The sequence below is a fragment of the Cetorhinus maximus genome, chromosome 26, assembly GCF_964194155.1.
Source record: "Cetorhinus maximus chromosome 26, sCetMax3.hap1.1, whole genome shotgun sequence".
In the NCBI taxonomy this organism is placed as follows: domain Eukaryota; kingdom Metazoa; phylum Chordata; class Chondrichthyes; order Lamniformes; family Cetorhinidae; genus Cetorhinus; species Cetorhinus maximus.
In genome coordinates, this window is record NC_135904.1 from 21,368,433 (window position 1) to 21,631,403 (window position 262,971).

Below are 262,971 nucleotides of genomic sequence, written 5' to 3' on the forward strand. Positions count from 1 at the left end.
ACAGGAAGAACATAATTATTTGGAGAGAGTGCAGAGGAGATTTACAAGCATGTTGCCAGGGCTTGAAATTTGCAGCTATGAGGAGAGATTGGGTCAGCTAGAGTTGTTTTCCTTAGAACAGAGGAAGCTAAGGGGTGACCTAATTGAGGTGTACAAAATTATGAGGGTCCTAGATAGGGTAGACAGGAATTACTTGTTTCCCCTAGCTGGGAGGTCATTTGCTGGTGGCAAAGATTTAAGGTGGTTGGTAGAAGGCTTAGAAGGGACATGAGGAAAAGCTTTTTCGCCCAGAGGATGGTGGGTGTCTGAAATTCGCTGCCGAAGTTGGTGGTTGAGGCTGAAACACACAACTCATTTAAAAAGTACCTTGATCTGCATCTGAAGTGTTGTAACCTGCAAGGCTGTGGACCAAGTGCTGGAAAGTGGGATTAAAATGAGTGGCTAGTTTCTTTTTTCTCTTTTTGGCTGGCGCAGACATGATGGGCTGAATGGCCTCTTTCTGCACCGTAACTTTTCTATAGTTCTAGGGTTCTATCAGGTTCTGAAAAGGTTTAATAATTATCTGACTTCTCCAGTGCTTTATTTATGCTGCGTTGTCCCCCACAAAGCCTCACAACATCTTACATCCTTTGGTATCTTGGGATGTAAATCCATGAAGGCCACAAGCTTTTCCGTAGTTGTTCCTAATGATGCATGAAGTCAGCAGCTTCAGTTTTCCACAATTATTTTGAAGTGGAATATATTACTTGTCCAAGGCTGTAAACCTACAGACAAATTAAAACTGTTGAGTCACATTGGTACGATGGCTAGTGGATTGAGATATCAGAAATCCTGGAACTCAATCATCTGGCTGTGAAGGGAATGTTGACACTGTTGTGCTGCCACCTGCACAACCATACATGTTTAGTAAAATAACTCCAGACAGTCCAAATATTAACTAGATTCAGTGGAATGCAAACCTTCCTACCTCTGTGCAGATTTAAACAGTTTGTTTAATTAGTTTCTGTATGAGCTTATTGAAACCATGAAATGATGGCAATAGAAAAGAAAGATTTGCATTTACATTGCATCTTATCACATCTTTCAGAAAAATCTCAAAGTTTAGCGCTTAGCATACGTTGAATTAATTTGAAGTACAGTGACTTTTGTTATATAGGTGAATACCACAGTTACTTTTGCACACTGCATGTTCCCAGAAACAGCAAAAGAATGAATATTTAATCTACTTTTGTTAGTGTTGGATGAGAGAAGAATGTTGGCCAGGACACCAAAAGAACGTCCTGCTCTTTTTCAAATCGTGCTTTTCACATCCTCTCAAAATAACAAAAGAGTAAGGCTTAGCACTGCATCTAAACGATGGTGCCTTGAACAATTCCCTTTGCTTTATTGGACTGTCAGCTTAATTTAGGTGTTCTGGTGTTGGGGTGGAATTAATCCTACAATCACCAACTCAGGGGTAAGCATACCACCAAATGTCAGATGACACCTTCAAAAAATTGTGCAAATTGTCCTGCAGCCTTGGATGCCCTTGAACTGTGCTGGCATCCTTGCTATCTAGGCCTCAAAGCCATCTGTGGGAAACATGACTTTGAAAGGCCTAAGAGCCACACAGACATATTACAGCCAGAAAGTGTGGTATTTTCAGTCTGGAAAGTATTTTCCTTGAGGTGGGGAACTTGCAGGCTGACTCAAAGTTGTTCCCTGTGGTGTTCCCATGGATACGCTCACCATAATATGAAAGCAAAATACTGTGGATGCTGGAAATCTGAAACAAAAACAGAAAATGCTGGAAAAACTCAGCAGGCTTAACAGCATCTGTGGAGAGAAAAAAAAGAGTTAACGTTATAAGCCCTTTTAACTCTTCCTCAGAGCTCACCATAATTGATGTTACTGGAGGAGTATAACAGGGAGATAGAGTCAGCTTGTGGATCTCCTTGCTTGCAGGAAAATTGATGAGTCAGGCAGCATCTTTGGAGAGAGCAGACCGATTTGCGGCCTGTCCTCTGCACAGGTGCTGTCGAATCTGCTCATTGTTTTCCATCTGAGTTACAAACATGATTGGTTTATGACCCTCTCAATGATTCAATAAGTTTACCCAATGAGCAGCAGAACCTTATAAACCAGGAAAGTCCCAATTTTGAACCCCAGGCCATCTTGGGTCAGCTGATTCCAGAATGGTGATAAAGATGCTGGAATTGGTGTCCTTGGCCCTGGGCTAGGGAAAGGAAATTGGCCAAATATCTCTTATGACCCTGCTTAGAAGACTCTGCTAGAAGTATTCATTGTCAAGAACAGGACACAGTGATGCCTCTGTGGCTGAGTAGCTCACTTACATTCATTTTTTAAAAATTCTTTTAAGGGATGTGGGCATCGCTGGCTAGGCCAGCACTTATTGCCCATCCCTAATTGTCCTTGAGAAGGTGGTGGTGAGCTGGCTTCTTGAACCACTGCATCCCTGTGGTGTAGGTACACCCACAGTGCTGTTAGGGAGGGATTTCCAGGATTTTGACCCAGCGACAGTGAAGGAACGGTGATATATTTCCAAGTCAGGATGGTGAGTGGCTTGGAGGGGAACTTCCAGGTGGTGATGTTCCTATGTATCTGCTGCCCTTGTCCTTCTAGATGGTAGCAGTCATGGGTTTGAAAGTTACTGCCTAAGGAGCCTTGGTGAGTTTCTGCAGTGCATCTTGTAGATGGTGCACACTGCTGCCACTGTTTGTCGGTGGTGGAGGAGGATGAAAGTTTGTGGAAGGGGTGCTAACCAAGTGGGCTGCTTTGTCCTGGATGGTATCAATCTTCTTGAGTGTTGTTGGAGCTGCACTCATCCAGGCAAGCGGAAAGTATTCCATCACACTCCTGACTTGTGCCTTGTAGATGCTAGACAGGCTTCGGGGAGTCAGGAGGCGAGTTACTCACCTTAGGGTTCCTAGCCTCTGACCTGCTCTTGTAGCCACAGTATTTATATGGCTAGTGCATATGAATAATGTCCTCAATTTTATCTGTGAAACTATACCTCAGCAAAGAGGAGAGGAGAATATTGAGTGAAAAAAATGCTTTACTGAAATCATAGATTTGCACAGATCTGTCACATCCACGCCTTCAAACTTGACCTAAAGTAATATGAAAATATTTACTGCATGTCACAGAATCAACATCATGCTTTACATAAAAGATGTAAAGCAACCAGCAACCAAGATCCAACTTCAATGCTCAAAGGACAAAAGAATTACAGGTATGGGGAAAGAGCATGATGGAGTGGGACACATTGGACTGCTACTTCAAAGAGCTGGGATCGACATGAATGGCTCCTTCTGTGATGTATGATTTTGTAACTTGAACTTATGAATCCAGTGGAACACTGGCAACATCAAACATGTGCAATCATCATATCTTTAATAATTAAAAATCTATACATATATATAAAAGCGCATGCTTTTGTGCAACAATTCATACATCTCCTACTTTGCAATCTGGCTCTGCTGCATTCACCAAATCCCTGGGGTTAGGTAAAGTTTGGGGGAGGTGCAACATTAGGACCTGGGGAGGAGAACACGGTGGGGGGTGTGGGAACGTTGGGATCTGGGGTGACATTGGGATCCGGGGAGTGGGCAGATTGGGACCTGCGAGGATAAGGGCCATTAGGAACAGGGAGAGGAGGGATATTACGATCCTGGGGAAGGTTAGCATGAGGACCTGTTTGGAGTGAGTGGGTATTAGGATCCCAGGGGAGGGGGGCATAGGACCATGAGGGGGGAGGGCATTGGGCCCTGGAGGAGGGGGTCGTTAGGACCAGGTGGGAAAGGTGGCATTCGGACCTGGTGGAAGAGGCATAAGGACTTGATGGAGGGGGGCATTAAGACCTGGTGGGGGGCATAGGACCACGGGGGAGGGGTGGTGCAGGGGTTATAGGACCAAAGGGGGGAGGGGGCATAGGACCAAGAGGGCATGGGGCACATAGGATCACCGGGGGGGGGGGGGGGGGGGGAGGTGCAGGTGGCATAGGAACACAGGGGGGGGGTGGCAGGGGACAATAGGATACGGGGGGGGGGAGCAGGGGGCATAATACCATGGGGGGGGGGGAAGGGGGTATTGGACCACGGGAAGGAGGCATAAGGCCACGAGGGGGAGGGGGCACTAGGTCCCAGTGGGACAGAAGGATTATGGCCAGCTTGGAGAGGGGTCATAGGGAGCAGGGCGAAGTGGCCAGTAGGACATCGGGGAGTGGGGGCATCGGAGCCCAAGGGGAGGGGAGGGGACATTAGGACCCTGGTTTCCCTCCTCCCCCTCCCCACCCCCGGACCGTGTACGGGGTGCGCCTGCGCAGTGCAGCCTGCGCTCGGGTTGATTTCGGCTCCGAGCGAAGAGCCCGTGGAATCGGCAGCGCGTCCGGAATTTAACACCTTCGCCAACCGCCGGCCCCCAATCCCGCCCCCCTCTCCCCCCCCCGCCTTCCACCCCTTTCCCTCACACACACAGACACGCAAAAAAAATCACCAAGGGAATTTTAGTTATTTTCTTCAGCCAAAATCCCCCAAATGATCGGATTATTTTAATTTTATATAGATTTCACTGACAGAAGAACGGGAGCGCTTTCCGACACGGAGCGGGATAACGATGCGCCAGAGCCGGGGAGAGCGCGCTGCTGGGCTCGGGGCCGCGTCGCTCTGCTGAACAATCCCCGGCGAGGGGCGCCTGGCAGCGGCCTGTGAAAGCGGGAGGGTGGCGGTGGCGGCGTCGGTGGCGGGTGGGGGGAGAGGAGGGTGGGGGAGGCGCTGCTCACTCCTGCGGGGCCGATAAGAGCTTGCGGCCTAGTCGCTGTGCGTGTCCCCCGGCCCCCCCCACCGGTCTCCTCTCCGCCCGCCCCATCCCTTCCAACCCCTCGCTCGCCCTCCCACGCTTAACTTGCTGAGACCTTCCCTTTCCTTTCCTTCCCCTCCTCTTCCCACACCACCACCAGCCCCCCCCCTTCTCTCTCTCTCTCTCTCTCTCTCTCCTCCACCTCCTCCACACCACCATCACCATGGCAGAGGAGCAGCCGGAGCCCGAGCAACAACTTCACAAACAAGAGGGCACGGGGGCTTTGCCGTCCCTGGTGCCCGGCATGGCAGAGTCGGAGGCCAGTGCACTGCAGCAGAAACTGAAAAACTCGATCTGGTAAGCGAGCAAAATTGGGGCCTGCTTCATAAACAAGTCTGTGCCTGTCCTGAGCCGGATATTTTATTTATATATATATATTTATATATATCTATATAGACATATATATATATAATATGTATGTGCTGGTATTGAATATTTCATGGGCAGGTTATATTTTATGCCTACTGGGCTATGGCTTTTTCTTTGGGGAAAATACCTGTAAAATACATTTTTTTTTTGCTTTATGTTTTCATCTGCACGTTTTGAATAGATTTAAGGGTTTTGTTGTCCATTGCGTTGGAAGAAGGTGGGGGGGATGGGATTTTTGTGTCTTTTTTTTTTAAAGACGTGCCATCCAGGAATTGAAATATGACACAATGGAGATCACTGACATTTTATTTTGTTGCATTTTTGTGTGTTAAAATGTCAAGACGTTACCGTCACGGTGCTTCCCCCTCACCACCCCCCCCCCCCCCCCCCAAAACCTTCGATTAGGAGTTAAGGAGCGTGTGAACGAAAATATTGTTAATGAATGCGCCCGCGAACATTTATTTTGAGTAGAATTTAGTAAGCTCCAACTTGTTAACTTTTGATTTATATAGATGTTCCAACATAGAAAAAACAGGATTAAGCTGGAACTACTGCCAGATGTCTGCATTTCAAATCATAACAGATTGGTTATGTACTGACAAACTATGTTCATAGGTTTTGTTCTTCATATGTTTGACATTCATAAGTGTTAAAAATTCAAAAATATTTAAATGTAAAATATATGTTTCATATTTGTTGCACAAATAGTTGAAAGTATGTAGATCAATTAGTATAATACATTTTTTCATCCAACAATTATTGTTTTAATTGCACTAAGTTTCTTGACCCTCTGCTCACCCACTGGCCAACATTGGCTCACAGTTCAATAACGCATTGACTTAAAAATTCTCAACCTTGTGCTCAAATCCCGTCACTGCCATGTCCCTCCCAATCTTTGTAACCCCCAGTCCTACAACCCTGTGAAGACTCTGCGTGATTCCAATTCTGGCCTCTTGAGTCCTTTCCTTTGCCCCTCCTTTGTTGACTGTGCCGCAAGATGTCCAGCTCTTAAACTCTGGAATCCCATCCCTCAACCCCTCTCTCCTCTTTGACCATGGCTTTGGTCACCTGCCCTCATACCTCCTTATGAGACCCGCTCTTCAAATTTTGTCTGAATCCTCCAGTGCCTTGGGGCACTGCAGTATGTTAAAGGTGCAATATAAATGTAAGTTGCAGTGAGATTTATCAGTGTGCAACCCCTGCAGCATTTGCTTTTACCATATCTGAGTCAGTGATCTAACAATTTCAAATGATGCAAGTAATTTTACAACTTTTAAAATGTCATGTTATTTAGTGCAGTATAGTGTTTGTTGTGAGAACCTTTGTTGATCTTGCAAATTTTGTCATATGTAAATTCCATTTAATCTTCTGAAGCAAAAAAACCTGCTGTACATTGACATCAGCCTTTGGGCTTGATCCCAAATTCCATGTAATTGTCTCAACCAAAGCATGCTTTATAATGTACTAGAATTCCCCACTCTTCGAGAAAAGAAGAATATTTTTTTCCATTCAGGGTGTGTTGCAATTTGTTTGTAAAGGTGGCCTGTAATCAGACAGTTAACTAGTTTCTCACGGGTCAATGTCTTACAGCTGTCACATTTGAACTTGAACGTAAGTTTAGGCCAGCTCTTGGTTGGGCTGCCAGATGGAGCAGCTTGCAGAAGTGAAATGGATGGTTCTTGGCCTAATCGGCTCATCTTGCTTTGCTGAAAATACACCTAGTGGCTGATAACAGTAGAGCATTGATAACAGTTTTGAAGTAGTTCCTTGCTGACAGTAACGTGTGCTTCTGAAGTGGACTGTTTTAGGAGAAATAGTTTCAAAACAAATGTTGCCTGTAATTTTGTACCTCTGCTGCAATATTTCTACTTTACGCAGATTACTTTAACTCTGGAGCACTTCTCTTTAATATTAAGCCACGCATTTGAAGCAAAATAAAAACAGTACTGGATCTGTTTAAATCTGTTGGCTGAATTAACTGATATGTTGTTTCTGTTGAGGTATCTACTTGGCATATTATAGACTGAAATTCAGATTGTACTTTTCATAGAGGCTTCAGATTAAAATGCTTTGGTGTTACAAAAATTATACATTTTCCCGTTGTCATATTTTGGAGCTCTATTTTCTCAATGAATGAAAAGAATAATTTTCATAATATTCGGATGCAGAGGATAACTGACGATGTATAATCTTGATTAGCAATTGGCTGCTTGGTAGACCACAGCATGCAGTGGTGCACGAGGAATTTGGGTGGCAGCTGTTTTAATGGCACAGGGATTGGCATTGGAGCAGCTATGGTTTACCTTTTCAGATGATATGGAGGATAGGATTATGTAGTGTCTGAATTTTAAGGCAACAGTGTGTGTAAATCCAAAAAGCTCAAAAAAAACTAGGGCTGTTGGTAGAAAAGTGGTAGATGCAATTTGATATGTTTAACCACTGAGTAGACAGGTCATTAAAAAATTTTATTTTGACCTTGATTAAACTAAATCGGGAGTACTGTACGGATTTAGGTCTCACTCTGGTGCTGGAAGGAATGCAATGGAAGGCTGTTCACGATTCCAGAATTAAGGCTTTAGAGCTATGAGGAAAGATTAGCAGCCCTGGGACTTCTCTGTATTGTGCGAAGACAAGGGTGATTTAACAGATGTATTTAGGAGAGACAGTGGTGTACTGGTAATCAAGAGGCCCAGGCTAATGCCCTGTGGCCAAGTCAGCTGGTGGAATTTAACAGCAATTAATTAATAAATCTGGAATTGAAAGCTAGTCTCAGTAATGGTGACTATGAAACCATCATTGATTGTTGTAAAAACCCTGGTTCACTGATGCAAAATCCCCAAGCTTACCTGGTCTGGCCTACATGTGGCTTCAGACCCATAGTAGTGTGGTTGACTCTTAATTGCCCTCTGAAATGGCCTAGCAAGCCATTCAATTTGGTAATCAAGGATGGGCAACAAGTCCTGGCCTTGCCCACACAAGTTTTGTGGAATTTAGATCCAGACAGCTCTTTTGTAGCATAGCAACTTCAAGCATAAAGGGGTTGTCGTTTCAAAGTAAGGGATATTTTTAAAAATTGGGCAGTTCAAGCAAAACTTCAGTAAAAGAGCAGTGACATATGAAATGGATACTGGTAAAGGGAGTGAAACAAAATGATAATGTTTTAAGGATTAAAATGGGAACTAGATAAGTTCATGTCGGCTAATATGACCCAAGGTTATTAAACATGAAAATGCAGCAAGGAAGTCTTATGGGCAGAGTAGATAGAACATCAGTAGACTCTTAGCAGAAGTTCATGATACTAGTGGCTCCGTTATGACATTGTCCATGGAAAATTAGAAAAAGGAAATATCTTTGTGATGCCATAGGAATGGGATCAGCAAATTTTGGAGCTTAAAAGCAAATTATGGATTGTCAGCTGATCTGTCATGTTGCACGTAGGAAGTCAGGACTAAGTGTAGTCTTGTTGGGGAGTTAAAGGTGGGGGCGTAATTGGAACAGGGCATGGAGATGTAACTGATCTCTGTTTTAAAGTTATATGTCATGTCCTTATCTTATTTCAATTCTAAGTCCCTGTATTCATACTTACGATGGCAACTGTTTTTGTAAACTTGTCATACTGTAATTGTGTAATAGATACTGCAACTCCTCGACTCGTGGGAAGGTATAATAATGTGACAAGTTTACGTAGGCAGTTCCATTAACAATGTTGACATATGAATTTGCAATGTAAAAAGCTGACAAGTGTGGCAATGTAAAACTTTTAATATATATAGTTTACTGAAGTCCTTGGAAAATTAGTTTATGATTGTGTTTTCCCTGCAATAATATTTCCTGACCATTTGGATTGACAGCATCTGGGAAAAATGCTGGGTGCAAGCATTTGTTATGCTTTCATAATTCCCTATTCACATATGTTTGCATAGTCATATTTCACCTACAAGGGCATTCCGACTTCTGTGTCGTGGAGCTTCAATAGATTAATACCTTGCGCATAAGACACTGGAATAGATGGGAGAAGCTTAACGTAGAATAATTAGAATAACACTCTCCATATTTATAATTTACATGGTGAAAATTTACATTAGAAAAGATGGAGGAAAGTCTAGAAGGGAGGATTGAATGAGAGACCAAGGAAGTGGTAGGACAGAATAGTCATTGACTGATAATAAAGTAGATGAAGAGTTATCACCTGACTCTGCACCTTAAGCTGGTGTTACATCTGTTGGGATATTTGCACTTTCCCTGTATGAACCATGGCAGCAGTTATACCCAACAACACCTTTTGGTTACAATCAGCATCCTTACTCTACCTATGCAGCCAGCTGCTTTTTTAAAATGCAAAGCAAATAATCGTTACGCCTTGCTATATAAACATTTTAGATGTAGGCACTCAAATTAAAAGTACTAGGTTTCCTATTGCATGTATTGCATTTGTGATGAGTGATAAAAATTTCCCCTTTGCCCAAGACATCTGCCCTTGTCTCAGGTGCAAATGTTGAGTTAGCTGTTTTATTGGTAGTGTAGTTGTGATAATCTTTATGTTGGTTATTGTAGCTGCCATGTGGATGCATGATTATTCAACTATATCTGTTCAACCCATGCCTGTCCTGTTTTCCCCCAGCAGTTTCCATTTTATTGTACACCTCAAACCTCTCCTGACAGTGGTATTCCCAAAACGTTGTTACTGTATTAGCACATGACGCAAGTTCTATTCTTTGTCACATGCAATCTCTGCAGCATAACATATCTCTGTTTAAAGAGAAAAACTGAACCAGTTTGCAAACAGAATGCACGGTTGGGTCTAATACAGAAGTAAAATGCTATGGATGCTCAATCTGAAATAACAGCAAAAAATGCTGGAAGTACTCAGGTCTGGCCGCATCCGTGGAAGGAGAAATAGCGTTAATGTTTCAGTTTGGTGATCTTTGATCAGAACTCCAATTTAAAACCTAGTTCTGATTTAAAAAGTCATCTACCTGAAATGTTAACTCCCTGTTTCTCTCTGCACAGATGCTGCCAGACGTATCGAGTATTTCTAGCATTTCCAGCATTTTGTGTTTTGATTACATGTTTGGGTCTGGTAAGATAGACTTTATCTACCAAGTTTGTCTAAAATTGTATTCTTGAGACCCCGACCTGTATCTTTTTAATGACCACCATCAATCCAAAAAAGAGATTGCCTTGAAATGCATCCAGTGAAATATTTTTTCTTTCTTTCTTAATCTTCATAAAAAGTTTGAAAAACTTTTCATGAAAGCTAGGCAGTTCTTAACATATCTTGAAGAAAAAAATGGTAAGTGGGTGATCTTGATCTGTTTTCCCCAGTTTAAGAGGATAGAGTTGAAAGTGCAAGAGGAGAACGTGGGGTACACATTAAATTTCTTGTTTGCAGGAATTAATATTGACCTGTAACCCTCAGGAAAGGAATTAAGTGTGTAGAATTATTTTATAGTGTAGCAGTCATCAAATGTGGTGCTGCATTCAACTTAAGTGAGTGTTTTTTAATTTTGCTGGTGTTTTACAAATTGTGACAAGCAAACTCTACACACTGTTATTTTGATTTTAGTAGAGATGGTGTGTAAAATTTTCATGTTCACTTGAACTGTGTAGATGACTTTCTAAATGTGGTCCAGAGAAAACATGTGAACCGTGACAGTTGTTTGATGTGTTGGTGGTTTTAGACCTGGTACTGGTGGGAGTAATTTTCACATAAGCATCACACATTAGAACAATGTGAAACCATAATGGCTGAGCTACGATAAATTGCTACACTTGAGCCTGTTTTTGGAGTATTTATGCAGAGACCTGGTGCTCTTTTCTGGGCTCAATCTGGATCTGCTTGTGTTGGAGGTGGGAAGCTCCACTTGTTCACATTCTCATATTTCAAAGAACAATACTTTCATACTCAGGTTTAAGACAAAGCATAAGGTAATATAAGTTACAGCTTGGAGGAGGATTTTTGGCCTATCGCCTATATGTTAGCTTTTCAATTGGAGCTTTCTACCTTAATCCAATTTTCACGTAACCTCTCCAGAGCCTTTCATATTCCTTCTTTTCAAATATTACGATTTCTTTTTTAGATATAGTTTCTACCTCAATAACCACTTGTGTATAGCATTCCACGTAAGAGCCCTTTGTGTGAAAGCATTTCTTCGAAATTCCTCCTTCCGTTTTTCTACTGATAATTCTGAGTCCATTGCACTGATCACAAATTTGCCAACAGGCAGAAACAATCTCCACCTGTTTTCACGCTCAAAACCTTGAGTAATTTTGAAAACCTGTCACATCCTTCTTAACCTTCTTGGGCCTGATGAAATGATTCTAAATTTTTCAAACCTTTATAGCCAGAATTTGGCATGTCTAGTATGTGAAGTGTTTCATACCCTTTCCAGCACTTCAATATCCTTTCTGTAATTGAGCTGTTAAACTATTGTAGACATTCAATAGCACCTCTCTGTTTTTGCTTTAAGTCTCCATATGTTAAACCCAGAATCCCATTTACTTTTTTTTTCAATCTGCACTTTAAAGGTCATGTGTGTAAACCCTTAAATTTCTCTTGTCCTCTATTTTGTGACAAAATCTTACTTACTTGATTTCACTGCTCATTTTTCCAAAATGCCATTCACATTTTTCTGTGTTGAACTGCATTTGCCAATTCTTCTAACATGCCTTGTAACTCCTATAGGCTGTTTGTAGTTTGCCATGTCCTGTGAATCAATATCAACAGCAAACTTTGGTATATTTCCTCATGTCTTTAAGAGACCCAAGGATAGATCCTTAGGGAACACTATCATCACATTCCACAAAGCTGAAATACATCCGTTTGGTCCTATGCTTGCATTAGTTCCAACTTTCACTAGGTTTTCTAAGGTTGGTTACTTGTTGCTGGTTGGAACTATGTAGTTTGGGTATTTTGATGCTGGCATAACAAATTTGTAGTTTATAAAGGATGTAACTTCCTTCAGAACCTAAATGGCAATTTTTTTTAACCTCTATTGAATCTTTTAACAAAACCCAATTCTCGGTTTCTCCACACAAATTTGGCTGGTAAGATCATTTCCCTTTACAACACACAGATTCTGTACATGATGGGTTAAAACAAGATTTGTGCCCTATGTTTGTCGTGAAAACCTTCACATTAGGCTTCACTTGTTCACAGGAAATAGATGATGCTTTCAAGGTCACATTTATTGCCCATCCCTTGCTGCTTTGAGGTGGGCCACCTTGAACTGTTGCAGTCCTTGTGGTGAAGATTCCTCAATGATGGTGTTAGAATAGGAATTCCAGGATTTTGACCCAGTAGTAGTGAATGATACATGCCCAAGTAAGCAGGATGGCTTCTATTATTGAGAAAGTTAATTTATTTAATGCTTGATAATTGCTGGACATGCCTGTGATTACAAAGCTAAGCACAGATTCGGGAGGTCATTTGACCCATTCAGCTCAGACTTTCATAGAAACCTATATAGTCCCATCTGTATAATCACATTGTGTTATTGGACTTTTGCCCCTTGCTTTTGTTTCTGTGGGGAAGATGAAAATTTACCAGCGATGACCAGCAACATAAAGGTAAATCTTCTAAATTCCTGGCTTCTAGTGTTGGGTTGTTTAAATTGTGCGAGTGGTTCAGTGCCGTAGGTCATTGCGATTGTGCAATTGTGCAAACCTTAAGATACCTGGTTTGGTATAATAGTGTCCTGTGAGGTAGTAAATTTTTCTAAATAGATTTGCTCTACAGTTTTTAAATAAAAGTAAAACTTTATGCCTTATTCTTTAAAAGATAAAAGACAGAGGAGTTGATTGGTTCTTTGGATTTAACATTTTTCCTGTGCACCATAGTAAATTTTTAACCAATTAAAACATGCTGTGATACATTTCACATGGAAAAGGGAGGAGAGAGAAACTAGAAACAAAATGAAAGTTTACATCACACACCTAACATAAATTAAATCCAAATGAATGATAGCATATGTAATTGTCCCTTATAAACATTACATCCTTGCACTAACTATCCATCTTGAAGAACGTGCACTGCATAAAGGGCTTTATGCTGAAATTTCATCTAAGGTGACTTATGTTGTCACTTCTGGCATTGAAACTTCAGAGTTGAGCCAGAGCTTAACTCTGGAGGAGAGTGGTGAGAGACTCCCCAGGAGCAGTATTATACTGCTTTAATTTATTGATGTATAATTTTGGTTTATAAATGCTCAGTGACTCACCTGGACCTCCTGGATGTTTTGTAATGCTGAAACAAATATCTAAAAAAAAGGGCAGCCCTGCAGCAGTCTTAATGCTTGTAAAATTTACCGGCCAAGAACGGAGCTCTATGTGTGTAAGCATGCATCTGCAAAACTGTTTCCTGGACCCAAGAGTCTGATTTGCAGCCTGGTGGCATAAACAAGTTGCTGCTGGCTGCAAGTCAATACTGTAGTTAGCATCATCATCTCCTATCAGCTGTCGTTCTGTTGTTTCACACGAGGAAACAAAGATTTAAAATGTTTACTCATTTGCTGCTAATTGTTAATCTTGTCATATTTGTGGGGTTTTTTTTTGCAGTTTCTTCATTTCTATGTTGCTATTTCTTAGTGTTGATGCTCAATTTTTTTAGATCAAATTGCTTATTAAGATGTGAGTCAATTTAGTATCACTGCTTTGACTAAAGCCTGGTTCTGTTCTTCAAATTTGTTTCAGTTGCTTAATATGTGCTTTCTGGGTTTAAGTATTGTATATCCTCTTTTTGGCATCACATATGTACATGCCCTGTTTCAGAATTTGAGCCTGCAAGAGGGCTTGTTGTGAAAGTTACAAATTAATCATGAGGTGTTGGAGGAGTGGGCAGTGGGGATAGCAAAATGATGCGATCAGTCAAACATTCAAGTATTTCACTGAACTCTTGGAGTCCAGCTTGGATCTGAACCACAGTCGTTCCAGTCAGGTTTTAAAAAAATTCAAATTGAGGAAATAGTTGCCAGTCTGAGGGCTGTATTTAACTTTTTTAAAAAAAGTACAGCTCTCGGGTAATATTTTTCACAGCATTAATAGCCGCCTGTTGAGTCAAGATCTCATTGTTCTGGACATCCGTGTACATTGCTGTCCTTTAGTAAGGAGGTTTTGTCTTTTCCTTGAGCCAGAGGAGTGCTAGTCAGCACACTTTGCAATACTGTGCACTGACTGGCTCTTTGGCAGACTACTTCCACTGATTCAGACCTGTGATGAAGGCTAGCAGTCTTAGGATGTGTTCGCAAAGAATTTGAGGTTGCATGTCTTGTGGTGAATGTGTATACGCACAAAACATTCTACAGTTGAAGAATGCTGTTTATGAAGCTCATTGAAAGAAAATCTTTCAGTAGTAAATAGTGTCGCCTGATGCTGTGGTCATATACGTGTGTTTCCGTCAGGATAACCTGGCTGCCATACTGTTGCAGCAGTCTACAGTTCATTGTGACAAGATGGGTGCCTTCAATCCAGGTCATACTGCTTTTAACAGACTTAGTTAAGAATTATAGAAAAATTCACGTTTTCCCACAGAACTTAAGGTCGAGGCTTTGCATGGATGAGCAAATAAAGATGATGCTGGGAGAAAGATTGCAGTTGGCCTTACTCTTATTTATATAGAATTATTCTGTGAGCAATGTTTCACTGATCTGAAATTTAAAAAGCCACTCTTGTTGAGGTGAAAATTAATTGGATGCTAAATTGATTACTGCTACCCAAACAGGAGGGAGGACAGAGCCTCCAAAATCTATTATAAAAAATTTTTCATTCGTAAGATGTGGCAAGGTCATCCTTTGAGAAGGTGGGCAGTGAGCAGCTTTCTTGAACCACAGCTGTCTAAGTGATGAAGGTATTTCCACAGTGGAGTTTGGTTGGAAGTTCCAGGCTTTTGACCCGTGACGATGAAGGAATGGCGATGTATTTCCAGGTCAGGATATCGTGCTACTTTGAGGGGAGCTTGCAGGTGATGGTATTCCCATTCACCTGCTGCCCTTGTCCTTCAAGGTGATAGAGGTCATAGGTTTGGGAGATGTTGTCAGAGAAGTCCTGGCTAGTTGTTGGAGTGCATCCTGTAAATGGTACACACTGCTGCTACGGTGTACTTTTGGTGGAGGGAGTGAGAGTTGAAAGGTGGTGAATAAGGTGGCAAACAAAGTGGCTGCTTTGTCCTGGATGGTGTTGAGCTTCTTATGTGTTGGTAGAACTACACTCATTCAGGCAAATGGAGAATATTCCATTACACTGGACTTATTACTTGTAGATGGTGGGAAGGTTTGGGGGAACCAGGAGGTGAGTTACTCATTGCAAACTATCCAATCTCTGACCTGTTCTTGTGGGCCACAGTATTTATGTGGCTGGCCCAGTTAAATTTCTGGTTGTTTGTGATCCCCAGCATACCGATGGTGGGGGATTCAGTGATAGTATTGGTGTTGAACATCAAGCAGAAGTGGTTTTAAAAACTCTCTTGTTGGAGGTAGTCATTGCTTGGCACTTGTGTGACACAATTGTTATCAGCCCAAGCCTGAATGGTCTTTCATGCAGACACAGACTACTTCATTATCTGAGGAGTCACGAATGGTACTGAACACTGTGCAATCAGCAGCGAACATCCCCACTCCTGACCTTATGGTAGAGGGATGGTCATTGATAAGCAACTGAATGCGATGGGCCCCCAACTATCACAACCATTTTCCTTTCTGGTGTGACTACAGCCATTAGAGAGCTTCCCTCCTAGTTCCCGTTGACTTTAATTTTACTCGGGCTCCTTGATAGCATGGTTAAATGCTACCCTGATGTCGAGGGTAATCGCTCTCATCTCTCCTCTGGCATTCAGCCCCTTTATCTATTTTTGGACCAATTTATGAGCTGTTATGAGGTCAGGCATTGCATGAGCATGGCAAAACCCAAACTGAGCATTGTTGAGCGGGTTAATGGCAAGTGTTATTAAAAAGCACTCTTGGCGATGCCTTGCTTTACTGATTGAGGGGAAATTGATGGGATGGTAATTGGCCAGATTGGACTTTTTGTGAACAGGACAAATCACAGAATAGTTACAGCACAGAAGGAGGCCATTCAGCCCACTGTGTCTGTGCCGGCTTTCCAAATGAGCAATTCACCTTGTGCCTTGCCAGTGTTGTACCTGTACTGGAACAGCTTGACTAGAGACATGGCTAGTTATGCAGCAGAAGTCTTCAGTACTACAGCTGGGATGTTTCAGCTGTTGCTCTATCCATTGTGTTCAGGCCTTTCTTGTCACCACGTGGAGTGAATTGAATTGGCTGAAGACTGGCTTCTCAGATGGTAGATCAACAAATTAGCAGTTTTGGCAGAAGATGGCTGCAACTACTTCAGCCTTGCCTTTTGTACTCGCATGCTGGGCTCCACCATCATTAAGGGTGTGGATGTTCATGGAGCCTACTCCGTTTGTTGTTTAATTGTCTACCACCATTCACGAATGGATGTGACAGGACTACAGAGCTTTGATCTGTTGGTTGAGGAATCACTTAGTTCTATCTATTGTATACTGCTTCTGCTGTTTAGCATGTATACAACCTTGTGTTATAGCTGCACCAGGCTGGTGCTTCATTTTTACATGAGCCTGATGCTGCTCATGGCATGCTCTTTTAGATGCCTCATTGAATCAGGTTTATCCGCTGGTTTGTTGATGCTGGAATGAGAGATATGCTGTTTACTGATTGTGGTGGAATATGATCTTGCTGATGACTTGCAATGCTCTATGGATGCCCAGCTTTGAACTATATGATCTATACTTCATCTATCCCATTTTGCATGATCAAGTACCCTTGTCCAAGGCTTGGTTTTTGCTTGTAATTTTATTTTATATTGCAGTTAACTTCATTTTCAATTAGCTTATCATTCTCTGCACCTAAAAGAATGTTTCTCGAGTTGGGACTAAAAGGAAGCAGAGCTGTGGTTTTGGTCTTTGTAGTTTGCAAATTATATGAAAAAAGGGAAAGACTTGAAGTTATGCAGTGCCTTTCATGACCTCAGGATGTCTCAGATGTTATGCAGCCAATTGCACACCACAAGTTCCCACAAAGACTGATGAAATAAATATTGGATCTTCTGGTTTAGGTATTGGTTGAGGGCTAAATGTTAGCCAGGATACTGGAAGAACTTCCCTGCTGTTTGAATAATGCCATGGGCCCTTAATGTCCACCTAGAGAATAGTAAGTGAATAGGTGAAGTTGGGATGAGGGAGAAAGTAACAAAATCTAAATCAGGGTTATTGTGCATGTATGTGAACGTATGCAGTATAGTCAATAAGGTTGGGGACAGGCGCAGATTGCCATTTGGAAATTTGATGTGGCGATAACAGAGACCTGGCTCAAGAAAGGGCAGAACTGGTTAGGTATTCAGTTAGATATTCCTGGGTACAATGTGTTCAGAAAAGATAGGAAAGGAAGGAAAGGAGGTGGGGTGGCAGTATTGGTTAAGGACAGCATTGCAGTGCTGGAGAAAGAGGACGTCCCAGAGGGTTCAAGGACAGAATCAATTGGGTTAGAGCCAGGGAACAAAAAGGGTGCAACTGCATTGCTCGGTGTAGTCTATAGACTGCCAACTAGTGAGAAGGACGTAGAAGAACAATTCTGCAGGGAATTTATACAGAGGTGCAAACATTATAGAGTAGTTTTCATGGGTGACTATAATTACCTGAAAATAAACTGGGACAGTGGTCGTGTAAAGGGTGGAGAGGGGCAAAAGCTCCTAGATTGTGTTCAGGAAAATTTTCTACTGCAGTATGTGCCCAATCCACCGAGAGAAGACACACTGTTGGACCTGGTTCTTGGAAATGAGGTGGGCCAAGTAGATAATGTGTCAGTCGGGGAGCATTTAGGAGACAATGATCATTGTATTGTATGTTTTAGGATGGTGTTAGAAAAGGACGATAGGCAATCCAGGTTAAGAATAATTAACTGGACGAAAGCCTACTTCGATGGGGCAAGAACGGAGCTGGGCCAGATAGACTGGAACAAAAGATTGGCAGGAAAACTGTAGCTGAACAATGGGCTACCTTCAAAAAAGAATTGATTCCAGTACAGTCAAGATATATTCCATTGAAAGGGAAAGGTAGGGCAAACAAATCCAGAGCTTCCTGGATGAAAAAGGAGATGGAAATTAAGATTAAAAAAGAAAAAAATGCACTTATGACAGGTGTTAGGTAGAAAATACAATTGAGAACCAAGAGGAATACAGAAGGTTCAGAGGGGAGGTGAAAAAGATTATTAGAGAAGCGAAAAGGGATTATGAGAAAAGACTGGCAGCCAGCATAAAGGGTAATCCCAAAGTCTTCTATAGGCATATAAATAGTAAAAGGGTGGTAAAAGGAGGAGTAAGGCAGATTAGGGACCTAAAAGGGAATTTACACATGGACAAAGCAGGCTGTGGATGAGGTATTAAATGAATACTTTGCATCCATCTTTACCAAGGAGGTAGATGCTACCCAGGCCATGGTGACAGATGAGAATACTCAGTCACTGGAAGGGTTCAGAGTTGATAAGGAGGAAGTGTTGAATAGACTGTTGGTGCTTAAAGCTGACAAAGCACCGGGACCGGGTGAGATGCATCCAAGGATTCAACATGTGAATAGAAGTGAGTAGAAATTGCAGGGGCACTGGCCATAACTTTTTGGGGAAGGTGCTAGAGGACTGGAGAATTGCAAACATTATGCCCTTGTTCAAAAAAAGGTTGTAAGGATAAGCCCAGCAATTACAGACCAGTTGGTTTAACTTCAGAGATGGGCAGGATTCTAGAAACAGTTATTCAGGATAGAATTGTAGTCACATGGAAAATATGGGTTAATAAGGAAGAGTCAGCATGGATTTCTAAAGGGGAAATCGTGTTTAACTTGCTAGAGTTTTTTGAAGAGGCTACAGAAAGGGTCGATGAGGGTAATGCTGTTGATGTGGTGTACATGGACTTTCAAAAGGCATTTGATACAGTGCCACACAACAGACTTGTGCGAAAAGTTATTGCTCATGGAATAAAATGGACAGTAGCAATGTGGATACAAAATTGGCTGAAAAATAGGAAGCATAGTGTAATTGTCAATGGATATTTTTCAGGCTGGAGGAAGGTTTGTAGTGAGTCCCCAGGGGTCAGCATTGGGACCCTTGCTTTTCCTGATATATATTAATGATCTAGATCTTGGTGTGCAGGGGACAATTTCAAAGTTTGCAGATGATACGAAGCTTGGGAGCGTGTAAACTGCGAGGAGGGCAGTGTAGAACTTCAAAAGACATAGACAAGTTGGTGGAGTGGGAAGATAGGTGGCAGATGAAGTTCAATGTGGAGAAGTGTGAGGTGGTGCATTTTGGTAGGAAGAACATGGGTAGACAATATAAAATCAGGGGTGAAATTTTTAAGTGGCTGTAGGAGCAGAAAGACCTGGGTCTGTTTGTGCATAGGTCATTGAAGGTGGCAGGACAGGTGGAGAGAGCAGTTAATAAAGCATATAGTATCCTGATTGTTTCTATTCAAATAATGTGCAGGAGTATGGGGAAAAGGCAGGGCAATGGCACTAGGTCATAATGCTCATTTTGAGAGCCGGTGGAGACATGATGGGCTGAATGGCCTCCTTCTGTGCCGTTAAAATTCTGTGATAGAGCACCTTGCTTTAATATCTTGCCCAAAAATATCACTTCTGACATACCACATAATGTATCAGCCTATATAATGGATTCAGGTGTCTGGAATGGGCCTTGAACCCAGGCCTTCTGATTCAGAGATGAGTGTTGCCACTGAGCCAAGGCTGATTTTTTTTTTGGCAGTGAGTTTGACTCGGTGGCAGCACTGTCACGTCTGTGTTCAGTGGCTAGAGGTTCAAACCTCATTACAGACTGGAACATGATGCTGTATTGCTGGTGTGCTGCATTATTGGAAGCATCATTACAAGCAAGGCACTGTCCTTGGCTAGATGTAGAAGACCCTACGATACTATTCAAAGAGGAGCAGCTAATTCTCATAGCTTTCTGGGTAACATACCAACATTGCCAGAACAGGTTATTTGATCATTACCTCTGCAGAGGTAGTGCTTTCGCCCCGCTAGCCTGTTTGTCTGTAAACAATGTATCTCAAAAACGAATGGATGGATTTCAACAAAACTTGGTCTAAGGAAAAACTGGTTAGTTTATGGTGAAAATGCAGATCCAGATACTAGAATTTTTTAAAGGACCCATTAACATTGGGTGATAAGGCAAATTGACTTTTAAAAAAAATTTAGATTGTTTTAAAATGTTGTGGGTTTTCTCAGCTGTGGTGGTGGAATTAGTCTTAGCTGTCAAAATGTGAGCAGAGTTTTCAGAACAGGTAATTGGATGTGGATTGCCCTGAAACCTTTTCAGAGAGATGGAAGCTAGAAATAAAAAGGTTTCTTTTTTCAGCGTTGTAATTATAGAACATCAGTGAAGCAGAGAAAAGCCTTGAGTCAGGGCTGTGTAATTGTAACAATGCTGAGTTAAGACAGCGTGGCGGAGGTATGCACTCTACTGAGTGCTCTCTTCTTGCCCTCTTCAATAGTCAATTCATTTACAGGTATTGTTTGTGGAACCTTCTTATGGATGAGTGAAATGCCATGTTTGCCTACATAGCAATACTTTCTGCATTGCAGAAGCATTCCATTAGTTGTAATGTACTGTTGGATATCCTGAGGATATCAAAGGCACCATATAAATTAAGGCTGGTTTGTTCTTTGGAGGCCTTTATCCCTTAATGAAAATTGTGCAATTCTCATTTGTGGAGGTGTTTAGCATCTTGCAGAATGAAGTGTTAACATCCTGCAGAATAGACATTTACATAGTCAGGCTACATTTTTCATTTAGTGCATGAATTAGTTGGAATATTAAGCGTGACTGGAGTTGGTTCAAATCCGTACTGATTCATGTGATGTGGAAGTGAAGGATTTAAGTTCTCAGTAAACCATCTTAATTATCAGCCAAAACCCTATCTCTTTTGTCCTATTTTCCATTAAAGCCATCTCACACTCTCACCTTGGTCCTTTCCCTGGAATGGCCCTCATTTCCACTCCCTTAAGTCCATGAGACACAGACTTGAAAGAGTATGGTGGACAACTGGTGGGGCCATTTACTGCCAGATCTGGCTGTTTCACATAAAGCGCTTGTCTATTCTTTCATGGCATGTGAGCATCGATGGCAAGGCCAGGATTTGTTGCTGATTCCCTAATTGCTCTTGAGAAGGGAGTGGTGAATTGACTTCATGAAATGTGGCAGTCCATATGGTGTCAGTATATCTACGGTGCTGTTAGGAAGGGAGTTCCGCGATTTTGACTTGCCAACAGTGAAGAAACAGTGATACGGTTCCAAGGCCATGTGGTTTGTGTCTTGGAGGGGAACTTTCAGGTGGTGGTGTTCCATGCGTCTGCTACCTTGCCCTTTTAGGTGATAGAGATTTCAGGTTTGAAAGGTGCTACAAAAGGAGCCTTGATGCGTTGCTGCAGTGCATCTTGTATATGAGGGAAAGGACCAAGCGACGTCCACATCCCGTAAATGAATTTAAAAAAAACTCTCCTCAAAAAGCCAACCCTTGGCCTGCCCTTCCTTGCAAACTGTTGTCCAATCTCCAGCCTGCCTTTCCTCCTCAAAATCCTTGAACCTGAAGTCATCTCCCAAATCTGTGTCTATCTTGCCCGGAGCTCCATGGTTGAATCCCTCCAGTCAGTTTTCTGCCCCAGCCACAGTACCAAAATGACTCATCAAAGTCATAAATGGCATCCTATGTGACTGGATGAGCAGAAATTTTCTCCAATTAAATATTGAGAAGACTGAAACTGTTGTTTTCAGTCCCTGGTCCAAGCTCTGTTACCTAGCTGCCGACTCCATCCTCTCCCTGGCAAATGTTTGTGACTAAACCAATCTGTTCATGATCTTGGGGTCATATTTGACCCCAAGGTGAGCATCCATCCCCATATTCTTGCTATTCGCGATGACTGCTTATTTTCACCTCTTTACCATTGCCAAACTTCGCTCCATATCTGTTCATCTGCTAAAACTCTCATTCATATCTTCATTACCTCTAAACTTGACTATTCCAATGCAACCCTGGCTGGCCTTCCGCATTTGACCAAAACCCTGTCTTACCTCACCCCTTTTAAAAATTCATTTACGGGTGTGGGCATCGCACAGTACTGTTAGGGAGGGAGCTCCAGGATTTTGACCCAGCGACAGTGAAGGAATGTCCTGTTCACCTAATGTCCCTGTGCTCGCTGACCTACATTGCCTCTTGATCAAGCAATGTCTTGATTTTCAAATTGTTCGTGTTGCAAAAGTGAACTGTCCTTCCTGCCCTTTCTGTAGCTTTTGACACAGTGCCCCTCCCAACACCTCTCCAAGATTTTCCAGCTGAGTGGACTGCACTCCCTGGTTCCATTCTTACCTGTCCATTCATAACTGGAGAATCACCTGAAAAGGCTTCTTTCCCAGTCCCACACCTTTGACCTGTGGTGTCTCCCAATGATCTATCCTTAGTCCTCTCCTATTTCTCATCTACATGCTGCCTCTTAGCAGCAACATCCGAAAACGCAGGGTTAGTTTCCACAAGCACACTGATGACACATACCTTGACCGTTCAACTTTCTTTAAATTGCTGTTGCTTGTCGGACATCCAATATTGGATGACAGCAGTTTTTTCCAACTAAATATTGGAAAGACCAAAACCAATGTCTTCAGTCCTCACTCGAAATCCTATTTCCTAGTCACCAATACCATCCCTCACCCGGGCAACTGTCTGCGGCTGAACCAGATTGTTCGTAATCTTGGTGTCGTATTTGATCCTGAGCTGAGCTTTAACCACAGCTGTGGCATTACCAAGACTGCCTAATTCCACCTCTCCTATAATGCCCCACTCTGCCCTGCTTTGACTCATTTATGTCTTTGTTACCTGTAGGCTTTACTATTCTAATGGACTCCTGATCAGCTTCCCACTTTCTACCTTGTAGGAAATTGACATTGTCCTAAACTCTGCTACTCAATGTATCCTAACTCTCAGTCCTGTTCATCCACCACCTCAATGTGTGCTGACCTATGTTGGCTCAAAGTTAAACAACGCAATGGTTTACAGTTCTCATTGTTGTTTTCAAATCCAGCCATGGCCTTGCCCTTCCCGCTCGCTAATCTCTCCCAGCCTGAAACCCTCAAATATTTGTGCTCCTCCAATTCTAGTCTTGTGAGCATGCCTGATTTTAATTGTTTCATCATTGATGGCTATGCCTTCAACTGTCAAAGAACTAAGTTTTGGGCTTCCCTCCCTAAACCTCTGCTTCCCTCTACCCTCCTTTTCTCCTTTAAGTCACTCCTTCCTCAGACAGAACTTTTGGTTTTCTGATATCTCATGTTGCTCAATGTCAGTTTTTATTTGAAAATGCTACAGTGAAGCACCTTAGCATGTTTTGCCAAGTTAAAGGTGATAAGTAAATACAAGTTGCCATCTGTACCACTTCTCAGAATGACAATATGTGTCAGTCCGTGGGGCACCCTCTAAATTTATGAACTTACCTGTACAATTATTGCTTTGTGGTATTTTTATTTGCAGCTATTGTGTTTTCTTATGCATCTTGGAGCCAACAACATAGGTCTGCAATTAACGTTAGACTAAAGAGTTTTTGCTAGAAAGTGTTGCATTACAATATGACAGTAAAGATTGTACTGAATCAGCTGATTACCAGTATGGTAGTTGCCATATGACCCTTGGAGTTCAGGGGAGGGGCAGATGCCGCAGGCTGGGGGAGGGGTGAACTTAATGTACCCCATGAAGGTTAGTGGATACCAAAACTATAATTTTATTGAGCTATTCAGATAAGTTGTTGAAGCTTTTAGCACAGTAGGCCATTGAGCCCTTTGTGCCTGTGCTGATTCTTTGCTAACTTCATAATGAATCACACTGCCTTTCTATTTCCACATTGTAATGTGTCTTCCTTGGTTTTAAGTGTTTATCTGGCTTCCCTCGAGATGTAATAGTTTTCACCTCAGTCACTTCCAGTGGCAAACCATTTCATGTTGCAACATGGAGTGCTGCTTTGGGCTGCACTAGAGTGCTTCGATTGGAGTTTGGTAAAGAGGGAAGGGGGTGATCCTTTCATTTTCTACCTTTTCTCAGTGAGAAGAGCTGTGGCCTTGTAAGTAGGAGCTGATAAGTATTTCTTCTGTCCTTAATATTCTCTGAACTAGAGGAAGTAAAAGTAAAGGGAGTAATTTAAGGGTAAGTCATGACAGGGCAGCGTAGCCAAATGGAATGCTCCTCCTGTGCAATGTGGGAAATCAGGGACACCTCCAATGTCCAGGGTGACCATTGACGCAGGAAGTATCTCCAGCTGCAGCTACTCAATTCATGTTTCAGAGCTGGAGCTGCGCTTGGAGTCACTGTGGCGCATCTGCAAGATGTGATCTTCATGACTAGCACATACAGTGAGGTGGTCACATTACAGGTAAAGAATGTACAGGCAGAAAGGGAATTGGTGACCGCCAGACAGAGTAAAAGCACTAGGCAGGTAGTGCAGGAGGCCACTGGGCCCATCTTTCTCTCCAGCGGATTTTCCGTTTTGGATGCAGCTGTGGGAGATGATTTCTCAGGGGAATGCAGCAAGAGTTAAGTTCGTGGCACCATGAGTGGCTCAGCTGCACCGAGGGCGGTGGGGGGGGAGAAAAATGTTGAAGAGCAATAGTGATAGGGGATTCTATCATAAGGGGTACAGATAGACATTTCTGCGGTCACAGGCGTGACACCAGGATAGTATGTTGCTTCCCTGGTGCCAGGGTTAAGGATGTCACTCAGCGGCTGCAGGACATGCTGAAGGGGGAGGGTGAACAGCCAGAGGTTGTGGTCCATATCAGTACCAACAAAGGTAAAAAGAGGGATGGAGCCCTGAAAGCAGAATGCAGGGAACTAAGAAATAAATTAAAAAGCAGAACCTCAAGAGTAGTAATCTCAGGATTACTCCCAGTGCCACGAGCTAGCGAGATCAGGAATAGGAGAATAGATTAGATGAATGCGTGGCTGGAGAGGTGGTGGAGGAGGGGGCGATTTAGATTCCTGAGGCATTGGGATGGATTCTGGGGGAAGATGAGACCTGTACAAGCTGGACAGGTTGCACAGGAAGGGCCAATATCCTCGCAGAGGTATTCGCTAGTTCTGTGGGGAAGGGTTTAAACTAGATTGGCAGGGGATGGGAACCTGAGTGGGGAGACATGAGAGGGAAACAAAGATAGGAATGAAAGACAGAAAAGTAGAAAGCAGAAGTGGAAGACAGAGGAAACAAATTTGCTAGCAGCAAATAGGGCCATAGTACAAAAATAGGGTAAAAATGTCAAAAAAGTAGCCCAAAGGCACTGTATCTGAATGTCTGGAGCATTAGCAATAAGGTAGACAAATTAGCAGTGCAAATAGATGTAAATAAGTACGACATGATTGCAACATGGCTGCAGGGTGACCAAGGCTGGGAACTGAGTATCCAAGGGCACTCGAAATTTAAGATGGACAGGCAAAAAGGAAAAGGAGGTGGTGTGGCGTTGTTAGTTAAGGACGAAATCAGTGTGATAGTGAGAGAGGATATTGGCTCAGAAAACCTAGATGTAGAGTCAGTCTGGGTGGAGCTAAGAAGCAACAAGGGGTGGAAAATATTAGTGGGAGTTGTCCATAGGCCTCCAAACAGTAGTGTTGAGGTTGCAGATGGCATTAAACAGGGAATTGGAGATGCATGTAACAAGGGTGCTACAGTGATCATGGGTGACTTTAGTTTACATATAGACCAGGCAAACCAAATTTAGCAATAATACTGTTGCGGTTAAATTCCTGGAGTGTGTACGGGATGGTTTTTTTAGACCAGTATGTTGAGAACAGGCTATCCTGGGTTTGGTATTGTACAAATGAGAAGGGGTTAATTAATAATCTTGTTGTGCGGGGTCCTTCGGGAAACAGTGACCATAACATGATAGAATTCTCCATTAGGATGAAAAGTGAAATAGTCCAATCTGAAACTAAGGTCCTAAATCTTAAAGGAAACTATGAAGGTATGAGGCATGAGTTTTCTAAGATGGTTTAGGGAATTTAATTAAAAGGCATGATGGTGGATAGACAATGGCTAATATTTGACGAACAAATGTATACATTGCAACAGTTATACATTCCTTTTTGGCGCAAAAACGCATGAAGAAAAGCAGCCCAACCATGGCTAACAAAAGAAATGAAGGATGGTATTATATCCAAAGAGGAGCCATAATAAAGTTGCTAGAAAAAGTAGCAAGCCTGAGGATTGGGAGCAGTTTAGAATTCAGCAAAGGAGGACCAAGAGACTGATTAAGTGGGGAAAAATAGAGTATGAGAGTAAACTTGCAAGGAACATAAAAGTGGACTATAAAAGCTTCCATAAGTATGTAAAAAGAAAAAGATTAGTGAAGACAAATGTAGGTCCCTTACAGTCTGAAACAAGGGACTTTACAATGGAGAACAGGGAAATGGCAGAGCAATTAAACAACTACTTAGTTCTTCATGGAGGAAGACACATGTAACTTCCCAGAAATATTAGGGAACCAAGAGTCCAGTGAGAAGGAGGAATTGAAAGAAATTAGTATTACTAAAAGCACAATAGTGCTGGAGAAACTAATGGGACTGAAAGCTGATAAACCCCCAGGGCCCGATAATCTACATCCAGGACACTGAAGGAGGTGGCCGTGGAAATAGTGGATGCATTGGTTGTCATCTTCCAAAATTCTGTAGATTCTGGAACAGTCCAGGCAGATTGAAGGGTGGCAAATGTAACCCCACTATTTAAAAAGGGAGGGATGTAGAAAACAGCAAATTACAGACCAGTTAGCTGAGCATCAGTAGTAGGGAAAATGCTAGAGTCTGTTATAAAGGATGTGATAACAGGACACTTAGAAAATATCAACGTGATTAAACAAAGTCAGCATAGATTTATGAAAGGGAAATCATGTTTGGCAAACCTACTGGAGTTTTTTGAGGACATAGCTAGCAGAATAGATAAGAGAGAACCAGTGAATGTGGTGTATTTGGATTTTCAGAAAGGTTTTGATAAAATCCCACATAAGAGATTAGTGTGTAAAACTTAAGCACATGGGATTGGGGTAATATATTGGCATGGATTGTGAATTGGTTAGCAGATAGGCAACAGAGAGTAGAAGTAAATGGATCTCTTTTGGAGTGGCAGGCTGTGACTAGTGAGTTACAGCAGGGATCAGTGCTTGGGCCCCAGTTGTTCACAATATTTATCAATGATTTGGTTGAGGGAACCAAATGTAATATTTCCAAGTTTGCTGACGACATGAAACTTAGTGGGAATGTGAGCGATGAGGGTGTTAAGAGGCTTCAAGGTGATTTTAGACAGGCTGAGTGAGTGGGCAAATACATGGCAAATGCAGGATAAAGTGAGAGGACTTGAGTACAGAAGCAAGGATATCTTAATACAGCTTTACAGGGCCTTGGTGAGACCACATCTGGAGTATTGTGTGCAGTTTTGGTCTCTTTTCCCAAGAAAGGATATACTTGCCATAGAGGGAGTGTAGTGAAGGTTCATTGGACTGATTCCTGGGATAGCAGGATTGTCTTGAGGAGAGATTGGGCTGACTAGACCTGTATTCACTGGAGTTTAGAAGAATGAGAGGGGATCTCATTGAAACATATAAAATCCTGACAGGGATGAGCTGGCTGGGTGCAGGGATGATATTTCCTCAGGCCGGGGATGGGTGGGGGTGCGTGGGGGGTGGGTGGGGGTGTCTAGAACAAGGGGCCACAGTCTCAGGATACAGGTTAGACCGTTTAGGACTGAGATGAGGAGAAACGTCTTCACTCAGAGGGTGGTGAACCTATGGAATTCTCTGCCACACGAGGCTGTGGAGGCCAAGTCACTGAATATATTGAAGAAAGAAATAGATTTCTGGACTCTAAATGCATCAGGGGATATGGAGGGAGTGCACGAGTACGGCATTGAGATAGAGGATCAGCCATGATCATGTTGAATGGCGGAGCGAAGGGCCGAATTACCAATGCCTCCTATTTTTTCTCTCTCTCTCTCAGCTTTAAATGCACAGGCCTCGTTACTGACTCTGTTTCTGTTTGTTTTGTTCTTGGAGTGTGAGTGACTGTAGTGAGACTATATTTATTGTCCATCCCTGGTTGTCCTGAGAAGGTGACGTTGTCTGCAAGTGAGCTTGAACCTGTGAAGTCCTTGCATGAAAGTGCAGTTGTGTTGGGAGTTCCATGATATTGGAACCTGATAAGTGGCCCCATTTAGGTCAAGTAGTTTGTATGGATTTGTAAACTGGTGTAGCAAAAAATGCTTATATTGTGATGCACAGAACAAATCACACTTGAGTTAACAGTCAGGGCTAAACGTTGACAGCTGTTTATAGCCAAGAAGCTATGCATATGATTTCTGAATGTAATTGCAAAAGATATTTTTGTAAGTTAGAAAAGTCCATTTGAATTGGAGATTTTTTTCAAAAAACTTTGAACATTGTCTGATGATACAGACTGTTAATCTGCTGATCAGTTAGCTGCTTCATCATGGTAAGGAGAAAAGCAAGTTGTGGGGATGGGGGCAGGGGATAAGGGAGTCAACCGGAAACGCTATCACCCACAGCCTGCTGGCCTGTCAGTGCACCAGTGAAGCAGCTGAGGACTAAGTCTCATAAATACATGAAATATTGAGTTTTTAAAAAATATTTACTCATGAGATGGGGATTTCACTACCAATGCCAGCATTTATTGACTATCCCTTATTGCCCTTGATATTTTGTCACTTCATTTATCTTGAAATTGTGATTATTCCCACATTGTCAGACTGTTTTGTGCATCTTTTTATAAATACCTGCTTACATTATAAACATCAACATTATAAACATTAGCTAGCAATGAAAACCAGAAAATTTGTTGTCGTCTTCTGGAACAAGTTTTATTTAAGTTTCACTCTGATTCCTTTATCTTAAAACCGTTATGATAGCCCTCTTTAATTGTAACATTACCACTGTTAATAAATTTAGGCCTTGACTTTCAACTTTTTCATATGTCATGGGATATTTACAAGAACACGCCTCCTGTTCCAATACATAAAAATACTTGGTACCTAGGCACTAGGCTGTAATGGTAAAATGTACTGTGCAAGCTATAGCAGCTGTTCTAGGAAACAGAATCTCCCTAGTCCATTTTCTTTCCTTATCCCTTCTTTCTGAGGCACCGATTTCTACAGGGACATAGTCCCACTAAAAATGATAAGCCCTCTCCCAAATGGTCATTCTTCATTTGTGAATTCTGCTATTGAGTGTCAGCAGACACTCACTTTGGTCAGTTATGGGTTGGGGGGGTAGTGCATAGAGTAGGAATAAAGGGAACACTTGTTGATTGTCAGGATGTGGCAAGTGGTGTTTCTTGGTTGTACTGGGATATCAGATTTACATCATATAAATGATTTGGATGAAGGAATAGGCAGTTGTACATTCAAATTTGCAGATGGAACTAATTAGGTCATATAATATGTTGTCTACTTGGGAGCAGGAAATCACAAACTGACATAGATGAAGTGGGCCAAACTATGGCAGATGGGATTCAATATGGGGAGTGTGAGGTTATCCATTTGGATACGAGAAAGACAAATATTAATGGTGAGAGGTAAGAATACACAAATCACTAAAAGCTAGTGCACAGGTACAAAAAGTAATATTTGATGGAATGTTAGTCTTTATCTCAAGGGGGTCGGAATACAAAAGTGAGGAAATGATGTTTCAGTTGCATGGAACCCTTGCAGACCCCATCTGTTGTGCAGCATTCAGTTTTGTATACAAATGTCAGTAATGATATGTTGGCCCCGGAGATACAGTACAGATTTCAGAATTGCTACTGAGACTTAAAGGGTTAAATTATGAGGCCAGTTATATATGCTTAATTTGTAATCTCTCGAGTTTAGAAAGTTGAATGGCAATCTCATTGAGGTCTTAAAAATGACAAAGGAATTCAATTGGTTATGAACACAGATTTCCTCAGATTTTCTTCTTAATTCAGAACAAGGGGCACACTCTTAATATTAGAGCTAGGCCACTTAGATTGCACTTTTCCCCGCACAATGAAGCATAAGCCTAGAACTCGCTTCTTCTTAAACAAAAACTGTGAATGTTGGGTTGAAATGTTCAAGATTGAGATTGCTAGGTTTTTGATAGACATGGGTATCAGGGGATATGAAACAAAGTTGAGTAAATGGAGCTGAGGTACAGATCAGTCATGATACAATTGAATGGCATGACAGGCTCAAGTGCTGAATAGCTGCTTTCTGTTCCTATATTTATCACACTCAAATCCAATCCTATCTTCAAATATTACCAATTTACCCTTGCATGTTTTCCTCATGCGAGTTACTGGATAACAATTAAGTGGATTTTTTGCCCCATCTTGATCGATGCATCCATTGCTTCCCAACTAAAATAAGCTAATTCGAAAATTGAGCCTGGAACATTCTGTCCCATGGATTGGTAGTGTTTAACTACTGATCTACTGAGGTAGTTCCATTAGGAAGTATTGTTGTGTTAGTATCTATTACTAGATCAGGTGAATGCACAATGGAGATACAGCTGTAGGTCACTTTTATAAACTATATTGAAGATAGTTTAGATTCTGAATGACTTTGAAGGCCTGTGAACCTTTCCCTGTGCTTAGTTTTCGTATGGGCTGAATTGATGGCAGTCAGGAACGTTGATGAACTCATGGAGGGGGTTGGGTTAGAGGTGTTTCAGAGGATGCTCTAAGTTTTGCCAGGATTCAGTTAGAGGGACTTTTGGCTCATCCGGATCTCAGATTGGAGAGCAAGCCATACTGTAGTCCAAAGTACCCAGCCAGTGCTGAGAAATGTTCCCTTGCAGTATAAGCTAGTTGCATGTCCAAAAACAACTTGTGGGGGCTCAGAATAGTGCATAACTGCCTGTAACCCAAGTTTCTTATTGTGTCAAATAGGCACAGCACAGAAGGGGAATGGTCAGATGTATTGTGACCTTGTGGTGTGCTTTTGTAGGGGAAGAGGGGAGATGTTAAGGAGAGATTTAAGAGAAAGACTTTCGGCCCTGAGAACAAAACCCTTTACTTTTTCATTTATGAGAAATGCCACAGAGCATAGAATATATAATAAAGTACTTTCTATGATTCACAGTGTTCTGCTACTTTGACTTTCCGTGAGCACCTGCCAGCTGTTTATAAGAAAACAATTAATATGACTTTGACCAATGTAATCTTGGTACTTCAGGTAAATTGAATGTGAGTTGAAAGGACTCAAAAAGAGAGTTGGAAGCGTATTTGCAAAGCTATAACTCATTCCAGAACTTCTGAGAGGAAAGTAAGATTTGAGATATAATTGCATTGGCTGTAGGCTGAATAACTTGCCGCCTGTGGTATTTGCCTTAGTGAGCAACATTTGATCTTTGTCTTTCTGTAATGTTGATGTAACGTTGACTGCTATGCTCGTTTTAATAATATTGCACGATTGCACATCACTGAGTACAGAAGTTATTCTGGGAAAGCAGCTCAAATTATTAGGCATGACCACGAGAATAAGTATATTTTCCACCTTTAATTTCTGCTAATTTGCATTAAAAAATTTAGTATTAATTCAATTATAAAAATGCGAGTGACTTCTTTCTAATGCAGTGTTTCAATAAGATGTATTTGGATATCAGGCTAGAATTTTACATATACTTTTTGTAGCAGTCAAGCTGCTTAAAACTTCAGCACAATTGTACATTGTATTTAAAAATTAAACAAAAAAAAACTGATAAAACCTCGGGATCTCCAAGGCATTATCTTCAAATGTGCACTCATCATAAAACCATTCTGGTAACATTCCCCCTGAGAGCTGTATCGTGAACTGATACTACAAAACTGGCACCACATTAGTCAAAATGCTTCAGCTCTTCAGAGGAGCAAGGATGAATGCACCACTGTAAATTTATATTTTTCTGTAAAGGTCACTAATTCAACATTGCAGCTTATTTTGATCATTTGCCAAGGTTAGCTGTAATTGCAGTATTTGTTACTAATGAATTTTCTTTCTCTCCACAGCAAAACTGTACAATCAAAAGTGGACTGCATTTTGGTGAGTTCATTATATGTGAATGAAGCCTTTTTTTCAATTTTTATTATGTTCTTTTGAACTGATATTTTACTGTAATTGTAAATACTGACCTTTTAAACACAACACTCTTAGGTTATAAATGTGCAGCTATAATAACCTGCGAGAAGGAATTTTGCATGGTGTTGATGCAAGCTATTACTTTGATGAAAAAGTGAGTGAAAATATATACATATAGTACATTTTTGCATCTCTCAATCAATTCAAAGTGCTTCAAACACATTAAATTATTTTGTAGTGCATTGACTCATTTGATGGCAACCACAATATTACTTTTGCAAACAAGGTCCCATAAGCAGCATTGAGATAATTGATCAGTTAATTGTGGTGATTCAGGGAGGATTACTAATCAGGACATCAGGAAGTCGTCTTACTCTTTCAGTAATGTGCTTGGACCTTTTAACAGTATAAACCCTTGGAACAGATAGGTAGGACTTCAATTTATTATCTCCAACCATGTAGACACTGTCTGAGTGCTGCACTGGATTATCTGCCTAGATTAAGGTCTGTCTTGAGTAAGATATAGTATTGCATGCACCTGATGCGAAAAAATGCAATGTTGAGTGCCAGTTAAATTCAAACACCTTTACTTTTTTATTATTCATTCATGGGATGTGAGCTTCGCTGGCTGGGCCAGCATTTATTGCCCATCCCGAGTTGCACCTGAGAAGGTGGTGGTGAGCTGCCTTCTTGAACCGCTGCAGTCCATGTGGTGTTGGTACACCCACAGTGCTGTTAGGAAGGGGGTTCCAGGATTTTGACCCAGCAACAGTGAAGGAACGGCGATATATTTCCAAGTCAGGATAGTGAGTGGCTTGGAGGGGAACTTCCAGGTGGTATTGTTCGCATCTGTCTGCTGCCCTTGCCCTTCTAGATGGTAGTGGTCGTGGGTTCGGAAGGTGCTGTCGAAGAAGCCATGGTGAATTCCTGCAGTGCATCTTGTAGATGGTATACACTGCAGCTACTGTGTGTCGTTGGTGGAGGGAGTGAATGTTTGCGAATGTGGTGCCAGTTAAGCGGGCTGCTTTGTCCTGGACGGTGTCAAGTTTCTTGAGTGTTGTGGGAGCTTCACTCATCTAGGCAAGTGGGGAGTATTCCATCACACTCCTGACTTGTGCCTTGTAGATGGTGTACAGGATACAGTCAGGAGGTGAGTTATTCGTTGCACGATTCCTAGCCTCTGACCTGCTCTTGTAGCCACAGTACTTATATGGCTAGTCCAGTTCAGTTTCTGGTCAATGGTAACCCCCAAGATGTTGATAGTGGGGGATTCAGTGATGGTAATGCCATTGAACATCAAGGGGCGATGGTTGATTTCTTTCTTGTTGGACATGGTTATTGCCTGACACTTGTGTGCACGAATGTTACTTGCCACTTTCAGCCCATGCCTAGATATTGCCCAGGTCTTGCTGAATTTGGACATGGCCTGCTTCTGTATCTGAGAAGCCACGAATGGTGCTGAACATTGTGCAATCATCAGTAAACATCTCCACTTCTGACCTTGTGATGCAAGGAAGGTCATTGATGAAGCAGCTGAAGATGGTTGGGCTGAGGGCACTTCCCTGGGGAACTCCTGCAGTGATGCCCTGGAGCTGGGATGACCGACTTCAAACAACTGCAATCATCTTCCTTTGTGCTAGGTATGACTCCAACCAGTGGAGAGTTTTCCCACTGATTCCCATTGACTCCAGTTTTGCCAGGGCTGTTTGATGCCACATTCGGTCAAACGATGTCAAGGGCAGTCACTGTCACTCACCTTGTGTCTTTTGTCCATGTTTGAACCAAGGCTGTAATGAGGTCAGGAGCTGAGTGGCCCTGGTGGTACCCAAACTGGGCGTCAGTGAGCAGGTTACTGCTAAGCAAGTGCCACTTGGTAGCACTGTTGATCCCCCTTCCATCACTTTACTGATGATCGAGAACAGACTGATGGGATGGTCATTGGCCGTGGTGGATTTGTCCTGCCATTTGTGTACAGGACATACTTAGGTAGATACCAGTGTTGTACTGGAACAGCTAGGCTAGGGGTGCAGCAAGTTCTGGAGCACAAGTCTTCAGTACTATTGCCGGAATATTGTTAGCGTCCATTGCCTTTGCACTACCCAGTGTCTTCAGCCGTTTCTTGATATCATGTGGAGTGAATCAAGTTGGCTGAAGACTGGCATCTGTGATACCGGGGTCCTCCGGAGGAGACCGAGTTGGATCCACTCGGCATTTCTGGCTGAAGATTGTAGCAAATGCTTCAGCCTTACCTTTTGCACTGACATGCTGGGCTCCTCCATCATTGAGAATGGGGATATTTGTGGAGCTGACTCCTCCAGTGAGTTGTTTAATTTTCCATTGCCATTCATGACTGGATGTGGCAGGACTGCAGAGCTTAGATCTGGCCCATTGGTTGTGGGATCGCTTAGCCCTGTCTATCACTTGCTGCTTATGTTGTTTGGCACGCATGTAGTCCTGTGTTATGGCTTCACCAGGCTGACATCCCATTTTTAGGTATGCCTGATGCTGCTCCTGGCATGCCCTCCTGCACTGTTCATTGAATCAGGGTTGATCCCCTGGCTTGATGGTAATGGTAGAATGGAGGATATGCCAGGCCATGAGGTTACTGATTGTGTTCGAGAACAATTCTGCTACTGCCGTGCCTCATGGATGCCCAGCCCTGAGTTGCTAGATCTGTTTGAAATCTATCCCATTTCGCATGGTGGTAGTGTTATACAACACAGTGGAGGGTATCCTCAATGTGAAGATAGGTCTTTGTCTCCATAAGGATTGTGTGGTTGTCACTCCTACCAATACTCTTATGGACAGATGCATCTGCAACAGGTAGCTTGGTGAGGATGAGGTCAAGTATGTTTTCCCTCTTGTTTGTTCCCTCACCACCTACCACAGACCCAGTCCAGCAGCAAATGTCCTTCAGGACTCCGCCAGCTTGGTCAGTGGTGGTGCTACTGAGCCACTCTTGGTGACAGACGTTGAAGTCCCCCACCCAGAGTACATTCTGTGCCCAAACCTTTTTCCAAGTGGTGTTCAACATGGAGGAGGACCGATTCATCAGCTGAGGGGGCGTGCGGCAGGTGGTAATCAGCAAGAGGTTTCCTTGCCTACGTTTGACCTGATGCCATGAGACTTTGTGGGGTCCACAGTCGATGTTGAGAACTCCCAGGACAACTCCCTCCCAACTGTATACCACGGTGCTGCCACCTCTTGTGTTATATGTCCTGTCCTACTGATAGGATGGTGATGGTGTTTGGGACATAGTCATACTCACGGAATCATACCTTAGAGATAATGTCAGGCTGTTGTTTGACTAGTCTATGGGACAGATCTTCCAAATTTGGCACAAGCCCCAAGGTGTTTGAAAGGAGGACCTTACAGGGTCAACAAGGCTGGGTTTGCCATTGTCATTTCTGGCCCCTAAGTCGATGTCAGGTGATCCATCCAGTTTCATTCCTTTTTTTGGTACACTTTGTAATGGTTTGATGCAAGTGAATTCCTTGCTAGGCCATTTCAGAGAGCAGTTAGAAGTCAACCACATTGCTGTGGGCCTGGAGTCACATGTAGGCCAGACCAGGTAAGGATGGCCGGTTTCCTTCCTGAAAGGGCATTGGTGAACCAGATGGGTTTTTATGGCGATCAACAATGTTTTTATGGTCACTATTACCAAGATTAGCTTTTTAAATTCCAGATGTATTAACTAAATTCAAATTCTACCAGCTGCTGTGGTGAGATTCAAACCCACGTGCCTAGAACATTTGCAGGGCCTCTGGATTACTAGTCCAGTGACGTTACAAAGGGTGTGGGCAATATGTGCAGAGAACCCGAACCAGACATTAAGTACACCATAAAAAAAGCAAGAATTTATAAAGGTTATCCCTCCATATGAGTGCTGGAAAGTATCAGCAATGAAGGTAGAGGAGAACACTAATTCTGAGAATGAAAGAGAACTTTGTCCTAGGCTCCAGAATGGAGGATTTATCTGTGCGGCAGCAACTGGTACACTGAGTTGCAAAATGCAGTGGGTAAGTTTGTCAGTTTTGATGAAAGAAGGTCATCAACTTGAAATTCTAACACCTCTTTCCATAGATGCCGCAGGACCAGCTGAGCATTTCCAGTATTTTCTGATTGTATTTGGCACAGTTTATTCATTGTTTTGAGCCTTTCCTTGATTTGTCCAAAAGTTAATTGTTGTAGCTTATGGTGTTGTGAGGTGGAAAGCAACATGACCACCAAAATAACTTTGAAAAATATCATTTTGATTATTTGCTTCGCTTTTGCGTAGTTGCTAGTTTCACATTATATTTTTAGCCTTCCATATCCTGTTTCATCTTCCAAAAGCATCAAAAACAATTTCATCCTTGTTTTGATGTCTTCCTTACAATCTCATTCTTTGACATGAACCCATTAAAACATACACACATTTTCACCTCAACTCCATCCTCTCCAGTGGAATATGTGCATCTTCTGATGCTTTTCAAATGATGCGACTGTTATATTTATTTTTTACCAAAAAGAATACATGAATTTATTGAGTTTATCCCTCCACATGCGTGCTGGAACATGTGAAAAGTAGATGAGAAAAAGCTACTAACAGCAGTGATGCATTGATTAAGGAATACTAGGAGTGTCCAGGATACAGATATTGGATGATGGAATATAAAGTGTGCAAAGTCCTTTGCTTTATAAATAGAGGTACTGTGTGCCAAAGCAAGGAAGTTGTACTAAACTTATATCACTGGTTAGGCCTCAACTGACATATTAAGCCCAGTTCTGGCCATCATACTTTGGGAAGGACGTCAAAGCCTTCCAGAGGTTTCTTCTAAGTTGGTTGTTCTCAGCTTCATTGACAAAGTTTGTGGGTGAGGTTGTATAGCTTTGTCTAAGTATTTGTTTGGTATATTGCAACATAGTTGAGTGAGAGTTTAAGCAGCATTGCTAATTCATATTGAAATCTTGTTGTGTCAATAATGAAACTTCGGGAGTGTTGAATGTGTTCAATGCATTTTCTGTTGAGTGCATTTTTGTCTTTTTAAATTGTCTGACCCATATTTTGAATTTTTCCCCACTCCTTGAATAATTTCCTTATTCTGTTAATATACTGATTACATGTTATTGGGGAAAATAATTGCTCTTTCTGTGTGTACAGCTGAATGAAGTCCCAAGTTGGAAATTCTTGAGTAATGTGATGGAGGTTTTTAAACTTGGGCAGATTTTGAATGTACCTTTACTCGATTGTGATGTAAGCAACATTTATGTACCCTACAGAAAACGATGAATAAGGCTTGTATTTCTTCCAACAATTTTAATTTGTGCTCATGGTAGAAAGGTAGTTTTCATAACAAACAGCTTATCCTATGAACCGAACCTGTACCCCTATGTATGCCTTGAGTAAGAATGTGTATAGTGGGACTAAGAATGACTCCTTAACTAATATACCTTGCACCAGAGGTCTTTACAAATGCCAACCATGTTTTATTTACTTGAAATGGGGGCAAAAACCACTGTGTTCAGACTTTGCTGGATGCTTTCTGGGGATGTAGCTGATGAGATCTGTTTCTCCAATTTGGTATCACATTTGGATTGGAAGTATCATTTTAACAGTGGAAATTGCTCTATTTTTATTTTGGCTCTCTTTTCTAATGTGCTTTTAATTTTCTTCCCGAAAATGTTTGTACTTTTAATTTTTATTTCTTTTTGCTTTCAGCAAGAAGTGATGAAGTTTACAGATCTAGAAAAACTCTACCTCTACCTTCAGTTGCCTTCTGGTCCTAGCAATGGAATCAAAAGGTAAAGCTAACATTTATATTCTATTGCTCTTTATTTAGCTTTTCAAGGAACTCTCTGTTTATAAATAGCAACTAGTTGTAGAAATGTCCAGCAACAAATGCTCTGACACTTGCACTGTGAAATAAATTAAACTTATTATGGAGGTGAAATCCATTATTTTAAATGTCATAAAATGGTGCCTTTCTGAATTGTAGAAACCATAACCTAACCAAAAAATTAGTATAATGTTTTACTAATTTATTTTGACAAGAGAAAGTTTTAAGGGTTCCAACCATGTTAGCTAAAATTAACAGTCTGTGGTATTTTTCCATCTATATTTATCATGTTATCATACATCCTTAGGATCCATAAGTAAATATATTTAACTTTTGAGGGTTGTAGTAATTCTTCATTACAGGAGAAATTAAGTTTTAAAAAAAAATTTCATGTTAATTCTGATAAAGCTAGATTATGAAAATATTTAACATCGTGTTGAATGGCCAACTTTCAGGACAGAAGAAGGGTTACTGAACAGTGTCACAGTTTGAAGGACCGTTGGTGTCATTGAGCACTGAGACAGGGGATTTATTCCACAATGTTTCCGATCTCAACCTTGCTGCTGTAGAAAAGGGAGGGAAATTAAATCACATGAGAAGCCTTTATGGTGATTTGAAGCTGAAACAGCCACTTAAGAGTGATATTGGTAAACTGGGAACTACCCACTTGCCATAACTTCCTCTTTAAAGCAGCACACGGCTCCAGGGACACTAATAAGATGCTTGCTTTTTTTCACTTGTTCAACCTCCAGTAATAGATGAATGTGGTTTGTTAACTGACCGGCTCAAAGTTATGAATTTCCATTGTAAACCCTAAAGCAATACTGAATTCACATAATATCGGCTGCGTTTTGCAGCCAGTTTGCTTATTTAGGGCTCTGTTCTTGTTTTGTACTTAAAGTTGTGTTCCTTCAGGTATATATATTGGATCACAGTATCAATATTTTCAACAGCTGTTAAACAATACAGAGGTTTAAAGCCACCTTTAAAAGAAGTTGCTATTGTAGGAATGGCATTGTAATAGATTTGGAGGGAAACTTGCAGGCAGTGGCATTCCTATGCGTCATTGCCCTTGTCATGTTTGGTGGTAGAGGCTGGGGATTTGGAAAGTAGTGTCGAAGGAGTGTTGGCGAATTGCTGCAGTGCATTTTGTATGTGGTACACACTGCTGCCACTGTGTGTCAGTGGTGGATGGAGTGTTGATTAAGTGGACTACTTTGTTCTGGATGGTATTGAACTTCTTGAGTGTTGATGCTGCCGCACTCATCCAGGCAATTGGAGAGTATTCCATCACGCTTCTGACTTTTGCCTTTTCGAAGGTGGACAGACTTCAGGGAGTCAGGAGGTGAATGTCCAGCCTCTGACTTGCCTTATAGCCAGAGTATTTATATGGCTAAATTCCTGATTTATTAACAACTCAAGTGAGGGAACCAAAGTGGAATTTTATAAGGAGAATTAACAATTTTCAGAAACTTTTCAAAGTAAGTGATTGCAATTATATGATGGAAATGGCCAATTCAATTCACTAGTAATTCCCATTAATTTGTCATGGGAAGCAAAGTAGGATGCACTTAATATTAACAGGATTTATACCTTCTTAGTAAATATCTGTTTAAATTCGAGGAACAACTGCAGCACAGTTTGCATGACTTTTTTACCGATCAAATATTTCTTCATTTTTTTTCACAGTAATCCAAGTTCTTTGTCATCCAGTCGTACCCAGCAAATGCATGCTTTTAACTGGATCCGAAATCATTTGGAGGACCACCCAGATACTTCACTGCCCAAACAAGAAGTCTACGATGAATACAAGTAAGCCATTCAATAGGAAATCTGAATAACCACACATTATGTTGATTTACATCTAAAATATATGTTCACAAGTACATTTTAATCAGGGTTTCTTATTATAATGCATTGGTGAACAGTTTTTCTATAATAGTGTAAATTGTTTTCTATCTGTAAATGTTTCACGGTTTTATTAGCTTTCATTTCCATTAGACTTCTGATTTAAATATAATTTCAAATTAATTTGGAGGTTTACAGGCTGACTTTGTTACCCTTGAGGTAGTTTTTCTCTCTTTGACTGTTTTTATAATACTTAGGGGAAGGTAGAGGTGCAGTGTATTGTTACTGGACTGGTAAGTTGGAGACCCAGAGCAATGCTCTGGGTTCGAATCTCTCCATGGCAGATAGTAGAATTTGAATTCAATAAAAATCTGGAATTAAAAATCTAATGATGACATGAAACCATTGTCGACAGGACAGACCCAGCAGAAATGGTGGCACAGTGTGGTATACAGTTGGGATGGAGGAGTCCTTAACATCAACTCCAGACCCTGAGAAGTCTCATGACATCAGGTCAACCCCCCTCTTCAGCCATTTTGAACACCACTTGGGTGGCAAGGGCGCAGAATGTACTCTGGGTTAGCGTTATGACTGAGCATTTGGTAAAACTGAGTTTTTTTTTAAATCCCAGAGGGAAACTTTAAACAGCTGTCATAATCTATCATTTTAAGTTAAAAGCAAAATACTGCGGATGCTGGAAATCTGAAACAAAAACAAAAATAGCTGGAAAAACTCAGCAGGTCTGACAGCATCTGCGGAGAGGAATACAGTTAACGTTTCGAGTCCGTATGACTCTTCATCAGAACTAAGAAATATAGAAATAAGGTGAAATATAAGCTGGTTGAGGGGGGTGGGACAGGTAGAGCTGGATAGAGGGCCAGTGATAGGTGGAGGCAAAGAAGAGATTGCCAAAGATGTCATAGACAAAAGGACAAAGGGGTGTTGACAGTGGTGATATTAGCTAAGGAATGTGCTCATGATGACTTTAAAGGTGGAAAGTAGGACAAGCAAGTGACAGAGAGCCCTAGTGGAGGTGAGGTGGGGGGGAAGGGATCGAAATAGGCTAAAAGTTAGAGATAAAACAATGGATGGGAATACATTTAAAAATAATGAAAATAGGTGGGAAAAGAAAAATATATATATTTAAAAAAATTATAAATTATTGGAAAAGGGGGGATCGGAAAGCGGGTGGGGATGGAGGAGAGAGTTCATGATCTGAAGTTGTTGAACTCAATGTTAGGTCCGGAATGCTGTTAAGTGCCTAGTCGGAAGATGAGATGCTGTTCCTCCAGTTTGCGTTGAGCTTCACTGGAACATTGCAGCAGGCCAAGGACGGACATGTGGGCATGAGAGCAGGGTGGTGTGTTGAAATGGCAAGCGACAGGGAGGTCTGGGTCATGCTTGTGGACAGACCGAAGGTGTTCAGCAAAGCGGTCACCCAGTCTGCATTTGGTGTCTCCAATATAGAGGAGACCGCATTGGGAGCAGCGAATGCAGTAGGCTAAATTGAGGAAAGTGAAAGTGAAATGCTGCTTCACTTGAAAGGAGTGTTTGGGCCCTTGGAAGATGAGGAGGGGGGAAGTAAAGGGGCAGGTGTTGCACCTTCTGCGATTGAATGGGAAGGTGCCGCGGGAGGGGGTTGAGGTAGGGGGTGATAGTGGAGTGGACCAGGGTGTCCTGGAGGGAACAGTCCCTGTGGAATGCCGCTGGGTGGGGTGAAGGGAAGATGTGTCTGATGGTGGCATCGTGCAGGAGTTGGCGGAAATGACAGAGGATGATCCTTTGAATGCGGAAGCTGGTGGGCGATAAGTGAGGACAAGGGGGACCCTATCATGGTTCTGGGAGGGAGAGGAAGGTGTGAGGGTGGATGCGCGGGAGATGGGCTGGACACGGTTGAGGGCCCTCTCAACCACCGTGGGTGGAAAGCCTCGGTTAAGGAAGAAGGAAGACATGTCAGAGGAACTGTTTTTGAAAGTGGCATCATCAGAACAGATGCGACGGAGGCGAAGGAACTGAGAGAATGGGATGGAGTCCTTACAGGAAGCAGGGTGTGAGGAGCTGTAGTCGAGGTAGCTATGGGAGTCGGTAGGCTTGTAATGAATATTGGTGGACAGTCTATCACCAGAAATTGAGACAGAGAGATCAAGGAAGGGAAAGGAAGTGTCAGTGATGGACCAGGTGAAAATGATGGAGGGGTGGAAAGTGGAAGCAAAATTAATAAATTTTTCCAGGTCCAGATGAGAGCTTGAAGCGGCACCGAAACAGTCATTGATGTACCGGAGAAAGAGTTGTGGGAGGTTGCCAGAGTAGGACTGGAACAAGGAATGTTCCACATACCCCGTAAAGAGACAGGCATAACTGGGGCCCATGCGGGTACCCATAGCCTTTTATTTGGAGGAAGTGAGATGAGTTTAAGGAGAAATTGTTCCGTGAGAGAACTAGTTCAGCTAGACGGAGGAGCGTAGTGGTGGATGGTGATTGTTTGGGCCTCTGTTCAAGGAAGAAGCAGAGAGCCCTCAGACCATCCCAGTGGGGGATGGAGGTGTAGAGGGATTGGACGCCCATGGTGAAGAGGAGGCAGTTGGGGCCAGGGAACTGGAAATTGTTGATATGATGTAGGGCGTCAGAGGAATCGCGGATGTAGGTGGGAAGAGACGAGACAAGGGGAGAGAGAATGGAGTCAAGATAGCAAGAAATGAGTTCCGTGGGGCAGGAACCGACTGACACGATCGGTCTGTGATGGTGTAAGAATTCACAATGGTGAATCTATGGAATTCATTGTCACAGAAGGCTGTGGAGGCCAGGTCATTGAGTGTATTTAAGGCCGAGATAGATAGGTTCTTGACTGGTCAGGGGTTCAAAGGTTACGGGGAGAAGGCGGGAGAATGTGGTTGAGAAACTTATCAGCCATGATTGAATGGTGGAGCAGACTCGATGGGACGAATGGCCTAATTTCTGCTCCTATGTCTTATGATTTATGGTCTTATGGTCTGCCGGCACAGTCCTGTTTGTGGATTTTGGGTAGGAGGTAGAAGCGGGCTGTTCGAGGTTAGGAGACTGAGGTTGGAAGCTGTGGAGGGAAGATCTCCAGAGGAGATGAGGTCAGTGACAGTCCTGGAAACAATGGCTTGATGTTCAGTGGTGGGATCATGGTCCAGGGGGAGGTAGGAGGAAGTGTCTGCGAGTTGACGCTCAGCCTCTACGAGGTAGAGGTCAGTGCGCCAGACAACAACAGCACCACCCTTGTCAGCAGGTTTGATGACAAAGTCAGGGTTGGACCTGAGAGAACGGAGTGCGGTAAGTTCAGAAAGAGACAGGTTAGAGTGGGTGAGAGGAGCAGAGAAATTGAGGCAACTGATGTCACGCTGACAGTTCTCAATGAAAAGATCAAGAGCAGGTAAGAATCCAGAGGTAGGGGTCTAGGTGGAGGGAGACTATTGAAGGTGGGTAAAAGGATCCTTTGAACGGGGAGAGACTCCTGGCCAAAGAAGTGAGCACAGAGACGAAGGTGGCGGAAGAAGAGTTCAGCATCATGCCGAGCCCAAAATTCATTGAGATGAGGCCGTAAGGGTATGAAACTGAGTCCTTTGCTGAGCACTGAATCAGCATCAGAGAGGGGAAGGTCAGGGGGTATGGTGAATACATGGCCGGGGCTGGGATTGGAAGACGGGATGAGGTCAGAGGGATGGGCAGGGGTGGAGGGTCCTGGCTGGGCGTTGGTGTCGATGAGTTGTTGGAGCTTGCGTTCCTTTGCACCTGAAAGAAAGAGACAAAGTTTCTTGTTGAGGCGTCGGATGAGACGAAGAATAAAATGAAACTGGGGGCAAGGACAGCTTAGAGATCGGGTGAGTCGGTGTTGCTGGAGGGAGAGGTCGAGAGTGTTCATATGGCAGCGCATGGCACTGAGTGTGGATCTCAGGATGCGACGAGAACAGCAGCCCGAGGAGCGTTGTATGTCCCAGAGATACCTGTAATCCTGGCTGGGTTCGAAACATGAGGGGTGGAACTTCAGTTGGAATCCACGTGGGGTAAGACGGAGACAGTCACTGAGGAAGGAAATATGGCTGTGAAAGTGAGTTTTAGTTAACACCTAAGTGTTATGTTCGAGGTACAACTCTAAATCCAGGAATCATACCACCAGTTCTCGAGAGGTTTTATGTTAAGCTAAACGAAACATTTTATTAATTTACACAAGTATATACACATGGCTATAAATTACTACGAGCATAACTTTTAACAAATTCCCAGACTAATTTCCATTAAGGCAAGAGCAACCCATAGTCTTAATCAGACAGCAGGCAAAGCATTTTCATCTTACAAATTCAAAATGAGGTCCTTTTCACTTTGGTCCCTGTAGAGACAGTTGGGGGCTTAGAGCTGCTTTTGATCTCACATTGCCTCTGCTCTACACACACAAAACTGCTGAAGTTATACCTAGCACAGTCCATTGAATGTAAATTCTCATTGTATCACCTGCCTCTTTGAATTCCATCTTTTAACAATAAAACCCCTTTCATAGTACCAATTTTATTAGTAATATAAACATATTGCTTGGTATCTGCTAGCTAGGTGGAAGTTTTCACCCCACTTCTTGAATGCTCTATTCAAAAAATGCAAATACGCTCTACCTCTGTTTACATCTCAAAACTAATTCACACCAAAGCACCCAGACTAGCTGGCTTTAATCCAATTAAGACACACCCACAGACTAAACCTCTATTTTAAAAGAAAAATATTTTCCAATAATATATACATGAATAGCTTCATGACAGTGGGGGTCTTCAATGTCCATTACCAAGAGTAGCTCAGTAGCATCACTACTGATTGAGCTGGCCATGTCCTAAAGGACATAGCTGCTAGACTGGGAGACTGGGTCTATGGCAGGAAGTGAGGGAACCAACAAGAGGGGAAAACATACTTGACCTTGTCCTCACCAATCTATCCATGAGATTATTGGGTAGGAGTAACCACTGCACAGTCCTTGTGGAGACAAGGTGCCTTCTTCACATTGAGGATACCCTCCCATCGTGTTGTGAGGCACTACCACCGTGCTAAGTGGGGTAGATTTAAAACAGGTCGAGCAACTAAAGACTGGGCATGCATGAGATGCTGTGGGGCATCAGCAGCAGCAGAATTGTACTCAACCACAATCTGTAACCTCATGGCCTGGCATATCCCCCACTCTACCTTTACCACCAAGCCAGGGGATCAACCCTGGTTTAATGAAGAGTGTAGGAGGGCATGCCAGGAGCAGCGCCAGGCATACCTAAAAGTGAGATGTCAATCTGGTGAAGCAACAACTCAGGACTACTTCCATGCCAAACAGAATAAGCAGTATGTGATAGACAGAGCTAAGCGATCCCACAACCAATGGATCAGACCTAAACTCTGCAACCCTGTCATATCCAGTCGTGAATGGCGGTGGACAGTTAAGCAACTTGCTGGAAGAGGAGGCTCCACAAATGTTCTCATCCTCAATGATGGGGGAGCCTAGCACATAAGTGCAAAAGCTAAGGCTGAAGCATTCGTAACAATCTTCAACCTCTGCCTTCTCCGGCACTGAAGGCACTGGATACTGCAAAGGCTATGGACCCTGACAATATTCCGGCAGTAGCACTAAAGACTTGTGCTCCAGAACTTGCCATGTCCCTAACCAAGCTGTTCCAGTACAGCTACAACACTGGCATCTCCCCGGCAATGTGGAAAATTGCCTAGGTATGTCCTGTCCACAAAAAGCTGGACAAATCCAACATGACCAATTAGCGCTCCATCAGTCTGCCATCGATCATCAATAAAGTGGTGGAAGGGGTCATCAACAGCGTGATCAAGCTGCACTTGCTTAGAAATAGCCTGCTTACTGATGCTCAGTTTGGGTTCTGCCAGATTTACTCAGCTCCTGACCTCGTTACAGCCTTGGTTCAAACATGGACAAAAGAGCTGAACTCCAGAGGTGAGGTGAGAGTGACTGCCCTGACATCAAGGCCGCATGTGGCCTCAAGGAACCCTAGCAAAACTGGAGTCAATGGGAATCGGGGAAAACTCTCTGCTGGTTGGAGTCATACCTATCCCAAAGGAAGATGAGAGCAAAATACTGCAGATGCTGGAAATCTAAAACAAAAACACCTGGAAAAACTCAGCGGTCTGACAACATCTGCGGAGAGGGATACAGTTAATGTTTCGAGTCCGAATGACTCTTCATCAGAACTAAGGAAAAATAGAAAAGAGGTGAAATATAAGCTGGTTTAAGGGGGAGGTGGGACAGGTAGAGCTGAATAGAGGGCCAGTGATAGGTGGAAATTGCCAACAGATGTCATAGACAAAAGGACAAACAGGTGTTGACGGTGGTGATATTAGCTAAGAAATGTGCTAATGGGGACGTTAAGGGTAGAAAGCAGGACGAGTAAGGGACAGATAGCCCTAGTGGGGGTGGAGTGGGGGGGGTGGGGTGGGTGCGGATCGAAATAGGCTAAAAGGTAGAGATAAAACAATGGATGGAAATACATTTAAAAATAATGGAAATAGGTGGGAAAAGAAAAATATATATAAATTATTGGAAAAAGGGGGATCGGAAAGGGGGTGGGTATAGAGGAGAGAGTTCATGATCTAAAGTTGTTGAACTCAATATTCAGTCCGGAAGGCTGTAAAGTGCCTAGTCGGAAGCTGAGGTGCTGTTCCTCCAAGATGGTTGTGGTTGTTGGAGGTAAGTAACCTCAGTTCCCGTGCATCACTGCAAGAGTTCCTCAGGGTAGTGTCCTAGGTCCAACCATCTTCACCTTCTTCATCAGTGACCCTCCTTCTATCATAAGTTCATAAGAAGTGGGGATGTTCACTGATGATTGCACAATGTTCAGCATTATTCGTGACTCCTCATATACTGAAGCAGTCCATGTCCAAATGCAGCAAGACCTGGACAACATCTAGGCTTGGGCTGATAAGTGGCAAGTAACATTGTGCCACACAAGTGCCAGGCAATGATCATCTCCAACAAGAGAGAATCTAACCATCACCCCATGACATTCAATGGCATTACCACCACTGAATCCCCCACTATCAACATTCTGCAGGGTTACCATTGAACTGGACTAGCCATATAAATTCTGTTGGTACAAGAGTAGGACAGAGACGAGGAACACTGCAACGATTAACTCATCTCCTGACTCCCCAAAGCAAATCCGCAATCTACAAGGCACAAGTCAAGAGCGTGATAGAATACTCTCCACTTGTCTGGATGAGTGCAGCTCCAACAACACAAGAAACTTGACACCATGCAGGGCAAAGCAACCAGTTTGATTGGCACTCCCGCCACCACTGACGCACAGGGGCAGCAGTGTGTACCATCTATAAGGTGCACTGCAGGATCTCACCAAGCCTTCCAAACCCACGACTGCTACCATCTAGAAGGATAAGGGCAACTCATGCATGGAACATCTGGAAATTCCTCTCCAAGCCACTCACCACCCTGACTTGGAAATATATCACCTTTCCTTTACTGTTGCCAGGTCAAAATCCTGGAACTGCCTTCCTAACAGCACTGTGGGTGTACCTACATCACATGGACTGCAACGGTTCAGGAAGGCAGTTCACCACCTTCTTGATTGGGTATGGGCCATAATTGCTTTCCTAGCCAATGACGCCCACAACCCATGAATGAATAAAAAGACCTTCAAGAAACGATATCACTGCCGAACCGTAACAGCAGTTATCTTTAATTTCCTCTTCTGCAGTCCTTTGACAAATGGTGTCTATCAGTTTATCTAACCATTGTAATTTAAACAAAAATGGACATAGTAATATCAAGAAACAGTCATCTAACATCATAAATGCAATATCTTCAAATTCTCAAAATAGTGCACTTAGCTTGATGTGTATCAATATTTGTACATTTTTAAAAAAACACCATCATATTTCAGGATTTCAAGTCTTCTGATGAAGCATTTAGGTAAAGATGTAAGGAGTTTGGAAAACATGCAGAATGAACGAAACAAATGCACAAAGGAAAAAGAGAAAAAACAATTTTGTAAATTGAACTTTGTTTCTATTAGGAAGATGATAATGCCAGTGCATAGGAACACATTGATTTTCATCATCTGGTATCTTTGTTAAATCAATAAGGTAATTCTAAAGCCAAGTTGGATATTAGAATGTTTAGTACATTTATATTTCTTAGTAGATGACAGTAGTCGAAAGATTGCTATCTGTCCACCCAATTTGCTGATAGTTTTCAGGTTTATTCTTGTGGAAAGATTGATGGTCTGTTGCGTCCTTTGGGAAAATTGAACAAGTAGCATCAGCAATATGAGAATTTGATGTTGGAGCATTGAAAATTTCATGAGGTAATATACTCAGCACTTTTGCTGGGGCAAAGAACATCACATTGTACACTTTCAGTAAGGACGTTGCCTACTCTCTCAAGTAGTGATGTCCTAACATCCTTTTTATAGGGCAACTTTTAAGATGGAAACATTTTTGTCTAATAAATTGACAGTTCTAAAGCCAAGTGGGAAAGGTTTTCTCTAGTGATGACTGAAGGAAACAATAATCCACTGGAAAGAAACATTTCCAATTCTATATTGTCTGCAATTCACATCATGGTTGATTCTTTAGAAATTTTCACTGAGTTTATTGTGTGTGGTAAATACTAACATGTTTTCCTCGTCAGTGTTACAAAATTTAGTTCTAGATCAGCCATAGCTGTCCAGATTTATGAAAGGAAACTGAGATGATGCCAAGCTATTTATTTGTTTAGTTAACTCCTATTTTGGATTGTAATTTAGTTTTGAGAAAAATGTCAGAATCATGAACCCGTGGCCCCCAGATTGTACTTAAAGCTCTTAGTCTTGTTGCTCCTGATTTCAGTATGAAGGATTAATGATGTGCACTTTCAAATACCTGCTAGACCTTATTTGGCACACAGTAGAATTGTAAGAACATATCTTCAACTTTGCTGAAAATTTCATTGAGTTCACTTTTATCAGAGAACTGTAGAACTGAAATTTTATTTGTGATGTCACATTTCTTGCCATGAAAGGAAGTGACATCTAGTACATAACATTTTCCTGGAGTTGTTTTTAATGGAGAAAAGGCTCAGATAAATTCATCAGGATATTAAAATAAGAGAATAGGATTGTATTATTCCCTGGCAAATCAGGAATCAACGGAGAACATTGAGATGTTCTACTAGTGTCACTTTGAAAATTGTGATAATTGTGCTCCACAGATTCCTCCGTTGTCTGGCACAGCTAGTTTGAATTTGTGTTGCATTGTTTGAATTGCTTCTAATGATATTTTGCCACTTTAGTCATTCTGGTTGGGGGAATAAAGGTTCTGTCAAATATTCATTCATCATCTTAACATCACCACAAGCAGATTAATTGGTTATTCATCTACTGGTATTGGTGGGCTCTTGTGTGCAAATTGGCTGCTGCATTTAGCATACATTACAGCAATGAAAACATTTGGAAGGACTTCATTGGCTGTTAAGTGCTTAAGAACATCCTGAGAACATGAGAAGTGCTATTCCAATGCAAGTTTGTTCTTTCCAGTCCAAGAACTAAGGATGCATTCAGAATAGGGTCCTTACTTGATTGATGAAAGATCACCTGACAAATATGGCTGCCCAAGGACAAAAGTGCAATTTTCTCCTTTGGTTATTGGCAAAACGTCATTGCATGTGGAGGCTGAGCACTAAAGAATGAGGAAAACAATACTTACACTTAGTAATCGAATGTGCATATTCTACATTGTTTAAAAATTGCTTCAGCATCACATTGCTCTAAAATAAAATAAGAAACAAAGTCAGATCACGTCACATTTTCATCTGAATCACATTGATTTAGACATGGCGAAATCAGGTTCACTATTGTTTCCAGCATTCCTTTTCATTTACACTACTGAATAAGTAGAATACAAAAATACAGTACTGTATAATTATGTTTATCCTCCCAACATCCCCGCTGTGTTCTTTGGGCTAATCTGATAGTTTAGCCTAAAGACGTCTTTAATCCTGCAGTTTCATTAACCTGCCAGGATGTTCACTTCAGTAGCACTAAAAATGTTTGACTACTACAGTTCCCAATTTACTGAAGGATGCAAAGTGAATTGAAGAGCTTGACCTCCAGTTTTTATTTTCCACAGAAACATATAATGTGTTTTTGTAGGTCTGTACAGATAAGATCAGGAGATTACTATACAGGGGATTGTGGGTGTGAACCGTTTGTTCATTTATCCCAATTCCAGTTGTTTTTTAACTTAACATTTTAATATCTGGAGTAGAAAATTGTTTTTGTCTTACTTCAGAGATTTCTACCTCCCAAATCTATTGTTTTTGCAACAGGTTTTTTTTTAAGCACTGCTATACATAGATATTTTTGAGGCATATTTACATCAAAAGATATTTTGGTGAAAGGCAACTCAAAAGTCCTACATTTTGTACCAATATGAACAGACAGAAAGATAATTGAGGGTTTTAAATTTCGGCACATTGATCTGGATACACTCGAAGGATATTGGTATGATAATTCAGCAAACTGCCGTTTAAGACCTCTGTTGTTGCCTGTGTTCACTGGTCAAAGTTTGGTGCATTTGAGTTGTTTTTGGCAAGTAAATGCATTCCTGTTATGCACTGGCACAGAAAGCTGCTAGCCTTTTTAGCCTAGTTTAAAAAAAACTTTGGAAGAAACTTAGTTGGTAAGAATTGTGCACTGTTGCTGTTTCAGGAAAGTCAATACATGGTGAAGAAGATTCTTTCTTGGAGTATTGTTAGACTTGGATGCTGGCCTCATATCCATATATAAACACTGTTCAATTATCCATTATGCTTTGCCTGAGAATCATAAGTTCATGTTGTAGAATCTCCAGTTGTAGCTAATTTGATGGAATGATCCAGTCCATTTTGACGGTGGCAAATGGGAACCAATTAAAATTGCATTTCCTTGTATTTTGGTCCCCTCTGTTATCAGCTAAATATAGGATAATTAAGTCCATGAGCTTTGTTTATGTCTGACTGGACACATTTTGTGTACATTGAGCGAAATACAGTATATACCTGTGTAAAAGTCGATCTCATATAAAAGTGGACCCATGATTTTTGGATTAAAGCAATTACAATTTTTCATATGCCTCATATAAAAGTTGACTTTAGTTTTTCAGAGATCAAGTCCCATTGGCTGCTCCACTCCACTTCCTGGAGGTCCTCGCACACTCACATAAATTGTGGCAGGTAGGAGATGCGTCTGGGAAAAACCAGTGCCAAACTGCTTGTCCACTGGGAGCAGCTTGAACTGATGCTGCATTTAAATTATAATCGTGGGCAGCTCAAATCACAGCCCTCCCCAAGGAGGCACAACCATGACCAAACAATCTGCCAATCATGCCCTGCTGCATTGGGATTTGGAACTAAACAGCGCAACCTTACTGACTTACCCAGACCGGACATCACTTGGGTGCGCCCATCTGTATCATAGCAACAGGCCAGGGACAGCTGAACAATCAATGGACATCCAGATAGACCATGCACAGGATGTTGCGTGGGCCCAAATTAAGCAAGCACATCAACCCCCCAAATTGAAAATTGGTCTCAAAATTCGACTTTTACACCGGTATATATAGTATTTGTTCCTCCATTTTATTAGTTTTTCTGTAAATTGGAGTATTAAAAGCTATGAAAACTATTTGTAAGTATATGTTACATTTCCCTGAATTAGTACTTTAAGTTTAAGTCAGCATATGTTTACATTGTTCCATTTAGGAAAGGAAAATTGGCTGGCAAGTCACTCGCTGTTATCATGGGGTGGGAATTAGGCATTTTGGCTTGCCAATGTGAATCTGGCTAGACTTAATGAATATTTTGCATGGTATTTTCAGCATTCATTAGTTTTTCTCTCTCACCCCTGTGTGAACAGGAATCAGCCAAGTGTAAATTAAGAACAATTATTTACTGCTGAACAAAAACAGAATTACCTGGAAAAACTCAGCAGGTCTGGCAGCATCGGCGGAGAAGAAAAGAGTTGACGTTTCGAGTCCTCATGACCCTTCAACAGAACTGAGTAATATTACTCAGTTCTGTTGAAGGGCCATGAGGACTCGAAACGTCAACTCTTTTCTTCTCCGCCAATGCTGCCAGACCTGCTGAGTTTTTTCAGGTAATTCTGTTTTTGTTTTGGATTTCCAGCATCCGCAGTAGTTTTTTGTATTTATTGCTAAAGTCATTTCAATCAAAATTCATAGTATTCACAGCAAGCTAAAAGCCACAGGCATTACTGTATTTTAACATTATTTCCATGTTTAGAAGTACAATATATAATCTAAAAAAACTACAGATAATACATTTCAGAAACAGAATGATGAATCTTAAACTTACAATAATTATCTGCAATAATCTAAAGAGAGATTGATTTAGCGGACCAAGTGGGTGGGTGTTAAAACTAAAATCCAATGGGCCAAAAATTAAGAAAACGTGAAATCAATGGACACATAATTTAACATTTTTGCACCTGCCTTATTCTTATTAAAGTGCTTCCAATATCTAAATGCAAGATTTTTCTTTACATTGAATGAGGGTGTGGTTCTGAGTTTGCTTTTTAAGCGAATGCTGTCTACTGCTCTTTTTTTTTTCTGTCTGATACATTTCAATATAAGTGAACGAAAAAGAGTCAAATGTCCTGACTGTGATATGCTAGTAAATGAAAATAACAAAGCAAAATTTCACTCATCAGATTTATCTTATCACAATTAGTGCTGAAGTCAGTCATTGAGCTCTGGAAGCCAGTTCAGTGCACACTACTTTTTTGCATTACCAACATTGAACTGTGTCCAAAATTACTTAATATACCATAGGACCTATAAAAGCAATCGCTTGGTCCTTCAATGCAGGAAGACCATTTTTATTTTGAAGTTAGCCTGTCAGACTGTGGGTTAATAGACAGACTGGCAGTGTTTCAGTGTGCTAAGCTTTTAGATTGATGGATGTGAATTTCTGTGCATAGTTTATCACATGGTGAGTTGTCATTTTGTCTGCACTATCAAGAAAGGTAAAGAGCTTCACGATAGGGAAAAAAGACACCATGACACTGTGAATCATTTCCTGATGGCTAATAACTAAGGGGCATTGGCAGAATGGCCAGGTGGGGGTTATTCTTTTTAATGCAAGAGGATGTAGATCTCTGCTCTAAAGTTGTGGTGTGACCTAATAGAATTTCACGTTTTGTTTTCCAGGGACTATTGTGACAATCTTGGTTATAATTCTTTAAGTGCAGCTGACTTTGGGAAGATTATGAAGAATGTCTTCCCAAACATGAAAGCTCGACGCCTAGGCACAAGAGGCAAATCAAAATATCCTTTCGAGTGGCTTTGAAATTATTGGGCTGATATCTTGTTCATTTTAACTTGAGGGAGAGCATTCTCCCCAAGGCCTGTCATATACTGTTACGATCCTGTTAAGGGATTGTTAGAGCTTCTAAAGACTTATGCTATGAATGCAGTTCTATTTCCATTTTCCCCATGCAACCCCCCCACCACACCAAGAGTTTCCTTATGTTACAAAGTCTTTAAGGGTCATTGACTTTTCCTTGGACCAACTCAAAAGTATATCGCCTCTCTCTGGAATCCACTCTGATTTCTCTTCAGTGTTCTAGCTATTCTCCAAGGTACATCACTTGGTGGGGGTCCTTCCATTAGCTTTTGGCTAAGCAGCCCTCCAATTTCTTTATTGTCCTCATGCCTCTGGATTCTACAGTTCCAGCAGAGGTCTCCATGTGACTCCTGGACAGTGGCTTAAAACATCAGAAAACACCCTTGGCTTCCAATTGCCTGCTGCGATTGTTCTAGTTGCAACCAAGCTGATTGCTTCCAGAACTCCAACTGCAGCAAGGTTAACTGCCTTTTGTTATGAATTATTGTAGATTTTTCCTTGTAGCTTCCAGCTAAACAAATCTTCCAGTTATTTTTCCTCTTTCCAGCTTATATTGAATACTGGCTACCATTTAGAGGCTGCATCATGGAGGAGCATTTACTCTACTTCAGGTGTAAGTCTGGCTTTATCTCAACTTCCAAAGAGCTGCAAGCTATGTAAGATCCAAAGGTGACCGTCTTTTAGCTGCTTTTCCAAACGTTAACTGCTGCTGGCTGTGCCCCAACTGAATTCACAAAGATAAACTCAAAAACAAAGATCTCACTAAGCTCCACCTATCTCCATGGCTGTTTGACACACATGGCTTGCTCCCAGGTAGAAATGCAAATTAACAACCTTTTTAATTCCAAAGCTTTCATTAATTCTGGGAAACCATCTTTTACTGGAATAACTGCAGACGTCGTGTCTCCGGTTCTTTTAGCTAAGTAAGACTACCTGCCATTTTATCATCCTCACCCTTTTTAACTCTGAGTTTATCCGGTAAATAGAAGTTACCTCTTGAGTTGTAATTACTTAAGTCTGTGTGATTTGCCAGCCTCTAGATGTTCACCAGTTTTTTTTCCCCACTGAACTTACATTTAAAATTCAGTTTCTAAAACTAAGAAGCTATACGTCTAAAACATATGAGCTGTGACATTAGGCATGTGCAACAATACGCCAACATTTTTACAAAAAAGCCTTCTTGAATAGATCATCACAGTATCATATTTAGCTACACAACTCCTGTAAGACCATCTTCTGTGGTTAATTTGTTTGGTCTTGGTAAAAATGACAACAATTCCCCTTTCTGATTTTTCCGTTTTTTTAAAGACGCTCTTAAATTGCGTTATCTGTGTGGGCCAGTGGCAAGTTCTGTGGATTAAAATGTTGTTTTCTGTTTTGTATTTGTTCTATTGTACTAATTATCTATCAAATGTAAACTATTTTGCTTCTTGACACTGTTTCTGCTCCTGCCCACCGTAATGATCTAAAATCTTATCTGTGCTAAATTTTTAATTGAAGGGTGACTCCTACCTTGGACTTTGGAATTGACCTGGGCTGTTCACTGCAGGGAAAAAAGAATTCGCTCATAAATTTGAGCAGCGATTTGCAACCCTGTAACAGTGAAGCAATGCATATTATTGCTCAAATTTTGTTGTCAGTTCTCACAGGATGTGGAAAAATTTGATGATGCATTATCATTTAGGTTTTGGTACGCACCATAGTGTGAGATAGACTTGAGATCTTGTAACAGGCCCTTGGACCTTGGAACATAACAAAAGGCCTGTTGTGACCTGCACCTGAGGAGATGGGTGAGAGGAGAAAAGAAGTAACTAAATGTTCCCAAAATAAAATGCACATTGTAGGTTAAGGGATAGATTTCAGTTTCATTATACCACTGTGCTCTTGGAATTCCACCCTGTGCAATTATCAAGCTTCTGCCACTGGATGAATGAGGTCTAACCACTGACTGCATGCATGTGTTGCCATGTAAATGAGTTTATATAGTGACCACAGCATTTCTGAGCTCCTGAAACTGGTTCACATCTAGCCCAAACTGACGTGTGATAAGTCTCCTGTCACGTTCAATGTGAAATTAATTTGAGAAGTATCAGTTCTATGGGTTATCAGCCCATAGCACAAAGAGCACATGAGTTTGTAGTCTCATGCAAAAACTAGGGAGGAAATTAATGGAAAGTTAGTGAAATGCAGCTTTTCTGATATCCAGGTTGGGCATCGGTTAAGTTCCAATCTACGTCAGACTTTTGTGCCTGACCATGGGCATGCTTGATGCTGACACTATCTACCCAGAGTAGAATCTGAATTTAAAGTATAAAAGCGAAAAACTGTGGATGCTGGAAATCCAAAACAAAAATAAAAATAGCTGGAAAAACTCAGCAGGTCTGACAGCATCTGCGGAGAAGAATACAGTTAACGTTTCGAGTCCGTATGACTCTTCAACAGAACAGAATTTATGTATTTATAGTAGGCTAGAAGAAGGTCACTGATTTACCTTCAAGTGCAGCCTAGAGCCGCTGAGAAGAAAATGGGATTAAAGACACATTTAAGTGTTGTGATTCTGACAGCTTTGATATGCAGTAAAATGTTTTTCTTTTCTCTTGGTTTACAAAATTGGAAAACCTTGATTTACAGTGTAGCCTTGCAATGCAATCGCAGCTACTTCTCTATTAATGCTGTGAAAAGAATTTGTACATTTTAAAAGGTTACAATTTGTATATTTTCATTCTTTTAATGATCAACATTTGTCTCATTTTGCATTTAATGTTTTTTTTCTCACATATGATGCACTTGAAAAGTTTTACTGATTTAAGTTCATAGGTTTTTGGTGATCCTGTGTTTTTGAGTCTGCATTCTCCTGTCGTCATACTTTTATTTAAAATAAGGCTCAATACATTCTTTGACCTTAACTCTTTGAAACATATTGCTATAGTGGTCTGAGGAAAAAAGCTTTTGTTCACATGCCATCGCTACCAAGCCTGGATTTTCACAAAACTGGAGAAGGGGTAATAATTTTCTGTGATCATGACCATTAAAATGTGAAGATAAACTATACTGCATGATATCGATAAGCGTAATGGGAAAGAATGGTGGAATTTGCACAAGGGACTGAAGCTTCTCCAATACTGAATGAAAGTTAAAATAAATCTTCTCCATTTGTTCTGCCTCCAATTTGTAAATAGGATTTCCTCATCCAACAAGGGACTCATTTGGATAACACATGATTATCTTGGTTGCCCCCCCCGCCCCATAACTTGCATTATTGACAATAGCCATGACAACCGCCAACTTCCACTTTTCCAACATAGCCTATCTACACCCCTATTTTCATCCACACCACTAACAAAATCTTCATCCATACCACTAACAAAATCTTCATCCATACCTGCATTTCTTCAGATTTGTTCCTACCAACCTCTTCAGTTCTATCTTGGTAAACTCCATCTCATGCAGCATTCTGCCAAGGCCCAGACAAATTTTCTAACCAGCCTTCAAAAATGCTGTGGAAATGCATGTTCTCAAATATTGGAACAGCCCATGCTTATTTGTATATAAAGTCTATACAAGTTTTCCAGTAAATTTTATTTTTCAACAAAATGCCACCTCTAATATAATCGATACTTCAATTTTAACTGAGTTACAGTTATCTTGCATTCAATTCAATTCACATCTTTGGTCACATGTCTTTTTCTGATGAAGTACTCTTTTTCAGTCAGCCTTGCCCAGGTTTCAAGATCTGCATTAAACTTGCAGGTCCTTCCAACATGTTTATAATTTTATTGCCTACTGAGGTGACTCATTTTCTAGAAGTATGTAATTTAAACATGTTCCCCATTTAGAAAAGAGAATGCATCTATTTGGGGGTTTCTTGCAGTAGCGCACAAAAGTAGTAGTGGTTTGATTTGGCTGGGTATGAATGAGAGAGCAGCAAGGATGAGTGGACAAATCAAGCTCTAGTTGATTTGAGGATCTTGAATGTCTTCATTTTGAAGGAAAGGTTCAAATTACTATTACCACAGTTAGCTCAGTGGGACAGCAATGCATTCAGGACAAAGCTGCTCACCATAAATTGTAAGGACAAGCAATTGCACATTGGGATTCAGGACTCTACAGAAAGTGTATATATAGCTCAACCCAGAAAAGTCCATTGTTTAATTTCTTGTGCTTCCAGTTTAGAAAATGTGTATTGGCCTTCTCAAAACTACATTAACCTTCACAAAATTATAGAATAATACAACATAGGAGGCCTTTTGACCCATCACACAGGTTAGTATGTTTTGGAATTGGGCTTCCATTATGAATTTAAAAATCCCAGCCACTGCTCACACAGGTACTATCTTTCAGTGAAACCAGTTTGAATATAGTTGCAATACCACCAGAACTGTTTCAGTACTGTGAAGTTCAGGTATTCAAGGACTGGAATTAAGGCCATTTCATTAAATAACTGCCATAGTCTGGGCTGGTAATTTACCTTCAAAGCAGCTGGAATTGTGGTATGACTGTCCCATGATCAAGTACAAGGTGTGTTGTATTGAAGGGAATATTGTTATTTTTGCAGAAATGGACGTTTGACTTGTTTCATTACAGTCAATTATGATGTTGCTCCAATCAATGCATTTTATGTTACCAATGTGAAAAATGCCCTTAATTTTACTTTTACTTAATTTTAAAATTGTTTATTCAAATTCAATTGCTGTCACTGAATTGGACCAATTTCATGTGATTTTGTGGTAGAAAGTTACAAACTGTTGTCTGTTGAATTACTAATTTTGCCCAATTAAGCATTTAGCCACTATTTGTCTTTAAAAGCATTTTTACTACAGCAACATTTATAACCTAATGTTTGGTTATATTGCATTCTAGTCTGAAGGATCACACTCTGCAGGCCACCTGCAGAGTATTGATGAAGAGGTCAGATCTGCAGCTTGCAGTCTGGTATGTGAGTGGGCCCAGAAAGTATTAATCCGAAAATTTGATTCAGTGGTCGATCTAGCTCGCTTCCTCGTTACCAGTCACTATATTGGCACAAAGTCTGTTGCTGCATTGTCGGTAATGGCAGGTGCGCCTACAGGTGAGTAACTGTATTCATTAGAATGTTCCCCAGCCTGATTCCATTTAACTGCCGTAAAGACTATGCTTCTGCTTTTTATCAGTGAACTAGGTAAGGTGAGTAAAGTATGTGGTTAAACTATGTGCTTTGCCACTAGTTTGTCAAGTAGATAAGCACTAAATCTTAAAAAGAAATATTGTCCATAAAATGCAACTCTGTAATCTCTCACTTTGAGACAAATCTCATTCCGCCTCCTCCCCTTCCTGACGTGTTCTCATTGTAAAATTGGATTGGTATCTACCATTCATGTCTAGGATTTTAAGTACAATGCCTAATTAGTTCCCTTATCCTGCGCTCCTCCCCACCCCCAACCCAATAAGTCCCAAGTTTCTATTTCCTACATTACAACAGTGACTGTACTTCAAAAGTTCTGCATTGGCTATAAAGCACTTTGAGACATCTGGTGGTCATTAATGTGTTATGAGGTGGCAGATGATGTCTGTCAGGCAGATCAAATCCACGAGGGAAACTTGATAATGTTTTGCAATTTGTATTTTATTTTGTGATGTGTGCCCTAAATCCAGAAGTAATAAGACTACCATGACTTCAGAGGTTTTTAGAAAACTAAATTAAACATTTATTAACAAAAGAAAAGATTTCAAGCACATCCATCGGTCTACAAATTACTACTTTAATAACTCCTAAAACCCTTAATTAATCTGGCTCCCAGTTAAACCTCCGTTAAGGCAATAGTAAAAAAACAAAAAGATGTAAACAGGCCCAGGCAAAGTTACACGATACCCTGGACAGTAGAATTCAAAGTGAGTTTTCTCAGCTTCGATTCCTGTAGACAGCAGCTTGATGCCCAGATGTTGGAGGCTTTTCACACTTGTGTTAGGTCTTAGAATGCCTTCCCCTCTTACACATAGCCATCTCTCTTTTATACATGGTTTTCAATTTTAGTGCAAATTCCATTGTTCCGATAGGTCTTTGGAACTTTACCCCTCTCATAATACAAATCTTTTCATAGTACTAATTTTATCAGTAACTTTTGGGGAAAAAACAAGTATACTGTTTGGCTTAGCTTCTTCTAACTAGTTATAACATCCTACAATCTCTTTGAAATTTAAACTAACCTAATTTATCTTAAAATGCAAATTTTCCTCACCCCTCATTCACATTCTAAAACTTCAGCCATGTTTACATATTTAACAGTTGAAACTTAGCTTCTTTTTGATGACTCAAAGCCTCCAGACCAGCTGTATCCAATTCAATTAAATCCCACACACGCACATAACACAGAGAAACTATCCAAACCCCACTATTATCCCATTTTTGCAATAAATCGCAATAATAGTATTAAAATTATTATATTTTCATGACAAATGGCACTATATAACTGCACACGTTTTCTTTATTAATTGAACCTCAAGCCCCATTGTTGGGAAAATGTTTAGGAAATTCCTTCCCTTCCGCGGCATCCAATCATGAGTTTATCTTGATTGGAGTGAAGGTGGATTGGCCAGTTGCAGCTGCAGGAAGAGGATTTGTGGAACAGATTCCTAACAGTGATGAAATATATTAATATGTAAAAATTTAAATATTATAGGTTCCTTGTGTTCAATGCTCAAGAATCTCTTGGCAAAGCACATCTAGTCAGGTACCAGTTGCCCCTCTCCTCCAGGGCACAACTGCTATCTCCTTATCACCCTGTAAGATGAAACCCTGAGCACCCATACTTTCACTCCTCTACTTCGTACTGTAATCTTTTGCATCCTGCTGCTGAATGCCTAACTTTGTCGCACATTGACCACCCACCCTGAGAAAGCTACTTTGGTCATTGGTTCACAGCTGCACCACATTTCATATCTCTCCCTTGTGTTGACGTATCTGAACCACTCCCAGCAGGCCTTTGAACACCTGTGTGAATGCACCAAAAAAAGCACACTGCTTCTCCCAGTGCTTCAATAGTTTGCAACCCCAATCCCTTCCTTGTACTTCCTGCTGGTTACTTTGAAGATTGGACATCCTCCAAACCATCGGCCCATCAGGCTGCATGCCTTAAATATTGATCTTTCATCTCCAAACTGCATGTCATCTGATTTTCCAAGAGTGACTCCACAGGAAGCACACAGCTATATACACACCTACAATAACATTCATGCACCTTGAATTGTCATGCAGTCACAACTGAATAATCTCAACAAGTTCTCTATAAAGAAAAGAGAAAAAGCCCAGTCATGTCTGCTTGTTTCTTTTGACCTTGATAGTGTAACCTCTCTCGGTTATGGATTTACAAGCTGGCGTCAAACTACAAACAAATTTCTCTCAGCAACAGCAATTATCCTTTTGCCTATTTATAAAGCACTTCCAACAGGGAGAACTGAGCAGGTAGAACTGGTTTTTGCTCCAGTTACTGCTTGGAATCTTAAAGAGACATTTCGGGTATACAGATTTTGATCTTGGTAGCCAAAAAATTTGCTCAGGACAATCCTTTCACATCTATTAGGAAATGGCTATGAAGACACAAACTTTCCACTCATTATATAATAAATTGTGTATCACATGGTGCAACATATATCCCATTATAAAATTGTGCTGTGATTTATTGTGAATGATGCCATGAGAAATCCACTGTAGTAAGATTATCAATATGCCTGCCAATTTTCTAACCTGCAGAAAAATAAATTTGTTAAGTATTCCTAGGCTGTTTTCTGTTATCATCAGTGAGTTTATGTTTTAAGAAGTTTAAATAAGGGAGTACTAAAAGTATCACTCCTGCACTTTGTCACTTTATTTTTTGTCAAAATTATTAGTTCGTTATCAACTGCTTTAGTTTACTGAATATAAGTTCTTGTCCATTTATAGTTTGATTTGCTGTATATATTCCATATTGCCAACATTCTATTTCTGGAAAAAATTGAGGTATCCTGCTGCGTTAATGGGGTATTGAGATCTCATTGCTTACCTGCTGTTTAGCCTCATTTAAGCAAGAGCTCGACACCTGGTTTGTATTACACCTGGATGTAATTGATGCTGGATGCAAAAAGTGGAAATGCTCCATTCCTGGCATTACCATCCTTTTTAAGCAATAAAAAGTGCAAGAGAATAGGCTTTAGGGTGGATAAAAATAATTTTAAAAAATGCAACCTAACGCTTTGTCACTGAAACTTGCACCACACAAGTATAGTTGAACATACTGAGTAAAGGATAAATGTTAATTATGAAAATGAATATGCAGAAAGCAGTGCTGCTCTTCTATATTCCCTGACTAATGGCTTCAAAAAATAGTTAAGTAGAATTCCTTCTGGTTCTGTAGGGCTCCATGGAGCAGCTGTTTCTACAATGAGTTGCAAAAAAAGATGGAGATGTATATGACCCTTTTATGCTGAAAGGAATATAAGGACTGGTAGAAGCAGGATCATTGCTTTCCATGATCATTACGTTTCCGCTAGTGTTAGAGGTCAAACAAAAAGAGCAAAAGGTATGAAGTGAGTGAAGTTGCTCTTTAAGAAAGGCATCGCTAACAACCTGTGAACAAAATCAGAAATCACACATTTTAAAGCTGCAAGTTTAGTGGTGCTGATGTTTAAATGACCTACGAAGCATCTGTTATCTGAGCATTTTTTTACAGAAGTTGCTATAATTTTCTTGCAGGAGCAAAACAGCCATCTGCTTTTATGCCCATGACTGAAAGCAATTCCTTTCAGCCGCAAGTGAAGACTTTGCTTTCCCCATCAGTAGATGCCAAGCAACAGTTGCAACGTAAAATTCAACAGAATACGCTGAAGAAACAACAAGAGCAGAAACTCCAATCTCCACTACCAGGGGAACAACAAGTAAAGAAAGTAGAAGGTGCCACAGTTGGGGGAGTGGCCAACATCCCTAATGGAAGCCCTGCTCTGCTTTCTCCTCAACCTACTATTGGCATTGTGGTGGCAACTGTTCCCAGCCCTATCCAAGTAAGTTATTCATGGTTCAATATTAAGAGTGAATTGCCAACGAATAGCAAAGTGAGGGCTGTGAATAAGGTTAAAAATCTGGAATAAAAATGCATCATCTGGACCGTGAATTACTTGTTAGTTTTCATTAGTAAAGTTACATAGTTTAGATATATATTACTAACTGATAGTAATTGATTGTTTAGTTGTAAGCCCTAAATTGCTTTCAAACTACCTTGATTTATATAGTTTCCCTGCTTAACTGGCTGGTCCACATGATGAATAATGAAAAACAACAAAGCCTTTCACTTCAGAGAAAGGGAGTAGTGTCAGCCAAATTTTGGCCTACCCCATGAAATTATACCTTGTGGTGCTTTCCTAATGGAATAGTGTTGATGATGATGATGCTTCTTGTTCCCCCTCTTCTTTCTTTCCCCAGAAGATAGTTAGTATGGTGATTTGTTAAACCACTGGTGAACCAAAAAAATAATGGACAAATAGTGATTACTCCTCCCTGCTTTTTTCTCTTGTACATGTGATTATAAGGTCACTCAAAAACTCGAGTCAACCTCACATGTTAATTAAGCCTGGTATTTCTTTGTGTTTATGTGTTGTTTATGCCTGTAAGGATATTTTGTCTCTAACAACAACTTGCATTTATATTGCTCCTTTAAAATAGTAAAATGTCTCAAGGCAGGAGTGTTATCAAACAAAATTTGACTCCAAACTTAACACCATAAATCTGCTATTTATAAAGCCACAGAAAATATACATTAAAATAAGTTATTTTAGAATGCCTTTAAACATATAAAATGTGTAAATGTATAAAAATACACATCGAATGCCTGATGCCTTTTGGGGGTAAATAACCTTCTCTGAATTGCACAGATCATACTTGGTCCCCAGCTTGTGATGAGTTAGCTGACAGCAACACAGGTGACGATGCTGTGCTAAAATTATTTTAACTTCTTCAGATTTCAAAGAAGATGATTCTGTTAGGGTTTCCATTTCTGACTGTAGTCCAGCCAGAAAGTACATGTCTGAAAGCTGGATGGAGGCAGCATTGGGCTCAGCTGTGATGCCTTTTGTGGTCATGTCAACACTTGCATACTGTATCTGGTCATGGTACCATAGGCCTGCTGATATGCATGAACCATAATCACAGCAGAAGTCATCAGTTTCTGGGAGAAGAGTAGCAAATTGATAAGTTTATCATTTGGGAAATGGTGATATATCAAAAAAGGAAAAATAAATGTTGATTTTTGTAGAAGCTTTTCGCCTCACTTGCATCAGGGCAATTGCAAGAATACCAATGTCAGGGGAAGCAACAACTTTATATTGCATGAGAAGAGTGCGCTGATTGGTTGCCAAGTGAACTCTGTTCGAGGTATTGCCATGGAGAATGCACCAGTTAATGGTGACTGACAGTTAACTGCCAAGCATTATTTGAAATTTAAACCAGGCAGCTTAACTCTGGTCAAGGCATTGCCCTGAGGAATGAACCAACAAATGCCTATCACTTATTTTGTTTAGTTGAAACAGGCACAACGTGTGTACATGTTCATTCTGTCTGCAAAAAACAGGGCCCTGTAAATTAATATATGTAGCTTCCAATACACACATGTGCCACACCGTAAGCCCAATTGATAATCTTAAATTGGTTGTCAGTGTAATTTTTTTAGCACAGCTGAGGATTATTTAGTAAATGTTGTCCAATCACAGAATAGCATCTAACGCTGGACACTGTTTTGAGTTTTGCTCCAGCTCTACCTGTCCCACCCCCCTCAACCAGCTTATATTTCACCTCATTTCTATTTTTTCTCAGTTCTGATGAAGAGTCATACGGACTTGAAACGTTAACTGTATTCATCTCCGCAGATGCTGTCAGACGTGCTGAGTTTTTCCAGCTATTTTTATTTTTATTTTTGTTGTGGTCAATACACATGTTGGGATTCTTACAGTTTCTTAACTGCAATCTCAAATAAGGCCCAAGCCATTTGTTCACCGTGCAAGCTTGATGCTGTAATAGGGCTCATCAAAGACACCTTGTGGGATAATGGCTACCCTGATCAGATCATTTCACGCTGTATATTGCGAAAACTAATGAACGGGGCTACGGCCATCACTTTCGGTCCTGAAAAGTGCCCCGTCTACCTCAGATTACCCTCGAAAGGCAAGGTATCTCAAAAATCTGAGCAACAGGTGAAGCTAACTGTGTTGCTGTGCAGTATCAACATGCGTGGTATTCGCACTAACAGGATGTCGCCGTCAAGCCAAAAAGTCGTATTGCTAAATAACCCTCAGTGTGCTAAGGATTACGCTGACAACCAGTTTAAGATTGTCAGTCGGGCTCTCAGTGTGGCACATTTGTATGTACTGAAAGTTGCATATATTAATACACAGGGTCCTTTTTTTTTGCAGACAGAATGAACATGTACATACATTGCGCCTGTTTCAGTTAAACAAAATAAGTGATAGCCATATGCTGGTTCATTCCTCGGCAATGCCTTGACCAATCAGAGTCAAGCTGCCTGGTTTAAATTTCAAACAATGCTTGGCAGTTAACTGTCAGTCACCATTAACTGGTGCATTCTCCATGATAACGCCTCTACCAGTCAGAGTACATTTGCCAACCAATCAGCACTTTCTTCTCATACAGCATAAAGTTGTTGCTTCTTCTGACATTGTCCTGATGAGTGCCAGATGAAAAGCTATGATAAAATGTCTTTTATCAGCAATACTCAAATGCTTATTTACTTCAGAATTTTACAAATGAAGAAGGGTGCTTTAATGTTCATTTGAGTTGCCTCCATTTTCTCTGGCTCCCGTTTAAAACTTAACAAGGCCATTAAGTGTTGGGCTTGGTTTAATGAGTTAGAAGGTTGTGGGTTCAAGTCCCACTCTGTGAACTAGCACATAATCTAGGCTGACATTTCGGTCTGAAGTGCTGTCTTTTGGATGAGACATTAAACCAATGGCCCAGCTGCCCTTCGGGAGGGCATTAAAGATTCCATGGCACTATTCGAAGACGAGCTGGGAATTTCTTTCCAGTGTGCTGGCCAATAGCTCTCCCCTCAATTAACATCACGAAAATAGATAATCTGGTCATTATCTCGTCGTTGTTTGTGAGACATTGCTGTGCATAAGCATTTCCAAAATACTTCATGGCTGAAAAATGCTTTAGGAAAGTCTTGAAAGGTGTTATATAAATGCAAGGACTACCTTTTATTTTGGTAAGAAATACTGCTAGTGTCACCAGAAAATATGAATATTTCATATTGGATTTTTTCCCTAATTCAAGATGCAATGTATTTTATTCACCATTTTAAAAAATTTCCTGTAAAATTCTGTAGCTTGTTCCTGGCCCTCTTCTGATCCCAATATAGCTGACAGGAAGAAGAGAGGGAAGGTGGTGGCTGCTGTTAATAATGCCTTTGTTGCGTACACTTCCTGTTGCCCCAATATTATTACAAATTTTGCAGGAAATTCATGACTAACAGAATCACATTTGTGTCATCCTATGCTACAGGGCATTGCACTTTGGCTCCCCAAATTCTCCATTGCACAAGATCTATATCAACATTCTCTGATTCATACGTTATCCTGACCTGGGAATAAATCATTGTCCCTTCATTGTTACAAGATCAAAATTCTGGAACTCCCTATCTAAAAGCACTGTGGACGTACCTTCACCATGCAGACTGCAGTGATTCAAGGCAGCTCACCACCACCACCATTCAAGGGCAGTTAGGGATGGGCAATAACGCTGGACTTGCCAATGATGCCCACATCCTGTGAATGATATTTTAAAATTCAATTAAACAAAAAGTAGTTGAGTATTAATACACAGAAACTTGTGTGTGAATTACGAAGAAAATTAAAATGGGAGAATAGATTGCTAGTGACGCAAGAATTTAGTTCATGTAATTAACTTGGAGATATTTTCAATAACTGGGGATACGATGATTTTAATTTTGAAATTAGGTCTGGAAATAAAAGTAAAGATTTTTACCTTAGTTCACTTGGATATGTTTACCCTATTCGCTGTAATATAGTATCTTACTTTGTACATTACAGGAAAGTAAGATGTGGCAAAACTGTTGGTAGTTCAAGCTAAAGAAAAATCACTTGCTTTGCGCTGAGGAGTTTGTATATTTGTATATAATTTTTATATGCCTATTACGTTCAATTTTTCAGATGCAAAGAAGCAGACAGATGATGACATCACCGAGTCCATTAGGATCATCAGATAACAAGGTCCTTCCTTTGAATGTTCAGGTTGTTGCGCAACATATGCAGTCAGTCAAACAGCAACAGAAGACTGTCCAGAATGTCCCTGCTAGTCCACACAATGATCGCTCAAGACCTCGCTATCATCAAATCTTGCCTAAACCAGCCTCAACCAGCACACTTACCCTTAGTTCCCCAACTACAGTACTTTTGGCCAGTAGTCCAATTAAAACTGTTGTTTCTGGCCCATCACATGCAAGCCCCCTGAATATGGTGAAGATGACAACAATATCTCTCCCTCCTAACACTGGTGCATCTCCCAAACCTACATCAGCAAATAACAATACTGGAATAGGAGACAAATTGAAAACTGGTCCAACATTGAGAGTTGGCTCAACTTCTTGCCTTCCTGCTGTAGGATCCAAAACAAGTAGTGCCACAACTACACCTACTGCTGAGGTCATTAAATCTGAACATGAGGCAATATCAGGTGATGAAAAGCAGATTCAGTGCCAAGAGAATTCAAGTCATTTGAAGGATCCAAAGAGAACAGTTGGTTCCTCTCTATGTGGACAAAAAAGTAATAGTGATGGTGGCATGAAAGTGAAGACATCAAATGGGAAAGCAGCTAATGAGAAGACAGCAAAAGTCTGTAATGGTCAGAAAACCGAAGGAAAAAAGACCAAAAACGAAGGCAAGTTTGTACATAATGAAAATCTGGCCATTTCAATAGTGGGAAATAATCAAAGTGTCTTTTCTGTTTCCTCCACTTCAAATTTCACGAGCACCAGCATTAATTCAAAATCCATTACTGAAGCTGTCAGGTCTCATAAAGACAATGGGATGTGCCCAAAAAGTCCAAGAAAACGCTCGCCCTCTAATTCTGCATTTGAAGCACAGTTGCCTCCTGTGAAGAAGGCTATGCTTTTAGAACATACTGTAGGTAGTGCAGAACATCAGAAGGCTTGCCATGGCATTGCAGTAATGACATCTCCAAAACTATCTGCAGCTTTACCAGTAAAAAACGAAAATGCACCAGCAGTGACTCAGGCACCCGGTAAAGTTACTGTTAAACTGAATACAACAGGAATAACCCGCATATTAGCAAACCCTTCATCCGATATTCAAGTAGTAACCTTGGATTACCCTCAGACTACTGCAGAACAAACCTTTCAGGAAAACAAAACTGCAGATTTGGAAATGAGTTCATTCAGTTTGCAAAGAAATACAAGTACAAAGCTGACTGCCAATCATACTGACATGCAGCATATCAATAAGAGTCACCAGTGTTTTGTGCCTACAGAAAGACAGCAAGTACTAAATGCTAATGTGATTGGGAATTCGGGGACCATTGATTTTCAAGTGTCTGATTGGGAACCAGTACAATGTAATGGGTTGGATCAGCAGTCTTATGATCAGCAAATGGAAGCACAGAACCAGCTACAAAGTTCTACTTCAGTTCAGCTGCAAGGCCTAAATCAAGCACAGTCATCAAACCAATTACCTCTGCAGGATAGTTTGATGGAGCTCGCACCTTCAGGTTCACAAAGCAATGAAAGCTACTTTCAGTTTGATGAAGATCTCACACAGGACAGTATTGTTGAAGAATTAGTATTATTTGAAGAGCAAATGTCTATGAATGCTAATTTTGGAACTGGTTTGGGAATACCTGCTCATAGTCATTCCACAATAGGTCAAGGTACAGTGCTGTCATCTCATCAAGCTGGACAATTCTACCATCCAATCCATAGCAGTGGTACTCCAACTCCAACTCCTACACCAACACCAACTCCTACACCCAATCCAACGCCTACATCAGAGATGATTGGCTCTCAAACCTGTTCAAGTCCAAGTTCCAGAATGGCTCAGACAACGCCTGTAGATAGCGCGCTTGGCAGCAGCAGACATACACCAGTCGGCACTCCTCATTCAAACTGTAGTAGTAGTGTGCCTCCGAGCCCTGTTGAATGCAGGAACCCTTTTGCTTTTACTCCGATAAGCTCCAGCATGGCATACCAAGATGCTAGTGTCATTTCTAGCAGCCCTGTTAAACCAATGCAAAGGCCTATGGCCACTCACCCAGACAAAACAAAAATTGAATGGATGAATAATGGATACAACACTGGAGTAGGCAATTCTGCAGTTTCTAGCAGTGGTATTCTTCCCAGTTATCAGGAACTGGCTGAGGACCACTTTAGAAAACCGCATGCCTTTGCTGTTCCTGGACAAACGATGCAGTCATATCACCATAGTACCATGCAGTTACAGTCAAGACATCATGATGCTCAGTTGGGTCGTTTGACTCCAGTTTCACCTGTACCACACCAGATAGCTTCTATGGCTAATGGCAATAAGCAGGAGGGCTTCGCAGTTCCAGCACCTCTTGATAACAAAGGAATACATTCACTAATCAATAATTTTAGGTGTCGCAGCGTCAGTCCTGCTGTTCATCGTCAACGTAATCTTAGTGGAAGTACTCTAACTCCTGTGATTAACCTGCCAAGAACAAGTTTGGCATCTTTTGGAAGCCTAGTAACACCTGAAGTTCACAACAACACCTTTGCTAACAATATTTCAAATAACAGTGCCAACAGTATGGCTCAGCGAAGCCAATCTGTCCCTTTGTCTGTTATGATGCAGAGTCCTTTACCATCTTACCAGAAGCAAACCAACACTAAGAAAATTACAAATGTGTTGTTAAGTAAACTTGATTCAGACAGTGATGATGCAGTCAGAGGTCTAGGAATAAACAATTTGCCCTCCAATTATACAGCAAGGATGAATCTTACTCAGATATTGGAGACAACATCTAGTTGTGCTAGTGCCAACCAGCAACCAATGATTAATTCAAGCTCTTCTGTCTTTGAATTCCAGAAGCCTAGTTACCTCATAAAACACACCAACAACGATCAGTTGGGTTATATTTCTGAGGATAATCAAGCACAAACTGAAGCCAGAGAGCAGTCATTGGATTTCAACAACACAGTCAAAGACTTTCTGGTTGAAGACAGCCTACAACCAAGCCAGCAAATGGTTGGTCAAGTGTCATCAGATCTAAATGTTGCCTCTGATTTCTCCAGTGATCTCAGGTTGTCTGCTGAACTTTCAGGCAGTATAAATGATTTGAGCACTTTAGACACAAATCTGCTGTTTGACCCAAGTAAACAACAGGGACAAGATGTTGATACTACACTGGAGGAATTGAATGATGATGCAGTATTCCAGCAAATCTGTAATGAGTCCATGAACTCCATGCAGTCTTCAGGTTTTGACTGGATGGAAAGTAAAGATCATCCTGCAGTTGAAATGTTAGGTTAAATCAAAGAGTACTGTTAACTATATAGCACACATTTAATTTTTTGACACATCACATTTGGCCTAACAGATGTGCCTGCCTTAAGAGAAACATTTCTTCCTAAAAGAGGTGATACAGGAGAAAACTAACTACTGTGCATTCATGGGTTTCAATAATGTGTCCATAATTCTTTAATTTTAGGTGCCAGTATTTGACATCTTCCTGTTTGGTTTACTGCAGACATGTGCATATGCTATCAATTTATGGAATTGGATTAATTTATAAGCTAGGCTGTCTTGGGTAGGTTGCTGTAGTGAAATGTAAATGCAGTTAGAGCCTTTTTAAGATCATCAGTGGTGAAATGAAATACTGCTTAACTTAGGTCAATTTATCTTGTATAGAATCACTTTCATTCATTGCCCTTCCAACTTTAATATCCAGTATATGATTTAGCTGACTGAATCTTCAGCCCAGAGTCTCAAGATAAAATCCAGGCCACTATCCTGTATCGCACTGCCTTTTTTTTTTAAAAAAAAGCTAGTCATAGTGTGAATGTAGGTCTTGTTGGCTGCACATTAAGTTAATGCATCAGTTTACTGTGTGCTTTCTGCTGAATTTTCCATAACTCTGTTGTAAGAGACAATATTTATATACTGGTATTATAGTCACCCTTTGTTATTTTGTTCTCTGCATAATAATACTCATTGGTGCATTTGGAAGTCAGCATTATGGACAAAAGGAAAGCAATTTTCCAGCGATAGGAATGGAAACCATGAGGTGCATTCCTCATTTATGATATCACTCAAACACCTGGTATGGATCACAAAATTCCAGGGTGACTGTCACTGGTTTTAATGGATAAAATAGTGAGAAGTCATTTGAGAAACTGCAGTAAGAGTTCATTTATCTGTCTGCCTTTTGACATTTAGAGTTATGTGATGGTTAAGTGACTTAAGTTGTCAGCAATGTAATGTTCATCTTTTAACATGGAACATTCATTAATTTGGTAATTTATGCAAGGTAGTAGATTCATTAGGTGTTTCATCCCTTGTGCGCTATTTTTATTGCACTGGTTAACTTGTTCTTGCTAAATTCCTCTGCGATATTTTAACGGGAGTGTTAACCCATTTATTTTAAGCAAGTAAGCAACTGTTCAGAAGTGCAGACAGAAATTGAACATGAACCCATTAACAAGTACATGGATCCATTAACAAATAATGGATTAAGCTCCTTGTATCCTTACTGAAAGAGTGTATATTATATAGGAAAATCAATGGGTACCTCCTAATTGCAAAAAAACCCCGGTATTTCTTGTATAAAAATTCGCTGTAATATATATTTCAAATGGAAATTCTTACACTTGAAGTTGATTTGAATACATTTTCCTTTCCTTTAGGAAAAGTTGTCAAAATGCCTGGCAAGGTATTTCTTGGTAAAGGTTTGGATTTTTTTGTTATACCATTCAAAGGAGAAGAAATCTTGAAAAAAATATGCATTTTTTAAAATCCCTGAATAAACCACTAAAAGGACAGAATGGTACTTGCCTGGGCAGTATCATGTAGCACTCCTCCAACCAGGCAGTGGGTTAAAAGATATGACGGAGGAATGTTGGTGATTAAGCTCAAAGGAACTTCCTAAAATGAATTTATTTTAATTAGGCCCTGGTATAATCTACATACCTTTTCCCCCCTTGGGCATATATCTTTATTGAAATCTATAACAGCTTTCCCGATTGTTCAGTGAGTAAATACAACATATGGTTTGATCCTGAAGCATACATTTTAAGGAGCTCCTAAGTTAGATCCTCCTTTAACTGCTGCCCTGGCCATGCTCAACAAAGGTAGGGTTGATAAGTCTATAACTATAAAGGCTATAAATATAAGATTATCATCAAAAGAATGTAGGTAGAGTTTTTAGAAGCATTTTGATTTGAGCAAAAGCTGCTCATGTTGAGGATAAATATCAATACAGACCTGTTGGGATGGAGTGGCCTATTTCTGTATTGTAATTTCTGTCTAATTCTATGTTGTGTTTGGAGTGCTCCATCAGAAACAGTGTTGCAAAGAGAATCTATAATGCCTTTTAAAAGGGAAGTGGATACATATTTGAACAAGAAGTAATTACTAAGAATTGGAGAAAGGTCGGGAAATGGTGCTCTGTGGATAACTCTTTCAGAGAGCTGATACATGCATGAGGGGCCCTCCACTGATATATGCTTTTATGGGGTAGGTATTGAAGTTTGCTGTATCTCTGAACCAGGTAGTGGAAAGTCGACCAGGGTTCTGATGGTCGATTGCCTTCTACTGAAAGTACATATGTATATTTAAACATTTTCCCAACTTCTGATCTTAGAATGGCTGATTCAGCACAAACAATTAATTTGAAACAAATTTTGATTTGTGAAGTTCCATACCACATCTCATAGTGCATTAATCCACTGAGCAGTCACTGGAACTTGTAAATTTAAAAGAGAGGATTGAGGTTGACTGATGTGCCCCACAGTTGAACAGCCCACTTGACTTCAAGGTCATACCTGAAGGATGTTAATTTGCTTTCGATAACCTGAGAGCTTCAGCGTATCATGGAATTGCAACCAAGTACAAGTCACCTTAAAAGGAAGTAGATAAAGGGGGGAAATTGGAATGATAAAGAAAAAAACAAAATGCTATAACTATGTTAAATTATCTAATTATTGCGAGCAATTTGTTTCATGATGTATACCCCCCTAATATATAGGTGTATTGGTCATCTGAATCAATTGTTAAGCAATTTTAATCAATGTCCAACACACTGTAAGGTAAATTTAAAAAATACTGAAAAAATAGTTTTATTTCCAAGTATTTAATCTAGAAATATTCCAAGAAAAGGTGTGGACTTTGACAAAGAACTTGTAAAAATATCATTTTGTCAGAACTCCAGCTTTACTGAAATCAAATATTTAAGGAGTGTAAATGCTAAAGGGGGAACACCTTGAGTGATTTATAACCAATACTTGTACAAATTTTAATGATTTACAGGTATTATCATTTTCACAATGTTACCAAATTTTGGTGTTACGCTAAGACTTCATGAACCACTTGAAGTTGTATTGTCTCCCATACCTTTCTGTAGCAATTTGGGGAAAAAAACGCTTTGAATTTTATTGATTCTACCTAGCTTGTTTGTATTGTGATGAGGTGCTTTCTCTGTACCCCTGTGATGTAGTAGGTTATAGCAAACCCTCTGACTGCCTAATGTGTATAACTAAAGTTATGAAGAAATCTGTTTTCCATGTTAACTGTTCTGACTAAATGTATGCATAATGATGAAAATAAGAATTGGGAAACAAATTGGGTGTAAGCTGAATCCTAGTCACAATTGAACCATACACATAAAATGCCTTTTAATTTGACAGTTATACACAAGCAAAAATTTTGATTACAGAATGACACCAAATTTTTTCTAACATTTACTTAAATAACATTTTAATTCCAATTTTTAACTTTTAATCACCTCTTCATTTTGGGGCACATGGAATTCAAATCATCTCTACAATAAGAAATGAGCAGTAAAACTAATGTCTATAAACATATATCCTTTTGACAGAAAATTTTAGCCATCCAAAATTTATAAAGAGCACCAATATTAAAATCAACTTCAAAACAAGGGCTTGTGCTGAGTTATCTCTATTTGAACTGTATTACATTGGATTGATGCACGTGTTGCCACAAGATGGTGCTCTACTTTAACCTTGCCTTTTAATTTTTTAATCCATTGTTAATTCAGTGTTTCTGTTCGCAGTGAAGCCACCCTGAGCAGTTGTTCTCCCCTTCAGATTTATAGCAAATCTTCAAAATGCAGTCAGTAATTTCAAAACTCTTGGGTCAGAGCTTAAACTGAATTTTGTCTGCTTACATAATGACAGGGAAATAATAAATACTTCATGAAAATGACAATCTGTGACACTAGATGATATCTAGGCTTGCAGTGAAATTTATCTGCTTACCTTAAAGTCCGATTGCAGTTATAGTTGATATTATCATGAAATTAGATTTCTTTCGGCCATTGATTTTCTTGCCCCCAATCTCGCTTGAAACAACTGCGTTGTGTTTGATGATGAAATAAAAGGTGTGTTCCTCTTTTTAAAATTAATACTTTTCAAATAGTAATTTAAAAATGATTTATTCCTGTTCTAATTCAATTATTATGATTATGCTGTGTTCAGTTGTCAATCATGAAAATTGTGACCACAGATATCAGAAATAATGACAGTGGAGAAATGTGTCAACATTATGGTGCATTTCAAAATTAAATTGTTGGAACCTGGAGACAAGTTTGCAGGAATAGATGTACAGTGCAGGAGTCTTAACCCCTTCTATTTTTCATAGTCTTTCGCGCGACTTAATAAATTGAATTTCTAGTACTTGAACAAATATTTCCGTGCACAAGACTTGTTCATTTCTATAGCTCTAACTTCAACTCTGTACTTTGGAATCATGATTCAACAAAATATATATTTAAATAATTAAAGTTAAAACTTTAAGTGATTGAATTTTATAAATGACTTTAACCTTTTTTCTCTTTCCTACCATTGTCTACATCTTTGCCTCCTCTCTTCCCAGACGTCCTTCCATAACCAAAGAAGAAAGCAGTAAAGATTACATATTTTTATTTTCTTTGCTGTCAACCTTGTTGTTGGATAAAGAACTTTAGAATTTGAGTACAAATTTACAGTCTATTGCTCAAGAGTACAAATGCAGAATTTAAAATGTTTTTACATTTTAATCAGATTATTCTTCACTGTATTTCTGAAAGGAAAAGGCCTTGTCGATGTTATTTAATCTTTGCAATGATGGATTTGAACAAAAAAGAGCAAAACATAAACATTTGACTTATCTTGCTTTCACTCGAGCAGCATATTTTCCTTATTTTCTGTATCCTCTTTGTGAATTCTGTCCTGTCTGCACTAGGCTATTAGCTTTTCTGCATTTTTAAAAATATTTTTTTTAGCCTCTTGGTTATACTAGTAACTTATTTCTGCAGCGTTTTGTTGCTTTTGTCAGCCTCCATATTGCTCATCTTTCAGCTAGGTGTTCTAGGCTGTGGACTTCATAATTATTATTCATTACATTGCATGTGTCAACAAGAGCAGTTTTAACTCTGCTATTTCTTTCATCGTAAAGAGTTGAAAGATTGATAGAGAAATATCCTATGAATGCATTCAACATTTGCACGATAATCATAATTTCAAGGTTTAAATTTCACTGTACACAAAAGCTAAACCTATAATTTGCTATTGATACATATGACACTTGAATATTTTAACAGAATTGTCGACTTGTTTATTTTAAGCAAGTTAATGCTTTGAGGAAACAGTTAACTGGAATGGCATGCAAATATGTTCATATATTTGTATGCTAGCACCATGCACGGCCATTTCTCAGCTCTAATTTCACTGATGTGTACTATATTGATAAATATAGTTCCAATGTCAAAGAATATGATAAACAGTTAACAAGTTAAAGCGAGAGAAATTCAATAGAAGGTGGTTTAGGTAATTGTTCACACCTGAAGATAAGAATATTTTCTCCATATATTGTTGTATAAAGTGAAATTCAGGGATCTCATGAATTTAAACATAACCAAAAAATCTTTTCTTGGCTAAGGGACCGAAGACTTACTAATAGAATAGTGGAAATCTTGCTCGTTGCTCTGTCAATTTTCTTTTCTACATAGTTGATGCATCAATCATTTCCATCCCATCGTAGGAAACAGCCTTCCATATGTCTTTTGACATTATCACAGGCAAATTGGAAGAGAGGTGCCACCCCAGTGCAGCTTATGTCTTTGGTCAAGACCTCATGATTGACAGCTCAGCATAGCTGATCAAATTTGCTAAAATTAAGTTTGTTTTAATCTTGGAGTAACATGATAATTTGATACTAAAAGATCAATATTATCATTTCCTTGGATATGTCGAGAAGTGTTTGTATATTTTGGAGGAAACACGGTTTTATCCTAGTACATGCAGTATGCTTTTCTGAAATTGATATTTTGAAGTAATAGGTCAAACAGCCAGGTGCTGCTGGATCCATTGGTCAAAGTGCTTGAAATGGCCAGTGCATTCTGTTAGAATTGAAATTGAGCTCTTATTATTAACACGATGAGGGGAAAAATCTTTTTTTTGATTGAAGAGTTAATCCAGTTTTTTGTTGGGCTTTGAAGATAATGCGTTGTCTAGGTGGTTGAATGGAGGGATTACATGCAGTATCAGACTCTGTACTGTACCACAATGCTTGATTTTTAACTTGGTTCAGGGTTTTTTAAAGCTATTTTAAATGTTTTCTAGGAAAGTGTAGCTGTATGTGTGCGTATTAGCTAATGGGCCAATTGAAAAACTCATTAACCTATTGAAAACTTTTGAAATCTTAAATTCTAATTTTCTGTATCTGTTTTGTAATTGTAATTTTAGGATAATCCTTTTTTTTAAATGAGTACACTAGGCAGCGCACAAAAAAATAATCATTTTGGTAACCTACCATAAGTTAGATCATTCCAGGTTAACTTGTGGCTGAACAATTTCTACTATGATTCATTGTTTCAGTAGCACCGTCAATAGTTTAACGCTTCACAGATGTCTGATTCACAGAGTGGTTGAAAGTTGTGGTCTAGTAGATCAGAACTGGCCAATAGAGTACGGCTGAATTTGCTTTACCAAGCTGAATCAGTGTTGGAATATAACACTGCATAATAAAAAAATTGCAGCAAAGGTTTCAGACATCTATTTGCACCTTAAGTATAATTGGCGATGTATTTTAAAATGTTCATATTCAATTTTGAATTCAGTGGACATTTTGATTATCTTTTGCACTAGATGCTTTAAGGGAGTTTCTGGCCTGGCACATCTCTTAGGACAAATGATAATAGTCACAGACAACAAATCATTTGATAAGGTTTTAGGAAATGAGTAAATATACGAAAAGTGAAATGTCATCTGCAAAATGACAGATCTTGATTGTTTTATGTAGCAATGTACATTGATCTCAATGAGATAATTGTTTTACTTGATTCTCTTGTATGAGAATATTAAAACAGGATGAAAATTTAAAGTTCAGTTTGCTTCACCATGTTAATAAATGATCACAGGTGTGCATGTGTGTTGTTGGATTATATTGTACAGTGCTAGGTATATTCCTGTAACCACTTTTTGCTGAAATGAATCTGGTTCTTCGGCCAGGAATGCGCAGTTATACCTATTACACGTTATGTACCTTTTTGAAGTTTACTAATTCACCATAAATGCATTGTTGAATATGTTCAGTTTTCAATTTTGTTCAGTTGATTTTGAGAATTAGTATTTGGTAAAATATTGTGGAAGAAGTTCCTACAGTAATTTGCTATACATATATTTTTGCAAAGTAATTGCCGTTATGAATATGAGCTGATGAGAAGGAACTGGTTTCAGCAGTCAATGCACATCAAGTGAAGCTACAAGAAACAGCAAACCCCTCAACTCCTTACTACATCACAAGGTAATACTTGCCTGTACCACAATTTTATTTAGTGTAGAATGTTTTTTTTTAAATGATGTTTGTCTATTGTACTGCTGGAGAAAATCAGTAGTGCAGTAATGTTGGAATAGTATTTCAGCTTAGTTTTTTTTTCTTATTGAAAGTGCTCACAGATATTGTTAAAGTTTTGTAAATGGTTTCAAAACCAATAAAAAAATTTTGTACTACATTCTGGTCTGGAAAGTATGTCCCCATATATTGAGCTATTTTTCCTATAAGGTAATCAAATGTCATAATTCAAATCTACCTCCTGTTCTAGACATCATTCATCCTCACATGGACAAATTCATTGGAAGTACTGTTTGTGTAAGGATTTAGTTATGGACCTCAGGACTCCAGCTTCTAATGAAATAACATCCTTGCCTTCCGTACCAATGGAATCAATTCCTTAATCATTTCAGTGAAAATGAAAATCAAAGCAGAATAATTATAAAGTTTAAAAAGTTTAGAAGAATTAGGTTAACATCCTGCATTTCAAGTCGGCAGAGCTGGCATCCTGCCACTTGGTGAGCCCAAATGAAATTCGTTTGGTAGCCTTAATCTAGTGGAGTTACATCACACATCCGCCACTGGCGTTGCCATCTCACTTAAAGCCCACAAAAATGAAGTGCTTACCTTGAGAAAATATCATTATTAGGGGTCTAGAGCTTGCAGACCCAGGTTGAAGTCAAAACTTCCAATTTTTTTCCCCAAGGACTGCCATAAGATTCAATAGTCCAAAACAAATGATTGTGCTTTGTACTAAATGAACCACAGCTTTTCCATGAAGGAATAGAGTGCCACCACTTTAAAATGTCTTCTGAAAATGTATGTGCATTGTTAATTTTGCTGCTGTAATATTTTAAAGTGCGAAGGGTTTCACCCAGTTCCTAGTTGATTATTTCCTAGTCACCGATAAATGTAAACTATACCCATACACACCTTCAGCAAATAGAACTTTTGTTTATTTCCAGCTATTGTTCCACCTAAAGTGCCTAGAGTACTTGATGCATGTTTCCCACACAGTCAACATTTCTTAAAATAGTTGAGAAAAGAAAATTCTGTCATACACACCACAAAATGTTTGCATGCAAAAATGTGCTTTTTAAGAATACATATTCATTTTGTAAAATACAGAAATGGAACAGGCTGCAAAAACATGAGGCAGTTGAAATGCAGCCAACCAAGTTGCTTGTATCTGGCACAATTGTCAACCCTTCAGGACTGAATTGAAGATTACCCTTCAAGCTCATTGTGATCAGCCTGGGGAAAAAAATAATAGCATTAAAAACAATGTTTTTAAAAATTGTACTTTAACATTTTTGTTCAATTAAGAAAATATTGGAAGATAAGGTGAAAAAGCTTTGTGACTGGTGGTGGAGATGAAATTCCTCGGATAAAGTTGACAGCCCTCATGCTGCAATATGGCGATTTGTTACTCCAGTTTATGTAAAGTGGTATTCACCAATTTCCACATTAACCTGGATCAGAGCCTAGGTTAACTTTTAGTGTCATTATGTAATTGGTTAATTACTAGTTTAAATGTTCCAATGTTTGTTACTGCAAATGGTGTATAAATGCTGCTCTTCCCTGCAATTTCTGCTTTGTGATATATCATTTTTACTGATTCCATGCTCCCACTTGGGGAATAAGTAAGTTAAATGTACAAATGCAGTGACCAGCTACAAGTTAGCAATATCACCTGAACTAGAATGTAATTTAAAATGAACCTCATTGCCCAATCTCTAACCGCGAACAGTAGCGGTCACACTTGTACATTTTAAATGCCACATCTCTAGCTCAGAAAAACTTTTGTAAGCATAATTAAAATGTGACAATAATAATTGGAAGAGTATTCGAAGTGCCAAGAAATGGCTTTTGCAGCAAAATGCATCTCCATGACTCACTTTTGATTTTAGTATTATAATTTTCTCACATTGCTTAGTCCCTTCTAGTCCTCAGTAAACTGAAGAATAATGTGCTCTGCCTAAATTGGCTGCATAGAACAGCTTGGGGAACACATAGGTAAACTCCTTTTTTGCTTTTCCTCATCCTCTGGCGCTGAGAACTGCTAAGCTCTGTTTAGTTTATCCCCACTGAATTGACTGACTAGCAATCATTTTGAAACAAAATATGGACATATAACTATTCTTTCATTCCACGGCAGTTTTGCCAGCACCCAAAATATAATTGTTAGATTATAATGCAAATATACAGTCCCAGATGCATTGAAATCCAAACCAAATGAGACCTAATTTTATCAACTCAAAATTAAAACCCAACTAAATGTTGTAATCTATATTTGTACACTGATTCCTTACAAATAATAATTGTTTCCTCCAATATTCTTTCATAAATTTATTAACATCAGAAATAGCCTATTAGTTAAATATAAAACAACAGGTCAAAGGCATTGAATGTAGTCCCAAAATGATCTGGGGCACCACTTGTGCACTCCAAGTTGAATACCAACAAGGTGTACATTAGTAATTAATCACTCAATCATGCTTTGTTTTCTAATATATCTGAAATATTCTTGCTTGCCTTTTATTAGAGAAGGGGTTGTTGCTGAAAAAGAACTGATGTGACTCTGTGATTAGTAAACAGAGATTGCATGGAAGGCTTGAGTAAAAGGATGAATGGTGTACAAAACGTAACATGACACTGGAAGAAGAGGTTAAACCATGTCTGATAATGCGAAATAGTAAATTGGATCCCTATCCTATAAGCAGCTGAGAATACTATGCAGTTATGGGTATATACAATTACAGAAATTATTTCAAAAATGAACCACCCCTTATTAAACGGCAGTAACTTGCTCACTGATACTCAGTTTGGGTTCCGCCAGGGTCTTTCTGTTCCTGACCTCATTACAGCCTCGATCCAAACATTGACTAAAGCGCTAAACTCGGGGGTGGTGCGGGGGTGAGAGACTGCCCTTGACATCAAAGCAGCATTTGAGTGACATCAAGGAGCCGTGGCAAATTTGAAGTCGATGGGTAACAGGAGAAAAATTCTCCACTGGTTGGAGTCATACCTAGCACTAAGGAAGATGGCTATGATTGTTGGAGGCCAATCAACTCAGTCCCAGGACATCGCTGCAGGAGTTCCATGGAATAATATCCTAGACCCAACCATCTTCAGCTGCTTCATCAATGACCTTCCTTCCCTCATAAGGACAGAAGTGGGAATGTTCCCTGATGATTGCACTGTGTTCACTACCATTCACAACTTCCCAGATACTGAAGCAATCCATGCCAATATCCCACAAGACCTGAACAACATTCAAGCTTGGGCTGATCAGTGGCAAGTAAAATCTGTGCTGCACAAGTGCCAGGGAATGACCATCTCCAACAAGAGAGAATTTAACCATCTACCCATGACGTTGAATGGCTAAATCTCCCATTATCATCCTGGGAACTGGACCAGCCATATAAATACTGTGGCTACAAGAGCAGGTCAGGTGAAGTGATTAACCCATTCTGGAGTCCCCAAAGCCTATCCACATCTACAAGGCACAAGTCAGGAGTGTGATGGCTCTCAGCTTGCCTGCATGAGTGCAGCTTCAACAACACAAGAAGTTTGACACCATCCAGGACAAAGCAGCCCTGCTTTATCAGCATCCCTTCCACCAACTTAAACATTTGCTCCCTCCGCCACCAGTGCACAGTGGCAGCAGTGTGTACCATCTACAAAATGCACTGCAGCACTGGCCAAGGCTCCTTCAACAACACCTTCCAAACTTGCGATCTCTACCACCTAGAAGGACAAGGGCAGCAGATGCATGGGAACACCACCACTTGCAAGTTCCCCTCCAAGCCACATACCATCCTGACTTTGAACTGCATCGCCGTTCCTTCACTGTTGTGGGATCAAAATCCTGGAAGTCCCTTGCCAGCAGCACTGAGGCTGTATCTGCACCAGATGGATTGCAGCATTTCAAGAAGGCAGCTTTTCATCACCTTGGGAGCAATTAGGATTAGGCAACAAATGCTGGCCTTGCCAGTGATGGCCATATCCTATGAAAGAATAAAAAAACAGGAAGCAAGTGTAAAACCTATCTGCCGCTGTTACTTTAACTATTTTATTGATCGTTTTATTAAATGTACGCTCAAAAATAAGAACCATCTCCTATGCCCTTTGCAAACTACCTTTTTATATAAAAATGTTGATTTTATGAGACCCATCGCTCATGAGAAAACGTAATTATTTTAGACATATTCATGTATCTCCCATATTATCCCTTATGCTAAATTGTGGTTTTATAAAGACAGAAACATTGTTTCATGTAATGCATTTTGCTGCTCTGTATGAGTTGGACTCAAGATCAGAGTCTATTTGCTGAAAATGGGTACATCTTGAGGGCAATTATATGCTTGTTCCTGTTAAGTGCACTCTGAGGTCAACAAAAGGGTAATTGTTTCTCTGTAGGTTGTTAGTTGCATTGTACCTCCCCAGTGTGAGTCAAAGAAGATCATCAAAACATGAAATCACTGACCAAAAAAAGAGGCTTAAGTTTAAAAAATAAAGTTAGATGCTCCATGTAGAAAGTTAAAATATCACAACTGCAAAAAAATGGAATGTCTTGCAGCTTAACATGTAAGGATCCAATTTTACATCATTACAGTCCCAGCAGGAAACCTCACTGACAGGCATACATTTTGGGTAACTATCATTGGGATCATAATTTTATTAAATCAGTGTTATAGAGTGCTACAAAATAATTAGGTGACTGAACACAATTATACATATCAATCATGTAAATTGTATTTGCTCATCTGTTTGGAAAAATAAATGGCTGTTTTGCATTTTGTGTCCTGTCATTATAGCCATTCCATATCTCCACAGGTAAATAAATTATTGTTGATTATTTACCTTTTCCAATCAGTTTAATCTGAACAAAGTCCAAGGGAACTAAAGTATCTCCATAAGGAAGGAAATAAAATTGCTGGAAAAGTCTCCCTGGGTTGTTACTAGTTACTGCTTACTATAGGTGCAGAAGTAGAATGGCCACCCTACCCCTTGGCATGTAGAATGGCCACCCTACCCCTTGGCATGATTATGGTAAATGGCCCACGAGATTAGAAAGAGGAAATATTTTTATTGTGGAAGGCATATTTCCTCCTATGACACAATGCATTCTTATTTTAATTTTTTTTTTTTTTGCTTTCCTGTTTTCTGAACATCTAACTTTTCCAAGAAGGCTGAACAGAACAGTCTCTATCAGGACTACCAAAACGTAGAATCTCCCCATTTTAATTGCCTTCAGTCCTTTTGCAAAGAGACTTTTGAATGCTACTCAATGCTTCCTAACAACAGCACAGCTGGGACTATTTCTATCTTTCTGTATGCCTGCCAGTCACATTTCCTTTTAGTATTTCTTGAGATACTTTCGGTGTCGCACTTTCTTAATTGACTAAGGTTTCACATCCTTTAAAAAAAAGCAACAAACCACAGTTCAACGTGAATCATTTGCATGGATCAGAATTTAACAAAATCTGCTCAATACTTACTAAAGAGAACCCTCTAAGCATGTCAGAAAGTAATGCAACATTCATCAGTGAGATAAATCTTCAAATAAAAGGAAGAATCTGAACTAAGTTGACTGATTTTAACTAACTTCTAGCATTTTTTATCCCAATTGAAATTTATAGATAGGAATAATAAATAACAAAAATATCTGTACTAAATTATCATTTTGGTGTTATAAAGCTTGAGAAACCATTTTCTCTGGGACAAGACCTGCACTATGGGCTAGACACTCAATCTTCAATGAACTTGAATTGCTGGATAGGCCTTTACCTACTTATTTATAAATGTTTTGGTTTTCTTTGACAATGAACTTGAATTCATTTTAAAAGATAAAATGTCAGTCACGGTAAAAGTCACATTGTTGTAAAAGGCCAACTGATTCATGAATATCCGTCAGTGAAGGAAATCTGCCTTGGTAACCGATAAGTGACTCCCTTGCGGTTGATTTTTAACTGATCTTTGAAGCCACTTAGTTGCATCAAATCGTTAGAAAGAATATCATGGAGTGCAGCATTTCAGGAAGGTCACTATCATCTTATCAGACAACAGGGTGTGGGCAATAAATGTCAATCTTACCAGCAATGTTCACCCTGAGAATGAGTATACAAAAAAAGCTCTGTCCCTTCCACTTCATTGAAGGAAGTGCTCAGAAGCTTTTATGGTAATTGATTATTTTGTGTTTTTAAAAAACAGGGTTTTTTCCCCATTTGTTTGTGCAGTCAAGTTTTCAAATTCTGTTGCATTCTCAATCCATTTACCAGGACATCTCACCTACTGAGATCTCTTCTTTTTTTGTTTAAATCTGTGGCAATGGGTTTTCTTTTGGAATTCCAGATGTTTTTATGATTGACAGCAAGGCAGGCTGTTTCATGAAGTAGACCAAAATTTGCCTGTTAGTAACGCTTACTTCCTCACTTTGCACAATCTTGAAAAAGACGACAATTTTTGGAGTCTAAAATAAAAGCAAAATACTGCAGATGCTGGAAATTGAAATAAAAACAGAAAATACTGGAAAAACTCAGCAGGCCTGCGGAGAGAAAAACAGAGTTAACGTTTCAAGTCTGCACAACTTATGGTCAGAGCTAAAGAAAAGTAGAAATGTGATGGAATTTATACTGTTTGGGGGGTGGGTGGGGAGGTGGGGGGGGGTCGGTGGAGTGGGTGAAGCAGGGTACAAGGTCAGCGATAGGTGGGGGCTAAGAAGAGATTGACAAAGATGTCATGGACACAAGAGAAAGGGAGTGTTAATGGTAGTGAAGACGACTAAAAATGGTGCTGATAGTGATGTAAAGGTAAGAAAGCAGAATGTGTTAATGGCAGAACAAGGGTTAGCGATCTGTGAAAGAACATAGAACAAGTGACAGATGGCCCTTTCGGGGAGGGGGTGGGGGAAGGGGGCAGTGGTTGGGAAAAAGGGGGATGCAAAAGGGATTAAACAATGAACGAATAAATAAAAATGAAAATAAGTAAATAAAAAATAAAAATAATTTTTTTAAAAAGAGGTGAAGGTAGAGGAGAGAGAGTTCATGGTCTGAAGTTATTGAACTTAGTGTTCAGTCCAGAAGGCTGTAAAGTGCCTCATTGGAAGATGAGGTACTGTTCCTCCTTTTTGGAGTCTAATGGAGAAACTATTTTTGGGTAAAGGCAATTAATACAATGTGAAGCATGACTGTTATCAAGTATATGACAGACAAGCAAGCTCCATATTAGAAGAAAAAGGAACTTGCGTTTGTATAACATCTTTCAGGACATTCCAATATTTGGATCTGTTGATTAGATAACTTAAATCTGCATGCATGTAAACTTGGCAAGCAATTAGGAAGGTAAGTGCTATATTATATGCCAAACCCGTTGTAATAAAATCTTAAGAATAAAGATATTTTAATATAATTGTATTGGGCCTGATGGGACCATATGTGGAGTACTGTACACAGTGTCTGTCCCCTTAACAATGGAAAGGTATGTTTACCTTAGAGGGAATGCAACATAACTTCACTAGACTGCTTCTTGCAATGACAGGATTATCAAATAAGAAGACATTGAGTAGACTAGGCCTATATTCTTTAAAATTGAGAAGAATGAGAGATGATCTCATTGAAACGTGCAAAATTCTTAAGAGACTTGACAGAGTAGATGCTGCATATTAACTTTGATTTGTGTAGAAGAACTCCCAGGTGCTTCTGCATAGCAACATTTGCCAGTCTCCCACCATTTTAACTTCACACTTTTCCACATATATATTCTACCTGCCGTGTTCTTGCCCACTCACTCATCTGTCTTTATTCCTTTGCAGCTTCTTTGCGTTCTCCTCATGGCTTACTTTCCCACCTAAATTTATATCATCAAACTTGGGTACATTCAATCCCCTCATGCAAGTCACTGATATAGATTATAAATAACTGAGACCCAAGCACAGATCCTTGTGGCACCCGGCTAGTTACAGCCTGCCAATCGAAAATGACCCATTTATTCCTGCTCTATGCATTCTTTCTATTAACCAATTCTCAGTTTGAGGTAATATATTACGCCCAAACCCGTGAGCCTTAATTTTGTGTAGTAACCTCTTATTTGGCCTCTTATGGAACTTCTGACTCCATCACCAGCAAAATCTTTATCAGAGTCCTTCTGAGCTGCTTAGCACAACCTCTTGACAAGGATCTGCTGCCAGAGAGTCAATGCGGCTTCAGAAAAGGTTGAGAAACCACTGATTACATGTTTGCAGTTAGACAGCTTCAGAAGAAATGCTAAGAACAGAAAATGGACCTCAACATGTTGACCTGACCAAGACCTTTGCCACAGTTCACCATGGGGGTCTTTGGAAGGTAATAGGCAAATTCGGCTGCCTTGAGAACTACATCACAATGGTTTGACAGTTCTATGGAGGCATGCTTGCGCATTTCCTGAATGATGGTGAGTCTTCTGACACATTTCCAGTCACTAAGGGAGTTAACCAGGACTGCGTGCTAGCACCAACCCTCCACCATGTTTTTATCTACCAAGTTCTCCAATGCCTTCCATAATGGTGATCCTGGCATCAAAATCTGATATTGCATAGATGGGAAACTGTTCAGTCTGAGATGACAGCAGGCAAAGACCAAGGTCGCCAAGTATATATTCTGCAATCTCCTGTTTGTTGATTGCTGTGCACTAACTGTCGGTTCCAAGCTGGACATGCAGTGTAGTATGGGCTTGTTCTCCAATGTATGCAACAACTTCAGCCTTATGATCGGCACAACGAATGCTGAAGTAATGTACCAGCCTGCTCCAGGAAAGCCCTATTTCGAGCCAAGGTTTCAATCCATAACCAGAACTTGTCAGCACTTGATAAGTTCACTTAGCTTGGTAGCACATTCTTTCAAGCTGTCTCTATTGACGACGAGACACATGCAAGAATTTCCAAAGCAAGTATAACCTTTGACAGACTTCGAACATCAGACTGGGAATTATTGTGATCCTTGGCCAGACCCCAAGTTGTTGGTGAGATCCGTTTGGGAACAATAACATTTTTAAAATAGAGTTTGAGATCCAAGATACTGACTAAATGAAGGAAGCCACCAGATTCCACTGGTTTTGAACAAACAGTAAACTTTACGGCACTAACAAGGTTAGAAAGATAAAACAATATGTATCTTATACACTAACATTCAGGGTAAATATAAGGTACATGTGAATTAACAAGACAGCTGTGGGTGAACATCCCACACTGCACAATAAATGCCAAGTGCAGCCAAAACCGATTCCACGGATTTCGCAATAATCTATCCAAACATCGGTAACACTGAGTCAACCAATCTCACTGAAACTTTGTGTGTCTCTCAAGGGTTTTCAATCCTCACAAGGATCTTCAATCTTTACCTTGGAATTCTCTCCAAAACTCACTCCAATTCGTTTGGCTTACATCCCACCTCGCAGGGTTTCAATCTCTCCTTCCAAGATTCCATTCCCCTGGGTTCCCGAGTATACTGGAGCAACAACTTATAAGCACAATTTCAGCTCTTTGGCCATGCCAAGCAGAACACCACTGCTGCAAAGGGGTCCTTTGCCCCAACGCAGCATGGAGTCACCAACCTTTGGGTACCTTATTGGACCTTCGGGGCTTCTTCTGAGCCCACCTCTCTTAAAGTCTGCTCCCTGCAGCCCTTTTTCTAATTGGAATCTGTTTCTCTGCTCTACTCTTTTAACTTAACTGGGACCTGTTTCTGTCCCCTGTCTTTGTCACTTACCTGGGACTTCCTTTTTGGACCTCTCCCTGTCCCCCTCCCTTATCCCTCTCTCTGGGACACTTCTTGACTCTGGTGCTCTGTACCTGGTCACCTGGCCTGGGTTTACACACCCTTCTTATCTCCTCCAGGCACTGGCACACAGGACCTGACCTGGGCCCAAAGAATGTGAAGATGCCAAACTGTGTATGTGCAGCCTGCTCTTGGCCTCCGTGAAGCAGGTAAGTATGAGTTTCATAACAGAATGAAGTAATGGAGTAAGTCTGCCTACCAAACAGAAAGCATAAAGCATTAGTCCTGCCTGCTCTGCTCTATGCATGCAAGAAACTCGACCACTTTCACTTATGCTGCCTTCAGAAGCTTCTGAAGATCAGCTGGCAGAATAAAATACCAGACATTGAAGTATGCACCCAAGCTGGCATGCCAAGCAGCCACACCATATTGAGACAATCACAATGGAGTTGGGCTGATCATGTAGCCAGAATGCCTGATACTCGCTTACCATAGCGAATCTTTGATGGACAGCTTGAGTATAGGGTGCGCTGTCATGGCGTTCAAAGGAAGCATTACAAGGAAACACTGAAGGCTTCACTAAGGAGTCTTAATATCATCAAGTCCTGGGAGAAACTTGCCCAGGATTGCTACACCTGGTGCAACCAAATAAAAAAATGGTGTGGCCTCCTTTGCCTCTGATATGTACTGGCTTTCAGAAACCAAATGCAAGGAGCAGAAATTCCAAGTCAGCAACTTGTCCCAAAACTCAGTTGTATGAGGTTTCCTGTCCTATTTCAAGTAGAACCTACCAAGTACAAATCAGCTTTGGAAGTCACCTGCATACCCACTGGAACCCTCCCAAACACCACAGATGATGAACCTGGTCACCTTTGCATCAAATGACAAACAAGAAAAAAAAGCCATCTTATTGAATGTTTTCTGAAAATCCAAAATATACTGCATCACTGGTCCCCTTTCTACACCGTCAACAGAATCTTAACAGATTTGTCAAACAATAGTATCCTTTCCATAATTCTGTCTTGGTTATGTCCCAAATACAGTTATTTTGGGCAGTGACAGAAGAGAGAACGCAAACCATAACTGACCTTGCAATTTGAGGGCTCAATCCAATGCTTGTTGGCATCTCTGGTGGAGAATGAGTGCCTCCACAATAAGTAGACAAACATAGTTTTTGCTACCAGCTGCTGGAAGATGAATTGCATTCTCCTATTGTCATGGAATATAGCACTCCCCACAACAAACAATTTGCTAACGCATTGGCAGATTATACATCAATTAGAACGAATGATGTTTGGCCTCCACTGGCACGATAGAAATACCAAATAGCCAGGGTCGATTTTTGGAGACTCGTATTTAAACCTTCATTCCCCCCCACCCCACCCAAGTACAAAGACCCAACCAAGGATGGGCAATGACTTCAACCACTGTGACAATGCTTTTACAGGCAGGACACGTATGTCCCTGATTCCCAGGGACTAGAAATATACAAACTTCCTTAATCCCCAAATTCAAACCCATAATGTTCCAAGGGCAAGGCACAGCCATGCCAAGAAAGCTAAACACGTGATTTGAAAATGTACATTGGCTTCAGAAATCATTAAACAATTAAAAAAAATATTTTGGGATAAGCAAAATACCCATACAGTACAGAGAGGTACTACATGCAATTATGCTAACTGTTTAAAAGTAACAAATTTTCTTAATTAAACTCTCAGAAGGATAGTGCTTGGTAAGCACTGTTGTATACCTGTTTCCACCTCTGTAGATATAATGGTTGTAATGAACCTTTGGATTTTCTTGCCTTTTAAAGATTCTTGGGAGATGGTATTGCACATAAACCTCTTAAACTGAGCACCAAAGCAACAATAGTGTTCTTTCCCATGACAACAATCTCAATGCTGAACTGCAATTTAAAGTGGATTCTTGCTTGATCAGCTTGTTTGAGAACAAATTGCTCTATGCTTCCAACAGCTCTTTTGAGTGATTCACATTCGATGCTAGGCAAGTTGATTTAGGAGAGGATGCTGCTGTCGGACTGCCTTTCTTGCCACTGGATTTGGAGGATTTTGCAAAGTCACACTGCTGGTCGTACTTCTCCAGTACCTTGAGGTGCCTCCTGTAGGTTATCCAAGCCTCTGAAACATATCGCATATAGCATTGAGATCCTGGTCCTCAAATATTTTGTATTTAAGGACTATTAGCCTGAGAACAAAGACACAAACAAAGTGATGAAGTGGTTTAGGAAAATAAGTATTTTGCTCTTGTTTGTGAGTAATGTCACAGGAGACAACTAATTTAAATTTAAAAATAGAAATAGAAATTACTGTTATACACAGTCCATCAGTATATAAAGCTTTTTTATGTAAATTGCTTGACAGAACCCAAACTTAATATTTCAGATGTGGACCCTTAATCAGAATCCAGAGTTTATACTCAGATTTGCCAATCTTTATGGATGCTGATTGATATTTACTGTCTGGATGAAACATTAAACTAAGGCCCCATCTGTCTGCTTGGGTGGATATAAAAGATCCAATGGCATTTTTTCAAAGAAGAATAGGGGAGTTATTGCCGGTGCTCTGGAGCATATTCATCCCTCAACATAATGAAGGCAGTTTATCTGGTTAAAAGCAAAAGACTGCGGATGCTGGAAATCTAGAACAAAAACAAAAATACCTGGAAAAACTCAGCAGGTCTGACAGCATCTGTGGAAAGGGACACAGTTGATGTTTCGAGTCCGTATGACCCTTCATCAGAACTAAGACATAGAAATTAGATGAAATATAAGCTGGTACAAGGGGGTCGGACCCTTCTACCAGCTTATATTTCATCTCATTTCTATATGTCTTAGTTCTGATGAAGGGTCATACGGACTCGAAACATCAACTGTATCCCTCTCCGCAGATGCTGTCAGACCTGCTGATTTTCAGTTTATCTGGTTGCTGTTTGTGGGAGTTTGCTGAGTTGTGCAACATGGCTGCGGTGTTTCCTACAGTACAACAATGACAGCACTTCAAAAAGTACTTCATTGGCTGTAAAATGCTTTATTACATCTGGTGGTTGTGAAAATTTCTATATAAATGCATATCTTTCTTTCAGCTGTGTTACAACCAGTCCCCGGGCGAGATTCCCCAATTTATGAACTTCCTGAATGGGACCCCAATTTTGTTATGCTCCTGAGTGAGGAGGAATGAGCTGACTCCCTTTCTTTATTCAACCCCCTTGGTTGGTCGCAACAAGGCTAATTTAAAAGGGATCCCTTCCCCGTGGATACTTTTTCCCCAGTGAAAATGTATTTATTATTTTAAGAAGGAGCCAATTTAACCAGCCTTTCTTGAGTCAAAGGAAGTAAGTTTATTCGTTACTAAAAACCTGAGGAAAAATAATAAAAACACAGATCAGAAATGAGAAGTTAAGAGCCCAAATAAAAGTTTTTAAAAAATTTATAAATCAGTCTTTGGCTTGTCCTTGAGGCATTGATGGTGATATGTTGCAGCTGTTAAGTTGGGTGATGCTGGTAGAGCTGACTTTGGCAGCTTCGCAGTTAGTTTGAAGACACTTGGTTCTGCAGGGTAGCTGAAGAGGCTGTTCTATTTCCTTTTTGATTGTGGCTTCTGCTGAACCTTGCCCCCAGCAAACATGAGGGAGAGAGAGAGAGAGTGACTTTGCCTGAAACTGCAGGGGTGACTAAGTTGGTTGTCTTGTGCTGTCACCCTCACATAGTGCACTGCTCCGCAGCTAGCTTTTTTTAAACCCATTTTTCCCCGTGTATTCCTACAAGGGGAGGGGGGACATGCCTTGTGCCCAGAGTCTGTTTTCTCTCATCTCTGACCATTTTACACATTTGAGGTATAAATCAACATGAGATGGATTTTAGATGATTGCTTAGACGTGGTCATCAGTCTTTGTCGCCACAACCACAGCTTTTTGCATCTTTACTATTTCCCTTTCAAATGTCTCTGCTTGGAGCAAGCCATGACATGTTTTCAGGACATTCCACCTTCCCTCAGGACAGATCTATCAGTATAATCCAGATAGGAATTTTCCAGAAAGTGGTCACTTTACATTATCAGCCATCTTTTGCTCAGTGTCCTTGCCTGCATTCCTTTAAAAACACATGTCTTCCTTAAAAATGCGAAAAGTAATTTGTGGCTGTAATTGGCTTTTCATGACAGTTGTCTCTGTCCCATGATCCGGAATTCCCTTCCTACACCTCTGCACCTTGCTTTCCTCCTTAAAGACACTTAAAATCAACATCTTTGACCAAGCTTTCGGTCATCTGACCTAATATCATCTATGTGGCTGGGTGACAATTCTTTGCTTCATAATGCCCATGTGATTAGCGCCTTGGGGCATTTTATTAAAGGCGCCCTTTCAATGTAAGTTGCTGATATTTCTTTGTAACACTCATGACCTGCATGAGTTCTCCAGTGTTAAAATTGAATGTTTAACGGCACCATTCAATAGGCGTAAGTTAGAACGTGTCCTGGCGGGGAGCGGAGGAGTTTTTGCCACTTTGTTACTTTGATGTTGACGTTTCTGAAGCTGAAGTAACCAGTCTGCGCGCCCCATGTGATGTGCAGGAGGCTGTTGACTGGCTACTTTGGCCCATGATATCACCGTGTTTCCTCTCAGTGGCTGGGCTGCCCCCAGTGAGATTCACTCAGGAAGTTTCCTTAGAACGGAACTGGAGGAGGGGATGTTACAAGTGAGAGGCCAGATTTTGTTGAGTGGGAGGAAATAAAGGAGAAGACGACGGTCGGGCAGGAACCATTCCAGCAGCGGAGCCCCATCTGCAGCGGAGCTGAGCTGACAAAGCCACCGAGCACTTGTTTCCCCAGCCTGCAGCCTCCAGCTGATTGTTCTCATCCACGGCGATGGCATCGTTCCCTGAAGTGCGGGGGCTGCCCACCGAGGAGGTAGTTTCTCCTTATTATCCCTCTTTACTTATTTATTTTTGGGGGAAAAAAAACACATAATATTGGTAATTGGTGTTGCAACTTTGTCAGGCTCAGCTGGCTCTGTCCAGCAAAGTCACCCCCTCACCCCCCCCTCCTCCTCCTTTGTTCCCTCTTCCTGCCCTCCCCTCAAATGCAAGAGCCTGGGGGGGGGGGGGATCGGGAGACAGGAGCCCGAACCCGGAGCTCATCCACGATCCCTGCCCGCTGCAGGGTTACAACCGGCGGGGTTGGGGGGTGGGGGAGAAAGCAGTGTCACTGGCTCCAGAACATGGGCCTAAAACGAGGGCATTTGCTGCCCGAAATTCCTCGCCGAAAGGAGCTGGTGACTTGGGGATCCGGGGCCGGCAGAGCCCCCACCTTTTTTTTTTCATGTGTTTTGTCAATTCAGATCTCGTTCGGAGCCTTTCTGTTCATCCAGTGTGTTTGTGACTTGCAGGAAGGGTGTCGAATTCTGCGAGTGAAAATTTTCTCGGGAATTGGCCTTGCGAAGAAGGATATCTTGGGAGCCAGGTAGGTTTGGGAGAGGGGGACAGGACAGGAGCCTATTTCCATGCTGTCCACACTTGACAGGGCCAAAGAGCTGGTAACTCGTGTGTCCCTATATCTATGACAGGAGAACAGCAGCGACTGCTGGGTGAGTGGACAGACAACATTTCAGAATTAAAGAGCAGAGCGAGTAAACACAGGAATTTATTTAAAAAACAAACATGCTGTGGTTTGTAAAGGTTAGGGGAGTTGGCATTTCCATGTCCTCACTGATTATTGGGCAATTCTGCATGTTCCAATAGTTCAGTACTGTGCTTATGTTTTCCAACTTACCTTATATTGATTTATTTCACAATTGTGTAACAGTGAACTCCATTAACGTCACAGCATTGATATTGAATGACTAATTACTAGATGCCTTCCTCTTTCATGTCATGTGAATCTGAGGCACCAAAAATTTAAATAACGTGGGTGGGCTGGTGGATGCTGTACAGGTATGTTCTGTTGGTCGTTTTCTCTGCCACCATCCTTTGAACAATAATACTTGGGGCAAATCAAATACTTTTGAGACATGCTTAATGACAATTGTATCGGAAGGCAACAATCTTGACTGCTCCTGTTGCATTTATTTTGTGAAGACTTTCTTCAGGTCGTCTTCTCCCCCTCCCCCTGCCCATGAGGAAGGTGAAGGCATGACTGAATTGCCTGCCTGAACATAATTCACTATCATTGACTCCTTGAAGTTTGTCGATTTGGATGTCAAATTTAAATGTGGCAACAGGCTTCAGATTTTTTGACAAGTTTGTGTGTTCAGTTTTGTGACTGATCTTTGAGATGTGGCCTACAGTTATCTTGACATTTGATGATGGTTAAAATAAAAGCAAAAAACTGCGGATGCTGGAAATCCAAAACAAAAATAAAAACACCTGGAAAAACTCAGCGGGTGTGGCAGCATCTGCGGAGAGGAACACAGTTAACGTTTCAAGTCCATATGACTCTTCATCAGAACTAAGTAAAAATAGAAAAGAGGTGGAATTTGATGATGTTTCACTTGTTTATTAGGATGGTAGGCGTGGTATCATAATGCAAGAAGCAAATCCCAGTTAAAGGAGCTTGTCGTCATTTCTCCCAGTTCTGACCATTTAAGATACAGCTGTGCCTCTCTCCATAGGAATTGCTGGAAAATAAAAACCACCTAATTTGCCTTCTACAATTGTGATAGTGTCAAGGTACAATGGTAATGGAATTGCATTATCATTATCATAGCAATCATTCTCTCTCGATTAGTCTACAAAAGACCCAGAAATGAATTGAGAAAAAAAATCCCCTAATGGTGAAAAGCTTTGGAAGTCATTGGACCAAAGTCACCTGTTGCTCACAGGCACCAGATGTCATGATGAAAATTGCTCATTGTCTCCTCCAATATTATTTTCTGGAAACAATTTGGCTTCCAACGAATCAGTACTAAATGCTTACCTTAGCTCCCTAAAGGAGCCTATTCCATAGATTTACCGCTCGTTCACTGAAGAAATACTTCTCTAGATTAGGGTTTCCATTTGTTCCCCTTCTCTTAATTCCTTAGCTGTCATCATACTGTCAGGCTGCGTACCTGATGTCAAGTTATGAGTGAAGAGTGAATAATGACTTCTTCCAGGAAGACTCAAGTCATCCCTTCCTCCTCCCTGGACACAGCATACAGTATGGGCATCCTGTTCAACCCTGAACTGAGCTTCAAACCAAACGTTTCATCACTGAGACAGCTTATTTTTTACCTTTATTACTTGACCCCCCCTCCACTTCTCTTATCTCAATACGTTCATTGCAGCAATGGATTTGTTGCCTTCATATTCAGCCACACCAGTTCTATTTTCCTTCTGGTTTTCTAGTCACCATAATCTGGAATTATCACTGTTAACATGTTCTCTCATCCATCAGACCCCATCCTCACTAGCCAGCATTGGATTCTTGCACTATGTTATATTACATTTAAATTTGTATCCTGGTCTACAGGTGCTTTCACACTCTCATCTCATTTTACTTCAGCACCTGCTCTTTCTCACACATTTAATTCCTCTTCCTTTAGTCTTGTGTGTGTCTTCATGCTGTTGCCCATCTGGTGGCAAAGCCTTTCAGCAACCTTGTCCTACATCTCAACCATTCTGTTCACCCCTTCCAGCTGTTCTTCCATTTTCCTTATCTTTGCAAAATGCACAACTAAAATGTAGTTTATTTTTAATGTTTTTTGGTCAGCCAGTCAGTTGTGACTTTTGCAGTTGATAATCCATGAGCCTGCCAACACTTCCAAGCACTGTCAAAGGCTTTTAGTATCATTGACCCTCATGCTGAGTGTATTGTGTCTGTGTCATCTGATACCATCAGCATATCCATTGTACCTGCTGGTACCACAGATAATTTGTAAGAATATACAAAAGTAACAAGACAGGTAAAGATCAAGTGGCCTAACAAACCTGCCCAGTATCTTTGTAATGCCTGTACATCCTGTTGCAGGAATTCACTACCTATCCAGAGCCATGTAATCTCCTGGGAGAGGTAGAAAACCAGCCCAATTAAGCAGAAAAAATAGTAAAAATTGCTCACAACTCCTTTAGGCAATGGAAACTCATCCTGAAGACCCGAATGATCCTGATTTATATTACAGGGTTCTTCTTATGAGGAGACCTTTGCCCCAGCCAGATATGGGTCCACTCTCACTCTCTCTCTCTCTCTCTCTTTCACTCTCTCACTCTCGCCTCCCTTTAGCTCAAAGGTTAGCTTTTATTTTAACCTGCCTTTAAAGATGACATTTTTGATTTATGTCATGCCTTGAATATAATAAAACATCGAGGTGTTTCACACAAGTGTTTTCAAACAAAATTTGATACCACATAAAGTGATATTAGAGACAGCTGTCCAAAATCTTGGTCAATGAAGTAGGCTTTAAGGTGCTTCCCAAAGGATGAAGGAGATGTAGAAATGAGGAGAGGCTTAAAGGGGAATTCCAGATCCTAGGGCAATGGCCACCAGCACGATAAAAATTGAGGATGTGCCAGAATTGGAGGACTGCAGAGATTTTGGAGGGTTGTAAGGCAGGTGGGAGGCTACAAAGGTGGGGATTATTATAAGGGCTTGAAAAGTAAAATGCCAGTTAGAGTAGGTAAATTCAGTTAGTGGCTGTAGGGACAGGACACGATGGCCTCAAAGATCTTTACTTCACTGGTACCTGCTAATCCATCAATTTATTGATTCGACAGTGTTCCGGCTTGTGTATAGATTTATTTACGGCATTCATTGTTTTGTTCCTTTACTGGTGTCTGCAGTTTTATTTTATACAAAAATTACTATGGGAGCAATGGCTGTATTCATTTATTTTCTGGTGTATTCTGCTGTACAGATGTATTGATCAAGCGGTGGCTGGTGCTTTTAAGTTCTTGGTGCTTGGTTAATTATGCTGGGTGTGCCTTGGTGATCTTGTATTGTTGATGGTGAATAGTGAGTGATGAGTCATCCAGTTTTCACTTTTTCTAGGGGTTGAGTTTTTCTGTTGTAATTGTGTAACGTTTAGAACAACTGATGTGTTTTGTTCAAAATTAAATTGTGCAGTTTATTACTTTAGTGCATAGATTAAAAATGAACTTCTGTTGCCTACTGTTTTGGGGGCATACTGTCATCACTGCCTTTGCTAAAATCAAGACAAAAGCTTTCATGCCATGCAGATCCTCCCACCTCCCCAACCGTAAAGCCACAGGAGGTTGACTAGTAGTTTAGTGAATGTAACCTAATCACAATGAATAGATGGAGTGGCATTTGAATTGCTTGCAGATCAACACCAGTTGATACAGGAATATGGGTGGTAATAGCAGCACTTAGCATGAAGCACTAATGTCATATTCATGTGTAGAATCTAACTGCTTTCCAGATTCCAATGTAGCAGCAATTCCCAATGTACATATTGCAGTCTCATTTGCTGCAAGTGCAACTTTAAAATATAATGGGGAACTCTTAATTGTACTTATTAAAATTGACATTAAAATGCAGGTTATAGGAAGAAAAGGTGAATATGTTCAATGTTTTGTATTCTAGTGTTAGATCTGTTCCCAAAAATTGCATAAGATGACTTTGCACCCACATGTGTAACTACAAAACGAATCGAGATGGCCAAGAAATCTGATCATTATGTGCCCACTAAAATCAAAACGTTGGCAGGTATATGGGAGACACACCCTCCTGTATCAGGTGGCTGGGATGATTCATCCAACTGCTCGACTAGCCACAGTATCAGGATCTGCACAACTCAATGGATCCCAAAGGAGAAACACTTTCTTATCAGCACAATGAGAAAAATGCAGGGCAAGCAATTGGTAGTTCACTCAGAAACTTGAATGTTGCCAACTAGATTGAAACATTCGCAGTTTGTTCCCAAGTCTAATCCAGAAAAAATAGAAGTATTCCTCATTCAGGGTTACTGCAAATGATTTGACCAATGTGATATGGTGTGTTAGATTTCTGCTCGTGTAGATGGACCTGCACAGTGAGAACGAGTGTTTCAGTTTGGGGTCAGATACTGAGCTCAAGTATGAAAGAGTAAGAGAGTTTTGTGCCTGTAAACTATGTTGTTCAATTTCCTGAGGCAATTTGTCTACCAATAAAAAGTTTCAATTCAGAGTGTGAATTAGTTCATGAAGAGAGCCATCTCTTCCGTTGATAACCAGCCCTAAGATTCTCGTCCTTGCCTTCAAATTCCTTTATTGGTTAAGCTTTGCCAGCTTTCTTTCACTGCACGAGCCTTCTGCTCTTCCAACGCATGATGACAAGTCCTTCTCTGCTCCAAATACTGACAGCAGTTCCCTCTGCTTCTGGAACTTGTTTAGCAAGTCTGCCTCATCACCTGACTTCGGAGATATTCTTTCGGATCTTTCACCTCTGTTGCAGAGTAAGACCGGCAGTAGCTTCACTTTGATAACACCATTCTTCGAGATCCTAAATAAACAAAGCAGGTTTATGTAATTGCTCAATGGGTAAATGCTATGAGGTTGAACCAGGAAGTACTCCGCCTAGCTCAAAAGATCAAACGCTATCTTGGTTATGTAGCCCTGAGGAAATACATTGGCTTTAGCACCCCAAGCAACTTAGTTCCTGGGTTGCTGAGCCCAGAAGGAAGATGCTGAGGAAGGCATTGGCTCAAGGTTACAAGTCTAAATGCATCTTTCGGAGTTCTGTTCAATCACCATTGGCTGGATGGAGGCATGGAGAATCTTTGCTCAGGAGATCAAATGTGCTCAGGAGAACCTGTGATTGAACAGGGTTACATGTGGCCTGTGTAAGGAACTAACTCAATGGTCTGAATCTAGAAAGAGGAAAGACTGCTTGAATCTTGCTGAAAAGACATGTTGCTGAAGCTTTTCTTCTTGCACTCATCAGGACAAACCCAAGAATGGATGGCAATGCCTTGGCCAATCAGAATCGACTTGCCAACCAATCGGTACCCTTTTCCCCTGTAGTATAAATTGTGGTGATCATTTGAAATTTGATGTTCTTGCCATTTGTTCTGAGAGTGCAAGGCGAAAAGCTTCACCAACATCTCTTTTCAGCAATTTTTAGGTTCTGTGCTACCAAAGGACTGCTTATTTGATTCAAGGTTTAGACAGGTCCCTGTCATTGTAATTGTCTTCAGTCTGATGTCAGGTTAAAATTACAACAAATAAGGGCATTGATGAGAATGGAAACTGAAAGACATTTCAAGTTATCCTCAGCCACACTGGTCATCATCTTCAGGCTAAACAAGTTGAGGATCGAAGAACCAAAGATGATTTTGTACAGTCATAGAGGTCTACAGCACAGAAAAAGGCCCTTCAGCCCATCAAGTCTGAACCGGTCAAACAAGTACCTAACTATTCTAATCCCAGTTTCCAGCATGAGGCCCATAGCCTTGTATGCCATGGCATCACAAGTGCACATCCAAATACTAGTTTAATGTTATGAGGGTATCTGCCTCTACCACCCTTTCAGGCAGTGAGTTCCAGATTCCCACCACCCTCTGGGAGAAAAAATTACCTTAAACCTTAAATCTATGCCCCCTGGTTATTGATCCGTCCACCAAGGGGAGAAGTTCCTTCCTGTCTACCCTATCTATGCCCCTCATAATTTTATACACCTCAATCATGCCCCCCCTCAATCTCCTCTGCTCCAGGGAAAATAACCCCAGTCTATCCAATCTCCCCATATAACTAAAACTCTCCAGCCCAGGCAACATCCTGGTAAATCTCCTCTGCACTCTCTCTAGTGCAATCACATCCTTCCTATAATGCGGATTCCAGAACTGCACGCAATACTCTAACTGTGGCCGAACCAGCATTTTATACAGTTACAGCATAATCTCTCTGCTGTTATATTCTATGCCTCGGCTAATAAAGGCAAGTATCCTATATGCCTTCTTAACCACCTGATCTACCTGTCCCGCTACCTTAAGGGACCGGTGGATGTGCACACCAAGGTCCCTCTGATCCTTGCTACTTCCCAGGGTCCTACCATTCATTGTGTATTCCCGTGCCTTGTTTGTCCTGCCCAAGTGCATCACCTCACACTTATCCGGATTCAATTCCATTTGCCACTGATCAGCCCATCTGACCAGCCTGCCTATATCCTCCTGTAATCTAAGGCTATCCTCCTCACTATCTACCACTCCACCAATTTTCGTGTCATCTGCGAACTTACTGATCAACCCTCCTACATTCAAGTCTAAATCATTTATGTATACCACAAACAGCAAGGGACCCTGTGGAACCCCACTGGACATAGGCATCCAGTCACAAAAACACCCCTTGACCATCACCCTCTGCTTCCTGCCACTCAGCCAATCCTGGATCAAATTTGCCAAATTGCCTTGGATCCCATGAGCTCTTACCTTCATTATCAATCTCCAATGTGGGACCTTATCAAAAGCCTTGCTGAAGTCCAAATAGACCACGTCAAATGCACACCTGGTCACCTCTTCGAAAAATTCAATCAAGTTGGTCAGACATGACCTCCCCTTAACAAAACCATGCTGACTGTCCTTGATCAGTCCCTGTCTCTCCAAGTGTAGATTAATTCTGTCCCTCAGAATTGCTTCCAATACTTTCCACACCACTGAGGTTTATCCCTTCCTTCTTGGATAACGGTATCACATTGGCTGTCCTCCAGTCCTCTGGCACCTCTCCTGTGACCAGAGAGGTATTGAAAATTATTGCCAGCGCCCCTGCTATCTCCTCCCTTGCCTCACTCAACAGCTTGGGATATATTTCATCCGGGCCTGGAGATTTATCTACTTTTAAGCCTGCCAGACCACTTAGAATTTCCTCACTTTCTATGTTAATTTCTTTAATTATATCACCGTCCTTCTGGCTGATTTCCATATCCACGTCATCCCTCTCACTTGTGAACGCTGACAGAGTATTCATTTAGAACCCTACCTATGTCCTCTGGTTCCACACACAAATTACCACTATGGTCCTTAATGGGCCCTACTCTTTCCCTGGTTATCCTCTTACTCTTAATGTACTTGTAAAATAACTTTGGATTTTCCTTTATTTTACCCGCCATGTTTTTTCATGCCCCCTTTTTGCTCTCCTAATTTCCTTTTAAGTTCCCCCCTACACATTCTATACTCCTCTAGGGCTTCCGCTGTTTTGAGCCCTTGGTATCTGCCATAAGCCTCCCTTTTTCTCTTTATCCAATCCTGTATATCCCTCGACATCCAGGATTCCCTGGATTTGTTGGTCCCATCCTTTATCTTTACTGGAATATGTTGGCCCTGTACTCTCCCTAGTTCCTTCTTGAATGAGTCCCACTGCCCTGACGCAGATTTATCTAAAAGTAGCTGCTCCCAGTCCACTCTGGCCAAATTATATCTGATCATAATAAAATTGGCCTTCCCCCAATTTAGAACTCTGATTTCTGGCCCATCCTTTTCCCAATAACTTTGAATCTAGAGGAGTTATGATCATTATCTGCAAAATGCTCCCCCACTGATTCCTCTGCCACTTGCCTGGCTTCATTCCCTAAAATTAAGTCCAGGACCACCCCCTCTCTTATATGATAAAAACAAAAAGCTAAAAGCTACTGCGGATGCTGGAAATCCAAAACAAAAACAGAATTACCTGGAAAAACTCAGCAGGTCTGGCAGCATCGGCGGAGAAGAAATCAGTTAACGTTTCGAGCCTTCATGGCCCTTCGGCAGAACTGAAGCATAGTTAGAAGAAGGGAGAAATATAAACTGGTTTAAGGTGTTGGGGGTGGGTGGGGGAGACGTTGAGGGTGTGGTGATTGTGGAGATGAGCAGATAATCAAAAGATGTCACAGACAAAAGGGTCAAAGAGGTGTTGAAGGTGGTGATATTTGTCTAAGAAAAGTGCTAATTAAGAATGGAAGACAGGATATTCAAAGTACAGCTCTAGTGGGGGTGGGGTGGAAAGACTAACAAGGTTTTAGTTTTAGATTTAAAAATAATGGAAATAGGTGGGGAAAGAAGAATCTATATAAATTATTGGAAAAAAAAGCGGGGGGGGGAGAAACGGGGTGGGGATGGGGGGAGGGGGAGTTTAAGATCTAAAGTTGTTGAATTCAATATTCAGCCCAGAAGGCTGTAAAGTGCCTAGTCGGAAGATGAGGTGCTGTTCCTCCAGTTTGCGTTGGGCTTCACTGGAACAATGCAGCCACCCTCTCTTATATGTACTGGCTTAAAAAGCTCTCCTGGATGCGGTTTAAGAATTCCGCTCCCTCTAAACCTATCACATTATGACTAACCCAGTTAATGTTGGGGAAGTTGAAATCCCCCTCTATTACTACCCTATTATTTTTACACTTCTCTGAAATTTGCCTACATATCTGCTCTTCTATTTCGCTCTGACTGTTTGGGGCCTATAGTACACTCCCAGCAATGTGATTGCTCCTTTATTGTTTTTCAGTTCTACACATATGGCTTCATTTGAGGAACCTTCTAAGATGTCATCCCTCCTTACTGCTGTAGTTGATTCCTTGATCAATATTGCGATACCCCCTCCTCTTTTACTTCCTTCTCTGTCTCGTCTGAAGACCCTATATCCTGGATATTTTCTGGTCAAAGTACTTGGATTGCATTTAGGATGATACAAAATGATGAATTGCATGCTCCCCAATCAGTTGTCAAATATTGTTGTGCTTTGTTGCTGTAAGTTGTGCTGCTGGCCTTATGAGAGAGCTTGCAATTGGGAAGACACTCAATTCTGTACAATGGAGCTTATCCCCTCTTTGTGATCTCTCTCTATTCAAAACTGAGATTGTGCAGTTGTTCGGCATGAAACCAAGTTTTATAAATTAGCTGTCGATAATCAGTTAAGTGGGAGGATTATGGTTAGTGGGTTTACCTGTTGATAAAATCACACAAATAATCCACTCAGTCCTTTTCTGGTTGGAAAGAATTCGTTGTTGATGTTAATTCTGAAGATAAAGCTATTTATTTAATTGTCTTTTTGATAAATGTATGTTTGTTCCATTATCCCTCCTTATCATTTCCTGTATAAACCAAGGCTGTTTAATTGAATGCAATTATATGCAGACGCTACTTTATTTGCACAAAGAGCTTTTAAGTTCATATGAATTCTTGGTCTGCTTGTTTACCTATGCATCATAGCTTATTGCTGTTCACGTGAGACAAAACCTGTAGATCTCTCACCACACCCCCCCCCCGTTCATCTGAGAGAAGACAACAGAATATTAATTTATTGTCAAGCACATTGAAATACAGAGATAAAAAGAAAAAACTGCAGATGCTGGAAATCCAAAACACATTAAAATACAGTTCTTCCTTTTCAACCAATACATCTACAAGACAAGGGAAGAGGGCACTCGACGCATATCTCTGCCACGCAGTTAACTCAACATTGTTACAATTATGTAGCTCTTCCTTGAGGCTTTTTCTTGGCTGGTTGATGCCCTGTAACTACAAAGCTGAAAAAATAAATATTTTTACTAAGAGCTCCCATCTCATTTAGGGCCAATCCACTTCCAACAACTTGCTCTGAAAATTCTGCTCACATTTGGACAGCCGTGGCAAATTCCACCACAGCAGCTGAGACAATCCACAACATTCGAACTAAAGCAGCCCATGACATTCTTTTTAAAAGGGTCAATTTGCCCCACCTTCCAATGTAAATGGATCTTTTAAATACTTCCATGGTTTGGATCCACATCCTTGCCAAAAACTAATTGGTTCTTCCTTGGGCAATACCCTCTCTGTGTACCAAGTTTCACTGAAATCCGTCCATTAGTTTTTTTTAGATCTGTCGTTTACAGGCTAATAAACATGGGCGAAACGTTACCTCTGCCCACCTTCAGTGGAGGAGGTAATAATGAAAATATCACCTAGTAGGTAGGAGGCAATAGAACTTGCCTGTGAGAATAACAATCACCAGAGAAAAAAAAAATCTGCTTTTGGAGGAATATTTGATCAGCTGGGAGCGAACTCTCATAGTTTCTAAACTTGTTCTGCTTAAAACACCAATAAACCTGTAAAGACTTTACATGATAGGAACTGAGGGTGACCCTACATTTTAGTGATGAAAGTGCAAATGATTATCTTTAATTTCATTAGTTTTGTATGCTATGAACTTGCCTAAAGTGATTGAAGGGTTGTTGCTTTTTTTAAAAAAAACATTAATTCTACCAGAAACCGTTTTAAAGATTTCATTTCTCTTATACGGTGAGTTTAAATTTTTTTTAAAAAGTCTTGATTCCAGGGTGGCCCAGTGTGGGGAACTGCATCCTTGTAAATCCTGAGGAGGACCGGAGAAAGGATGTTTTGAATCTGAGTCTGTGTGTAGACCAAATAAACTCATCGTTTGGTGAAACAGTGGATTAATTTAATAACAATTGTTTTTGTTTGTGACAGTGAGGGGAAGTGGGGAGCATTTCTCCTGTTAGTCTAATGCTAAGAAACGTTGGCAGTTAGGGAGAACTGACTGGGCAGTTTGGCTCCTGAGCTGAAACTGAAGGAGCAAAGCAATGGTTTGTGGGAAAAGCGCAGAGCTACATGAAGGTACCATGGCAAGGAGAGGATTAGTTAATTGTTGTAAATTTCATTCATCGTTTCAAAATGCCTATTCATCTGATTCTGGAGAGCCTGCAAAAGTTGTGTGGGTGTAGGTGTGTTGGATTCTATGGAAGAATGTGCAGGGCTGTGGGGAGAAGGCCAGGGGGATGGAGCACTAGGAAAAATGCTCCTTTCCAGAACCAGTGCAGACATAATGGGCTGAAGAGCCACCCTCTGTGCTGAAACTGTTCTGTGATTCTGTGATTTTGTTTTAGTTTGTGAGCCAGTTTGAGCTGAACCAATAGCATGATACTAACCTTCATCTGGATTGCTGTTTCGCTCGTTCACACTCTGATCTTTCCAGCGGTACTGCTCCAACCAAACTCGGTGCATGCTTGAGGGACAGTGCTGCTGAATCCTGTTCCTGGTAATTTGTCTGCATATAACCTGGATGTTGACAGAATATCACATGACAGCTGCTGTCTTTTCTTTCCCTACTGGATTCTTCTCAAATTGCCATTCCCCTTGTGCTGTTTTTCCTCCCATTTTGGGTCATGCTTGCCCATATTTTTCCAAGGCCTTTCTCATGACCACAGCCAGTGTTAATTGCTGCACAAACCAAATCCCAGCAGGGAACTTGGCTTCCGGGCCATAACCTTTTTTTTTGTATTCTGAAATCAAGAAGACGACGTTCTGATCTCAGTAGTAAGAGGTCTAGTAACACTTTTGGGATTTTTTAAAGTTAAAAAGTAAAACTTTTATTAACAAAAATAAAAGAAAACTTAAGCACCCATGATTACAATTACACAATTAAGGTTAGTCTTACAAAAATATTCCCTCAAACTTTCCACTTGGTCAAACCCACAAGTAAACACCTTCCAGGTAATCCTTCCTTATATATGTTAACTATAAAAGAAACCCAGTAATATTACACAAGGAAAACTGAGGTAGCTTCAACAAAGGGCTACCACATGACCTTTACCCTCTTCCACCCTGCGGTGGAATTCACTCAGAATAAAACTGCTTGCTGCGGCCCAAGGCTTTTCTGGCTTGATTGGATTGGTGATTCAAACTGTACCTCCAGCCCAGCTCTCCAGCTATCTCAACAGCTCAAACAAGTCCAGCTATCTACAGGCAGCTTATCTCTCTCTCTCTCCCCCCCCAATAGCTATCCACAGTAACTATTATACCTTTTTTCCCTTCATCTTAGTTCCATTGTTCTCATGCACCTCTTTTGAAACTCAAACCGTTCCAAATATATGATCTTTTATGTTTCCATCTTGTCTTTGCTTTTGGATCAGTAAAATATCATATTCCACTACTAGTTTACCTAGGAACTCCTGCAAGATGCAAACATTTTCCTTGTTATCTCTGACTCCCCTTTGATATTCATCTAAAAATGCAAATGCTTACTTGTAACTCAACTTAACCTTTATCCTTTTCATGTTTCCAAACCCCCAGATGACCTGACTCCTGCCAAACTCTTGCCCAGCTTAATTAAATCTCTCACACACACATACACCAAGCCTTCTCTGCAGAATAACACAATATTCCCCAAAATATATTTTTAAAAAGTCCATTCTCACACCTTCGACTTCAGGATACTGCACATCTAACCCATGCTTATTGTATAGCACTGCACACTGTTATCCCCTACCAACCAACCACCCACCCCCCCTGCATTTTAATGTTTATTGTTAGGCACTTGAACCCATTGGGTTCAGTTAAAGATGTTAATCCTTTTAGAATTCTTGATCCAGCACCTTTTTGCACCTATCTTTACTTTAGTCAGGCCCTTACTTATTAATGCTATGCATGATGCTTCTTTGGCTTAATTCTGCCTTGTCATCAGCCTATTTGCTTCTACACTTGCTAAATTAGACTGCTTTGTGCTGCCAACTTTGTGTTTCTCTCCCATATTTTCAGCATTCTGTTTTTTTAAACTTTAAATCTCAACTAAAATCTGTGTATTGGAAACAATAACAGCAGGAAGTGAAACCTTTTATCTTGGGAGTTCAGATTTAACATTCCTATGAAGCATTTAGCTGGAAAGCCTTGATATAGAATGTTGATGTGCAAAAGTTTTGGAATGTTTTTTGCCCCTGGTATGAAATTATATTAAAGGTCAGTCTTGTATCTATTACACTGTTGTATTGGCTTATATCTTGGGTCATAAAACAGCAATGTCATAATCAAACAATTAAAAAAAAAATTGAGAAAGGCATTAACTTCCTTTTGATTTTGATAATTTGGCCCCTTCCCAAAGGGAGGAGATGGAAATTTACAAGAAGTTGCCAATTTAGAAATAAAGTTTCCTGAGCAACGTCAGTTAAACTTTAATTGATCTCATGTGTTGTCCATTCAGCCTATGTGCATACAGGGAGTAGCTGTTCCTTTGAAGGAACAGCCCAGCATTGCACGGCATTACTTAAGCAGCTAAGTGTAGCAAGCATACACTACAGATCTTGGTCTGTCCATGAGCAATATCATGGGAGGTTAGCTGTATCAAAGTAATTTAGTGGCTCCCCCAGCTGTATTTGTCTGTGCCTGGACCAGTGTTGTTAATCTTGACTTGCCCCGTATCAGCTGGCCATTCTTTCAGACTGTCTAGCTTTGCTATGTGCACCTGTAGTGCAAGACCTTGCCTGACTTAGCTGGTTTAAATATTAGACACTCTTAGCACCTGAGGGAGTAGTATTTAGGGCAGGTATTTCCTACACTATTAAGCCAACTAAATAAGGATTTGAATGGTGCTTTATAAATGCAAGTTTATTATTTTCAAATACAAACATGTGGATTGAGCGGCATTAAACTCAGCATTGCAGTTCTAACTCTGTCTCTAAATGACTTGTGAATTTTAACCAGAAAATGGAGAGACAGGAGTCGAAGCTGAAAGAACAGTGTTTGAACGCTGCAGGAGACTGCCACAGCATTTGTAACATACAAAGTTGGGTCATGTTTAGGGAATGCAGATGTCTGTGGGAAAGGCTGGCAATCTGGTGGAACAGAAGAGAGGAGCAGAAACCATAATAGTTATTTTGCTGGTTGGATGCCATTGACTCCATTGTATTTCTGTTCTTTCTTGGTTTGAAATAGTCATAAGTACAACAGACGGAGGTTAATAAATACAATGCTGTCCTGTTTGCAAATTTACAGAATGGCAATCCCACAGTCATGTTCATTTACCACCCCTCCCTCCCAGTGTACAAACTTTTATATAATCAGTTAGTGTACCCATCCTGCCTTTAGTATTACACGTATTCACCTTTAGTGTATTTAGAGTTAAGCCTTTTTATAGAATTAAAGGAATTATAAATGCATAAAAATGTTTCCCTTTGAAAAAATTTAAATGGAGCGGTATGTGGGAATTTTCTTTTCCATCCGGAGGTTCTCTTCAAACAAGCAGCTTTTTCCCCTTTATTTTTTGGCACCTGCACCCTTTTAGCCTCAGGGCCCAAGTTGTTGTGCAATGTTGACCCATTCACTCCCACAGGAAGATGATGAAACCTCAGTTGCCTGGAGTTTGTTCAGTACTGATCACGTGAATAGAAAATTACTGTCAAAATGCTACAAAATGAAATAGTTCTCTTCCTGCAATTCTCGCAAAATAAACGCACAGGAACCCAAATGAAATGATGAAATGATCCAACTAATTTATTGTGCAAGATTAAATTTGCATTGATGTCATGGCTTTATTGCTGGCCAGTTTGAAAGCCTATGTATATATAATGAGTGCCTTTGACACACCTCCTGTCGAGGCACCAAGCTATCATCTATTTTACATGTATTCAACTTACAATGTAGTTGCACAGTGTTGTATGTTCCGGAATATCACTTTTTAAAAAAAAGTGATTCCATTTGATTGCTTTATAGTGTGTCATTTTTGAAATACTGTGCTCGTGCTAAGGGGCTAGGAATTATTCAGTTTGCGTTATGCATAGAAACATTGGTATTTAATATAAACTAGCTGATTTAATTGTGTGACTATCTAGTGAGTCGGTGATAATTTTAATTCCACCAGTTTAACTGAAGAACTGCTAGGTTCACAGCATCTTGCCACATTTCATTAACTTATTTTGATAAGGATTGCATTCTGTGCTTTCAGCTGGAAGCTACAATGTGCACATACTGTAGATATTGGCATCCTTACACATTTTGTGTCTGCATCAATGGTTTTGAATGTGTGCTTGTAGCAAAAGCACTAAGATACCAGTTCTCCCTTCCCTAGCTACTGACCTTCCAAGCAGTTGAGTTTCTCTAAAGCTGTAGCACCTACTAGTTTGCTTGTCAGTCAAAGAGTGGGCAACAGTAAATGCTACACATCACCATCTATGTTAACCTACATTTGGCTCCTAATCTGGCAAACCTTTGATTTTAATAATCCTCATCTTTGTTTTCAAATCACTCCATGGCTTTGCTCCTCCTCCTAATACAACCTTCAGATCTCTGCATTCCTCCAATCCTGGTCTCGTGCCCAACTTGAACAGTAAGGGAATCTTGCTGAACAGTAAGGGAATCTTGCTGAAAAGCGGGGCATGTTGCTGAAGCTTTTTGTGTTGCACTCATCTGGACAAATGCGAAATGCCAAATTTCAAACCATCGCAACAATTTGTGTAACAGGAAAACAGGGTGCTGATGGCTGAGGTGTTGCTATGGAGAAAGCAATGGGGAACTGTAGGCTCCCCAAGCTTTCAGGTAATTTGAAAAAGGTGCAAAGCTTGAACATATTCCTTTTGTTTGTGGAAAATGGGTCCCTGTCTATATATGTATGTCACTTCTAGCAAGCAGTAGTGAGTCATTTTACTAAGGGAGTCGAAGGATAGAATGGGAAAGTTGAGTTGAGGTAGTAGGTCAGCTGAAATCTTATTGAATGCTGGGGCAAGCTCTAGGAGCAGTATGGTCTACTCCTCCCATTTATAGGATTGTAGAATGGTTACAGCAAACAAGGAGGCCAGTTAACCAGTTGTGTCCATGCTGGCTCTCTGCAAGAAATACTCAGCTAGTCCAACTCCCCCACCTTTATCCTGTAGCCTTGCAAATACTTTTTCTCTCCAATTAGTTGTCCAACTCTCATTGAATCAGCCTCCACTGCACTCTCAGGTAGTACATTCCAGATCTTAACCACTTGTTGCATTTTAAAAAATGTTTTTTCCTCATGTCACCTTTTTGGTTCTTTGACCTTAACTCTGTGTCCTTTGGTTTATTGGGAACAGTTTCTCTCTGTCTACTATGTCTAGACTGTTCATGATTTTGGACACATATCAAATCTCCCTTCACCCTTGCCTATGGAGAACAGTTCCAGCTTCTCTAATTCTTAAGTGGCTCTCCCTGATTTTCTTCATTTCACCATGTGTCTTTGGTTAGCCTTTTATTCCCAGATTTATTTAATTAATTAAATTTAGATTTCCTAACTGCGATAGTGGGATTTGAACTCATGACTTTGAGCATTCACTCTGGCCCTGAGATTACGAACATACGAACATATGAATTAGGAGCAGGAGTAGGCCACTCAGCCCCTCAAGCTCGCTCTGCCATTCAAAATGATCATGGCTAATCTGTTTGTAACCTCAACTCCACATTCCCACCTACCCCATAACCTTTCACGTCCTTGCTTATCAACAATCTATCTACCTCTGCCTTTAGAATATTCAAAGACTCTGCTTCCACATCCTTTTGAGGAAGAGAGTTCCAAAGACACTCAACCCTCAGAGAAAAAAATTCTCCCCATCTCAGTCTAAATTGGTGACCCTTTATTTTTAAACAGTGGCTTCTAGTTCTAGATTCTCCCACAAGAGGAAACACCCTCTCCACATCCACCCTGTCAAGACCCCTCAGGATCTTGCACGTTTCAATCAAGTCACCTCTTATTCTTCTTCGAAACTTCAGTGGATACAAGCCTAGCCTGTACAACCTTTCCTCATAAGACAACCTGCCCACTCCTGGTATTAGTCTTATAAACTTGCTCTAAACTGCTTCCATTGCACTTACATCCTTCAATAAATAAGGAGACCAATACTGTGCACAGTACTTCAGCTGTGGTCTCACATCTCTCAGTGCCCTGTATGACTGAAGTATAACCTCCTTATTTTTGTATTAAATTCCCCTCACAATAAACAATAACATTCTATTAACTTTCCTAATTACTTGCTGTGGCTGTATACTAGGCTTTTGCAATTCATGCAGTAGGACACCCAAATTCCTCTGAATCTCAGAACTCTGCAACCTCTCACCGTTTGGGTAATCTGTTTTTTTTTTTCTTCCTGTCAAATGGACAATTTCACATTTTCCCACATTATACTTCATTTGCCAGTTCTCCACCCACTCACTTAACCTTTCTATATCCCTTTATAGCCTCCTTATGTCCTCTTCACAACTTAGTTTCCTACCTATCTTTGTGTCATCAGCAAGTTTTGCAAACACCTTCAGTCCCTTCATGCAGGTCGTTTAATATAAGTTGTAAAAAGTTGAGGCCCCAGTACTGATCCCTGTGACACACTACTCGTTGAATCTTGCTAACCAGAAAATGATTCATTTAGGTCTACTTTCTGTTTCCTGTTAGCTAGCCAATCTTCTATCCATGCCAATATGTTGCCCCCTATACCATGAGCTTTTATTTTCTGCTATAACCTTTGATGTAGCACTTTATCAAATGCCTTTTGGAAATCTAAGTACATCCAATGGTTCCCCTTTATCCACGGCACATAATACTTCTTCAAAGAACTGCAATAAATTGCCCTTTCACAAACTTCCATGTTGACTCTGCCTGATTACCTTGAATTTTTCTAAGTGCCCTGCTAAAAGATCTTTAATAACAGCTTCTAACATTTTCCCTATGACAGATGTTAGGCTAACTGGCCTGTAGTTTCCTGCTTTTTGTCTCCCACCTTTTTTGAATAAAGGAGTTACATTTGCTATTTTCCAATCTAATGGAACCTTCCCTGAGTCTAGTGAATTTTGGAAAATTAAAACCAATGCATCAACTATCTCACCAGCCACTTCTTTTAAGACCTTAAGATGAAGTCCATCAGGACCTGGGGACTTATCAGGCCACAGCTCCAACAATTTTCTCAGTATCATTTCCCTGGTGATTATAATTTTCTTGAGTTCCTCCCTCCCCTCCCCTCCATTTCCTGATTTGCAGCTATTTCTGGGATGTTACTTGTATCCACCATAGTGAAGCCTGATGCAAAATACCTGTTCAATTCATCTGCCATCTCCTTATTTTCCATTATTAATTCCCCAGCCTCGCTTTCTATAGGACCAACCCTCACTTTCTTAACTCCTTTCTCTTTTAAATATCTATAGAAACTTTTGCTATCTGTCTTTTTGTTCCTAGCGAGGTTTCGCTCGTACTCGTTTCCCTCCTTATTAATCTTTTCGTCTTTCTTTGCTGTTCTTTATATTCTGTCCAGTCTTCTGATCTACCACCCATCCTTGCATAATTATGTGCTTTTTCTTTAAGTTTGATACTATCTTGAACTTTTTAGTTAACCATGGATAGTGGATCCGCTCCTTGGAGTTCTTCTTTCTTGTTGGAATGTATCTATTCTGAAATATCCTTTTAAATGTCTGCCACTGCATCTCTATTGACCTATTCCTTAAGCTCATTTGCCAGTTCCCTTTAGCTAATTCTGCTTTCATAATTGCCCTTATTCAAGTTTAAAACACTAGTCATGGACCCATCCTTCTTTCCCTCAAACGAAATGTACAATTCAATCATAATATGATCGCTGCTACCCAGGGGTGCCTTCACTATGAGATCATTCATTAATCCTGTTTTGTTACATAATACCAGGTCCAGTACAGCCTGTTCTCTGGTTGGCTCCAGAACGTGCTGTCCTAAGAAACTATCCTGAAAACATTCTATGAAATCTTTAACTAGGCTGCCTTTGCCCATCCGATTTATCCAGTCTATATGTAGATTAAAATCCTCCATCACTATTGCTATACCGTTCTGCATAGCTCTCTTTACTTCTTCCTTTATACTCTGCCCTACCATGTGGCTACTGTTAAGGGGCCTGTACACTCCCACAAGTGACTTTCTGCCTTTATTGTTTCTTATTTGTACCCAAACCATTTCCATATCCTGGTTTCCTGAACTTGGGTCACCCCTCTCTATTGTGTTAATACCATAATTAATTAACAGAGCCACCCATCCACCTTTTCCTAGCTTCCTGTCCTGCCTGAATGTCATATACCTTTTAATATTAAGGTCCCACTTTGACATCCTGCAGCTATGTCTCTGTAATAGGCAATCAGTTTGTACTTATTTATTTCTCTTTGCGCCCTCTGTTCACCTGTTTTGTTACAAATGCTACGTTTATTCAGATGCAGAGCCTTTAGTTTTGTCCTTTTATTATTTTTGTAACATCTAGCCTTGCCCGCTGATGCACTTTTAGCTTTGTACTCTCAATCCCCTCCTGTCACAGCCTGTTTGTCATTTCCCACATTAATACCTTTTCTGCCTTGTCTCTACTCTTTGATTTACTACATCTTCCCAAATTTGATCCCTTGCCTCCACATATTAGTTTAAAACCCCCTCTACTTCCCTAGTTATGCGGTTCATGAGAACACCAATCCCAACACAGTTCAGGTGTAGACCGTACTATTGGTGTAGGTCCCACTTTCCCTAGAGTACTGTTCCAGTAGCATAACCATTATACTACCATTCCCATAGACTTGTTAAACTTGCAGCAAGCTGAAGTGTTCCTGTGTTCAGCAAGTAGCACCAATATATTATACAATCTTGCTGCAAAATCCATGTATTACCTGCAAATCAATTAGCAAGTAATCTTTTTATATAAAGTCCCTACATTATTCCTGTACGTTGTATGACATTGTGATGTATTTATTATAAGATAGGTTTCTGCACAATGTACTTAATGGTCTTAGCAGTATCAGATGTTAACACGATTCAAGCCGGTTAGTGAAGCAGAAACCAAGCCACAGCTTTTCTTTATTGAGAGAGTTTCTTGACATGTTTAGTCTTGCAGCTCTCCTCCCACACAACCCACCTAGCTACCCCCTACTTCTGTATGCTCAATTCATATCCATCACCTGTTTCTCTTAACCTTAACCATGTAATTTGATGAGACATTAATATCAGAGATATTTCTGTTTCGTTAAACCTTCTTCAGGTACAGAGAGCTTTATGGCATATTTTCAGTGACTTTATACCTTTCTCCATGCCGCACATTCCTTGAGTTCAGAATTTCAGAAATCATGATTGCTGAAGATTACAGCAACGAAGGCACTTAAATCTGGCCCCTCGCTTATTTTAAGTGCTGCTGAATGATGCCTGTGCTGGGTCTCCAGTTGCTGTCTAATAGCCAGCACTTTTGACATTTTTTTTGTGGAGCCTCTCTGGGGATTTTGTTTTGGTTTGTTTTAAGCCCTTTACATGGGCTGCATTTGTGACTACACCTTGCTTTCAGCTCCGTTCTCCATTAAACTTACAACTTGGTAATTTTAGAATCGAGGGACTTCATAGGGTGTAACCACCTGACATTAGGTATGATTTTTTTTTCCATCATCAAAATCTCATTCCCTTTTGCGATTCAATGCAATTAGAGAATGTTCAGGGTAACTTTGTAAAGTGCAAATTTAATTTGACCAGGATAGTTTCAAAACTATTGCTGATTATAATCAAGTTAGAACCTCAGCTCGATGAATCATTAAGAACAGTACCAGAGGGATGGAAGTAGAATTTGACGAAGGCTAGTTTGTCGGTGTCCTGCAGATGGCGCTATGTGTTTTCTTTCACCAATCGCCCCAGATTTCGAATTCAATGTGTTTCAATGTTGCAGTAATTTCACTCGTGATGCTGAGAGCTTTCTGGTCAGTTTCCTTGTTTTTCATTCAGGTGAGCAAAGTGTCACTATGAGTTGGTCGTGTTAATGTTCAAAACACCCCAGAGATGTTAGTTGCATTCACTTGAAATAGCTGTAATAATTTAATCGCTGTAGTAGCTTGTGCCATGGAACACATTCTGTTCACTAGTTTTATACTGCTGTCTGACATACAGCAGGAATGTGGGCCTAAACCAGCTTACGTCTGGAGAATTGTTGAATGAAACACCTCTTGAAGTCCTCTAGAGTTGAGATGAGATGTACTCTAATTAATATCCTCCTCCTTGGGCAGTCTCTCAGGATTGAGGATGACTTGTTTCCACTCCGGTTCAATGGGTTCTGACATGGCTGCTAAGTCAATATGTAACCTTCAGACTCTGCCAAATGTGAGGCAGGTGGTGCTTGGAGGGTCGGGTAGACGAGCTGTTTTGAGGTTTGTCTGCTCTTTCCGACTCCGCGATTCTCGCCTCAGGGTGTTCCTGCCGAAGTCTCTCAGTGCAGTCGGTGCCTTTCCCGATGAAACTTCTCCGTTTTGGACGGCCACAAGCCAGTGACTCCCATAAATCGGCGAGGATGTTTGACCTCTTCAGGGATGCTCTGAGGACATTCCTAAAACATTTCCGCTGCCCTCCTGGGAGCCTACTGTTGCAACCAAGTTTCGAGTAGAGCAGATGCTTTGGGAGTTTGGTATCAGGCATACGGATGACATTTCTTGCCCATTGGAGGTGGTTTTGACTGAATAACACCTGGATGCTGGGCATGTTGGCTCGGGAGAGGACACTGCTGTTGGACTGCCTGTCTTGCCACTGGATTTAATATCAGACTATCTACTGTTACTATTGAAATCTTTCTGAATGTACCTCTTTGCTTAAGTGATATGGTGTGGGTTGCGCACTCTCCCTTCTAGAAGTGGGGACCTACTTCAGGCCAAATCAATGAGATGAAAGACTCCTCTTGATTGGCTTTGGAGCTTGGTAGTCTTTGTTCTGTTGTGCATGGGTATTTGGACTCATTATGCTAAACTGCCCAACAAAATCTTGAGTTTAACTGCTTGGCTCGGTACAGATCTTATAAGAGAGAGATTATCAAGTTGGCTGGTGTGTAGTGGAAAAATTCATACTGATCCAGTAGATGTTGTCCTTCGTTTAGGTGTAATTTAGGGCACAGAGGAAAGCAGAGGGAACTTTATTTTGAAGCTAAACTTTCTATACTTGGAGGTGCCTGATGCTGAATATGAGACATTACAGGACAGATATTATTTACCTTGAGCACAAAAAATATCGCTGGAAAATAGAAGCGACATAACCATGTTAAGTGTCTGTGTTTCCTGTCAATATATCTGGCTGGATATCAGCAGAAGTTGAGATCTTAATTTACCTCTTCCACTTGATAACAGTATTAATCCACTCTAGCATTAGTCTGGCTGTAAATTATGTTAGCTGCTCAATCAGAAGCAAGAGATTTTTGAGTAATTAGAGAACAACTTTTTAAGGCGTTTAATTTTGTACGGCACTGTTCTTGTTTCATGCTGTAGATCAAACAAATCACTTTTACTTGGATCTTGGTAGCTGGATTTATATGTTAAATTGGGGCAGGAAAATATTGCTTGTAATAGGGAAGGGCCAGGAATTTGCTTATCCGTTGCATTTATATGATTAAAGTGTGTACAGTGTAATGGAGAACAATGCAAAGGAGTTTATTATCTGCTTTTATCCCAGCATATCGTGCCCCTATTGGGAAAGGAAGAATCCAGTCTTTTTCTTTCTCTCTCTCTCTCTCTCCCTCTCTCTCTCTCACACACACACAGACACATTATTACTCTATTTTACAATAAATTCCAATAACATTATGAGAATTATACCATCCTGACAATACCTAAAGCGTCACCATTTTGTGTGCCCGACTGCTAGTGTAACAGGGGAGAGATTTTCACTTGTTTTTTTTCTGCTTTTTACACAGCGACCCATATGCTAAAGTGACCTTGTACGATCCAATAAATGGAGAGCTCACCAGTGTTCAAACCAAAACGATCAAGAAGGTTGGTAAGATATTATCCAGACTGTTTTTTTAATCTTTTCATTTCAGGATTTCCATAAATATAAAAATACATGATTATATAAAAGTTAATTATTGAATAAATACCCATCAAACTGCAGTTGTAATATCATAGTATGTGGTTGACTGAAGTTTGAAAAGAACCACGCTTTAAATGACACATCTATACGGCAACTAATAGCATTGTGCTGCACACCTGCACAAAGGAATCTCTTGGGCATTCTCTACACCAGAGGGCTGTGGGTATTCAGTCGGTGTGGATGTTCAAGACTGAGATTTTTGGGAACTTGCATTTATCTAGTGTCTTTCACAACCACAGGACAGCCCAATGTGCATTACAACTGATGAGATGTTTTGAAATGTAGCCACTATTGTAATGTAGGCAATGCAACAGCCAATTTATGCACAATAAACTCCCACAAACAGCCATGTGATGAGGACCAGGCAATCTATATTTATGATGTTGATTGAGGGATAATTATTGGCCAGAACACTGCTCTTCTTTGAAACGGTGTTGTGTCATCTCCATCCACTTGAGAGGGCAGACTCAGTTTGACATTTCATCCAAAAGAAAGACTGCACCTCTGACAGTGCGGTGCTCCCTCAGTACTGCACTGGAGTGTCAGCCTAGATAATTTGTGCTCAAGTCCTGGAGAGAGGTAGTTAAGGGATACGGGTTAAGGCAGGAAAGTAGTTTTGAGGTTGAAGATTAGCTGTGATCTTCATGAATGGTGAAGGCTTGAAGGGCTGTATGACCTACTCCCACTCCTATTTCTTATACTGTTAGAGGATCCAGCACTAAAAGATTAGGCTCACTTGTTTCTGATACAGTACACTATGAGCAGCAAGCCCTTCCATGTGCCTGTACACGACCAACCTGCAAACCTATTTTCAGAAACTAAAGGAAAGAGGTTGACGAAATTTTTTTAAAATCATAGATACAATTATTTGATGAGGCAATGCAAAGTAGTGAGGTTGAATGATGGGAAGTATCAGGGACTAGCCCAGAACTTTGCTCAAACCCCAATTCCCCAGATGTCACCAAGGGGTGCAATTCATATCAGGGACTTGGTAAGAGGGAAGTTCGCTGGCAACCATGCCAGTGATCGCATCCATTAATTTTTGTCAGGAACTCTGCATGTGTGGATTTCAGGGGAAGACAGGATCTCCTGAGGTTGAATAGATCGCTGACATTCAAATGTAGACTAAAAATATGAAGAATGGTCCCTTAGAAAAGAGATTGAGTGTTACTGGCACCCATGGAATCAAATTGAGGAGTTAAAAGCTTTGAAAAGAGGGAGAGAGAGAAAATGGTGGTATGTTAATACTACTACAGACACATTGTCATCATGTACTTTCAGTATTTGGCTTGCCTATGCCCCACAACTATGGTACAAATTATATACCATTATGTAAGTGTTTTCTTTCTGGGGCACATCCTAAGTGTGTTGATGTAGTTAAATTGAACAGTACCTAAGCGAGTAAAATACCTGGCCCACTTGAAGTCACTCTCGCAAATCAATTCCCATTTAAGGGGCTGGGGAAAATACTGAACGTTTAAAATAAAAGTGAAAGCACTTAGAGCAAATCATAAATAAGAGCTGGAGTAGACCATTTGTCCCTTCAAGCCTGCTCTGCCATTTAATGTGGCCATGGCTGATCTACCTCAACACTATCTCCCCAAACTATCACCATACCCCTTAGTACCCAAAATTCTATCAACCTCTCTCTTGAATATACTTGATGACTGAACATCCACAGACTCTCTAGGGTAGAGAATTCCAAAGATTCACAACCATTTGAGTCAAGAAATTTCTCCTCATCTCGATCCTAAATGGCCAACTTCTTATTCTGAGACTGTAACCCCCAATTCTAGATTACCCAGTCTGGGGAAACTTCATTTTTTCAGCAACAACCTTGTTAACCCCATTAAGAATTTTATGTTTCAATTGGATCACCTCTCATTCTTCAAAATACAGGGAAACTAGTCTACTCAATCTTTCCTTGTGGAACAATCCCCTCATCCTAGGAACCATTACAGTAAACCTTTGTTGCACTTTTCTCTAGGGCAAGTATGTCCTTTCTCAGGTAAGGAAACCAAAACTACGCACACTGCTTCAGGTGTGGCATCATTAATGCCTGGTATAATTACAGTAAAACTTCTTCACTCCTGTACCCCAAACCCTTTGTAACAAAAGCTAACATGCCATTTTCCTTAAAGAGAAGTGGCAGTCAATTTTCCTTCCTAGTTTCTTGCTGTACCTGCATGTTAACCTTGTGATTCGTGTAAAGAACACACAAGTCCCGCAGACATTTCCCAGTCTCTCTCCATTAAAAAAAATTCTGCTTATTTATTTTTCTTAACAAAAGTGGATAACATAACACTTAGCCACATTCTATTCCATCTGCCATGTTCTTGCCCACTCACCCAACCTGTCTATATCCCTCTGCAGCATCCTCCATGCTGCTAACTGCTAAGTAATAGCCGTGCCACAAAAGAGGCAGGCAATGTCCGTTTCCAACAAGAGAGAATTTAACCATCTCCCCATGACATTGAATGGCATTATCATCGCTGAATCTCACACGATCAACATCCTGTGGGTTACCATTGACCAGAAACTGAACTGGACCAGTCATATAAAAAGAACAGGTCACATAGGCTGGGAATTCTGCAACACGTAACTCCGCTCCTGACTCCCCAAAGCCCACCCATCATTTACAAGACACAAGCCAGGAGCCTGATGGAACACTCAAGAAACTCGACACCATCCAGGACAAAGCTGCCGACTTGATTGACACCCCATCCAAAACCTTTAAGCATTCATTCCCTTCACCACCGCTGTACAGTAGCAGCAGTGTGTACCATTTACAAGATGCACTGCTGCAACTCACCAAGGTTCCTTCGACAGCACCTTCCAAATCCATGAGCTCTAACAACTAGAAGGACAAGGGCAGCATAGGCATGGGAACACCAACATCTGCAAGTTCCCCTTCAAGCCACACACTATCCTGACTTGGAACTTTATCGCAATTCCTTCACTGTCGCTGGGTCAAAATCCTGTAACTCCCTCCCTAACAGCACTGTGGGTGGGTTCAAGAAGGCAGCTCACCACCATCTTCTCGAGGCCAATGAAGTTTGGGCAATAAATGGTGGCCTACCCAGTGATGCCTACATCCTGTGTATGAATAAATTTTAAAAAAATTTTCCCACCTAACTTTATATCATCAGCAAACTTGGATATGTTGCACTCAGTCCCTCATGTAAGTCATTGGCGTGTAACTTCCGAGCTCCCCAGTGTCAGATTTGGGGCTATCCCAAAGATGCTCTGGGAAATCCCTCTGGGAAGTTCCCAGGTAAGGGTTTGCACGGCAATTGCCCAGAAGTGCACACTTCCTGTGGACAATTACACTGTGCTGGGAACCATCCGAAAATGTGGTATAAATCGCAAACTTAGGATGGTTCCACCCAGGGTTATACCAATAGTTATTCAGAAAAAGTTAGAAGAAATAAGACCTCTTCTAACTTCTGAGTAAATATTGTAAAGACTCAGACTGACTCCATGGGACACCCCCCACTCATGACCTCCGACACCCCCCAGCCCCGACCTCTGACACCCCACCACCCCCGTTATATGTTGTAAGTAGCTGAGGCCCAAGTACGATCTGTGTGATACTCTGCTGGTTACAACCTGCCAACCTGAAAATGTCCTGTTTATTCCCACTGTTTTCTATCCATTAACTAATTCTCAACCCAGGCTGATACATTACCCTTTACTCTTAATTTTGTTTAATAACTTTGTCGTAATTATGGTTTTATTTAGCGTGCAATGTACTTTTTAAGAATAGTACTTGTTAAGGAGGATCACATGACCTGCAGTAACCAATAGGAGAGTAGCACGGGCTCCCTCTGCAGTCAGTGTACAGATAGAGTTGGAGTTAAAAGCACACGTGTAATTGTTAGAATCGATTATTAAGGAGGATATAGTCGGGCACTTAGAAGAGCTCAAGGCAATCGGGAAGATTCAGCATGGTTTTGTGAAAGGAAAATCATGCTTAATCAATTTATTGGAGCTTTTTGAAGGAGTAACATGCACGGTGGATAAAGGGGAGCCTGTAGATGTACTGTACTTGGATTTCCAGAAGCCATTTGATAAGGTGCCACATTAAAGGTCATTACAGAAAATAATAGTGCGTGGTATAGGGGGTACATATTAACATGGATAGAAGATTGGCTGACTGGCAAAAAGTAGAGAATATGCATAAATGGGTCTTTATCAGATTGTCAGGATGTGGCAAGTGGAGTCTCATGGTTCTGTGCTGGGGCCTCAACTTTTTACGATTTATATCAATGACTTAGATGAGGCGAGTGAAGACATGGTAGCTAAATTTGCAAATGACACAAAGATAGGTAGGAAAGTATGTTGTGAAGAGGACATAATGAGGCAGATGGATATAGATAGGTTGGGTGAGTGGGCAAAGATTTGGCAAATGGAGTTTAATGTCTAGAATAACATATAGAATAAATCACTTTTATTCTATACCCAACCATACTAATTTTTAAAAAAAAAATGAGGTTTACAGCTAATGTAGATAAGTTAAACTCAGCCATAAATTTGCCTCAAAGGTCATTGTGCCTCTCCTCCTCACTGGGCCCATGAAAATCCTTGGGATTGGCACAACTTCCCTTTGCATATTCACCCACCTCTATCCTGCCAGTTTGCTCTTACTTTTTGAAACTTGACGCAACAGCCTCAATATAAATGAACAAAATGTACATATGCAGGAACCTATCTCCCGTGTAAGAAGCTACAATTTCCGGGAGTCGCTGTGCGACTGCCGATAGGAACATGCAGCTTAATTGCTTGCCGAAATGTTAAGGACATTCCTCGGATTTGTTGAGGCCAGGCGGAAGCCTGTTATTTCCTAAAACTAGTCATATTGTCATCCTTCATTAGCAGCAGTTGACGATTTCAGCTTGCGAGCAAAACCAAGGACTTTTTGCCAAAACTAATTTGATCTTTGAAAATTAGTGCATCTTTGTGCAGTTTCATATTTTTAACACAGACACATTAACTGACTTGATTTCATGTACACTTTCAGTTTTTCCCCATTAAACCTTCTGCGCCGACATTTGCAATGATAACTGTCTTTGTAAACTTGCCATCGTATAAGTTCCCTCTTCCATCAGTGATAACACTGCCACACCTCACGTTAGAATTTCCCAGACTGACAAACTCCTTTTTTTTCAACTAACCTTATTTCCCTGCTTTTTGAAAGACTGTGCTTATGCTAGTTAATATAAAATGGAAGTATTATGTAAAAATAAAGAATGAACTGATAAAAATGGGAACAATGATTTTATATATCCTTTCAGCAAAACGAACATTGATAACCTTGAGTATATCTTCACCAGGAATTTAAAAAAAAACAGCATTATTTAGGAATGGTGTAATTTTGTTTTTCATATAAAACTTATTTACTTAGTAATTGACAGCAATCTTCTTCTTTCAGACTTTAGATCCAAAGTGGAATGAAGAATTTTTCTTCAGAGTGAGTATACATCATTTATTTTGTTTTTGCAGTTTAAAAAATATTTAATCAAAAACATCAAAATGGCATGTTCTACCTGCTGTACTTTGAGTAGAAGGGTGATTATTGTATGTAAGACATCCTTTACCCTTCAGTTAGACCACCTGTACTTGCCAACCTGGTGAAAAACTACAATCCTAAGTGGTTCCTTGCTCCACTGGCAGTTCTTGCAGACCCATTATGATGTAGTTTTGCATATTTTTGCAACACCCCGTGTGTCATGCGCTTAAAGAATGGTAACAGAAATCAAGAAAAGTTCAGATCACCTGACACAGCTTCTGATCCAGATTGTTTAAATTGATTCCCATGGACTAGTTGTCTAAAGTTTGGTTGTAGGTTCAGATACTGCAGATCTCATCAGTACCACAGTGAGGACTGGTTGGATACCTGCTTCTCTTGAGTTGCACCTCCACTATGGGCTACCAGGAGCAAAGTGGTCCATAGATTTTTCATGCCGCTTGGCATCGTTTTTAGCCCTCAACCTAAACTGTTAACTATTTGGAATTTGTTTTGTAACAACCATCGAATTCAGTAACTCCAAATATGTCCGATTGGAATTGAAGAGGAAATAGAACCTTGTAGCAGGGAAACCTGTGGCACTACTTGCTGCAGGGAGTGTTCTATTCCAGAAAGGCAGTTGGTGAAGGATAAAACTGGTGTCAATCCTTACACGCTTTTATATTTGTTCACAAAGTTACACATTGGAAGCATCCACCTCTTAACCAACAACCAGAGTTTTAGTCTTGTTGTTTATGGGAGTTCAACCTTCTGGAGATCATTATTAACTGGAAACTGAATTGGACCAACCACGTAAATACTGTGGCTACGAGAGCAGATCAGAGGCTGGGAGTTTTTATAGCAAGTAACTAACCTCCTGACTCCCCAAAGCCTGTCCACCATCTACAGGCCACAAGTCACTTGCCTGGATGAGTATAGCTCCAAGAAGCTCAACACCATCCAGGTCAAAGCAGCCCACTTGGTTGGAACCCCATACGCCACTTTAAACATTCATTTCCTTCACCACCAGTGCACTGTGTCTGCAGTGTGTACCATCCACAAGATGCACTGCAGCAACTCACCAAGCCTGCTTCAACAGCACCTTCCAAGCCCACAACCCCTAGCAGATGCATGGGAACACCAGCACCTGGCCGTTCCCCTCCAAATCTCACACCCACCCTGACTTGGCACTATATCGCTGTTCCTTCACTTTTCGCTGATTTGTTGAACCTGGAGCTCCCTCCCAAATAGCATTGCTGTGAGTACTTTCACCACACAGACTGCACTGGTTCATGAGAGTGACTCACTAGCACTTTCTCGAGGGCAACTGGGGATGGGCAGTAAACGATGGTCTTGCCAGCAATGCTGACAACCCATGAATAAATTAAAAAGCTTGGAGTCTTTGTAATCCCAGTTACCTTGATTGAGTGTGCGGACCTGAAATAGATTGTCGAGATTCTGCTCTGTCCCAACTTGCCTTGATGAATATCTTTTGGATGCCGCTGACTCGCATTGATTACTGTTCAAAAGCAAAACACTGTGAATGCTGGAAATCTGAAACAAAAACCAAAAATGCTGGAAATGATCAGGTCAGGCAGCATGTGGGGAGAGAAACGGAGTTAATGTTTCAGGTCAATAGCCTTTCATCGGAACATTATTGTTCACCCTTGTCACACCATCGAACGCTTTTGATAATAGAATTCAACTAATTTCTTCCTTGAGTTCTTTTCGGTTTCCACTTCCAGAGTGATCTTGGAAATAGGAGGTGTAGTCTGCCAAACCAGACTGGGATGATTGTAGGTCACTCTATATATTTGGGCAAAGCACTTTTATATCAATGGTTGTAGATTTGTCAGTGGTTCAGCTGAAGTCACCAATATAGATTAATCTCCTGATGCTGCCTGGAGGTTTTGGCCATTTTTCCAAGGAAAGGTTTTGGATATGATTTAATTTTTATATTTTAAAGGGAGCTCACCAAGGTTAAAAATCTTGCAACAACAACAACTGCATTAATATGGTGCCTTTAGTGTGGTGAAATTTCCCAAGGTGTTTCACAGGAACATTATTAAACAAAATTTGACACCGAGCTATTTAAGGGGATATTAGGACACAGGATCAAAGAGGAGGATAACGAGGTACAGAGCCTTGGGGAGGGAATCCCAGAGCATAACACCACGGCAGCTGGAGGCACAACAACAAATGGTGGAGTGATTAAAATCAAAAATGTGCAAGAGGCCAGAGGTGAGAGAGATAGAGGGATTTAAAACCAAGGTGTTTCTTAAGCAGGAACCAGTCAGCGAACACAGTTGATGTGTGAACAGGAGTCGGTGTGAGTTGAGATATGGGTAGTGGAGTTTTGGACAAGCTTGAATTTATGGATGCCAGATATAAATTTTACTGCTTTATTATTTTAATACCCTGCCCCTGTAACTCTTAAAGGAAGAACAATGCTTGGCTTTAAGTACTTGAGGAAGCAATGCACTAGCTCGATAGACACACACAACCTACAAGAAGCTTTCAAAAACATGTTCCCTCTCCCTCCACTGCATGAATCCTGGAGTATATTCCCAGAGCTGAAATTTGGAGCCAGACCTTCATGGGATCACTTTAACATAGCACGCCTCTGAAAGGCTCATTCTTGCCCTGCTTAAGGCTGCAGACACTTGGCCAAAGAAGGGATTGATATATTGAAGAACCAGGCATTGGCAATGACTCAGGACGGTTGATGAGTTGTTATCTCATTGAACATAATCTTTGCAAACCTTTGCATTTTAAGGGATTGAAATGTCTGTTCCTGTTGAGCTTTGCGTAAAGTTACTTTTGAACGAAGGGGTGAGGGACAGGAGGCGGGGTAGTGGGTTTACTTGGAAACTGTTCTATCTAATCCTCTGGCAAGATCTGGGAGCACAAATCGAGTGCCCGGCTTTCTATGGAACAGGAAACTAGAGAGGGAAGGTCTGCATGTTGGAAGTCATTTGGTGAGGTCCTTGAGAGAAAGGCAAGACTATTCTCACAAGTTAGTTTCAGGGAATAGTTTAAAAATGATTTTGTTAAACCTCTTGCTTTGTATGTTCACTTGTTTACTGTTTAATTTTTTTTTAAAAAGAGTAACAATATATGTCTGACTTCACCTCACTGAAGTGTTGATCAATCTGCTTATTGAAGTGCATGTGCCAGGGACATATCTAGTTCAGATCACAAGGGGCTCCTACTGTTACACCTCTGGATTACACTATTGTATAATTAGATATTGGCCAGTGTGGGTGAATCCCTGACCCTAAGATGTGGGGTCTGTTTACAGGAATGATCAAGGTTACTGAAGCAAGAGAACAACTACAACAGACCCAGGATTTGTAACGGCACTCGTGTTACTCTTTCCTCTTTTTACTCCCCACACCCCCCATGAAAGAAGCCCAATGGCTGGATTATGACAAGGCCGTGGAAGAGGGCAGGCCCACAATTTCCCACTGCCAATCATTGTGCTGGTTTGTCAGCATGTTCCCGCCGAGGGACTATTTTTGAAGAGGCTGGTTGGGATGGGGGTAATGTCATCTTGCCTGCAAGAAGCAGGTAACCAATTATGCCCCTTGATGGGCCTATGGAGGCCCCTGTTTTCCAGTTGACTTGCATATGCAGCATCAAAGAAAAAGTTGAATATGTGACCAGCTTGCAAATACTACATCCTCTTTGTTATTTAAACCCTTGTTTTTCAGAAGAGTTGAAGTTGTGAGTATACTTCACAAGTAGTCAATTGGGCTGTAAGGCGCTGAAGTTGCAAAAGCCGTTGTATAACTGCAACTTTTTCTTTTTCCTCTCTTTCTCTTTGTTGCAAAGCATGGTTTTGTATCAGTGATGGACATTGCTGATACTTGGTTCCTGCAAGTTTCCAGCCAGAAACAGTGGTTGGCCTCTGCACTAATATTGTAACTGGATAAATAGCATGCAGGGGAAACGAGGCGGTGAACAACTAATTAGTTGAATATGAGTCTGCTTTGTAAAGGAGATGCAGCTGGTTTTCTGGAAAGGACATTTTATTGGGTAACATATATCTTTGGGCTAATTAGAAACAATCAGATAAACAGAAGGAAAATGTCAAGTGGGCTAAGAAATAAGGCGATAAGGATAGAGTGCAGATTAATGTCAGCCATTAACCATTAAGGCTGTGACTCTATCATTTTACTGTGAACAAGCAAGCCACTGATGATGCTAAGTATTACCTGAAGTTATGATTTTGTTTTTTTGAAGGAATGAAATAGAAAATCTTTATTAAAATGTGGGTATGTCTTATAATTCTGTAGGGTAATGACTTGTTACAGTGTTTGTGCTGAGAAATGTTGACGCCCAAGCAATGGATGATGTGTTCCAGCCTCTATGGTCCTCTACAGGTTTTCTGTTGAATGGCAAATGGGGACAAACGAGACTTGGTTTAAATTAAATTTGTTTTCTGTTTAATTATTAATCATTTTTGAATGAGCCACTTCCCCATTTTCCCTCCTTTTGAGGGATTGAAAATCTGGATCAGTTTTTGTCGATTTGATACCTGTTTAAAATTATGCAAGGATTGGTAGGAATGATTTTTTTCCAGTGGTCCAGAACAAGGGAACATAGAAAAGCATAGAAGATTCAGGACAAAGAATATATATAATATACATTATATCATGCACACCCAAATACACAGCTGAAGTAGGAAGAGTCCCATCCATTTCTTTCACGGACATATAACATTTGTAAATAAATAAATTGCTTTGCAAAATTCTTATAACTACTATCTTATCTTTGCTTTTAATTGCCCGCACTATTTATCTCTGGGTGCTGCTGCTGGAGCTATGTTGTTTTTAACTCTGGTTAGTGGGGTTAAAGCCTTCCTTTATGTGGATCCCCTAACTAGCTGCCCTTCTGGTTTTCTTATGTATGCAAGCAAACTTTCCATGGTATGAATATGAATTTGAACCGGTGGAAACTCTGGGCTAGAAAAATTCCACTAGACTGGAATGATACGGGTTGGCAACGATGTATAATAGCAACTTGCAGAGCAGGTCAAAGCAGATGGATATTGAATTTAATATGGTGCATGTTTTCAGCTTAGCGACTTGGTTAGGCCACTTTATATTTCATTTGGAGAGAGTGAAAATTGAGATGAGAGAAATCACTTGTAAGTATATTCGTAAATGTTTACTGGTGAGATTTGCGAGAAATACAGTAATATGAGCTACATCGTCACAATCATTTTCAGTAATAGTGCAGAAACCTGAGTAAGTCCTGATGGCACTGAAATAAAATCCAAATAAATAATGAATCAGTACATAGGTTGAATTTTTTTGCCACAAGTATAGATTTAGTGTGTACTTCATATACTATTAAATGTTCTGCTTCACAATTTAAAATTTATTCTTCTGCCAAAGTGGTCCCAAAGTCTCGCTAGTGCTGAGGGGAAGGAATTCTCTGACCTAGCATGTTCCAAAAAAGCCCTGTGGTATGTTCGTTTATAAAGGGCTGCAGTTAATGTTCAGAAACTTGGTATTCTTAATTCTGATTGAAGGAGTTGTGTGAAAGAGGGTAATGTATTCAAAATAAAGTGCCCGCAAGAAATCAAAACTGACAACTAAACAAAGTAGATCACTTGGCTGTAGAATGGGGAATAAATTAAAGTGACTTGTGGAAAACTATAAGGAGAAAATGCCATACCCTGAAACAATGAAGCCATTTTATTTTTATATATATTTTGCAAACGAGAAGTTTATACCAAGCCATGGAGAGCTCTGAAAGTTTGTTTTCATTATGTTACTAAGACCCAGCACTTCTCAGTTTGTACTTTTCTGAAGCAACTTTTTGAGTTTTTTTCAGAATAGTAGCATGTCCTTTATTTTTATTGGATTCGAACATTAGAACATTGATGGTTATCAATGTGAAAATTTTCTATTTGCTATTGAGATGCAATAAATTTGATCTTTACAAATTCCACCTTCTACGCACAAACAGCGTTTATTCTGTTTTTACCAAAACATTTTATCTTGTGAATAAATTATGTTGTAAATCTTTCCTAATCCTTTTTGATTATGTCTGTTTTGTTCTTTGCTTTCAGTTTAGTGATTACTGAATAGTGTAGGCTGCACAAAGCATCAACAGAAATTAAAATCTCTTCCAGCCAGGCACAGCTTTAAAGTGCTTGGGCAAACTGAGCTCTTTCTGTGTTTGTGGGGGAGGCCGGGTAGGTGGCTAGGGTATAGTCGGTGCGGGGGGATAGGTAATGTCTCTCACACAATTGGAAAGGAAAGCACCTGACCACTGTGGCCCCACCCCCAACAGTGATGTCCTTATCTTGGTCAATAATGGAGAGAGTATCTACATGCATACGAGTTAGGAGTAGGAGCAGGCTACTCGGCCCTTCGAGCCTGCTCTGCCATTCAAGATCATGGCTGATCTGATTGTAACCTCAACCCCACATTCCTGCCTGCCCCTGATAACCTTTCACCCCCTTTCTTATCAACAATCTATGTACCTCTGCCTTAAAAATATTGAAAGATTCTGCTTCCACTTCCTTTTGAGGAAGAGAGCTCTAAAGACCCACTACCCTCAGAGAAAAAAATTTTCCTCATCTCTGTCTTAAATGAGCGACCCCTTATTTTTTAAAGTGACCCCTAGTTCTAGATTCTCCCACAAGAGGAAACATCCTCTCCACATGCACCCTGTCAAGACCCCTCAGAATCTTCTATGTTTCAATTAAGTCGCCTCTTACTCTTCTAAACTCAAGTGGATACAAACCTAACCTGTCCAACCTTTCCTCATAAGACAACACACCCATTCCTGGTATTAATCTAGTAAACCTTCCCTGAACTGCTTTTAATGCATTTATATCTCTCCTTAAATAAGGAGACCAATACTGTTCACAGTACTCTAGATGTGGCCTCACCAGTGCCCTGTACAACTGAAGCATAACCTCCCTACTTTTGTAACCAGTTCACAATAAACAATAACATTCTATTAGCTTTCCTAATTACTTGCTATACCTGCATACTAACCTTTTGTGATTAATGCACTAGGACACCCAGATCCCTCTGCACCTCAGAGCTCTGCAATCTCTCACCCTTTAGATGATATGCTTTTTTATTCTTTCTGCCAAATTGGACAATTTCACATTTTCCAACATCATTCTCCAACTGCCAGATCTTTGCCCAGTCACGTAACCTATATATGTCCCTTTTTCGCCTCCCTCTGTCCTCTTCACAATTTACTTTCCTCCCTATCTTTGTGTCGTCAGCAAATTTAGCAACTATACTTTCAATCCCTTCATCGAAGTCATTTATATAAATTGTAAAAGAAAAATGAAGCCCCAGCACTGATCCCTGTGGCACACCACTTGTTGCATCCTGCCAACCAGAAAAAAGACCCATTTATGCCTATTCTCTGTTTCCTGTTAGATACCCAATCTTCTTTCAATGCTAATATGTTTACCCCTACACCATGAGCTTTTATTTTCCACAATAACCTTTGATGTGACACCTTATCAAATACCTTCTGGAAATCTGAGTACAGTACATCCATCGGTTCCTCTTTATCCACAGCGCATGTTACTTCTTCAAAGAACTCCAGTGAGTTGGTTAAACATGATTCCCTTTCACAAAACCATGTTGACTCTACCTGGTTGCCTTGAATTTTTTGAATCGCCCTGCTAAAACATTTTTAAATAATACCTTCTAACATTTTTCCTCTGACAGATGTTAAGCGAACTGGTCTGTAGCTTCCTGCTTTCTGCCTCCCTTTTTTGATAAAAGAGTTACATTTGCTATTTTCCAATCTAATGGCAACTTCCCCAAATCCAGGGAATGTTGGAAAATTAAAACCAATGAATTTCTCCAAAGAATTTCTCAAGATTAGGGCTTCATGTTAGTCTATTAAGCAAAGTTTCATTCTCAACTTAAGTGTCCCACCCACAGGATTCAGAAGTGTCCACTTTCTGGGCTACTCTAGTGCCCATTCGAAGAAACTGCACATCTTTACTGGTCAAGAAGCTTCTGCTTTGTTAGGCACCAGGAAAGGTGCTCTTGGGGTAGCCAAGATTGTACTTGCGTTACTTCACATTCTGTGGATGGGAGAACTCTTGTTGGTTTTGAAATTGGTTGTGAATTAAACATGCAAGATGGTTACTTCACTGTGGGAAAACTTGAGCAGTGTGTCAGAGAGATGCATCCACAGGAATCTGGGTGAACTCAAGTGCTTGAGACAGAGTCCTTTACCATGAACCCTGACAACACTTAGTCCAATGTGTGAGGAATTTCAAACTCAAATGATGACCCTCCAATGGCTGAAAATGCACCAAAATATAGAATCAGAAAACAAACATTTTAAAGCTTTTACTTCAGTTCGGTCAAATTTCATAAAAGAAACAGATAGAACTTGGATTTTTTTGTGAAGGATATAAAAATGTAAAATCTTTGTTTTGCAATTTGAATGTTTTGGAATGTAGAAGGGGAGCTTAAAAAGCCTATTATTCAGAGATCAGTTTATTAGACTCATGTAGGAGCGACAAGGCATCCATCGGTGGCAAGCAGCCTTGGTACCGAGTGATCCTTAATGCATTACTTAGTGCAAATCTCTGCTAACCATGAGAAGACAGAACAAGACATTAGCAGATTCAGTTTTGGGTACTAAATAAAATAGTGACAAGTGATCAGAACAACAGGTGAATTTAATGTAAATGCAAGTGCGAAAAGGAAAGTGGGCTTCCTAAGTACATAATGTTGAACTAACTGGAGGTGAGGTTGGAAAAATTCATTGTTGTTCAGCATATCAAATCACTGTGAAAGAGCCACCTACAAATCAAATAAAGCACTAAAGTATTTGACAGAGCAAAAGACCGAGGAAAATTCAGACTGAATTTTAGGTCAGGCCAAACTTAAGAGTATACTGTCCAATTCTGGCACATGAAATTGAAAGGACATATTCAAGTATTGTAAGGAAGAGCTGTAAGAATGATCTTTGGTGTCGGAGGACTAGGTTGTGAGAGAAGTCTGGAGGAATTTGAGCTTTTCTGCTGTTAGAGGATGAAACTTACAGATCAGAAGATCATCAGAAATAGGAGCAGACCATTCGGCCCATTGAGCCTGCTCCACATTCAGTAAGATAATGGCTGACTTGATTATGGTCTTAACTCCACTTTCCTGCCTGACCCCATAACCCTTAACTCCCTTTTCAATCAAAAATCTGTCCAACTCAGCCTTGAATATATTGTCACGGTCAGAATTTGTGTTTTCTTGTTGCCCATGATCAAAGTGTTTTGTATGTGAGGGGTGTATTTTTTCTCACTCTCAGAGTGATTTGTCCCAATTTAAATAATTCCAGCAGCAAGCATTTTTGAGAGTTTTAAAATAAAGGTGATTATTTATTATCCCACACTTGCTCGATCATTCACACACAGATTAGATAAGAGGAAAAATAAGTACAATTACAAGTGTAATTGTCCCAGTCTCTCTCTCTCTGTCTCTCATGGCAGGCCTGCAGTTTCTTAGATGAGTTGATGCTTTTAGTTGAAGTGAAGGTCTTGGAAGTGGAGGATTTTCAGTAAGGTGCGAAACCTCTTGTGATCAACTTTTCGAGAGGTTAGTTCTCAGCTGAATTTGAAGTTAGAACAGGTTTGCTATTTATTACCTTCGGCTGTTTAGTTGACATGCAGCTGGTTCAGTAGCTTCTCTGATGGACTTTGGAACTTTATCTCTGCAAAGAGCTTTTGCTTTTTTAAAAGCAGACTGAAAATATGGTTGTGCTCATCATGTGACTTGTACAAGTTCAAAAATCCTTTGTCCAAAGCCAGGTGGTGTTTTGATTACACATCTTGTGCTGTCGTTTGACACTTTGAAATTCATTCTGTTTAGGTTGGATGAAAAGCCATCATAGTACGGGGAAAGGTTGATGTGTTCCATTTCACATTCGTCTGGCATGCACTGAGTTTTTATGTTTCTTTTGTCCATGGTGATAAAGAAATACTATTCGGCTAGGAACATGTAGTTCCTTGACTGTCCATTCTTAAACAAAGGGATGTGTGAATCTCCCATCTGGCTGTGAATGTCCACGTTTAATTAGGAATTTGCTTGAGACTCAGGATTGCTTCGAGTCCAAAATGATGAAGGTCACATGATTTGCAGGGGTAATTTTAACAGACTGTGTCCAAAATTTTGAAGGTATTGTTTGAAAGTATGTAAAAGACTGGAGCATGACAATATTCAATGACCCAGCCTCCACTGCTCTCTGTAGAAGAGTACTCCAAAGACCAGTGACCCTCTGAGAGAAGAAATTCCTCCTCATCTCTGCCTTAAATGGGAGACTTATTATTTTTAATCTGTGTCCCCGGTTCAAGATTACCTGATGAGCGGAAACATCCTCCCAGCATCTATCTTGTCAAGCCCCTTCAGAATCTTATATGTTTCAATAAGATCACCTCTCATTCTTCTAAACTCCAATGAGTACAGCCCCAATCTGCTCAAACGTTTCTCATAAGACAACCCTTTCATACCAGGAATCAACAAGTGAACATTCTCTGAACTGCTTCCAATGCAAGTATATCCCTCCTTAAGTAAGGAGATCGAACTCTACACAGTACTCCAGGTGCGGTCTCACCAATTCCCTGTTCAGTTGGAGCAAGAGTTCCCTACTTTTATAATCTATCCCCCTTGCAATAAAGGCCACTTAATTTGCCTTCTAATTACTCGCTGTACCTGCATGCTAATTTTGTGATTTGTGTACAAGGCCACCCAGATCCCTTTGTACTGTAGCTTTCTGCAGTTTCTCTCCATTTAAATAACATTCTACTTTTCTGTTCTTCCTGGAAAAGTATACAATCTCACATTCTACTCTTATCTGCCAATTTTTTTGTCCACTCGCTTAACCTATCTATATCCATTTGCAGACTCTTTGTATCCTCCTCACAACTTGCTTTCCCATCAATCTTTGTGTTACCAGCAGATCTGGCCACAATACAGTTTGCCCCTTTATCCAAGTCATTAATATAGATCATAAATAGTTGAGGCCTCGGCACTGATCCCTGCAGCATCCCACTAGTTAGAGTTTGCCAACCTGAAAATGACCCATTTATCTTGACTCTTTCTTTACTGTTTGTTAGTCAATCCTCTATCCATGCTAATATATCACCCCCCAAAACCATGAGCTCTTGTGCAATAACCTTTGATATGGCAATTTATCGAATACTTTTTGGAAATCCAAATACACTACATCTACTGGTTCCCCTTATCCACCCTGTTTGTTACATCCTCAAGGAATTCTAATGAATTTGTCAAACATGATTTTCCTTTCACAAAACCATGTTGGCTCTGTCTGATGTGTATTATGCTTTACTAAATGGCTTGCAATGACCTCCTTAATAATGGATTCTTGCATTTTCCCAATAACAGATGTTAGACTAACTGGCCTATAGTTTCCTGCTTCCTGGCTTCCTCCTTTCTTGAATAATGGTGTTACATTTGTGGCTTTCCAATCTGCTGGACTTTCCCTGGGCCTAAGGAATTTTGGAAGATGACAGCTAATGAATCCAGTATCTCTTCAGCCACTTCCTTTAAGATCCTAACATGCAGATCATCTGTTCCAGGGGACTCATCAGCCTTTAGCCCCATTAGTTTTCCCAGTACTTATATAGTGATTGTAATTATTGTAAGTTCCTCCCTCCCTTTTGCTTCTTGATTTTCTACTAACCTTAGGACGCTTAACAGACAGTAAAAGCTTCTACAAATATATAAAAGGGAAGGGAGCAGCTAAAGTAAGCATTGGTTCATTGGAGGGTGAAACAAGGAAATTAATAATGGAGAAACAGGGAAATGGCAAAGACTTTGAACAAGTATTTTGTATCTGCCTTCAGAGTAGAAGTTTACTCATACTCTAATTTCTCCCCCTATTATTTTTAGTTACACTTTGCAGGTTTCCAAAATTTTCCCAATCTTCTGGGCTACCATTAACCTTTGCAGCATAGTACATCTATTCCTTCAATTTGACACCATCCTTAACTTCTTTAGTTAGTCACAGATAGTGCACCCTTATAGCATCCTACTTTCTCAGTGGAATATATCTTTGAGAGTTATGAAATAGCTGCTTAAACATCTACCACTGTTTCTCTAACATCTTACCTTTTAACCAAATTTCCCATTCCATTTTAGCCAACTCTGTCTTCATGCCCTTATAAATTGCCTTTATTTAAGTTTAAGACATTAGTTTCAGACCAAACTTTCTCACCCTTAAACTGAATGTGAATGTGAAATTCTGCCATGTTATGATCACTCTTACCTAGAGGATCCTTTACTATGTCATTAATTAATCCTGTCTGATTAGACATTACCAGGTCTAAAATAGCCTGTTTTCTGTTTGTTTCCCGAATATATTGTTCTAGGAAATCTTATGGAATAAACTCTCTATGAACTCATTCTCTAGGCTACTTTTGCTAATTTAATTCACCAATCTATATGAAGATTATCTTCTTCTTTCATGGGATGTGAGTGTCACTGGCAAGGCCAATATATGTTGCCCACCCCTAATTGCCCTGCTAGCCATTTCAGAGGGCAGACAAGAGTCAACCACATGCTGTGGGTCTGGAGTCACATGTAGGCCAAACCAGGTAAGGATGGCATGTTTCCTTCCCTAAAGGACAGTAGTGAACCAGATGACAATTGACAATGGTCTTATGATCATTATTACCCAAGACTAGCTTTTTAAGTTCCAGAATTATTAACTGAATTCAAATTCCACCAGCTGCTGTGCAGGATTCAAACCCATGTCCCCAGAGCATTAGCCTGAGCCTCTGAATTGCTTGTCTAGTGACATTACCAATACACACCAAACCCCCCCTCCCCACCGCCTTATAATGTTGCAGTTTTTTTTTACACAAACCTCCATTGTTTCTTGATTTATACTCTCCTACAGTGAACCTCTGTCACGGGACCTATAAACCACACCCAGTCGTGACTTATTTCCTTGGGGATTTCTTATCTCTACCCAAACTGATTCTACTTTTGATCCTCTGAGCCGAGATCATTTCTCACAATTGTATTGATCTCATCCTTTATTAGCAGAGCACCCAACCTTCTTTTCCTTCCTATCCGTATGAAATGTCAGATCCCTTGAATATTCAGGTCCCAGCTGTGGTCGCTTCAGAAACAGCGGTTATTGAAAATAGAGGAAAAAGAAATCCAGAGCAATACTTAATTTGAAATATAACAATTGGAAAACACAAGTTAAAGGCACATTTGAGATTAATATCAGGAAGTTTCTCAGCTAAGGTGACAAACATGTAGAATGAATTTGAGGTTTGATAATGGAAGGGAAAACAGTGGAATAATTAGAAACATTTGCAAGTTGTCATGGGATAAGGTGTATTCTGGCTAAAATAGCCTATTTAACTCTTTGTTATATAAGTTTTGAGATTCAAGTCCTTGTTTTCATGTGGGCCACATGGGAAATTGGGCATTCAGCAAAATAATGAGTAGGGAATGGAGGCCAGATGGAGTTTCAATTCTCAGATCAAAATTAGAAGTTTGCAAATTGGGCCTTGGATTAGTTATGACCGATGGAGAGAGTTTGATAGGGCTACCAATGGCATCTTAGAATTTGAGTTCCTTTTATATTTCAACACTTCTTTGATGTTTGATATTTGTAGAGTTGTTTTATACAACTCTTGTATCTACTGCCTTACTGGAAAACAATATCTTGAGTCCCAATATATTGGTCTGTTCTGACTGGTGTCAATGGTACTTTTCTAATTGGTGGCATAGTTGCCTACCTCAGATTAAGGGTTAAAATAATGGGAGGTTGCAAACTCGCCTGACCTTTCGGAGGAACAGGTAAAGCTACTTTTGTGTATTTGCATGGTAAGATTAGTGTGCATTTTAGTTCTGTTAAATTACAACTTGGGTAGACATAGGGGGAAAAAGCCTGTGTCCTTTCTCATGAACATATTTTTATATTTATTTCTTTTGCTAGGTTCAGCCAAGGCAGCATCGGATTCTTTTTGAAGTGTTTGATGAAAACCGCTTGGTAAGTACGGTGCACCAAGGATGACTCTATAACAACTGGGAATAATTGTTCAAGTGTAAATAAAAGTTATAATGAGAGTGTTGCCATATGTAATGTGGTTAAATTCAGCCCCTGTTTTCAATTGCAGCTTTCAATACAAGGGATGTCATTGTTTCATCTTTGCATGTCATGTTCTGCATAAGATTATGTTATAGGTAGTCATACTGTGTAAGGTTTGACTCAAAATTATCAGACCTGTGTGAAAGCTCTGCGTACCAAGAGTGATGTCTTATTACGGCAAGCATAAACCGTAATCGCACTTGATCTAAATTGAAATGCACATAACAGCAGCGTATGGCCTAGTATAGAAATTGGTTTCTCAGTAAATGATTTAAAGTAACCATTTGATGAAAAGGGCTAGCTACGTTCGACCGTGTTGATTCCCTTCCCGTGTGCGCCTCTGAGCTGTTATCTTCTCTTGCAAAAAGTGTGCTGAATACCTGCACCCCCGCCAGTGGCTGTCTACAGCAGGTTGCGAAGTGGGGTGCAGAATTAGACTGGGTGACTTGGTCTCTGATTTTCTCCAGTTTTCTGAGAGGAAATGTCTTGCTTCCATTTCACGCTTCCTCAAGATGGGAAATGCTGTAAGCAATCCACAAGCTGACATTGCACTGTTTGGCAACATAACTGAATTTCCAACGTGCTGCTATAATTAATTTTATAATGTAAGTTTAATTTATACTCATTTTGTCAGGATCTGTGCAAACTGTTAACGTTTGTACATTTCTTTCTATTGCCATTGAAATTGAAATACTGTTGTTCAGACTGTCCATTTTCAAAATGGTGGCAATGGTAGTATATTGTGTTGCTCCATTTGAATCACGTGGTATTTAAAGTATTCATTCTATTATCTAAAACACAGTATTTTGTCACTGGCAGTGCAAAATTAAGTCATATTGAATAGTGATAATGAGAAACTGGAATGGCTATAAATATTCTGATTCAGTACACTATTCAAAGGGCTGAACTGGTCTGTAGCTGAAATTCCTGTGCGTTTGGCCGTCTGGAACTTTATTTAGGAAAAATCCTGGATTTGAAAGGCACAATGCAGATTTTTTTTCCCACAAAGAGGACATTGTTCTATCCAGATGCATTTTTTTTTATATAAATGTTTTTGCTATAAAAAAATTTAACCAAGTATTTATTCTGTACAAAGAAACTACCTATGTCTCGTGCACGCTGTTTAGTTAGGTTAGCTATTTTGTTTGCTTTTTGACTGAGTGCAAGTTGAAATTCTCTAAGGACCATTTTTACTTTTATTTGCAGTTCAGAATAACTTTTTCACTTCTGTGCAGTGGTAGAAAATCTTCATAAAAGGCATCTGTTAAAATGCCAGCAGTAAATGGTGCAGTTGTTACAGCTTTTGATTATAAGCAGCACATTTTTCCATTGTGTAGCCACTTTTATCCCCTAAGGGTGTTAAGATGGCCATTATACAGTTACCAAACACTTGCTGTTTGGTTGTGGAAAAATGTTACACATTTTATTTCATCGGCTCTGCTGAATGAACTACTATTCCTGCATAGAAACTTGCAAACTGTTGAGTGCTGGGTTAATAAGGTATTATGTTGAGGTTTTAACTGGAATGTGTGAAATGGCTAGTCATCTTGTGTCATGGTTGCACATTTTAAAATGTCAAGTGACTTTTTTTTTTATCTTGCAAGGCTTGGAACTTAAGATCTTTGTAACTTTACACAAAGGAAATTTTCCCTGTCTTGTAAACTGTATGCAGTGTTACAGTCTGTGGTTTTGGTGTAAAGCACACATGCCTCAGGAATAATTCCTGATGTGTTAAGATTGTCCCTGTTTTTACATGATTGTAACATAGAATCATAGGACCATACAGCACAGAGGGAGGCTATTCGGCCCTTTGAGCCTGCTTCAGCTCTTTCAAAGAATAACCCAGTTCGTCCGACTCTAACATGCAGGATAAAGTATTTGAAAAATGCTTCCTCATAAAAATAAATTACTTATTCAGTGCTTTTGAATCTTTGCAGCTGATCGGAAAGCCACAGGAAGAAAAGAATGTAACTCCTTTGGCACAGGCATGAGTTTCAAATGTCAGGATGTGGCATTTCTGTGTACGAAGAGAGGTTTTTCAGAGGTAGCCACACTGAACAGACTTGACAAGCAATAGCAGTCCAGTACCAGCAGGATTTCAGTCTAGTGGGAGTCTAATAATAGTTTTGTTTTTGTTTATTTTTTTTTATTGAGGATTTTACTCCTTCTAAACGGTTGTTTGTTTTAGATGGTTGGATTTCAATGTGTCCAGCTGTAGCAGAACTGAAAACGTGAGTTCAAAATTACTATCTGCGAAAAGCCAATTCTTGCTTATCACGTTGAAGGACTGCCGAAGGCAAATTGTGTTCAATTGTAAGTGTAAAGCTGTGGAACACTCTCGCTGTTATTAGTAGTAGCTTCCTGTCTATTTCCCATATCCCAGAGGTTTAACATTGTGGGTAATACTCAGAAACCCCTTTGATTCAGAAATGTGCTGGATGTTCTTTAAAATTTCCTGTAATGCAATACTATAGGGTAAAAATACGATGTTGGTTCAGCGTAAGAGAAAAGTTTGAAGCCCTTGTGCCTAGAGCGGTGCCACATGCTTAGCCTGCTTGCTGGGGACGAGATGTAATATATGAAACCGAAATGCAAGAAGATGTTGATTTTGGGTTAGATTCAGTCATTCATGCAAGTAAAGGAGGCTTAATTGAAGCGAGGTTGGCTAGAATTCAAACAGTGTGCAGCAGCTGAGCTTCTTGCAAAGGTTGCTGAATTTTCATTGCTGTGGAAGGGAGTCTGCCTTCATTTCTCACTGTTACAGACACTCATGGATTTTCAGACTTGTGGGAGGTATTCCTGCGATCATGGATTTTGCTGCTGGATATGTCTAACTTCCCAGGCTTAATAACCATGGCCCAATAATGATTGGAATGCTGCTTGTCACTTCAGCTATTTCTGCTTATCTACAGCTACTGATGGTGACTGTATCCCAAGTGGCGGAGCTTGCTATGATTGCCTTCAGCTTTCCCTGCAGAATGTGAGTTTTTAACCAGCTCAGATTCATTCCAGCCAAGGACCACACGCTTATTGCTTTTCTAAAAGGAAGGATGGCCCGTCATTTGCGATTGCATTTTGCAACCAGGAGGAGCAACACTGACCCGCTGTCTGAAACTTCAGGAGAGGGCTTGGAGAGTAACATATGTATGACAGTTGAGGCCGTACCAATAAATTCACGAAAGAATGTTCATCAAGTGACTACGCTTGAGCCTGTGGTGGTGCAGACAGTATCCCAGGATGAACGTTTCCTGCAGCGCAGTTCATCGTTGTTTATACCGCAGGTTAGTAACAGCGATCATCTCCGCAAAAAGAGCTCCACTTTGCAAATATCGCTGCAGTCCAAACAGCCCAGTGGACAGTGTAAATCTAGTAACAGCAGCAGCAGCAGCCGTGAGGGTGGTTCGCGGAACGCCGGTATTTCTTTTGACCAAGAACTTTTAGAGTGTACCGTAGGATCCACCAAAGCATCAATGAAGTTGAGGAAATCGAAGGTGCCGTTGAGGCGCTGCTCATCACTGGTGATTTTTCCTCAGAGTCCGTGCAGCACTCCACCAGCTACACCAACAAGCCCAGACCCTTTTATAAGTGGAAGTAGCAATCCCACATTAAATAGATTCCTCCCTTGCTCCCATGAACCAAATCAAGATGAAGATCAGGTTGTGTCTAAATCTAAAGAGACAAGCACGTGTTTTGTTGCAACAGCAGTTAACGGACTACGTTTGTCTAATCCAGTTTGTCCTTCTAATGAAGTTAGAGACATTAAGTCACTTCATTGTAACGGGCAGCAACCTGGCAAAAATCGAGCCATAGATTATAGTGAGGAAGAAGCAGAGTCCCGGGGAAAAGTGAAGAAACTGCACAGACCTTCGAATCACATTCTGTATTTCAATTACCAAAGAGCTCATGTATTAGGAACAGAGACCAAGGAAGGACAAATTCACCCTGAATCATTTGTAAAAGAATTTAAGCAGAGCTCTTTAAATACTGGATATACACGACATCATCCCATCAAGTTAATAAGGAGTACGTCTGTATGTTTACCTTCATTCAAGCTTTCAGACTGCCAAATTAATGTTAACGGGGTGATAGAAAGGGAAATTATAAATGAACAAAACAAGCGTCCGATCTTTCAGAGGAGCCACTCGCTTGAAGTTCCCTGTCAGCTGGTTTCCAGATATCACTCGAAACCTAAACATTGTTGTTCAAAGGTCGGGATCCCTCATTTACAAATTCATGTAGCTCCCAGATCAGAACAAAAGGTCTTTATTTCTGAAGAGGAAATGACTGGAAACTACAGAAAGGAAGCCGTTGGAATTGTTTGGGGAAAAGAGCGCAAGGTAAGATAATTCAATGAGTTGGTCAGACAGGTTACAGTATTGGACTTGTGAAAATTGGGTTTCTGTTGCAGGTCCGTACCTGCCCAAAAACCTTGAATTAAAATAACATCACTTTGTCTCCTGTCTTCCTACTTTTAGTACCAAATCGTGGATAGTGTTTATCGAGTTAATAACGGGTTTGTCTAGCAGGGTGCAAGTGCAATACCAGAAAACATAGGCAATCCTAAAATTAAACGTACTTAAATTTTTTCTGCTTTTAAAATTTGTTGCAATGATGGTTGCAGAAAGCGGTGGCCCTGCGTTGGTTTGCTCTTGAGATTTTAACTAAGGACAATCTAATCTATTCAATGATACTGGTCAGATCTATAGCTGAGGACTCTACATCTGGGAGTTTAAAGAATCTTTGAAGTTGTAGTATAAATCCTTTAATGTAAAATTGTTTTGAGGTCAAAGAAGCTGGTTGTTGCTGTGGAGGAAATTTGCTCCATGCCCTGTAACTTATTTTGCTCCTCTATGGAAAGTTTATAGTGGATCTCTCTTAGGAAAGTGATTTAGTTTAGGTAGATGTTTCTGTACAAAAGTTAGTTACCTGAACCAGCTCTTAATGCACAAAAGTTTTTGCTTACTCGGTCTGCAGAGTCACAGAGTTCAGGCGTTTTACTGCTGCTAAATGACATCTCTGGGTGAGAAGTTATTTATCCTGTAAGACATGTGTGAACTTAAAAGTATTCAGGTTTTGCCACTTACAGTACAGCATACTTGCAAGCACATTGGCTAAATCATGCTTATAATGAGATAGATACCACCAACTCTGCAGTGCCTTAATGCAACGTTGTAAAAACTCTGGTATGCTCAGCTAAGAACATCATATTGCAATCTTTTAATATAAGCCATTGATATTCTCCATTTAAACAATCTGCCTGTTGATGCTATAACTAAATGCACATTGAATTTGGAATGCTGCTTAATGGTACACTGGTAAATAGTTGTGTAACTCAGCCTTTAGGTAGAAAGGTGTGTCCTGTGCAAGTTACTTTTGGACATCCAAATCTATTTTCTGCTGGTTCAAAACATTTGTCTTTGTAGTTTAGTTAACCTTAAGAACTATATATCAATGATTTCCCTTTGAGCAGCTCAGTTGCTGCCTCCTAACCTCCATTTAGATTTAGCATTACATACACTGCTGGAAATTTTTAGAATACTTAGTGCAATCTTGAATTAGATGTTAGACATGTCAGTTAGACATGATCATGTTTGGGCTAAAAACAAGTCTATGTTTCCTGATTGTAGCTGTATTAGAAACTAGAACCTGTTCAATCTATTCTGATTTTTTAAAAAAAATTCCCCCTTTTAGTTTCCATGTGAATTTATTGCATTATTTTATTTGATGCAGCAAATGCACTTGAGTTGACTTTAATTGGAGTAATTATTTGGCTTGTTGAAATGCACAGACAGTTAGGTTATCCATACGTTTTATAAACTGAATCAAAGTTAGGTTGCCTAAACATAGCAGTGTAGACCTGATTTAAATATATTGCTCCCAGAATATTTCATCAGACTCCAGATAGTCTGGCCCCGCATACTGTTATGGAAGATCTGAGTTCAAATATAACAACTTGATATTAGAGTAGTGGTAGTCACTGTCAGCCATCTGTACACAGCAGACATGAAATTGGATCAGCAGCATGGTTAAGTTCTGTTGTGCTTGCAGACGCGAAAGGTCCACACGTTCCTCTTTCACTTGGGCAGTAGACTTCAGCAACAAAATATCAGATGTCCTGCTGTCTATAATTAACAGCTTGTTAAAGGCTACTTTTAAAATCTAGGCAGAAAGGTTTAACAACGATTTTGTGACAAGCCTATTGCCCTCTGTCCCTTTAATCATCTGGATCCTAATTTCATATCTGCAACAGTAATAGTAAAAAGGGGAAAATAGGAGACTTGAGCACTGCAAGGTTAGCAGTTTTAAATTTAGAGGTGAACCATTTAAAGATTGCCATCAATTTTACTGATTTGTTCAATCTTTGCATATAATTGGATGTTGCCATTGCCTTGCAGGGAAACCCCTCTGGCATATCACCTTGTGAGCAATTCTCATCCCAAGTAATCAACTGGTTTCTTTTTCACACTCCTTTCCACCATGCCTAGATTAATGCTGAGCATGTCTTTGGGCATTTTCTCCTTTAATTGAGAGCAGATTAGCCTCCTGCATTGACAAAGACTGTTTAGACATTTATTTTCGGGGACCTGGTGTTACAATTCTAAAGTCATTGGACTAGTGATCCAGAGGCCCAGGCTAATGCCCTGGGGACTCGGATTCAAATTGCACCATGGCAGCTGGTAGAATTGAAAATTCAATTGATAAATCTGAAATACAGAGCTAGTCTCAATAATGGTAACCATGAAGCTCTCACTGACTTATCATAAAAACCCATCTGGTTCACTAATGCCCTTTTGGGAAGGAAACCTGCCATCCTTATCTGGCCTGGCCTGCATGTGACTCCAGACCCACAGCAATGTGGTTGACTTTTAAATGCCCTCCGCAATGGCCTAGCAAGACCATTCATTGTCTTGGGCAGCTAGGGATGAGCAGCAAATGCTTACCTTGCCAGGAGTGCCCACATCCCATTAAAGAATTTTTAAAAAGTTTATTTGTAAAAGTTTCCTACAGCCTTGGTGCTGATCGCAAGGAATTTCCTTCTTGAAGTTCCATGTACAATTTAAGTAATTTCTCATGTTGTTTTATTTGAATTCACCTTGAACAGTGGGCCTTTACAACTTATCCTCATTAGCCTGACTCCATTGGCCTGTGCTAGTTTTCGATTTTAGTACTTATTAAAATGACACAATATATCTGGTGACTGATTCATATTACCTGTTTGTGTTGTTCTTCACTGTTGCATGACGTCTTTGAGGATGAAATCTGCTTTAAATTTAGCCCAAGGTTTTAGTGCGACAGACTGGTTTCAGTGAAGAACAATCCTAGCTACAATAGAACAATCCTAGCTACAATAGTGCTGCTGCTTTCTCTTGGCAGAGACCTAGATCCAGTTCAGTACAGAAGCCACTCTGGGGTCAGCTACAGATTCTGGTATGAGTAGGGAACGTCCGTGGGGACACTATCACAGAGGTGCACGTGTCAAATTACGTTCTGTGTCAGGACTACAAGAAGGCACTGGGCCCCCTACAACCTCCACAACATTGGTGATGACTCAGTCCACCATCAGGGCTTTAAACCAACATTCATTATGATTTATATACTATAGAAAAAAGTCATACGGACTCAAAACATTAACTCTGTTTCTCTCTCCGCAGATGCTGCCAGTTCTGCTGAGTTTTTCCAGCATTTTCTGTTTTTATTTTAAGTTTCCAGTATCTGCGGTATTTTGCTTTTATTTCATTATGTTTTAATGACAACATCTCCTTTACTGCTTATGCACCATCAGCCCTATTAGTATAAGTCTTTGCAACACTGCTGAAGTAGTCTCAGCTCTGTGTCTGGTGTCAATCCGGGTCATTTCTGTCTCGTAGCTCCAAAGGATATGGTTGAAATAACTGAGCTTGACCCACTGACACCAGCATTCCTCTATGAAGAGAAAGAGCAAAGAATCATTTACCGGATCACTTTTAAGATTTTCTTTAGTACTGATCTTAATCATTAAGGACTTGTTCAGGTATGCAGTCAGTCTGCGGAGATGAATTGTGCATTTTTGATAATCTTTTTGGCTCAATGGATTTCTGACTTTTTTTTCACCTAAGGCTTTACTGAGCCTCATCTTGGCACAGAGTGTTTGTGAACTACTTGCTTTAAGGACAGGCTAACTTTCTCATTTGATTTGCATGTAGGGGAAGTCAATGCCACCAGGCCATCCATCATTTGCTTGATGAACAAAGCCTTTTATGCAGATGGACTGGAGTTTTGTGGATCTAGACAGTTTATGACACAAGGTCCTGGCATCTTCAACTGCTTCATTGATGACCTTCCCTCCATCATAAGGTCAGAAGTAGAGATGTCCACCGATGATCAGTACTAAATACTGTGCATTCATGACTCCTTGGATATTGAAGCAGTCCATGCCCAAAAGCAGAAAAACCTAGACAACATTCGAGCTTAGGCTGACAAGTGGAAGTAACATTTGTGCACACAAGTGCCAGGCAATGACCATCTCCAACAAGGGAGAATGTTACCATCTCTCCTTGCATTCAAAGGCATTACCAGCACTGAATCTCCCCCTATCGCAATCTTGAAAGTTACCATTGACCAGAAACTGAACTAGACCAGCCATATAAATGCTGTGGCTACAATAGCAGGTCAGAGGTTGGGAATTCTGTATGAGTAACTCACCCCCTGTCTCCCTAAAGTCTTTGCACCATCTACAAGGCACTTGTCTGGATGAGTGCTGCTCCATCAACGCTCAAGAAGCTTGCCACTGTTGTATTTTGTACCTCAGGGCTATGCTGAGTTGACGCTCGCTAGTTTCTATGTGTGGAATTGAGATTTTATTAAGAAGCTTCAAAATGACTGCCGACTCATTTTTCACTGCTTGGCTTCAGTTTCTGATAACCACATCCACAGGGTTGACTAACAGCGCACAGTTGAACACTGAGCAATTGAGAACAACATACTCCAAAAAGGACAAAGCAGTCCACTTGATCAATACCTGATCCACAACCTTAAACATTCACATCCTCCACTACCAGCACACAATGACAGCAGTGTGTACCATCTATAAGATGCCCTGCAACCAAACCTCCGATGACAAAACCTTCCAACCCTGTGACCTTTACTACCTAAAAGGACAGGTGCAGCAGGCACATGGGGACACTACTTCCTGCATGTTTCCCTCCAAGTCACGCACCATTCTGACTTGGAGCCATGTTGCCATTCCTTTACTGTCACTGCGTCCAAACCTGGAACACTCTTCCTAATAGAGCTGCAGCAATTCAAGAAGGCAGCAACCTTCTCGAGGGCAATTAGAGATGGGCAACAAATGCTGGCTGAGACAGTGATGTTCACATCCCAGGAATGACTTTTTAAAAAAAAAGGGAATAACTGAAAATACAAAATATATTTGTAAGCTTAAATTGATAATGCAGTTATGCCCCAGTATATTTGAAACCAATGGGTATTGCTTGAGTGATAGTTGCACCTGTAATTCTTAGCCTTAGATGGCAATTCAACCTTTTTTAAAAAAGTGCACAATATTATTGCTTGTTCTGGAGGTGACAATAATATCTCTCCCATGGCAACCAATACAGCTACAATACATATCATTTCCTCTGACTAACTGAACAAGTCTAAAAGTGACTCACTAGTAACAGCATTTATTGAGGGTAACATGTCTTTGCCAAATTACAATAACTGAGGACACTAGCTCTGCACCTCTGGCCCATCTGTGGTTTGACCCCCATTTTCTAGGGTGCATGTCCTACAGGGACACTCGTGATGGGGTGTTTATTCGGTCTGTCACTGCTGTTGACCCAGGAGCAGTGTTGGCCACAATTTGAGCACAGAGCAATTCTGGCTGCACTACAGGTGAGATTTTCTACGAGTTGAGAAGAGTTGTGAGGTCAGGCACGGTTCAACTGGTGAAATAAAGGTCTAGAAATAAAGACCATTGAATGATGTTAAGAAAAATAAATACAAGGTTAACTTCAGACCACCACTGGTGCAAAACATAAATCATGCAAGAGTCAGGCAATATTACCAACATTAATTTAGACTGGCAACAATGAGTTGCACTTTAAGCAGTAGCACGAGAAGTGCCGTCATATTCCAGTGTTAGGAATAGATTTTGTTTTACTCAATTACCATTGCACAGGGAGTAATTTGTAGTCTATATTTTATGCTGCTTATGTGCATATGTATATATAATTTGTTAATGAAAATTTAAATGAACTATATTTCTTAAATTGGTACTGAACTAGATAGGCAGTCATTCCAAAGGATTTCATGGTCTGCGAAGAATATTCAGTAAGTGAAGCAATAATGCAATTCTGTGGTCACTTACTGTAGCTTATTTCAAAGTAAAATGGAGCCACAGCTGTTTGAAAGTTCTCACTAAAAAATGTTAAACTGCTACAATTTATAGCTGGTCATTATGTGGATTTTTGCTTCTCTATCCGATCGTTTTTATGCCAGATTACCGAGTTGATACTTCAATTGCTGCATTAAATTTACACTGTAAAACTGCCAGTACAAATTGAGAGATTATCAGAAAATCACGTGAGGTTTAAATAGATGGGCATTTAGCAAATTCGAGGAAAAAATTGTAACGAGAGCATTACTGGCCCAGCCAACAGCAAAACACATTTGGATACCAAAGTATTATTTTTTTTCTCTTCTGATAGCAATGGGAGCTTATTTGAATCCAAGATAACGGGCTATTTTTGAATGCTGCCTTTTGAGCTGCTGTTTTGAATCCTATCAAATTATATATCATTAATTTTAAAAATCAGGTAACTTCACTGTTTAGTTTCTTGTTTAACCTTAATTTTGGTTACCCATGTTTTGCTATTTTAGTTGTTGACTTTAGCCTGTAAGAGGAACAAACTACGGGTATATGCCTTTTATGGAGCTTGAAAATGTGACCAGGTAGGGAATAATTTTTGTTGCCAGTATTGTATGTTATTATAAATTGCTCAGCAAAAGCTTGATTAAAAACATAGTTTATTGTTGAAATATCTTTGCCAGGATAGAGCTCTGATGCTGCAACTTGGTACAGTTCAAACATGTAAAGGTCTTTTGCAACTTGAAAGTAGAAACTGGCTGAGGTTGCTTTTCCTGTGACTATTTAGAAGACATGGGGTCTTTCAATCATATAAAGAACATTAATTTCTTCGATGTTTATGCTGTTTTTATTAAAACATCCACTTACTTTTTTTAGGCTGTGTTAGTTCAGACTGTGCTTTGTTTTTTTTTGATTTGCTATTTTCTCCAGCAGAAATTGTTATAACTTTCAATAAGCGATGCAGTCTTGTGTTTGGTAACAGCTGAACTCGCATCTGATCAAATAAACTGTTACGTTCAGTGCAAACTGAAGTTTGCTCACTGCTTTTAGAATACCTCTTAAACAGGGTCACTTAACTCTTAACTTCCTCTCTCTCCCTTGGAGCTATAAAGGAGAATCTATTCTATCTGTTCCACAAGTTTCATTCTACATTCCGATGAATTTTTTAAATGAGATGTTTCAGGATAATCCCAAAGTGCTCCGTGTTATAGAATTCACCAGGACCTCTTTTGAGCTAGTATGTGTGTTGAAGAATATGATTTTGGTAAAAAGTTATTTTTAATTAGTGGCTGAATGAAAAATGGGGTCAGCCGTAAAGTTAATCTTAGAGCATTGCGTGTTGAACTGATCAACATAATATAAAAAGATATAAAGGCACTGGACAAGGTGCAGAGAAGATTTACATGGATGATACCAGAAATATGTCGGTGTGCTTATCAGCAAAGGATTGACAGACTGGGTGTCTTTTGTTGAAAAGATGATGAGGGGTGAGCTAATAGAGATCTTTAAAATTATGAAAGGCTATGATAGAGTGGAGACTGTCTCTTGTTTCCTCTTGTGGGGAAGAGCATACCTAAAGACCATCTATGTAAGATAGTCACCAAGAAATCCAGTGGGGAATTCAAAAGAAGTGTCTTTGCCCAAAGACGGTGAGAATGTGGAACTCACTAACGTGGGGAGTGGTTGAACCAAATAGTTTGGATGCATTTAAGGGTAAGCTTTACAATAATACATTTAGATGAGAAAAGATGGGAGGAGGCTCAAGTGGAGTACAAATGCTGGAGTGGACTGGTTGGGTCAAATGGCCTGTTTCTGTTCTGTATATCCTATGTATGGAATTTTAAACTTGGCAACATGTTTAAAAGTTGTAAAGAAGCTGAAAATTGAGCCACAGGTCAAAAGAATGGACTGATAGAGCAGCAATATCATAAAAATTAAAGATTAATGTCATAAAGATATTTGTAACTTTGTTATATTCCCGGTGAATTTAATCAAGTTATGTCATACAGAGATAAAGAGGGAACCTAAGCAGTTTATACTACTTTCTACAATTCACTGCCAATTTCCCCATGTCTTGATTTAGTTGGTATTACTTACCTCTAGAGTCAGAGATTGTGGGTTCAAATCCAGTCCTAGACTTCAGCATATAATCTGAACGCTTAATTGCAGTACTAGATTGTCAGACAGCGCTGCCTCTGGACGATATGCTAAACTCTGCTTGCTCAGGTGGATGTAAAATATCTTAGGACATTGTTCAAAGGTTTCAGTAATCTGCCCAATGTTCTTCCCCAAGCCAACACCACCAAAATTATATTACCTGGCCATTCATTTGTTTTTATGCAAACCGTGTATCGTTTTTGCCTACATAACAGCACTTTGAATGTAATTAATTGTTTATGAAACATACTGTACTATCTTGAGGATGGAATAAATCGCTTTCTAAAATAGTTGCCCTTCCCATCCTTTACTTTCTTTTCTCCTTGCCCTTCCATTTCTCACGGGGCTCCCTGATCTTTTTCATGGGATGAACCGACCAAATATCAGTCAGTCAGAGTGGTGTCAACGTTTTATCCTGGAAAGCCCCATAAGAATGTCAGTCCACACAATCTGCACATGACACTGTCAAGATTGTTTCTAGTGACTTTGCAAGACAGCTTCTATGTTTGCAGACCACTGGTTGCGAACAACTGGGTGCCTCCACTAGTTTGTGTAACTCAAAGTGAAGTGGTGTGATCCTGCAAACTACTGTTCAGACTTGATATATAGCAAAACATAAATGTATGCCGTTGTAAAATAATTGTTTTTCAACATGCAGTTGCAATCTATGATTAAATCAACACACATTCTATTTTGGCCATGGGGGCTCAGCTGATCGTTGTTGGACTTGGCCGAGTCCTGTTGGTGAAATGTGACTCCAGTATAATTGGAACAAGGAAGAAAAATTTCACCACTGAAGCAACATTGGAGATAAGCTGTGTGGGGGTGGGGGGGTGGTGGTGGTGGCTGGGGTGCGACTTAAATAGTACTTGGATTCACAAAGCTGTGTTTTTGGCTGATGACTGAAGACGAATGCTGTTAAAGCCTGTGTGCTTAATTTACTTCATATTCTCTTGACAGCTGTTGCACCATTATTTTTGTGCAAGTGCAAATGATAAGACGTTTATCATGAGAAGCAAATTTGCCTCAATATAATTCAAAAATTCAGAATGCCAAATATCATAGTTGTTTGGAGTGTGGATATTTGGAACATGCCAAGTAATTCCAGATTTCTGTTGCAGATCGTTTTACATCTGTAAAATGTCTATATCCATTAGAGACTAGTTTTGCATTAACTTAGTGTAAGCCCCATTGGATGGACATAATGACTGGATTCTGTGAAAGAGCAAGTTGTTAAATACTGCAGTCTGGACTGTCTAGCCTAGAAACGTAAATTAAATGTGGTCCAATGCTTAAGTTACCATGATGTATTTGCAGTTATATTTTGAGAACTGTTGTAGCTTTTAGGTCCCTAAAAAAAAATATGAGCATCAATGAAGCATGACAGACAAAGCTCATGATTTTGAAAAATGTGTATTCGGTCATACAAGCAATTGGACTCTTCTGTATTTGAATAAAATTTCAGGGATGCACTTCTCCCAAGCGTATATGATTTAAAAAAAAACTATTTTAAAGTGCTGTTTTTAAAAAAGCATCACATCCCCTTATAGTTGAATTTAAAAAGTTCCACATTCTTGAATTATGTTTTCATATTTGTCAAAATGTCTAATTTTTTTTAAGGATGAAATGTGTTTTGAAAATTGAAGTGTTTCATTGGCTGAAATTAGTGAATTTTTGAATTACATCTGAACTTGCTGGTGTATAGTTGTCATTTTTGCATTCGGAAGCCATCATTTGGTTCTCTGCTGCTTCATGTGAAACCCCTCCTTGTTCCTTTGCTTTTATTCAGAGTATTAACTGCAGTCAGAGGCTGTAGGAGTAAACTCTTCATAGAAGAGTCTTAAGTGTTCATTGTGCAGAGGTGGCTTTTTCAAACTTGAAGAATGGAGTCTCTTGTGGGGAAACAAAACTTTTCTAGCTCGGTGTTACTCTACACTGCCACCGACAACATCCTGTTTCATGGCCACTATCTGAGACTGAACCAGACCATTCATAACTTGGTGTCCTATTTGACCCTGAGATGAACTTACAACTCCAGACCCTCTTCCATGCCTTTGTTATCTCTCAGCTTGACTATTCCAGCACTTTCCAGGTTGTTGTGCCCTTGCACCCTTTGTAAGTTTGATCAGTTCAATCAAAACTATTCTCCCTGTGCTCCCTGATCAACATTGGCTAGCAGTGCCTTGACTTTAAAAAATTCACATCCTTGTTTTCATGTCCCTCCAAGCCTCACTCTTCCAGCCCTACAACTCTCTCAGATCTGTGCGTTCCTTTAATTCTGGTGTCTTGTGCACCCCTGATATTCATTACCCTATCAGTGGTGGTCCATGCCTTCAGCTGCCTCGTCTGTAAACTCTGGACTTCTCTCCCCAAAACTCCCTCCTATTAAAACCTACCTCTTTGACCAAGCTTTTGGTCACCTGTCTTAATATCATCTTGCATAGCTCAGTGTGAAATTTCATTTGAGAATAACTCCTTTGAAGCACCTTTTCAACATCTTACTCTGTTATGGTTGAAAAACCCATGTGGAGTGACATCTTTTCGAAAAGACTTCAGGTAATTTTATCCCAGTCCAAATCTAAACCTTATAAATTAAGATTTACTGAGCTCTATGGTCATAAATAGACATTGAATGGTTTGAGCATTTAGAATTCATCTATTTTACACAGAAGTAAAAACTGGTATTTTTGAGCAAATTAACAATTAGGTTTTTATTTACAACATTCCAAGCTTAATTCATTCTCTGTCAATGCCTAAATTGTGCCAGTGCATCTTTTTACCTTTGCTTTGCCTTGGTTAGCTTGGTTAAGTACCTACAATATACTTAGGGCAGCATTTTCCCCCTGTTGTGGGGGATGTGCAGGAGCGGGCACAGGCGGGTGGGTTCCTGATCGGCGCCCCCGATCAGGAGCGTGCCGCCGTTTTACGTGGGCGGGCCAATTAAGGCCCGCCCAGCGTGACATCTGCTCGGAAACGCTATGTGCTCCATGTGCTGGCGATGGGGATGGAATTCCCTGAGCCGGGAGTGCGCTCTTTTGTGCATGCCCACGAAAAGGTGCTCAGATCTCCCTGGGGCAAAGTGCTGCCTCAGGGAGATCGGTGGAAGTTGAAAAAATTTTTGGAAGCGTACAAAAAAAAACTTCCTGACGTGTCCTCTTGGGACACTGTCACATGAGCTGGGGCATGTCAATTTCTTTTATTTCAACGTTTTATAAACATTTTAAATCCCTCATGAAACCTCATCCCACCCGTGGATGAGGTTTCATGTATTTTCTGAAGGCCGCCTGGGCTCTTTGCCTTAAGGTTGGATGGGCAGGTCCATTAATTGGCTTAATTACTTTTTTGAAAGGCCTTAGTTGGCTGTTGACAGTTCAGCGGGTGCGCAGCCGATTCAGTCGTGCGCCCGCCGAACTGGAAATCTAAATGACGTGGGGTGATGTCTGAATGCACACCCGACGTCACCCCGTGTCGGTGAGCAGCCCCGCCCCTCAGCCCTCAGACCAGAAGATTGGTTTTTAGTGATTGGTTCTTGAACAGCTACAGAAATATACCATGGGCAAAAGATGTCAGTTGCCACAGTAACAAATTTTGTGAATATCAGGAGTTCAGACAGAAGGGCAAAGTGGAGAGGGAAAAACTGGATAATGAGCTGATTACATAGGATAAGGCACAGAAAGGGGCTATTCAGCCCCAACAGTCCATGGCTGTGTTTATGCTCCCCTTGAGCCTCCTCCCATCTTTCCACATCTAAATCGATCATTATTACTCTATGTTCCCTTCTCCTTCATTTGCTTGTCCAGCTTCCCCTTAGATCCATCTATTCTATTCTCACCAGTCTTTAGGGTAAAGTAGCTCCTTCTGCATTCCCCTATTGGATTTCTTGGTGACGATCTTATATCAGTGACCTGTAGTTTTGCTCTTCCCTGTAGTGTAAAGGGCTAATGTTAAATATGTAAATGGACAGTCTACACCATCAGTGATGTAAGTTCACATGACAACAGAGTATGCTGACAGAGAGTTCTATGCGAAGCCTCATGCTAAGCCTTATACTGTACATAGCCAGTAGAATGTTCAATAAAAGGTAACATTTCCCAACAGCCTTGGCTCCAGCAGTCTCTATCAATCCTGACCAAGGGCAACCTCACCTGAGACCATCACAGTGATAACAGGTTTCCCATAAGAGGAAACATTCTCTTTGTACCCACTCTTATCAGAACCGTTCATAATTTTAAAGACCTCTATTAGGTCACCCCTCTGCTGCCTTTTTCCAAGAGACTAGACACCCAGCCTGTCGATCCTTTCCTGATACGTATAGCCACGCATTTCTGGCATAATTGCTGGTTTCACCAATTTCCTTTCTCAGTCTGGTGGTGCAACATGTTAGTCCAGGCAAGAGTGTTTTTTTAAATTTGCTCATGGAATGTGAGCGTTGCTAATTGCCCGTGAAAAGGTGACCTTTTTCCCATCTCGCCCTTTCAGGCAGAAACCTTGCTGGGGTGGCCAGTTTTCTTGGGCAGCAGCACAGCCTGGATGTTGGGCAGGACCCCACCCTGGGCTATGGTGACCCCCTCCCAGCAGCTTATTGAGCTCCTCGTCGTTGCGGATGGCGAGCTGCTGGTGGGGGGGTGGGGTGATGCAAGTCGTCTTGTTGTCCTGGGCCATGTTGCCAGTCGGCTCGAGGATCTCAGCCGCCAGGTACTTGAGGACAGCAGCCAGGTAGACGGGGGCTCCGGCCCCGACACGCTCGGCATAGTGACCCTCGCGCAGCAGCTGGTGGATACGGCCGACGGGGGACTGGATACCAGCTCTTGCTGAAAGTTTTCACCAATGTTGGATGATGGTGAACCCCTGCCTTGAACCTGTGCCGACGATGTGGTACAGGTACTCCCGCAGTGCTATTAGGTGGGGAGTTCCAGGATTTTCATGCAGCGAAAATGAAGGAACAGTGATACAGTTCCAAGTCAGAAACGTGTGTAAGTTGGAGGGAAACTTGCATGAGGCAGTGTTCCCATGTGTCTCTGCTGCCCTTGTGCTTCCAGGTGGTAGAGGTCACGGGTTTGGAAGGAAGGTTGAGCTGATGCATTGTTCCTGGTGTGAAATGGCCAATTTCTCTCCGTGCAGAGCGAGTTCCTGGCCTAGTCTAGAAATTAGCTACTTCCTTCGATGGGGCGTGTGACTGACGCTGGGGAAGGTCCTCCCTCAGAGCATCATTCTTTGCCCTCTGTGTAGGGCAGGAAAATGTAAATGGTGCATTGAGATCCTAAATAAATGTAAAGTATTAAAAGTAAGTGTTAAAAGCACAGTAATCCAGTAGTCTACACCATAGTGCAAGTGTGCGTTTCCTTAAAATAGTTAAGAATGTGAAAAATCAATTTGTTCAATTTTAGCTTCACGGAATATCTGGCTATCTACACCTAGGGAGTCATTTGGTCTGTACTTATGCTTTCTATTTAGTTCTACGTTTCTGCGAATTTTATTTTTGTGGAAATGCTTTTATGATTCCAGTGAAGCATTGAGCTAATTATTCTAAATCATTACAATAATGCAACTCTTCTTTCAGCCCTTTGGGATTGTGTCTGTCACACAAGCTTGGTGTACAATTGTGTTTTCATGCCTTGGCTCAAAATACCTTACTGGCCTACAGGGAGATTTGAGAGTTCAGCTGGCACTTTGGGTGGGACAAGGGAAACCCATCCCAAGAGAGTTGACTGCTTATGCGCCGTTCATTTATACTACATGTTTGCCTGCAGTGCCACTCTTACATTGGAGCTGGTGCTGCAACTTCTGTAGTACAGAAAGCAAATTGTGATAGTACAAAGCTGAGGCAGATCCCTGTGATAGGCTAGAGAGAGAGAGAGAGAGAGGATAGCAGCCTTGATTGATATCATTACTGATTGTCCAATAAAAAAATACATCTTGTATGCCCTTTTTTTACTTACACCCATCAGTTACTTGCTCACTCTTTCTCTCATCACATTATGTCAAATGGGACCCATCATATGTCTGTAGTTTAGGCACAGAGCCTAAGGTTATTGGGGTGTGAATCATTGTTAAATGTAGACTCCAATGAAATGTTTGCTGTCTTTTTGCCATACATAGGGGTAAAAAAATGTAAGAGATGAAAGCAAATTGATACGAGTTTGTTTTGTTTGGAAGGAAGTTGAAATGTAACTTGAGTCAAAAGTGTTTAAATAATCAAATCTATGAGCTCTCTGATTATGGATGGAAGGATTATAAGGCATTGGTTAGAACCAACACCTCCTCAAATTTAAAACAGAAATTGCGTTTATGTAGCGCTTTCAATTCCTCAGGACATCCCAAAGCCATTGAGCTGCTTTTTGAAGTGTAATCATTGTTGTAATGTAAACAATATACGACAGTAATGCCCCACAAATAGCAATGGGATGAGTGACTGGATATTTTGTTTTAGTGTTGTTGTTTGAGGGATAAAATTTGGCAAAGATACTGGTAAGACTCACCTCGCCTTCAAAATATGCTTGGGATCTTGCACGTGCACTTGACCAGTCAAACTGATTTCAGTTGAACATCTCATCAGAACCCCAGCACCCCCCCCGCCCCCCCCCCCCCCCCGCCAAACATAACTGAAGTGTTAGCCGAGGTTTTGTGTTTGTTTCTAGAGAAGGCTTGAACCCACAACCTCCAAAAGCTCACACTTCAGAGCAGTGTCTTAGCAGCCATAGAAATTAGAATCCCCATTAACTGTTCAACATAATAGAGAAAAATGTAACTGTTTGTTAGATTCGGATGGAATAATTAGACCCCTGGCAAGTTAAATTTAAGTCAGTCAAAGAATTTGTATTTGTAAAATTTTGAATCAGTAATGGTTTGAAACTGGAGATGCAAAGCTGGTGTTTGTATGATTATAAAGTGTGCAAACTTGTATTTATATAAAACCTTTCACATCCTTGAGTATTCTAAATTGCTTCACAGCTAATGAGTTACTTTGACTTGCCAGTGTTATGGCAAGTTGTTATGCGGCATTTTGCACAAAGCAAGATCCCACAAAAACAATAAGGAAACTTACTGACTAGTTGATGTTTAGTAGGTAATGGTGGTTGAGGGATAATTAGCCAGCAATTCCCCTGCTATTCAAATGGCACTAGGATATATTTTTATGTCCACCTGAATAGGTTGATGGGGCCTCAGTGTTATCTAAAATAATGACACTTCCGACAGTGCAGCACCCTCTAAGTACTGCAGCCAAGTTTCAACTGAAATCATGTGCTGAAGTTCTGGATATGGGCTTGAACCCACAACCTGACTCTGAAGTGCAAATGCCATAATTGATCCGAACTGATGCTGCTATTACTTTCTCTGTTTGCATCCTGCCAAGTGTTTTACAGTTCCACAAAGTCTTTTACTTGGCTGTTAACATTGGAAAAACCCATGTAGCTTCCAACCACAACAGTAGTAAGGGTGGAGAGAAAGTTATCAATAAGAAACACAGAGGCTAAATGTTTCTCTGGGTGCAAGGAAAGTCTCGACTATTACAAAGAGCAAAAAGTTACTGGAAGCAGACTGATTGATTGATTCCATTTTTTCAATACAGTATTCTACTAGCAAGCAGTGTGTTACGGGTTATGTGCCCACAATATTTCTTTCATCAAAATTCGTGGGTGGGCAATGATGGTCGGCAGATCTGTCGTTTGAACCATGAGCTCCCTGTGAGTACAGAATGAACCCAATGCCAGCAAATCCCTGTAGTCTGTGTGGCATTGATAGAATCATAGAACGATGCAGCACATTTGAACAGATCTTGGCCATCATGCAAATAGAAATGGTATCTTTCTCATGGTTCATACAGTAGCCTATGATTTCCTAAATAAAATGGCAATAGCGTTTTTAATTGCTAGGTTCCACAAAAAATTGATTCTTGTCTGAAGGAAACCAATTTGTGTTACAGCATTTCGCTAATTTCTATCTGCTAAGTTCACCCGTTTAGAAATACAAACAGAATGTGTTGTCTTCACTTTTATGATTAATTAAAATGATCATTCTCTGGAGGGAACTTGCATCCAATTTTGCTGCAATTGTAGGATGCCTCTGCTCCCTCTTGAGGTTTTATCATGTGAAAATATGGCACTGTCCAGGGAAATAGTCTATAGTAATTATACTATAAGAAGTTGTCTTGCAGGACATTTCTTTGAGTACCCTATTATTCTCATGGAGTTTTCTGATCTTGGGCAGTTAAGACTGACTAAAATTTCTGAAATTCTTTCTCTCAAAATCCTATTCCACTAAGACAAGAATTTAGATACATGTTTGATTTGGCCATTATCTTTAGATTTTCCTTTTAAACTTCCCAAGACCAAACATAGTTAAATTCTAAGTTTTTTATGGCATGTGTGGTTTCAGGATGGAGTTTGTGCAATGGGCTAGGTTATTTGGAGCCACATTTCTTTGCTGACATGGATTCAAGAAATTGCAAGGTGTTTTCGAACATTTTCCTGCATTGAAGGCACCATATAGATCTAAATGGCTGTCTGAAAGGAGGAGGAAAGAAATGAGTCAGAGTTGAAAGAGTGCATCTCGCACTATAAGTCCATTAGCACAGGGCATGGCACTGAGAAGCAAGGGGATATTTATTGTTCTAATGCAGTAGCCACCAGATATGAGGAGGAACTGAACTGGAGGGAGATATGTCCAATCTGCAGTAACTTGTGTCAGCAGGTGCTGTCAAGTCCCTGAAACGCTGCCTGTTGGCACATATGACAATTATTGATGAGTGTCATCGCCTTTCTCCACAGCTACTTTGCCCTAAAACTAAAGTTGAGCAGTGCTCAAATTACATTCAGTGAATTGCCTGCTGCCTGGATTGAAGAATTTAATTATAATCCCATTTTCATTATACATGCTGTATGTATAAAACCACTGCGCACTACACATAGTGAAGCTGCAGTATTTCTATAGCTTGATTCCATTTCAACAAACGGCCTATGTGAAATCCTAAGGGTTGCAGCATTTTATAGTTGTGGTGTGTACTTCCCAATATTCAGGAAGGGTTGTCTGTAGTACTAAGGCAGCCTGCCAAATTGGAGACACTTAAGGCATTCCAGGCAGCCTCAGCCTTTCAAAAAACAAGTACATGGAGTACAGCACTCTGATTAAATATTGGCTTCAGTCTGGCCATCAAAATAAGAGGGTCCTCTTTATTAAAAGATAAACCAAACATCGTGGTGGAGGTTTTGTTTCAGGTCAAAAGTCTCTTTTAACAATAACTGTTATACATAAAGCATAAACAAATGCCATCCCTCCTCATTAAAACCAATATTAAATGCTTTTGATAGTTAAACAATTAAATAGTGAGTTTAGAAATTGCACTTATAGCTATATAATTGTCACCAGTATTTTAAATACAAATTAGATTGTCATCAACCAGAGGAAATGCTCACTGGCCCTAAGGCAAAACAGGTCCGGAAATACAACAGAGAATCTTGCACCTCAATTAAGGTATGAAAGCATCAAAACAAATGCCAAAGGCACTGAATGTGAAAGGAACTTTATAAAGCAGGCCTATGATTTTTTTTTTAAAAGACAATTCTGTGATCAGCTTGAAGCTACAAGGATGTTTGAGTGATTTTGTAGAATAATAAATCTGTGGTGGCAAAGTGAGATCCTTTCTGTTCACTACGTTACAACTTCAGGAGTATTGAATTGGCTTCAGAATATTTTGGGATGTCTTGAGGTCGTGAAAGAAACAATATAAATGCAAGGCCTTCCTTTGTGAAGCAGTTAAGATTGCAAAGTTGAGAACGGTTTTTAAAATATGAAGTTATCCATTCTCTGCACAAAGTCATCCCAAGATCCTAGTTTGCAGGAAAAAAAAAGCATTTAATCAAGAAATAAACCCTACAGTTCAATGGGATAATGAAGTCTTATCAAAGGGATATTGCATATGAATACCTGAACCTGCCCCAGTCCAATTGCACAAACCTCCACACACATTCCAGGTGCAGACAAAGAAAAACAAAATATTGGACAAACTGAAATAAAAGCAGAGAAATTCTATCTGCAGTCTGGCACATACACTTTCTAAATCTACTGCAGCTTTCAGGATACACTCAGCAAAGTTACCCAAATTATTACAAGCAATTATTTGAAACTGCATAGAGACATATAGATTGAATATATATTTATATTATACCATTTAAACAAGTCAAAAATCTCAACAACTGACTCTCATGCACCCAAGCAAAGTACATTTGTGGGCACAGGTAAATTGACACTTTTAAGAAGATGGGGATTTTTTTAACAAACAGTTGCGGTATTTAAATTGAATATTGTGGGTGAACTTTGATGCTAGGAGCTTTGGAAGTGATGAGGCTAAAACTCTGCCCACAAGATGTCGGTGTGTCGTGACAGGGGAGGTGGTTTTCATTGGGGGAGGGGAAGCTTGCTTAAACTGTTTCTGTACGTTTCCAGCACCATTTCAACAGGATAGGGTTGCACAGTCAAATAGCACTGAGGTCTGCATAGATAAGAGTTGCAACAAGATTCACAATTTTGCATTATTTTTACTTTAAGGGCTTGTTTATTGCTGTCAGTTAGTACATTTTACACTTGAGGCCTTTTTGTTTGAATCCAACATGATTGGACAGATGAAAGTTTCCATTCTGCTGCATCCAACTAGAAAGCACATAAAGCACAGAAACCCATTTGGCCCAACTGGCCCTCGCCAGTGTTTATGCTCCATTGGAACCTCCTCCCACCCTTTTTCATCTAGCCCTGTCAACATATCCTATTCCTTTATATTGCTTATCTAGCTTCCCTGGAATGTAACTATGTTAATTTGCCTCAACTATTCCCTGTGGCAATGAGTCCCACATTCAAATCATTATCTAGGCAAAGAAGTTGCTCCTGAAATCCCTATTGGGGAGCTCATGGTTAGGTGGTAATATATTAGGATGGGCAGAGCTAACAGGAAACCAGGAATAGGCATGAATGGGTCATTTTCAGGTTGGTAAGATGTAATGGGTGAAGTACCACAGCAATCAGTGCCAGGGCCTCAACTATTTACAATCTACATCAATGACTTGGATGAAGGGACTGAATGTGTGGTTGCTAAATTTGCTGATGACGCCAAGATGGGTAGGAAAGTAAGTGTGAAGAGGATGTAGGGAGCCTGTAAAGGGACATAGGTTAAGTGAGCAGGCAAAAGTTTAGCAGATGGAGTATCATGTGGGGAAAATATGAACTTGTCTACTTTGGCAGGAAGAATGCAAAAGCAGCACATTATTTAAATGGAGAGAGAATAACGAACTCTGTGGTACAGAGGGACCTGGGTGCCCTACTATGTGAATCACTAAAAGTTAGTATGCAGGTACAGCTAGTGATTAGAAAGGCAAATGGATTGTTGTTGTTTATTGAAAGGGGAAAGGAATATAAAAGTAGGGGATGTTTTGCTTAGGTGTACAGGGCGTTAGTGAGATCACATCGAGAGTACTGTGTACAGTTTTGGTCTCTTTATTTAAGAAAGGATATAATTACATTAGAAGCAGTTCAGAGAAGATTCACTCAGCTGATTCCTGGGATGAAGGGGTTGGTTTGAGGGAAGGCTAGACAGGTTGGGCCTATACCCATTAGAGTTTAGAAGAATGAGAGGTGATCTTATTGAAACATATAAGACCCTGAGGGGATATAACAGGATGCATGCAGAAAGGATGTTTCCCCTTGTGGGGGAGACGAGAACTGGGGGACACAGCTTAAAAATTAGGGGGGTTCTCATTTAAAATGTAGATAAGGAAAATTTTTTCTCTGAGGGTTGTTAGTCTGTGGAATTCTCTTCCCCAAAGAGCAGTGAAAGCAGAGTCATTGAATATTTTTAAGGCTGAGTTAGTTTCTTGATTGGCATGTGAGTCAAAGGATGGTACTACTATAGGAGGTAGGCAAGAAAGTAGAGTTGAGGCCACAATCAGATCAGCCATGTTCTTATCGAGTGGTGGAGCAGGCTCGAGGGGCCAAATGGCCTACTCCTGCTCTTAATTCATATGTTTATATTGGATTTATTAATGACAATCTTATATTTGTAGCCCCTAGATCTAGTCTTGCTAGCAAATGGAAATATCTTTACACCTACCCTATCAAAATTTTCATAATCTTAGACACCTCTACCAGGTCTTATTTTAAAGAGAATAGATCGCCGACTTGTTCAATCTTTGCTGATAGATATAACCCCTCGGGTCTGGTATCGTTCTAGTAAATCTTGATTGCTCATTCTCCAGTCCTGTATGGAAACCAGAATTGCTCACTTTTGCTTTGCAGTAGTGACTGGGTGCACATCAGTGTAAAAGTGGCAGTGTAACTCAGCAGATGACAGAGTGCAGTAAAAGCCCAAGGTGAGAGACCACATCTAGATTTCCAGTTGATTGCAGTTTTCAGAGTGTAGCGTTGTTCCAGTCCGAATTGGATCCTGCAATGGGTGGGCAGTTGTACATCTAGTAAAATTGTTGCATATGCTCAACTATTCCATCAAGATTCAGCAGCAGTTGAAAGCAATTTTTGACATTTCAATAACCGCCTCTTTCCCCCGCTCCCCAAAACCAGGAAGGTGGTGATGAGCCAAGAATTAAATGAGTGAAGTCCTCTGTCAAATGTACTCGCATAATTTCTGCAATTAGATGCCCAAACCACAATGTAGACCATTGTGGCATTGAACAGAAGGAGGGTTTGTTTTCTATTTTGCAAGGATCCTTCAAGTGATGGTATTGGAATGCAGTGTAACTACAGATTCACTTTTGGGCAAATCCAGGTGGTTGTAACTGTGAAAGAATGGCTTGGCAAAGCTTGATGCAGGTGAAAGAGCAGGTTGCTGGTAGATCCAATGCTGTCCAGCAGGGTGAAACGCTCCATGCGTTGTATAATCGATCTGCTTGGCCTTGAAATTATCTTTATTCATGCAAATGCATTTTTAGTGAGGCTACTGTAATAGCGTTTCAAAAATACAATGGTTGCTGTGTCTCTGATTGTTTGCAGGCTGGCTTTTAGCACATTCTTTAATGGTTGGCCAAATTGACTAGGGATGTGGGGTAATTTTCAAAAACAACGGAAGCTATTGTATACATCGATGAATTCAGTCAATAAAATGTACTTGATCATCCTGATTTCTAAATGCTTTCACTGGTTCCAGGTTTGCAGTGATAGATTTTGTCTTTAATTCTGCATACAGTTTTATTGGCAATTGACTCTTGCGCTTTCCCATAAACCTTCACCACTTGGCACTGTTCCTACGAATGTACTCTGCAACTTTGCTAAAATATGAAGTCCAAACAAAGTCGAAGTAATAAATACATTGACAGACGCTAGATGAACAATGCCAGTGGAAAATAAGTATCAATTTTCTTGGAATAGTGTTTTAAATCAGCTCATTTGAGTAACATTAAGGTTAAGATCAATCATATTGCACAGTAGTTTAATCAAAGTGCTAACTCGACAGCCCAAGGATGCAGACTTGCGTTCCAAGGATGCCTGTTCCTCAAACCTGTCAACAATATATCTTCCCATATGTAGGGTTTGCTCATTTTGAGGAGGGGATGGAGGAATGCTGACATTGCCTGTCCAACTCCTGCCTACTAATTATAGCAATGCAGATGGGTGCCTGCAATTGCACACACTCTTGGCTAAAGGAGGAAGTGTGATGATGGAAAGAAAAAAGGAGGAAATTCAGTGAAATTGCAGATCCACTTCCAACCTCTTGATCTCTCCACCAGCCTTGCCAAGTCAGACTTATAAACAAACCATGGAAGAGGTTTTAGTTTCAGAGCAATCTTTTTTTTTTAAAGCAAGTGGAAAAGTAAAGCAGATTGTTTTGAGGCTTACTTTTGTGTGTTTGTAGGATTTTACATCCATTTCTTGCTTTCCTCAACCTGATCTGACTTTCCAATTTCCCCTTTTTTTTCTAATCCTTTTCCCTCCCCCACTCCACAGAACAAACCCCAAACTTTTAAGCGTTTCACTTAAATGTTTTAATTCTTATTGCATATGGCAAAATACCTGGCAAAGTTTTGTGGATTGGAGACCTGCTAAATTGATTAAATGCTGAATTTTTCCCAGAATGTTGGAGTAGAGTGCTGGCCAGCTCTTGTTCAGTAATAAGCTGCCGTGATAGAAATACCAGTCGACAACTTGAACTAGAGCACTGCTTATACATGTTCCTGGGAATATGAATGATTGCAGTAATCGCACTTAATTTCTTAAAGTTTCTTACAGTATGAAGGTTCTTTTCATAAAGGCCAAAATAAACCTGAATTGGACCTGGATAAACTGTAAGGAGGCTTAGTGTTTGAATAAATTTTTATTATTGGGTAATCGTGTTAAAACTGAAAATTGCTCACACTCTATCTAGTGTACGTTTTTGAAAATCAGACTGGTAATATAATGATGGATAGGCGACACAGGCAATAAATTATTGTAGGTTGTTACTGCTGTAAACAAAACGCTCTTTCTCTAAGCTTCCATAAGAACCTGAGTTAATGAATGTATTACCTGGCCTGGTAAAGAATTGTGCAAATCAAAAAGGCTCTTGTCCTTCGACTCTGCTCAGTTAGCTGAACTCAGGTGGGTGATGGTCCAGCAAGTATAACAAGACTGAGCATATCTGGATTGGGAAGGTTGTCATTCTTGACCTCTGCCCATTGCCCCTGTGGAACACAGATGTTCAAACTGCGCTGTGAGGTGTTCTTGAGAGAATGAAAGAAGTCATTAGATTTTTAAATATTTCTGTGTTTTTATAACTTACTAGCACATTGCTTTTGCACTAGATATATTGTCAAATCTTCTCCGCTGGCACTGATTTTTGCAAATTGGGGCAGGGCGCCCCTGAAAGTGTTTATATATATATTTTTTAAAAACTAACAGAAGACTTGAAGAGAACCATAGCCCAGTCCAATTGGTGCCTTCAGGAAAGTAGAGGAGAAAGTGGTGGCGAGGCGTGCTTGTGCCTCCTTTGTCGTTATTAGGAATAGACTTTGTAAATGTGTTACATTTGTAGTTCTGGCTCATCCGATTTAAAATAAAACAAAGTGCATGGTTTAACAACTGGCCACCATTGCAGAGTAAGCCTCTGTTGCTTTCCACCTCCCCTTTCCTTCCATTCCAATCCTGCCAGTCAACCAACACATATAAAGAATAAACACTGAGAGGTCAGCAGCAGGAAGTGACAGGAATGTGCCTGGGGAGCTTTTGTATACATAGATGGCAAAAAGAAAGAGTGCTGTGGTGGTGGCTCACCACACCATAGGGAGGCTATATTGACCTTGGAAGGAGCACAGTGTGGATTTATCAGATTGATACCTGGACTCCAAGGGTTAAAATAGAGTTGTATTCCCTGGAATTTAGTAGGTTAAGAGGTAACTTGACTCAGGTTTTCAAGATATCAAAGGGAACAGATAGTGTAGATAGAGAAACTATTTCACTTATTGGGAACCTAGGACTAGAGGCCATAACCTAAAGTTATAGCCAGGCCTTGCAGGAGTGGAATTAGGAAACAATTCAACATGCAAAGGTTGGAAGCAGTTTGGAACTTTTTTCTGAAAATGGCAGTTGATGCAAGGTCAGTTGTTCATTTTAAATCTTGGATAACTATATTTTCGCTAGCTAAAATGAAGAGATAAGGAGCAAATGGGGTACATGGAGTTAGGTCCACAGACCAGCCATGAGCTCACTGAATGGGCAGAACAGGCTCCAGGGTCTAAATGGTCTGCTGTTGTTCCTATGCGCGCTGAGCCCTGTGGTCTGAAACCGCTGAGAATTGTGCTCTGTTTCCAAGTCAGGATCTCCTGCTTGTCCCTGATTGGCAGAGAACATTCTGCGCCCTGGACAGGGTTATTTGGGCAACTGTATAATGGCAACTTGTGGTTTCAGTCTGCGGCAAAGGAGTGGATGGTTTGTTTTGTGCGTCTTGGGGCCACTTGATTGAATACTGAAACAACAAATGTTCCTCCGGGGCCCGCCTGTTCCACGGTTTGACTTCTGAAAACAGATTAGTTGGGTATGCTTTTTTTTAATATCTATTTTCACTGGGATTTTGCGGTGAACAATAGCAGCAAGGTCATCTGAGACACAGGCAATGCTTCAACTTTTGTTTCATTTGGATTATTTAGATTAATGTAAGTCATGTTTTTATGTGAATTTTATTGTGAAATTCTTATTAGAAAATTGACCTGTGGATATTGTTCTGTTTGGTCTGGCAAACTCGCGTCCAATGCCACCACCTCCCGCCCAAAAAAATTAATGCTGCCCACACCACTGATCTCAGTTGCTGTGTGGCAGCAATGCTGCGGGAATAAAAAAACTTCACTTCATCTCAATCACACACAGAAACACAGTGCAGAAGAGGCCCTTCGGTCCATCGAGTCTGCACCGACATGTGAGAAACACCTGACCTACCTACCTAATCCCATTTACCAGCACTTGGCCCATAGCCTTGAATGTTATGACGTGCCAAGTGCTCATCCAGGCACTTTTTAAAGGATGTGAGGCAACCAGCCTCCACAACCCTCCCAGGCAGCGCATTCCAGACCGTCACCACCCTCTGGGTAAAAAGGTTTTTCCTCACATCCTCCCGCTAAACCTCCTGCCCCTCACCTTGAACTTATGCCCCCTTGTGACTGACCCTTCAACTAGGGGGAACAGCTGCTCCCTATCCACCCTGTCCATGCCCCTCATAATCTTGTACACCTCGATCAGGTCGCCCCTCAGTCTTCTTTGCTCCAACGAAAACAACCCAAGTCTATCCAACCTCTCTTCATAACTTAAATGTTTCATCCCAGGCAACATCCTGGTCAATCTCCTCTGCACCCTCTCCAGTGCAATCACATCCTTAATTTTCATTTCCAGATTTTATTAATTGAATTTAAATTCCACCACCTGCCGTGGTGGGATTTGAACCGACGCCCCCTCGGTCTCTGGATTACTAGTCCAGTGACATTACCACTATGCCAATGTCTCTGCATCTCAAATTGAGATTTTTAGTCAGTGTATCTGACCTTCATCTCTGCACATAATAGAGGACCATATTTGTGGAATTCGAGTAGTACACAACCCAGGGCTAGAGTCAGTTCAATGTATGATGGATACTTAGGCTCTCCAACTCTTTTTCCTCTTTTTAAGACACTCTTAAAGCCTAGCTCTTTGACCAAGCTTTAGTCACCTGTCCTAATATCTAATTCTGTTGAAGAGTCATACGGACTCGAAACGTTAACTGTGTTCCTTTCCGCAGATGCTGTCAGACCTGCTGAGTTTTTCCGGGTATTTTTGTTTTTGTTCTAATATTTAATTGTCAAGGAGTGTCAAACTTTGAACACACTGCTGTGTTTTACTAAGTTAAAGGCGCTATATAAATACAAGTTAAGCCCTTGAAACTGTACAGCTGAATTTTCAAAATTATAATGGATGTGATTGCACATTTGGCGTGGTCACCTGAACATGATTCTTTCTTGCTCGGCGAATATGCCCCTTTTTATTAGCAAGCCCTTTCTGATCAGAAAGCAAAAATGCGAGATACGTTCAGCTGTCTGTCCTGATATCAGCTGAGTCTCCTCTTCTAAACTGGGAATCCTGCAGCGAATAACTCACCACCTGACTCCCCAAAGCCTGTTCACCATCTACAAGGCACAAGTCAGGAGTGTGATGGAATACTCTCCACTTGCCTGGATGAGTGCAGCTCCAACAACAATCGAGAAACTCAGCACCATCCAGGGCAAAGCAGTCCGCTTGATTGGCACCCCATCCACCACTTTAAATATCACTCCCTCCATCACTGATGCATAGTGGCAGAAGTGTGTAACATCTGCAACATGCATTGCAGCAACTCGCCAAGGCTTCTTTGACAGCACATTCCAAACCCACGGCCTCTACCACCTGGAGGGACCAGGATAGCAGATGCATGGGAACACCGCCACCTGCAAATTCCCCTCCAAGCTATGCACCATTCTGAGTTGGAATTATATTACTGTTCCTTCACTGTTATTGGGTCAAATTCCTGGAATCCCCTCGCTAACAGCACTGAGTGTATCTATGTCACATGGACAGCAGCTGTTCAAGGCGACAGCTCAACACCATCTCCTCAAGGGCGATTAGGGATGGACCATAATTCCTGGTCATTCTACCGATGCCCACAGCCCAAGAACAAATCAAAAAGAATTGTGAGGCCTCAGTGCTGCAAAGTCCGGCGGGTTCGGTTTGCAGTAGACATCTACCCGCCTCTCCCTTCATTCGTCATATCTATTTTTATTTTGTGCTTCATTTTCTGAATATGCTGAGCAAACGTTATTGTCATGGGTTCAAGTCACTCTCCAGAGGCCTGAGCACAAAAATTAAGCTGACACCTCAGTGCAGTAATGAGGGGGCTGCTGCACTCTCTGAAGTGCTGCTTTCCAAAGCCAAGGACCTGTCTGACCACTCAGATCAATGCAAAAGATCCCAAGGCACTATTTCAAAGTAGAGCAAGGGAGTTTACCCTGGTATCCTGCCAATATATATTCCTCAACCAACATCACTAAAAACAAACGATCTAGCCGTTATCACATGGCTATTTGTGGGATAAATTGGCTGCCACGTTTCCTACATTACAGCAGTGATCACACTTCAAAACTACATAATTGGCTTTAAAGCACTTCAGGATGTTCTGAAGTTGTGAAATGCAAGTCTTTTAATTAGATGAGGGAGAAGGTTTGTATATATCCATTTTTGCTCGAATAAGGTTTCTCAGAAAACGATGAGTTCCAACACTTGACACTGATTGGGGAGGATTGTGCCAAACTCTCTCTCTCAGAGACAATGCACCCTCTATCCTGTGAGGAAACATTTCACAGGGCTTGGCTGCCCTTGTTTAACTGAAGAATATGTGTTTTCAAAATATTATACCTTTTCTGCTTTTGGATCTGAGCGCTTGGAATTTTTGTGTTTTGGTATTGAAACTGGCAGATTAGACTTGTTGTTACATCAGTGGAGAATGAAATATGGCAGTTCAAAGTAAAATATAGTTATCATTTAAATTTGTCTGTGCCTCTGGCTCTTCAAATGGTCCAGTGGGCCACACCTTGTATATTGTTTTCCTTGGAGTTTAATTGAGGCGGGTGAGAGAGGAGAGCACTGTTTATTTTGTAATAAGCACCTCCATGTTTGTACAGAGGGCACTTGTCCCCAGGAGCTCCTATTTTAAGATGATACTAAGGATAGCACATAATTGCCAACCTTGCATTTGTTGAATGAACGTGTAGTTTTCTGGAGCTTGTTCGTGCTGTGCACTTGGGGACTGGGGAGTCTGCTATTTGCTGTGAACCCAGCCAGCTCAGCAGACAGAAAATCTTTAATTACAACAATTGAATAACAAAATAATTTAATAATGAGAAATGTTTGCACTTGGAGCTGACCGTTCTCTCTGCTCTGAAGGCGAGGGACACTCCTCCTCAACATGTGGAGGAACAGAAGTATCAACCAAAATTAGACTTCGTTTCTTGTTTAAAAAAACATGTCATGTTTGAGTTCCCATGATGCAGAAACTACCCTTAAAAACCTGATTGTTCTGACTGGATTGCTATCTTCTGGTAAGTACGTAGCACGGAATTCAATCACGGTTCACTAACCAAATGGAAATGGTGACTGAAGGAGATGATACTTGACTGAAGCCTGGGGTAAAGAGTCTAATTTTGCCATTTTCTCTTTTTTTTTAATGGCTCTTTGCCATAGTCCCAAGCTGAGCTGTGATGTCAATCTCTCTCGCATGTTGCTCATGTGTCTCGTAACCATGTAGCTCCACAACCCTGAGTGCATCAGAGGTCAGTTACTCCCTTTTATGAGAAGTGGTTGGTATATTTTCAGCATTCTCCCTAGTGGCCTAGTTGAAACTAGAACTTGCATCTTACCATTCAGAGCATAGCCGCACTGCCCCATCTTGTGATCTCTTTAAAATAGTTTGTTGCCTAATTATAAAATGAGCTTCAGCTGGCTGACTTAATATTAATGGAGCCACAAAGTCGGTTTGTCTCTGCAGCCCACGTACAACACCGGAAGATGATGATCATTTCAGTGAATGTAGCGCCCTATATTTCCAGGCACGGTAATGGGGCTTTGAAAGCCACTTTGCTGGTCTCGCTTCACTCCTTAAACAAAACATAAATCCATATTGCATTTGACACATGGTCATCGTCCCACCTTGGATCTCCCCACACCACACACTATCCCTGGATAACATGGCCTCAGGGCGTCCCAAGGTGATGTTTGGCTGCAGGCCTGGTGGTTTTTGATAGCTTGGGTGGCACTTCCCATGTCACAATGTGAAGACGAGAAATTCAGTGGGTAAAGTATACCAAGTGAGAGACACTTCCTTTACCAGGTTGCTATGCATATAAGACACACCTTCAGTCATTGTTACACAAAGAAACCAAGGTAATCCAAAGCCAATTAGAGAATATAAAAATCTAGTGCTAGCCCTGGTCAACATGGCTGCTTATAGGGTCTTGGGGAAAATAACTCCCATTTTGTCTATCTAATAGTCATATGTAAAAGTAATTAATTCTGGGCAATGCACAGGTATGGTAAGGTGCTATGAGAGTGCAAGCCTGCTAGGCTTCATAATTTACCAGCTATCAGAGTTTCAGGCTGATTTGTGTCATCAATTGCGGACGCAACTTTTGTGGAAGCCGTTTGAAAACATTATTTTAAGGCAGGAACCTAAACCTCACTTTCCTCAGTGCAGCTCCTACCTGTTAACGTGAACATTTTGCTTGCTGGATACCAAAGGCAGCAATTCTTGTAAGAACAGTTCCTGCCTGCAGTATGCAAATAGATCAACTCTCAGTAAGATTCAGGCAGGGACTGCGCTGAGCACATGAGAATGGGGAAAACAGATCTGAATGAAGAGAGAGTTGAATGGATTTCAGTGGACATTACTGTCAGTAGCAGCATATAAGTCAACCTGGTGTATAAAATGACCCCAAATTTTCGGCCCCAAAAATCATGTTTTTGCACATACTCAGCATCTAAGTCAATCCCCCTTTGCAGTCACGACATGCTATATTCATGTTAGTAGCCAGCCTCAAATTTTCACCCCGTAAATGGATGTTTTTCTTACTGGTACGTTATAACTGGATGCAAGGTGATATGGACTGTGTTGTGAAGATGAGAGGCAGTTTAAGACATGCCCACACAGAGCAGGCCCCGCATGGTGGACGATAAACATGGCGACTACCCACACTGCTGGTTCCCTTCTATACTCGGTATATAAGTCAGCCACTGCTTTTGGAGGGATTTTTCGAGGCTTCAAAGATTGACTTATACGCTGACGTTGACGGTAAGCAGAAGTGGAGGGTAATGAAGGGGAGTGGGAAATCTGGCTTTCTGGATAAGGAAGGAAGGAGCCTGCCAACATGAACTTGAAAGGTGGTTGGGAGTGTCAATAACCGAAAGAGCTGGGTGCGTGTACTTAGATGAGGTAGTGGAGGGAAGAGTGGGAAAAGTATCACCAATATTAACAAGGTTAGGGAAGGAGGAGCAGTGCCAAATTTGGTTAGTGAGGAGGAAGAGAGCTAATATGAACTGAAAGTTGGAGAAGGGAACGTAAAAGAGAGTTGGTTGAGGTGCAATAGCCTGTGAACCAAGAACAGAATGGGGTAAAGGATCTTTAATGAACTGAAGGGGATGGGAATGTTTAATTGTGAGAAAGTGGCTGTTCAAAATCTTTCAAAGTTTATTACTGGGTAATTATGGGTTTATTTAGTGTGTAATACACCTTTAAGACTAATGCTTGTTAAGGAAGATCACATGACCATTACCCAATAGAGTAGTGCGGGGCTACCTTTCTAGTTGATAGTTAGTCGGTATATACATAGAATTGGAGTTGAAAGCACATGTGTGGCTGCTGTTGAGTATATTGTAAATAAACTTAATGATTCCACTCAAGAAATGTCTGCTGATCAACTCTATCATCAATCGTAGCAACTCAGCCGCCTTTACAACAATTACCTAATCAAAAACAGAAACTGCTAGAAAAACTAAACAGGCCTGGCAGCATCTGTAGAGAGAGAGAAACAGAGTTAACATTTTGAGTCCCAGGATGAAGAACTGTATCTTTGAGGATAGATTGGAAAGGTTGAGACTGTTTTCCTTGGAGAAAAGAAAGCTGAGAGAGACTCGATAGAGGCATTCAAGATCCTGAGGGGCATGGACAGGGTAAATAGTGAGAAACTGTTCCCACTCGAGAACATCAAGAACTAGAGGGCACAGCTTCAAAATAATTGGCAACGGGAGTAAATGTGATGTGAGGAAAAATTTTTTCATCCAGAGGGTGGTTGGAGTCTAGAATAAACTTCCTGAAAGGGTGGTGGAGGCAGGTTCGATCAAGGTATTCAAAAAGGAATTGGATTTCTACCTGAAAAGAGAGAATGTGCAAGGTTACGGGGATAAGGCAGGGAAGTGATATTAGGCGGAACACTCTTTCAGAGACCAGTGCAGATGCGATGGGCCGAATGGCTGCCTCCTGCACTGTAAAGATACTGAGTCCAATATCACTCCTCTTCCACATTTTGGATTCATATTGGGCTCAATGTTAACTCTGTTTCCTCTCTCCATAGTTGCTGCCACACTTGCTGAGTTTTTCCAGCACTTTGTTTTTATTTCAGATCTCTGGCATCCACAGTATTTTGCTTGTATTACCTAATTGTTGTTTCTCCCCCCAGTTTAAAGTTCAATGAGCCATCTTGCTGCTCAAGTGCGATAGAATGCTCTTTTACTTTTGTGGTTTTTGTATTAAAAATGTTTATTTCTTTATAAGCCTACAGGCACTTATTATTTATTGACGTGATTTCAGCGATGGCAGGACTGCAGTATTACTCAAAATCTCACTTCCTGAGAGTGCAAGAACTGTAGCGACCACCATAGGCAATTTTGTAAAGGTTTTATTACCTTGGGGTTGTGGGAGAGAGAATGAGCCCAGATTTCTTTGCAAAGTAAATTCACACGTTCAGCTCCCTTTGCTTTCAAAAATGCCTCAATTCAGTACTTCAAAAATTGCACTTTTTGTGTCCAGCAGTTTTATTTCCCTCTTTAATACAACCAGTGGAATACTACATTTGGACAAATTCGTGTCCCATTGCACTCCCATTGAGACTACTTTTTGCAAATGCTGCATTTGCTTCTTGGAATGTGACCCCTGAAACGCTAATAACAATGTTGAAATCCAATGCAGAATAGAAGTAGCTTTTTTCGGTCATATTGAGGCAGTGGTAGTGGTCACAGGTCTTTATTCATTGCTTTTCTTTTCAGCTGTGTATTGGGTTTTTTTTTGACATCAGCTGTTTGGAGGCTCAGTCCACCCTCCTGAAGCTGTTCGTCAGCTTTGCCAAGGTTTGGAGATTGGCAGGTGTGGTAGGTTACAAAAGGGGTTCTGTTGAAACTGGACCATAGGTACGGGATAGTGGCCATGTTAATTCAGCACTGCAAATTTATGTAGGGCACTTGCCAGGTTTGATACTGGTGGGAGCTCTACACAGCATTTGGAACAAATGAAATCTACCAAGACAGGCCCATTTTGTTTTGTTAAGTTTAAGATGTTTGAATTGGTGAACAAGGACCAAATTGTTTGCTTATTTTTAAGCGTCTTGGCTTCCATATACCATCATTGTGTTGAGCCAGAATTTTAGTAACATGTAAGAAATTGTTGTGTATGAATGCTACACTAACCCAATGCCTCAATGTATCATTCATACATCACAAATTCTTAACAGGTTATTAAAATCCTGGCATAGCTCAGTGATTGTTGAAGGTAACAACGACTGTAAAACCATATCCTTTGTGTCCACAGATTGAAAACATTATTTTATATTCAGAGTGCATGTTTGTATTCTGAAATATCTCAGTGCTGACGCCAGGCAATTCTATTGTTGACTTGACTTTGTGTGCAAGGCCAGAAATGTGCGATAAGATATGGCTTTTCTGTTTGGAAAAACTGATTCCTGATTCTATTCTTATCTATCCAGTAGTAACCAGAGAATTACCTGCAATGACTTCTCTACCCACTTGTGCACTGTTGCACCTAGTGGCCCCAAAGGATCTACCCTTGTGCCCACCCCACCTTTATTTCTCATCTGTATGCTGTCTCTGGGAGATATCCAAAGTTGGTTTCCAGCTGTACACTGAAGGCGCTCAGCTTTACTTCATGATCACCTCTTTCAACACCCTCACTGTGTCTAAATGTCAGATTGCTTACCTGACAACTAGTACTGAATAAGCTGAAATTTCCTCCAACTAAATATTGGGAAGCCATTGCCCTAGCTTCCTGGTCATCGACTCCATCCCTCTCCCTGGCAACTGTCTTGAGGAACCAGACCGTTCACAACCTTAGTGTCATATTTGACCCCAGAATGAGGTTCTTGATCCTGTATCATGCTCATTTCCAACTCCAACATTCCCGATTCCGCCCCTGCTTCACCTCATCTGCTGCCGAAACCCTTATCCATGCCTTTGTTACCTGTAGGCTTGGCTGTTCAAATGCACTCCTTGCCGGCCCCCTACGTTGTACCCTCCATAAACTTGAGGTCATCCAAAACTATGCTGCCTGTGCCTCATTCGCCCCTCACTCCCTCTGTGCTCACTGACCTAATTTGCCTCCTGGTTAAGCAGTACCCTCCGTTTTAAAATTCTCAGCCTTGTATTTGAATTCTGGTCCCTTTGTATCTCTGTAATCCTTTCGTGACACCCAATCGTCCGAGATAACTGTGCTTCTCCAATGCTGACCTGTTGAGCACCCCTGAGTTTAATTGCTGCACCATTGGTGGCCATACCTTTGGCTGCCAAAGCCCTGAGATCTAGAATTCCCTCTCCAAACTCCTGTCTCTTTAACTTTCTTTCATCACTCATGACATGCTCAAAACCTATCTCCTTTTTGGTCATCACCCTAATATCCCCTTATTTGACTTTGCAATCTGATTTTGTTCGGTAATGCTCCTGTGAAAAACGTCTTGGGATGTTTTACCACGTCAGGTTGTTGCTAGAGTGAATTAAATCTGTGTTTTTAAACCCTGGTTAAATTATAACTAAGTCAAAGCACTGGATGGATCAAGTTACTTTCTACCTGACTGCGCAACATAGAAGTTTTTTTTCATAGTCAAGTTGGATCAATAATTTAATTTATAACTTTTTCTATCCAGGATTTTACTGGTGCAGTCATTGTTTTTCTTGTAGAGTTCCACGCCAAATAGTTGCTATTATGGTTTCATTTACACAAAGTACATTAGCATCATCTGTTGGTAGGAAATAGTACTACAAGCAAATCTCTGCATGTGTTTTTTAAGTTCAGCATGCATGGCCAGACTACTGAGATCGAGGGTGCGATCCACATCTGCGTCACTTCAGAGCGGCACAACGTCAGAATGATTTATAATCTGTTGATGGTGGGAAGATAGGGAAGCTTTTGTGGAGCCACAAGAAGAGGCTGGAGCAAGTAGGTAGTAGTGGAACGCAGCAGTGCTTGAAACTGCATCGTGAAAAGCTCGCCCCTGCACTGAGCTCGGACAACTCCTTGCCCCTCTGTGGCTCGAAATTCAATTAGATATTGATGTAATCTGTGGTATAATAACGGACAGTTTTCTGATAGACACTTTTATTAACAACAAGTCAATGCAGATAAGAAAAATTAACACACTTTTGTCCTGCAACTCTTGCTGCAGGAGAGAACGTAACCTAACAGGACAAATACTTTGCTGCTCTTTGTCTTGTTCCTTTTTTTTTAATGATGCACGCAGGCCGTCGACATTATAGCTGAACTAACTTTATTGATAACACGTTTTCCTAACATGCGCACATATTTGCAGCCTCTGAGCTCCATCAAGACACATGCTATCTACCCCTCAACCCCCAGGTCAGGTGACCCCATATATAGTACAGAGTACTGTATAGTATCTAATACTGGAGTCCACAACTACAATCAGCTATTATCATGGCCCTCTTCATTTTTTAAAAAAAAGAAAATGCATATCCTTCAACAATGGTATCTGAAGGCAATGGACCAAATGATCTGTGTTCTGCTGCCATGTGCCACTAGCTGTCAGTCCTGCAATGTGCTGCGTTTCCTGTAATTCACTGTCTTCTGCACGTGAAAGCAGCTTGTATCTCTTGTTAGGCTTAGCGGTGAGGTTCAGATGATGTCTGTCCTGGTTGAATCTGTTTGGCTTTCAGACAGGGAGTTAATCACTTTGCCAACTCTAGCACCCAATTTCTGGCTTTTTTGAGCGCAATAGGGAGCATCACTCCTCTCGGGGTACAACTGGTCCTTACTTAATGGTAAGTTCTCTTCAGGTTGGTTTGTGATCAGCTTCCCTTTTTTTTGATCAGAAATCTCTTATCTATAATATGATAATATATTATATATATAAGATAGATAGGTTCTTGATTGGTAAGGGGATCAAAGGTTACGAGAAGGCGGGAGAATGGCGCCATGATTGAATGGAGGACCAGACACGATGGGCCGAATGGCCTAATTTCTGCTCTTATGTCTTATATCCATCCCTGCCAGGTTTTCAAGCCACCAGGTGCAGCGTCCATGAGATGGAGTGGGCCAGTCTGCTACCCTGCTGATTTTACTGTGGTGGAAATGAGTCGTGTCCAAGCGCAGCCTGGTGACCCGAGCATACTTAATCCATTGTTAATCTGTTGTTGAATAAATTGATCTCGTTGTCAGGATCAGGGATATGTTACCAGGAGATTTCTGATCAAAAAGGGGCTCCTCCTGCCTGTCTCTGCTCATCTCCAGAGCCTTTGCTCACTGCAAGGGTCCAGTCGAGGGAATCAGGGCGCAGGAGGTTCAGATAGAGCAAGGATCGGTGAGACGGCAAGTCAGAGAGCAACACAGGCCACGGGCTCGGAGGGTCATCAGCAAGAGGAGGGGTTGGGGGCGGCAGAGGCTGTGAACCCAGAGAGCCAGGAGCATGAGAAAGTGTTAGGGAGCGGGAGAGGCTGCTCCAAAAGGAGACTGATTGGGTCACACCGGCAGGAAACAATGATGAAACGAATCTCACAACCACCAAATGAGAATACAGGCCCCATTAACTGATCACTGGAGTGAAATGACGTAAAGCAGGGCAATGTTAAACATGGACTTACTACAATGGTTTATTAACATTTGCTGCAACTGGATCGTCCATACACTAATTTAATGGCTCCTCAGATCTTGAAGCAGCCCATGTCCAAATGCAGCAAGACCTGGACAATATCCAGGCTTGGGCTGACAAGTGGCAAGTAACATCGAGCCACACAAGTCAGGCAATGACCATCTCCAGCAAGAGAGAATCTAACCATCGCCTCTTGATATTTCACGACATTACCATCACTAAACCCCACACTATCAGCATCCTGGGGGTTACCGTTGACCAGAAACTGAACTGGACTAACCATATAAATACTGTGGCTGCAAGAGCAGGTCAGTGGCTAGGAATCCTGCAGCGAGTAACTCACCTTCTGTCTCCCCAAAGTCTGTCCACCATCTACAAGGCACAGGTCAAGAGTGTGATGGAATTCTCCCCACTTGCCTGGATGAGTGCAGCTCCAACAACAATCAATAAGCTTGACACTATCCAGGACAAAGCAGCCCACTTGATCGGCACCCCATCCACAAACATTCACTCCCTCCACCACCGACGCACAGTGGCAGCAGTGTGTACCATCTACAAGGTGCACTGCAGGAATTCACCAAGGCTGCTTAGATTAAGCACCTCCCAAACCCATGACACCAACACCTAGAAGGACAAGTGCAGCGGACACATGGGAACATCACCACCTGGAAGTTCCCCTCCAAGCCACTCACTATCCTGACTTGGAAATATTTCACTGTTTCTTCACTGTTGCTGGGCCATGATTCTGGAACTCCCTCCTGAAAAGCGCTCTGCGTGTACCTGTACCACAGGGACTGCAAGCGGTTCAAGAAGGCAGCTCACCACCAGCTTCTCGTGGGCAATTAGGGATGGGCAATAAATGCTGGCCTAGCCAGCTACGTCCACACCCCATGAATGAATAAAACGAAATACAGAAGGTTCACTCGACTGACACCCACACCCCCCTCATCCCAGGTGTTTTTCTTAGGAGGAGAGGTTGGGCAGGCTGGGCCTGCATCCATTGGAGTTTAGAAGAATGAGAGGTGATCATATTGAAACATACAAAACCCTGAGGGGACTTGGCAGGGTGCATGCTGAAAGGATGTTTCCCCTTGAGGGAGAGTCTAGAACTAGGGGACACAGTTTTAAAAATACAGGGTCTCCCATTTAAGATGGAGATGAAAAGAATTTTATTCTCTGAGGGTCGTGAACCTTTGGAATTCTCTTCCTCAGAGAGCAGTGGAGTCAGGGTCTATGAATATTTTTAAGGCAGGGGTAGATAGATCCTTGACTAACAAGGGAGTCGAAGGTTTTTGGGGGTAGGTGGAATCTGGAGTTGAGTCCGCAATCAGATCAGCCATGATCTTAGTGAATGGGGCAGCAGACTCAAGGGGCCGAATGCCTATTGCTGCTCCTGCCCCTAATTTGTACGTTTGTAATAAGTCGCCCATAAAGCATAATGGAGATTCAGTTGTGTAGACTGTCCTTTGCGTCAACAACTTATTATAAAGACAACTTAGTACCAACTGAAGCTAGTTTATGCCAGTGTAGGCAGTTTTATAACCAGACTGCACTGTCTTAATGTTGAACCTAAAAATATGGATCAATTAGTATGCAGCATTAAACATAAATGCTTTAGGCTAATGGTATAGGTTGATATTGTGTGTTTTGTTAGTGTTTTAAGAGTTTTGCTGTAATATTGACCAGGCATAAAAGGCAGGACCATTTTGTTAAACTTTGTGATTCACATTAAAGGACAATCAATTTCCTTTTGATTTTAAAACTGCCAATTTCAAAATGTCAAGTTGACACGATTTCTCTATCACGACCTTTGCCTTGTAATTCTGATGGATTAATTTGATAGTACAGTATTGCCAGTTGCTTTGCAAGAAATGCAGTCACTTAATGGATAGCATATTATTTTTACAATGGCCTCTTGCTGCACTTACAACGAAGGGAGGAAGCTGCCACAAAGCATTTAGTTGAAATATACCTTGTGATATTACATATGCATTCTTGTTCATATGTTTTTGTAACTAACAGTGGCGATACTTCCCAGTTGAAATTCTAACCAAGAATATTGTGCTTCCAGTCCTGTTCTGATATCACATAAAGACAGAATAAATGGTGCTGAAGGATGACAAATGGGATATTTCATAGGCAGGATATTGAGGTCGGCGAGAGGGGGGTGCGGGGCCGGCTCACCGACGCGGGATGATGTCAGGCGGAACACCCGACGTCACCCCGCGTCATTTCCATTTCAGGCCAGCGGGGACGCAGCCGAATCAGCTATGCACCCACCGAACTGTCAACGGCCAATTGAAGCCATTTAAAAACTAATTGAACTAATCAATGGACCTGCCCGTCCAACCTTCAGGTTAGCGGGCAGGCCGGGAGCCCTGGTGGGAATTAGAAAAAGCATGAAATCTCATCCGCGGGCAGGATGAGGTTTCATGTAGGTTTTGAAAAATTTAATAAAAGTTTGAATAAAAGTGATGGACATGTCCCAACTCATGTGACAGTGTCACAAGAGGACATGTCAGGGAATTTTTATTTTTGTGCATTGACCATTTTTGAATTTGGCGCCAATCTCCCTGAGGTAGCACTTTGCTTCAGGGAGATGAGTGCACTCTTTGGCACGCATGCTTGAAAGAGTGCACTCCCAGCTGAGGGAATCCCCTCCCCTGCCTGCACAGGGAGCGCAGAGCGCTTCCTGGTGGACATCACGCTGGGCGGGCCTTAATTGGCCCACCCATGCACAATGGTGGCGCGCCCCCAATCGGGGGCACCGATCGGAGGCACGCCCACTCCTGAACACCACCCCCCCCCCCCCGTCTTCCCCATGTGTTCCTTCATATAAAAGATGATGGGGAGGTGGAATTTTAACCTAACCTTCCCATCAGGAATCTGCAGTGGGCTGGGTTCAGCGCTGGTTTTGCAACCGACCAGATTCTACTTTGCATTGAAGTAGATTGAGAAACATTGTTTGGTGGGGGGTAAGACAGGCATTTCGCCCAATCCAGGCGTTTCCTGTCCAGGAAGATGAGGTGACCTTATGAGGTGATGTTTTCATTCGTGAGTTCAGAGGCTTTCTCATAAAGCACTTGGAGTGCAGCAGTACCATGGACATGCAATGTTACTGCTATGTAACTCAGCCCTGAAGAATTATTTGCCTTAAGCTGTTTAACCACATTTGGATTTCACTTGTATAATGCAAAGTGGAGCAATGTTCACAGCATTTGAGACTAATTGGAGCAACATTTATCATGTATTGTAAAGGCAACCAAGTCCAGAAAGTTTCTCTAATTTAAACCAGATGATTAATTTCTCTTTTTTCTTTTCCCCTTCTCTTTTGATTTTTTGTAGACCAGGGATGATTTTCTGGGCTTGGTGGATATCCCCCTTCACCATATCCCGGTAAGTTTTAATTCCAGCAAAGAGATGTGTAAAATTTTAGCGATTTGAGAATGTTTTTATGTCTAAGGTTCCTGCATTCATTTGTCAAATCTGATATGAAAAGTCTGTAACCTTATAGATTTCATCGGATCTCATAAATATGCATTATGTATTTTGAAAGTATGTTGAGTTTTTCATATTTTGTCCTTGCAATGCTCTTTCCTTTCCTCCCTCCCTCCCATTGCTCCACTTTCACGCTATTGCTTTCTCCTTTCCCATACGTGTTTGGGTACTAGCTGGTGTTCTCGGGTCTATAGCGTCTTGAGTCCCAGTGAAGGGAAGGGAAACGTCTCCATTCCATGTAGCTTTTCCATTTGGAAGTTCAATAGCGTCTGCTTATTACAGAGACAGTGTATGTACGCTTTGGAGTGTGGGAATATGGCATTTGAAATCAACTTCACTTAGGTTAAGACTGTTCGACCTTATATGATTTAGCCCATTTTTCGCCCGCTCTGTCCTTCCCTTGCCCACTACCCCCACCACCCCCTGGGCTTCTTTCTGATACCCCTCAAGGTTTTGTGTTTTTGACTCCCGTCTTCTCGTCTGCCTGTTGTGTGGCCATTTTTACTTTAAATGTTGCTTTCTGTTCTCGGTGAACTCCTGAGAAATGGGTAACCCACTTCCCCTGGGATGTAAAGCTGTCCGATTTACAGCAAGGCGCGCTAAATTGCTGAGTTCACGTCAGGAGCCTGAAGGCTGTGGAAGGGAAGTGGGACTTGAGTTTGGGACAGTCAGCCACCTGCAAGTGGGCTCGGTATAGAAGCAGAGAAAGGGGTATCGATGATCTACCAAATGGTGAGATGGAAGGTGAGGGCAAGGGGACCCTATCTTGATTCTGAGTTGATGGTGGGGATCGGGATGGGGAAGAGGTTACGACAGAAACATGGAAAATGGAACAGACTTGATCAAGGACTTATGGAGGGGAATCCTTGGTTGAAGAGACGAATCCTTGGCTGAATAGAAGGAAGCACATGAACCTCTGGCGTCATCAGAGTAGATTCAGTAGAGACTGAGAAATCAAGTCCTGGTTCTCCACAGATGCTGCCTGAGCTTTTGGAGCATTTCCAAAGATTTTTTGTCATTGATCTTAGCAGGAGATCAACAGCAATATAATCAGCTAAGAGAGTTTAAGGAAAGGAATACTTTTTCTACTTATGACCCCAGGCCAATAACAAATATTAGAAACATAGAAGCATAGAAAATAGGAGCGGGAAGAGGTCATTTGACGCTTCCAGCCTGCTCCGCTATTCAATATGATAATGGCTGACCTCCTATCTCAACGCCGTACTCCTGCACACTCCCCATACACTTCAATGCCTTTAGAGTCCAGAAATCTATCTACTTCCTTCGTAAGTATATTCAATGACTTGGCCTCCACAGCCTTCTGTGGTAGAGGATTCCATCGGCTCACCACCCTTTGAGTGAAGAGGTTTCTCCTCATCTCAGTCCTAAATGGTCTACCCCGTATCCTGAGACTGTGACCCCTTGTTCTAGACCCACCCCCAGCCAGAGGAAATATCATCCCTGCATCCAGCCTGTCCATTCCTGTCAGAATTTTGTGTTTCAATGAGATCTCCTCTAATTCTTCTAAACTCCAGTGGATACAGGTCTAGTCGGCCCAATCTCTCCCCATATGACAATCCTGCCATCCCAGGAATCAGTCTGGTGAATCTTCGCTGCACTCCCTCTATGCAAGTATATCCTTCCTTAGGTAAGGAGACTAAAACTGCACACTTCAGGTGTGGTCTCATCGAGGCCCTGTACAGCTGCAGTAAGACATCCTTGCTCCTGTACTCAAGTCCTCTCACAATGAAGGCCAACATACCATTTGCCACCTTAGCCGCTTGCTGCACCTGCTTTCAGTGATTAGTGTACAAAGACACCCAGGTCCCTTTATACATAAATATTTCCCAGTCTACCACCATTTAAATAATACTCGGCCATTCTGTTTTCCCTACCAAAGTGGATAACTTCACACTTATCCATGTTATACTGCATCTGCCATGTTTTTGCCCACACAACCTGTCTAAATCGCCTTGAAGCCTCTTAACACCTTCCTCGTTGCTCATTTCCAACAAGTTTTGTGTCATCAGCAGACATGGGAATATTACATTTGGTTCCCTCATCCAAATCATTGATATATATTGTAAATAGCTGGAGCCCAAACACTGATCCCTGTGATACCTCACTAGTCACCGCCTGCCACCCCGAAAAAGACCCATTTATTCCTACTCTCTGTTTCCTGTCTGCTAACCAATTCTCAATCCATGCCAATATATTACCCCCAATCCCATCTGCTTTAATTTTACACACTAACCTTTTATTAAAAGCTTTCTGAAAATCCAAATACACCACATCCACTGGTTCTCCCTAATCTATTCTGCTAGTGACGTCCTCAAAAAAAACTCCAGTAGGTTAGTCAAATATGATTTTCCTTTCATAAATCCATGTTGACTTTGTCTAATCCCGTTGGTATTTTCTAAATGGCCTGTTATCACATCCTTATCCCCCAGTCTGAAGTGATCATAGCCTTTTAGTCCTTAACGCCAACTCCTCCTCCCAGCTTTAAAGTCTAGAAAGTTCCAGCTCCAATTTAATACTCAGTTAACAATCTTCCTGAGGCTAAAGGGTTCTTGTGGGAAGTGAAACAAGCTGAACCAGTGAAGTTTGTTTGTTTGTTTCATTTCTTTACGCACGCTTTTTTTTCCCCTTTGGGGAATATGGAGGAAGTGTTGGAAGGATAAGCAGGCTGGTTATCAACCTGTTTGAACCACATCATGAACGCTCCTTCCATGGCCAAATAGCCCTCAAGTGGGACTTGAACTTGAAGCTTCTGGCTCAGAGGCAGGAGCCCCACCCACCAAGCCAGAAGACCGCCTAGTGAATGTGCTTTTCTGTGGCTATAACTTCTACGAGACGTAAAAATGCTCATTGTTGACATGGGGGTCAATAAGTAGAGAGGAAGTATTCCTCTCCTCCTCCATCATTCACCTGGCACAAATTGTTCCTTAAAATGTTTAATCCACTCTGAGCTGCTTAAGATATTGTTACTTCTCTGCCAAATGGAAGAAAAATCTTTCTGCTTTGACTGAGGTGAGCAGCCCAGGACTCTTGAGGTTACATTGCATTTCCTAAACTTCTGGCGAGCACACCACATTCCCTTCACTGTGCCAACTTAGCCATTCGCTTAACCACTTACTTTTGAGGCACAAGTAAAGCAATAGTCTGGGAAGAAAGTAACTAACCATGCAGGTAAAATAAGCCTGATGTTTAACTATTAACGGGAATAAAGACTTGTTCTGTTCAAACTGTGGGCAATTGTAATATATGTAACTCAACTGGAGGCTATAAATAATGACAGCCTCGCAGGTGCCTAAGGATTCCCTTAACCACTAATTAGAATGTACCTCGCACTGTGTTAGTTTTCACCGAGTCCAGATTACTGTACCTTGGGACCAGGCAAAATACATCGCCTGTTTCATGGTTTAAGCACATTCTGTTGGCTGTTGGAGCACTGTTGGCAGATTTTGTGCAGAAACCCACAAGTTGGATTGCATGGCTTTCCTGGTTGAAGAAAAATATGTGCAAATGAGTAATTGGATGGAAAGAAAATATAAGAACTGGAGTAGAAAAATGTAATTGAAATGTAAGCAAACATATCAGAATTAATGGGTACCCTTTTCATTGCAGACTGAAAATCCAAACCTGGAGAGACCATATACATTCAAGGATTTTATTCTTCATCCTAGAAGGTAAGTGAAAGTATTCAGTTTAACATAGATACTCAGCAAACCGTAGGGCAGCTTCTCTCCAGGAAATACTTGATAGTTATTGCGTGAATTCTGATCTCCTCAGAGATACTAATTTGGATTTTTTGAAGTTGCTGGCAAAAATTCAAAATAGCATATCACAACTTAGCATTGTACCTGATGAAACCTGTTGTGCTGAGATTTCTTTGGTACTCACATTTCGAGCTGTCAGAAGCTATTAGTGACCGTGCAGTAAAGTTAATAAGGACACTGAAAGTTGCTATCGCTGTCAGTGCTGGTATTTTTTTTTTGGCATAGTCACATTTCAGGTCTATTTCTGAAAATGCAGCCAAATGAACTGAAGGTTGATCTAAAGAAATGTAAGTTATTGGAAACACTTACAAACACTTAACACGCCCAAGCGAAGTCAATCCAAACTCGTCTCATTCGCTACCTCAAACTCATTTACTTTTACAGACGCACTAGAACAGTTCCATATGTACACTTAGTGCTTAACCAATAAACACCTGTCCACCAGAACAAGGGAGAAAATGACTCCTGTCCGCAGTTTTGCATTTCAGAATGTCCATTGAGATACAAACAGAATCTAATCCTAACAATTAATTCCAAGCCCCTTTCTCTACACTAAAACATTTAAATTATATAGCTATTTGAAATAAGCAATGTTGATAACATATAAAATAGGGAGTTTCGCGCTTGAAAAGTTCAGATTGTCAGATAATTTGAATTAAGCAGTTTTGAATGAGAAACTTGGAGATTTGATATTTTGCCTGATTTGTTTGCTTGATAGTTTGTTCCCTACCTTAAGGGTTGATTTCTTGCTAAGGTGTCGTTCCTCGGGTGTCAGGCAGTACTTCACTCAACTGGCTATTTTTCATGCATAGTGATGGTCCACAACTGTGAACAGGGGAATGCCTATGGACTTCTGGAATCGACTCAGTATTGTCACTCATGAACGACCATTAGCCAAATTTGAAGCTCATGGAATTGAGGACAAATTATTGACTGAGTTGGGAGATGACCAGGTGGCAGGAGACGGAATAGAGATAGTCGGCTTGTGCTCACATAGGCAGAATATGACCAGTGCTGTTCCGTAGGGATATGTGTCGGAGCTTCAAGTATTCACATTAATTATTAACTGCTTAGATGATGGGATAGAGAGCCATATATCCTAATTGGCTAATGATGAAAAGTAGAGAGCATTGTAAGCAGTGTAGGTGAAAGCATAAAATTGCAGAGCAATCATAATAGGTTATGCGAATAAGCAAATCTGTGGTGTATGGATTTCAATATAGGCAAATGTAGGGTCATCACTTTTTGGATCAATACAAGTTAGATCAGAGTACTTTTTTGGTTAACAGCTACAAGCAATGGATGCCCAAAGAGACTTGGGGGTCCATGTACATAGATCCGTGAAATGTCATCATGCGTAGGCAGAAAAATAATTTAAAAGGCTAATGGAATGTTGGCCTTTATATTGAGAGGGCTGAAATACAAGGAGTAGAAGTAAGGCCGCAGTTGCGCCTGAAATACTGTGTTTAGATCTGGGCACCATACCTTTGGAAAAATATATTGGCCTTGGAGGGAGTCCAGCAGAGATTTACCAGAATGATACCTAAACTCCAAGGGCAGATCTACAAGGAAAGTCAGTTTCTATTTCCTAGAATTTAGAAGATTGTGGGGTAACTTAATCAAAGCTTTAATGATATTAAGGGGAGCTGATGGGGTAACTGGCGAGAAATTACTTTGGCTGGTTGGGCGACCTGGAGCTAGAGGATATAGCCTATAAGTTGTGTTTTTGATCGTGAATTAGTTTGATTGCAGGTTGACTTCACCTGTACTAGTGATCCTAATACTTTCAGGAGTGAAGTTAGGAAGTGCTTCTACACACAAAGGATGGTAGAAGTTTGGAATTCTCTTCCACAAATACCAGTGCCTGCTGAATCAATTGTTAACTTTAAATCTGAAATTATTGTTAATCAAAACTATTAAGGGATATGAGGCAAATATGGCTACATGGGATTGGGTCACAGATCAGCCATGATCTCATTGAATGGCAAAGTGGGCTTGAGGGGCCAATTGGCCTATTGTTCCTATGACCCTAGATTAGGAGTGTTATGGTTGAACTCTACCCTGTGATCATCTCATGTTCACCCTCAATGTCTGTCTAGTGGTTGCTTGGTGGCATTCTGAAGTGGGAACCCCAGCTGTTTTCTCCCTCTTAATCTGGGGGCGCTGAAATCAGTGATAGTGCCCTGACCACTGCCTCCCCCCGATCAGCTGACTCAACAAAGGCCAGGTATTAAACCTGGAGACTTCTACTCGCAGCTGAACAATTGGGGGAGTGAGGTGCTTGGCTTGATTTTTTTAACGTATATATCTTAATCAATATTTTAACCATGTAGAATAAAAGTTTGAACAGGTTCAAGGTGCTGAATAGGAAACATTGTGAAATAGGAGCAGGAGTAAGCCACTCAAGCCTGCTGCGCCATTCAACTAGACCTTGGTTGAACTCCTACTTCATTGCCATTTTCCTGTGCTATCACCATATCCCTTTAGATTTCTACGTATTAAAGATATATCGATCTCCGTCTTGAACATACTCAATGACTGAGCCTCCACAGCCCTCTGAGGTCGACGATTCCAAAGATTCACCACCCACAGAGTGAAGAAATTCCTCCTTATGTCAGTCCTAAATGGCCTACTCTAGACTGTGTCCCCAACTCCTGTGGCCAACTCCTGTTCTTATCTGTTCCAGAGGAATTTCCTTGACTATCATTGCTGGATTTTCTTACCTGCATGCCACTTCTCTCCCTATTTGCTTTTGTCCTCTCATGCATTGACAACAAGTATGAGATAAAAAAGAATGTGAGCTCCAATTTTATTGCCCCTTATCCTATCTTTGTGTGAAATGATCAGCCACAAGAATCCTTCAACAAAAACCTGCATTGATATAGTACCTTCAAGGTCATGTTCCTTCACAGGAGCACCATCAGATAAAATTTGACACTGGGCCAGCAAGATATTGAAGACAGGTGACTGAACATATGGTCAAAATAGGTTTTAAGGAGTAATTTAAAAGGGATAGGGAGGTAGAGGAAGGGAATTCCAGAGCTTATGGCTCAGACAGTTGAAGGCACAGCTGTCAATGGTGGAGTGAATGAAATCTTGGATGTACTAGAGGCCAGAATTGGAGGAGTGCAGAGATCTAAACGTTATGGGGCTGGAAGGAGGTTGCTTTAAACTGTAAAGGAAACTTGTCTCCCTTCCTATTCTCCTCAAGGCAATTACTGGTGTCCTCTTGTACCTCGCCCAGATATTCATGTGTGATCCTAAAGCTGAAGTTCAACACTGCTGAGCCCAATCCTTGACCTATGCACTTGCAGCAAAGGTTCTTGGATAGTGGAAACCAGAGGCCTTTTGGGGTTTGCTTGAGCCAGGAAAATATTGGAAGCCCGTTGTAATATTCCTACTGCCACCCTGTCTGAGATCTGCTAACTCAGCACAAAAGGGGGATTAAACTCTAAACTTCAATGGTCTGTGGTGTGGCTTAGCCCTTCACTGGTTAAAGTCATTAAATCAGTGACCTAACTGCTACTTAACCAATGTTTGTGCAAATTCTTCATTATTTATTTACTTCTGTGCAAGAGACCCTGTAGAAGAAGCTAATTACACAATTATGTGATGCATAATTTACATTGACTAATACGATAACATGAATGACTTACTTTGTCATCTTTCTCTCCCAAGCCAGTCATTTGGCCAAAGTCTTAAATTCCACTTTGACATTTGGAATTAAATTCATACGGCTGTGACAAACCGAACTAGAATGCATTACAATATTGAACCCTGGATCTAGGCCAAGGTATTAGCTTCATGACTCCCCAGATAACTTGCCCTTTTTAAAAAAAAAAGTTGCCTTCAGATTAAAATATTATTAGGAGCTGCTCTCTCCCCACTTATGAATTTTGAATCCATTCAGCACAGTGCCTGAACTGTCATTATTCATATCTGCCCTCCTTTTCCAAAGTAACATCAGTGGCTGAAATCTTGGCATACTCTATGATTAATTGCTTCTACATGCGATTTTAAAGCCAAGGTAGTTATTTATTTAATTTTTCATTGTGCTATGGGAATTGCCAAGATAAAAATAATTTTCTAGACGAGTGAAAGGCAGCCTTCATAATCCATAGTGATACTTTAAGGTTCCCTTACTGTTGTATCAGTAATATTTAGAAACGCACTTTTTCCAAAAAATCACAACTATGAAAAGCAAGATTTATTCTGTTTTCCCCCCTTGAATATTGTCTGTACTTGGACCAAAATTGCTTGATTGTTATTAATTATTGCTTTTGTTGTATTTTGTGCAGTCATAAATCCAGGGTTAAGGGGCATCTTCGATTAAAGATGACCTATCTTCCTAAGAGTAATGCTTCTGAAGAAGATAGCACAGAGCAAACTGATGAATCGGAGGTAAGTGTAAAAAGCTTTTTCTGGTCATTGTACAAATTCTTCCTCTTCTTGATGACCATTTTTGAGCGAATCATAAAAAAAAAAATTGTTTAACCATCTAAGTTCCATTTAGTGTTTTTAAATTGCTGCTTTGAAATTCTATTTTTTGTGTTTCCAACATAGGTGCACCCACAAATGTGCACAAGGATTGCCGGAAGTATCAGTTTGTTCTGTTGAATGTTGCTATTTCATTGTTCATGCATGTTCCCTACTGTGCAAACCATCTGGTCTGAATAAATTGAATTTTTTTTTATCGAGTCACAACACTGGTCCGGGCACATACCGCTAGAGCACCTACCAGGTTTTATAAGTACATTAAAAAATCTAATTGCTCTTTGCAGTTCTGCTTGTGAATGATACCTAATGAAAACAACAACTTACATTTATATAGCTCCTTTAATGTTGCAGAAAAATCCAAGGGTTTTGGTGCAAATTTTCTTTTGCTTCTCTTCTCTCCGCCGCCCCCCCCCCCACCCCCCACCAACCCCCACCCCGCCATCCCACTCATTTTTCATTTCCCGTTTTAATTTCCTTCTAAATGCAAAACGCCATTTTATAATTTAGTCAACAGGCATTTCATGTACTTGCAAACATCTGTCTGTATAGCTATTTGGCTCTAGGAGGTGCACAGAAACAACCCAGAGTGAATCATCTCATTTTTTTTTGGGCTGATTTGCTCCAGCTGTACAACTCACCCCAATACACTTTCTGTGCAAAGAGCTTACTTCTTACTACTCTTCCACAGGGCATTAAATGAACACACAAAACGCTAACCTACACAAATTGCAGATTGTATTAGAAGTAATCGACTTTGTGTATTTTGGTCTTAAGGTAACAAACTTAAATAAAACCTAAAGGCCAGATAATTTATAGTTCAGATTTTAAGATATAACCAATAGTGGCTCACTTAATATGTTCCTTTTTCATCTTTTAAAGTGTGCATTTTTATGTGACAAGAAAAGTGGATTCTAAGTTCCTCAAGACCTGTAATAATTTTCATTTGTACTCTGAATAAAAGTTGCTGTGTTCTTTTCCAAATGTAGAAACATTACATTAGGCCTCAAAACAATTACTTTTCCACACTTCAGTGTTGCTTTTTACCTACAGCCTGGCTGGGAACTTTTGGACCAACAGAGCGTGACTGTCCATAGCCAACCACCTCCTGCATTGCCCAGTGGCTGGGAAGAGAAGCAGGATAATCTGGGGAGAACTTATTTTGTCAACCACGAAACCAGAACAACACAGTGGATTCGACCAAGTTCTCAGTAAGTCTTCAGAATTTCACTGCGTTTATAAAGGGGGGCACTCTGAGCACTTGAATTGATGTCCAGTCTCACTGTAGCCTGAAAAATAATTCTGCTCTATATTGCACTGTCTTCACTTGCAGGTAGTTAACAGTTTCCAAAAATAGCTGTTAGATTCACCTCTATGGTGTAGAACTAAGTGAGACGACTGCCCTGCATAATAGACTGCCAGAGAAACTGGGTCAGCCGACAGGTGATATAAAAAGTGCAACTTGGAAAAGATGGCTTTTGTTTTCTATCAACCTTGAAACCTCGAGCATAAAATTTATTTATTTGGTGTTTAATGCTAATAGCATCCAGGGATTCATATTTAACTTCTCATTTTGACTCCTACTCACTAGCCAGCTTTGCAGGCGGAGTGAAAATTAAGAGACGGAAAAGTAGTAAAAGTGAATTACTGTTCACCTATTGTTAGAATGTGTGCCAGCAGGAAGATACTGCTTTAGTGAAATCACATTCGTAAGAGCGAGAAGTTCTTGCTCAAGTTAGTTTGGCGATTCATTCAAATTAATTTGCATACTAAATGCTAACAAAATGGCCTCTTCCAATATGGGACAGCATATTGGTTCGAACAATGGAAGGTGGTCAATTTGATATTTTAAAATATTGGTGGCTGAGGAGTAAAGTTTTCAAAACCTACTGGGTTGTAAATTTATTGTACTGCCTTTCCTTACCCTATTACTCAGTGGATTTGTGCAGTCTATACTAAATCTTCACATACTGAACTGTGGTATTGAGATGGGCCCGATTTTATTTGCTATGCCAATTGTCAGGTGGTCTCGAGTTGTTTTTACGTTACAGTGCTTCACTCAGCTGATTGCAACCCTGACATAGTGTTGCCAGATTCATTAAGATCAGTAGCCAGGTGTTCCGGCCTTTTGCCAGGCGCTCCTTCCTGGTGGCTGGCCTCAGTAAATGCAGCAATTTGCTGCTCGCAGCAAGAGACAGTGTCCCGGCGGCACGAATGTAACATAAGCAGCAATCTAAAGGCTGCTGAATTCCAGCTGCCAGCTACTGCCCAGTGAGGGACTGCTTTGAACTGTGCCTTAAGTCATTTGACATGTAGGGGTTGTTTTTTAAAAATTTATTCATTGACGGGATGTGGATGTCACTGGCTAGGCCAGCATTTATTACCCATCCCTAATTGCCCCTGAGGTTCGCTGCAGTCCATGTGGTGGAGGTGCACCTAAAGTGCTGTTAGGGAGGGAGTTCCATGATTTTGACTCGGCGACAGTGAAGGAACAGCAATATAGTTTCACACATCACCTGTTGTACTCCAGCTGTCTACCTGCCTGAGATAAGTTGACTGAATTCAGGAGTAAATTGTGACGTTTCTGACCCCAATTGCTCAGAATCACAGCATATGGCACATTTTCACTTGAGTGTTTGAAGCCCATGTAACAAGATAACAATTGGAAACCAGTAGCTACAATAGTGGATTCTCAGACACTCATACAAATGGCCCTTCTTTGAAGTTTGTTACTGAACACAAAAATGAGTGATTTCAATTTCTTTCCCTTCTGCTTTTGTTTCTCCTTGATGGTATCTCCTTACAATTCTGAATGCTTCATCGAGTCAGAAGATGAAGAGTGCGAGACCGAATATGCACTGCAAGCATCTGGCTCCTGTTGGCTGACTTACAGTTGTCATGTTTACACAAAGATGTATGCAGCTTAGATCATTTTGGAAGAATAAAAAATTATATGACCAGGAGGTCTCCTTTGAAAGTTGAGCAAGGGGATGTTATGCACTGTTTCTGATGTTTCAAGAGACTCTCGAGTATCACTTGTGATTGAAAAGTTACATTTTTACATTTATTGGGAATGATCTGTGAAAGATTTGGTATTAAAAGGGAAAAAGATGTGTGTTTGCATTGTTTGAGGGAAACAGACAACCAAAACCTTGGCTTTACAAGAAGTTATCCATAATTGCCCTACAGGGACACTGCATCTGACATAAACCGTTGTCGAAATAACTTCCAGCTGGAGGCACAGCGTGTATATAGTACACGGAGACAGATATCAGAAGAAACTGAAACTCCTGAAAACAACAGAGATTCTCCAGATGTGAGTTTAAACGCTTTTCACTTAAAAGACAAACCCGTACAAGAGTGTGTTATGTTAAAAATAAGTTGAAATGAAGAATTGGTTTTTTAAAAAAAAAAATGTAATACCTTTTTTTTAAAAAAAAACTCTCTTCACAGAGCTGGGAAGTTATAACTGATGATGAAACTGCATTCAGTAGCTGCAACCCTCAGTCACCCCCACCTCCCCATACACCTACAGGACAGAACGCAGGTTTCGATTTGCAAAACCAACTTGCGGAGGAACTTAGTAGGCGTTTTCAGGCTTCTGGGTGTACAGTTTCAGATCGGCGCAGCTCCTGCTCAGTGAGTGAAATGGCAGATTTTTGAGCCTCTTATAATTTAAACGCATGTTAATATTTGGTTTCAGCCTTCCCATAATTAAAAGGTTGGTGCACTTGAATCTTTCGAGCGTCACGTGAAAGTTGCCAGTGTCTTCCTGTATAAAGCTCGAATTGAATTAAACGAATGTTGCATATCCATTTGTTGGATTTGAGCAGCCGTTAGTCAGGCCAGTCTTGGTGTACAGTTTGCACGCGCTCATGAAGCGATTAAAACTTTGGGATAAATGTGCAGCCCACTTCAACATTATATCTGTGAGCAGTGCGATGTGGAATAATCAGAATAATTTGGTTTCGTTTGATGTCCATAGGATTATATTTTGGTCTCTGCCCATGGAAACTTGTAGACCCACTTGTTCAACCTAGTCACAGCTCCACCTATTTGCCCTTCCAATATTCAATTACACTGAGCAGTGTTATTTGTAAAAACAAAAATGATCTCCATGCAAATTATTTTGACATTTTACATGTCCCGTTTTACTTTCTCAAGAGTCATTCCAGTAGACGAGGGAGTTCGCAAACTATTTTGGAAGAACAGCCCATGCTGCCAGTTGTAAGTTTTGCCTTTTTCCTTATAAAATTTGTCAATGTGCACAGCTACTTAATATTTCGATGAATATTCTGTTACTCAATAGGTGAAAACACCCCAAGGACATTCCTTTCAGGATATTGTGCAGGATATTTGGAGCCACCCTGATCAGGTTCACATCACTAATTTTGTTGAACGCGAGATCCCATGCTGCCCACGCTTTTTTTTCTTCTACCATTAGCCTGCCATCAATACAGTTCCAAAAAAAACTCGAGCCACTAAAGTCATCCCTGCTGTAACTTGTTTAGCGTTTTCAATGCGGGTTGGACAAAACTTAGCTTTGGTTGAATCTCCTCTTTAATTTCCTTCAATATTAGCAGAAAAATGATCCAATTTGCGATCCTCATTAGTTTAGGTTCCCAGTGACTGACACTCGCGGCACTTAAATGCGCTATTAAAATTGGATCATTTCCAGAACTGTGGGCTTTCTGGCGAGCTCAGCAAAAGGATTCATCTTGACAACCTAATTTGGTAGAAGTCAGACCTCCCAATGGTTTCTTGAATCATAAATTCTGGTTCGGACACTCCCTGACCAAAAAGCAATTAATAACTGACAAGCCTTTGTTTCCTGATTGTTAGACTTTGCCAGCTTTAAAAACAGCTGCAATTCAGCAGGCTAATATAGTATGCATTACATGGTATAATACTCTTGTCAGTAGTGTATTACTGTCAGCACTGTATTACCTGATTTCCAGTGAGCAATGTCACAGCACATATCCTAACCTGTACATACCACTTCCTCAAAGGCTTAATGGAATTACTTCAACAATGGTTTTAAAAGGACAAGCCAAGCTAAACATAAACCATCTACATAGACATAAGTTATTTAAGGTTTTTTTGTTCTCTTGAGTATCGTTGGTCTCTGGAACTCTCTTCCCAGAAAGCAGTGGTCATTGAATTTATTCAAGGCAGAGTTAGACAGGTTTTTGAGAGCCAAGGTAAGTCCAGGGTTATAAGGGCCAGACAGCAAGATGGGGTTGAAGCCACAACCAGATCAGCCATGATCTTATTGAATGGTGGAGCAGGCTCGAAGGGCTGAATGGCCGACTCCTGTTCCCATGTCCCTATCCCATGAGCACCATGGTGAATCTGCTGCTACAAACACATAAAGTTAAAGTAAAAGAGCAACTTGCATTTGTATAACGCCCATATCCTAAAACATCCCAAGGAATGTCATCAAACATACATTTAACATTGTGCCACATTGAAGAGATGAGATTTTTTTTTTTATTCATTCACGGGATGTGGGCGTTGCTGGCTGGGCCAGCATTTATTGCCCGTCCCCTAATTGCCCTCGAGAAGGTGATGATGAGCTGCCGCCTTGAACCGCTGCAGTCCATATGATATAGGTACACCCACTGTGCTGTTCGGGAGGGAGTTCCAGGATTTTGACCCATGGGTTAAGCCCCTCGCAAGTGGCTCCCTTACGTAGCTTTACTATGGATGTTCACATCTAGAAAACTTACAAAATTCTTGTTTTTTTTTGGAATAAATTCCGTTTTGAAACAGAACTTTAATACTAAAGCGTATCAGTAAATCAGAACTTTCTACCTTCGGTGATTCCTTTGTGTCGTTGGGCTGCATTTAGCTAATTTAATTTAATCTTTTGCCTGTGCTAGATTTTACCCACGTCAACAGGATTGCCACCCGGCTGGGAAGTAAAGAAGGACGACAAGGGAAGAGCTTATTACGTCAACCACAATAACCGAACCACTAGCTGGACACGACCTGTAATGCAGGCAAGTTATACTACAGACTGTCAGATTATACGTGAATCTGTTCTGCTTGCAGGGCCTAAGGGGAAAATTTTGTCATGGTTTTATCAGTATGGTGAAATTAAGGAAATTTGTAACTGATAATGATTCCATGTACACATTTATTTCTTAGATGGATTGTTAGCTGAATGAAAATTCTGGCTTACTGTCAGCTCAATTGCACATTTTTTGAAATGTATCAGCTATTTTGACATTGAAAGCAAAATTTTTTTTGGATGCGAACTGATGTTATATTGCTCCTCCCATCAGAAGGTGTTCCGATCTCAGTCACAAACTTCACCATTGTTGCTGTCAGTGCAGTCCTTTAATCAAATGCTGTGAATGAGTTTAGGATTTAGCTTCTAAAATTCCCTGCCTTGAATTCCTCTTCCTCCTCCTCCTCTTTCTCCACCACATCCTAGCCAGAAAGAGTGGATTGATTGTTCTGCCACTGTAATTGTTTTCTCCATGGTTGATCCAGCCAAGAACTTGTGAAACTGAGATTCAAATTTGATGATCTACTGCCAGAATTACTGGCCTAGAGATCTGGGCTATTTTTCATGATATCCTAAGTGATTGATGGGCTCTGTCATGTATTCAATGGGAACAGAGCCCAGATGTAACCAGCTGTTCTTTAAACCTCCACCATACATTCAGGCACTTAGCTGGTCACATGCATTGCCCACAATTTTAGAGAAGTGGCTATAAAGAATGTGGAGCTATTAAATTTTGTTTACGAGGTAAAATGGTTTTAGAAGCTGGTGTTACATTTTGGTCATGTCACTGGATGGTACATGGGGCAAAATCTTTCGCTCAACGTGCTGGGCACCCCGACAAACTCGAGCGTAAAATAACACAAGATGGCGTTGGGTGAGCATCCTGACGTCATCGCGCACTCGCACGATATTTCGGTTGGCGGCCACACACGGGTGCTGGAGCTGCGCCCGCTATTAATTAAGAGGCCAGTTAAGGCCAGTAAAAAGTCAATTGACGCAGATTTTTGTTGCCCATGTGATTTTGCGCTCGTCGCACGGGCAAAACAGGCAAGCGGCCAGCCAACAATTCCAAAAGCCTCATCCACGGGCGGGATAAAAAGGGTTAGCAGCATTTCCAGTGTGAGTAGTGAGGAGTTTAGTAGATAGTTTGCTGCTGGTGACTTATTGGTATGTGGCGGCTTCATCTCTGTTCAGGGCTTCATTGTTAGCATTTCCAGACTTCATTTCAGGACCCCTTGGTGTCTCCAAGGACCCTGGAGAATTCAGACCGTGTGGAACCTTCCAGGTATCAGACAGCCTTCCCTTACCCTGGTAATGGGGATTGTGGTCTCTGCAGGAGGCACCTCCTCTGACGAAGAGAGGGCCATAAGGGAGAGGAGGCCGGGTGTCCCTATGCAGCTTCCAGGGGAGGGACCTGTGGGAGGAGAGGTGCAGGCACAAGGGGCACAGGGCCAGCTGGCAGTCCAAGGCATTAGGGGCCGCAAAAGATGCCACTATCCTGCTGCCAGGGTTTACAGGCGACCATGCAGCTACCTCAATATGTCTGAGGTGCAATGGTGAAGGAGGCTCTGCCTCTGAAGGAGACAGTCACCTCCATCTGTCAGATGATTGGGCCCGAGATCACCTCTGATTGTGTGGGTGGACACCCCATGCCAGTGGCTCTGAAGGTCACAGTGCCCCTCAACTATGCACCTGGCTCTTTCCAGGGGTCAGTGGGGGATCTGTGTGGAGTTTCCCAATCAGTTTCCATAGATGCGTTAAGCTGGTGACAGAAGCTCTGTTCAGGCGGGTATTGACTTTCCTTCATTTCCGTATGGACGATGCCAGCCAGGCTGAGTGACCCAGCGATTGCTGGGCTCCTCCACATCCAGGGTGCATTCGACTGTACACATGTGGCCACCAAGGCACCAGCGGGTGAGCCCGGTGCCTTCGTTAAAAGGACGGGATTCCACTCCATGAACATGCAGATAGTGTGTGACCACAGGATGCAGATTCTGCAAGTCTGTGCAAGGTAACCTTGCGCTCCCATGACACGTACATCCTGAGATATTCCCAGGTGCCGAGGCTGTTCAGTGTTCCAGCCCGACTGTGCTCCGCGCACTCTCTCTCTGCGCTCTCTCGCTCCGTTTTCTCTCTCTCTCGCTGCATTCTCTCTCTCTCTCTCGCTGCATTCTCTCTCTCTCGCGCGCTCTCTCCCTCTCTCTCTCCCTCTCTCGCACGCTCTTTCTCTCTCCCTCTCTTGCGCGCTCTCTCTCCCTCTCTCGCGTGCTCTCTCTCCCTCTCTCGCGCGCTCTCTCTCCCTCTCTCGCGCTCTCTCTCCCTCTCTCGCGCGCTCTCTCCCTCTCTCGCGCGCTGTCTCCCTCTCTCGCGCGCTCTGTCTCCCTCTCTCGCGCGCTCTCTCTCCCTCTCTTGCGCGCTCTCTCTCCCTCTCTCGCGCTCTCTCTCTCTCTCCCTCTCTCGCGCGCTCTCTCTCTCTCCCTCTCTCGCGCGCTCTCTCTCTCTCCCTCTCTCGCGCGCTCTCTCTCTCTCCCTCTCTCGCGCGCTCTCTCTCCCTCTCTCGCGCGCTCTCTCTCTCCCTCCCTCGCTGCATGCCCTCTCCCTCTCGCTGCGCACGTTCTCCCTCTCCCCCTCTCACTGCGCACACTCTCCCTCTCCCTCTCTCGCTGCGCACGCTCTCCCTCTCCCTCTCTCGCTGCGCACGCTCTCCCTCTCCCTCTCTCGCTGCGCACGCTCTCCCTCTCCCTCTCTCGCTGCGCACGCTCTCCCTCTCCCTCTCTCGCTGCGCACGCTCTCCCTCTCCCTCTCTCGCTGCGCACGCTCTCCCTCTCCCTCTCTCGCTGCGCACGCTCTCCCTCTCCCTCTCTCGCTGCGCACGCTCTCCCTCTCCCTCTCGCTGCGCACGCTCTCCCTCTCCCCCTGTGCAGGCCCCCACTTGCCCTCTCTCCCTTACCCCACTGTTTTGGATTCTTGCAGACTCCCTTGCCTCATAAACCTTGCATTTGTGAAATGTTACTTTAGTGATCTCTTGCTCCTTTTTTACAATCACTGTTGTGCCTGCGCATTGTTTAGCTCTTTTTATTTTGCTGGTCTCTTCCTTTAGCATTGTTCCTGTTAATAGATCTCCAAGCCAAACCTGTCCATTATCAACACAAGTTTGAACGTTGCAAATCTTTCTGAAACCTCTGACCCCAATCAGTGAACTTCTTTTGCATCTAGCCCGCCATATGTGTTACAAATTGCAGAAACTTCCCTTTGTAAATATCAGTCCCAAAATGATAAGTTTATGGCAAAATAAATCAAAGTCATGATGCCTAAGAAGCTGTTGCTTGTCCCTTTTGCATTTTACATTTCGGTGGTCTAACGTGGTTCAATGGTTTAAGTTGAAATAAATTGTCTCAATTCTGTACTTGACGTCTTATTAATGGGAAGTATTTTGATTTTGGGCGCAGACCACTAGTGAAGCAGTACAGCCAAAACCCTGTCGGAGCCCCACAGCATATCTTCCTCCTACAGTGTCTCCTCAAGATTCCCCACAAAGCTCCCCAAACCATCAACGGAAATATGAATTGGGCTTTCTCCCTCCAGGCTGGGAAGTCCGAAATGTAACCAATGGTAGACCTTTCTTCATTGATCACAATACCAAAACTACAACATGGGTAAGGAGAAGCCCACCAGTTGCGTTGAGTGAAGATTTATTTGTCAATATTCTCCTCTGCTGAGTGGGAGAACATTATCAGTAATGTGCAATGTATAGTACATTGAAAAGCATTTATTTTTAATAGTGTATACTGAATTCAATAGAGATATGATATTTTATTCATAAATTACAAACCAAGATAAATGCTATCACAATCTCCCGTCTACATTTCTACCACAAGATAAGTGATACTCAGACAAGTTGTAGCTTCCCTACCACCAGCACCTTGGTTGAGATCAGCTGATTCAACACAGGTTGGGGATTCGACCATGAACCACCTCGACCTGTATAGCTTAGCTGCTCAGTGCTGTTTTGATGCATTACATTGTGTCTGTGGCAAGAACCTTCGGAGGAGAAGCCAAATGGAATACTGCTGAAATCCTGCAGCGTTGGTCAGAATTAAAATACTGTTTCATTTGGGTCTCGATTGTGGAGAGCATGCAGAGAAGGGAAAGTAGGTGACACGTTGGTTTAAGAGGTTAGTTGAGTTAATTCAGATTATTCCCCTCTCAATATCTCAAGCATAATTTTTTCAAAGTACATAAAATGGCAAAATGAATGAGCTGAATTTGCGTTCTTTTCAATAAATCGTAGTTTAAGATGAACAATTGAAATGTAGGTCTAACGACAACATTTTAACAAGGTGATTGAAGGGTCAATAATGGATAGGGAACCAGAGGAGGTCAGGAGGGGTGACCAAAAGGTGAATTTGAAGATGGGTTTTGCAACTCACTGGGGATAGGTTCACTTCAAGTGTTCTTTTTAAATCTCCAGGCGTGTCTGGCACCCAATCTCAATCTGACATGTATCTATTAAATCACAGCCAAAATGGTAGTAGGAAGAAGAAAGTTATAAATGTATCCTATGTGTTAGAAACAGTTCAGAGAAATTTTACTAGACTAATACCAGGAATCGGCAGGTTGTCTTTTGAGGAAAGGTTGGACAGGTTAGGCTTGTATCCACTGGAGTTTAGCAGAATAAGAGGTGACTTGATTGAAACCTTTAAGTACCTGAGGGGTCTTGACAGGGTGGATGTGGAGAGGATGTTTCCTCCTGTGGGAGAATCTAGAATGAGGGGTCACTGTTTAAAAATAAGGGGTCGCTCATTTCAGACACATGAGAAATTTTTTCTGAGGGTCGTGAGCCTTTGGAACTCTCTTCCTCAAGGGCGCTGGAAGCAGAGTCCTTGAATATTTTAAAGGCAGAGCTAGATAGAGTCTTGATTAACAATGGGGAGAAAGGTTATCGGGGTAGGCAGGAATGAGGAGTTGAGGTTACAATCGGTACAGCCATGATCTTATTGAATAGTGGGGCAGGCTCGAGGGGCCGAGTGGCCTCCTCCTGCTCCTAATTCATATGTCTTTGGCATTGATTTAAACACGTGGATTAAACAGAAAGGGTGAAATTAGCTTTTTCTTGTATTTGCTAATTCAGTAGAATATTTGTTTGTTGTTCATTAATCCTGTGCTTTAATCTTGTAACCAGGAGGACCCAAGATTGAAAATTCCAGTTCATATGAGGCACCGATCATCTTTAGACCCTTCAGACCTTGGGCCGCTTCCTGTGAGTTAACCCCTCTCTATTGCTCGTTGCCCCCCAAATTTACATACATATTATATAAGATAGCATATATATAAACATATAAGATATTCTTTACTCATATTAAGTTGTTTCTTCATTTTTGAAAAGAAAGTAATATTGCTAATAGTGACCTATTTTCTCTTATATTGGTCTTTTTTTAAATTCTATTTTGCAACAGCCTGGCTGGGAGGAGAGAGTCCACTCAGATGGTAGAGTTTTCTATATAGACCACAGTGAGTATGATATTTCTTACAATTCTGAAGTGTTATTGTTTTTAACGTAGCATCAATTTTAAACATGGACGTTATTTTGAGCCGGCAGTTGCTTTCAATCTATTAAGTTTCTTCGTATAAATAAAGGGAACATAAATGGAAAATATTTTCTGGCAGATACCAAAGTTACCCAGTGGGAGGATCCTCGCTTACAGAATGTAGCCATCACTGGACCTGTGAGTAAAAAATCTACAATTTCAGAGTTTAGAATTTTACATTATATTTCAATATCCTAGGCTCAACCATCTTCAGCTGTTGCATCAATGACTTTTCCTCCATTATAAGGTCAGACATAGGGATGTTCGCTCATGACTGCACAATGTTCAGCACCATTCACAACTCTCCAGATATTGAAGCAGTCCATGTCTAAACGCAGCAAGACCTGGACAATGTTCAGGCTTGGGCCATAAGTGGCAATTTAAATTCATGCCACACAAGTGCCAGAGAGAATCCAACCATTTCCCCATGACATTCAATGGCATTATCATCGCTGAATGCCCCATTATCAATATTCTGGTGGTTACCGTTGACCAGAAATTGAACTGGAACAGTCATATAAATACTGTGGCTACAAGAGCAGGCCAGAGGTTGGGAATTCTGCAGTGAGTAACTCACCTCCTGACTCCCCAAAGCCTGTCCACCATCTACAAGGCACAAGTCAGGAGTGTGATGGAATACTCTCCACTTGCTTGGACGAATGCAGCTCAAACAACACTCAAAAACCTTGACACCATCCAGGACAAAGCAGCCCGCTTGATTGGCACCCCATCCATCGCCTTCAACATTCATCCCTCTAGTGCCGATGCACGGTGGCAGCAGTGTGTACCATCTGCAAGAGGCACTGTAGCAACTCATGAAGGCTCCTTCGATAGCGCCTTCCAAAACTGCCACCAAGAAGGACACGGGCAACAGATGCATGAGAACACCACCACTTGCAAGTTCCCCTCCAAGCCACACACCGTCCTGGCTTGGAGCGATATTGCCGTTCCTTCACTGTCGCTGGGCCAAAACCCTGGAACTCCCAAACAGCACTCTGGTGTACCTCCGCCACATGGACTGCAGCAGTTCAAGAATGTGGCTCACCACCAGCTTCTCGAGGGCAACTAGGGATGGGCAATAAATGCTGGCCTAACCAGTGATGCCCGCATCCCGTGAGAGGATTAAGACAAATTTTGAAACTATCAATATTGGAAGCTCCAGGTTACTACATTTCCAAGCACCACCTAATTTTGTATAATGTAAATCAAGTAAACAGTTAAATTCAATTGTCAAGCTGATCGCAAATTTAGATTTTAAAAAAGTGTGTTGATTTTGATCCTGTTTTATAGGCTGTGCCTTACTCAAGAGATTACAAACAGAAGTATGATTATTTCAGGAAAAAACTGCGGAAGCCTGTGAGTATTACAGTCAAATAACAGTAGATAATGTTTTTCTCTGTGGCTTCCATTGGTACTGGCACAGAATATTTAAATATTTTGGAAGTAGTTATATCATGATGCTCATGAAGACTGGAATGATAGGGAGTCACCGGAGAAAAGTTTACCGTTTTGTATAGCGCCTTGATTAATCTCAGGAGCATTGTTAATCACACCTATATGAGCTGGTACAAGAAACCAAGTTTATCAAAAATATAATTTATTTATTCATTTTATTCGCTGAGATTAGCCACAAGAATTGCACTTTAGAAAAATGTATGTGCTAAAATGTGTCACTTGAAACATCGCAACATTAATTCATAGCTTCACTTTGGCATGATTTACCAATGAAATAAATTATTGAATGAGAAGTCAGGTCTGGCCATGTAGCCTTTATGTACAGTGCAACAATTTATAATCTACTTTCACCATTTGGCCTTCAGTAACTTTCCTTTAACTCTGAAGTTCTTCAATTGTAGCTGAAAAAATTGAGACGAAGCAAGGAAATGCTGGAAGAAAGTTGTCTTAAAGTTAGTTGAAGTTTTCTGTTTGGAAAATTTCACCTTTTGCTGCTGATGTGCACATCAATCAGGCCTGCCAGTCTGCCAGGCTGCTCCAGTGATATCAGTTGCCAGGGTGTGTGGGACAGACCCAGCACTGTTCCAAACAGTGGGTAATGTGACTTCAAGCCAGTCTGAGTAGCGCTCGAATCCATCTAACCTGGGTAGAATCACAGCACAGACTGAGAATGCCTGGATATGGCTCTCCTCAGTCTGCTGGATGAGGCTCATGTACTTGTTTGGGTGGCTGTAAAGACTTGCAGAAGAACAGGGAGTTCTTGTGTTCTGATCAATATTTCTCACCAAAACGAAATCACCTAAAACACAATGACTGGCCGCTTGCCTTGTTCCTGTTTCTGTCGTGCACAAACTGACCGCCCACGAAAATAAGTGACTACGCTTCAGAAATGAATTTTTGGTGTAAATTGCGATGGGATGGGCTGAAGGCATTATTTGAATGTAAGGTTTTTTTCATATGTAAATTTTCATATTTGGAATTATCCTTTTGATAGTTTTGCTCTCTCCTCTGGCTGTCTCTACAAAACCAAGCCATCATCGAATCAGTTAATAAGCCCCTCACCCAGAGTGATTTTTCATTTACTTGTAGTCCGATGGCCCAAATCGATTTGAAATGAAGTTGCGCCGTAATGCAATCTTGGAAGATTCCTACAGAAAAATAATGTCTGTGAAGAGAGTGGAGTTCCTTAAAGCCAGACTGTGGATTGAGTTTGACTCTGAAAAAGGATTGGATTATGGTGGCGTTGCCAGGGAGTGGTTTTTTCTCCTCTCCAAGGAGATGTTCAATCCTTATTATGGACTGTTTGAATATTCTGCCACGTAAGTTAATACTTCCCACCCTGAAACCACTGCTTCATATTCATGTCAGAACCCTTAAGCTTAAGAGTGCTGGAATTTTGTACACTCGTTTTTCTTTATTCTTTCATGGGATGTGGGTGTCAATGGCAAGGCCAGCATTTGTTGCCCATCCCTTACCAGGCCATTTCAAAGGGCTGTAAAGAGTCTATCACATTGCTGTTCACCTGGAGTCATGTATAATGGTAGCAAATTTCCCTCTCTAAAGGGCATTAGTGAACCAGATGGGTTTTTACAACAATTGATGATAATTTCAAGGTCACTATTACTGAGACTAGCTTTCAATTCCAGATTTATTAATTGAATTTAAATTCCACCAGCTGCTAAAGTGGGATTTGAACCCATGTCCCCAGAGCAGTAGCCTGGGCCTCTGGATTACTAGTCCAGTGACATTACCACCATGCCACCATCTCCCCCGTTTTATTACTCTTACACCATGGCATAACTGCATTAACCCTTCAGTATATAAATAATTTTACAGTGTTCTTATTGTGCCAAAATGAAACAACATTAATGCAGAGATAGGTGCAGACCCTGTAACGTTCATGTAATGGTTCAATGTTGGTGCAAAGCTCCTTCCTTCTGTTATATTTTAATGTTTTCAAACTAGATTCTGTGTGCTCTTCTATTGCTAAGATGCCCACTGCATGTAATGTCTGCCAGGCTACTGGACTCTAATCATCTAATCCAATCCAATATCCTTTTTTCTTTAGGGACAACTACACCTTACAGATAAATCCAAACTCTGGACTCTGCAATGAGGAGCATCTATCCTACTTTAAGTTCATAGGCCGTGTAGCTGGAATGGCAGTTTATCATGGAAAATTGTTAGATGGTAGGTACATGGATTTCCATTAACATTATTTTAAACCTGGGGATTTTTTGGAAACTTCATAAATCGTGTGCAGGGCAGAGATTTTGCGCTATGTATTTTAGTTGGCAGGATTTCCTAACGCTGGTGTCCAATTATCCACAGTTGCACGAATTCACTCAGTTTTTATTTTTCATTTATGCAGGATTCTTCATCAGGCCCTTGTATAAGATGATGCTTCAGAAGCCAATAACACTGCAGGATATGGAGTCAGTGGTAAGTGTTTCATGCCGTAGGCGTACGGAATAATTGTTCCTTTTGTAGCCGCACTGTCCTGTGTGGAAGTGAGCTCATCTGTCAGGGCAGTTAGTTGAAGTGCTTTGCATGGCCTCATTACAGTGTTCGAGGTGATGGTCTGGGAAGGAGCTGTCAGAGTCCTGTTTCTGATCACTATCCAGTAACCTTTGTTGAAAGTGTTCTGAATCAATGTCGTGCAGTTCTCTTCCCCAGAAAGTATTGGAGCTTGGGTAATTTAATTTACTTATGGCTGAGTTGGATAGACCTTTGATAGACAAGGGAATTGAGGGTTATGTGGGGCAGACAGAGAAGTGGAGTTGAGACCACAATCAGATCAGCCATGATCTTATTGAATGGGGAGCAGACTTGAAGGACCAAATGACCTTCTCCTCCTAAGCCCTGTGTCCCTATGTTAAATGAGGGCAGAATTGGGTTTCACAGCGATGCACACAATGGCAAAATAGCTGTCTGAGCTCAAACCTGTGAAGAATGGCCATGAAAATTTGAAATGCTAATCAGCTACACCGGAAAGTTTTGCAGCTGAGATGCCTGGCAATGATGCTGGTTAGTTGTGCAAGTTGCTGTAGCTTTGAAACAATGTGAAGAATCCAGGAAGTCAGTCAGTTGTAATGGCCAATGACAAACCTCTTGGTTATAAACAAAGGTGATTTTCATTCAATATTGGCAGGTAGCCATTCTGGATTAACTAAACAATGCAGAAAAATGTTATTTACCCATAGCTTTTGAGGTTAAACCCAAACTGGAACCCCCAGTAATTAAAAACAAAAAACTACTGCGGATGCTGGAAATCCAAAACAAAAACAGAATTACCTGGAAAAACTCAGCAGGTCTGGCAACATCGGCGGAGAAGAAAAGAGTTGACGTTTCGAGTCCTCATGACCTTCACCCAGTAATTAGCCACTTGCCGAGCCCTGATCAGATTTGAATCGGGTGTTGAATACGTCTTTGTGTTTGAGCTAGAATGGGTGTGAGCTCCCTTGCACCTTGGAAAATCATTGCTTGAAGCAGGTCATTTTCGAATAATTTAACTTGAAAGAAGGTCAACACCTAAGTAGCCACTAAAGTTGCACCTATTAGTTTTCACAGCCCAAGGAGCGTAAGAAATTGTTCTCGCTGTGAAAACTATTCTATTTTACATGATGGCCAGGATTTTCCGGCCCTGTGATGGTGGAACCTGCAGCGGGAGATTCACCAGCCCAGTCAAAAGCCCAATGCCTTTCATGACTTCAGGATGTCGCAAAACCATTTACAGCCAATGATGTACTTTGTAAAGTGTGATCGCTGTTGTAATGTAGAAACTGCCACAAGACCGTTTGCACAGAGCAAATCGCCACAAACAGCAATTAAATGACTTAAATCATTTGTTTTAGGTTCTGGCTGAGGGATAAGAGGTGACAATCCAAGTGTTATCTTGTGGTTCTCTAAGAAAAATTGTTTTACTTTGTGTACTTAAAACTTCCTAAAAAAAAAATGAGGTTTCCTCCATGAAACTTCATGTCACGTTCCAATTTACAAAAGCTACAAGGGACTGGAGAGCAAGTAGACCCAATTGCAACAGGGCAAAGTAAATAATGCCCTAAAGTAGAGCAACAGGAATATTTACAAGGGCAATCCACAAAAAGCAAGATTTATAAGAGAAGGAAATGATGGACCTTTAGACAGAGGTTAGGGGTACAAAACAAGACTTGTGTGGGGGATAAGAAAAGATGCCAAAACTTTTTCCAGCATGACACCAACAAACAGATAGTGAAGGAGGAACTTGGAATCCTAAGGAACTGGTAGGATGAGTTGCAGACCATAAATGTGCTAAATGGTTACTTGGAGGTTTTTTAACAACGAGTACAGCAACAATTATGACCAGGATTCTTCGTATGGTGGGTGGACTGGGCGGGAGTGGACAGGAGCGGGCAGGAGCGGGCGTGGGGTCGATCGCCATCCGCAATTGGCTGCACGCTGCGGTTTTACGCAGGCGGACCAATTAAGGCCCACCCAGATTTATATGCGGCTGGTAGCGCTCAGCACTACCTGTGCAGATGGAAGAGTGTAGCAATCTCCCTGAGGCAGTGCCACATGAGCTGGGACATGTTTGTAAAGGCGGGAAAATTTATTTATTTATTTTAAAGAAGCTTCAGGAAACCTCATCCCGTCCGTGGATGAGGTTTCCTGAAAAGCGCGAAGGCTGCTTGGGCTTTTTGCCTGCCCGCCAACCTTAAGGTTGGATGGGCAGCATTCTTAAGTATTTCAATTAATTTCTTAAAGGCCTTAATAGGACGTTGAAATCTCAGCGGGCACGCAGCCGACTCATTGCGCGTCATTTTATGCGTTGGCATGTTGCTGAAAAAATTCAGCCCTATGTCTCCAGCCTCAACATGATTCCTGCAGTCCAACTGTGTCCTATCAGTTCTGAGGTTTATATTACTGATAGATGTACACACGCATGAATAGCTGTTGTCTTGTTGAAGAATGAGAATTCTTCTGTATCAGGATTAAATTCTCTTAAACCTTTAATCTATTCTGTGTTATTGAGCCTTTGTTCTCCAGCTAGCCTATCATAAATTCCCATTTCAGTCCTTCATGCTTAAATTTTCAGCCAAAGGAAACTATTTATTTTCAATAATTTACCACTACACTGCGAGAGAAGAAAATTCCTCTTCCAAGACACAGTTTTCCACAAATATTTGCACGATCTGAAGTCCTTTTTGAAAGTAGATTCTGTTATTCGACAGGCACGTGGGATCTAGCCTTTTCTCCAGCTTTTGTCCTTGGCTCGTATTTTTACCTTAATCCTGTGCCAAACATTTTTGAGTGTGGTTGCAGCTCAGTTAGACGAACCCATTCAGCTAACCTAGTTACCATGGAACACTAAAAAATCTCAAGCAGCAAAGGAAAAAACAAAAACAATTTGAAGTCCAATATTAGCCGTTTGGATATTTTGTATGGGAGTTAGAATGGAGGGTTAGTTTTCAAGTGTTTGAGTTTTTTTTCACACAATAATCATTGAAGTAATCTGGGAAAAGAGGCCCCCTTCTGTTTTTTTTTCAGAATTGAGAGTTTGTAAAATGTAAATGGTACAGCATCTTACACTTTGTGATGCAATTTATTCAGAAAAAGGTTTATAAATGAGGATGCATAATTCAACAGTGTGAACTTCTAACAAGTAATGTTTAATGTTACAGGATAGTGAGTATTACAACTCACTAATGTGGATTCTTGAAAATGATCCAACTGATTTGGATCTTCGATTTGTGGTTGACGAAGAGCTTTTTGGTCAGGTTAGTATGCATTTGTGCATTGACTGTAATTAAATTAGCTTACAATGAAACCGTTGTATTGAATTGGTGACTGTTTTGAGTGCAAACATTCGGCCTGTAAAACTCATTGATTAGTTGTAGCTGGACCAAAACTTCTGTAATAAAGTCGACTTTGAGTGCTGTACGGCAACGTTTAGCTCTGTTACATTGTTCGCTTACTGCATTGACTTTCATATTTTCATATTTATATACACATGTTTATACATATATTTATACATACATATATATGTTTATATACATATCCAGAGCACTCTGTGCTTGTTTGCAAAATTGAATTTTGTATCCTGTTTTACAGGACAGGATGCGCAAACATAAATTTCAAGCAAAGCGCCATGTTTAGCACCGCTTAGTAGTTTGGAAGTATCTATAGAACAGTTGGAGCATGCTTTTGTACTCAGTGGTACCAGGTTTTGCATTGCAGTGAAGTAATTGACTGTCCCAGTTGTACTTTCGCTGAACAGATGCTGCAGATTAAAGCTCCCATGATAGTCAGTTATTTTCCTGTGTGACAAATGATGCAGAGCAAGACATCTAACATCCAACATTTCTCAGAGCTTTATTGTATTTGAGCTTCTGTTGTTCACCTCCTCAGCAAGATGAGCAGAAGAGCTGTCAAATACCGTTTCATTGAAATTGACAACTTACAATGTTAGTTGTTTGAGAGGACACTTTACAGTGCTCCATGTGCCTCTGCAATATGTGTCTTTAATCAAGACCACTGTAATATTTGGATGATACTTTGTGATTTGTTAGATGTAGAAGTAATAGGCTGAGCTTGAAATTGCTGAACAGTTTGACTTTAGGGAGTTGAAGAACAGACATTTACCTTTCAAGAAATCGTTACTTTTCTTGTGACATCACATGGGTAGCAGTCAGAGTACATTCACAGGTGCTTTTTGACATCTTGTCGCTTAGTGATAAGGAACAGCATTTTAAGCCATAATTATGTAACACAATTTTTAGCAAAAGCCTCATTGGAAACTGGGACAACATTAACTTGTTGCTTGAAAAAGTGTTAAATTTGACCCTTTGAGGTGACATAGAGTTACCAGCTGATATACTTGTTTGCAAATTCATGGACTGATCCAAAAATAAAACAAGGGTTTTTCTCATTACGTGTGTGATGCAACCGTTTAAGACTTAGGCTTTGATTAGTTGGGAAAGTGCCTCTTAAAACCAGTTGAACTCAAATTCTTCATCTGTTTTAACAGTGTTAGCACGGTTACAATTTGAGTCCTTGGTATTTAAATAGCTTTATTATTGATAATACTACAGGTACAGTACCCCAAATCTGGCTATCCAAAAACCAGACATCTTTCTTTAAGCAGGCCATTCGAGAATACCCCATGGAGACAAGTGCATAATTGAAAGTTTAATCTTTTAAGCATTCAGTCCCCAAAAGATTTGTTTTATTTTGCTAGTTTTAGTTAATTGATAAATTACAAAGCTAGAGTAGAAGGCAGAGTTCCAAATGTGTCCCCTGGCCAGCAGTAGAATGAAAAACAAAATGAACGTTTCCATGCATTGTCATGTGGCTGTCATTTCCCACGCTCCGAGTGGTTGCAGCGAGCCTTCAACCCACCCAACCCAGCTCGTCCTGACCCAACCTGAACCTTGGTCACAACATGGTGCCAGTCTCGCCATTGGTGCCCTGCTGCAGGCATGGCTGGTGAATGAAAGTACTGTATGGTGGTTTTCTCTGCTACTGATAGGTAAGCAGAGCCAATAACCACCCATGGAAACTATATCTTGCATGACCTTTGGAATTCAAAGAAGCAACATAGCGGAGGGAAATAGCCAGTCTCTCGGGCCAAGCAAGACTCATAAGGGAGGGATAAGCACATAGGACAAGGCATGAGGAAATATGCATAAGGCCGAAGCCAGCCCATCATCTTGCCTCCAAAAACCAGCGAAATCCAAAATCGCTCCTGAGGTTGCCAGTTTTGAGACACTCTACCTGTTAAGAAAAAAAAATTACACTACAATAGCTAGAAATTAACTGAACAAATTGCTTTGGATGTGTCAAATCAAAGGATTAAAATGTTAGATAGGACCGTATTAAAAGTCATGCTACTGGTTGCAAAGTCTTGCATGGCATTTGAAAGATGCCATTTTGTAACTTAGTAAACAATAAATGTGTCCTCTGTAGCGCCAACCACCCTCTAATGGTTTTATAGTTTATGTAAAACACGTTGAATTTATTTTCCTTTCCATCAGACTCAACAACATGAGCTAAAACCTGAAGGATCAGAAATATTGGTTACCAACAAAAACAAGAAAGAATACATTCAGTAAGTGTTTTGAATTTTCTGGAATTATGTCCCTTTTTGTGTAACTAAAGTCAAAGATAGATATTTTAAACTTCGTGTAAAATGTTCAGATACATCTTTTGCTGAATATTTTTACATTCATTAAGATGAATAATATCCTTATGAGAAATTTCTCTGCATTGAACTCCTGCAGTGAGCACTAAGCAATCCCAAGCAAAATAGACCATGAAAGAGCTGCAGAGTAAAGCTTGCTTTTATTTTCCCAGTGATAAACTCTAAATGCTAAAGTCCAGCAATAAATGGTCTACTTCCATGCTCCCCTATTGTAAGTTGGTTCATCTTCAACAGGTTATCTTTATCTGAGTGAGATTCCTAATGTGACCAGCTTTGTGCTGGTAACTGGTATCTGCTTATTACCGGGTTGAGGCTTTGCAGGTATCTTTTAACATGGGGCTTTGAGGTTCCAGTGCAATGGATTTTTATTCAGTTTAGGCTGAATCCAAACTCTGGTCCCAAGGATGAGGGGAAAATATTTCAATACAGTTTGCACTCAATTTGCAAACACTCATCCAACTAAATAATTGTGTACTGAATTTTGAAACCTGCGGTGTGGGGGTCTAATAATTTGGTATATCACTGTTATTTTGCTTTTTTTATTTTAGCCTTGTGATGCAGTGGAGGTTTGTCAATCGAATCCAGGAACAAATGAATTCTTTTAAAGAGGTAACGAGAGATAGTTTTCAGTTAATCTAATTGCCTAGGTTGTGTATTGGCCTGTTTAATATAAGATATTTCCTAATAGGATTAATCTTGGTGCTGAATGTCCTTAAGATTCAAATCATTCGGATATGATGAAGTTAGAAGGGAAGGAAAGGCAAGAGTTCTACCACTGAACAAAGGCTGACATCTTTGCAGTTTAGCTTCTTATTCAAAATGAACATTGTGTTAAATTATATAAGGTTGTGAGGTTTCTTATCCAGGTAATCCTAATGCTCCAGATTTTGCAGTCAGCAGCCAACAAATGGTGCCAGCCATTCATTGCACTTTCACTCGCCCACTGGCTTTCTATAGGCTTTTTCACTAGAACTTGCAGAAACTAGAAATCCATTTTTGCTCATGGCTCTCGGCAGGGGATCTGGGACCTGTGTAAACAGGGCAACAAGCAATGTCTCTCCTTAACCAATCAAATTGAAGTATTCTTAATGAGGCACATAACATCTGAAAGTTTAATTTATAATGTATAATTCAATGCCAAATCACGTACAGAGAGTGAAATAAAGAGAGGGAAAGGAAAATGGGATTGAGAAAGATAAACAAGTCCAAAGTAAAAAAAAACTTCACTAATTGAAATCTGAGGAAATGAGGCTCCACACTTGGAAATGTCAATTTTCAGCACCAGAGGATTTTGATGATAATTAAGACGCGTTACATCATTAAAACTTTACTTCTATTTGAATGGGCAAGTTGTAACTTTTTTTCTCATGTGCTTAGTATCTAGCGGTTAAGTACCATAACTCGTTATTCATGTGTTTTAATGCCAAGTCTCTCAGCTAAATACCATTTACAGTGAAGTTTTTGGAGGAGCAGCACAACTGGGACAGCAGCTTCTGATTTCCGCATTTAACTACACATGTACAGTTGCTGGTCATTGCTGCCCAATTTACACTTAGCCAACAGTGAGCACTGATGGCCTCACCATTATTTTTCCCAAAAAATCCTGCCTAATATATTGATCTCTGCACCCCAGTTTTTCTTGGACAATGCCTTATTGGCAGACCTTTAAATATCAAGAACTTGTTCATGTAGTCCTTGCAGTTTTTTTTAATGCTTTGTATCATTTATATTTTTGTACGAACAATGTAATTAAGAGAAATATATCATTTATACGTCCACTGAATGAAATAACTGGTTTTTAAGTTTTTGTTGTGAAATCAGGATTGATTCACTGTAGAATATGCACATTGACTTGTTTTTTAAAAAGCTTTTAATTGTTTTGCGTTAGTACATAAAATAATTACTTACTGCCTTTGGGGCCACGATACATGTTTGCCGCTAACTAGTTTGAGTTTCAAAGTACATCAACTTCATTATAAAATTAGGTAAATCAAATTTTAAAGTGATTTGTTGTCTAGATGATTTAACTATTGCTGCAGTGAGTGTTGTTATCACTTAGCCACATATTGTTTCTATTTTCAGGGTTTTTTTGAACTGATACCACAAGACCTCATAAAAATATTTGATGAGAATGAATTGGAGGTACCTATGCATTTTGTTCATTTTTTTTGAGTGCAATGTATTTTACATTTCTTTGTTTTGTGTGTTTTGATGCTATTTGTATATTGCTTTCTAGCTGTTAATGTGTGGACTAGGGGATGTGGATGTGAACGACTGGAGGGAGAACACAAAGTACAAAAATAGTTACAATGCAAACCATCCTGTCATACAGTGGTTTTGGAAGGTAATGCAAGAGTGGAAATCCTCATGCGACACATTTAATTGCTGCTGTTCAATAAGATTTAAAACATTGTCACTGTTGTCTGACTATTGAAACGTTGTCACGTTTTCCCTCACTTTTTAGCTTTCTGATATAAATGTACTGATTCAATAAAAGAAAACTCCTAATCACAGAATCACACAGTGCAGAAGAGGCCCTTCGGCCCATCGAGTCTGCACCGACATGTGAGAAAAACCTGACCTACCTACCTAATCCCATTTACCAGCACTTGGCCCATAGCCTTGAATGTTATGATGTGCTGAGTGCTCATCCAGGTACTTTTTAAAGGTTGTGAGGCAACCCGCCTCCACCACCCTCCCAGGCAGCGCATTCCAGACCGTCACCACCCTCTGGGTAAAAAAGTTTTTCCTCACGTCCCCCCTAAACCTCCTGCCCCTCACCTTGAACTTATGTCCCCTCGTGACTGACCCTTCAACTAAGGGGAACAGCTATTCCCTATCCACCCTGTCCATGCCCCTCATAATCTTGTACACCTCGATCAGGTCGCCCCTCAGTCTTCTCTGCTCCAACAAAAACAACCCAAGTCTATCCAACCTCTCTTAATAACTTAAATGTTTCACCCCGGGCAACATCCTGGTGAATCTCCTCTGCACCCACTCCAGTAAAATCACATCCTTCCTATAATGTGGCGACCAGAACTACACACAGTACTCCAGCTGTGGCCTCACCAAGGTTCTATACAACTCCAACATGACCTCCCTACTTTTGTAATCTATGCCCCGATTGATAAAGGCAAGTGTCCCATATGCCTTTTTCACCACCCCACTAACATGCCCCTCCACCTTCAGAGATCTATGGATACACGCGCCAAAGTCCATTTGTTACTCAGAACTTCCTAGTGTCATGCTGTTCATTGAATGCTTCCTTGTCAGATTACTCCTTCAAAATGTATCACCTCACACTTTTCAGGGTTAAATTCCATCTGCCACTTATCTATCCATTTGACCATCCCGTCTATATCTTCCTGTAGCCCAAGACAGTCAACCTCACTGTTAACCACCCGGCCAATCTTTGTGTCATCCGCAAACTTACTAATCCTCCTACATAGTCATCTATGTCGTTTGTATAAATGACAAATAATAGGGGACCCAGCACAGATCCCTGTGATACGCCACTGGACACTGGCTTCCAGTCACTAAAGCATCCTTCTGTCATCACCCTCTGCCTCCTACAACTAAGCCAATTTTGAATCCACCTCATCAAATTACCCTGTATCCCATGTGCATTTGCCTTCTTTTTAAGTCTCCCATGTGGGACCTTGTCAAAGGCTTTGCTGAAATCCATATAAACTACATCAACTGCACTACCCTCATCAACACACCTGGTCACCTCCTCAAAAAATTCAATCAAATTTGTTAGGTATGTCCTTCTTCTGACAAAGCCATTCTGACTATCCCTGATCAAATCTTGCCTCTCCAAGTGGAGATAGATTCTCTCCTTCAGAATTTTCTCCAATAGTTTCCCCACCACTGACGTGAGACTTACTGGCCTGTAGTTCCCTGGCTTATCTCTACAACCTTTCTTAAATAGCGGAACCACATTAGCTGTTCTCCAGTCCTCAGGCACCTCCCCCGTGGCCAGAGAGTTTGGGTAAAAATTTGGGTAAAAGCCCCTGTGATCTCCTCCCTTGCCTTCCTCAGGAGCCTGGGACACAAATCATCCAGACCTGGAGATTTGTCCACTTTTAAGCCTGCCAACACTTCCAATATCTTGTCACTCCCTGTATCAATTTGCTCAAGAACCTCGCAGTCTCTCTCCCCTATTCGAAATAGCTATATATTTTTTAAAAAATACTCCTTTGACAAAGAAGACTACCCAGACAAAGAGAAGGATGAAGCAAGCAGTTTCCTATCTGCTGACCTTCCTTTCCGTTAGCCTAAAAAGATTAGAAGCTCTTATAGGGGGTGAAGGAGGGAATAAATGAGGAGAGACAAAAAAAGGAACATTTCAGGTCTGTAAAATTTTCCTGTGTATATTGGAACAAAAGTGGAAGTGGAAGAAATGAGGACTTGCAAAAATAAAAATCATTTTTTGTCCTTGTGCAGACAGTGCTCTTGATGGATTCAGAAAAGCGTATTCGATTCCTGCAGTTTGTGACTGGTACCTCTCGGGTACCTATGAATGGATTTGCTGAACTCTACGGTAAGCAGAGTTGAACATATGAAAGTTCTTTTTTTTTTTAAAAGTAGTGCAAGTATTTTTCTTGCTGCTCCAAAATTTGGACGAAGTTCTTTAGAAATGAAAAATGCATCTGTGATTACTCCACTTGATTTCTTCCACAAACTGCTGTTGATGCTGGGTCAATTGCTAATTTTAAATCTGAGATTGAAAGGTGTTTGTTATTCAAAGGTATTCAGGAATATGGGGTAAAGGTGGGTAACATGAAGTTAGTTTGCAGATTATCCGTGATTGAATTGAATGGCGGGAACAGACAGGCTCAAGGGGCTAAGAGCTAACTCCTATTCCTATGAATAAACAAATAATTGTTTTTCTATTAAAAGCTTTGTTCTTGTCTTTTACTCTTAGGATCAAATGGACCACAGTTATTTACTATTGAGCAGTGGGGAACGCCTGAAAAATTACCCAGAGCCCACACATGGTAACTTTGATATTTTGGTTGTTGCTTGTTGGCTTTTAACAACTTAGGTTGGGGGTGGGGGGAAGAAAAACTGGATCGAGTTGCTAACTCTGGAATGTAAAAATCCATATTGATTGCACAGAAAAGAACACAATATAATCAAGCAACTTGTTAATTCTTCTTTCAGTTTCAATCGCCTGGATCTGCCACCTTATGAATCGTTTGAAGAATTGAGGGAGAAGCTTAACCTCGCAATCGAGAACACTGAAGGTTTTGATGGAGTCGACTGAGTGACCACAGCTGGCTGATATAGGTTTAGCAGTGAATGTTAAGCAAATTATCCAGAAATGGAGTTTTGGGCTGAAGTCTTGTGTATGAAAGAAATGTCACTTTTTTTATTGAGCTTATAGATAACTAACAGACGAAGTATTCAGTAAAATTAACATCAGTTCCCTGAGCTCTTGTCTTCGGAGCTCAGGTGAGTTGTGCTTTTTTGTTATAAACTGGTTGAATATGGCTGATTTGCCTGGACATACTTGTAATGCCAACTGTTAAAATATGGTTTAAATGCAGGCAATAAAAGTCCTGTTCAATTCAGTGACCTCGCAGTGCAGGCTTCTGATGCTTGATATTGTTCAGTATTTATTCTTTACAGCACCCATTATCATGTTCTTAATTAGGAAGGTGCATGTAAGATTCAACAACCTGGTAAACCTCTCACTGTCGCTCCCGTACAGTTGAGAGTTGTACTTTTTTCCCAGTCTGTGTGCCAAGTCAGGCTGGTTTGTGGTGTTAAATCGCTGCAGTTGTGTCACTTTAGTGCCATAATTAACTTGGTAAACCTCCAAGGTAACCGATGTGTAGCACAAGTTTACCTTATGATGATGAGTTAAAATTGATATCCGTGGCTCATTCAGCTTCAACAAACTACTGAAAACTTAACTCTGTAAAATGAATAGGAAGATTACTGAAATGTGAATTTAGTAGAACGTAAACACAACTGCATGGAGAACAGAATGGATAGATGAAGCACTAGTGCCAAATTTATGCTTTGAAATTGAATTTTGTTCACAAGCTACAAGGTTTGTGTTGGACTGTGTGTTTATTTGTGAAGTCTTTTTGAATTGTTATAATAGCACCTGTCAAAATGTGATTACAATTAATATGACTATAATTACTGATGCTTTCACAAACCATCTTGTATTTTTCACTTGACCATTAACCTTGCATTTCGAGGATTCCAGAAGCTGTACTTAATACTCCACAGGTGTTGGCTTTAGAATTTATGCTTGCAAGCTTAGTGGTTTATCTATATTGATGCAAAGAGGAAGAGGCTGCTGAAGAATTGCTAGGTGCTATGTTTACATATTGGAACACGACATTATAATACGCATCCTTCAAAAGTTTCTCCTTGTGACCACATTATATAAAAAAAATTAAGTTCAGTTAAATATTTTTCTTAGACTCCAACAAACCAGAGAAGCTAACTTGTTTCGGTGAATGGAGTGTCTGTGTTCTGAGATGCTGTATTTTTTATAGTGGAAGTTGGAACCTGTAAATTGGACTTTGTCGAAAAGGCAACCTACATCTGTGGTGAAACAGTTAAATATGCTTGACATTTTTCAAGTTTCCACAAAAAAGAGAATGACGCTTAACATAGATGGCAATAGTTAATGGACCCTGACAGAGAAAATGTGACAAAGTTTACACTTTAGAAAAAAAGTGTATTGGTTTATAGTCGGTTAAACCCAATTCCCGAACTTGAATTTTCTTACATGGATTAAAGTGTTTATATAAAGCTGATTACATGGAGGATTATCCACACTGTCAAATTGGAATTTTTGAGAAATGGTGGTTTAAACACAAACATTATGTTAAAATATGTTTATCCTGTTTAGTCGCTGGATGCAAAGAGTTGAACTGAATATTGAAACAATTGGTCTTAATTACTGATTTTTTTTTTCAGAGATTGATTGTTACAATTGCCCCTCTTCAAAGGTAGCTTAGAGTGTATGGCGATTATTATAGGATGTGTGTATATATTACAGACTATAGTGATTCCAAATTGTACATATTCTTTAAATTATATTTGTGTCCTGCACAATATATATTCACTTCAGATTTGTAAATATCTTATGAAAATAATCCACTAACTTTTCTAGTTGCAATATTAAAAAATATGATGCATGCAATGTTATCTTTCATATTAAAGTTATAATTTAGGATAGAATTTGAATCAAGAAAATAGACCTGATGGAAACAATTTTGTAAATACATATGGTGCACTTATAATGAAATGAATGAAGTTCATCTGGAAGACGGATTTTGTGAGAAACACTGGGGAAGTTGGTGTATGAAGTCTATTTATAATAAAATACAGTTTTCATGTAAGTTGTGTTTTGATTTGATATACGAAAGGTTTTTGAAGTTCAGAAAGCTTTTGAATGGTTTCCTATGTGTTGGTGCAAAATTCAACAACATTTTTCAAATTTCCCTCTCTGCCCTAACTGTTTTTGGGGCATTTCTGTTCTTACACTTCTGCACACAGCTTTGAGTCAATCATTGTTAACTTAATGTTAATGTACTCTGATAAAACAGAACCCACAGCCACGCCATGGCATCTTCCATCTACAAGAGATGATGGACATGCAAACAATCCATTGAGGTGGGGTGTGTCCACGTGGCTGTGAAGGCCAATCCTTGAGAGGCAGGTTCTGCCATTAGTGCTGTGCGGGAAGCCTTCGAGTCACATTGTGGGTTTTTGTTTTTGGCGTTGTCACCTGTTGCCAAGTAGCCACTGGTCATCGTGGTAGTGCACGCTCGTCCACAGGATGTGTCGCAATTTTCCCTAGTGACTCCCAAGTGCGATAGCCTATGTTTAGGGCCTTCATGTCACACTTATGAGCTTCCTTGAAGCAGAGCTTTGGATGTCCTACTGGTTGCCTGGCTCCGGGTTCCTCACCAAACACAAAGTCCTTGGGTACGTGACCATCTTCCATCCTGCGGACATGCCCGAGTCAACAAAGCTGTCTGATTGATGCCAGCACACTTGGGAGCTCTGCCTTTGAGAGGACTACCACATTCATGGTTTTATCCTGCCAAGATATACCCAAAATATGCTGCAGACAACAAAGACGGAAATTGTTGAACTTCTTTTGCTGGTCACTGTAAGTTGTCCATGTTTCACAGCCAGAGAGCAAGGTGCTGACAACACAGGCCGTATAAACCATCAGCTTGGTCCTAATGGTAAGCTTGGTGTTATCCCATGTGTGCTTCATAAGTTGGCCAAATGTGATAGCTGCTTTCCCAGTGTGTATATTCAGCTTTACACCAAAGAACAGATTGTCTGTTGCTGTGGATCCGAGGTAGCAGAATTTGCTAACCACTTCCAGTGGGCTGTTACTTAATGTGTTCAGGGACGGAGACACAAAACCTTTTCCAATCACCATGATTTTCTTGACGTTTATAGTCAGGCAGAACAAGTTCCAGACGTGGGAGAGACAGTCCCTGAGTCTTTGTAGCTGAGTTTCTGTGTGGGTAATTAGCGCAGCATCATCAGTGTAGAGGAGGCCTCTGATCAGGACACAATGTGTTTTTATCTCCACTTTCACTTTTGATAGATTTTTAGAACTTGCCACTGACCTAGTGTGCGAATAGACTCCTTCCACATCTGTAAAGGCCAGGAGCATGGAAAAAATGACACCAAACAGAGGAAAGGCTAGGACACAGACTCCATTCTTCACCCTGAAATTGTTGCAATTGGAGCCATAAAATTGTACAGTACAGTGCCTGTTGCCATGGAAGGATTGGATGAAACTGAGGTATAACTTGTTCCCTACAGTTCTCTCCCTTGTAGCTGCCGTACGGAGATCACGTTCATAGTTGATCTTCCGGCATGGAAACTGCACCATGCTCCCGAGTACACTTGGTCTGTAAGTACGACCCTAGCAAAGGGTTTCCCTGTGATACTAAGGAGTGAGATGCTTCTGTAATTATTGAAGCCTCCTTTGTTGCCTTTTGTTTTTGAGTAGTGTGATAATTTTGGTGTTACACATCACTTGTGGAATGGAGCCCACCTCCCAGCAGAGGAGGTCATAAAGGTGTGGCAACAGGCTTTCTGTGTTTGAGCATTTCGGCTAGGATTCTGTCCCTGCTGGGTGCCCTTCTGTTCACTAGGCGGTCTTTGGCCTTCTAAGCAACTGTTGAGAGTTGTTCTTGTAACTATCCATGACAAGAAGCTGTGGGAGAGCATCATGCGTGGACAGGGAGATGTCCAACTCTCATGAATGCAGCTTAGAGCCGGAACGGAGTGAGACCTGCAGGGCACAGGCGTGTGGGTTCAGATCAACCGACCGTGTTTGAAAAACATCTTTGTGATGTCGGAGAGAAGTAGCAGCAGCGAAGGGCGAGAGAGAGCGAGGAGAGAGAACAGATCCGGCCGGAGACACCAGGAGCCAAATCAAACAGGAGAAATTAAGGAGTAAATCGTAGCGACGTCACAATCAATGGAGAGCTCGGAGGAAAAGGAAGCCGAGAGGATTTTGAAAAAAACAGTCAGTCGGATCAGGAGAGCCACGAAGCAGTGAGGGTTTGGGGGTGGGAGGTGGAAACCATGAGGCGAGAAGCAGCGACCTGGAGATCTTCTCTTTGCACATTTGGAAGACGAGGTCACATCTATGTCTGCGGCGATTTGGGCCGAGCTGGATGGTGCATCATTTGGTAAAGGTGGAACCTGCAACGAGGATTGGCTTGAGTCCTGCTCAGCTGCAATGGCATCTGTCATAATGGTACAACATAAACCCAACAGCTAAATACCGCATAACCTGAGAGTAACCAAGACAGCCATGCAAAAGACGGAGATACTGCGCAAACAAACATTGGATCAACTTATGTCAAGAAATCCAAACTGCTGTGACAATAGAGATCTACGAGCCCTGAACGAAAGGATCAAGAGGGCACTTGGCCCTGCCCTCCCTAAAGCTGATGCCCTGAAGTCAGCAGATGAAGTACTCACCAACAGAGCTGAACAAATGTCCCGCTGGACTGAACACTACAGGGTTGATATCACTGCCAAAATTCCCCAGTCAGCGATCAGACTGATTGTGACAGGAAAATGACAAGCGATTGATTTTTAAATCATATACTGCATGCATCCTTCAATTTTTACTTTTTAAAAAGCCACAATGGTCTGTACTAAGACAACGTAACTGATTTGAATTAAAGCAAAATGCTGCGGATGCTGGAAATCTGAAATAAAACCAGAAAAGGCTGGAAAAACTCAGCAGGCCTGGCAGCATCTGTGGCGAGAGAGAAACAGTGTTAATGTTTTACATCCGTGCGACTCTTCAGAACTGTAACTGATTTAAATCCATGCTTTCTGGCAAAATATTCAAAGGGAAAAATTTTACAAAACTACAAAATTTTGACCAAACAAATTGCGTTGCAAAGCTGCAGAGCCACAACGGTGACACCTTACAGCCCATAATGTACTTCAGGAAGTTATGATACGTTAGCTATCCTTGGAATTTGCGAATGACTCCCAGCACTGTTACTGAAATAACAGTTGTTGACACAAATGATTTATATTCTGATGGTCTGATCTGGTAGCTAACATGTTTAAAAAATAGAACTTGGCCAGAAATTCCATTCCCCGGGGAGTCATAGCTGGGAGGTACCTCAGAAAATGCACTGGGCACCACCCCCTGAACCCCTCACCCCACAACCCCCAGAAGTTCCCACGCAAGGTCTGCATGCAAATTACCTGGGAAGTTTAAACTGCCGATGGGCAACTACTCTGCACCTGGAACCATCCAATACTCCGATTGAAGTCAGAGACTTCAGATGTTCCGACTCTCTTAGCAGAATTGTTACCCAATAAATGTTAGAAGGATTAAAACCACTTCTATCTCCTGGGTAACTTTACTGGTGACTCTCCCCACCTCTTTTCTCACCACCCCCCTCCCCACCTCTTCCTCCCCCACCCCCCTCAACCCACCCAGACAGGACCTCCACCCCCCTCCCCCTGCCTACCCTTTTGATTCCCCCCTGGTTACCCAATTACCCCTCCCAATACCCAACTCTTTCTCTTCTCTCCCCAACCTGCTGTGGCCCAAGAAGTATTTATATACCACTATATCATGTCCTAAGGACATCTCAAACTGCTTTACAGCCAACTAATAACTTTGCGAAATGTAGTCACTGTTGTTATAAAGATGCACAAAATCCCCATTTGCCAGTTCAGGTCACTGTCGATACGCTCTCGGGTGCTGTAGTGCAAGTCACTCCCATAAACAGTTTCAGCATCATACGGTTAGGGGTGAGCCCATACTACCCAATCTCTAACTATATATTGGCATAACCCAGCAGTGTGTAACATCTACAAGATGCACTGCAGGAATTCACCAAGGCTCCTTAGGCAGCACCTTCCAAACCCATGACTGCTACCATCTAGAAAGATAAGGGCAGCAGATAGATGGGAACACCACCACTTGGAAGTTCCCCTCTAAGTCACTCACCATCTTGACTTGGAAATATATCACCGTTCCTTCACTGTCGCTGGGCCAAATTCCTGGAGCTCCCTTCCTAACAGCATTGTGGGTGTACCTACACCAGATTGACTGCAGCGGTTCAAGGCGGCAGCTCACCACCACCTTCTCAAGGGCAACTAGGGATGGGCAATAAATGCTGGCCCAGCCAGCAAAGCCCACATCCCATGACTGAATTAAAAAAAACCATGAGTGTTGCAATCATTGTCCCACTGTGTTAGGAACTGGAAATTTGTGTTTTTCCCACATACCCACCCATATGCCTCTCTCTTCTTGAATGCAAACCAAACATACACTCTGTCAAATGAAGCTAAACGGAAATTGTTAAGCAGCTTTATTTTGTGGACAGCACAAGTTTCACGTGTGCAGATTAACAATTACAATTGCATTTAAAATCAATCAAAATATTGAGCAGATTTTGACTCTGCCTGCCAGTGGATTCTCTTGCTTGATATGAACTGAAGAACTGCTGACTACTCTCTCCTCCATACCAGCCAACTGAACATAGGCCAAAGCCAGCCCTGGCAGTTCTGTGTTTAAAACCTGTCTGTCGCTGCGTAGTTACTGCCCTTTATCTTTACCTCTGTACTCACTAGTAGAGGGAGGGCCTGACTCAGCTGATCTGAGATCAGGGACTTCCTAACATGAGCATTTATTGATGACTGAGAAAAGCTAACAAACTAATTGCCTTTGGGAAAATTATTTAACATTTTAACTATTTTTCTTTATTGCGAATGAATACACATTGTTTTAAAACCCAACATTTAAATATAAAACTTTTACAATTTTTTCTGTTCAAAAAAAAAGTCCAAAACTCTAAAATATGACCGTCTTATGAGCAGCAACTGATTCTTTTTGATGACATATGTTAGTTGGGGCACTTGGAACTATTCTCTACCCCAACTTTTTATTGTTCCTCTTAACATGGAAGTGGGGCCTCCCTTCAATGAGTGGTATTTTGTTATAGGAGAGCATCTAACTGTATCTTCCATGAGTTAATCTTACCTCTGCATCCTTCAGTTGCATTCATTCCCTCCACCACTGATGCACAGTGGCAGCAGTGTGTACTCTCTACAAGATGCACTGCAGCAACTCACCAAGGTTTCATCGACAACGCCGCCCAAACCTGCAACCTTTACCACCTCAAAGGACAAGGGCAGCAGACACGTGGGAGCACCACCGCCTGCAAGTTCCCCTCCAAGCCACTCTCACCGTCCTGACTTGGAACTATATCACCGTTCCTTCACTGTCGCTGGGTCAAAATCCTGGAACTCCCTCCCTGACAGCACTGTGGGTGTATCTACAACACATGGACTGCAGCAGTTCAAGAAGGCAGCTCACCACCACCTTCTCAAGAGCAACTGGGGATGGGCAATAAATGCTGGCCTAGCCAGCAACACCCACATCCCGTGAAAGAATTAAAAAAAGCTCAAAAGATGTTGAAACTGTGAACTGATAACAGCAGAGCAAGGGAAACAGGGCATCTGGGACCACAGTGATTGGAAAATAAACAACTGAAGAATTGAGAAACCGAGTGAATTCAATATCAAATCAGGTACACAAAGAGAAATAGACAAAGGAAGATTGGATTAAGGAGAGAAAGAGACAAATAAAAAGTAAGAGAAAAATAAAATTTTACATTGCTAAAATCTCACCCGAAACAATTCACAACCTTAAGGCATGAGATGCCACACTTCAAAAGTTAATTTTCAGTGCCAGAGGTTGATTGGCAGTGATCGACACATATCACATTTTTAAAAGGGTACTTATACTTGTAATCAGTAGCCCTAAATATCTGCGATGAATTTAGCTCCCATCTAGAGTGCAAATTGCATGATATTCAATGCATGTCAATGGTGTAGCTGAACAAAATTCCATTTCCACGCAGGGATGCAACTCACAACACTAATATTTGCATAATACCATTTAACTGTGCATCTGTCCATGCTTGCAGTTTCTGTACCATATATATGCATGGATAACAGCGAATGTTATTAACCTCGCCATTATTTGGACAACATAACTTGGACCTATCTACCTTATTTGAGAGAGAACATTTCTTGACAATGTAGTATTACCATTAAGTGTCGACCTGCTGAAATCATGGTGTGGAGTTTGAACCTATGAGCCTCGGACTCAAAGGTAAGATTTTTTAATTCTTTCATAGGATATTAGCATCGCTGGCTTGGAGGGACCTTGCAGGTTGTGGTGCTTCCATGCGTCTGCTGCCCTTGCCCTTGCCCTTCTAGGTGGTAGAGGTCACTGGTTTGGAAAGTGCTGTTGAAGGAGGCTTGGCGAGTTGATGCAGTGTATCTTGCATATAGTTCACACTGCTGCCACTGTGCACCGGTGGTGGAGGCAGTGAATGTTTAAACACAATTCAGTCCACCAAGCCAAGTTGTTCATGTACTGAAATCTTTTATTCATGGGAGAATGACTGTCACTCTCCTTAACCTTCACTCATGTAGTTTTCTAGCCACTTCTGATATTGCAATCATCAGTAGATGAAAGGATGATTTTTTAAAAAAATGGACTGGTGATGCAAGAGGGGGTTGTCACACTGACACATTCTCCTTGGGGTTTAAATCCAGCTGTGATTATGGAATGAAGGTTTCTTTTCTCTGTTGTTCAGTCTCCTGACGTTAAAATAAATGAAGTACTGTAGTCTTATTTGTATTGGCCATGAGCCAATGGCACAAAACGATCCCTTATTTAGCACTAATTAGCCTTTCCATTCAGGGACACTACAGGGGTAGCTGATAGAGGAAGTAGAAATTTTACACTAGCACAGTGGAGGACAGCTTCTGAGCTTGGGGTGCTGGGACTGAGTAGAGGGAGGTTTATGTCCAATTATTTAACTGATGTGGAAGTGTTTGATGTTATAAGCTTGAAATTTGGGAGTGTTCCATTTTCACAGTGCGAAACACCTTCACTTTAAACACACAAATTCTTCAAACTTTCTAAAACTGCAATGTACATGTGTCCATGTATATGTGTATCAAAATCATTCATGCATTAGTAAGTTATTAGATGGCAATATTCAAATTAAGGACATGCCCAAACCTGGTTGGACATGCCTAGAGATTTCATCCCAGTCAAACAATCCTTTACCCACCCCCTCACCCTCACCAATACTTTTGTAATAACTGAAAGTGCTCAAAGGAAATATTTTTAAAGTCTCATTTTAACACCCCCTATGATTTATGTCCCGGGTTGCTCACAGTGGTGTCCAGGAGATTAATCTTTAATTCCTGGAGGGTTGGCAATTCTATGTTGGCCTGACTCTGGTGTACTGCAGCTCTGAATGATGAAACTTGGGTTAATGTTCGCCATTCCCTGTCTTCCATTAGAAGCAGCTAATCCTGTCTGCACCTCCCTGAAACTTTGTGCACGGATTTCAGAATCATCTCCCCATTGTGACATTCCACTCTGCAAATAGGGTCAGAGGTTGTGAGTGCTTAACTCCCCATTTGTAATGTGACAGGAACAAGAGAAGTCCTGCACAAAGTCTGTATTTGCAGACTGGGTATGACCAGTAGCGTAAAGTACAAAATGGACAATAACTCAAAGGTGTTAGGTATGCCTATATTTCAATTTATAAGATTTAGAATTATAAGGTATTTCAATAGAATCTACCTCCCTTTTAAATGTTATCTCCTGCCTGTTTGGGTAGAATGTTCCATTCACACATTGCCCTATTTCAGGTAATTTGACACTCCTTTCTAACCTGTTTGGCTTTTCACAAATAGCCTGATTTATGTGACCAGGGAAGCTTTCCTCTGTGAGCTGAGTATAGCTATAAAAAGGCTCCAGGTCAAAAATATTCAATGAGTTTTGTCAGCAACAGAATTTATACCCCATTAGTTTATAAGAGGATGATTTTTCTTGGTGGGGGTTGGCGGGGCGATGGTGAGGGGAAGGTAAAGTGATAAGTGCTACAATTAATAGTTTTGGTAACACTTTGGACCCATACCCAGAGGACACAGGATGAAAGGGAATCTTCCCTGGGCTGGATTCCTCCTGGCAGTTACAACATTTGGCAGGAAAATAATTTAAGATTTAACATGTAAAAGAAGCCATGAGGGGAAAAAGCAGTGAAATGAAATAAACTTGTTAATTCTTCGAGTTCAGAGCCGAACTGCAGACCTGAAGCCTTCTAGTCCGACTTGATGTCCAGCACCTGCAGGTTTTTCTTTTTTAAGCAAAAAGATAAATGTTTGCATCAATAGAACTTGAAATTTATCAGCCCTCCTGGTAGACTGACTAGATGCAGTCCTGCAATTGTTAATATCACACAGTGCCATTGCATAAAATAGCACAAAATACTGTTTCTGAACGTCGTACAGTGAACAAAAGCATAAGCTTCACTGTACAAGGAGGATTCTGTGGTTTTCAAAGTCAACCCCTTTTTTACATCAAAACCAGAGTTTAAATGGAATGCACTGAGTGGACATATCCACCAGGTGGCAGTCACCATTTAATATCCACGATGGGAAACTTCAGGATCAAAGTAGCAACTTTTCATTTTCCTTGTTTGCTGTTGTTTAAAGTTTGAATGTGAAAACAATTCTTGATGTAAAATTTTTTTACTATCAAGGATCCTGAATATAATCCTCCTCATTTTTGGACAGAAATTTATTCCCCTGACAATTACAGTTCTCCTACATTCAAAAATATCTAATTGGTCGTGAAACTCTTTTGGACTTCCTGAGGCTGTGAATAGAATTAAAAATTTAAACTGTTTCTTTCTGCAGGTCAAATATCCAAATTTTGATTTCCCCTCTCACAGCAGTCTTGACAGCCATTTGATCCTAGCCTGCGTAACTTACAGGGGTTTATTCCAGATTCATTTCTAAGCAGTTTGATAGAGTTAGTAGCAGAAATTCTTGGATTGACATGAATTGAGTTCCCGTGCAATACATGAGTTTCAAGCACACCGGACCGAGAGATTAAACAGGAGGAAAAGAGATTTGTTGGTTGATGGATGATTCTTTACTTTCACTGATAAAGGTAAGGGAGAATCAACAACAACAACTAACACTGAGGTAGTAAAAACAAAAAACTACTGCGGATGCTGGAAATCCAAAACAAAAACAGAATTACCTGGAAAAACTCAGCAGGTCTGGCAGCATCGGCGGAGAAGAAAAGAGTTGACGTTTCGAGTCCTCATGACCCTTCAACAGAACTGAAGGGTCGGTTTTAAGGAGCATCTTGAAAGTGGAGAGGGAAGCAGAATACCAGAGAGGTTGAGGCAAGGAATCCTAGGTTTTAGGGCCAAAGCAGCTGAGGGTAAAACCGCTAAAGATGCAGCAACTAAAATCAGAGATACTCAAGAAGCCAGAATTAGAGGAGGGCACAAATCCTGAAGGGTTATAGGACTGGAGGAGATTACAAGAGAAAGGGGGGGATGAGGCCATGAAGGGATTTGAAAACAAGAATGGCAATCCTACCAATGACTGATAATTCTGAGATATTGGTTTAGCTCAAAAGGACAATGATAAGCCACAGTACCTTTGTTTGCTGATGTTTAAACTTTGAACGTGAAAATTATTCTTTGTGTAAATATTGATAATGTTATGAATGCGAGACTTTATAAGGCGGTTATGTTTTAAACTGTCTCCTTTAATTCATGGTAAAACAGAATGTTCTGGAATGAGGGATGGTGAACACACACTGAACCCTATCTGGAGACAGACCCATGTGATTTGTCACAGGAGAAGAGGCCCAGGAAGAAACCTATAGAAACTCAAGTGCCAGTTTTCACACCTTGAGACAAAATATGGGCAACTTGTCTTTCCGGATAAATAGACTCAAGCTTAGAGAGATCGAAAAGGGAGAGAAACAGCTGCTGCTCTGCCAAGCAGAGGAAGAGACTGTTATGTGTTAATCATCAAGAAGAATGCTGGTGAGAATGGATTCTCTGTTTGAAGAGATGGGACTTGTAGAGATTCAAAGAACGAGTTATCAGAGGGTGCCTTGCCGCTGGAAGTCAGTTCGACGATACTCAGACAATTGAGCGAAGGGACTTTGGAAGGAAGACTTGTCCAGCTATGGGGTAAAGGATCCTGCTGGAAAGCCAGGAGGAATTATGGGCTTAATCTACAAGGCCACATACCTGCCAAGAGCATCACGGAGCCTATAAACAGGGCTTGAAGTATTTTTGGTGGAAGTACCTAATCTGTAGTTTAGTGTATTAGTTGTCTACTAAGTAATGTTGAGTCAATGTTGATTTTGTTACAGTAAAAGTCTTAAAATATGAAATGTTGTGCAATATTTTCTGTTGGTCGCTGAGAAGTCCTCATCTCTTTCTAAAAGTTATAGGTCTCTATGGAGATCATAACAAATGCAACAGTGCTCGGAATTTTGTAATGTCAGACGGCAGGATTGTCCCCTCCCAGTTTTCTGTTGAACCCCATCTACCCACCCAGCCTGACCCCCTACCCCACCACTGCACTGTTTCAGAACCACATTATCCACCGAATCACCTTTTTGAAAAAGCTTGTTTCTTTTCACACCTTTTGTCAACTTTTTGTATTATAAATTTCTGTGCTCACATTTATAATGAAAACTGTAAACTTGGCACATTGTAATTGGACTATTTCTCTAGTTCTTGAACATGAAAATATTGAGCCTTCTGGAAGATTTTCATATTAGAATACCCACACTTAGAATCTCCACTCTCACTTGAAACATTTCGCTGTAGATACTTCTCTGATAGAATATAACCTGACCACTACATATGATGCTCTTTATAATGCTGGAAATCATTGAAATGCTTTGGTGTGCAGTTGTGAGACTTCTATTTGTTGTGGCAATGCAGCCAGGTTACCACTCTCCTCCTTTGTTTTCAATTTATTTTTAAATACCTATGTATTGTTTTAAGATATTCTCCAGCCCTATTTGTCTCCTGCTTGGATTTTCTCCACTCCGGACAACTCTGCCCAACTGCTTGATGACCACCCCTACCTTTGCTCTCGTCCCCTGCTCTTCTCTCTTCTCCTGCTCTTCTCTTCTCCACTGCTCTTCTCTTCTCCCCTTCTCTCCTCTTGTCCCCTGCTCTCCTCTTGTCCCCTGCTCTCCTCTTGTCCCCTGCTCTCCTCTTGTCCCCTGCTCTCCTCTTGTCCCCTGCTCTCCTCTTGTCCTCTGCTCTCCTCTTGTCCCCTGCTCTCCTCTTGTCCTCTGCTCTCCTCTTGTCCCCTGCTCTCTCAATTTTTGCAGTGGCTCACTGCACTGCCCAGGCCATGTTTCAAAAGCCAGTTCACACCCACCAGCAGAAACCAGTTTTTGAAGGAAGAAGGGATGGCGTTCCCTTAAGGTCTATCCCAACAACACTGGGGAATGGCCTGTTATTTAATATATTGCTCAAGTTTTAAACAAATTACCCTTTATCCTCTCCTTTCTAGCACCCCTGCTATGAGTTGCCATTCCATTGCCCTCTCAATGCTCCTCCAGCCCCTGCCTACACCCCTGTCTCAGCGTCACTCTGCGTTCATCCCAATGGGCTGGAATGTTTCCCCGTCCATGAGCTATGGCTCAAAAAACAACCATCTACTGCTCCGCACCAAGCATCAGATTCCAAGCACAAGATGCTGCCTTGCCCGCTATCTAACCAAACCGTGGATAGATTGGAGAAGCTGACAGGCTGTGGAAAAGAGGAGATTAAGAGGAGAGCTGATAGAGGTGTTCAAAATGAAGAGGGGTCAGAACAGATAGGGAGAAACCGTTCCGGTTGATGGTAGGAGCGAGAACCAGGGGACACCGATTTTAGGCGAAAGCAATGGTGGTGTGGGGAAAAGCAGTGAGTGGTTAGGATCTGGAATGCACTGCCTGAGAGTGTAGTGGAGGCAGGTTTAATCATTGCTTTCAAAAGGGAATTAGATAATTATCTGAAGAGAAAAGATTTGCAAGACTATGGGGAAAAGGCCAGGGACTGAGACTGCAGGAGTTGCACTTGCAGGCATCCAGCAGAATGGCCTTGTTCTGTGCTGTAACCATTCTATGATTCTAAGAAACACATACCATCCAAGAAAGACCTCACACAACAGGTGAAATGAAGAGAAAGAGACAAACTAGGAAATGAGGAGAGAGATCCAAAAAAAGAAGAACAAGGAGGGAAGAGCATACAGAAAAAAGTCTGTCATAGAGAGATAATTAAGAGGAAGTGTGTCCTCTGATGAATGGTGAGCATTGTTACAGCATTGTCACAAGGCTTATTGGATTTGAAACATATTTACTGAAAATTCTCTGAGCTTTTAATTATTCTTTCTTTTAAAATTAATTTTCTGTCACACTTGTCCAATCTGAGCATGGTTTAAATTTCCCAATCCAAAGCATCTCATGTCATTTAACTTTTTTAACTGCACAGGAAAATTTTACTCAGTATATATGTGTGTGTGTGTGTGTGTGTGTGTGTATGTGTATGTAACTGTAATGATCACATTATAAAACCATTGAATTAGCAAAAGAGATTAACTGAAGTGGGCGGCGGGGTGGTGGGGGGGGGATCACAAAAGGTTTATTGAGACCTTTTTGTCATATTGTGTATTCTCCAAACTACCTGGAAGGTGCAATATCTTCCCGGAAATAAGTTTCAATTGCTTTTTTTTAAGTAGAGACTTTGGTATTGAAATTTCAATATAGTTTTGCTAACTTCTGTTTCGAGTATCCTTATTAATCAGCAGCTTCTGCACCTTGTTTAGATGCTGTGGCTTCTGGACTGAAGTGTTTAATCAGCGTGGGAGCTTCTTTATACAAGGGACAAACAGACGCTAGTTTGGGTAATTGCCAGTGCTTGAGCATTATTTTCAGTAAGTGTGTGCTTCAAATTTGCATATTTTGTTAGCTATTGTTTTTTTTCACATCAATACGTTAAATGCCTTTGCTCAGTTATTCTTGTGTAGCGTTAGTGAAAAGCCCTAGAGATATGCATCTGCAGCTGGAGGAAAAATGGATCTGTCGCTAACAAATGGACTTTTATTGAGAATGAATAGACTTTTAGTTTAAGTCCAAAAATAGAAGTGGCCAACAGGAGCCACTCAAAAACCAGAAGAAGCCAAGTGAAGTGGTGATCTATAAATAGAAACAAAGACACTTCTATACTCAGTGAAAACCAGGAATCCATTCAGGTCAGCAGAGAAAACACTTCCCTTCTACATGGTTAAGACAGGAATGGGTTATTATAAATGGACAATAAAATTACACTTGAAGCATTGGTTGGGGTCCCACAGATGGGTTTTTACATTAAAATTAAATAGAAATAGCTGATTTTACCATCACATGTTGACACCTTATTAATCAATGCTAAAGTATATAGGCTTAAGATAAATCTATTTCTGTTAAAGTATGGAAACGGAGGGCAAATTTTCCAGAAACACTTTCTTGTAGGAATTCCAGTCTGTACAGAAGATCCAATTGTTAATCTAAACAATATTAGCAGGCGGAACATGGGACTGAATGAATGGGACAAAAGATTTTAAATCGGTCTGTTGCCTATTTTGAATACATTTAGATGGGCTAAAGTGTACAAGAAGGCTTAACATCATTCAAAAATCCCTTTGGCGTGCATAATTAGGAATGAGAAAGAATCCCATTAAAAAGTGTTTAATTATCAAGCTCCCCCATGACTTAGTGGGCAAATACATCACTCAGTGTGATATGAAGTTATCCACACCAGGAGGTTCTGGACTGTGTTGATGTTACCTGGAGAGCAATGGTTGCAATGGGCTTCACTGCTTCTGGGGTAGAGGAAAAGAAAAATCAACTGCGCGCCCCCCCCACCCCCCCCACCCCCACAACCCCCTGCAGTTCTGCTCACTCTCTAGTTACCCCTGCTAGAAAATCTGCATTTCAGTGTTGGCTGAGTTTTGGAGCGTTCGCCCTAGGCACAAAGCCATTAACTTTCAAAGCACAATGGAATAGCTTGCCAAACACAGTCAGTTATGTAACTGGGAAATAAACTCTCAATCTAGAAAGGGCCAGTCAGTTTGGATAACTACCTCCTTGAGTTTGACAGATTTCAAGGTGTTCTCATTTTTTCCCCCAAATTTCAAGTAAAAACTAGCTCATTCTTTGATAAGTTGAACTGCAAGGACAGACGATAAGTGCAACTTAATTCTCCAGTTCTGGTTTTGTACTTCTCAAGTTGGAGTTATCAAAGATCGTGTTAATTAGCTCATATCCTCTAATACGGTAACCATTCTGTGCACAATTATTTGAACAGTGATGATAGAATCTACCCTACTTCTCCCATCCTTGTGTATTGAGCTGTAAAATATATTGGAAACCAATTAGAGCAGTTCAGTAATCTTGATAACGTTAGGACCATTGTAACTCAATGCCATTCTCAAACTGCCTCCCAGCGAGCCCCACAAAGGAAGATGAGTCCTGTTGATCTCAGTGAACACAGATCTGCAGAGACACATGGATGGAGGAGATTATCATAAAGCTTGATCCAATTATTTCAAGGCTTCATCCTCAAAGCTCAGAGACATTGTGGCGCTGATTATCCTGTGAGATTCCTCCAAAGCTGCACCTTCAGCGTTAGATGTTTTATTATCTTCAGAGTCAGGCACAAGTGTTTAATTGTTTAAAAACATGGAACTTTGGAATTTAAAACAGCATGGTACCAAAACTACGGTCTGACTTTCTCTGTTTGGCAAAAATGGGCATAAGCTGAACCATGGCACACATCTGCCAGCTCCAGCAGCTCAAGGGCAAGACATGTTGAATTTTGGGGTGGGAACCTCTCCTCCTAGTTTGAACCATGAAAAGTTTGCCTAGGCAACTGGTCCTGTCACACGGTTGGCTGGGGAGCAGAAAATCCAGCACGACACCAGCCCTTGAAAAGCTTGTCATTAAAGGACAAGGATGGTGGTGTTAGAAAAGCTGACAAAATTGAAGTCATTTGGTAGCGCTAATGCTGAATGGTTGGGAATTCTAATGTAGAAGGTGCATCAAACGAGGGTGGACTTATGTGGGGCTGAACACTGCACTGAAAGCATAGCTGGTACTAGCTGAATGAAGGGAGGTAACTGACTGAGTTAATGCCATCACCTAGGTTTTTTTTATTCGTTCATAGAATGTGGGCATTGCTGGCTAGTCCAGCATTTATTGCCCATCCCTAATTGACCTTGAGACAGTGATGGGGAGCTGCCTGCTTGAACCACTACAGTCCATGTGGTGTGGGTACACCCACAGTGCTGTTAGGGAGGGAGTTCTTGGATTTTGACCCAGTGACAGTAAAGGAACGACGATATATTTCCAAGTCAGAATGGTGTGTGGCTCGGAGGAGAACTTGCAGGTGGTGGTGTTCCCCCATGCATCTGTTGCCCTTGTCCTTCTAGGCGGTGGAAGTCATGGGTTTGGAAGGTGGTGTCGAAGCAGCCTTGCTTGCTGCAGTACATCCTGTGTATGGTACACACTGCTGGCACTGTGCATCAGTGGTGGAGGGATTGAATGTCTGTCAAAGGGGTGTCAGTCAAGCGGACTCCTTTGCCCTGGATGGTGTTGAGCTTCTTGAGTGTTGGAGCTGCACTCATCCAGGCAAGTGGAGAGTATTCCATTACACTCCTGACTTGTGCCTCGCAGATGGTGGACAGGCTTTGGGTAGTTAGAGGGTGAGTTACTCTCTGCAGAATTCCTAGCCTCTGACATGCTCTTGTACCCACAGTATTTATATGGCTGATTATGTTCAGTTTCTGGTCAATTGTAACCCCCAGGATGTTGATAGTGTGGGATTCAGTGATGGTAATGCCATTGAATGTAAAGGGGAGTTGGTTAGACTCTTGCTTGTTGGAGATGGTCATTGCCTGGCACTTGTTACTTGCCACTTATCAGCCCGAGCCTGGATACTGTCGAGGTCTTGCTGCATTTGGGCATGGACTGCTTCAATATCTGAGTCATCGCAAATGGTGCTGGACATTGTGCAAACATCAGTGAACATCCTCACTTCTGACCTTATGATGGAGGGAAGGTCACTGATGGAGCCACTGAAGATGGTTGGGCCCAGGACACTACCCTGAGGGACTTCTGCTGTGATGCCCCAGGACTGAAATGATTGACCTCCAATAACCACAACTATCTTCCTTTGTGCTAGATATGACTCCAACCAGCAGAGAGTTTTCCCCGATTCCCGCTGACTCCAGTTTTGCTAGTGCCCTTGATGCTACACTCTGTCAAATGCTGCCTTGATGTCAAGGTCAATCACTCTCACCTCAACTCTTGAGTTCATCTCTTCTGTCCATGTTTAGACAAAGGCTGTAATGAGGTTGGAGCCGAGTGGCCCTGGCAGAACCCGAACTGAGCATCAATGAGCAGGTTATTGCTGAGTAAGTGTCGCTTGGTAACACTGTTGACGACACCTTCCATCACTTTAGTGATGATCAAGAGTGGACTGATGGGGTGGTAATTGGCCGGGTTAGATTTGTCCTGTTTCTTGTGGGCAGGACATACCTGGGCAATTTTCCACATTGCTGGGGCGATGCCAGTGTTGTAGCTGCACTGGAACAGCCTGGCTAGAGGCGCGGCAAGTTCTGGAGCACAAATTTTCAGTACTATTCCCAGAATATTGTCAGGGCCCTTGGCCTTTGCAGTATCCAGTGCCTTCAACTGTTTTTTGATATCACGTGGAGTGAATCAAATTGGCTGAAAATTGGCATCTGTGATGCTGGGAACCTCAGGCGGCCGAGATGGATCATCCACTCGGCACTTCTGGTGGAAGTTTGTTGCAAATGCTTCAGCCTTGTCTTTTGCACTGGTGCACTGGTGCACCTTCATTAAGGATGGGGATATTTGTGGAGCTTCTTCCTCCTGTTGGTTGTTTAATTGTCTACCACCATTCACAACTGGATGTGGCAGGACTGCAGAGCTTAGATCTGATCCATTAGTTGTGGGATTGCTTAGCTCTGTCTATCGCATGCTGCATCCACATTTTGGCATGCATGTAGTCCTGATGTAGCGTCACCAGACTGACACCTCATTTTTAGATACATCTGGTCCTACTCCTGGCATGCTGTCCTGTACTCTTCATTGAAACAGGTTTGATCCCCCGGTTTGTTGTTTGTGGACCTTGCTATCCGCAAATTGGCTGCTGTATTTTCCACATTACAACAGTGACAGCACTTCAGGGATGCCTCAAAGCTGATTCAAACTTGGTCGTAAAAGCAGCTATGTAAATATAAGGCTTTCTTTACTCCTAATAAGGAAGAAACATGTTGCTATTAGGAGGACGGCGATGATGTAGTTTTGTTCACGTTTCTTGCAGGGACTAGGAACTTAACTTGGAAGTGTTGACCTTGGCTTGGCTGTAGCACAGTCACTCAGCAGGGAATCAGAAGGCTGTGGGTACAAGGCCCAATCCAGCACTGGGTCACGGAATTTAGGCTGACACTTCAGTGCCGTATTCAGGGAACAGGCTTGTTGGAGGCGCTATTTTCGGATACGTTGTTAAGCCAAAACCACATCTACCCTCTCAAGCGGGCACAAAAGATCCTGTTGCACTTTTCAAAGAACAGCAGTGAGGAGTTTCTCCCGGTGTCCTGACCAATATTCACCCCTGAATCGACTAAAGACAGATTATTTGGTCATTATCACATTACCGTGTGGGTCCTTCCTGTGCACTGATTGCCATATTTCCCTATATTACAACAGTGACAACATTCCATAAGCACGGCAGTGACTGCAAAGCACTTTTGGATGCCCTGAGGTTATGACAGGTGCTTATATAAATCTGGGTTCTACTTTCCTTAATTTTCAGTATATCTAAGAAATGCCAATCAGTGCAGCTACATATTAACAGAAACATAAATGAAAACAATTCACTCAGAAAGATGGTGTGAAGGGTAATCCACAAAGTCTGTTTGGCTAAATGTTGATCTTCATGAAATCATATCCATACATTTCATTCTTTGCGTTCATGGTAGTTCAGACCTTTCTGATAGGCGAACAATTTCCAGAAACAAGTTATTATTTTTTTCATTATTGCCAAATCAGCAGCAATTGCTTGCTCTGAGTGAAAAGATTTTCAGCAACTCCTTACTTACAATTGAATATGTTGGCATGATGTGCATCTAAATGTTTTTATGCATCTCAAATAGATGCAGTTGGCAGCAGTCCAACTGCATGAGTCATCAGCTTCATTAACATTTAAAGCTGATGGTTTCCACAACAATAATTTGCATCTATGTAAAGCCTTTAACGTAGAAAAACTTCCCAAAGCACATCACAGAGACAAAATTAAAAAATGTACAAGCCATGCAAGGATTTATTAGGATTGGTGAGTAAAAGCTTGGTCAAAGAGGTGGATTTTGTTCTGAGATCCTCCTATCTTGGACTCCAGGCATGGCACTTGGTTAATAGGTAGACTGTAGACATACTCTATCTGTTTAACACTTGTTTATTAGTACTATTTCTAAAATAGGTTACAGAGTAGACATGTTGTTCCTAGGCATGATTCCAACATCTCTCTTTTAGGTCTAGCACATGACTGACTGATGTCAATGGTACATCATTATCTATATCATACATTAGCATATCCCATCTGTTAACCCTTTATGCTACAGACTTCAAGGGGCTGCTTAAAAGATGAGAGAGAGTTGGAGGGTCAGAGCCATTTAGGAAGGGAATTCCAGAATGTTGGAGGCAGCTGAAGGCACAGCTGCCAATTTGGGATGAAGTGGGGAGTTGTAATAGAGGTTAGAGTCAGAGTAACGGAGCTTTTAATAGGGGTGGCACAGCTGGAAGATGTTACAGAGAGAGGGAGGGATGAGGCCATGAAGTAATTTTAACATGAGTTCAACAATTTAAATTTGAGAAGTTTAGGAGGGTGGAACCCAATCTAGCTCCATGGGGCCAGGGCTGATGTGAGAGTGGGACTTGGTGTGGGATAGTTTATGAACACCAGAGTTTGGATGAACTAAATTCTATTTTCTCTCTCTCCAAGGATGCTACCAGACCTGCTGAGTTTTTCCAGCACTTTCTGTTTTTGTTCCAGATCTCCAGCATCCGCAGTATTTTGCTTTCATTAAACTCTATGGAGGTTGGAGGATAGGAGGTTAGTCAGGAGAGCATTGGAATTGTCCAGTTGGGAGGGAACAAAGGCATTGACAAGGTTTTTCCCAGCAAATGGGCTAGCTAGGTGCATAGGCAGGCAATGATGAAGATGGAAGTAAGAACTCTGTGTTGTGCCATGTACGGGGAGTTTGAAGATCGACTGAGGGTCAATTGGGAAACTAAAGCTGTGATCAGTCTAGTTCAGTCTGAGACAGTGGCTAGAAAGAAGGATGGAATGAATGGCAATGAATCGGAGCCTGTGGTGAGACCAATAACTTTGATCTTCTCAAATTTTATTGGCAAGAAATTGAGGATAATTGGGAAGTCGATGTCTGGAAACACCAAAGCAGTGGAGGGATTGACAGGAATGGTGGTGAGTTAGAGCTGAGTATTGTCGGTGTACAGGTGAAAGCTAACTCCATGTATGCGAATGACATCATCATAAGGCAGCAAGTGGAAGTGAAAGAGGAGGATGCCAAGGATAGATCATTGGGGACCACTGGGGCTAGCTCTGTGTGGAATATATACAAAAGTATGATGAGCAGAAACGCCAGGCACACGTTTGTTATCCATGGTGCTGTCTGGTAGAAGTCAGAGAATGGCATGTTTTACAATGACATGTGGCATGAAATTTAATTTTAATTCATGGTATGTTTAAAATGCAAAAGGTTCTTCCTCTCTTGAGCTGCCTGAGTGAAGGAAGATTCCAGGTGATCACTGGAGCAGCCACTCAAAGTTGTCATTTGCTGCGCTTATCAGCAACTAAATCCAAACTTGAAGTTTAACCATGCCAGTGAGCTGAGCACTTGATTATTTGCTAGCTGGAAATCTATCCCATTGTTAAACAGACTGAGAAAGATAAAAACACAAGTATTTTAAGAAACATTACTGATTAGAACTGAGTTTATTCTTTCTGTTCACTTCTGTGTGCCTCTCATGCAGTTTCTATTGTTTTCTCCCTTTTCTTTCATTCTTTCATTATGCCTGTATATCATACACTTTCTGGTTCTCTATTTGTCTCACTCAGACACAGTCTTTCTTTTTTCTTCACAAAAACAATGTTGTCAGACGAACAAATGGACTTATGAATTTGGAACAGTAGGCCACTCGAGACTGCTCCACCATTCGATAAGATCATGGCTGATCTGACTATAACCTCAACTCCACATTCCCATCTACCCCCGGTAACCTTTCACCCCCTTGCTTATCAAGAATAGATCTCCCTCTGCCTCAAAAATATTCAAAGGCTCTACTTCCACCAACTTTTGAAGAAGAAAGTTCCAAAGACTCATAACACTCTGAGAGGAAACATTTCTCCTCACCTCTGCCTTAAATGTGCTTAAGCAGTGACCCCTAGTTCTAGATTCTCCCACAAGAGGAAACATCCTTTCCACATCCACCTTGTCAAGACCCCTCAGGATCTTATATATTTCAATCAAGTCACCCCTCACTCTTCGAAACTCCAGCGGATACAAGCCTAGCCTGTCCAATCTTTTTTCATAAGATAACCCACCCATTCCTGGTATTGGTTTATTAACACATTTAACACATTCTGCTATCTTACCTTTATGCCACTATCAGCACCTTCTTTAGTCTTTACCACTACCATTAACACTCCTTTTGTGTTGTGCCCATGACATCTTTGTTAATCTCTCCTTAGCTCCGACCTATCCCTACTTTCTATCTTGCTCCACCTGCTCCACGCCTCTTAAACAGTGTAAAATCCATTACATTTCTACTTTTTAGCTCTGAAGAAGAGTCATATGGATTCGAAACATTAACTCTGTTTCTCTCTCCACAGATGCTGCCAGACCTGCTGAGCTTTTCCAACATTTTCTATTTTTATTTTAGTTTAGTAACCCTCCTCTGAACTGCTTCCAATGCATTTACATCCTTCCTTAAATAAGGAGACCAATACTGTACACAGTACTCCAGATGTGGTCTCACTTATCCTCTGTATAAATGAAGCATAACCTCCCTACTTTTGTAGACAGTATTTGAGTATTTTTGTATTTGTGTCTCTCTTTTCCTGTCTGGCTTTTCCTAACCTTTTCTGTCTGTCTCTCTTTCTGACTCTCTATTTCAATCTTCCTCTTTCTGTCCCTGGAAAAATATATTTTCTGTCAAAACGTACCTCAAAAATGTGCCAATGTTCGTACCTTGTTTTGAAATATTTACTAAGAATAAACTCATGATTGTTAATGTTTGATTTATTTGTTCACAGGATGTGGGTGTCGCTGGCTGGGCCAGCATTTATTGCCCATCCCCTACTTGCCCTTGAGAAGGTGGTGGTGAGTCGCCGCCTTGAACTGCTGCAGTCCCTGTGGTGTAGGTACACACACATGGCAGTTAGGGAGGGAGTTCAGGATTTTGACCCAGTGACAGAGAAAGAACGGCAATAAAGGTCCAAGTCAGGATGGTGTGGTGACTTTGAGGGGAATTTGCAGGTGATAATGTTTTCATGCATCTGCTGCCCTTGTCCTTTGAGGTGGTGTGGATCACGGGTTTGGAAGGTGCTGTTGAAGGATCCTTGGTGAGTTGCTACAGTCCATTGTATTAATTGAAGCTAAGTACATACAGGTGGAGGGCATTGAAGTAATGGTTGCTTGAGCATACATAAGAGACACTGACATAAGGGTTGAATGAAGTCAGGAGATATATACCTGTAATGTTTTACTCTGTGAATAAATTTATCCCAAGTAAAGACTGCCTCTCGATTCTCCCTTCACCAACTTGCTATCAGAAGCATAACAATGATTTCTCATTAGCCTCTTGTTTCAACTTGCCCTTCACAAATTATCGGCAAAGAATCATACAGATATATAATGGGAACTTTCTCCACATTGCCTGCATAGATCCAGACTACAGCATGCTGGAAATGGCAGTCAAAGGTGCTTGTTTGGAGGTATACCTGTTGTCTCTGCAGCTACAATGATTGCTCTCAGCAAACCAAACTCAAGCTTTAGATTTTGCACAGATACACTTATAAAGCTTGAGCTTGTGCTTCTTAGAAACATTTTAAACTTGCGCTGTTGTTCAGGTAACTTTAATAATTTTACTTTTAAAAATCTAATATATTGTTTCATATCGTCACACACACACGTTTTTTCCTTTGGGAAATAGTGGGGAAGTGTTTGAAGGATTAGTAGCCTGTTTGAACTGTGTTATGAACACTCTTTTCACAGCCAATAAATCTCAGAATGGGACTTGAACCTGGAGCTTCTGGCTCAGGGGTAGGGGTGGTACCTACTAAGCCACAAATAAACGATTTAAAAATATCTACGCTATCTGCTTCACCATCTCTGGCAGATTCCTGTCATGTGGTGTGTTAGTAGTAAAAACGTGCAATGTTCAATGTATGAATTTGAAAAGAGGTTTGTAAGAGAACTGCCTGAAGACAGTGAAGCAAATACTTTTGATTAGTTCCTGGAAAATATAACCAGAACATAAATAATTTTATGTATGAACAGTCATTCTTATCGAGTGCTCACGATCAACATACGAACATACAAATTAGGAGTAGAAGTAGGCTATTCAGCCCCTCGAGCCTGCTCCGCCAATTGATAAGATCATGGTTAATCTGTTTGTTTTGAATTAACGTTCCCATCTGCCCCGATAACCTTTGATTCCCTTGCCTAACAAAAATATATCGACCTCCGCCTTAAAAATATTCAATGACCACACCTCCAACGCCTTCTGAGGCAGAGAGTTCCAAAGTCGCACAACCCTCTGAGAGAAAGCATGGGAGACTGATAATGAAGGTAAGAGCCCATGGGAACCAAGGCAATTTGGCAAATTGGATCCAGAATTAGCTGAGTGGCAGGAAGCAGAGGGTGATGGTTGAGGGGTGTTTTTATTACTGGATGTCTGCGCCCAGTGGGGTTCCACAGGGATTGGTGTTGGGTCCCTTGCTGTTTGTGGTATATATAAACAATTTAGACTTGAATGTAGGAGGGTTGATCAGTAAGTTCGCGGATGGCACAAAAATTGGTGGGGTAGTAAATAGTGAGGAGGATAGCCTTAGATTACAGGAGGATATAGACAGGCTGGTCAGATGAGCTGATCAGTGGCAAATGGAATTTAATCTGGATAAGTGTGAGGTGATGCACTTGGGCAGGACAAACAAGGCACGGGAATCCATGATGAATGGTAGGACCCTGGGAAGTACCGAGGATCAAAGGGACCTTGGTGTGCATGTCCACCGGTACCTTAAGGTAGCGGGACAGGTAGATAAGGTGGTTAAGAAGGAATATGGGATACTTGCCTTTATTAGCCGAGACATAGAATATAAGAGCAAGGAGGTTATGCTGGAACCATATAAAACGCTGGTTAGGCCACTGCTAGAGTATTGCATGCAGTTCTGGAATCCGCATTATAGGAAGAATGTGATTGCACTAGAGAGAGCGCAGAGGAGATTTACCAGGATGTTGCTTGGGCTGGGGAGTTTTAGTTATGAGGTGAGATTGGATAGACTGGGGTTATTTTCCCTGGAGGAGAGAAGATTGAGGGGGGACATGATTGAGGTGTATAAAATTATGAGGGGCATAGAGAGAGTAGACAGGAAGGTACTTTTCCTCTTGGTGGAGGGATCAGTAACCAGGGGGCATAGATTTAAGGTAAGGGGCAGGAGGGTTAGAGGGGATTTGAGGAAGGGAATCTGGAACTCACTGCCTGAAAGGGTGGGAGAGGCAGAAACCTCATAACATTTAAGAAGTATCTGGATGTGCACTTGTGATGCCATGGCATACAAAGCTATGGGCCTAGTGCTAGAAAATAGGATTAGAATAGTTAAGTACTTGTTTGACCTGCGCAGACTTGATAGGCCGAAGGGCCTTTTTCTGTGCTGTAGACCTCCATGACTCTATGAGAAAGAATTCTCCTCATCTCTGTCCTAAAAGGGCGACACCTGATTTTAAAACAGTGCCCCCCTAGTTCTGGGCTCACCCACAAGAGGAAACATCCTTTCCACATCCACCTAGTCAAGACCACTCAGGATCTTATATACTTCAATCAAGTCACCCCTCACTCTTCGAAACTCCAGTGGAAACAAGCCCAGTCTGTCCAACCTTTCCTCATAAGACAAGCTGCTCATTCCAGGTATCAATCTAGTAACCTACTCTGAAGGGCCTCCAACACATTTACATCCTTCCTTAAATAAGGAGACCAAAAACTGATAGTCAATATTACAAATGATAGTCAATTTCTTTAATCATTTAGAGTACAGTACATGACAAAATATAAGTTACTGTAGTTCTATCAAGCACTAAAGAAAAGCTACATAAACTCATTTTAATCCTCAGGTGGAGTTATTTTTGAGTCTGGGCTGGTGGCAGACAAGCTCACCCATTGGCAATGGGCACCAGAGGATTGTGGTATTTACTTATCGTTTCCTGGAACAAGCTGTGAGATTCTTCACCACCCGTTCATTCTTAGAAAATTACTCCCAAGACACCAGAGTTAATGTTCAGCCTCTGTAGAAGGGGGAAAAGATTGAGTTATCTTCTTACTTTCCTTAGTTTCAGGTAGTCTGGTGTAGCACACAATTAACTAGTCAGGCAAAGAGACTAACATTTTGCTCTCAGTGCATGTCATTTCTGTTTTTAGGATCTTTTTATTAGGAGATAATTCATCTCATTTACCTCTTCTCCATGGTAAATTACTTGCACTTCTCACCTCTTCTCCATGCCCCTCCACTCCCCCCACCCCCCCCCAATTCTATGCTTGTCCATGCCCTTCTGATAGCAGAAACATCTACAGGGAAATGAAGGCATCAATTTCTACCAATTCAATTGGTCAGTCAGGCGGCAAAATTATGTACGATTGCACTACTTTTGAAATAATATGGATATGGAAAAGATTTATTTTACACCTGATTTACCATAACTATTTTGAATGGCGATTGTACCATATTTATGATGAGTCTGATTCAGAAGGCATGGTCTTGAATTCCAGTGTGAGCCATTGTGGGCCAAAGTTACAGGCAAGGATGAGTAGGTGTTTGGGAACACTAGCTGTATCTTTCCACGATCGGTGAGCTCTATCAAGCCTGGATATCACATTATGAAAGTGTTATTAGCTGGTTAGTCATTTGGGAGTTCTTGGACTCACCATTGTAGCCAAAAAGCTAATAAAAAGTGGTTGATATGATCACAAAGAGCTTGTACTTCAATCATATCGAGTTAATTTGTGATGTATGACCCCATGAGTTCATGAGAATGTGTCATTTTGAACTATCCCTGCCCAGTAAGTGCTATGTTTGTTGCTCTCTGTAGTTAAAGTAGCAACATGAACAGTCTCATCCAGCACAATAAAAATGTTGCAATTCTGAGTCTGTCTGAAGTGAGGGATAATTTGTGACTTTAAATGTAGGAGTCTGAGAAGAATGATTTGGATGCAGAGAGCTAACTGTAAAGAGGGAATTAGGAAAAACACATGTATGATTTCTCAAACCTGAGACAGTTCCTCTAGAAATAGAATCATCACTCTTACCCCAAGGATATCACAGGAGAAATACTTCACTTCAGAATCGAAAGCCAGGTATGTTTTATAGAGTGAATTTATATTACAAAGCATTTGTTCTGCAATTGCTTCAATTGTACATCATGCTAAAATGTCTAAACCCATTACTAGTAGACAAAACATTTTAATTATTCAATTTTTCCTGGGGCTCCCTGTCCAATTGCAGCTTCTCTTGTCAATACTGATAACATTGCACCTTTTGCAGACATTCAAGCTACTCAATCATGTGTTAATGTTAAAATTACGTTTGATCCAAGCTTATCTCACCCTTCTTTTGGAGATGCAAACCTGATGGTGTGATGTTAATTGAAAGCTATCATTGTCAAATTTTGTGAAATAATTAACATTTATTTTCCAGCCCAGCATTAAACAATCTATGCACCAAATTTAACAAAGATCTCTCCACAATTTACCTTATTGTCATATTTAGAATTTAAAAAAAATATTAATATTGTATATCACCAGGGCACTGTAAAAGCATTGCATTAAATTACATAAGTGTGACATAACTGGTTTGGAATTTAAGTTGTTGAAAACATTTAAGTTTTTTTAATAGAAATTTGGAACTTAAACATGGCAAAATGTGTGCAAAATATTATGGGATATCTAATAGAGTCTTTTCAGGGAACTCACTCAAAAATCTTTCCATCAAATAAGCAATTACTTGGGATAATTAATTGAATATATTCATATGTTTAAGATTTCAGTTCACCCAATACTTGCATCACTGGTAAGGACAGCTGTCTCCACTGACTTTCTCTCCCTCTTTCTCTGTTTTAATTCAGTAGTAAACTACATTCTACTCCACTTGAGTGCAGACAATAAATGTACAATTCTCAAGTGGTGGAGGGGTGCTAGATCCTATCCAAGATAGAATAACATTTATTCCTCTTCAACCACCTGCCTCTTGAAGGAGCCAGGAAACAGTGGTGCATTTGGTTACATAAGGGCATATGTCAGGTTTTAAAACTGCTTTTTCAAATCTTGGTAGAATGTCATCCAGCTGCTGTGTGTTTTCATTGTTGGTTGTTATCAAATGCTAATTAAAAATCCTGAAACTTGTGCAAAGTGGTTTCCTATGTTTGCAGTTGAAAATCGCCTAGCCAACTTTGAAGCAGCTATGCTTGCTTGATTAAGTGGTGTGGCAGGCAGAGTGATTATAACCTGCGTCTGTGGAAACATTTCTAATGGAATTTTCCTGTGGTCAGGCGTGAGAGTTTACTGATGAGGAGATTAGTTCTGGTCACTGGGACACTACTTTACTCATCTGGTAACAAAAGCTTAATTTAAAGAGTTTAATTTTGCTCTGGCAATTCTTTAACTCTTGTTATCTGCCACACCACCAGGGTTTGTGCCAAAATGAACACACAATGCAGCAGCAAAGTGATGGCTTGATTTAAAAAGTAGCAAAGAATTACTGAATGGATGATGCCGTGGGTTAACACATTGACCTTTCACCTCTACAAACAGGGTTCAAATCCAGCCTAGATGAAATTCTGAAAGTCCTCTCCCTCTTTCAACTCTATGGGTCATCCATGTAACAAGTTTAAATCAGCTCCAAATTGGTAATCTCACTCAGAAAGGCCTTCAAGAGGCAGGTGGTTGAAGAGGAATAAATGTTATTCTATCTTGGATAGGTTCTAGCACCACCCCCACCACCCCCCGGCACCACTTGAGAATTGTACATTTATTGTCTGCAGTCAAGTGGAGTAGAGTGTAGTTTTCTACTGAATTAACACAGAGAAAGAGAGAGAAGGATTGCTGGTGTGAGAATCCCAACTTTTCATAGTAGCATAGCAAAGTACAGAATGGCCTGGATTTTACAGTCAGCGATGCTCGCTACTGACCTCGAAGAAAGCTGCCCACAAGAATCTAGTGATCTCTGTGGCATGACTTAGCTTTCCCACTGGCAGTTTGAGTCTGGCGCCAAGTCGAGGGAATCTTCAAGCATGCAGTAGCAGTGATGCCAGCAAGCAGGGCAAGCACTTCACATTGAAGTATTCCCACACAGTAAACAAGGACGTTAAAAGCACTGAATTCTTTTACTTTTAATTTAAAATTTCAGACAGCAAAATAAATGATCATCATTGAAGTAAGATAGAAACTAAACAACCTTTTAAAAAAAAATGATGTAAAAATAGGTGAGATTTTTTTTACCATAATGAAGAAATTTGATATTCTATGAATATAAAATTAGCTTTTCAAGGCCAGAGAGGGTGTTTAACAGTAATTATGAACTAGGCATGCTATTAAAAACTAAGTTATACCTCATTCAACAATGTGCAACTTTTACAGCGGCCTGAATATTTTGGATGGCGGGGCTTCCCTTCCCCCCCATCCGAAGAGTTGGTGGGGAACATGTCCCCAACGACTTTGACTATCCTGCAGCCATTTCACACTTGAATGAGCATCAATTGGCTGCAGACGGGACTTCTGTCCCTCACTCGGGAGGAAGTCCAGCCTCAGAGAGCTGCCCGCCAATCTGATTGGCCGGCAGCTCTCTAGCCCCTGCAGTGACGGGAGTTGCAGTGGGCAGAAGAGGAAGTGCTTCAACATGCCAGAGCCTAAGTCCCAGGATCAGACGGCAAGGTAAATTTTGGGGGTCCCAGGAGGGGGAGGGTAGGGATGTCCTGGGAGGAGTGGAAAGTGAGCAATTAGAGTGTCGAGGAAAGGCTGGGGGTGGAGGGAGGTCCTCCAGCAGCCATCGGAGTTTAAGCATGGGGGCGGCACCCAAAGTTAGAAGGGGGCTTCTGATGAATGTGCCACCCACCCCCCACCCCACCGCCTGAGGCTGAAGCCTGTTCATTTTTGGGCCAGGTAGATCCTCCCACCAGCCTAAAAATTGAGGCTGGATAGAAAATGAGTGGGCGTCCTGCCCAAGGCCTTGCCCATGCAGTGTAAAATCACTGCGAGGTCAGGGCAGGTGGGAACCCAGAGGGAACCTTGTTCCTTCAATTTCACGCTCCCCCTCCCCCTCCCACCCCAACCACCTAAAAGCCTGCTGGCGGGGGAGTGTGAAATTCAGGCCAATTTTTTTGCAGTGAAACTAACAGAGTAAGAGTAGAAGTTCTTGTCAGTTCAAAGATTTCCCATTGATTGCAGTCTAGGGGACCTCAGCATCCTCTGAAGAAGAGTATGATCACTGACAGCAACTTGTGAATATTTACATTATTCTGTGCATGCGCAGACTCCTGAAGTTGCTGTCAGTTTCAGTGGGATAATGACAGTGAACACTGTCGGTTTCGCCATCAACACTTTGGCAATCCAGGCCAATGTTTTATGGCAATAGTGGTGTCAAGCCGTGTAATATGCAATGTGACATCAGGGTCACTTATTTACGATGCATAAATTGAAGTTGAGTTCCAAATAATAGTAAAAGCTAATAGGGTAGAGCCTAATAGTAAAGCCAGTTCCTAGATCAGGAGAGGAAATTGTCCATCTTTGTGAAAACTGTAAGTAAGTGGGTTTGGATTCCAATTATTATTCTATGTTCCTTTAAGCATGCTTCTTTGGGCAGGACCAGGACTGTTGAGTTCTAATCAGCCATTGGCCAATTCATAACAATAACATCATACTCAGGTGCAACTTGGAGATCTATCTTTTTTTATGATCATCACAAGAATTTTTTTTCAAAAGGCAGTATCAGAATAAGCTTCATATCCATTGGTTACCCTCTATTTCATAAATGCAGCCTCGTGGATGATATGTCATTATTGCTTATCTAGGTATCGAATGGAAACCTGCCATATTGGCTGGAAGAATAGATGGCAATTGAGTATTGCAGAAATTGCTGCCGGAAAATTCTATCTCTGATTCTGCCAAGTGTTCTTGTTGTCTTTTGGTTCCCAGATGTTGCTAATAATCACACTTTAGGCTTGGAAAGATCAGAAACTCTTTATGTTTAATTTTGCCATGCTGTCTGGTACAAAAGGACCAGATTGAACTGGCTCTGTCATAATTCACACGAGTCTCTACTGCAGTTGTGAAAGGTGGTCCCCTGGAACACTTATGTTGTGATATTATATGCATGCCAATGTAGGCAATGACACGTACCTTTAAGAAGCTGCATTGTGACATCACCGTGTGTAAGGCTGGAGGATAAAAGGTACAGCTTCTGTGTCAGTTCTGTATTGCCTGGGATCTCTACTGCAGATGTTCACTACTGTATGTGACTCTGCATCAGTAAGACTTCATGCATGCCTTATGAGTCAGGCATATAGTCAAGTAATCAGTCTATGTAACTGTTAGGACCCAGGCCAGATCAAGGTCTGTGCAGAGCTGTATATAGTTATTGTTAGTAATAAACTTCATGTAATTGTGTTTGACCAGAACCCTCGTCAGTCTCAATATTTTGCTTAGCATAGATAGCATGGAGGCAGATCCCTTGAGGTCCACATGGAGACCCTTAACATATATGGTGGCAGCAGACCGTAACAGACCATGGCAACTTACACAAAACAATTAGTTCCTAGCTAATCAGTTCCTAGCTCTTTACAGATATTTACAGATAATGCAACAACATATAACAGATTCTTTACACAGTTGGTCAAGAATTGTAACCTTTCTTCAATAAAGAAGTTGTTGTCATCAGGAATTTCTGGCATGTAAGTCAGAAATTCCTCAATGCAACCAGCAACCTGGCTGGTGTCTGAGATGGAGACAGATATGGATTTTTGTCAATCTCAAAATTTCTTATCCTCACAGAAAAGCTATAAAATGACTACCTTACAAACCAAAGGAAAGGATAATTATTATACAGATTATTCCAAAGTGGCATCACCAGTGATGGGGAAACTTGCATATGTTGTTTATTTACCAATGCATTTATCTTATGGCTTCAATTTTCCTGGGAGGTTTGACCCCTTTAAGGTATTTTTTTGAAATATATGAAAGGAAATATTATTGAAATTGTATAATTCAGACCAACAGAATGACAATATGGATGGCCTTCTAAAACAAAAAATGTGACTTGAAGAGAAAAGCACCTCTTGGGTTTGATTGGTAAATTCGTATCCAGGGACAAATATCATGAATTTAGTTTTGTTTCAATGTAATTTTGAACAGAAGTATTAAAAGGTTCAGTGCTTAGTATAGCATTACAGAATCACAGAATTATTACAGCACAGAAGGAGGCCATTTGGCCCATCGTGTCCATGCTGGATCACCAAACAAGCAATGCACAAGCATTTCCCCACCTTCTCCCCGTAACCCTGCACATTCCTCTTTTCAGATCATAATCCAATTAACTCTTGAATACCTCGATAGAACCTGCCTCCACCTCCTCAGGTGGTGCATTCCAGATCTTAACCACTCGCTGTGTGAAAATGTTTCTCCTCATGTTGTCATTGCTTCTTTTGCCAATTACTTTAAATCTGTCCCCTCTTGTTCTCGATCCTTCCACCATTGGGAGCTGTTTCCTCCCTATTTTCTCTGTCCAGACCCCTCATGATTTTGAGTACTTTTATCAAATCTAAAAGTAGCAATCAGCAAAACAAACAGGAAACTGAATCACACAGCCAAGACACTAGGACACAGTTGATTGTGGTTCATTCAGCCGGACTGCCTGTCTCTATTCCATGGCTACATTTGCACCTAGGTCCAAGGAGCAGGATCAAGTGGTGTCTGCCAGTATGCTTGAGGCCTTCTGTGATTGATGGGGACTGGAGTAACTGGAGTACATCATCACCTCAGAAATGCCATTTTAATTTGATTTGTAAGTTTCCTTAAACGTTTTGTTTTTTTTGTTACCGTTTATTAGTGGTGCCCTTTTCAGAAGGGGGCACTCATTACCTCTTAATTAGCAAAATCCTCTTGTTTCATTTACAGAGGTACAACAAATGTTGGGAATAAGTCTTGCTTCAAGTGAACAGTGCACCACTGTGACCACATCTTGAGTATTGTTTCCAGCTCTGGTCTCTGAGACACTAGGAAGCCTGGAGTTTCTAAAGAGCCACAAGACTAATCCCTGGCATCGAGATATGCGTTATAAGGAAAGGTTGGAGAAATAGATTACTGAGTATTGCTAAAAGAGAGACATGTCTAACTTTTCATCTTGCACTTATCAGGACACCTTGTAAGAATACGAATATAAGGGAGAAAACAACAACTTATACTGAGTGTGAAAAGAGTGCTGATTGGTTGGCAAGTGGCATTGCCATGGAGAATGCACCAGTGGTGGTGACTGGTTAACTGCCAAGCACTGTTTGAAATTTAAACCAGGCGGCTTAACCCTGATTGGTCAAAGCATTGCCCTGAGGAATGAGTCAGTGAATGGCTGTCACTTATTTTGTTTAACTGAAACAGGCACAATATATGTACATGCTCTTTCTGTCTGTAAAGAACAGGGCCATGTGTATTAATATGCGTAGTTTCCTGTACATGCAAATGTGCCACACTGAGAGCCTGACTGACAATCTTAAATTGGTTGTCAGCGTGATTCTTTGCACACTGAGGATTATTTAGCAAATGTTGTCCAATTGCAAAATGACATCTAATGTGACACTGTGTTTTGAGTTTTGCAAGCATGGGCTGGTTAGGTACAGTGTGTACCCTGCCCACTGCGAACAGTGCCTGGGACATGCTGTTTGATACGATCTGCCAGTCTTTGAGATGTATGGCCCACACACCGAGGATCACACTGGCACTGAAATTCATATACCACATTATTCATTTGTGTGATAGGCAGAACGATTTTTTGACTTGATGGCAGCATCCTGTTAGTGGTGAATACCACTTGTGCTGCTATTGTATAGTAGCAGCGTGAAACAGTTAGCTTCACCTGTTGCTCAAATTTTTCAGATACCTTGCCCTTCCAGGGTAATCTGAGGTAGACTGGGCACTTTTCAGGGCTGAAAGTGATGGCCTTAGGCCTGTTCATGAGTTTGCGCAATATACAACGCAAAATGATCTGATCAGGGTAGCCACTATCCTGCAGGTTGCCTTTGATGTGCCCTATTTCAGCATCAAGCTTGCATGGTGAACAAATGGCTCGGACCTTATTTACAAGGTTGCTGATAAGACCAACTTTTATAGCGTGTGGAACTGTAAGAATCCCAATGCCTATACTGACCAGTGAAGGTAGGCTTGCGGTAGACCATGGTAGAGAATCCCCTGGCAGATTTCTCAACTAGTACATCAAGGAAGGGGAGTTCATTTGACTGCTCCATTTCAAAGGTGAATTTGACGGAGCCCAGTAAGACATGCAGTTTTAAGCATAGCAAACGTATCATCCACATATTGGAAATGTGCCACGGGTAGGAGGTTAGGTATGAAATTGAAGACAAGTTTCTCATGGAACCCAACAAAGGTGTTTGCGAGAGCTGGGCCTAGAGGGGCTCCCATGGTAACATCATCTATTTGGAAATACATAGTGTCATTAAAACTGAACTCAACAGGGTGAATTGCCGAGTTCATAAGTTCAATGAATACTGATTCACACAATGGTGGTGGGTTTAGATCGCCATGATATAGTGCTGCAGCACAAATATCTCAGTGTGCTAAGAGTTATGCTGACAACCAATTAAGATTGTCAATTGGGCTCATAGTGTGGCACATTTACGTGTACTGGATACAGGACCCTGTTATTTGCAGACAGAACGTGTACATTATGCCTGATTCAGCTAAATGAAATAAATGACAGCCATTCGCTGACTCATTCCTCAGGACAATGCCTTGACCAATCAGGGTCAAGCTGCCTGGTTTAAATTCCAAGCAGTGCTTGGCAGTTAACTGTCAGTCACCATCACTGGTGCATTCTCCATGGCAACACCACTTGCCAACCAATTAGCACTCTCTTCACGTACAGTATAAGTTGTTGTTTTCCCCTTATATTGGTATTCTTGTGAGGCGTTCTGATGAGTGCAAGATGAAAAACTTAGGCATGCCTCTTTTTTCAGCAATACTCAGGTTCTGCACTACCCAATGACTAAAAAGGTTATTCACCCCTGAAAGGAAGGAACTGAGATAATATATGTTGGTAAATGATATCGAAAACATGTCTTAGCTAGATATGATATTAACTGAAATAGAAATGGCTCCTTATGAAATGGTTCACCGCATGTTTGCATGCTGTGTCACGGAAAAACTTTAAAAATAATACAAAATTTGAAGGGTACGGCAAAAACATCACAAAATAGATAATATTCAGGAAGATGTCATGTTTATTCTATCTTTGTTGCTGAGATACCTGGGGCGGGATTTTCCGCCCCCGCCCCCTGCCGGGATCTTCTGGCCCCCGCCGCAAGTCAATGGTTGGGGCGCCGCCTCGCCCGGAAAATCCCGGCCCTGATCTCGACCTAGGCAGTAAGAGGAGGAATCTCATCAATTAGCTTCATAACTGAGGAGAAAAATCAGCCAAAGTTCCCTGATTATTATCCAGTGACACAGCCTGGAAAGTACACTCCTTTAACTACTGGGTGCAGAGACAGCGTCAGATTCACCTGTGATGTCTCCTATGCTCAGGTTGCTGAGGCTTTTATCTAAGGTCACAGGTGAAGAATGATAATTTGGACAATGCGCCAGTGGGACTTGCTCATGCCCTTTAAATTACCTCAGTATGAGTCCCTGTTTTTAGGAGATGGTGGGAAGAATAGGAGACTGGGGAGAAAGGTAAAAAAAAAACAGATCACGTGACAATTGGTTTGTGTGAACAATAAATACCTTTAGCTTCTGTCAACAAACATGGCTCACCTGTGGTGCCCTTTTGCGATTGGGAGGCTACAAGTAGCTGCACCAGAAATTGGCGGATGGGCACGAGTCAGGTTCCAGCAGAAGCTGATAAAAAGCAAAAGAACTGGACATGTTGGAAATCCAAAATAAAAACAGAAAACACACGGCAAGTCAATCAGCATCTGTGAAGAAAACAGATAAGGGCTGATGAAAGGTAGTTAATGGATTTGTTCTCTCCGCAGATCTTGACTGTCTTGCATGTATCCAGCATTTTGTTCCATTATAATATTAGTTTTTTGCTTAAGTAAGTTACATGACAATTCAGAGGGAACTGGCACAAATTCATTACAGGAAGGCACTGTAAATTGAGAATTGTATCTAACTTATTTATCTAAGGAATGTCGGAAGAAATGAGTTTGACTTTACAAGCTAATAAAATCCGTCTAGTAAAATCTGTTTAATCGACTTAAAGATCAGCTTGTAACTTTGGTTAAAATAGCAAATAGGGTTGTTTCCTTAAATTGATTAGCAACATATTTCCTTAAATGGAAAATAACTGTTTTTTCACTGCAGTCTTTTGTATGTTCAACTCAAAAGTGTGAATTGTTCTTATCTCTGAGAAGAACAATTGGATAGTTATCATTTGTATTTGGTTTCCTTACTGTTAATTGGATATATGTGGATGAGGATTTGTCTGGGAGCCTCCACATGAAGGAATTGGTTTAAACGCCTGAGGAGTTGAGAGTTTGAAGCAGCATTAGAACTCAATTGTTAAGACAGTTTCAATTCCTTCCTGTTCGAGGGTCCAGTTTATACAGGAATTTGTGAGAGGACCTATCAGGCTGATTTTGCAGTATTGTAACCTGAACCCTGTTCATTGCATTGACAGAATCCCCCTATCTCAAGCAGAATGCATTCTTCCACAGGTCTTTTGACCCATTACAGACCCTCTAATTGATGTACGAAGATCCACTGGCAGCTTGGAGCCTTGCTAGTGATAAGAAAAGGTTACAAAGTACAGCATGAATATCCGTGGTGCTGCAAGCTGCTGCCTAGCTTTTGCGATGCTGCCCTGGTGATCTGTACAAACCTCACTGGTTATGTTATAAGTCCCACAGCAGCCTTAATTGTCGGCTCCTCGCCATATAAAATGGGCATATGACTGTTTGGCTAGTTTGCTCTGTAACTGTATCCAGGTTTTAAAGCTATATTCTAGTTTTGAATGTTGATTGGAAATTTTGATTTTTTCACTAAAATCTTAGTTTTGTCTGAATTTTCCTTACAATATTAATTACTGTTGCTGAGGAGGGCAAATTCTATGCACTGTAAGACTTTTAGTCATTTCCTTTCCTAAAATACTCATGCTTACAGTTGTAATTTGCGTGTACTAGTGTGTACCATCTACAAGATTCCCTACAGCAACTCGCCAAGGCTCCTTCAACAGCACCTTCCAAACCTGCAGCCACTACCATCTAGAAGGACAAGGATAACAGGCACATGGGAACACCACCACCTGCAAGTTTCCCTCCAAGCTGCACACCATCCTGAATTGGAACTATATCACAGTTGCTTCACTGTCGCTGCCTTCTACAACCACATAGCCCGCTGACATTCCCTATATTTACAAGAAGTTCCCATACTGGGAGAGGACCCAGTGTTAGGTACTGGGGGAGTGTGATGAGAACAATCAGGGAGAATGCCAAGAGGACAGGATGGCTTACATTTCCAAAATATCAGACATTGTTTTGCATAATGATATCCCTGTGGTCTAACATTGCCAAGACATCATAGTGATGGATGCTATTTCACCTTCTATGTGAGTGTTACTGGGCTATTTGACACTAGGAGTATCACTGATTTATCCTGTCCTTCCAAACATAATGTTACTATGGGCTCAGAGGCTTTCAAACAGAAGCAGAAAGTCTAGTATATTCCCTTCCCCTTGTTGCACCCATCCACCTAGCCCAGGAATGCCCTATGCCACACTGTCTTCTATACACAAACTGGAGTCCTTTATGGCTCAGATCTATTTTTAGGTGACAAGTATGTTCCTGGAAAACAAATTGCATAATTTTTACCTCCACCACTGAAGGTGAGCACAAGTAATGTTTTCCCCTCTGTTCATTAGTCTGTTTGTCTATAAACAATATGACCTGGATTTTCGCTACCGAGGTTGGGAAATTTCCCACTCACCACCCCGCCTCACTAGAAAGGCCCCCAAATGAAAGGATCTTACCACCAGGGGGACAGGTGCGAGATAGAGTCAGGCGGTGGCCCCTTCAAAGCAGACTGGAGGCAGACACAGGGGCAACCGAGTGTAAAGGCACTCGGTTAGAAGGCCTGCTTCGATTCTCTGCGGCTTGATCCCAGTTGTTAGGTTACATTTTAGGCACGCAAATTACAACTGCAAGTATGAGTATTGTAGGAAAGGGGTTGCCTAAAAGTCTTATAGTGCATAAAATTTGGCCTCCTCAGCATAGTAATTAATATTGCAAGGAAAATTCATACAAAGCTGAGATTTTAGTGAAAAAAATCAAACTTTCCGATCAACATTCAAAACTAGAATATAGCTTTAAAATCCAGATACCGTCTACAGAGCAAACTAGCCAAACAGTCATATACCCATTTTATATGGTGAAGAGCCAACAATTAAGGCTGCTGTGGGGCTTTAATATAATAGTGAGGTTCGTGAGTTAGAATGTCAATGGGTATTGGTAGTCCTGGGGTGTGATTTTTAATCTTGATTGTTATGCAGCAATTCCTGCTGAAGGGAGCATGTGCATGATGCTGACTGATGGACAAATATTGGCCAGAACATCAGGGTTAACTCTTCTTCAAAATAATGCCACAGGACCTTTTACATCTACCAGATCAGGCAGGTGGAGCCTCGGTTTAATGTCTCAACCAAAGGTTGACACCTCCATCAGTGCAGCACCCCCTCAGCATTGCATTGGAGTGTCCTTCGTAAATTATCCCTCCTTTCCTAAATTTAACGAGTCATCTTAGGGTATTATTCTGGCACCTCACCAAGAATTTTATCAAGTGGGACTTGGTCCCAGTTGTTAGGTTACATTTCAGGTCCCCACCACTCCATATGTCCATGCCAACTCATGGCTCCCACCCCCATGGACCCTTATAGCCCCCAAGCCAACTCAATGCCAACTCATGCCCTCCTACCCACTGCCAATGGCCTCTTATTGCTTAGAAAAGGGCTAAGAAAACAAAAAGACCCATACACAATGAGGCTTGGCTGAGAGCCCAGACTCATAAAAAGATTATGTGAGTGGGAGTTATTTTCACAAGTGGAGAGAATTGTTGGCTTTGCTTGTTTGACATCAATGTAGTTATAATAATTTATTTTTTCTGTGATTCCTTTTGTCAATGTCTCAATGTTTATTTGCACAGGATTAAGAGGTGTGAAGTGCTTAAAGCTTCTGATATTTTATTGGTCTGTTTGATTGACTTTTTAGGGTTGAAGGAGCACCAGTTTATTTCAAAGAATTATGAATGGGTCTTTTTCTAAGCAGTTTCACACATGCCATTGTTACTATATGGTTCAGTTGTCCTGTACATCATGTGTATTGGATGAATTGGACATGGAAGTGTCATGAGTTGACATGGGGGCTATAAGGGGCCATTGGGTTTGAGTGGGGGGGCATGAGTTGGCATGGGGCTTTAAGGAGCCATGGAGGTGGGTGGTGGGAAATAAGTTGCCATTGAGTTGGCATGGAGTGGGCACAGGGCACTTGGTAAGACCTTTTGAACTTACCTTTCAAAATGTCACTGAATCCAGGCTATGGTTCACGACTCCTCTGATATCCACATGTTATGGAGAAACTGAGCTGACTCCATGAAAATTGTGGGAGACTAACAGGTGTCTATGCCCGCAATGGAGCTGACAAGGTTGGGAGTGCAGTGAGTGGGCTCACTACTCACATCTTTATCCTGTGCTGGCGAAAATTGTGGATTCTGGGAATGGGGGTGGGAATCCTGGAATCAGGTGCCACTTGCCATGTTTAAATGACTCCAGAGTCCTTCTGACTGCATGAAAATCTGAGGCCTACATCTCAAAAATGAACGGACAGATTTCAATGAAACTTGATACACAAATAGGGTACAGCCCAATGAAGAGCTTTTGGTAAAAATGCAGTTCCAAACCAGGCCCTGGAATTTTTTAAATGATCTGTTAACGTTGGGAGATAGGGCAAATTTTGTTTTTTTTTAGAATGTAATGGGTTGTTTTATTTAGAATGTCATTATTTGCTTTGGAATGTTGTGGATTGTCTCAGGCGCTACGGTGGAATTTAGCACAGCTGTCAAAATGTGAGCAGAGTTTTCAGGGCAAGTTGTTGGATGTGGATTGACCCGAAGCCTCCTCAGTGAGATGAAAGCCCTTAATAAAAAGATTTCTTTTTTCAGCTTTGTAAATATAGAGCATCAACCAGGCAGGGAAAAGCCTCAGGGAAGATCTGTGTAACTGTAATAATGTTGAGTTAACACAGTGTAGTGGATGTATGCACTCTCCTGAGTGCTCTCCTCACTTGTTCTGCAGGTGTTTTTTTAAAATCCATTAAAAATGTGTCACGATCAGTTAGAATGCTGTTCTTTACCTCTCAACTTTGGGTTTGAATCTAGCCTAGTTCAATGGGATGAAATTTTCTGTGTGAAGTGGTCTGGACAGACTCAATCTGGTTCCCGCTGGGTGCAGACCCACAGTACAAAGTTGCCAGTAATTTTGCACAAATTGTCATACTCACTTAGAGAAGTGACAAGGATGGCTGCTGTAGAAAGTGGAAAAATTCACCCTTCTGGTGTAAGGAGTGTTCTTCTGGAGTTACGCCATCGCTATTGAGGCAGGGGATGTCTGTGCTTGGTATGCATCAGCAGAGAATACCTGATACTGACACTGGGTATCCCAAAATGGAATCGTTCTCTAACAATGACACCCTTCACCTCAATGACCACAGGAGTTCACAAAAATTAAACAAAATAATGGAATTATTTATTAATTAAAGTGTTTCCACTTTATTTTGAAAGAACAATAATCCTATCACTACTGTGCCATTGTTTCATATTGGTATCCTGCTAGTTTCTGGTGGTCTAATGCCAAACTACCCTTTCTACTCCACTTGCTGCAGCCTACATATATTCTGGTGCATCAAATTCTGTTTTTTTGCTTCTCTGCTCATTCCACATTTGTGGGCTGTTGCCCTTTATCTGAACTATTTTCCAAAAAGCCAAATATCCAGGTAGAGAACAAGTGACAGTAAAGGGAACAGTGACACATGGACAACAGTGAGCAAGACTTGAAGAACATTAGCACAAGGACAGTACAGAGTGTATTCAACAGTCAAAGCATCACAGCTGAGCCCAATCCTGTCCTTGGTTGATAATCCATATACGGGTATGTTGTTCCTTACAAGAGGATTTGAGTTCAGGAGTAAAGATGTCTTGATGCAATTGTATAGAACCTTGGTGAGACCACACCTGGAATATTGTGTGCAGTTTTGGTCTCCTTACCTAAGGGAGGATATACTTGCCTAAAGAAGGATATACAATAATCTTATTGTTCCTGTTTCATATTTGCATTCTGCTGGTTTTCAGTGGCCTAATGCCATGCCACCCTTTGCCATAGAGGGAGAGCAAAGAAGGCTCACCAGACTGATTCCTGAGATGGTGGGATTGTCCAATGAGGAGAGATTGAGGAGATTGGGCCTGTATTCTCTAGAGTTTAGAAGAATGAGAGGTAGTCTCATTGAAACATACAAAATTCTTACTGGGCTCCACAGGGTAAATGCAGGAAGGATGTTTCCCCCGGCTGGGGGGTGTCTAGAACTAGGGGGCACAGTCTTAGAATGAAGGGTAGGCCATTTAGGATTGAGAAGAGGAGGAATTTCTTCACTTCGAGGGTGGTAAATCTTTGGAATGCTCTAGCCCAGAGGGCTGTAGAGGCTTAGTCATTGAGTATGTTCAAGACAGAGATCGATAGATAGTAAAGACATGGGGCGGAATCTTCTGCTCTGGGACTAAGTGGGCCATGGTGGGGGCAGGAAGTTGGAAGGCCTCACGCCATGGAGCGGAGCGGGTAAACTGGCTGAATCGCGTGGTTAAACTCATTAATTATGCAGCCGCGGGATTCATGTCGAATCTTGTGGCAGGTTGATCAGGAAATCGGCCGCCCTGCTGTCATGTCTGGGTGCCATATTTCAAAGGCACCATTCAGTCACTGCACCCAGGGCATTTGGAGACCGTGAAACTGTCAAGGAGAAGGCAACAAGCGATGCCTCCCTGGAGACTCTCCTCCAGGCTGTTGAGGAAAGGCAGGAGTCCTCTTTCCAAAGGATGGTTGCAGGAGGCTGGCCCATCTGACCACAGTGGCCTGGGAGGAGGTCCCCAGGGATCTGTGTGCTCCAAAGGAAGACTGCACTGCAGTCCAGGAAATGGGTCAATGATCTCATTCGCTCCGCTAAGATAAGTGAATCCTCTACTCACTCCAAACTCACAGCAGCACTGAATTTCTGGTATTCTGTCATGGGACATGGACATCGCTGGCTAGGCCAGCATTTTTGCTGTCCATCCCTAATTGCCCTTGAGAATGTGGTGGTGAGCTGCCTTATTGAACTGCTGCAGTCCATTTGGTGTGAATACACCCACAGAGCTGTTAGGAGGCACGTTCAGGATTTTGACCCAGCAATAGCGATGGGACAGCCATGCATTTCCAAGTCATGATGGTGTGTGGCTTAGAGGGGGACTTGCAGGTGGTGGTGTGTCCATACACCTGGTGCCCTAGTCCTTCTACATGCTACAGACAGTGGCTTTGGAATATGCTATCAAAGGAGCTGGTGAGTTGCTGAAGTGCATTTTGTACGTGGTACACACTGTTGCCACTGTGTCGGTGGTGGAGGAAGCGGATGTTGAAGGTGGTGGATAGGGTGCCAATCAAGCGGGCTGTTTGGCCCTGGATTCTGTCGAGTTTCTCCAGCATTCCTTGAGCTGTACTCATCCAGGCAAGTGGAGAGTATACGAACGTACGAATTAGGAGCAGAAGTAGGCCATTCAGCCTCTCGAGCCTGCTCTGCTATTCAACAAGATCAAGGCTGATCTGTTTGTGTATCGAGTTCCACAGTCCCATCCACCCCGATAGCTTTTGATTCCCTTGCCTAACAAGAATCTATCTCTAAACGTTGACTGATTTCTTCTCCGCCGATGCTGCCAGACTTGCTGAGTTTTTCCAGGTAATTCTGTTTTTATTTTGTTTTGGATTTCCAGCATCCGCAGTAGCTTTTAGCTTTTTGTTTTTAAGAATCTATCTACCTCTGCCTTAAAAATATTCAATGACCCCACTTCCACCGCCTTCTGAGGCAAAGAATTCCAAAGTCACACAACCCTCTGAGAGAAATTATTTTTCCTCATCTCCACACATCACAGAATCCCAGAATCTTAATGGCACAGAAGGAGGCCATTTGGCCCATCGTGTCTGCACTCTCAGATATGGATTAATCCTGTCATGCAGAAAGACCAATTATCCCCAGAGATAAACCAGGGAAATACAGGCCAGTCAGTCTAACCTCAATGGTGGGCAAACTATTGGAAGCAATTCTGAGGGACAGAATTAATCTACACTTGGAGAGTCAGGGATTAATCAAGGACAGTCAGCATGGTTTTGTTAAGGGGAGGTCATGCCTGACCAATTTGACTGGATTTTTTGAAGAGGTGACCAGGTGTGTAGATGAGGGCAATGCATTTGACGTGGTCTACTTGGATTTCAGCAAGGCTTTTGATAAGGTCCCCCATAGGAGACTGATAATGAAGGTAAGAGCCTATGGGATCTAAGGCAATTTGGAAAATTGGATCCAGAATTGGCTGAGTGGCAGGAAGCAGAGGGTGATGGTCGAGGGGTGTTTTTGTGACTGAATGCCTGTGTTCAGTGGGGTTCCACAGGGATCGGTGTTGGGTCCCTTGCTGTTTGTGGTATATATAAACGATTTAGGCTTGAATGTAGGAGGGTTGATCAGTAAGATCACGGACGACACAAAAATTGGTGGCGTGGTAAACAGTGAGGAGGATAGCCTTAGATTACAGGAGGATATAGAGGAGCTGGTCAGATGGGCTGATCAGTGGCAAATGGAATTTAATTCAGATAAGTCTAAGGCGACGCACTTGGGCAGGACAAATGAGGCACGGGAATACACGATGAAAGGTAGGACCCTGGGAAGTACCGAGGATCAGAGGGACTTTGGTGTGCATATCCACTGGTCCCTTAAGGTAGCAGGACAGGTAGATAAGGTGGTTAAGAAGGCATATGGGATACTTGCCTTTATTAGCTGAGGCATAGAATATAAGAGCAGGGAGGTTATGCTGGAACTGTATACAATGCTGGTTAGGCCACAGCTAGAGTTTTGCGTTCAGTTCTGGAATCCGCATTATAGGAAGGATGTGATTGCACTAGAGAGAGTGCAGAGGAGATTTACCAGGGTGTTGCCTGGGCTGGACGGTTTTAGTTATGAGGAAAGATTGGACAGACTGGGGTTATTTTCCCTGGGGCAGAGGAGATTGAGGGGGGACATGATTGAGATGTATAAAATTATGAGGATCATAGATAGAGTAGACAGAAAGGAACTTTTCCCCTTGGTGGAAGAATCAATAACCAGGGGGCATACATTTAAGGTAAGGGGCAGGAGGCTTAGAGGGGATGTGAGGAAAAATTTTTGCACCCAGAGGGTGGTGGGAATCTGGAACTCACTGCCTGAAAGGGTGGTAGAGGTGGAAACTTTCATAACATTTAAGAAATATTTGGATGTGCACTTGCGATGCCATGGCATACAAGGCTATGGGCCCTAGTGCTGGGAAATGGGACTAGAATAGTTAGGTATTTGTTTGACCGGTGCAGACCTAATGGGCTGAAGGGCCTTTTTCTGTGCTGTAGATCTCTATGACTCTGTCCCATCAGAGTGACCCCTAATTTTAAATGCCCCCTAGTTCTGAAATCACCCACAAGAGGAAACATCCTTTCCACATCAACATTGTCAAGGCCATTCAGGATCTTACATACTTCAATCAAGTCACCCCTCACTCTTCTAAACTCCAGTGGAAACAAGCCCAGTCTGTCCAACCTTTCCTCATAAGACAACCTGCTCATTCCAGGTATCAATCTAGTAACCTGCTCTGAACTACCTCCAATGCATTTACTTCCTTCCTTAAATAAGGAGAACAAAACTGCACACAATATTTGAGATGCAGTCTCACCAATGCCCTGTATAACTGAAGCATAACATCCTCACTTTTATGTTCAACTCCTCTCGCAGTAAAGGACAGCATTCCATTAGCCTTCTTGATTACGTTCTGTACCTGCATTCTAACCTTTTGTGACTCATGCATTCCATCACACTCCTCACTCATATCTTGTAGATGGTGCTTAGGCTTTGGAGAGTCAGAGGGTGAGTCAGTAGCCACAGAATTCCCAGCCTCTGACCTGCTCAGTCTTTATGCAGAAGATAACCCACAACAGGAGGGAGAGAGAGAAAATGTAAGGTGGAATACCGGAGCTGAGAAACCTCACATAATTTGAGCATCAGGCTGCAGAGCTGGCAAAGGAGGACAGAGATCAATCCTGTGCCTCTGCCAACCATCTAGTGAGGAATCATGCATAATCCAGAGAACCTCGGAACATCAAGGTGATTGATGAGTGCAATTTTGAGCCAGCCTAGGCAGTCACTCATTCTCTCCTCTCTCCATTCTAGGTGCCAGCAGGAGGAGGGGGCAGGCCAGCCCTGGTGCCTGAAGTCAACCCCAGCCCGCAGGAGACCTTGAAGAGGATGAGGATGACATCTCATTTGTACAGCCATCACAGCATTCACCTGCACCCTCCACCAGCCCAGAGACATACACCTTGGTGGGTCATATATCTAGTTTAGGCTCGGGCTCACACTTTGATGGTCACTGCACGGGTGTGTGCCCACAGCAGGAGGAGGCAGTTAACGTCTCTGGCATTTGGGAGGACTGCCAGAGAAGAGGCCCCTGCTAAGTCAGAGTCAGATGATGAGCCTCTGGAAGCGGCCATGGGGAAAATGCTGGGGTATCAAAGAGATGCAGGGGTAAATCAGGCAGAGGTGTCAAAGCCCCTCAACAGAGTGGCACGAGAGATGGAGGAGTGCGTCAACGTGCTCTCTGATGTAGTAACTCCGGCATGTGAGTGCACTGGGATCTCCATAGGCGCCAAGGAGACCCTGGCCCAGCAGAACACAGAACTTCTGCCAGATATATGCTTGGATCTGCACTCCATCGCTCTAGCCAAGGGCAAGCTTGTGCAGTGGCTAGACGAGAGGGGGCAGGGCACCTAGAACTCCCTCCATGTGCTCTTCCTTCACAAGGAGTCAAGGAGGGGCCTTCGGGGAGGAGGAGTGTCAGGCAGACAACCCTGAGGAGGTGGACACCCCTGAGGCTATCACCCAGGACACTTCAATAGTGTCCATCCATTCTGACTCCCCTCTGGCTGTAACCCCATCAGCTCCAGCCTCTGAGACTACTGGGGGTGCACCTGCACCAGAGCAGGAGACGCAAAGAAGGCCAGGGCCCTCCAGAAGATGCCCACCAAAGGCAACACTGACAAGGGGGCATAATAGTCAGCAGGCTGCCTCCACCTCTTCCCTGCCGATGTTGGGGAAGCACCTAGACGTAGTGATAGGGTAAGAAAAATTAAGAAGTGTTAAGTTCACACTGGTGTTACGGGTGTACAATCATTGTATATACTTACCGCACTTTTGAAATATATGAATCATTTCACTTCATGGAGGTCTCCCGGGTTTTTCTTGCTGCTGCTTGTGTTATTGGCTGTGTGCACTCCCTGCTTCCCCTCTGCTTTCCATGGGGGAACAAGGCTGGGTCTATGCCCCCCTGAATGATGCCTGCTTATGGAGGCATCGCTCTTTGCCAAGGCTCAATTGAGCCATGTCCGAGAAGTCTCTCACTCACACTATTCCCCTTCCCTCCACTGCCCTCTAGGCCCTATAGAGAGACCTTTGCCTTGTCAGGATAGATTATCAGGGTTCTCCTTTAGTTGTCCAGTTGAGCTGACCTTCAGCTTCACTATCACTGGGGCAAAATCCTGGAACTCTCCTCCTAACAGCACCGTGGGTGCACCTACACTACATGGACAACAGCAGGTCAAGAAGGCAGCTCACCACCAACTTCTCAAGGGCAATTAAGGATGGGCAATAAATGCTGGACCAGCCAGTGAAGCCCACATCCCATGCATGAATGAATTTAAAAAAAGCTCCATGCACCCAATGGCCCTCCTCCCACCTAGAAGTTTTTCTGTTGGACATCAAGGGTGCCAACATCCTGATCTGCCTGTGCCTCAAGATGGTGTGTGTCACCTTGCAGACAGTGTCCAACAACTTTTACCTTCCTCCTGCCACCCACCCCTACCCCTACCCCCATCACTATTGATACACCCCCAATGTTACCTTCACCCTCCCATCGGTTACCGTTGAACCTCCCCCCATCACCGTAAACCCCATCATCACGAACCTTCAAATGCCTTCCCTCCCCGTTGAACCCACACCTGTCACAGTCCCCATGCCCACCCTGATTTCACAGTCCCCATGCCCACCCTGAACCTGCCCACCCCCCAGATCTGTGTGACAATTCATATCCCATGAATGAACCACCAATGAGAACTGCTGCCACACCCAGATCCTCACTCTCTCCTACCACCAGTACCCTTGGTTTGCAACCCCCCAAGATTCCAGGACTGACAGTACTGACCCCTTCCTCTGAGAAACTTCAATCCCTTTGCCCTGCGACCTCCCCCCTTCAATCCTTCCTGGTAACCATCCCACCTTCGAATCCTTCCTGATCACCACCCCCCCTCCCCGATGTGTCGTCCAGCTCCCCCACCCCATCGCCGCTGCCAGTCGTCTCCTTGGCATACACTATACCTGGGGTCATGTGATCCTTTGTTGCTCCAGGCCGCGGCTTCTCAGGTAAGTGCTCTTAGCTCTCTCACCATGTGGACGCCAGGTTTGTCTAGTATCGGGCCAGCATGAATTCCTGCTGAAGGGTCGGAAGATAAGCCGGGGGGACGGTTCCGGTCGGTTGGGCTTTTAATTAGCATGCGTGAGATGCAAATTCAGTTCCCAATGAGGTTCAGCGGGAAAGGCAACCGACCATTAACCCCCATGACATTCTAGACGACAACTTCCCGCTTTCATTTCCAGCCATCCCGCCACAAACCCAGCCACTGGGGGGAAGGGAAAATTCTGGCCATTGTGATTTGGGGATAGTGCGGGAAAATGGCATTGAGGTAGAAAGTCAGCCATGATCTAACTGAATGGTAGAGCAGACTCGAGGGGCCAAATGGCCGACTTCTGCTCCTATTTCCTATGTTCCTAACCTGTCACGTGCACTTTCTTATAGTAATCACTGGTAACATTGCCTGATTCTCCCCTCCTTCGAAAGGGCATTGAGATCAATTATAATGCCCCCTGCTGGCTGGGAGCGGTTAAATCCGTGCAGTGGCAGGGCTGAACCTGGGCAAATTTTAACTGGACCAATGAGGGTGACACTGAGTTTCTCCACTGTCACCAAACAAGAATCAGCATCATAACTGCTTTTAGGGCACCATTAATATAATAAATGAATGAGCGGTCCAATTATACTATTATGCTTTGAAAAAGCAACAAGATATTTTGGCACAGACTAGAAGGGCCGAGTGGCCTGTTTTCCTGTGCTGGAGTGTTCTATGGTTCTAAATAATCTCACCAATTAAATTAGAAACTGGTGTTTATGAGGCACTTTCAGCCCTGCAGTACTCTGATCACAGAAGGAAGAATTGAACCTTCCTGGTCTCTATGTCTCAGTACCACACCAAACGTTAATCACTGAGCCATCAGTGGGGCAGTCAGTTGTATTCAATGTCTTGGGGCTCCCAGGTTAATAGACCTGTTCACTACTAACCTGATTGGTGTCCTGATGCCCTCTGACTGTTTTCCATGCTGCATCTATGCTTCGATGCTGCTATCATTCATGAGGTAAGCAAGACAGCAGTCCGTGCTACCCCATCTTCCATGCCCTCTCAATGATACCTTAAGTGTCCCTTTGCTAATGGTCTCCAGGTTTTGCTCACTCATGCCCATGCATGGCTGCCCTCCACTCTGTTATTCAATCATGTCAATGCATTGTTGCCCTACATTCCCTGTTCATTCATGCCAATAC

At 41.3% G+C, this 262,971-nt stretch overlaps 2 protein-coding genes across 3 annotated transcripts; both read left to right on the forward strand.

Moving 5' to 3' along the window:
• The first annotated feature begins 4,833 nt into the window (after positions 1-4,833).
• Positions 4,834-70,690, forward strand: LOC144668376 (DNA-binding protein RFX7-like). 2 transcript variants are annotated; one of them, XM_078530343.1, is made up of 9 exons: positions 4,834-5,154; positions 32,305-32,338; positions 38,076-38,158; positions 39,883-40,005; positions 53,254-53,370; positions 56,367-56,451; positions 58,310-58,517; positions 62,154-62,458; positions 66,635-70,690. In XM_078530343.1, exons 1-9 carry the CDS (start codon positions 5,021-5,023, stop codon positions 69,983-69,985), a joined length of 4,440 nt encoding a protein of 1,479 aa, XP_078386469.1. In that variant the 5' UTR covers positions 4,834-5,020; the 3' UTR covers positions 69,986-70,690. The 2 variants fall into 2 exon arrangements, with proteins under 2 accessions (XP_078386469.1, XP_078386468.1); XM_078530342.1 differs by having other exon boundaries at positions 4,984-5,154; positions 53,254-53,382; positions 56,379-56,451.
• Positions 70,691-91,898: 21,208 nt separating this feature from the next.
• On the forward strand, positions 91,899-215,368 carry nedd4a (NEDD4 E3 ubiquitin protein ligase a). The gene is made up of 29 exons (XM_078530344.1): positions 91,899-92,177; positions 92,656-92,729; positions 115,557-115,635; positions 121,164-121,202; positions 135,213-135,266; positions 178,338-178,388; positions 182,118-182,179; positions 186,568-186,670; positions 187,817-187,974; positions 189,953-190,079; positions 190,217-190,402; positions 190,928-190,990; positions 192,646-192,765; positions 196,226-196,432; positions 197,959-198,036; positions 198,233-198,287; positions 198,444-198,502; positions 199,655-199,720; positions 200,909-201,138; positions 201,888-202,009; positions 202,191-202,261; positions 205,480-205,575; positions 207,832-207,905; positions 208,547-208,607; positions 210,081-210,140; positions 210,235-210,342; positions 212,445-212,541; positions 212,926-212,998; positions 213,165-215,368. The coding sequence occupies exons 1-29, from the start codon at positions 92,136-92,138 to the stop codon at positions 213,265-213,267; spliced, it is 2,718 nt and encodes a 905-aa protein (XP_078386470.1). The 5' UTR covers positions 91,899-92,135; the 3' UTR covers positions 213,268-215,368.
• The last annotated feature ends 47,603 nt before the right edge of the window (positions 215,369-262,971 follow it).

What these genes read in the sequence shown, in the direction of transcription:
- LOC144668376 (XM_078530343.1), top strand. Translation starts at nt 5,021, where the DNA reads ATGGCAGAGGAGCAGCCGGAGCCCGAGCAACAACTTCACAAACAAGAG. An exon ending in CCTAGCAATGGAATCAAAAG is followed by an intron (nt 38,159 to 39,882) that starts GTAAAGCTAACA and finishes TTTTTTTCACAG; the next exon opens with TAATCCAAGTTCTTTGTCAT. An exon ending in GGCACAAGAGGCAAATCAAA is followed by an intron (nt 53,371 to 56,366) that starts ATATCCTTTCGA and finishes ACTCTTTGAAAC; the next exon opens with ATATTGCTATAGTGGTCTGA.
- nedd4a (XM_078530344.1), top strand. Translation starts at nt 92,136, where the DNA reads ATGGCATCGTTCCCTGAAGTGCGGGGGCTGCCCACCGAGGAG. An exon ending in GGGGGCTGCCCACCGAGGAG is followed by an intron (nt 92,178 to 92,655) that starts GTAGTTTCTCCT and finishes TGTGACTTGCAG; the next exon opens with GAAGGGTGTCGAATTCTGCG. An exon ending in CTGTTTGAATATTCTGCCAC is followed by an intron (nt 201,139 to 201,887) that starts GTAAGTTAATAC and finishes TTTTTTCTTTAG; the next exon opens with GGACAACTACACCTTACAGA.